Genomic DNA, 288,358 nt, shown 5'->3' with positions numbered 1-288,358 from the left:
ATGTTAAACCGACCTTGCTCGCCAGTTCCATAGCCGTCAGCTTTGTTGGCACTCTATGTGTTTTATATAAGCATAATTTGCACCCGCTTTCATATTTAAAACACGAGCAACACGTTTTATTTTTGATCATGGCACCCGCGTTCCTGTATTTGCTTTTTAAATGCCTGCACATAACTATTTTAATGCACGGGCGCCATGCTTTGTTGGAGCACGGCACCCGCTTTTTTATATTTATAAAAGTGTGGGTTACACATTAAGCAATTGCTCTTAGGTTTCGTTTTGCTTGTCAGCAGGTTGGGGAGTGGGTGAGTACCATGCAGACAGAGGGTTAATGCTCGCAGCTGTGGGTAGTCGGGGGCTCTCAGCCCACCGTAATCATACAATTAAACTTCCTTCCATCGCCGCGCAGCTACCTCTCTTCAGGGACACGAGTCCAAGGTTTAAAGCCGGCATTTCTTTCCCATAGATCACAATCGCACTAGCTGTGATTTATTGAGATTCTACAAATATATTTAATTCCTATGAAAATATATGAGTGCTACAAAAGGGCTGTGGTAATATAATGGTGCCGCTGATGTGATTCCTGAATGATTGGTGTGTGTGTTTGCCTGTCTGCCGTTTGGTATTCCAGTCATAAATTTCCACTAATCTTTCACTGCATGCAGCAAATGCGAGCATGGAAGTTGCATTTCTTCGTTTTATATAAAACTAAAAGAATGTCAGATAAAACTCATTTGTTAACAAGCATTTGCAATGCAATAGGTCTCGCATTTACGCGAGTTTAAGCTATTGGCATTGTAAATGACAATGCCTTTTATTTATGTTTTATAAACCAAAATATAAATAAAAGGCATTGTCATTTACAATGCCAAAGGCTCAAACTCGCGTAAATGCGAGACCTATTGCATTGCAAATGCTTGTTTTGGTAGGCACAGGGAGATTAAGTGATTTACAAAGAATCACAGGATGTGGAGTCGACCCCCAGGCTCGAACATTGGTTTTACCAGCTCCAATGTCGGCAGTCTAGCTGTGAGACCACATTAAACTTGCGTCTTCGTTAAGTGGTAGGCAATTGATTTTTAGGTCTGACTTCAAACAGATGTAGCCATCGTTAGAAGCTCATGTCTAGGGCTGAGGTATTTTTTTTTTTATTCGGTTGTATTACAGAAGTGAATAGCTTGAAAATTAAGTCAAATTTGTATTACAGAAGTGAATAGCTTGGATCAGCGAGGGTCAGGTGACGAGGAACATGGCAGCAGCAGGCTAGCTGCCGCGGTACTCTGCTCTGAGCTTTCGTCAGAGCGCCACGCTTACAGCAGTGATTTCGGAAATGCTGAACGTGTGAGCTTTTTCGGTGCTCCCTGGGGGCTGCGCTACGTCGCCTTTCCACGATCTCGATCTTTTTTGTATTTCAACATGTTTGGTGCATTGGTGATTTCGCTTGTTCGTTGGCCGCTTAATAGCGGATTGCTCTGACCTGCCCTGACCTGCGGCAGCCACGGTCTTCCTTTCCACGCTGCATGTGCCTCATGTGTTTAGAGGAGGGCGTTTCAGTCGCCCTTGAATCCTTCATCGCCTCACGGCCGGTCAGCACGGCTCCGCCACAGGTGCTGAGCCCGTGGCATTTGGCCGCCCTGGAGCTTCGCCATGGGAGGCGTGTGCGGTATCTGCAGAGGGATCTTTGCTCTGACAGCTCTACCCGACGGAGAGAACCATCAGACATCACAATAGTGAGTGCAACTACCGGGAAAGCCGGAAAAGCCCCATTAGCTGCGTTTACAGTATCTGCAGCATCCACGGATCAGGTAAGGGAGGAAGAGGGTGTAGGCGAGGGGGGAGCAGGAGGCGACAAATATTTATTGGCTCCCAATAGCGTGTTATCCTGCCTGGTTGCCAGTCAATTTAGTGAGTGGGGTGGCTGCAGTGGTGTGGTAACCACAGAAGTTCCCTCAGAAGCCGTCCTAGAGGGAAATATTTTCAGCAACTCTAGCCTTCACCCTCACCCCAGACAGCCCCCACTCCAATGACCTAAACTGCTTACACCCACAATTAGTAGGGGGCGGAGGGGGCGGAGGAGCTCCAGAGACTTTAGCAACATCAAGAGAGGTGGTCAGGCGCAAAGCAAGGGGGGAAGACAAGTTAAAGAAAAGGAGGACAGGAACGGACACTCAGCCTCCTCACTGCAAACACTGGAGGCTGTAGTACCCATCCAGGCTACCACTCAAGCTTTAACAAGAGCCAGGCACGAGCTGACAACCAAAGTATCTTTTCAAACGGTCGTAACATCGCCCATTAGAAATTCTTCCTACCTCTCCACCGAGGTAAAAGCTAAACGTACTAAGAAGCCCAAAAAAATAGCCAGACCAGTCCTTGACTTCAGTTCTAGGATTACGCCCTCTTTGCGCTCCTACTTTAAAGTCATACCCCAGGTGTTGGATTTGGCCCAGAACAACCTCTCTATAGTATCTACCCCCTCAGATACTTCTACGACTATGTCTGAGTCAACTCAGGTTAATTCCACAGCTATCAGTTTACCTGAGGTACCACACTCTCTCCTTCCAGCGCTTGCAGACTCTACCTTAAGTACTAGCTTTACAGCTAATCCGTTAACGTACAATACACCATCCCAGGATCAACGAGTAATCCTTCCTGCCCTCATTAACCCAGCTGTTGAGGATGCGGACGTGCCCAGCCTGGAAATATGCCATAATGATGTCGATCCTGAGTGTGAAGATTCGGGGGGCCAGATTTCAGAGGGGCACTTGATCTTAAAATCTAATGATGAGCAGCAAAATGCTTTTCAGGTTCCTCTTCCTTCGATCTCCGATGCCCTCCCCACTCCCTTTTCTTCTATCCCTACTGCGGGTACATCACCTGATCTCTCAGCCTCTTCACTATTGTTGATGTTCTCAAACCTATCTGCCGACATCAAAAGAGGGTTTGAAGAATCTACGATCATTCAGAAAGAGATTCGTTCATACTGTGAGTCCTTAGACAATAAGATAGATGGCCTCCTTACTAGGACTGATGCACTGGAAGAGACAGTCGCGGGGTTGTCTGTAGAAATGGACCACGCAACGGAGGAGATCGTCAAATTGAAAACTGTGGACTCAGCCTTAACAGACAGGATGGAGGTGTTGGAAAACAACGTGAGGCGAAACAATATCCGCATCCTGAACGTGCCGGAAGGTCACGAAGGGCAGGATATTAAGTCATATTTCATCCAACTTTTAAAGAAGTCTCTCAATTTCGACCACCCTGAAGAGCTCCTAGCCACGGACATCCAACGGATCCATAGAGATCCATTCAGGCGTAACCCGCAGAGGACCAAGCCCCGTAAAATCCTAGTGTATTTCCACACCTATGCCTTAAAGGAATCTATCCTGAATCTGGCTCTTAAACAAAAATCACTTACAGGTACTGGGTTTACCTTCCAAGTAAGATCTGACCTGTCTAGGGTTACTCTAGACAGGCAATGGGAGCTAGGCAGGAGAATGGAGGCCTTTAGGAAACTAGGGGCGACAGTGCAGATGAACTTTCCAGCAGCTCTGAAGATAATGTTAAATAACAAGATGCATAACATCCGTTCAGTGGAGGCAGCTGATGATTTACTTAGGACCAAGGGGGGGGCCGCATGGGGTTCAGACTGATAGCTGGAACGGCTTCTTGGGTGGCTTTTTTTTTTGTTTTGTTTTTATTTTTTTTCTTATAAGACCTATTTCATCTCTCTTGATTCCCTTCTCCCCGTCTAAAAGGTAGCCTGGATATGTTTAATAACAGATAGTCTACTTAAAGTGAGATTAAAAACAAAAGCATTATAAGGTAGTAAGGTAGCTTGAGTAGTTAGACTAAAAAAAAAACGATATTTAAAATAGGGGGAAGAAAGAAAAAGGAAGGAAAAGGGGAAAAAAGGAAATCAGGAGAGGTGGGAAGGGTATATCCATAACATTTGAAAAGTCAATAAAGCGAAGAAAAAGGAGAGAGGGAAAGGAGGAAGGAAGGGAAGGTGAAGGAAGGAGGGTGGGGAGAAGGAGAGAAGAAAAAAAACTATTCTCTTATAAATAAATAAAAGAGAGGACATAAAAAGGAAAAAATAATTAAGAGAGAGTAATAAAAGGAAGAGAAAAAGGGAAAAAGAGATAAAAATAAAGGGGGTGAAGAGAGAAAAAGGGAAAGGAAAGGGGAAATCAATAGATAAATGAAAGGGAAGGTAAAACAGGAGGAAAATAAAAAAATCCATGTTTGGTAACTCTTTCTTTTTTTAATTTTTTTTTAGAGTACCTACTTTACTCTCTTAGGGTGTCTGGGTCTTTGGCTAGCTTCTGCATTTTTTTTTTCTCTCACTGTTCCCACTTCTCCCACTGTGGGGGTTCCAGCTCTCAGCAGTCCGTGAACATTTCAAATTGGACTCCACCAACTAGCAGTGGCGCTCTGTGGAGGCTCGGACAGGGGCATGGGTACCGCTATCCGGACTTGTTCCGGCTAGACTACACAGGGGTTCCTCAGGGGTGGGGGGTGGGGCTCTTTGGGGTTAGGGGGGTGGGCAAAAATTCACTATAAAATTCTCCTCATCTTCTGCCAGGCTGCTAATCTTTTTCTTTTTACTCTTTAAAGTTAGGACAAGCCATATATGTGGTTATAGGGGTCACAGGTCATCTTACTTTCCTATCCATCAGTATCTATTGAGAAGGTATGGCTAACTTAAGGATTTTTTCCTGGAATGTTAATGGCCTGCGCACCAAACCTAGAGCAAATAGGATTCTCCAATACCTACGTGACATGGATGCGCAGATAATTATACTCCAGGAGACACACTTAGTTGCAACGGAGATGCTCGAGATCGTAAATAAAAACAGATGGATAGATCAGTCAGTTTGCACGGCCCAATCTTCTAACACTAGGGGAGTTTCTATTCTCTTTGAAAAGGCGAGCAATGCAGGATTAATCTTGCAGAAAACAGACCCCGCAGGTAGGTGGGCAATTGTCTCAGTGATTATAGGAGGTACATCTCTTACTATAGCCGGTTTTTATGGGCCCAATAGGGACGACCCCTCTGCTCTGGAAGCATTATTTTCTGAACTTCTGCACTTCCCTGAGCCTGTTATTCTAGCAGGGGACTTTAACATCGTGCTTGATCCCTTATTGGATAAAACCCCCTCCAGCCGTCAGCAAGTGTTGTCTAGGTCTAGAGTGTTCCTGCTTAAATGCATGGACCAATATGGATATATTGATATCTGGAGAGCAATAGCTGGTCTGAAACCTGGATATTCATTCCGAAATCTTAAATATCGTCATAGTTCCAGGATTGATTTCTTTCTGATTAATAGAGCCCTCCGTGATTCAGTAAAAAATGTCAGCTATCTTCCCTCACATCTGTCAGACCATTCTGCTGTCCTGCTAGAGCTTGTGGACCTGATTCAATCTACGACCAGGTCTTGGTCCTTTGATCGTTCCTTTCTTTCATCACCCGATGATATTACATCTTTGAGACTAGAAACACAGGAATTTCTGCAAGCTAACATTGGCTCAGCCTGTTCCTCTATGGTATGGGACGCTCTTAAGTGTTTCCTGAGAGGGGTTATAAAGAGCAAGACTGTATACCGTAGGAGGTAATATACTCAGGAAGTCTCAAGTATAGAGGCCAACTTGACATCATTACAGAATGAGTTAGATTCCTGCAGTAATGGTCCCAATTCCAATATACTGGCAAATCGTGAGAAGCTTGCTGTACTTAGGGGTGAATTGGCTTCGGTGCTCAATCAGCGCATTCTCCAGAGGTGGGAAGCAAGTAAACTTGCGCATTTTGAATTTGTAGAAGGGGCGGGTAAACTGTTGGCCTGGAAATCTAGAACGGACAGGTCACGTAATAACATCAACTCTATCATAACCAGTGCTGGGAAGGTATCCTCAGACCTAGAGATAAGATCTGCCTTCAAAAATTTCTTCCAAAACATCTATCAGGAGGATAAAAACATCTCCCCTGAGAAAATAAAAGATTGGCTAATTGGCATTGCGTTACCATCACTATCTTTAGAGCAGAGCTCCTTTCTAGAAAGCGCGATCACTGAAGATGAAGTAGTAGGGGCGATACAAAACTGCAAGGGGGTAAAGCGGCGGGGCCTGATGGCATGCCCGCCGAGATATATAAACATCTTGTGGTAGAGGTTGCGCCCTTCCTTGCGGTTTTATTCAATCAAATCCTGCAAGAGGGTGTTCTACCACCCTTCTCTTGGAATAATGCCTCCATCACTCTTATCCTTAATCAAGGTAAAGTCGTAACTGACTGTGGCTCATATCGCCCAATCTCAATACTTAATGCAGACTACAAAATCTTTGCGTCATTGCTTGCCAAGAGATTGGGTCAGGTGGCCCCCTCAGTTCTGCATCTTAACCAGAAAGGCTTTGTTAGGGGTCGCCAGCTCTATGAGCTGATGTATGACCTTATAGGAGCTATTGATATGGCCACAAGTTCATCTACACCTCTGGCTATCCTGACGCTGGATGCCACCAAGGCCTTCGACAGGGTCAACTGGTTGTACCTGTCGGGGGCCTTGGAGAGGTTTGGCGTTGGTGGTGCTTTCCGCAGAGCAGTAGAACTCCTATACCATAACCCCCTTGCATCTGTTTTGGTTAATGGAGGCCTGTCCGATCCTTTTTCTATTACAAGAGGAACGTGACAGGGTTGCCCACTCTCTCCGCTCCTTTTCGATATATTTATCGAGCCATTTGCGCAAAGAGGATAATAATATCAAATCTTTTAAATATAGGGATTGGGAAAAAAGGGTGTCTTTATATGCAGACGATATTTTGATCATGACATCGGAGATCTGTACGGCATTCCCTGCAATTATTAACTTAGCTCTCGAATTTGGAAGAATCTCAGGATATGAGGTCAATTCTGCCTAAACCGAAATCATGGCATGGAATAGTGACCTTTCAGGATTTAATGAGCAAATGAGCAACAACTTGAGGTATCTGGGTCTGAGAATTATTAAAGATATAAACAAGATCGCCTAAATGAACTTCTCTATTGTTGCTAAAGAATGCCGGAAGTTAATGGGATCTTGGGTCCAACTCCGCCTAACAGTTTTGGGCCGTGCAAACTTAGTAAAGATGTCCATTTTGCCTAAGCTGACCTATATCTTTAACACTATTCCACTATATTTTGAGGCATCGCTTATTAACAAGAGGCAGAGCGATATTTCCTCATTTATCTGGAAAAATAAAAGCGTGAGGATAGCATGGAAAAAAATCCGATGGCGCAGGGAGAAAGGTGGTCTGGCTGGTCCGGACCTCCAGATCTATGCTTGGGCCTTTCAGATGACACATGCTCGAATGTTGCTAAAAATTCCGTCATCCCATGGAATAGGGAATATGTTTTCGGCCTTATTACAGGGTGAAGGAGCTGGGCAGTCAGGTTTTCTATTTAAGTTTGGGGACCCCAAGTTTAAAAAAAAAATCAAACTGAAGGTGCTCCATGGCTTAGCTAAAACCTGGTCCAATCTTAGGGCTGCTATCAAACTAGGGTACTTTTCAAATAGATCTCCAATATGGGACCTTCCAACTCCCCCTGGCTGGGCTAATGACGCCTTGGTAACTCCACTAAAGGATGCCGGTATTCAATCATGGGGCGATCTGTTCCTGGAAGGGTCAATGTTTCCTTGGGAATATCTGGTAAACAAGGTCGACCCAAACCTTTCTAGATTAAAGTACATACAAATCTCAAGTTGGGCCCAGTCACATCCACCCAGTGCCCCTCGGAGTTACAACATGCCCCTAGGAGGAAATAGCCAACTGGTGTCAACACTGCTGGACAGAGCACCTCAACTCAAAGAAGTTTCCCTTTGGTACAATTTAATCCTGGATGAGATAGATGGGGAATTTCTTCTCCCTGATCATCTGTGGGGCACCTTATTGCCAAATGAAAATCTGAATGAACTTTGGCAAGTGTCATGTAACACCATGTGGGACTTGGTCAAGCCTGCCTGGCTCCGCAGAAACCATCTCTTCACTATCCATAGGGCCTATTATTCTCCTCAGAGGCTTTCTAAATTTACTCCGGGTGTTCTGGTGGCATGTCCCCGCTGTGGTTTAGTCGAGGCTTCTGATGCCCACATGTTTTTTGAGTGCCCCCATTTGTCATCTTTTTGGGATTCTGTCAGCACTAAACTTTCATCTGCTGTGGGTTTCACAGTTGTTTTGGGCTTTGCGGTTAGTAATATTTGGGATCGTGGACCAGAAGCGTAGTCCAGCAAAAAATCTTGTGTTCCATTCCATCCTGACGGCTCGAAGAGAAATATGTAAGCGCTGGAAAGAGGCATCTCCACCTTCTCTATATGACTGGCAGTCGTCGACGTTACAAATCTCGAAAATAGATCTCCTCAGGTCCGGCAATTTGAGCAAAAGAGCTTTCTGGCACTTACTTGATTGGTCTAGATAACAGACTGGGGTTTTTTTTTTTTCCCCAGGTCCTATGATTATGAAGCCATGGTTTATTCTCCCTGCTAAGCCGCATGGCATAGATGCCAACTCTCTCGCGGATTTCAGCTATGGTGGAAGTGGCTTGTGGTTGATGTGTGCTGAGTCCACTACAAGATGTTAAGATTGGCATAGCTGTGGGGTCATGGTCAGCTTCTATTTACGGTAAGACCTCTCCCAGCTATCCGCTGAGACAGCTTGTCAATGCCCTATATGCCTTTCTTTTCTGTTCTGGCTTACGCAAGTTTCAGCCATGGTGAAGATGAGGAACAAAAAAAAAAAAAAAAGAAGTGAATAGCTTGAACATTATGTCAAATTTGCTTCCATCTACCACAGAAGAACTTTTTTCGCTAGTGAGAACCACACAACAATTCAGAAAAACAGAGAGGGACCCCTTGTAACCAAAGTAATGGGATTCAAATAACCAGTGAAAAACAATGCTTCCTTTGGTATACTCAATAGTATGCACCACTCGTAAACAGTCACCAAACCACTTGATCCCACATCAACTGAACACAAGGGAGTTTATTTGCCAACCCAAAACCAGTACACAAGTGGTAGAAATTATATATGTCTTTTTATTAAATGCATTAAAAACATATAGCAAAATTAAAAACAAGATTAAAAAATCACATAAAAGTTTGAGCTATTGGCGTTGCAAATGATAATGCAACGCCAATAGCTCAAACTTTCTGTAATGCGAGACCTATTGCATTGCAAATGCTTGTTCAACTAGGAAGTGTAAACGGCTTGACAGGGGTAAGAAGCACCACTAATTATCGTCAATGTTTCGACCCTTTCAGGTTATGTGTTTAATTCAAAAACATCACCGCGGGTCTTCATCAGGACTGAGAGCAGAAAACAGCTTGTGTGGCAAAAAATATATATTTGGTGTCAATGACGAGAACTAATCAAAGTTAATAATGACCGTGTATTACTGTCAGAGCGCATCAGCGCTGAGTTCTGTAGTGTGTAGGAACACTGACTTTTGTTTTTTCATGTGGTAACACGCCCAGCAGTACTTGCGGCATGTATGCGTGTCCGCAAGAACGTGAGTGAAAAAACTACGCTTCCCCTCAACCCTTGTAGAGCTTACACCGGCGCGCCCAACAATGATGACGTCTTAAAACGAAATTCCTGACTGTGGCCGGTGCCGCTAATTCTGATCTGGAGCTCCGTGACGGCCGAAGGTTCGGTGAGAGTGCTTGTCGCACCAACAGAATGTTGTTTCAACAGCGGAACGCTGTTTTCTTCTAATGTGTAAAAATACCTTCCCTGCATTGACACGCGCTGGAAGCGCTTATTGTACATTGAACATTTGGCCTCTGCAAGAGATTATTGGGAAAGCAGGATTTGACCCATATTTCCCACTGCGTTTCACTCGAGTTAGAGAGATACATTTTGCGATAGCTCATGCTGAGTGAAGGGGTTCAGAAAAGACTGAGGATTGTGTCATTTGTTTGACTTCCTATGGCTCATGTAGACTTTAGAGATGTTTCTTGTTTACACTATCTGATAAAAGGGATTAAGTTGGTGATACAGCAGTCCGCTGTGAACATCCCCATTTCAATTTGACTGGTGATTGCATTTTGGACATGCACGAGTTTGGCCTCTCGCACTCTGGAGTACAAAATGGTGCAAGTTCCTTTTTCCTTTCATGTGTATAGATGAATACAACTGTGCTGCATATGCTGGAGCGGGTAGTAGAAAATTTTGTATACCCCCCCCATTCTACATGTTCATATTAATCCGAATAATCTATTAATTGTAATATTATTAATCTGTTTGAAGTGATAACTTACCAATTATATTAACGAAAGAATTACACGTGGGATTGGCATTTTGCAATGCTAAACTAACTGTATACTAATATATGTACGCATACTAATGGTAGAAAATTAGAATATTGCATGATATATGTTGCTTTTGTGACGTAATTGTGAGTTGCACCAGATGACATCACTGGGTGAATATAAATGCTTTAAATGTTGCTATCATGCTAGATAATTACTTACACATAGGGGAATTAGTGAGGGTTTAACAATTTATTAGCCATTTCAATGTTTTAATTGCGTTTTGTGTTTGTTTTACTTAAGTTGACCATTTGGGCCTAAGAAAAGATGGCTGACTGAGACACACGACGTGACTGCTACCGTTTCACGAGGTTTAGGGTGAAGTGCGCCTGCGCCACCGCCAGCAACAGTGGCCTCGTCCTGACCCCAGGCAAGATATACCCACCAAGGACACCCTGCGAGCTTCGCCAAATTCACGAAACAAAGGTTAAAACCGGAACCAGCAAGCGTGATGACTTAACCTAACGGACTATGTGAGAACTGTACCGAATGACCCCAAACCAGCCAATCAGGACGGTCTGAAACTGATTTTTGTTACATTTTGACATTAGTTTCATTATAAAAGTGGGTAGACAAAGCGAATTAGAAGGCATGCTTCTTTTTGAGCGAACTTTCATTTTCCTGACGTTATGCTGACGGAGAGGACGGTGACACTGCTGGACAGCTGTTATCCTGAATCTTTGAAAGACTGAATTGATGCCTGACTTTGATGAATTAAAGACTTTTCACGACTTGATTGACTTAGAGGACGACTAATAGCCAGATTAGGTAAATATGATGTTCAGTGATTTGTTTTATGAGTTATTGAAATTAAAATTGATTAGATAAACAAAATTATTATTCTAACAAACAAATGTGCCGGGTGATTTATTTGAAGAGACTAGAATCAGATTAAATGTAGATTAAAGAATTGAGTCACCAAATATCCAAAATCAACTGACTGATCAGTCGACTAAATGAGGGTAATATCTCGAGGTTCTGAGTTTAATAAAGGTACTTAATGTGTGTTCAGGTAAATTAGGTTCTTTAGTTGAAAAGATATTCCTTTCATGTCAGCGTTTGGAGAATTTATCTCTCCCGTGAGAACAGATCAATGAAGTGTGAGTGTTGGTGTTATGGGCCCCACCAATGAATGTATTGAGTGAATGTGCTAGTGTGATAGTTGATCTGTGACGAAGGGAGGATTTAAAATTCCACGCTGCATCACATACTAACAATCGAAAACATTATGGATGTTGCCAGTACCTTTTCTGTTGTTCTATTTCTGTTTCTTACAGCAGGGGTTGTTTGTTGAGAGTACAAAAGAGGCCCTATCTCTCCGCCCCGGTTAAGACTTCATCCTTCTATAGTGGGTAGGTGTGAAGCTTAGAATACTGTGTTCACGTACCCATATCTTCAATCATGGTCCTAATATGATTTGTTCTTGTGTTTGGGCAGAAGATTTTACTTGAAGTGGATGATACGTATCCTTGCTTCAGCTCTTGGAGCATAAAGCAGCACAACCTTTCTGTTTTTCTTTAGGTATTTCAAGTGGGTATACATACTAGAGGTCTTATGGAATCTAATATGCACTGTTAATGACAAATATTGATTGCACTGTTTTGTATTTTCACATCTCACTCCCCTCTGTTCCTTTCCTTACCTTACCCTTCTTGATGGCCTTTAGTGTCTGTATTTATAACACCAGATATTGGGGATATCAGGAGGTGGACCATGTTAGCATCAATACGATCCTGTGGATACAAGGTTCTGAAAATTACTCAGTCTCCAGGGCAGTCTCACCTGCAATTGTGGTGAAAGATAACCTCAAATGTAGATATCTAGATCTGGTAATGTATGTGGTATTAGAAAGCCCTTTTCGTTCTGGCTTGAGTACAACTGTTGGTAAGGGAAGTATACAACAATCCTGGTGATGTAAAATATATTATGAGTTAACCCAGGTCCTTCAGTGTTCTTACCTTAGGAACCTGAGAAAAGACTTTGATCCAGGGGCATTATTTTGCAGAGCTAAGGAAATGCTTCCCTTAGTCAATATCTCCACTATCTGAATTTGATTCTCTGTGGAGAAATGGTTACAAAATGATTGTTTGTTAATTATTACCTTTTTAAAACAACAATATTATTTTAAAAAAATGTTAGACAACGGAATAGAAGCACTTTGTTAAAGGATAAAGTAACTTTGTAACATCACACAAGGTGATTGAAACAGTCGAACGGCTCACCATATCGGGAGCAAATTTTATCACCTCTTTAAAGCCGTCAGAGCAAATGAAAGCCGCCGGGTGAAGGAGACGCGTAGTCATTTAAGGAATGTGTAGCATCAGCGTGCACACCTCCAACGTTAGTGACTCAGACAGAAGTTGCCATAGAGACCAGTGTATGCCGTTAACCTCGAATGAGGCTGACGTGCTCGGATGGCACGATGTTGGATCCTATCTACTTGTGCCTATGCCAGTTTATGGCGTAGTCAGTGACCTGTGTCTTTCTAAAACCTAACCACAGTGTTAATTTTGTGTCAGTCCAATGTAAGAATAGTGAAATCAGGAGTGCAAAATAGATGATTAAGAACTGCAAACACATTCTGACAATAAGGTTAAAAACATTCCGTACATACTCATTTTCATTTCCCAATTTTCAATGATTCATTCAGATACACATCGTGGATATTCATAGTTATGTTTAAATACACAGTTTGTCACATGGTTGATCAAATAACAATATTAGGATATTGTAGCAACTCGCAATCTGGACATATATAACTGTAAACATCCATTAGTTCCTCATGTGTATAGAAACTGGAACTGTGTTAATTTGAAACATATACACAAGCATGCTGACGTCCATCGTGTTGAGGAACTTGAAATAAAGCTTCCCCTTGGGGGAAAATAGACGTTTGACCAATGATCAAGTATAACTGAAATGTTTACATCAAACCTATCAGTCAAATAAGCCTATGCCACTGTCAGATCGAGGTAAAACGTGTTAAATCACATCAAGAGTTTCAATATCAAAAGTACATATGATGCAGCAGATGAAATAGACAGTAAGTAGTCATAGTTTAACCAGTGTTCAGAAGAAAGTGTTAACTGGTTAGAATCCTTCAATATAACAAATCCAACACTGCTTCCGAGTTTGCTGTAATACACAGGTAGCCCCTCTGGTTGATCACTTCTGCCGAGTGAATCACACAGCAGATAGTATACGGTGGTGGGCCCTTGAGAAGATACTACGTAACCCAAGAGGTGGTGACCTAGCTGCTACCCTCAGCTTAAGAGAGTATAAGTGGATACACTTACTTGATACAGTAAACCATGGGCTCAATGAGTCTGAGGAAATATCCAGACAAGCATCTCTCCTGAACACTGGTTGAATTGTGAACTCTTTATTCCTGTTTTGTCAGGTACACTGCATGGATTTGTTGTATTGATGGATTCTAACCAGTTAACACTTTCTTCTGAACACTGGTTAAACTATGACTACTTAGTGTCTATTTTATCTGCTGCATCATATGTCCTTTTGGTAGTGAAACTCTTGATGTGATATGAAATGTTTAACCTCGATCTGACAGTGGCATAGGCTTATTTGACTGATAGGTTTGATGTAAACATTTCAGTTATACTTGATCATTGGTCAAACATCTATTTTCCCCCAAGGGGAAGCCTTATTTCAAGTTCCTCAACACAATGGATGTCAGCACGCTTGTGTATATGTTTTAAATTAACACAGTACCAGTTTCTATACACATGTGGAACTAATGGATGTTTCCAGTTATATATGTCCAGCTTGCGAGTTACTACAATATCCTAATATTTGGTTTTTGTTCAACCATGTGACAAACTAGGTATTTAAAAATAACTATGGATATCCACGATGTGTATCTGAATGAATCATTGAAAATTGTAAAGTGAAAATGTGTATGTATAGAATGTTTTTAACCTTATTGTCAGAATGTTTTTGCAGTTCTTAATAATCTATTTCGCACTACTGATTTCACTATTCATACATTCAAGTGGACTAACACAAAATGGACACTGTGCTTAGGTTTTAGAAAGAAAGAGGTTACTGACTACGCCGTAAACCGGCATAGGCATAAGGGGATAGGATCCAACATCGCGCCATCTGAGCACGTCAGCCTCGTTCAAGGTTAACGGCATGCACTGGTCTCTATGGAAACGTCTGCCTGAGATTGCTGCCCCGTCACTGATGTTGGAAGCGTGCACGCTGGGGTGCATGCTGGCGCTACATGTTTCTTAAATGACTACATGTCTCCTCCAACCCATCTGCTTTCGTTTGCTCCATCGGCTTCAAAGAGGCGATGCATTCGCTCCCGATAGGGTGAGACGTTCGACTTTTTCAACCACCTTGTGTAATGTTACAAAGTTACTTTACCCTTTAACAACGTGCTTCTATAGCGTTGTCTAACGTTTTTAAAAACAAATAATATCGCTGTTTTCAAAAATCAGCACGTAACAATCATTTTGTAACCATTTCTCCACAAAGAATCCGATTCGGATCTCGGAGATATTGACTAAGGCAAGCATTTCCTGTTTGAGCAAAATCCTTAGCTCTGCAACATATCGCCCCAGGATGAAAAAGTTTTCTCAGGTTCCTAAGGTAAGAACACTGAGGACCTGGCTTAACCCATAATATATTTTACATCACCGGTATTGTTATTTACTTCCCTTAGCAATATTTTTCTCCACTTCTCTTTTTTCCCCTTCCCCTCGTTTCGCTGTACTCAGGCCAGAACGAAAAGGACTTTCTGATACCACATTAATTGCTGGATATAGAAACCTACATTTGAAGGTTACCTTTCACCACAATTACAGGCGACACTGCTCTGGAGACTGAGTAATACCTGCTCATTATTAACTTTGATTAGTTCTCGTCATTGACACCAAATATCTATTTTTTAACACAGGCTGTTTTCTGCTCTCAGTCCTGATGAAGACCCGCTGTGATGTTTTTGAATTAAACTCATAACCTGAATGGGTTGAAAAAGCGATGATAATTAGTGGTACTTCTTACCCTGTCAAGCTGTTTACACTTCCTCGTTAAAAAAGGACATCTGCTTGTTTAAGACATCTGTTTCCCTGGTACACCTTAATGAGTCATGTATGTCAATTTACGTAAAGTCGTATGTGTTTATTATGTTTTAGTCCTAATATTTGTTCATTTCTGCATTTTTCATTTCGTTATTGTATATGTTATGCAACAGCCCTATGTGGTCCTGTGATATCTTAATATTTGCATTACTTCACGATATATGATTGATAAAAAACCGTGTCTTTAAAAATCTCCTCCTTGGTGTCTTACTCTATCATTTTGTTCTTACTGATGCACAATTGTTTGTCATCTCCCGAATAATATATGGGACTAAATAATGTTTTGAAAAAGAAATATTACTTCCCCTACAGAACCAATTGCTGTTGCACACCACTAGATTTCCCAGGTTCTGCGGGATTCTAGGTCACCCCATTACTCTTAGTAGTACAGGTAGGGGACTGCACTGATGCCCATGGTAGTAGTAGGAAATCCAAGGCCTGAGTTACAGGTGACCCTCAAAAGACAAAGGCAAAGTAGTTGTTTGAGACAACCACATTTTGTGTTTGACAAGATCATTCTCATGCTGTATATATTACACATCCAAATTGTTTACAAAATGAGTTTTTTGATAACCACCACAGTGTACATACTATTTTCCTTTAAGGTGGAATAAAGTGAGAGAACTGCACTACATTGGAATCATCTAACCAACATTGTTGGAGTCATGTTTGGCCACTCTGCTGGTCCTTAGAGCACTGCCTAATTGAGTTAGGAGTCTGAGTGCAAACCGCTAGGCCCCCGAATGTAATCCTTATAAGGCAAACTTCCCTGGTTACTCACAAGGAGAGGAGCCAAAGCCAGCAAGTCAGCCCTGCCCTTAAACATCCATGCCATGGCAACCCAAAGTGGGATCCCTCCAGTACCCTTCGCGAGATGGGTCTGGGCAACTGGGCCTGGTCCTGGTTCCCACTCCCAATGATTCCAAGGCAGTGGTATACAGTTTCTGGAGAGCCAAGGACAATCTCTGGACTGCACATTCCTGGCCCTGCCCAACACATAGAGTTTTAAAGCCAGATGTATCCACAATTCGCCTGCCTTCTTGTTTAAGATACCAAGGTGTCTACTAGCTTTGTGGCCCAACCTGACTCCGCCCTCACAACAAATACGATACATTTAGAGAATATACTTAAAGGGAAAAAAAAGCTGAATAAACAATTGACCATGAACAATAAAAATGCACACTTGCCACTCCCCAATCATCGATCAAGGGCAGAGCAGGCAGGTGCAAGAAGTTTGTGTCCAGGGGCAGAAGGGCACATCAACAGTCTGCAAGGACATAGAAAACCAGGAAGTGATGTGGGTGCTTGGAAACTCTTAAGCTTAAGTGGCTCTTTTTGTGCCCCTGCCGGACGCACAGATGACCCTGCTGATCTGTGGCAGCCAATGGGCTCTTGTAATCTTTACGAGGCAAACTCCCCTAATTCCTTTTAAGGAGTGAAGCCAAGGCCAGCAAGTCAGCTGAGCCATTAGACATACATAACACAGCAACCCAAAGAGGTATGCCCGTGAAACCCTTCGGGAGATGAGCCCCGGCAATTGGGCTAGATTTTTGTCCCCTGGTCCAAGTTCCATCTTCCAACAAGCCCATGGCAATGCAATAGAGTACCCAGAGGGCCAAGGACAATCACTGTAACATATGTCCCTGGCCCTAGCTTACAGACAGTAGTACTTCTTCCCCAACTTGCTCAAAGATTTAAAGCCAAATGTATCCAAAATGTGCCTGCCATCTTGTTTGAGATGCCAGGGTGTCTACTAGCTTTGTGGTCAAACATGACTCTGTCCTGCCACAGAACTGGTTGGTTAACTGACCTGCCGCTCAGCACATCTGCTGTGCTGTGGATGGGAGGAATGTTTTTTTTTATGTTTGAAATGCTTTATTGAAGAAAAGTATAGTGAACAACAAAATACAGATCATATAAAGAACATTGTCCATACAGAATCAAAAGAGAAAAAAAAAATAGAGGATCATCATGTGTTAACATAAGAGACCTGAAGGAAGATTAAAAAGCATTTTGTAAACATTTTTAAAGGCAACCAGGAAGAAAAGGGGGAAAGAGGAGAAAAAAGGAGGAGAAGGGAAGGAAGGGAAAGGAGAAAGGTAAAGGTAAATATGAGGCGTTAGAAGAAGAATAGATAAAGAGATCAGAGAAAGAGTAGGTAGAGTAGAAACAGCAAATAAGCCAAGGATAGGGAATAGTTGAAAGGCAGGAAAGACAAATGCAAATGTAAAAGATACCAGAAGGGTAAAAGGAGAAGAAGAAGAAGAAGAAGGACAGAGGAAGAGTCATTTATGGGGGTTTAAAATTCTCAGAGGATAAAGGAGAGATAGATTTCAGAGCCATGCGGTCAAGATATGTTGTGAGAGGCAACCAGAATAAATCTCTATTGAGGGTAGGAGTGGAGGCAGCGGCAAAACGGACATCGAGCCTATGATAGTGACAGAGAGAATTCCACCAACATTGTATAGAGAGCTTAGAGAGATCCTTCCAGTTAGAAGAAATGTGTTGGAAAGCCAGAGCCAACATAAGATCTAATAGTCCAGAGGAGTGAGAAGAAATATCAAGAGTCTCAGAAATACTACCTAAAAAAAGAAGAGGGATAGAGTATGGAATAGAGATAGAAAATAGACGAGAGACATAAGACCACACCTGATCCCAAAGTGCGAGAACAGAAGGGCACAGAAAAAGTAAATGAAAAAGATCAGCGTTAGGGGCAGAACAGGTCCAACAGGTAGAGTCCTTATCAGGAGAAAAGCGAGAAATAGAAACAGGAGAGAGATAGAGTCTATGATATAGAAAGAACATCGATTGAGTTAGGGAAGCGGAACGGGAAATTTTTAAAGACCTGGCCCAAACTTTGTCCCAAAAGATGGGAGGAATGTTGAACTGCAAAAGCTAGCAAGGATTCCAAAAACATTTTGGTGTGTGGTGTACATCCTGAGCAGATGGATGTACACCACATTTGGGAAAAGGTATCGCCTCTAAGGTAACCAAGAGGGATCGTTTTGAGTATGGCTGTATTAAGCAGACACTTTAAAAGACCATTCAGGAATCTTACAGACACATTCTGTCCTTTGGAGGAAAGACCTGCACACCTTGTATGACGTGGAATAATATGAGTCCAGGAATCACCGAACAAGGGAACTTTTTCTCCACCCATGTGAGTTTCACAAAAATAACTTCTCAAAGTAGCCTCTTCTCCCTAAAAGTGCCAGATTGTTACCAGCTATGTAAAAAATGATAAGTGCAGATGACTGCAGTCTCCTGCCCTCGACATGCTCCACCAGGTATCACAATCCATTGGGCCGAATACGCCCTTTGCTGACCCAATGACAATGCAGTCCTGCATAAGCTGGTTGTCCATGAAATCAACTCTGCTCAAACACCGCTCCTGCTTGTTTCACAAAAGAATGACGAGAATCCACACAGGCCTGTAGCCATGTGATCTAATACACAGAACACATTGAGAAGGAAAGAAAACACCATTAATCCATCAACTTCAATCAACCAAGCGTTCTCTATACCATGTATTGTCATTCATGTCATTTGTTGCAATTAGACCTGTACCTCACTAGTCTCTTGACTGTCTCTGTGGCAAGACTTGCCCGTAATGTTGACGTTGCTGCCCCTATTCTAAATGAATGTGAGCTGTAGTTGGTGATATCTGTGCCTGCCTCATACAGTGCGGCACCCATCACCTGGTTAAACATATTTCTTGAGCAGTGTGCCTGAAAAGCGGACACCACTGTCATCCAGCACCCAAGGAACCCCTCGGTCTGCATCTAAACCACTTGCTCACCCCTTCTAAGCTGATCATTTGTTGAGCAAGGGAGGGTGACAGGTCCTCTTGAGCCAAAAGATGTGACCAAATACAAAGAAGCTTGTGTCCAGGGGCAGCAGGGCACATCAATGGTTGGCAGGGCACATGTGGGTGTTTGAAAAACCCTTGGGCTTAAATTCCCCTTCATGTGTCCCTGCTGGCCACCCAGGTGACCCCGCTGACCTGTGGCAACTCATGGGTGCATGTTCAGCCTCCCAGGTGTCCTGGGCAAGTGATTGAAATTTTAAAGTAAACCCCCACCTTTGACCGAGGCTATTCATTATGGTGTCGCCTCGCCAATCATTTGCAGTGGAGTATTAGACAGCTCCAACTATTTAGAAATAAATATTAAGCCTTTTGGAGGAGAACCAATGAGTAGGAAGGCTGCGGTGGGCCCTAATGCAAGTGTGGAAAATGGGTTCCCCAACTTAGGGTTGGGTAGAAAAACAGAATGATTAAATTGGAATTCAGTGTGACCTATAAAGTTCTGGGCAATGGCGCATCTGCATCTGTCAAACTAATTATGGCTATGCCCCTTCTCCCCTGTACTGTATCACTCCCCTTACATGTGCCTCATTCCTTTTATATCTACAGCCCCTTCCTCTCTTTCTTTTTTCTATATCACACTATATTGCACCTTTCACTCTCTTCAGCTTTCCTTGAATCTACTTTCCTTTCCCTGTCTACATCCTCCACTGACTATTACATTCCGCATGATCTTGTCTCCCCCCTGCACTTATGTTGTGCCCTTAACTATATCCCTCTATCTCTTCACTGTAACCTATCCTTCACTGTTCTTCCCTTATCTCAACATACTTCCTTGTTTGGTTAAACCATATCCTCCTCTCTCTCCCTTTGTTTCTCCTACTTTCATTCACTTTCCGCCATTCCCTCCTATATCTTTCCACTTTCTCTTCTCCATTAATGTTTAGATTCTGGTTGGCATCTATCATTTCACTTCCCTCTTTTCTCTTACATCACTCTACTCCGTTTTATTCTCCTTCCTACTTTCATTTATCTGCTTTCTCCATTCTCCCTTTTAAGTCTCTTTCTATCACGGGTTCATGATTGGGATCCAACCTACTTACCCCCTAGCTCAAAGGTATCATAGTATTGCTGGAGGGGAGGACTAAAGAGGACAAAGTCCTCAACAGTATACTGACCTCCACCTCTTTGAAAAAATAACCTTTGGGCCAATGTTTTCGAGTCGATTCTCTCAGGGTTCACAAATATGGGTCATGTGTATGATCAGAGACGTTTTAAGGCATGGACAAAGTAGGCAAAGTGGGCAATAGCCCAGGGCCCACCATCCAAGGGCCCCCCTAAAAAATGTATTTTCCCTTTATTTGAACACTGACTATTCTCTTCTCCTTTCTAAACGTCCCTCCTCTACCTATCTCTACTTCTGACTTCATCTCTCTTCCTAGTGTTCTTGGCAAAACACGTTTAAACTGTTTTTGTGTGACCCTGTTAAAGTAGAACATGTTATTTAGAATTGTTTGCCCTATATAATCTTGAATTAGCATGGAATTGTTAGACAAAATTCAAATTCGTTACATACCAGAGCCCCCAAAATACGTCTTTCCCGGGACCCCCAAAATCCTTACGATGGCACTGCATGTGATTTGGAATGGCTGCAATTTTTTTCCCATACGACAAGGCCTTCAGTATCCCCATGGGTCAGTTCATCCAAACCTGTACCATGTGCTACCTGTCTGGGTTAAGGGGCAGAGATGTGGGAGCCTGACAACCTTAGGTTCTGCACACCCTGTTAAAAAATGGAAAAGGAAGGAGAGCAGTCACACACTCACCTTGGTAATAACTGCAATGCGGGGTACCATAAGGAATGATGTGATTGATGGACAGAAGGTGTGAGAAGGAATTTGACTGGTGATGAACAGGAATGGTTACTAAGCTAACCCAAATAAGTTTCTCAGAATGTCCACTTAGTTTGTAACACTGGAGCCACCTGGTGCTGATGCCATTTGACCAAACAGCAAAGTAACAGTGCCCCACTTGTTGGTCCAAAGATGCAGGTTTCTTACATATGCTCTGGTTGTTTCCGGTGGTATTAGACAGTGATGACCATCAAACTGACAGAACAAATGAATAGATGTGGCTCACATAACATGATAACATGATACTGGGCTTAACATTACTCGTATCCAATGTATTTCCTGCTGGACGGATGTGTGGATAGCTGCATGTTTATCTGCAAGATGTCGATGCGACTGGTGGGTGGCTACATGGCCGTTACTTCTTCTGCTGTTGTGGTCCATTCCAGCTCATGCCTGTATTTGTGACACTGTACGATGATGCACACAATTACTTAACGTTCAAGTTTATTGTTAAGTGTTTATCAAAATGTATGAATCTGTCTCCAGTAGCACCTGGGATTTGCCACAGATGTTTACTCACTACTGTAACTGAATTGCACTATGGACATATTAAGTTTACCACAATATTTTGCCTAAGTTATATGTCCTTACATCAAATTTAAACAGAAAATGATAACATGCTACTGGGACTCATTTACACGATTGCACAAAATAAAATGGTTATCCAAATGTATAGATCATTGGTGGCTAAGCGTAAAGTTTCTGTGGTCAGGAACTCATAATTTGCGTTTAACATAGCAGGCTGGACGACAGATGTTTGTACATGGGCTACCCTGGAGTGAAGTGTACTGAATAATACAGTTGACAACCCAAAATCCAACTAAAATGGGGAAACTATATAATCTGAAATCACTAGGGACTCAAATGAAATCCCCATGGAGATATGCACATTAATTTGTTTTGGGAGGACCCTGCAGCAATGGCATTATCCTAGATGGATTAATACCACATCACGTAACCCAAAATAAACTACATAGAATATAAAGAGGAGGAGAGTGGGCGCATAATGCCTCACATCCAAGCACTCAGTTTACCCGATGCATCATAGTAAATGCAGTGCATGATAACACTTACTTCGGTGACAAACTTTAGTTTTTCACCCTGTTGGTGCAGCCAGTGCTGTGTATCTCTAGACACGTGTTTCAGGATAGTTGTCCTTCTTCAGTAGAGAGCAACACATTCTTTTTGGGGGTGCTGGAAATGCTTCCCAAAGTCTTCTCATGTCTCTGTACCACTTGCTGGGCGCAGATGCATCAACCAGTGCTCGTCAGCTCGTTAGCTCAAGGGAGCCTTTTCAAACAGTAGGAGGGTGAGCACACACTGCCTCACATCCCAGCACTCAGTTTGCCCTAAGGCATCATGGTAAATGCAGTGCATGATAACAGTTACTTCGGTGACAGGCTTTACTTTTTTACCCTTGTTGGTGCAGCCAGTGCTGTGTATCTCTATACAAGTGGTTCAGGATAGTTGTCCTTCTGCAGTAGGGTGAAAAACTAAAGCCTGTCACCGTAGTAAGTGTTATCATGCACCCACCATCCTCCTGTTTGAAAAGGCTCCCTTGAGCTAATGAGCTGACAAGCTCTGGTTGATGCCCCTGCGCCCAGTGAGTGGTACAGAGACATGAGAAGACTTTGGGCAGCATTTCCAGGAGGCAGGGTGAATTATATTAAAGGTGTGAACATATAAGTGTAAGCCTATATGTCGCTATAGTGGCGTTCCCCGTTGGAAACTATTATATGTGCTAGCGGTCAATAGGCTAACAAGGGCTGTCAACTGGGCACCCTCGAGATTGGTACCACTAAAATAAGTAATGTTTGGTATCAAACAACGTACCTCCTCACCCCTCACACGATTCTCATGCCCTAGGTGAAGTGGCCTGCACCCAGAGGGCACCTTAGAGGTTACCCCCTGGTTGCTCCCAGCTTTACTAAGCTCTGGCTGACCAGCCCACGATTTCCCGCACCTGCTGCCACCAAGACAGGATTATGACCTGCTGCCAGGCAGTGTGACAACTCCCAGGAGTCAGAGACAAAGGCTGGGCAGGAAGGAGGTCACACCTCTCTCCTCCCCAGGTGGTTAGTGAATTGGCACATCAGAGCGGTGAGCATCAAAGGCGGCACTGCCTCTGATATGCAACTAGGCTGAACCCCTGAGGAGGAATCCCTCCTCTTACCCCAGACACGCTTTCACCAGGGCACACCTCCAGGGTAGACAGCCTGGTCTCTATGCCTAAAATTGAATTCTGCCATCTTTAGAAGGACAGAAATAGTGGCTTCTGGGTAGAAAAGGTGTCCTACACCACTGGATGTGGTCACCTCAAGGGCAGACTAGCTGCAGGGACTAGCTGCCCCTTAGCTATGAGCTCCCACACTCCTAATTCCCTTACATCTAGGGTTTAAGGGACCCCCTGGCACCAGAACCTCAAATCTGAACAATTTACTTCAAAGAAGGACCAAGAGGAGACCTGTGTTTCTGACAACAGTACTTTGCCCACCAGCGCAAAGCAAAAGAGGGATACTTTGTCCCTGAGGCAACAAACTTGGAACTAAGTGAACAAACCATGTCCTTGGCAAATACTTAACACTCCCAAAGAATGGGACCCTTGTGGAAGACAGAAGCACCATCAGTCTCCCCTGGACTAGTGGCACTAGTCCTCTGTAAACTGCTGGTAAAAACACTCACCAGATATAAATAATCGCTGGATAACGGGCCCTAGAAGGGATCACCCAAATCCAGGTGATCCAGTGCATTGTGGGATTGGTAGTTTTGCCTGCCTGAAGTTTCAGGGTGCTACATTACTCCCCCAGACCCAGCAAATTCCAGTAGCAGTTTGTTGTGCTTACCACTTCCAAGGTTTATTGGTCAGCAGTTCGGTAACCGACCCCTCCCACACTTGATGCTGCAACTACAGAGAACACTGTGCAATCATGATCCAACATCAGCAGCTGTGTACCTGTTGTGTGTGTGCATTTTGTATCTTTGATCACCATGTAAGCAGTAAAAAACAGCTCCCGTTCAGCACCAAGGACAGCCAGAACAAATCTGCACCCAGACTCCACGGGCTAGGTAAATTTGATCTGACTGTTGTGTCCTGGTCCTGGTCCTGGCACCGGCATGACCTTATCGCTATAAGGGCTCCAAGTAACTCGACCTGCAAGTGACCGATTGTCACTAGTGGATTTTGCCATTGACCGCAATGTTATTTAGTATATGTATTTTAGTGCACTGATTTAATATTGCTTCAAAAATCTATGCCTCTTGTTATATGTATGCTATTCGGTTCATTTTGGTGTCAAAATTAAGATAAAAATACACTCTGATTTATAAATTGGTGTTGGATTTCTCTTGAGTCGTGTCAATTACTTATCATCCATGTTGGATCTCTGAAATGCTTAACACATGTTCCTCTAGTGAAACCGGACTGCTCTCTGATACTCTACTAGGACTGAGCTAAGGATTTATAAGTGTGAATCCAAGGTCAATCTTTGGGGTATTATGATAATATTACATGGTGAGGCTAGCCAGCCATATCATATAATATTCCACTTTCCTACATACTAGTTCGAACACAATTCCAGTACACAGAGGACCGCTGATGGCAAAGTAGCGTACCTCTTCGTCATGCCACTGTACAAGGACAAGTGCATTGCTAATATTGAGGCCTGTGCTGTGCTTATCTCTTCTTGCATGATTTACTGTGTACGTTCTTTCACTCTGGAATTTTGTACGAGAGACTTATATTTGCTGGATCACAGGTCTTGGTCCTTCAGGCACTTTCTTGTTTCAACAGGTTCCAGTTACTGGTGTAGGAAAAGTGTTTACAATAATAGACCACAGCTCGACCAGGCACAATGTAGCCAAACGGCATGGTTTGTTTTACCCTAAAAGAGTCCTATGAGGCACCCATTAATATGCCACTCTCAGAAGCCTAAGTGAAAGGTCAGTGCCCAGGCAACACATATTATCCTTCAATATTGAGTGTTCTATAAGCATTGGCTAAACTCTGAACTTGAGGTCTGCGGTCTGGAGGACATCAGCGGAAAGTTCAGCTTGGAGTTCACAGGCCAGGTAGAGAACCAAGGGTCCCAGTGTAAGGAATTCTCAACAAACTTTGTGGGACAATGCAATGTCGAAAAATATGTGATTGGTAGAGCGTCGTGGTTCAGCGCTCAGCTAGGAACAGGGAGCCTGTACATGTTCCCCATCAGGCCACTGGCGTAACGAAAGTTGAGGGGGCCCCCCTTCAAGGTACATTAAGGGGCCCCCAATCAGTATTTAAGATGGGGCTCTCAGGCCTGAATACGGTGCTGAGGGGGCCCCCTGCAGCTCGGTGGTCTCCCTGCACTGTGGGGGCTGCAGGGGCCTGTGTTACGCCCCTGCATCAGGCTGTGTATTATAGCCTGGTGGAGAACATGGAATTTGCGCATAAATGTTTGGCCAGCCAGCCCCATAGCAAAAAACAAAAAATGACAATAACGAGGTTATTATTGTGAGAAAGTGGCTCTGTATATACTGTTCCCTAATAGGTACAGGGTTTACAGAGTCCACAGTCCCCAAGGGTTAGACAGAGGCTAAAGTTAGATATAACCTTACTCTCTAAAGTGGTAGCTTGGTCGAGCAGTAAGGCAGTATCAGAGGACAGTGTAAAGCATTTGTTGTACACACTCAGTCAGCAAATGGTCTCACACACTCAATAACTGAACTCTAGGCCAATGGTTTATATATAAAAAAATATATGCTTGTTTTATTTTAGAACCAACACTTGGCATTAAAATATACTTTCTCAGAATGAGATGCTTTATATAAATACTTTTGCAATATGCAATTGACTTTTGTAAACAGTTACAAGTGGTTGCAATAGGCAACACTATTTTAAACACAACAATGCATTGAGCTCAATGGAAATTTCAAGTTATTTGCAACAGATTACTTTTTGGATTACTTTTGGAATTCCAGGACTGGATCCTAGATTCAGTCCTGGATCAGTACTTAGAATCAAGTGATGAAAGTCGACTTAATTACTGTGATGATTTTAAAACAATATTTAGCTATTTTAAAAGTTGACACAAATATTTCAGAGAAAACAGTCAATGATTCCCTATGGAAGAAAATTCAAGTTGCAGGTACAGTATGTTCTCGTTACTTTTGTAATCCAGTACTGGGTACCTAGACTCAGTACTGGGACCTTTATCCAAAACAGGTAAGTAATTACGTTTTCAGATATTATACGATTTTTAAAGAATATTAAAAGATTGCAGAAATTGACAGAAGAAATTTCACAGAAAAACAGTCAATGATTTCCTATGGAAGAAAATTGGGTTACTGGTAAGTACAGTTGTAAGTATTTTTCAGAGTCAGTGCTGGGCACCAAGATCCAGCACTGGGAGCTCACCTAAGAGCAGGTGAGTATTTTCGTTTTCGTTTCTCGGCTGATTTTTGGTGAAAATTTTAAGATTTGAAAAGTCCACACTTAGAAGAAATTTCAGGATAAAGCCAGTCAATGTTACCCTATGAAGAAAATAGAGTTATCGGTTTAAAGGTAAGTACTCGACTGGCAGAGTTGAGGTTCTGGGCATAGACTCAGGGGTCACCCAGGGTCAGGTAGGTACAGTTGGTTCACCCTCAGCGACTCTAGGGCGGCCGGGTGCAGAGAGAGTTAGGCCCAATGTTATCCTATGAGGGAGAGGGGGGCCTTGGTTGGTGGCTGCTGACTAGCAAGCCACGTGGCTGTGGGAGCTGGGCTCCTGGTCACTTACTCAGGGCAAGTGGGGAAGTAGGTAGGTGTAGAGGTTGCACTGCCAGGGCCACTCGGGCGGCTGGGTGCAGGGTGCTTTTGAGCCTTTGGGCGCTCAATTGATTTCAATGGGAAATCTCCGGTATAGAAAAAGACTGCAAGCTCGGGGACGAGGATTCTTCAGGTGCCACCACCACTTCGAGAGGTAAGTTGGGTAGTTGGAGGATAGGTAGGTACCCCGGGATTGGACACAGGGGGACGCGGGGCGCCGCGTGCAGGGGTGCCTTTTGGTGTCGGGAAATCTTACCCTCTGTTGATCGCGGTAGGGGGGGCACCTTGTTCTGAGGCTGCAGGCTTCTTCAGGAGTGTCGAGGGAGGTACTTGGGTGCTGGACTCGGGGTCACAGTCGCCGTGGGGTCGTCCTCGTGGTCTTCGTTCACTCCGGCACTCGCCGGGTTTGGCTGGTGCAGAGTGTGCTGGGTTCGCGGTTCCGAGCTGCTGCCAGGGATTAGAAGTAGGTTTTGAGTAGAGCCTCTACTCATGGGAGTCCCAGGGGCTTAGAGCCAAAAGATAGCCAGGTCCACCGGGGTTTGTGAGGTTGCTGGCCACAAGGGATGCCGGGTTGGAGCAGGAGCAGGTTCGAGGGTCGACAGGCCGGTAGGGCTGGGGCCAAAGCAGTTGGTGTCTTCCTCTTTTTAGCAGCTGTAGGGCAGGTCTTCTTTCTTCTTGCTCTTCTTTGTAGTTCGGAATCTGTAATCTGGGGAAGGAAGGTTCAGGGTGCCCTAAATACTAGATTTAGGGGCGTTATAGGTAGGTGAAGGGCAGGGACCAATGGGTCCCTGTCCTGGGGTGGGTACACCCCCTATCCTGCCTCTCCCCTGTGGGAGGGGGGCAGTAGCCAAGTCCTGATAGGGTAGGGCTTCCCATCTTCAAGATGGCGAGAGCCCGGAGATGTGCTTCACCTCGCCTCCCCCACCTGAGGGGTGGGGTTGGCAGGCTGGCACATCCCCTGTCCTTATTTGGGGTTTCCGGCCAAGCTTCCCACCAGAGTGGGGGGTTGCAGTGGCCTGGGGAAGCTCACAGAGGCGGCATGCCTTTGAAACTTCCCCCTGCCCAGGGTACCATTTACCAGGGGCTGACATGTGGCCAGGGTTTGCCAATTTGGGTTTTGTGTGTTTTAGGGAAGGAACATAGGCCCTGGGCACCTGATTGGCAGGAGTCCAGGGTACACTCAGTCAAAGTACATTCAGCAATTCAGCAAAAAGTGGGGGCATACCATGCAAGAAAGATGGCACTTTCTCACACAACCCCCCCCCCCCCCCCCCCCCCCAACGAAAGGTGATGAGACTAACCTTGCCCTATGGAGTCTTCATTGTCTAAGTGGAAGAACCTGGAAAGTCCAGCTGCATTGGCATGGGCAGTCCCTGGTCTGTGTTCTACTTCAAAGTCCATTCCCTGTAGGGAGATGGACCACCTTAGTAGTTTTGGATTTTCCCCTTTCATCTGCATTAGTCATCTGAGAGGTCTGTGGTCAGTTTGAACCAGGAAGTGAGTACCAAACAAGTATGGCCTCAACTTCTTCAGGGACCAAACCACAGCAAAGGCCTCCCTCTCAATGGCACTCCAACGCTGCTCTCTGGGGAGTAACCTCCTGCTTATAAAAGCAACAGGTTGGTCTTGGCCTTCATCATTGGTCTGGGATAGGACCGCTCCTATCCCTAGCTCAGAGGCATCAGTCTGCACTATGAACTGCTTGGCATAATCTGGAGCTTTTAGAATTGGTGCTGAGCACATTGCTTCTTTTAGGGTGTCAAAAGCCTTTTGGCAACTAACTGTCCAGTTAACCTTCTTGGGCATCTTCTTGGAGGTGAGTTCTGTGAGGGGGGTCACAATGGACCCATACCCCTTCACAAACCTCCTGTAGTACCCAGTCAAGCCAAGGAATGCCCTGACTTGGGTCTGGGTTGTTGGAGCTACCCAGTCCATGATGGCCTGGATCTTGGGTTGTAAGGGTTGTACCTGGCCTCCACATACAAGGTGGCCCAAGTACACCACAGTGCCCTGCCCTATCTGGCATTTGGATGCCTAGATAGTGAGACCTGCATTTTACAGAGCCTCTAAATCTTTTCCAAGGTGGATCAGGTGATCCTGCCAGGTGGAGCTAAAGACAGCAATATCATCAAGATAAGCTGCACTAAAGGACTCCAGCCCAGCCAGGACATGGTTCACCAGCCTCTGGAAAGTGGCAGGGGCATTCTTTAACCCAAAGGGCATCACAGTAAACTGATAATGCCCATCAGGGGTGGAGAATGCTGTATTTTCTTTTGCTCCTGGGGCCATGCCAATCTGCCAGTACCCTGCAGTTAAGTCAAAGGTACTGAGACATTGGGCAGCCCCTAATTTATCTATCAGCTCATCTGCTCTTGTGATAGGGTGAGCATCTGTCTTGGTGACAGAGTTGAGCCCTCTATAGTCCACACAGAACCTCATCTCTCTCTTTTCACCTTGTTGATGAGGTTTGGGGACCAGAACCACTGGGCTGGCCCAGGGGCTCTCAGCGGGTTCAATGACCCCTAACTCCAGCATCTTGCTGACCTCAGCTTTGATGCTTTCCTTAACTTGGTCTGACTGTCGATAGATTTTGTTTTTGACAGGTGCACTGTCACCAGTGTCCACATCATGGGTACGCCAGTTTGTCAGACCAGGGGTCAGGGAAAAGAGGCTGGCATACTGTTGCAAGACTTGCTTGCAGTCAGTCTGCTGTTGGGCAGAGAGGGTGTCTGAGAAGATCACACCATCTACTGACCCATCTTTTGGGCTGTAGGAGAGGAGGTCAGGGAGAGGTTCACTCTCTGCTTCCTGTTCCTCATCAGTCACCATCAGCATGGTGATGTCAGCCCTGTCATTGTAGAGCTTAAGGCGGTTCACATGGATGACCCTTTTGGGTGTCCTGCTAGTGCCCAGGTCAACTAAATAGGTGACCTCACTCTTTCTTTCTAGGATAGGGTAAGGGCCACTCCATTTATCTTGGAGAGCCCTTGGTGCCACTGGCTCCAAAACCCACACCTGTTGCCCAGGTTGAAATTCAACCAGTGCAGCTTTTTGGTCAGACCAGTGCTTCTGGAGCTCCTGGCTGGCCTCAAGGTTCTTGGATGCTTTTTCCATGTACTCAGCCATTCTGAACCTTAGGCCAAGCACATAGTCCACTATGTCTTGTTTGGGCTCTTGTAGAGGCCTCTCCCAGCCCTCTTTTACAAGACAAAGTGGTCCCCTTACAGGATGACCAAACAGAAGTTCAAAGGGTGAGAAACCTACTCCCTTCTGTGGTACTTCCCTGTAAGCGAAAAGCAGGCATGGTAACAGGACATCCCATCTCCTTTTGAGTTTTTCAGGGAGACCCATGATCATACCTTTCAATGTTTTGTTGAATCTCTCAACAAGGCCATTGGTTTGTGGGTGGTAGGGTGTAGTAAACTTGTACTGCACTCCACACTCCTTCCACATGTGTGTTAGGTAAGCAGACATGAAGTTGGAACCTCTGTCTGAAACCACCTCCTTAGGAAACCCTACCCTGGTGAAGACACCCAGGAGGGCCTTGGCTACTGCAAGAGCTGTAGTAGTCCTAAGTGGAATTGCTTCAGGGTACCTAGTAGCATGATCCACTACCACTAGAATAAATGTGTTCCCTGATGCTGTGGGAGGTTCAAGTGGGCCCACAATGTCCACTCCTACCCTTTCAAAGGGGACCCCCACCACTGGTAGTGGGATGAGGGGGGCCTTTGGGTGGCCACCTGTCTTGCCACTGGCTTGACAGGTAACACAGTAGCTGACAAACTCCTTCACCTTTTGGTGCATCTGGGCCAGTAAAAGTGACTCACTAGCCCTTCCCAAGTTTTGGATTGCCCCAGATGTCCAGCTAGGGGGATGTAATGAGCCAAAGTTAGGAGGAACTCCCTGTACTTCTGTGGCACTACCACCCTCCTGGTGGCTCCAGGAGTGGAGTTTCTTGCCTTAGCATGCAGTAATCCCTCTTCCCAATAAGCTCTGTGGGTACCACTGACATCTCCCCTTGCTTCTGAAACAGCTTGCTGCCTCAGGCTTTCAAGGGTGGGACAGTCTTGCTGACCCTGGCACAGCTCTTCCCTAGAGGGTCCCTCTGGGCCCAAGAGTTCAACCTGGTAAGGGTCAAGCTCCATGGACTCAGTTCCCTCAGGGGTTTCCAAATCCTCTCCCTGTGGAGAGGGGTCCTGAATGTTTTGCTGTGTAGAAGCTGGTTCCCCAGTCTTCTTAACTTTTCTCTTGGTTGGTTGGGCCATTATTTCAGGCTCCAGGCCTACTTTTTCACCCTTCCTCTTGCTCTGTGCTCTGGTTTGCACACACACCAATTCAGGGATGACCAGCATGGCTGCATGGGCCTTTAGCTCAACCTCAGCCCAGGCTGAGGTTTCCAGATCATTTCCAAGCAGACATGCAGCTGGCAACTTTGGAGAGACTACTACCTGTTTCAGGCCAGTAACACCCCCCCCCCCCAGCCTAATGTCACCATGGCCATGGGATGACTAGTGGTGACACTGTCAGCGTTGGTGACTGGGTAAGACTTCCCAATCAAGTATTGCTCAGGGGAAACCAGTGTGTCTTTCACCATAGTGACACTGGCACCTGTATCCCTCAGAGCTTCTACCCTAGTTCCATTTACCCAGGGGTACTGTAAGTATTTCTTTAAGTTGGGGGGCCACACAGCTACAGTGGCAAACTCCACTTCTCCCAAGGAGACTAGACTTGCTTCAGTGTGTTCCCATATTTGCTCAGGGTACACCTCTGATCACATTTGTATACTTGCTGCCCCAGGAGTAGCTGTACTGGGTGCCTTAGGGGCTTTGTTGTGGGGGCAATATTTGTCTACAGGTAGGTGTCCTGACCTCTTACAGTTATTACACCAGGCCTTTAAGGGATCATAGTTCTTCCCCCTATAGGGTTGAGGCACATAGGGAGTAGTTTGGGTCCCACCCACCTGAACAGGTTTTTGGGGCCCTTTGGAAGACTCAGACTTTTTATCTTGGGGATTCTCACCACCTTTTCCCTGGGGAGGTTTTGTGACCACTTTCTTTTGGTCACCCCCAGTGGCTGTCCTTGTCACCCAAGTCTTGACCCAGTGGTCTGCCTTCTTTCCCAATTATTGGGGAGAAATTAGACCTAGGTCTACCAAATGCTGATGCAACTTTTTATTTGTGCAGTTACTTAATATATGTTCCTTCATGAATAAATTGTACAATCCAATAAAATCCTACACACCATGTCCAGCTAACCAACCATCCAGTGTCTTCACTGAGAAGTCTACAAAATCAATCCAGGACTGGGTCTGGGTTTTGTGAGCCCCCCTGAATCTAATTCTATACTCCTCAGTGGTGAATCCAAATCCCTCAATCAGAGCTTTCTTCATGAGGTCATAGGATCCTGCTTCTGGCCCAGAGAGGGTCAGAAGCCTGTCTCTGCAGTTACCAGAGAACAGTTCCCACAGGAGTGCCCCCCAGAGAAGTTTCATTACTTTTCTGATATCACAAGCCCTCTCAAAGGCTGTGAACCATGTGATGATATCATCACCTTCCTCAAATTTAGGGACAATCCCTTTCGGGATTTTAAGGTCAGAAGTTTCCTCCCTATCCTTATTTTTATTATTGCTGCCACCATTGATGGGTGCTAAACCCATCTCTCTCCTTTCTTTTTCTAGAGCCAGGAGCCTGGACTCTAGCTCTAATCTTCTGGCCAGCCTCACAAGGCTGTCCTCTTCACTGGTGGGTCCCCCAGTGATCTCTCTGGTACCAGAGTCACCTGTGTGATGTCTAGGTGCCCAGATGCTAATTCTTGGATTGAAGGGTATGAGTGCCCTCTCCTCCCTAGGGGATAGTATGGGGGGTTATTGTCAACCTCCTCTGCTTCCCCTTCCTCATCTGACTGGCCATCACCATGTTCAGATGGGTGGTCCTTAGCATACTCAGCCAAGAGCTCCTGGAGCCCTAGTTTGGTTGGATGCAGGCCCATTGGTAAATTTTTAAGTTTGCATAGGGACCTCAATTCCTTGAAAGACAAGTGTAAGTAAGATGTGAGGTCGAGCTCCTCCACCAGGTCCATGTTATTATTGTCACTAACAGCTGGGTTTGTTTGAGTCAGTCAGTCAAAATATCTTTATTCGACTCAATTAAAGTCATACAAAGAGATTAAAAACATTTCATACAAAGAGTTAGGAACATTTCATGCGTGTTAAAATATGACAATAAAATAATTTACATTAAAACAAATCTAGGCATACAAAAGTTAAAAAGGAATAACGATGGATCTAATGGGTATGTTTTTTCATCCTAACTGCAGCTACCAAGAAATTGGCTATACAAAAGGTAATATGTATGTTGGGCAATGATTGCAAGAAGAGCAGAGCCGGTCTCACTTGTGTGAAGCCCGCCTCCTTCAAAGCTGATACCAGATATTTTTTCCTTGGCTCTCAATAAAACCCACAAAACATAACAAAATGCATGGTATCTTGGGGTGAGAAATGATCGCAACTGCAGGGTAAGGCTATTTCCGGTTTTTCCCATGTTTTAAAAGTGCCTAAATAAAAATGTAACAAATTAAACCTGAACTTGGTTAAAATAAACCTATGGAATGGATTTGTAACGAAACCAAGATACGGTGCTAAAGAAAATGAATTAACAAGTAAGTAATGGCCCATTACTGATGGTTTCACTAATTCCCTTTCTTCACGAAGTGCTCTTGCCCTCCCCATAAAATGCTTTTTGACAAGATCGATGTCTTGGACCTTGATATCTTGGGGGGAAGTAAAGAGCTCTGGTCATCCCTAATCTGAGAATACCTTCAACAGATAGGCCAGCCAGGGGATCTTTTTACAATGGTCTAGGGACAAGACGTCGGACATGATCTTATGGTTCAGTGGGAGGTCTTCATTAAGCCACGTCTTTAACCAAAAGATCAGGGGAGCCATATTCAACCCATCAGTAAGGAAATCTAGGCCCACCTCCAAGTGTATTGAGTAAGTTGGTGTTGACTGCGGCACAGAGAGGAGTGTCCGTATGAATCTGTTCTCCGCTCTCTGGATTGGTTCCACGTTTACATAGCCCCAAATTGGTGAACCATATAACGCAACGGCGACAGGTTTACTCTTGTAAATTTTTAACAACGCTTCCATGGGCCTGGCACCTAACCTGCCCGCAAAGCCCATGAGGGCAGACGATGATCTAATAACCGCCAACCTCTTCGCCCTCACTTGAGGACCCCAAGTTCCTCTCTGGTCAAAAAGTACCCCCAAGTAGGGAAAAGTGTAAACTCTAGAAACCATATCCCCTCTACACGTAAAGGTTATTGTTCTCCTCTTACTACTTTCTCGGCCCACCACCATGGTATGCGATTTACTAGCATTTATTTTTAAATCAAGCTGTTCCATGAATGTGCCAAAGGCATTTAAGAGGCGTTGAAGGCCGACACCCGTGCGCGCAATTAGCACGGCGGCATCCGCGTACAGGAGCGCTGGGATCTTAACTGCTCCCGCACGCGGAACGTCGACTTCCTTCTCCTCCAAATGTGCACCCAGACCGTTAATATAAATTGTGAAGAGCAGAGGGGCCAATATGCAGCCCTGCCTTACCCCCCTCAGGGATTTGAAAAGGGACGTGCACCTACCCTCATTTGTGACTCGTACGGCCGAAAAAAGCTCCTGGTGTAGGGAAGCCATAAATCTTACCAATGCCTCGTCGATCCCCATTTTCAGCAAGGTCATCCATAACTTAGCCCTGTTCACCAAATCGAAGGCCGAGGAGAGGTCCATGAATGCTAGAAACAAGGACCCCTCCTTGGCCACCGTATACTTTGATATGAGCAGGTGTAGGTTGGAGCATTGTTCGATTGTGCCTTTCCTCTCTCTAAACCCATACTGGATCTCTGACAACCCTCCACAACTCTCAACATTATCCCTCAGCCTGGACAAAAGGACTCTGCCTAAGATCTTCACCGACGAGTCCAAGAGGGATATGGGCCTATAACACCCGGGGTCGTCCCGCTGGCCCTTTTTAAAGATGGGGACGATGGTGGAAATGTCCCAGGAAGATGGTGTAGGGTTGCTATTAACGGCGGTAAAGACGTTGGCCAATACCTCTGCCCACAACTTTGGGGCATGTATGAAAAAATCGTCTGGCACCCCATCAGGGCCCGGGGCCTTATGCTTGGTTGTGGCCAAGATAGCTTTCTCCACTTCTGTACTATAGAAATGAATAGGAGTGGCGTCTAAAGTGGCCAGCGACACATCCTGGGTTGCCTGATCATTATCCCCATACACATTTTTAAAATGATTCAACCACTTGTCACCTGGGATGACACAGTCCATGGCCTCGTTATTTTGGTCGGAAAAGAATGGTTGTTTAATTATTTCCCAGAATTTCCGACTGTCCTTCAGGACAGCCACGGATAGGAGATTTTCCCAGGCTTCCCGTTTGATGCTTTCTTGTCTGATTTTTATAGCTGACTTATAGGTTTTCCTCAATCTAACAATCTCGCCCCTTACCCTAGGTATTTTTTTCAAAGCTACCATCAGAGACCTGTGTGCTTTTGAACATACGGTGTCGAACCAGCGCTTCTTATTCGGTTCTCCTTTCTTTGATTTAGCCAGGAGGCCATGCGACACCTGCCCACAGATCGACTCAAAGGCCCCTATAGTTTCACAACCCGGGGCACGAGGGTTCTGGCAAACCTCAACCTGTTCCTTAATTTTCGGGAAAACCTCAGCATAGAAGTTTTCTGGGACCACCTTAGCCCACTTAACTCTCCTACCCTGATCAGAGGTACGCAAAGTATGGTCCGACCTCACTTTCCCCGGATTTGGCCCCATGTAATCTCCCCAAGCCACTTCAAGTAAGACAGGGTTATGATCACTGTGGTGAGATAACACAGTGCCGTAGGAAAGCACCTGGTTTAGAATACCTTGTGTGGTGAAAATATAATCAATTATGGTTCCGGGATTGGTGCCAGTGAAGGTAGCTATTCTTGGGCCCCCCTCTGGTTCGTACAAGTTGAAATTTGCCAGGAAGTCCTCTAACCCCTCTCCCTCTGTGGTATGTTCAAAGTGAGGTCCCTCGGGACCATCACCCCATTCCTTGTTACTTAAACTGCATGCTAACGTGCAGGGATGAATGTTAAAATCGCCTAGTAGGATATACTCTGTGTCAAGCTGAGTAATCTGGCTGCCTGACCTTAATATAGCGTCTAAAGTGGCGATATTGCTACCGCTGTTGTCCCTATTCCCTGAGTTATAAAAATTGATGTATAAGGACCTCCTAGTGGGGTTAATCTCTCTCTCTATGATAAGTATGTTGTGCGAGTCAATCTAATCTGTTTTAGGGAGCCCTTCAGTTCTAGAGAGAATAATAATAACAGGCCTCCTTTAGCTCTGCCGCTGCGGCTAGGAATAGCTGCCTTGGCGAAGCTAGTGAACCCATCCCACCAAAAGTTAGCAGTTGTATCCCAGGTTTCCTGGAGGGCAATAATGTTATGTCTTACGACAAAGCTTGACCACTCCTTATCATTACGTTTGGAATTAAGTCCCGCTACATTCCAACATAGTATCTTGCATGTTTCTACAGTTCTCTTCGCCACAAAATCGGTCAAGGGGACCCCATCTTCTGCTCGTAGGTGGGGGCTTCCATTAGCCGATAAGTTGCCCACTCTCTCTACTGCATTTAACTGATCATGCAAAATATTATTATCATTAACAATAACATTCTCGTTCTCCTTAAGGGAGCCACCAACGATCACACCCATAATTTGGTCAGGAGCAGTTTCTCTTTCTGGAGCAACTTGCGCTTTGCGGCCTTCCAGATTAATTGTCTCAAACATGTTTATACCATCTATAAGACCTCTGCCCCTATCTTTGGTGTGGCTTATTATGCATGGGACCCTTGATCCATTTTTTAATGTATTTGGGCCCCCATACGTCAATCGCAATCATTTAAGTTTGCCAAAACCCCATACCTATTCACTGTACCAAACCCCCAATCATAGGGTGGGGCCTCCAATCCCCATCCATTTGTTGCTACATTCCACCTTGGTAATGGGGTATTGGGACGCATCCAAAACTGCTCATCAACCGGCCAAGCTCCAAACCCATTTCCACAGATCCCGGGGTCATTTCGGTCGTTTACCGGGACACCTGCCCCCCACCTATTCATTATATTCTAGTTTGATCTAGGGGTCTTAGAAAATAACGCATTCTGATGATCACCTGGCCCTACAGCGAATCTATTTGCTGGGCCAATACCATGGTCATTATGTATGGGTCCAAAACCCCCACCCCATCTGTTACTTCTTGTGACCCACCCTGGTCTTGGAATATTTGGATGGATCGCGTTTTGATGCACACTATAGAAAAATTTTAGGGTGAGAGGGATTATGGTTCCACTTCTTCGTTGGGGGGAAATATATTTGACTGGACATTTGGGAGCACGTCTGCGTTTGAGAAATTTAACACTACACAGTCCCCCTTGAACTTTTTTTCCCTGTTCCCAATCCATGTCATCCTCCTCGCCATTACAATTTCCCCTGCCAACTGCTCTTTCCCATAATGTGCCATCTGTATGTTGCTTGACAGCCAGTGTAACGCCTTGCTTGTCAGAGATAAAATAGATTCTGTCTGGAAAGGGGGTAAAATGGGTACATTCGCTAGTACCAGTACCAATGGTGAGGCTTCCACTATAAACTGTGTGGGGTTATCCCCTAGGGATGGCGGTGTTGGTGCAGTAGATGGGGGTATAGGGGCCTTTCTTGCTGCTTCCTGACTAGGTACAGCTGGTGGTGCCTGACCAGGCGGAATGGTCTCTGATAAGCCTTCATCTGCTACTATATCACCCCCATTATTTCCCAACACAGTGTCTACTGGTTTAGTGCCAATGGTTACTACATTCTCTGTTTCTTCTACTAGCTTACGTTGCAGCCCTCCCGACCTTTTCACCTCTGCGGTAAGCTTATCAATTTTTCCAATCAGTGGCTTGATGATAGTCTTTATCTTTAGGTCTATCATATCCGCTATCCTGTTAAATAGATCATCATCTATAATTTGTCTAAGGTTATCTCCCTCATGCTCTTGTTTTTTTCCCTTAGACTTTGGTGGGGAAGCGGCCCTTTTCCTCCCTGACCGTGGTCCCCCGCGTTTAGGCTGACTTTTTCTGCAGGTTCTCACCGCCCTAGTCACAGGCACAGAGGGTGAGGATTCCTCTGCTCTGAGTTCCGCCTGAGACTCGGGGTTAGACTCTGCATTTGTCTCTAGGTCAACCAACAGTTCTATGCTTTGATCATGGTTTCCGACGTCAAGGGGGTAGGTGTCAGGGATGTTCGTGCTGGGGTCTTGCGATAATGTATCAGTCATATGCGCACTAGTGGAGGGGCCTGCTAAGTGAAGGTCAGGGAATTGACTCAAACCTAGCGATTGCCTTCTGTCACTGTTTATTTTATTTACCACATGAACTAGATAGTTATCTATGGTGTTAAACGTATCTAAAGCGCCAGAGACGATTTTCTTAGGCATATTTTCTGTTGGTAGTAAACACTGCTATACAACACAAACAAATAACAACAGGATAATTGCGCGCTAACTACAATCACATGAAAACTACTTTGATAAAATAGGTGGTATAGTCCTACTTCAGCCGACTAGCTTTGATAATTGTGCGGGCAGAGTGGCGGGCCCAGTCCAGTCCCGGCCAGTCTAGGACTGTCTAAGACTGTCCCGCACTTGTCCCGGACTTCGCCCGCGCTGCAGTCCGCGCGCGTCCCCGCGTACGCGCAAGGGAGCTGGGCTAAATAGGAGGAGGAAGGGGGCGGGAAGTCCTGGCGCAAGCACCTCTGGGCCTCTCAGTCCCGCTCCCGCTAATCAGAACAGCACAGCAAAGCCAGGAATGGAGCACACGGGCTCGAAGACTCCACCAGAGTTCCTTCAATTAGGGAAATGTCAAAATAACACGGAATTCCTCCCCAGAGCACGCTTGGTGGAAGCTACTGCGAGCAGCTCCCGCGAAGCGGGGGCCGCGAGGCGTTAAAAGGCCTTCAGGGAGGAGGGGGCGGGAAGAGGCACCAGGTGCGCGCGATGTCCTGGCGCAAGCACCTCTGGGCCTCGCAGTCCCGCTCCCGCTAATCAGAACAGCACAGCAAAGCCAGGAATGGAGCACACGGACTCGAAGACTCCACCAGAGTTCCTTCAATTAGGGAAATGTCAAAATAACACGGAATTCCTCCCCAGAGCACGCTTGGTAGAAGCTACTGCGAGCGGCTCCCGCGAAGCGGGGGCCGCGAGGCGTTAAAAGGCCTTCAGGGAGGAGGGGGCGGGAAGAGGCACCAGGTGCGCGCGATGTCCTGGCGCAAGCACCTCTGGGCCTCGCAGTCCCGCTCCCGCTAATCAGAACAGCACAGCAAAGCCAGGAATGGAGCACACGGGCTCGAAGACTCCACCAGAGTTCCTTCAATTAGGGAAATGTCAAAATAACACGGAATTCCTCCCCAGAGCACGCTTGGTAGAAGCTACTGCGAGCGGCACCATGCGCTACTGCGAGCGGAGTCATTCTAACCTGACAGTTCTAATCCTCTACCCTGACTATAGTGACTTTTATTTTTCTAAAATTCTAATGGGACTTAAGCAAGGCCCTAGCAAGACTTTTAGTAATTTTGGAAAAGACCAATCAGAATTCTAAAGGCAATTTTAAGAGTTCTGTCGTGTGATCAGATGGTAACCAAGTAGTCCAACAAATGCAAGTTTGTATCCCACCGCTGATCCACCAATGTGAGAAAGTGGCTCTGTATATACTGTTCCCTAATAGGTACAGGATGTACAGAGTCCACAGTCCCCAAGGGTTTGACAGAGGCTAAAGTTAGATATAACCTTACTCTCTAAAGTGGTAGCTTGGTCGAGCAGTAAGGCAGTATCAGAGGACATTGCAAAGCATTTGTTGTACACACTCAGTCAGCAAATGGTCTCACACACTCAATAACTGAACTCTAGGCCAATGGTTTATATATAAAAAATATGCTTGTTTTATTTTAGAACCAACACTTGGCATATAAATATACTTTCTCAGAATGAGATGCTTTATATAAATACTTTTGCAATATGCAATTGACTTTTGTAAACAGTTACAAGTGGTTGCAATAGGCAACACTATTTTAAACACAACAATGCATTGAGCTCAATGGAAATTTCAAGTTATTTGCAACAGATTACTTTTTGGATTACTGTTGGAATTCAAGGACTGGATCCTAGATTCAGTCCTGGGTCAGTACTTAGAATCACGTGATGAAAGTCGACTTAATTACTGTGATGATTTTGAAACAATATTTAGCTATTTTAAAAGTTGACACTTAGAAAATATTTCAGAGAAAACAGTCAATGATTCCCTATGGAAGAAAATACAAGTTGCAGGTACAGTATTTTCTCGTTACTTTTGTAATCCAGTACTGGGTACCTAGACTCAGTACTGGGACCTTTATCCAAAACAGGTAAGTAATTACGTTTTCAGATATTATACGATTTTTAAAGAATATTAAAAGATTGCAGAAATTGACAGAAGAAATTTCACAGAAAAACAGTCAATGATTTCCTATGGAAGAAAATTGGGTTACTGGTAAGTACAGTTGTAAGTATTTTTCAGAGTCAGTACTGGGCACCAAGATCCAGCACTGGGAGCTCACCTAAGAGCAGGTGAGTATTTTCGTTTTCGTTTCTCGGCTGATTTTTGGTGAAAATTTTAAGATTTGAAAAGTCCACACTTAGAAGAAATTTCAGGATAAAGCCAGTCAATGTTACCCTATGAAGAAAATAGAGTTATCGGTTTAAAGGTAAGTACTCGACTGGCAGAGTTGAGGTTCTGGGCATAGACTCAGGGGTCCCCCAGGGTCAGGTAGGTACAGTAGGTTCACCCTCAGCGACTCTAGGGCGGCCGGGTGCAGAGAGAGTTAGGCCCAATGTTATCCTATGAGGGATGGGGGGCCTTGGTTGGTGGCTGCTGACTAGCAAGCCACGCGGCTGTGGGAGCTGGGCTCCCGATCACTTACTCAGGGCAAGTGGGGAAGTAGGTAGGTGTAGAGGTTGCACGGCCAGGGCCACTCGGGCGGCTGGGTGCAGGGTGCTTTTGAGCCTTCGGGCGCTCAACTGATTTCAATGGGAAATCTCCGGTATAGAAAAAGACTGCAAGCTCGGGGACGAGGATTCTTCAGGTGCCACCACCACTTCGCGAGGTAAGTTGGGTAGTTGGAGGATAGGTAGGTACCCCGGGATTGGGCACAGGGGGCCGCTGGGCGCCGCGTGCATGGGTGCCTTTTGGTGTCGGGAAATCTTACCCTCTGTTGATCGCGGTAGGGGGGGCACCTTGTTCTGAGGCTGCAGGCTTCTTCAGGAGTGTCGAGGGAGGTCCTTGGGTGCCGGACTCGGGGTCACAGTCGCCGTGGGGTCGTCCTCGTGGTCTTTGTTCACTCCGGCACTGGCCAGGTTTGGCTGGTGCAGAGTGTGCTGGGTTTGCGGTTCCGGGCTGCTGCCAGGGATTAGAAGTAGGTTTTGAGCAGAGCCTCTACTCATGGGAGTCCCAGGGGCTTAGAGCCAAAAGATAGCCAGGTCCTCCGGGGTTTGTGAGGTTGCTGGCCACAAGAGATGCCGGGTTGGAGCAGGAGCAGGTTTGAGGGTCGACAGGCTGGTAGGGCTGGGGCCAAAGCAGTTGGTGTCTTCCTCTTTTTAGCAGCTGCAGGGCAAGTCTTCTTTCTTCTTGCTCTTCTTTGTAGTTCGGAATCTGGAATCTGGAATCTGGGGAAGGAAGGTTCAGGGTGCCCCTAAATACTAGATTTAGGGGCGTTATAGGTAGGTGAAGGGCAGGGACCAATGGGTCCCTGTCCTGGGGTGGGTACACCCCCTATCCTGCCTCTCTCCTGTGGGAGGGGGGCAGTAGCCAAGTCCTGATAGGGTAGGGCTTCCCATCTTCAAGATGGCGAGAGCCCGGAGATGTGCTTCACCTCGCCTCCCCCACCTGAGGGATGGGGTTGGCAGGCTGGCACATCCCCTGTCCTTATTTGGGGTTTCCGGACAAGCTTCCCGCCAGAGTGGGGGGTTGCAGTGGCCTGGGGAAGCTCACAGAGGCGGCATGCCTTTGAAGCTTCCCCCTGCCCATCCTGGGGGAGGAGATTTAGCACCTCGCCCAGGATATGCATTGTTGCAGGCCCAGGAGATCAGGGGCTCTCCCACCCAGGGGTCCAGCAACATGCCTGCTGTGTGGCAGCCTAGGCAGCCTCAGAGCAGACGTGGATTGTAGGTTAGGTTTAAGGGGGCATCTCTAAGATGCCCTCTGGGGTGCTTGGTACATTAAATCCCACACTGGCATCAGTGTGGGTTTAATGTGCTGAGAAGTTTGATACCAAACTTCTCAGTCTTCAGTGTTGCCATTAAGTTGCTGTGGAGTTCGTGTTTGACGAGCTCTCAGCACCATGTACTCTTAAATGGCAGCACTGCACTTACAGTGCTCAGGAATGGAACTGGGTACTGTAGGGGCACAGGGCTCCTGCTCCTGTGCCCACACCATTGGCATAAGGCACCCAGCTAGAGGGGTGGCTGATATATGCCATGGCAGTGTAGGTGATGGGCATGGCACACAGGGATGTGTGCCATGTCGACTTTGTTTTGTCTTGCACCCAGACACCCAGCCTGCAAAGGCAGTGTGTGTGTGTGTAAGGGTACAGGGCCTCTAAGGGTGGCACAATGAGTGCTGCAGCCCTACGAGGCCTTCCCTGGTCACAAGGCCCTGGGTACCTAGGGTACCATTTACCAGGGGCTGACATGTGGCCAGGGTTTGCCAATTTGGGTTTTGTGTGTTTTAGGGAAGGAACATCGGCCCTGGACACCTGATTGGCAGGAGTCCAGGGCACACTCAGTCAAAGTACATTCAGCAATTCAGCAAAAAGTGGGGGCATACCATGCAAGAAAGATGGCACTTTCTCACAATTATAAAAAAAATAAATCCTTCTCTGAGAGCAGTGGGGTGACGCTCCTCCAACTTAGCAGAGGAGCCGCCCCTGAATTGCAGGCTATACACATAGGAGTTGGCTTCTTTGAAATTATATGGTGTGTTTGGTCCAGGAAGCAAGGTGTGTGAGTGAAAGCCATGTTGAAGATAAGTTTCTTCCTACAAAGAAATCATGGAGCAAATGGTCCAAATACTTGAGGAGTTAATATGAACTGGGGGGATGCAGAGGAGCAATTTTTATTTAAGGTCGCAAAAATCTCTCAGTTGTAAGAAAGAGAAAAGGCCGTTTGTGGTTCACTTCACTACTCATGACTAGCTAGTGGCTTATGCGGGTGGTGGTTAAAAAGGTGCTTGCTGGGAATAACTGTTGCAAGGAGGATGGGTCTTAAGATTGGTGGCTGGTGTGGTAATGTAAGATGTGGTGCCACCAGAGAGGTAGATTGAGCAAAAGCTGGTAATTGATGCTAGGGCTGAGATAGGCCCAGGCAACCTTGCCCAATTTGTAATCAGTAAAGCAGTTAACTACCGCTCCTGGGGTACAGGTGGGCTCCTTCTCAGTGCACCTTCTCCATTTAGTCAACATGCAGCTTGTAAGTGGAGGTTAATGTGCTTCTGAGTAAGTGCTAGTCTGCTTCAGAGCAGGTTAGTGTTCTTTGCAAGAAGTCATCTATTTCTAAGAGGTTTTCTGCTTGTAAGTGACGAGTAGTTGTTTGTTAAATTCAAAGTAGTGTGTTTCTTTATTTTGGATTGTCAGCTTCTAAATTCCAATACCATGTTCTTCATCAGAGTTCACCATGTAAGTGGGATTAGTTTGGCTGCCATTAAAGGTTGATTAGGCCATTGTAAAGTAGGAGTTAGTCTTTACGACAGGTCTGTTAGTTTCTGAACACTGCAGATATCTTCTAATTCGAAATGAGTCTGTTAATAACCCAGGATTGTTTTTCCTCTACAAGGTTTAATCCTCTTTTAAAGGAATATTCATGAACTTCTTACTGAGGGTTAGTCTGTATCTAAGCCAAGGTCGGCCTGCTTCTTGGCATAAGGTTGACTGCGTTTGGCTACGATTTTCAAGGTGGTGTAATTATCTGTGGATATTATTTTTGTACCTTTGTGGCAGCCTTTGAGTTTTTGTTTATGAATGTATGTTATATTTTTCCTGGGCCTCTTATTTGAAACGTTGCTTCTAACCTTGATAATCTCAGGCTCTGGTTTTCAATTTTATCTCGTTGTTTAAGTTTAGATATAATTCCTTTGTTTTCGGATGGTGTGTGTTTTTTTTGGGGTCTACCGGGGTGGCGGTGCTGGTTTATTGCGCCAAGACGCTTTTGTGTATTTTACGCTTTACAAATACAATTAGCATAATCCACAACATAATGATAGCTCTCACACGTCACCAGCTTTACCAACGCAGATGTCATTCATATTCACTTGAGATGCCATTTTTCTAGAAGGACAAGTTCATTGCGAGATGCGAATGTCGGCCCGGGGGCGGTGTTTCTTTGTGCATGACTCACCGACGTTCCTTTCACGTCGGAATTTTGTATGAACGATTTATCTGTGCTGGATCACGGGGCTTGGCCCTCCCGGGGTTTCTTGTTTCAGCATATTTCTTTTTCTGGTGTACAAAAAAAGTCTCTGGAAAGGCAGAACACAGTCCGACCACTGCCTGGCTACCTATGGTCAAAGTCAAGTTTATCTTTAAAGCGTTGTATGGCTGTTGTCATCGTGTCCTTAATAGTCACCCCATAAATGCTACCCTTAGACATTCCTCGCGGAACAGACTTTTTAACATTGAAGAAGCCGATTCTAGGACTTGTGGTGTGTTTCCCAGCTGCGTTGCACAAAACTCCACAATAAATAAATTCAGTATAGTGCTGAGCTCGGTGGCAGTGGCATATTTGCCTCGTTCTGCACGATGTACCATTTCTAAGTGCATTAATGGACATATAGACAGTGACGGTGAAATAGATGCTTCAAGGACTCGGGTTCTTTATTGGGCAAGAGTAAGTGCACCACAGGTTCTAGAGCAATAACCTCCAGGTATCGACTGCCACCAAAGGAACGCAGCAGCCGTATTACACAAATCACACTCCACTAGGTACATACACGCTCCCTTCACCCCTGGCACTAGTATAAATGATAACATGTATATAAAATGAGATATCTACATATTGATACCACAGTTTAGTGATATAATTCACCTAGATAGACAGGTCCCTTATCCTCTTATCATATGTGGATTTGTGTAGGGCAGGCTACCCCAAGGCTTCCCAGCGCTGAATGGGTCAAGTGCGCCTCAGTATTCCCCTCGAGCTGGGACCTGATAAAGCTAATGATGGTAAAGCCACATTTTGACCATTTTTCTAAACTTGATCTCATTGACGTCCATTCTTAATTCTGCAAGCAGAATCATCAAACATCATATTCCGCTTCTGCATTCTTCTGCATCTTCGCCTGCTTGCCACTTAGGATTGTTGCCCTTTCTTTGACCACTTCATACATCAGGGACAATGGTACCCTCAACCTCAGCCATTCTATGTTGTACAGCAAACTTCTCATACACAACATCTCTTATTTTACAGGCACGACTGACACTTTACTTTTATTCTACACCTCAATGTAATTGGTGTGGTTCATAGCCTGTGAAGCGACTAGTGGTGGTGCAGGAATTCACTTTCACAAATTCAGACACATTGCCATCTGCATAGAGCACAAAGCTTTTAATGACTTGCTTACCAGCACAGTGGCACAAGTCAGCATAGACTAAGGGTGGAGACAGAGTAGTCTCTGCTGTGGTTACATCAAAGGTCCACCCGAATGGGTGGGCAGACCATTATGTTGGTGATAAGGATACTCAGTCATCGTTGCGACAGCGTATCTTTACCACCAAAATATAAATCTGCCCCCTGGTCTTGCTTTGTGCAATCATTTTCCAATGATTTCTACAAATTTGAAAGCAATGATTGAGCTTAAATTTCTGGATTATTACTTGTTTTATTGTTGCCTAGTTCCTTGATAGGAAACTGAGGGAGCCTCTGACAACGCCCGATTGTTCTAATCTATCACACAGGCTAGCCAAATCAAGGTTGTTCTTGTTAGCGGAATTTACCAGAACTTCTACGGCTGCAGATTGTGTCAATTTTTCTTCCAAGAATTTGTTGCCACCTAGATTTAATGTAGGAGCGATATTTGTTATCTGAATCATTTTATCCAGAATTGTTGAAATTTGCTGTGTCAAGTTTTTATCTTGAGATGGGGGTATTGAAAGTGCCTGATGACATGGTTTCTAGCGTTGAGGACTGTGGAAATGTTTTTGAAGCAATAACTGAGAATGACATCCTGGCCACACCCGGATCCATGATCATTGGGCTTGCTGGAAAAATACAATTTAAAGTGTGACCTGGCACTGCATCTTATTTTGTTTGTAGACATTAGATCAGATTGTTGAGACTGGGTTTGAGAGGTCTTAATAAAAGTGAAGAAAAACATGGGGCATAGTTTACAGTTAGATTATTAGTTTTGCCCTTCTCATTGCATGATATTAGGGTAAGATGATCTATTTTGATTTTTGTTTTGTTTAGTTTAATCTCTTTTGATTTTTCTTTGAAATGAAGGGGACAAACTCGTCTTTACTATCACTTTGTGCCAGCCAAGGGTGCGTTTCAGATTTTCCGCTTTCATCTTTTGCGTTATCTGAGGAAACTCCTTAGATGGTATCCCTAGAATTTGGATCGACTTGGAATGGATTCTTTGCAATGGGCTATACTTGCGGGTTTGTTTATAGCCACACACAATGGTGTTTGGATCGTAGTTTGTGGAGTGGACTCAGTGGTGAATTGATGGGCTAGGGAGCCATGGCATATTAGGATGTGTGGTTTTTCCTCTCCCCCTGGAACTATGGGGTTCCAGTATTTACAACCTGTTAGAGGATTTGGAGGGGTAGAGACAAGTAAAGAATTATGGGTCCCTGCCGTTGACAGTAAATGGAATTGTCCACCCTTTCTGAGTTACACTCCAACACAGCACAATTTCCGTTGTCTGTGTTTATTTACTCGGTTGATTAGGCGGACCAGAAGAACAATCTCAATTACGAGAAATATTAGTCCAAGAATTGTGCTCTCTGAACTGGAGAACAGAGGAAACCGCAGTTATTTTAAATAGTGTTGCGCAGGAGCAAGGGGCTGGTAAAGTAGCTGTTTCTGCCCGAGTTATAGGAAAAATCAGATTTCGCAAGATGGTTTTAGTAAATCCTAAGGCCCCTTGTGTTTTTTTGGACTATAGGTAAATGTTTGCTAGGGTGGAATTTAGATAAAGAGGGCAGATTTCAGTACATTTAATGCAGCTGAAAACTACTGGTGAAATCATTTTTCCTATCATATTGGTTGTACGTGCCGACTTCTCCATCAATAGGTTCCCAAAATTCTGGCAGACTGTATTTTAAAAGTTCTTTATCAGTTATCGGATAAGAGCTTGGATTATCATCATGTGCGAAGTCCTGCAAGATAAAATTGGTCTCATTCTCCTTTCACCTTAACTGGTTCATGAATGGTAATGCCATCTCGTTCCTCCTGAAATGCTTTTAGTGACCATAACTTAGTTTGCTTGGAACTGGAGCTAGGAGTGTTTGACAAGTTCAAGTTTCTACTGTAAGCTTCCGCTATGGATGGGTTGAGGGTTTTGGGCGCTGTTTCAGGAACTTTACAGTTTTCATGTGATCAAGTCCATGACACCATAGCATTGTAAAGGGGAAAAACGTTGGTATGTACTGGCGATTATATCTGAATTATTTTATATGGTTGTTTTGCACTGTTGTGGTAAATAATTTAATTACCGGAACTTAATTTGATGCGGAAAATCTATAATAATAGCTCAGTAAAATAAGAGGCAGAATCCGTGGTATTAGAGGTTCGGAACGGGCTTTATTCCAAAATCAATTCGAATTGAGGACTCCATATTCCATCACCACGAAGGTTCAGGAAGTGAAGGACCACACTTTATTGACAAGTAATCATTTTTATACAATAGGCATTACAGTGAAACAGATGCAGGAGGCGTAACAATTGATAACTAAGATAAAACATCCATGCGTAACTAAAGTGGGTGTAACTGGGCGTAACTAAAGAACGTCACCAGATATGATGTCATAAATGGGTGGTTCCATGAAAGAATTTCGCAATGTCAGCAGAAATACTTGGCAGAGATGCGCGCGCAGCAGCATGACGTGTGATTGACGTGCAACTAGGGGGTGAAGGGGACTTGACATTTAGCTCTACATGTGGAGACAGAAGTCTGGGGTTATGTCAACCTAATCCCAAATCATATCTAATATCCTATGTTTAAAGAACTGTGTTATCCAAAAAGAAAGGTCTCTTAGGATAGAATCTTATTCTATACTGACTATACTGTCCGTTAGTGCGTGTACAAGCGTCTAAGTGTCTATACTAGATGCGAGGGCAGAAATCTTCCATAGTAATAGGGCTATGAATTACTTGCATGAAGACAGAGAAGCCGGGCCCTTTGCTCGGTAGCTGGGAGAATGTTTACTTAAACTACTAGACAGGAATGTATTGGATAGGGAGCGGAGCAAAGCAGATAATCTTGAAGGTGAAATACAGTTTTTGGCAGGCAACAGGCTGGAGTCAGGCACCGTTAGCCGCGCAGGGAGTAGGACAAAGTTCATGGGTACAGATGCGAGCTCAGACTGGAGCTTTCAGAGGCAGAAGGCAGAAAAGGCTTGATGGCAGAATCAGGGCCTACTCGCCTGAACTGTAAAATGGGATAAGTGAACCATATAAAGCCGGTGGCCTTTCATACTTAGGAATAGAATATCCGGCCCATTCATGGCGGATCTGAAAGAGGACATGTTGACGGTGGACGCACATGTGTTTGCGTCTTCATAACTGGAACTGGAGGAAACATACATGTACTTATGGTTTATACATGAAACCGTTGGGGTCCAAGATAGGGGACATAACTGACCATAAAAATCCATATTTCCACACTGTGCTGGTCATTTTTTTTTTTTAACATGAAAACAGTTCCTTGGGGCAATAGCTCTTAAATGTAGGCTATCTAGTCATACCTTGGTTTTTCACAGTTCGAATTCACAGTAGATAAATTGCCCATCAGATGGAAAGGGGCAGTGGCAATCGCTTGTAAGATAAGTGAAACCTGCGACACAGCTCTGCTTTCTAACGTCTCTACATTCCCTAGCTCTTCTGTGCGGTCTGAGCCTGTACGTTACTTATTGCGTTGGGGATATCTCAGCTACCAAAAGATAAGTCCTGGGGTGTGTGTGACCTTTCGTTGCATGTGGTGAGGTCTCCTGGCGGAGGTGTGGATTTACGTGGGATGCTAGGGTACGGTCAGTGGACATATACCGTACCTTGCAGAGGGCTCCCACGGGTTCTGTTACACCAGATAGAGCCACAAGTGAGCTGGCATTGTTGATTTAAAGAGCTCCGTCACTTCAAGCATACTGTTCATGTACGCAGGTTAGACCTATAGACTACCATGCCACTGGAGGCCTGCTTCATCCTTCTGGGCATAAGACAACACTGTTTCCAAGATAGGATCTCAACCTTCACATTCTTGAACCGCTGACCTTCAAGCTGGGAGTCTGACAGCTCAACCGTTGGGCAAAAAGTGACCCTCCTAAAGATGTTGCCTATCCAATGGTGCAAATATGAAAACAATTCACCTTTCACCGGAACTTTGGAGCAGGCATCCGGTCTGGAACCCTTATTCAAGCGTCATGTTCTAACCATAATTTCCAAGAGCAATCCAGCAGGCTTTGCCAGAGACAATGTCGCCTCCTCATTCAAATTTTTTTTTTTAAATGTTCTTAGTTAAACATATCAGTGCATGCGTAACCGTAGATACTCAATAATATAAGCTCCAGAAATACAAAGCGGAAGAAATTCTTTACGTGTGTCTCCACCTACCTCCTTAAGTTGTTTCAGGTGAAATAAAATCACCAGGTCTGGACATGAAATACATCTTTCTCATATTAAGCATGCAAGTGTTTCTCCAAATTGTAAAACTATATTCGACTGTTTTGAATGTTCCTGAAAACTGTGAGCCCAAAAGCGAGCTGTAAACCTGCAGTTGTATTCCACAGGCAGAAAGGCTTAGCCTTGGATTAAAATGTTCCTTCCCCTTGTAATTGCAGTCTTTTATCTGTCTCCTTTCTTTACTCTCAACAAATTACACTCTAGTGAGATCTAGATCATTATCATGTGTTACCATTTCTATTTTTAAAATAAAATGGTAGTTGAGGATGTCTGTATCATTCGTTGCATGTCTGTTAATTCAGTGGTATTGAGAAAAATGTAACTTCCTTAAATGCAGTCAGCAGTCCTAACTGGCAGTCTTACACTCATGTTTATATCATCAGGGCTTGGGTGTGGAGCCGGTAGTGTCCAGGCAGACGGGGGGGAGCCAGCACAGAGCGAGGGCACACTTTGACTTCTGTGAAGGGGGCATCCATTGCCTCCGCCTGCTGTAGTAACGCTGCCAGCAGAGGGTAGCTGCTAGGGATGACGTCATCCCAGTAAACCTTGAGGTGCTTTCCATGATAAGCAAAATGACAACCAATGACAAACAGACGATCGTGTTTACCTTTATGAGCACTGGAGCTGATCAAAGCTTATTTATATCTGTACATGCATTACGAGTGTTCATAGAACTTCAGAGTTTAACGTGTTAGTAGCTGAAATAGAAGTACCATATAATATGCCTATATGGGGTCGCAGAAACCAAATTGCAAAAGGTGTTTAAAATAAGACTACGTTGTTATATTTTTTGTTTTTAGAGCTGTAATGAATTATGCATTGAATTTTATTTTTCACGAAATACATGTATATTTAACAGTTTCCCCTTGTATTTGTCTTATAAGGAAGCTTCACTCGTGTGGTTTAATGGGAATATGAAAGCATGTTTGGTAAACTCTTTCTTTAAACGGCACAAAATGCCACATAGTAACCAGTCACAAGAGAACCCAACTGGCTATAAAAAATTAAACAATAGGACTTTGGAGTTCAAATAGATTCCAGTTTCCATCAGTTGGGATAAAGGTGTTACCTTTATGCAGCCCATATTTTCGATGTAATACTTATTTGGTGCCATTTAATACCACTTTAAGTATAGTTATAAATACGTGTACACTTTTTGGTTATAGAGATGCATAAGTATATTTATTTTCCTTTTGTTTTTTTGTTATCCTTCCATAGTGCTACTACTGACAGCAGGCCGCTGTGTTTTTGTATGCTCTAACGTAAACTTAGGGTTACTTGTATATGTTATGAAACATTTTTATGTATCCTCACATAGATACTCACAAAATGTTGATTGGCGGCCATGTTTGTATTAACCCTTAGTTGTCGGAAATGTTGATTACTCCTGAAAATTTCTATTTTCACACACATACCCTGGCTTAAGCAATAATTGATAGACAGCCTTGTGAGATCTCATTTAAAAAGATTGTGCTACCCTAAATCAGAACTAAGAATTATCCGAGCAATAGCAGTAGGTGCCTTAGAGTGCCATTATCACATTATTTCCCCTGTAGGTCCCTTGTTTATCTTTCTGTAGTAGGGACGGTGTGCGGTACTTTTGCTCCTTGCTAAATCTTTGTTTGCACCAGTTTCGATTGAATTTAAGAAATAAATAACAAACTACTCAAGCAGATAATGTGAAAGAGAAAAGAAGAAAGCATGACGCAACACACACAGAAGGAGGATCACAACTACAACCAAGAATTCCCTATTCCATGTTCCAAAAAATGACAATAGACTTTATAGGACTAATAATTTTCACCTGATATTCTAGTCTCTGATCCTCTCCAGAGTGGCATCTAATAACAGTTGTTTATAGTTATCACACCTTTAATTTGAGGAAATGTGATTTTGAAATGTATCCCGCACAGAAATTGGTCTCCGATTATAGTATGCCGAATGGACGATACAAACTGATTAGAATGTAGCATGCAGGTGAATGGGCAGCCAGTGGGGGTACGAAACTTTAATATCACGGATGAACATGTTCAGCTTAAACTTTCCAGGTCGGTCTTGTTGCTGCAGCGGCGGGATAAGTAGGCGGCAGACCAAATAGACCTCATCGCCAACAGCTGATGGATTGCACAAATACATCAATTACTATTACTTTGTAATGAAGGGAAAAGAAGGGTACGGTGTCTGAGACAGAAGAAGCAAGTTTCTGTAAGAGCGAGCTTTGAGGATTCGGGAACTAGTTCACATCCTAACGCATTCCCAAACTATTCATCATAGGACCATGGTACCCGAATGGGCTGCCATGTAGACGGGATCACTTTCATCAAAATGGGCTGGCAGTGCGGTGTTCAAGCAACAATAGGGCAGGCGGCCAGCTGCGAAGGGGCAGAGGGGACCTCTGACATCCCAACCGCCTGAGGAGACCACCTATTAGGATCTATATGGTCCCTCCAGCACCAGGCCCAGAGATTCAAAACATTGCAACTGATCAACCACCAGCATCTGCCTCCACAGAGGTACTGTTTGCCATTGACACACAGCTTTCTCCTAAAGGTTGATTAGAATGAGTGTCATAAAAACAAAAACTTCAATCCCTAAACAGGAAAAAGGAGGAGATAAAAGTTCAAAAGGAGTGGAGGTAAAGGTGATGCTTCTAGGACACGCCATCTCACAGGCGAGCAGGGTTCTCAAATATACGTGTGTGTGTGTGTGTGTGTTTAGATTAAAGGTGCAAGATTTTCTTTACAAGTATACTCTGACACAGGGAACTATATGCAGTGCACACATGCAAATGCTACAAGTAACATCAGAGCATTTAACAACACTGAAAGTGTGTAACAGCGCTGCTGCAGTGTCCCTGGCTTTGTACATGCTCAGTCAACCACAGGGTGAAAGGTGACCCGACCTGCTGGGATTCAAACCTGGGAGTAGCAAGTTACCTGTAGGTATTCTGCAGCACACGCATGAATCCACTGAGCAATCTCACAAGATTATGGATAAAGCAACAAAGCAAATTATAATATGTGTGTGGTGCATTCATGTACACTGCAGACAACATCAGTATGTGAAAGTCTTTGGAAACAAATAAAATATGTCCTTGTTACTTAACTACATTATTGAAGTGTGTATATCAGTAGGCGTGCCTGGCGGCTGTGGTATTTAGTGCAGTGCTTTCCCAGCTACTGCTTAAATAGCGCACGTACCTGTCACTTGGAAAGGTTTCTCGCCCACCTTTTCTTTCCTTTGTATCACAAAACCCTCCCCCCCCCCCCCCCAGGCCGGTGACTCACAGAAACCTTGATGAATAAACGTTCCAGTACCTTAGTCATCATACATCTATTTCAGATCTCCTCAGAGCTATAACTGATGTTCAGTATAGATATTTCAGTCAATTACGTTTTCATATCTTACTATATATGCTTCAAAACAATGGACGTTGGTTCACAAGCACACCAGGAGTAACGGAAGTGACATCACGAATCTTTTGACACTCGAAGACATCACAGGTTGATCCCTTGTCCCACTCGCATCTGCTCAAAAACCTTCTATTTTCTGCTTAAAGTCTAGGAAAATAGCACAGAGCAAAAAAATTCAGAAAATAAAGGAGGGCACTTGATGTTTTGTTTAGCTTGTGTTCCCCTCGCTACCTTCATGATTACTGTTGGAAATTGGGCTAGTAGTTGTGTGGCCACCACAAGTAATAGATTCATAATTGTCCTCAGTGGGAACCAAACACACTATTCTAGCGCTTGACTCTCACAGGGTTGCGAAACCAAGCAGTCCAAGGCCTACTCAAGTAAGGTGGTGCGGCCTAGTAATCGCCAATCACTGGCGCGCAAGAATAACACTCAAGAAATGATTGTCCAGTCAGTGCTTTTTCTTGAGAAAAAGGAAAAGTGCATTTATTACGCACACATTACTAAATACTACGCAATAATTTACACATATATGCAGATGGGACATACCATAGATGACATTGTGTAATTGACATTGTGTAATCACGGGTGATCCCCTAGACGGGTCACACAAACCATATCAAGTGAGTTAAGACAGTTGTTTTGTGATAAACATTACTTTTGCATGAGTCATTGTCATTAGTGCGATAATGATGAATCAATAAAACATGTGCAATCATTATGATAACCGAATAAAACACTTACCAGAATTAATTGTTGTGTTTGTGTATTTGTTTCATGTATAAGGCATCAACCTGTACTGGTAATAACAGTCCCTAGAGGGCATTACAGTGAAAAAGCATTATAATACAACCATACAGACAGCCCCTAAAGAGCGTAATCACATAAACATAGCATCTAATACGTTTTCAGGCCTTCGTGAACTTTACCATACACTATGCCCCTAGAGCAGTGGTCTTCAAACTTTTTGATGTCGAGACCCCCTTGCCAAACCTTTTTAGGCATAGGGGACCCCTTCTGACAAAAGTTTCTAGAAACTGGTTCTCCTCATCATCAACATCTATCGACAACCATAAATGCCCCTGTTAGATCTGGCATCTTTTGGCATGTTTCCCCTGTTTTATCCTTTCTGACCTCCTAGTTTTGACTCTGTTTTTGCTGGTTCAGTGTCTCTGCGCACCTTCTCACTGCTGTTCAGTGTTAAAGTGCTCCTATTGTAAATTGAATTGGTGTTTCCATGATTGGCATGTTTGACTTACTAGTAAGTCCCTAGTAAAGTGCACTGAGTGTGCCGGGGCCTGTAAATCAAATGCTGATGGTGGGCCTGCAGTACTGATTGTGCCACTCACCCATGCAGCCTAAAAAGGCTGTCTGCACTGTTTGTAACTGCCATGTCGACCTGGCAAGTGCACCCACTTGCCAGGCCCTAATCTTCACTTTTCTTACATGTAATTCACCCCTAAGGTAAGCCCAAGGTACCCCTGTGGGCAGGGTGCCGTGTATATTAAAGGTAGGACATGTCCTGGTAGTTAATTACAGTGTGTTTCATTTTTTACTATGGAAAGGCTATCTGTCCTATAGGATAGAATGGGAGTTTAATTATAAAATCTTAGAAGCATATCTTCCCATTGGGACAAGATAGGGAAATGGGGCTTAGTATGCCTGAACTCAGAATATAAAAATGCATCTTTTAGTAAAGATGATTTAAATGCTCTGTGTTTGAAAATACCACTTTTAGAAAGTAGGTATTTTCTTGCTTAGCCATCCTGTGTGCCTCTGCTGGGTTTGTGAATTGACTGTCTTGCTTTGGAGTGACAGGGACTGGCGATGTGCATTCTCATCAGACAGACACTGGGGGGGCAAGGAGTGTCCTGCCTTTCCTGGATGAGTCAAGACTGGGATCAATAGACCTGGGCTGTATTTATAGTAGTGGAAGATTTCCTTGCACCTGAATGGGCCTGGTCTGCCTTGGACAATGCTGTCTCCACCTCCTGCCAGGAAGCTGGGCAAGAGAGGATGGAACTGGTTTGGGCTGGGCACAGGCACTCTCTGCTCAAAAGCACAAAGAGAAACGGAGTATAAATATTGGGGTCCAGACCCCAGAACTTTAGAACTCGCTGGAATCAAGGAACCTGCCAAGAAGAAGAGCTGGAAGAACTGAAACTTTGCTGTGTTGTTGCTTTGTTGGTTTGGCCTGCTGTTGCTGCTTCTGCCTTGGGCAGTGAAAGGAATGGACTGAACTTTCTTTACTTGTTGCTGAGTATCTCCAAGGGCTTGAAGTAGAGCTTGCCTCCTGTTCTGAAGTCTCAGCGACCACCTCGACCCTCACTGACATCTGGGTACCGCCTCTGGAACCGTGGTTTCAGTTGCCACACAGGGGGGAAGCAACCGACTCCGTCACTCACTCTGCCACTGGCTCCGTGTCCTGAAGGCACCTCAGAGGGTACCGCTGCATCTCTCACCGCAAGCCTGGTCTCACAGACGACGGCCGCCGAGCTGCTGCTTGCACCGTGACCTGTGGGCACCGCACTCCGCACCGTCTCGCTTCACTTCGCCGCCCTGGTCTCACTTACGTCGTTGCTGACTTCGACAACCATGAGCGCCCCATGGCTTTGGGGCACTGCTCATAAGTCTTGCGTCAGACTGCCCCATCCCACACCGCAGTTCGGACCGACCGATGCCAGCTCCCCGCAAAGTGAATATTTTTAAGTACTGTATGTTGGATTTTTATCGTTTTGGTCTTGTTTTGAATATATAAAGTATTGGATATTTTTCTAAATTGGTGTGGTGTCCTTTTGTAGTATTTTCCCTGTATTACTGTTGGTTATGTGTAAATCCTTTACACACTGCCTCTGAAATAAGCCTGACTGCTTGTGCCAGGCTACCGAGGGGGTGAGCAGGGGTTATTTCAGTAGTGTATCCCTCTTACCCTGAATAGAAGGAAAGGCCCCTACTTGGACAAAGGTGCAAACCATTGCCAACTAGAGACCCCCATTTCTAACAGCCCCCAATTATCACAGAAAATAAAACCAAAGGTCATTGAGCGTGGGGGTGTAGCCAAAGGTGTAGCTAAAAACAAACGGCCTGATTTATGAGGAATTGGCTTAGGGCAGTGCCGCAAGTCTTCTTGCGGTGCTGCCCTATGCCAATGTTAAAGGGCAGGATTACACCGTATTTATGAAATACGGTGCATTCCAGTACTTTTCCCTTCACAAATTGCTCCCTAGCACCAACGTAGGCAGGATTGTTTTTGTACGGGAAGGGGCACCTTCCTTCACCAAAACAATCCTGAGGGACGTTTTCCTATTTCTATGTGAGCTGCAGAATGCAGCACACATGGAAAGAGGAAAAAACTAGGAGAAATGAAAACATTTCTCCTCGTTACGCCTCCACTGGAGAGGAGCCTGTTTTTGGAGCTGCCCCAGGTTAACGTGCTTTTGTAAATATGGGTCAGCATCAAAATCCATGGGCTTTGCGTGGGAACCCAAACGCAACGTCCATGGAACACCTCCTTGATGCAGAGTAAGGCAACGCAGTGACTTGCACTGCCATGTCTTTCTCCATATCTATGAAGCAATCCAAAGCCATGCAGGGTGACTTTGCTCTGCCTCATAGAAATGGTTGAGATGCTTGCGCCACTGGAGCATCAAAAAAAGTGATGCTCTGGCGATGCAAGCCTTCCATAAATAAGCCCAAAATATTCTATACGTTTTATTAGGTCTTTCACCTTCAGGTATCTACATATAAAATAATGGGCAGCGTAAATGAAAAATAAATAAAAGTTATTTCTCAGTGGGAAATGCCCTGTAGTACATTATGAAACCTATATTAGTTAATGCACTGCAGAGGTCTGTGTGTAATCAGAGAATCACTGCATTGGTGCAGTGGAGAATAGTGATGTGTATTTTTAGTGCTACGAAGTCACAGCCTGTGACGGAAAGCACTGTGAATATGTAAGTCAATTTTTTAAAATTGCATTTCACACAGGGTAAGGTGGAATGCTGCAAAACGTGCGAATAGTTTTACAATAAAATGGTGCTTTCAAAATGTAGGTTTTAGTAATACCAGAGCATAGTTTTACATAACTGTCCCTTCAACACCTCTTTAGGGGCACTAAGGGCTGTTTAAATGCAGTTAAAATTAAAAGCAAGAACTTCTCAGCCCAGTTGTTAACTCTTTGCCTTTCCACTCAAAAAATACACATCTTTGTCTTCACAATGAGCCAGTACTGCTCCTAAGCATCCTTTACACTTGCAGATTAACAGATAAGGCACATTTGCCTTTCATTCAGGCAAGCAGCTGATAACGATTTCAATTAGCTGTCCCCAGACGGCTGTCTTTTTGCATGGAAAAATGAAGCTGGGTAATCTGCGACCCCTTTCCTAGGACTCCACGACCCCCCTTGGGGGTCGCGCCCCACAGTTTGAAGGCCTCTGCCCTAGGGTGAGACTCGCCCACAGTAAAAAGTCCAAACCCCAGTGATCAGAAAAGCAAAACAATATGGGCATACTGCAGGGAAAGAACCCAGTGCAACTATGACCCTTGAAATTAGGAGTAGAAATCTCAGGGGTAGCACCTGATTCCCCCAGTGACCCAAACGGTCATTGATGCTCAATGCTAGTTTTTTTTATTTTTATAAGCTTTTCTAACCCACAATATATACAGCTGCGGCCGGCATGGCTCGCGGATGGGGGGGTGGGTTAGGGGGTCACGGGAGGAGGAGGGTCGCAGGGGGTCATAATAAATGTTTTTTTTAACTTACCTTTAGGCCGGGCCCCGCGTCTTCTCTGGTCCTGCTCTCCTGCTTCCGACAGGAACAGGAAGCAGGGAGCCAGGCTCCCTCCCCAAGCCAATCAAAATGCTGCAATGCTGTGTTGTGATAGGTCTGAGAGCCGTGACATGGCGCTCAGCCAGGTGCTGGAGGGGTGGGCATGGTCCCCATGCAGGCTGCAATGTAGCCTGCATGGAGGAGGGGAAATGCGCATGACTGGTTTGGGCGGCCCAAGAGGACCACCCAAACAGTCATTGCGCACTCAGGAGTGGGCAAACCACTCCTGCCCTGCTCCATAAGCAGAGCAGCCCCGCCCGCCTAAGAAACATAAAATGGTAATCATTTATCGTTTTATGTTTCTGTGCTGCTTTGGGGGCAGGCGGGACTGCTCTGCTCTCAGAGCAGGGCATCGGAGGAGTGGTTTGCTCACTCTTAAGTGCACATGAAAGTTTGGCCGGCCATCTGGGACCGGCCAAACAGTCATGCACACTTTCCCTTTTCTCCATGCAGGCTGCATTACAGCCTGCTTGGAGAACATGCCCAGGCCCCTATTCCCTGGCTGAGAGTAGCCCACGATGTTCAGACCAATCCCAACGCTGCATTGCAGCGTTATGATTGGTCAGGGGAGCCTGGATGCTTACCAGTCCGCGTTGTGATTGGTCAGGGGAGCCTGACTGTGCTTCCTGTTCCTAGAGTCCGACGGAGGAGAGCAGGAGCAGAGACATGGGACACGGCGGCAAGGTAAGTGTTTATTTAAAAAAAAAAATGTTTTACATTGTGCCACCCCAAGTTCCACCCCATGAGCTGTGGCGGCCACCACTGCTATCTGAAGACTGTTTTCTCCTCTGTGGTCCCGTGTAAAGTGTTGTCCTTCCTGGAACTATTTCCTTCTTTCCCTTCTATGTGGACTTTGGACTCTGAACAGCCAGGACAGGATTATAATGGTTTTCCTGGGGGTCCCCCCAGTAGGAATGCTCTCTGGTCACGTTTTACATAACAGCCAGTGAAAAGGACCCGGCTCCACCACTGTTGCAACATTCTCTAACCTGTGGGACAGACCCCACCTCCTTTTGATTTGAGTGGTGTGTGCCATTTCTCCTGCCCATCATTCAGCGCCCTGATGAAGGTGGTCCTTATTTGAACTTCATTAAAACGCATGTCGGCGCAAACAACAACCTGAATTTATAACCAGGAGCTATATGTAAAGAGAATAAGTACATGAATATCTCATAAATAAGTATGCCTATAGACAGTTATTATTTGATCTATCTGGACAGTTCAATGTTCATCTTCAACCATGAACTGGTGGGACACTATGTTATGTTTTTAATTGGTTTGGGTATGAGTGTGATAGAATGCATGTAGTATGGCAGACACTGACATGTATGTGTGTTTTTGAATTCGTTGTGGAGTGTTGGGGTTTCTGTCACCAATGTCTAGTATGCTCACAGTTTGAAGGTCTACATGGGTGGGTTTCTGTTTGTGTGTGGTGGTGTTTTGCGAGGTGCGGTTGTGTGCATGGCATGTGGAGCAGGTGGGGTCCAGGGGATGTGGTTTAGGGGTAGCACAAGAGGAAGTAAGAGGGAGATTGAAAGTTGAGTGAGAGAGTTGATTGTGGGCTGGTGGTTGGAATTGGGGTCTTAGGGGAGCTGTCACAAGTTTCCTGTTAAGTCTTCATGAAGGTGGTTCCAGGATAGAAATTTTCTATGTGAAATCTACCTGTAACCTTTCTATTTTAGGTTAAGGGAGGGATCCTAGGTCCATGAATTTTGACCCAAGTTCAGTCAAACGCCTCCTTAAATTAATGTGGGACGGTCAATGTGAGAAGTGAACCAGGTAATTCATATGATTACTGGAGAACCATCAGGATCCCACCTTGAGCTACATTAATGGAAGATATAATCCCTAAGACTAATAGAAGAGCCAGAAGGTGAAAATTAATGGTTATGGGACTGAATGTGTGACAGAAGAAAGCTAAGAGAAGCTGTCCCTCTCCATTTAGGTGGCAGGGATGGTTGACTCAGAGATGTGAACCTTCTAGAGTTTTATATTTTCAATACATGTTGAGTGCGTAGTCCTATAGTATAACTTGCTCGGGCATTTTTTGTCATGCTGCATTGCGGGACAATACATACTGTAAAGATACTACACTGGCTAGCACAGCCAAGATGATGAGTGACTCAAAAAAGAGTAACACAAGTCTTTAATAACAATAAAGAAGATCTACAAACACTATACATGAATTAAAGAAGTGCATTACAACTTTAGATGTAAATATCAGTCTGATCTGGGAATTGGGACTGTATTGAAAAACAAATAAATGACACAGACGTGTATAAAATTTAGCATTGCAGATGGGCAACTGAATAACAGATGGCATTTTTACCGAATATTTCTGGGCGACCTCACAGATAACGAGGGTGAAGCTCATGTTGGGGAATATCAGCAAGGGCTGGCGATAATTATCGTTCAGCGTACTTAGCGCGGGGATAATTATCGCCGGCTAGCGTTGAATTTTATCGCTGAGATAGCGTGCTCTCAGCAACGCTTATCTCAAAAGCGATAAAATTCCAGGCGCAAGCTGCCAAATGTGCGATTATTGCTGGAAATCCAGCGATAATCGCACAACGTTTGCCGATAGCTTGCTGATAGGGCTGGGCAGACTTAACCATGATATCCACCTTTCATTGGATATCATGGCTAAGTCAAACTAAAAGCAGGCGTAATTAAAGTTGCGATAACCGTGGTTAGCGCTACATTTCTTATCGATATGCTTGTTAGTGTGCCCATTGATAATTGGAGAACTGTCGGTTAGCGACATTTCTCCAGTTATTTTGGGACGGAACACCCACTTTGCATCTCATTAGAGATGCAAAGTGGGGCGTTGTTGTAACGGGCGCTAACTCAGCAAAACATGCGATAGCGTGTCTTTGCTGATAAGGCGATGAAATTATTGCTGCTTTTCGCCCGAAAACGGACGCAAAAGCGGCGATAATTTCTTAGCGCCGCCTTGCTGACATGCCCTGTTGTCTGTGATGTCACTCAGAAATCTGGAGTAAAAAGTCCCCTTTATTCACATTCACCCACATGCAGTCATATGTTGTATGCTGTTTCCTTATGCACCGCATAGAAATAAATTTGAGACATGGCTGCGACTAGACAGTGACCATTGTTGTATTTCAATAATGAAAAACAGAACTTGTGACTTAGAAAAGTATGTTCACTATAGAGGATGGATATGCGTCTCCTATACAACAAAGATACGTCATCCTTTTTTACAAAAGATGTATATGCATGTAATATGTATTGAACCTTATGTTGGATAAAACTTACTGTACATCATTCAGTTTAAAAAAAATAGTGTTGGACCCTCAGATGCTTAGTTTCCATGTTACTTATTTGGCAGACTTTGTGAACAACATTTAGCAACAAGTGCAGGTGCTAACTTTGCTTACCATCCATAAAACACTTAATATAGGGGCACGGGGCGGCACCTATAGCTGTTAAAGTTATAATATGTCTAATATGTCTATGTGTAGGCTACCAAAAATAGGATTCTCTCTTTGTAAATCCCTTTGCGTCACTGTAATATTGTACTCTGCTGGACTCAAGTGAATGAGTGAGGTCCGCCCTTCCATTGTTAGTAATGCAGCGCAGCGCCAGATGTAAAATGAAGGGGGGAAATCAAATGTAAATATGCTCTTAGTAATATCAGGTACTCTGGTGTATCGTTTCTGACTGTAACTAGAGTATGGCATCCAGTGCTTAATTTGTAAAAGAATAAGTGCCGGGGCCCAAGGTTCTGCTGTGAAGTCTGATGCTGAATGCCAAGGCTGCGTAGTCCTGATTTCACTTCATACCTCTGTATTCTTTATCCCACGCTTCCTGCATCTTCATCTCCCTCTTGCAGGTTCTTTTTCATCCTTGCTCTCTCCGTTTGTCATGGTTTTACTGTCTCTCTCTTCCTCCTGCTTTCTCTGTTTTGCTCTCCTTCTATGTTTATCTATCTTGCTTTGGTTTGAATTCTTTTGAGGAAAAGTAAGGGCTGGTCCCAAATCAATGAGTAGCAGTGGGCCCCACCAGCAACCATATGCTAAAATTAGGCACTGACAAAGATGGAGGCAGATCGTGAATAGAGCACCCTCCGAAAGGACAGGGTTGAAAGAGACTGCTGCATATGAACACCCCATGACTTCTTTTAGAAAGGGATTAGCCCCCTTCCACAGGCATTAGAGGCGCAGTGTCTGACTGCTCATGTGGGCTAGGCTCTGTAGAGCCCTTGGGCTTCTTCATGCCTGTTCCAGAAGCCTTTGTATCTAACAAAGACAGATTCATACATGTAATGATGTCCTTTTTAAATAAACATAGAAGAGAAGAGCGTTGTGGTAGCAATGACATGAAGATTTATTTTCCTTTAATGTAAAGTTAGCCTACAGCCAAGGAACTTTCACTGGTATGCTCTATATTTTCGCATAGTTTCACTTTTTTTCTAGCAATAATCAACAAGCCCTCTGGACATAAGGGCCAGTTTTCCCGAAACAGGACGTAGCTTAAACACATGCACGAACCCGCTGTGGTTTCTGAAAACTGTTTTCCCTCTGGTTAATAATTCCGTGCACTCCAGTATGGCTGCCTCTTCAGCCGGATGTGGGAAGCAGAGAAGGTGTACTCGGATACTCCTGCATTTTTTGAACTAATTACCCAGGGCCTTGCTCTTAACTCCGTGCACGTGATGTGTCTTTAAACACATCTGAAAGTACATTTCTGTAGACGTTTGACAAGGGAAGTTTGGAACAACCGAAAACACACCGACACCTGCCCTCTGGGAGGGGGCACGAGACTGGGCCAGCGCCAACGAGGCCTTGCCAGGACATGCTCAGCATGATACGGCAACAGACGAATAACACTTCTTCCTACCATCACCACATAAACCGGCCCAAAAAACGGAGGAATCCGCCCTAATAAAGGCACAGTCCCTGACATATGGGGACATGGTAATAGAGACACAAAGGACATGCAAGGCAGGCTATAATGAACCCATTATACCAAAGACGACGACTGCTGTGCTCATCCTGGGCACAGGGAAAGGCAGTGAAGCGGCTTTGTAGAAGACTATAGGATGCTGTACAACTAATATGGACACCACCGAGGGAGAGCCGAAACAGATATAGGCCGGCACATTACTGATATGGAGTGGAAACGAATGCTAAGGTATTCGCAAATTCAATTTAACTATCTACATAAAACCTACTGCACCCCTAAGATAATAGTGAGACTATACGTGTCTCCCAACTCTACTTTCCAGAGATGCAAAGAAACTGTTGTTCGCAGGCTTCTACCACATGACATGGGGCTGCCCAGTGATACCTCAATATTGGAGATTCATAACAGAAATAATAACTAACAGGACGGGACGAGAAATCCTCCTTCACCTGGATAAGTGGTTTCTGCATCTAATACTGACAAAAAGAAAGTGTTGGAACTAGGGGCCTGATATACAAATTTTCCATTTGCAAAAAGTGGTTGCAAATTCCGCTGCAAACTTTTGCGAATGGAAAGGAATTTTGTGAACTGCTGATGGAGCGGGTAGTACAAAATTTTGTATACCTCCCCCATTCTGCATGAAAATACTAATTGAATAATCTACTAATTATAATATTATTAAATGAATATGCATGAATACTAAACCAACACTACTAATATCCAAATTACACGTGGGATTGCATAATGCATGGCTAAATAACTTTTATGACTAAAAACCGTGCGCATACTAACAGTAGTATATGCAATAAATAGAATACTGCATGATATACGTTGCTTTGTGATGTTTTTGTAATGTTGCCCAAGAGGAGGACCAAAAGGGTGAATATAAAATTCTTTAAATGTTGCTATACGCTTGATAAATACAAGCACATAGAGGGATTAGTAAGGGGTTAACATTAGATTTATTATTTATATGCATTAATTACTCTTTTGTGTTTGTTTCGCTTAAGTTGGCGTTTGGGCCTAAATCCCGAAATGGCTGCCGACGCGACACGACGAAGTGGCCACTGTCCCACGAGGCGCAGAGCGAACAGCGCATGAGCGACAAAGACGCCTACGGCCTCTTCGTGACCCATATCCCACTGTACCAAGGCAAGGCCACGGTGGGACGACAGCCAAGTGACAAGACAATAAACATTCACAAAAAACCAGTACGGACTGAACTCGTGACATCACCCCTTGAACTGTACCAATATTCCAAAAGACTATCGTTCGATCCCAACCAGCCAATCACGACCGTATTAAACTTACAAAATGTATCTTCTTGCTTTGATTTTATTATAAAAATACGCGGTAGAATAGAGAGGGTCTCAATCGATCGCTCTTTCCGATGACAACGACGACGACAGTGACGCTACGCGAACTCTACTACTTAGGGTGACTGCTGCGTTCCTGAATCCCAAGTGGTCCGGATGCTACCCAATTACCTGATGGTTACGAACTTTTCCTAATCCTATGGGCACTGACAGATGCTTGCACGTCTCTGGTCTTTACTGATTCTTTGAGACTGTAGCGTGCTGAGCAAAGACTCTGAACTATTAGACGAATGAAGGCAGATCTGTGTATGCAGACCTAATGATTTAGAGGACTTCAGATAGCCAGATTAGGTCAATATGATGTTCTGCGATTTACTCGAAATTTGATAAAAACTTTTCAATGCAAGCCTAACTTTTGTGAAATTTTAGATAAACAGATATTGATTAACAAGAATTGAGTTTGTTGTTTATTCAGAAAGGTGAGATCTAAATCTTGAAATGTGTTTTAGCTGGTTCTAGATCACCATCAACCAATCCAACTATTTGGTCCATCAGCCACGTGGGAGGAGTGCCTTGATGTTCAGGATTAGGATCTGTAGATGGAAGGGGTATTGATGTATATTTTGTAAATTAACTTTTCTTTCCCTATAGGTTATAAGGTGTTCCCCCACATGTCGAGCGTTTGAACCGCTCATCCCTCCATCTGCGTTCAGACCGGTGAATGGTTAGTGTGAGTGTTGGTGTTATGGGCCCCACCAATGACTGCATGTGTGAATGAGTTAGTGTGACGTTGGGTCTGTGACGTAGAGAGGATACCGGTACGAGTTCTGCTTTCCCCGTTACCGAGGTTTTTGCGCTCCATCACTGCCTTATGTAGTAATAGCAAAAGACAAACAAATGATGGATGGAAGGCGGAACAATTCACCTCCAGTCAAGAGATCTGGGTTAAATCTATTGTTCTTTTGCTCACCATGCCACCCCAGTTTAGACCCAGCCATATGCAAATCAGTCTTGACCCCTCTCCTCATGGGAACAGTCCTGCCCGAACTGCCAAGCCAGGTCTTCCCTGGACCAGAAACAAGCATCCTGGAACAGGTTTCGGGTTTTCACCCCTCATCAGCCAGGCTGGCTTGAATCCAGTGGCACAGTGAGACTGGGACCCACGCCTGGGCATACACGGCGCACTTAGGGTGAAAAAGCAAAAGACACACAAATAATGGACAGAATGCGGAACAAATCAAAACATTCACCCCAGTCCAGAAATCTGGGTTAAATCCACTCTTCTTTTGCTCACCATGCCACCCCAGTTTAGATCAAGCCATATACAAATCAGTCTTGACCCTGCTCCTTTTGGGAATAGTCCAGCTCGAACTGCTAAGCCAGGTCCTCTCTGGACCAGAAACAAGCATCCTGGGACCGGTTTCTGGGTTTCACCCTTCATCAGTCAGGCTAGCTTGAATCCAGTGGCACAGTCAGCCCGGGACTCACATCTGGGCATACCCAGTGCACATAGTCCAGTCCCAGGATGCTTGTTCAGCATTCTGTCCACCATTTGCTGCTGCAGCACTTTTCACCCTAAATGGGATGGGTCTGCCCAGACATGGGTCCCTTGCTCCCTGTGCCACTAGATTCAAGCTAGCCTGACTGATGAGGGTTTTTTACCCCAAAACTGGCCCCAGGATGGTTGTTTTCAGTCCAGGAAGGAACCCAGTTGGCAGTTCTGGCTGGACTTTTCCCATGAGTAGCAGGGTCAAGTCTGATTTGTATATGGCTGGGTGCAAACTGGGACGGCTTAGTGAGCAAAAGAAGAATGGATTTAACTCATATTGCTTGACTGGGATGGATTTTTGATTCATTCAGCATTCTGTCCATCATTTTCTGAAGCAGCACTTTTCACACTAAGTGCGATTGTTATGCTCAGATGTGGGTCCCTTGCTCGCTGTGACACTGGATTCAAGCTAGCCTGGCTGATGAGGGGTGTTACCCCCAAAACCAGTCCTAGTATGCCAGTTTCTGGACCAGGGAGCACCCGGCTTGGCATTTCGGGCTGGACTGTTCCCATGAACAGCAAGTCAAGACTGATCTGCATATGACTGGGTCCAAACTGGGGTGGCGTAGTGAGCAAAAGTGCTATCGATTTAACCCAGATCTCTTGACTGGGGTTGAATGTTTGATTAATTCAGCATTCCATCCATTATTTGTTTCTGCAGCACTTTTCGCCCTAAGTGGGATGGGTATGCCCAGACGCGGGTCGCTTGCTCACTGTGCAACTGAAATCAAGCTAGCCAGGCTGATGAGGAGTGTTACCCCCAAACCAGTCCCAGGATGCTTGTTTACAGTCCAGGGAGGACCTGGCTTGGCAGTTCAGGCTGGACTGTTCCCATGAGTAGCAGGGTCAAGACTGATTTGCATATGGCTGGGTCCAAACTGGGGTGGCATGGTGAGCAAAAGAATGATGGATTTAACCCAGACCTCTTTACTGAGGGTGAATGTTTGATTCGTTCAGCATTCCATCCATCATTTGTTACTGCAGCACTATGTAGTAATAGGTCAGTTCACAAACATTTTGCCCTCTGACCTCCTGTTTTGCTGAGTTAATTTTCGCTGGCTTTTGGATTCTGGGCCCTTTACCACTGCTAACCAGTGCGAAAGTGCATATGCTCTGTACTCAATACATGGTAATATTGGCTTATCCACAAAGGGCATATTTAATGTACTTGTAAGTCCCTAGTACAGTGATATCTGTGCCCAGGGCCTTTAAATTAAATGCTCATAGTGGGCCTACAGCACTGATTGTGGAACCCACTACAGTATCCTTTAAACATGGTTCAGGCCTGCCACTGCATAGCCTGTGTATGCAATATTAAACTTTCGACATGGCAAGTTCACCTACTTGCCAGACTCAAACCTTCCCTTTTATTACATATCAGTCACCCCTAAGGTAGGCCCTAGGAAGCCCTGTGGGCAGAGTGCAGTGTATTTTAAAGATTGAACATGTACTTTTGAGTTTTACGTGTCCTGGTAGTGGAAAAACTGCTAAATTCGTTTTTCACTAGTGCAAGGCCTATCTCTCCCATAGGATAACATTGGGTGTGCCTTAAAACATCTTTTAAGTGCAATTTCCAAATGGGAAAAAATAGAGATTTGGAGCTTGGTGTCTTTGGACTCACAATTTAAAATCACAGTTTATGGTGAAGTCAGACTGTAAATTGTAAGTCTGAAAATGCCACTTTCAGAACTTTGGCATTTTCTTACTTTAATCATTCTGTGCCTCTGCCTGTCTCTGAATACACGCCTGGGTTGGGCGACAGCTGGGCTTTGTACATTCCATCTAGACATTGACACAAAGGGAGATGGGGTGTGACCTTTGCATCCTGATGGGCCATCACCAGGCTGATGGGCCTTCTTGCGGTAGATTGGGAGAAGGGATCTGACACTTGCACCTGAATAGGGCCATGCCTGTCCCCACACAAAGAGCTGCATACTCCCCTGTATTGATTCTGCATCCAGAGCAGGAAATGCATGGGCCTTGTGATCTTCAAAGGTCTCTTTGAAGTCTACCCCACTTCAAAATCACATATGGGTATAAAATATTGGACCCCTGACACCACCAAATCAGAAATGTGTTGGAACCAATGACATTCTGCTTGGGAGAAGAGCTCCTGTGCTTTAGGAGGGACTGCCACTTTTCTACCTGCATTGCTGTGTTGGCCTGCTGCCTGCTGATTGCTGTGCTGTGGGAGGGTCTGCTATTTTGCTACCTGCTCTGCTGTGTTGGGATTGCTGCCTGCTGCTTCTTGGCTGGGAGTGAGAAGGAATGGACATACTTGAACCCAAGTTTCTCCAAGGGCTTGTTGGCTTGCCTCTTGTTCGCTGAAGTCTTTGGGTCACAAAAGACTTCTTGCAACTCTGCTGGTGCTGCTAGACTCTGCTGTCTGTGAGTCCTACCCTTGCCTGAAGTGCCCCCTCCAGTCCTGGCCCTCAGAAGTGGGTTCTGCAGCTGTTCTCTGTGAAAATAGACGCAGTGACTCCTTTGCGCCAATCGGCATCAACGCAGTGTCCTCTGACACAGTGCAGATTAGACGATAACGCAGGTCTCGACTGGAAGGTTCAACAATTACACAGCACAGATCTAAAGATGCCACAGCGAGGCTCGACTCCAATGCTGAGCCGACCCCTCAACACCAACTGCAAGGCTGGACTACAATGCATCGACCCGACTGCATGAATCGGAACCGATGCAGGGAGTCCTCAATTTTTTTTTAAGTGGTGTGGAGTCTTTCTGTGATATTTTCACTATGTTACTTTAATTAAAGTGTTGCACAAATACTTTGCACATTGCCTCTTAAGTTAAGCCTGACTGCTCTGTGCCAAGCTACCAGAGAGTGAGCACAGGTTAATTTAGGTTGTGTATCTGACTTACCCTGACTAGGATTGTGGTCCCTCATTGGGCATACCTCTGCAAATTAGGGATCTAATTTCTAACAGATAGCCATTCAACATACCTCAATAATATGCAAGAGGCAGGTCCCAAATTGCGACCCACTAAGATTGACTAGAGTCACAGACGTGATGGCCTGTTGGACTCAGCAGTCCACTATCAATCAATCAGGGTCTTTAAAGTTCAACTGCTTACCCGTGAGGGTCCAAAGGTGTTGGGGGTGCAGGGGGGTAGCTCCGTTGTGTGCTGGGGTCATCAGAAGAGCCAGGTCTTTATGCCCTTCCTGAAAAAGATGATTGTAGGGGCTTGCCGGAGGAGGAGGGGGAGGTAATTTCAGGCCTTGGCTGCTAGGTAGGAGAAGGAACTTCCTCTGTCCTGGTCCTGTGGATGCGTGGGACGGAGCCCAGAGTGAGGTCAGCTGATCTGAGGTGTCTTTTGGGTGCGTAGAATGAGAGGTAGTTGTTCAGGTCTATTGGTCCGGTGTTGTGGAGGGCCTTGATACGTGGGTGAGAAGTTTGAAGGTTATTTTTCTTTCGACTGGGAGCCAGTGGATGTCACAGAGGTGTTGGGTGATGTGACTGTGGCAGGGGATGTGGGGATGTGGAGGATCAGTCTGGCTGCAGCGTTCTGGACGGTCTGGAGTTTGCGAAGGAATTTCTCGTGTTGACTCCAGCGTGGAGGGCATTGCCATAGACCAGTCTGCTACTGATGAGAGAATGTGTGACAGTTTTTCTGGATTCGGAGCGGGATCCATCTGAACGTCTGTCATAGCATGCTGAGGGTGTTGAAGCAGGTCGAGGAGACGGCGTTGATCTTGCTTATAAATAATCTATTTTATTTAAAATGCAACTCTTTTTTCTAAAGGTACCCCTTTATAACACCCTTATAACGTCCCTTCCATATAGCAACTCCTTAATGTATACTTAACCCATCTAACGATTTGGAAAACCTTGTCTGAATCATTAATTGAGTTTTTGTCAATCACAAGTGTTTTAGTGGTCGCAAACCCTGCGCTTTACCGAATCTGAGGGTGTGCACCTGTTAAAACATTTTGTAAATCAGGCCCAAAATGTATAAACTTAATGCTGATACTAGCAGAAAGGTACGTAGTAATGAATAGGCAATCCACTGAAGTACTAACTATAACTAAATTAAAACAGCAAGTCGCACCCTAGCCGGTCATAGATGGAACAGAAGTGCATCTCAAGATGCAAAGCTGCGATCCCTTAAGAATGGGATGAAATATTGCAGTCATTCCTTGACACTTCAAATGATAACCCCCTGCCTACAACACAACAAACACAAAGCGTAATCGTAATGTAGGCGGCCAAACATCATCATTGGTGAACCTACATATAAACATGGTGATAATATTCAACCCATACTAAGAAGGCCACAAGCAACAAATGAGCCCAACAAAGCCACAAGTAGAATTACCCCTCAAAAACGAGGGGGGAAATACCAAGACCACTGCTGACCCCCATAAGATAGTCAGCAGGTAACAGTTCTCAAAGTTACTGTGGACCTTTCGTATATTGACATTTTAGCAGACGCTATGAATGGACAAATAGCCAAGGATAATAATGATTAAATAGTTCAATGCACCAAATGATACATAAAATTACGCATTCAAAATCTATATGCTAAAAAGCTATACAGTACTTCCACAACAATAAAAGCATTTCCAAAAAGGTTCATTGTAATTTCAAGCCATCAATCATCACCACCAGCTCTTGACTACAGTTAAGTTGCTTTAAATTCCTCCATTTTCCGATGCAAAGCCAGTGGATGAATTAAAGCCTGGTGTATTCTGCTGCAGTGGTGCCTCAGGAGTTATTACAAACTATCGAATTCCTCACTTTAAAACAACTGGTCGAGCACCCGACCCACCAGGCTGGTCACATCTTAGATGGGATCTGTTCCAATTTTACTGCCCTTATGGTGAATCTTCCCATCCCATTAATTTGGACAGATCATTACATGATCCCTCTTAACCTTGAGTACTCGACGTTAAGCAGTCCGGTCTATACCCCCCCCCAATCCTAAACCCGGCCGCAAATGGTCCAATCTTATGAACAACTCCAAGCTTCTGCCTCTTGCCCAGGCTTACATGCCCACCCTCACAGGCAACCCAAACTTAGACTCAGGCCTCTTTTACACTTGGCTCTCCACCATTTGCAATGTATTAGCGCCCCTAGAGCTCCATGATAATAATGGCAAGAGGAAACCTAAAACTCAGAGACCACCGTGGTTCACTCTCGAGCTGTCCAAAGAACAATACCACTGCAGGCAAAAAGAGCGTAAATGGAGGAAGTCCTATGCGCTTGAGGATAGGCAAGCCTATAAAACTTGTAGAAGATCTTACCATGTCCTTATCAAATCCACAAAAAAATTATACTACTCAAAAGTTATTTCGGAGTCCAAACTCGACCAGAAATCTATTTTTAAAATAGTCAAATCCTTTATGAATCCTAAGGGTCTGCAGACGGACCTACCCCCCTCACAATCCTTATGCAATAATATTTCTAACTACTTTGAAGAAAAGATCTTCAATATACAAAAAAACTTCCAGCCCACCTCTTCTATCATTGAGACTGAAACCACCAATCGGGGTCCAGCCTCCGCGGGGTTCTCTACCTTCACACCTGTTCCTCTAGACTCCACCTCCAGGGCGATAATGACCTGTAAATCAGGTTCCCCATTGGATGCCTGTCCCCCCATGATTTTACACAAACTCATTGATATAATTAATCCAGTCATAAACCAAATTGTTAATTCCTCGGTAAATACAGGCATTGTCCCAGATGACTGGAAACTCGCCTTAGTTAAACCTCTCCAAAAAAAAGAAAATGTGGACGTTTCGGTCCTCTCTAACCTACGGCCCATTTCGCTGCTCCCGGTGCTAGGAAAAATCACAGAGAGATTCGTGCTTAAAGAACTTCCCAACTTCATTGAATCCAATAATATTCTCCACCCTCAACAATCTTGCTTCCGTCCGAGACATTCTACGGAGTCTGCCCTCTTAGAGATCACAGAGGTGCTAAAAACCCTTGCCGACTCAGGCAGGAAAGCGGTTCTGATCCTTCTGGACCTTTCCGCCGCGTTCGATACCATCTCTCATGACATCCTTTTGGCTAGGCTCGAACGCGGAGGTATCACGGGCACCGCCCTGGCATGGATCAGATCCATTCTCACCAACCGTAGACAAACCGTCTCGCTTGGCCCCTTTTGCTCTACAGAGAAGGCCATTGCTACAGGGGTCCCCCAGGGCTCCTCCTTGAGCCCCCTGTTATTTAACATTTACATGGCCCCCCTTATCTCCCTTATAAAATCGTTTGGAATTGAAGTCACCTCATATGCTGACGATACCCAAATGATCGTCTCCCTGGACAAAAATAATATAGAGGCCGAAACCAATTTCAAAATATGCCTTTCCCAAATTTTACAGTGGATGAAGTACAACCATCTGCAATGCAACACCGACAAAACCGAAATTCTACCTATCGGTACAAATGTAACCTTCATCCCTAATAGATGGTGGCCGGAAGGCACCTCCCCGCCACCAGAAACGGTTAAAGTAGCCAGAAACTTAGGAGTCAAGTTTGACTCCGCCTTATCTTTCCTCCCCCATGCCCTTGTCACGGCTGGCACCTGCTTCAGCCTATTAAGGTCTCTGAAGAAATTCTTTGATCTCATTCCACTGGCGGCCAAGAAATCAGTCACAGTTGCTCTAGTCCTATCTCGCTTGGACTACTGCAACAGCCTGCTGGCAGGGTCTAACAAGTCCACAATAAAAAGACTGCAAGTAGCTCAAAATGCGGCAGCCCGTCTGGTCTTAAGGCTTCCACGCAGATCCTCTGCATCTTCGGCACTTAATACCCTGCATTGGCTTCCCATCCATAAACGTATCCTTTTCAAGATTCTACTGATCACCCACAAAGCCACACGCAAGGCAGGGCCTAGGTACCTTTCAGCACTTTTCTCCCCCTATACCACTACCAGGACTCTTAGATCTTCCTCAGCCCATCTTTTAAAAACACCCCATTACAAACTCACTTCTAAAGGAGGAAAAACCGTGGCCTACCTCGGCTCTAAATCATGGAATGTTCTTCCTATCGGCCTACGAATGCAGGAATCAGAACCTCTTTTCAGGAAGGCACTAAAAACTTGGATTTATAACTTCCTGGACGACCGTTGCTTAGCACTTATTTAATTTTCTCCATCATCTTGTTTGCTTCTTTCCAGCTTCTCCTACCTTGCTCCCTCAGCGCCAGGAGGCTCCTTATGGAGTGACAGTTTGCGCTTTATAAATGCACACTTACATTACATTACAACTGGTTCTCTTGTCTCACCGTCCATTCTTCAGCCTATTAAGGTCTCTGAAGAAATTCTTTGATCTCATTCCACTGGCGGCCAAGAAATCAGTCACAGTTGCTCTAGTCCTATCGCGCTTGGACTACTGCAACAGCCTGCTGGCAGGGTCTAACAAGTCCACAATAAAAAGACTGCAAGTAGCTCAAAATGCGGCAGCCCGTCTGGTCTTAAGGCTTCCACGCAGATCCTCTGCATCTTCGGCACTTAATACCCTGCCTTGGCTTCCCATCCATAAACGTATCCTTTTCAAGATTCTACTGATCACCCACAAAGCCACACGCAAGGCAGGGCCTAGGTACCTTTCAGCACTTTTCTCCCCCTATACCACTACCAGGACTCTTAGATCTTCCTCAGCCCATCTTTTAAAAACACCCCATTACAAACTCACTTCTAAAGGAGGAAAAACCGTGGCCTACCTCGGCTCTAAAGCATGGAATGTTCTTCCTATCGGCCTACGAATGCAGGAATCAGAACCTCTTTTCAGGAAGGCACTAAAAACCTGGATTTATAACTTCCTGGACGACCGTTGCTTAGCACTTATTTAATTTTCTCCATCATCTTGTTTGCTTCTTTCCAGCTTCTCCTACCTTGCTCCCTCAGCGCCAGGAGGCTCCTTACGGAGTGACAGTTTGCGCTTTATAAATGCACACTTACATTACATTACAACTGGTTCTCTTGTCTCACCGTCCATTCTCAACCTCAGTAAAAATATTCAGACAATAGGTCACTTTTCCAGATCTTTAAGAAGAATCTAGTAGAATGTAAGGGCCTTACTCTGAGTGCCTGCCATAATTCCGATGGGGTCGGTAGCTTTACTTATAGAACTGTGGTGGTGCTGAGGGCTGCTCATGAGGAGACCAGCTTGAGGTAAGTAGTGCCAATGAATGCCTGCTCCAACTGACATGGAATGGTCATTACATTCTAACAGCACATGGCGAAGCACACACAGCAGGAAAGAGGAAAGTGGTAGGAAAGATGATAAGGAAAGTGTACATATGAATATGATAGCGTATATGTGATTATAGTTCAATGTTAGAGCATACTATATCTTCTCTTTTCTTACAAAAGGAAGTTCAATCCATTACAAAGTATTTGAGCTGGGAGCATTTCTCTTAGTGAGATGAGCATATCCCCAATCTTGTTTTCCTTCCCACATGGAGAACAACCAATCTTAAGTACACTCTTTGATTGACTACTGCTACCAGCTTCTGGCACCCCATCTATAGAAGTATGTGAAGAACTAGTTGGGCCAAATGAAGCAGAATCAACTTGGGGCAGACATAGGTTATTAGCATGAGTAGACTCAGAATAGGTCACACGTGATTCAATCCACTACTGCCCATTTTGGAAGAGGGGTGCTGCCTCTTTTCTTAATTACTCGTATGGGGTCACTAAACCTACTTCCACCACAACTCTTTCCAGCAAGCTTTACTTTAACCCCATCACCAGCATGAGTAGACATGTTCCTAACCGCATTTATGGAATTGTTGCATTGATTCTTTTCAAGCTGCTTTTCCGCAACTGTTCTGCGCTAACTGGTGTCATCCCTGTCAACACTACTTATTTATCTGTTCCATACCAATGACCAATAGTGTTGGAGTTTAGTGATTGCTGAGCGGCCACAGAGCAATTAATAAGGAATCTTTCCTTTAGTGTATTGTGGAGTGGAGCAAAAATCAAAAGTCTGGTTCTGAGTGCAACTTCCACATGGATGTGAGACTTGAGAGACATTTGAATGGTTTCCTTAATGAGCCAGTTGACAGTTTTAACCTGCACATTGCTTTGGGGGTGATACAAAAATGATCTTAGATGCGCTATACCAATCCTGCTGAGGAAATTCACAATCTTGTGAGAGGTGAACTGTCCCCCATTGTCAGTATCTCTCTGACTGAGAAACCTTTCACAACAAAAACATATTTGAGAAAATTGAATACTACCGCAATCTTGGGTTGTGAGGCACATTTGATTTCAATCCATTTATTAAAATCACACAACGTTTATCAAGTCACGGGATGTTTAATGACCCAGTGGAGTTGATCTCTAACTTTATACAATGTCCTTCTGGCTATTCAACAGATGTCATAGGGCACTTGGGTATTTTAGTTGTTTTGTCTTATCTGCTACACGTGACACAACCTGCTGACAAAAGCATCCGTTGCATGACCCATGGATGGCCACCAGTATGCCCTCCGTAATTTTATATTTCTGCCAGTCATACCCACATGGCTTTCTTGAGTCAGGATAGCCAATTGTCCTCTTTTGGACAGAAAGGAATTAGTACATCCCCACATAGGATACTCTTATCTTCAATTGTGCGTTCACCATTCACTTTTCAGAAAACTTGGGTACTCTCATCCAGCACTTTCTCGTGTGGCCATCCAATGATGATGTGCTTCTTTACTCTGCTAAACACCACATGAGTTTTGAAAACTTCCAACAACTCACTCCTGGTAACTGACCCCGAGTGCGACGGGTATGCCCAGACGTGGGTTCCGTGCTCTCCATGCCATGGGAATCAAGCTATCCTGGCTGAAGAGGGGTGAAACCCCGAAACCGTTCTTAGGATACTTGTTTCCAGTCCAAGGAGGACCTGGCTTGGCAGTTCGGGCTGGACTGTTCCCATGAGGCACAGGGTCAAGACTGATTTGCATATGGCTGGGTTCAAACTGGAATAGCATGGTGAGCAAAAAAACGATGGATTTAGGCCCAGATCTCTGTACTGGGGTGAATGTATGACATTGTTCTGCATTCTGTCCATCAACTGTTGTTTTTGCAACTGACCCAACTGTACCATTATCATCAGTCAACCAAACTACTGCTAGAGCTTCATTATACTCCACCTGTCCCTTTCCTCTTCTTCATCACATGGAGCATGAGACAGATAATCAGCAGACACATTTAACTTTCTTGATACGTGTTATAATATGAATTTGTATTGCTGTAGCTTACAATCCATTTTTGTAATTCTTGCAGAAATTCTGCCTGAGTCACCACCTTCTAGAATACTAACCAATGACCAGTACCAATATCAAATTATGTTCCCTACAGAAAGCTTTTAATTGTTGCTAACATCCCATACACAAGGTAGCAACTAACGCTCAATTACAGAATACTTTGCTTATGCCACTCTGAGCTTGCATGAGGCAAATGCAATAGTTCAGTCTCCATCATCTGACTGTCAACAAAACACTGCTTCAAAGCCCACCTGAGTGACATCAGTAGTAACAATGCATTTCAAATTTTCATTGAAAGAGTTCAAGGAAGGTGCCCTCTCCAATTCTTTTGTTGACACAATCAAACTCGGTTCACATTCAGCACTCAAAAAAAATCCTAATCACTTTACACATAAGTTCAACTTTTCTGCATGATTTTTAATGGACTTGGAATACAATTCACACATGCCAAGGAAGGATACTACCTGTTCCTTATATGTCAGTTCTGGAGATGACTGTGATAATTGATGGTGTGGGTTATTCACCATCTTCCCCAATAATGTACCCTAAATATCAAGGTTTAAAAAATGTACACTCTCTCTGATTCTGCATTAAACCTGTTTAAGTACCCTTGTATCCTTTTTATCTAATTGTTATTACCGGTACTAGGCTGTTATGGGTTAGGTCTATTAATATCGAACTGCTCTTGTGCCCACAACTGCACAGAAGCCAGGATATATAGTATACTGCTAGTCTTATCGTTGTTTTTCTTTTCTTTCTCCTCTTTCTTCTTTCCTTTCTCTTCTTTCGGTTTCTCTTCTTCTCTCTCTATTGATCACTTGGGTTAGCATCCTGATACCCTCATAGGAATAATAACCTTTTGTATGATTTTGGACACATTATATTTTTGCTTCATATATATATGTGCTAACCCTGAAACAGTATTACTCTATGTATCTTTCTGATGGAAAATCAATAAAGTACTTTGAAATTTAAAAAAAAAAGAATGGCCCTGAAAATCAATGCATAGTCTTGAAACACCCATAAAAAAAAAATTGAATAGTCGGTTCATCGCCCACTGGAACACTGCAGTAGTAGAACTGAGGCCAAAGATCATTCTGCAGAAATGAAATGCCCCTTCAGGCTTGATGAAGGGGATGTACTTTTTGGAATCCTCATGAAGAAGTGTTTGATTGTAAGCAGAACTGATATCCAGTCTAGTAACAATGGTAGAATTCCTCAATACCAGGAACATTTCATTACCTAGAGATGAAGGTTGGCAGTCTGCTATAACATTACAATTGAGTCGGCATAGGTCAATGCATATCTGATGCAGGCGTGTTCAGGGACTCCATTCTTGCACTACTCATTAAGAATTACCTTTGATTCTCGCTGACAGGGAAACATTGTGAACCTTGTTTTTAACCAGAATAGCATTGTCCTTCAAGATGATGAAATGGTTAAATCTCTTCAAACAAGCCAACTTTTCGCTAAAAACCTCCTTGAAATTATCAAGTGCTGAAACAGTATCAAAATCGTGCACACTGAAAACGAAGGTTGGTTTGCATGGAGTTAGCAGCATCTAAACTTTTTTCTGTTCAGTCCATTATAGGATGTGAACATTATAGTCCACAGCATATAGTTTGGATGTAATGTTTCAATCTTAGAAGGGGCATTCCAAGCACCAATTACCTTCAAAGTTGATTCTATGGTACAGTAGGCCCCAGGTACAATTAGACTTCAGGTAAAACGATTCTTGTTGTATAGTCGTTTGCACGTATCCTTAGACACTATGGTGATTTTTTAACCAGTATCAATGAGAACTTTCATGTTCTCACCATTAAATATGATGTTATACTTTGGCAGATTTTCGTTATCTTTGACAGTTATTACTACCAAGAAAGCTACATTTTCAAGCAGTTCATCTTCCTCTAGTGTGTCATCTCCCTCTTATATGGTAAACACCTATCTTCCTTACCTTGCTTTGCAAGCTTTTAAGAAATTCCCTATTTTTCCACACCCCTTTCACAATATGCCCGAGACTGGAACAGATTTGGTGGAATGCATATGGAACATAACCCACGAGTATAGCATGTTGTTTGGGATATAGTCATTTCTTTTTCTTTATTGCTTCTTCCTGGATCTTTCTTGCCATGGTCATAATTCTGGCGGATTATGTTGACATCAGCATGCAAAGCATTATATTTATGTAGGAGCTTCACTCCCTTGGCTGATCGTTCCATGCTTTGTATTAGAGATAGCATCTTCTTGGGTCTTGGATTGTTGTGGCATAATATTTTCTTGTGTTCTTTTATACATGTGGTATGCATTGCCACTTGATCATGTATCATTTCATCCATGTCCTTGAAGGAACACACACTTGCCAACGCTCTCAAGATTGCCCATACACTTCGATGAACTCACAGGGCACTTAGTAAATGTAATAAAAATAATATTTCTTTATGAACACTAACCCTGGGTGTAGTTCGCGTAGTAGCGCTACGCGTAGCTACGCAAAGTGCACTTCGCACTACGCGAGATACGCGTAGCACTACACGAACTGCGTTGTGCGCTGTTCGCGATGATTGTACAGTGCCGGATGTTTGTCCGCACAGTGCAATCATTGAAAACGGCATCTTGCACAGTGCGAGCTGTCGTTTTCTGCCGCTCGAGTAGATTTTTACTCGAGCTGCAGCTTTCGCAACACGGACTGGTAGTTTCTCATCGCGAGCGGTCGTGAGAATATGCAACCACTCGCAATGAGAAACCTGACCTCCCCGCGTTGAGAATCTCGCCAGTAGGTTTATTTTCCACGCTCGCGAGCGGCAACTTGATGTTGCTGATCGCGAACGAGGAAAAAGTCTTGCTGGGATGTCATTATGCTCGTTCGCGGCCGCCAACTTGACGTTGAGGACCGCGAGCGAGCAAAACACTACGCTGCGCTATGTGTTTTTGCACTCGAGCATAGCATAGTTGTCCGCCCAGGGTTAATGAACACACACATGGTTGTGTCAAAATGAGATCCTATATTTCTTTGCATAAACGACCCACTCAACCGAACCTTCTTTCTCTGGGGGTACAACACAAACACATAATCTTCTGCTCTCCACACCTAAATAATTGTACAGCAACGCCTGCTCCCTGACTGGGATGCAGTCTGTACCATCAATCGGTTGTAAATGTGTTTCAGAGCCTTTGATCCATTGAGACCAACTTTCCTTTGGCACTACTGCATATCCAAGTAGGTGCTGGGCATTGGTACAGCATTCATTATTTTTGCTATGAGATATTGAGGTAATGAATTGAAAAAGTGTAAAATGTTGCACAATGGATGTGACAAAATGTGGTGTGGAGGTGGGTGATAATTACGCAAACTGCATGAAGCAGATAACAAAGGGTAAAGAAGAAAAATATGTATGAAAAATGCAGCTGAGAAGCACATAGATTCTATAGCAGTTGGTCACAGGAAGCATTAGTGAATTATTCTTGCATCAAGGCATTGGAGATATCAACTGAGGCAGCACTGTGAAGAAAACAACATTAAAATGTCAACGTAGACCAAAATCAGAGCTAGACCCAAAGCTTCCTCAAGTAGCTTAAAGAATAGTGAAGTGTCGTCCTCTTAACAAAGTTTTCTCTACCTTGAGGGTATGGACTGACTCAAAGAGGCAGGACGCAGCGTAGTAAGTAGGTTGTCCTGCCCTCTCAATCTTCACCTTGAGGGAGTCACAGAAACAGGGTTGAACTGTAGTGAGGCACATACAGAAATTGTGAGCAAGTATGCAACCCACCTCAGACTTGGGCAGTGCAAAAAAATAGATCCAAAGGACCAGCAGCACGAAGCACCTCTCAGTGCCAATTGATCAGGGTGGCTTCCGCATCCTGTACTCATCACCAAATCAACGTGTGGTGGTGTGGAGGACCGCATCTGCGGAAGCCAATCAGAGCTAAGAAGAACATGTTCATTCTCAGAAAAGGAGCGCCAATGAATGCCCGCCCCAACTGACATTGAATATTCATAACATTCTGTTAGTTCTTGGGGAAGCCCTTGTACACACACAGCAGGGAAAAGGGAAGGGTAGGAGAGATGACAAGGGAGGCATGCACATGTATATAATACCTTATTTTTAATTATAGTTCAACGTTATAGCACACTACAGGAACCTACAGAGATTACAGATTTTACAGTTTCACCTGGGCAGCTGAAATCTACAGGTGAAACACCGGTGGAACCAGTGCAATTCTCACATTTTATTGCCTTGAATCCTGTAATCAGGTTTACCTATACAACGTGGAATCCTGACCTAAGTGTGTGTTCAATCTTTCATAGAAGACAAAAGAGGTACGGTGTTCCTGGGTGGCAAGTTGGCCACCTGGTGAGTACTCAGAGTGGTGGGGAGGTGGGAAATACCTCCTTTCGGAACTAGGACCCTCAAACACCTAGCAAGCTAGGTGTCATGCTTCATCATATGGGTCTGCTCCTTGTCGAGCCGGCGCTGCAATGCTCGACGGGCACCCATAAAGGGGCTCTTTATCGGAGATCTTTTGTTCCTTGCCGTATAGGTGCCGTGGGTGTGAGGGGCCTGGTAAGATGTAGATGTGGTGTGTGGGTACAAACAGGTAAGGGAATCCTCTATAATTATTTTTATTCTGGAGAGGTCACAACCTGATTAAAAAGTAAAAAGAAGAAGGAGGGCGGCTATTTTGTTTTAATCTGACAAAAATTACGCTCTACCCCTTCATGGTCAACATGTTTCTCGCCTATAATATGTCTCTAATAGATCAGTTGGTGATTCCTCAGGACCTAGTGACTAAATGAAAACTATCTACAGTGTGTGGTTCTACTTACCACTTCTTCTCTCGGTAGGATGTTCCCTCAGAGAAAAGCAGCCAACCACTTAAGGATTCAAGTGCTGCTTCATCAGACCGCAGCGGAGTATATGGACACTCAACGTAGTGTCGCTGCTCCCTCTCAGAGCAGTTCGGCTCACCTACCCGCTCCGCTGCAACTCCCACATTTTATTGCCTTAAATCCTGTAATCAGGTTTACCTATGCAACGTGGAATCCTGACCTAAGTGTGTGTCCAATCTTTCATAGACATGTTTTTGTTTCATTCTTTGAATAGTGTCCATTCATCTGTGAAGGCTGGGAAGTGCCCCAAGTCAAATAAATCACTTCTGACCCTAAACCTCTGGAAAATGTTCCACTCACGTGCTCCTCCTGGAGGAAATTGGTCATTTCTGTATAATCACCCCAGAGTTTTAGCCTTTATGTAGACCCTGTTTTCGTTCAACCAGTTTCTGACACTTACTATCCTTCTTTGTTATAAAACGCTGAAAAAATGAATATGCCAAGGTTTCAGTATCCCTTGGGGCGTCATTCCAAACGATTCAGGTCTCTGTACTGCAGAGGAACACAGAATTGGCACACGCCAAACAACAGCTAGTGCTCAGAGATGGATTGCCCTAAACAAAACTGTTTTATGCCTTTTATGTCATGGAGAGTACCATAACAGAACATCACCTGTGGGCAAAGTCCTCCTGAAGGGCCTCTAATCTGGCATCCTCTTCCATCATGGCACATAGCATATTGTTTACACGTTATTGATATGTGAATACTTTAAAAGTAGAAGAAAACATTAGTTGCAATTCACCCAAAAAGGGTGTAAATGTAAAGTTGAAGTTCTATGAGTCTGCATGAACGTACTTTTACATGTTTGTGCTACTCACAATGCAGATATATTACTCCCCCTGGAAAGCCTGGCCAGGCACAAGTATCCAAGTGTACTATTACATTTGCCATATGATTTTCCTAATACTATACAGTCCCCCGCGCAGTATTGTGCATAGCGATCATATTATCCGCACAGCAGAAGGGCAGTCAAACGTGCAAACGCACATTTTTTTCTCTGATTTTCTCCGCAGGGAAAAGATTTTTCATCCTAGAGAAAGCCCTTTCCGTACATCCCTAGCAAATTCTGGAAGTGATCCAATACCTTTGTCATCCAGCAGTGGGACTTACTTCAGTGCTTGCATGAAGCATCTTTCCCACCATTCCCAGTTGGAAGGGGTCAACTTTCAGTTTCTGAATTCCCACAAATGTACATGTTTTTGAGATGTTCAGAAACTTACAAGGCAATCCATGTCTTGTAATGCTCACTTCCCATCCCTTTAGTGCATTAGGAAATTAGAAGGGCCCTAGCACCCATATTATTCACAAATAAACAACCATATGGTACAGCGTTCATGCAATCAACAGATATATATATACAAACATCATTATTGTCTCTATTAGTTCCACCCAAAAACATACATGAAAAAAATGTACTTGCTGTCCTACAGTGCTTTGTTGGTTCATGTCTTCATGTTTTTATCATGGAAGAGCAGCATCACCCAACACGTGTTTCACTTCTGGGGGCATATGTTTGATGGAGTTTTCCCAAGACGTTCCTCTATATGGCCCCGGAACTCCTTTATGTCTTGCAATATCCTTATGATGTACTGCAGGGGGTACTTTATGCCATATATGTGATGAATTGGTTGTATGATAGAATTTGGAAACATTGTTGCTCACCTACTGCCCATGTAAATGGTTCTCACAGTTACAGTATGTGGCAGAATTAAGCTAGCAGTTGATTCATACAAGTCACAAGATATCATGAAAGTAATTATTTGAAGCAACCATGATTAATATATGATTAAATTATATTAACATCACATTCATCCACAAAGAGAATTGAACAATGTTTATAGAGTACACTGTTGGAAAATAGATTTAAACATATGACTAATGAAACAGGTCACTTTAGGACCCTTGCAAGAGTTCATATAGTCATGGCAGTCCCCTGTGTTTGTCAAATTATCATTGTTATTAACCCCAATGTCCCAGGTCTAAAGTAAAAGTTGAATGGAAAAATGTCAGGAATTTTTTAAGGAAATAGCAATGAAAATCTTGTAAAGGTGCACTGGGGAAAGGCATATTTGATAATCGAACTGAAAACGCAGGTCTTAGCCATTTAATGGGTTTTCCATCTGCGGAGAACCCAGTAAGATATGACTGAGGAACAGTTTGTTTTAGGTGCTTCATTTGTGACTTGGATACTAATGACAGAGTTCTGTGCTTTTGGTCCAGTCATTTGATAGGCTGGCAAGCCATAGTACAGAGAGTTGTAGTAGCCCCGGCTGGAGTTAACAAGAGAGCCTACTCCAGAAGTCTGACGTGTTTTAGGAATGTAAGGGAGAGTCTTTTGCGCAGTTTGTTACTGGGAAGCTCACATTTGGGAGTTAAGGCTGAGGTCTGCATCCCAGAGGGTGCCTAGGATTTTTTAACACATCTTTTAATTGGAACAGTATCAGTGAAGGAGATGGCTGCAGGGCAGGTGGATTCATTCTGTTTTAGAGGGTGGCGGGGTCCTCCAACTAGGGTTTTGTACTTGGAGCCATGGAGTTGTAGGCTGTTTTGCCACATACAAGTTTCAGTCTCTTTGAAGCCAGTGTAAGAGTTCTCAAGTTGGTTTGTGAGGCTTGCTGACTTTTAGGTAGAGTCATTGTTATAAGAGTGGATCTTGCGGGAGAAGGAATGTATGCGACGCAAAAGGGGTATTTATGTAGATGTTAAAGAGGTGAGACAGAGCAGAATCCTAGGGACCCCACAATTCACAAGGCTGGGAGGGGAGAAAATCTATTTGAATATGACTATTTGGGAATGGTCCCATAAAAGGATTTGAACCAGAGTAAGGAGTGGCCGGACACATGGGCTGCAGACTGAAGACAGTGCAAAAGAATATCATGCCGCAATGTGTCAAAGGCAGAAAACAGCTCGAGAAGGATTAGCATGCACAGCGCTTCCCCGTCAGGCATTTGTAGAATGTTATCCTAGACGTAAAATCCCTGAATGCTAGGGGTTGAGAGTGTTGTCGCATTTAAATTGGGTTTGGAGTTGCTAGATAACTTGGTCCATTATTTTGAATATCTAAAGAAAGCCCCGAAGGAGGGGGTGGGACAGCTGTTAGGGTTTGCTGGGTTGAGGGAGTTTTTTTTTTCATGAGTGGATGACCAAGGAATGATTTCCCGGGAGGGAACCTCTCTGCAATGCGGGCTTTTGCTTTGAAAGCATTGAGGGTGGGGACGATGAATGGGAAGTGATAAGTGGCAGTCTCAGCTACACTAGGGTCACAGGGGTTATTATGTGCTTTGTGTCTCATGAATAAAGATACAATGAGCAATTTATATTTTTTTAGAAAAGGAAAGGCTAGGGGGGATGATCTAAATGAACTAAGGGTTGGGAGTCTGAGGTGATGAGATAGTAGTTGTTGTAGATTTTTGGACCTTCTGAATGAAGAAGGAAGCTAAGGAGTTCCAGGGTTCCTGTGAGAGTGAGACATGGCTGAGGGTATATTTTCTCTGATGAAGTGCGTACTTGCGATCTAGCTCAGGGGGTCAGGTTCCAACAGATGCTGCTTGTTTGCCTCTCTTACAGGGGCAAAGGAACCATTTTAGAACCAATCCTTCCAACATCAGGCTTCAGGTGTTAATATCTCCGGGAACCGAGCTGTTGTAATGTCAGGCGTTACATTTTATTTTTTTTTTAAACACTTTTTATTGATAACAAAGACAGCGAGCATAACAAATGTATTGACAATGTGCCAATGTCTACCATTACCAATTCATCCATTTCCCCGCCCCCTTCACCACACCGCCTACCAGCATCGTTGCAGTGCCCAGTATAAGGAACGCCCCCCGAGGCTTCTGTGTTTTTACACCATCTATTTAGCCTGGTATCCTCCTGACAAGCGGACTCTCGGGACCCTTAATGAGAGGGGGCAGATGCTGATCCGGTGCTGCCCCTCCCAGCATCCGCCCCCTCTCATTCCTGAGTTCAATTGTCGGAGAGATACAGATGTTGCCTCTATCTTTGTTCCACTTTCCCCATTTGTGATCCCATTTGCGCGGGCACCCCCTCTCCGCAAACACCGTTTTCTCCACTAGCATGGCATAGTCCATATCCTTAGCCCAATCCGCTAATTTCGGTGGGGTACTTACTCCCCATCGCTGCGCGATGTTCCTCTTGGTTATCCCCATCCCCCCGAGGCCCATTCTTGCTCAATTTGCGTGAGGTCCGTCGGTACCCAGATGTTCAGCAGGCACAGCGCAGGTGTCGGGTATATAGTCTTGTCGCAGGCCCTGGCCATTTGTCTGGTGACATTGACCCAGTATTCCTGTATGCGGGGGCATTCCCATAGTATATGAAAAAATGTGCCAGTCAGTGCACACTGCCGGAGGCATTGCGAGCCTGGCCACCTGTTGAGTCTGTGCAATAATCTGGCATCGAAATACACCCTATGATGGACTTTAAGTTGCACCAACCGTAGACGCATAGGGATAGCCACCTCTCTGGGCGAGGCCAATGCCTCCCTCTAGGCGTTACATTTTTAAGTGTTGATCAAGATGAGCTTTAAATGGATCTGTTGTTAGGCACATGTGTGTTTAGATGAACTAGCGGTCTTATAAATATATGAAAAAGTGAAAAACAGAGCCCTTAGTTGGCCTTTTTGTGACAGTAACAACAGGTGCAATGGTTTATTCGCTGGATAATGTGATCAGACCATGTGGGTTCTGTTATGGTTCGCCAGAAACAACTCTAACATCTAAAACTACCTTATTAGTAAATTTGTAAATGCAGTTGCAGCACTGCAGTATTTTCATGACCTCTGCCAGCAGCATTTCTACCAAATCACCTCTTTAAAAAAAACAGAGTTGTAGCTTATTCCTAGATTATAAAATTCGGACTATGACTTGTAGGAATACCAGGTCCTGCAAGATCCCTAGAGCGTTCATTTCATTGGCTGGGTCAGCAATATGGCTCTTACTCCTCGAGCTACAACCAATAGAACGTGTAGTCATCGATGCGATAAAGCACTCAATGACCAGTCATTGAACTTAAAAAGTATTGAGACAATACAGCACTGCTTGTTGGGCGCTGTCGTATAACTAAAGCCTATTTAAGCCACTAGTCGCCTTCTCGAAGTGCCGGTAAAGAGACATCACTGGGACACTAATGGGGACCATAGTCCCAACGTTAATGGGATCCATAATCCTAACATTCACCATAATCATAACTCTACCTGTATAACCCAAACCTAAAACCTATCCTTTACTGTTAACACAAGCCCACCTCCACTCATGGTAAGTCAAGTTTATTTCACTGCAGAACTGGGGAAAGAAGGGGACTTCTCGCATTACGCAGTTGCAGATCTCTGTTCTATGTTGGTAATCCACCCCTCCAGGTGGAACACATCGCACTGATCATTAAATGTATTCCGCAGTGTGTTGCCCAAAATGCCCCGAACAAGCCTGGGAGAATAACAAAAAGCAGAATGCATTGCATTCTGCTTGAAGAGGTGAGAGGGAAAGAGTTGAAGCAAAATCACTAGAATTCTCCACATTACGCCCTCAGGTGGAACGCTCCACCTACGATTGCCAGAAGCCATATTGCAATATGTGATGTGACAGAAAAGAATGCGCATTGGCAGACACACTTTCAAAGCGAGTATTCAGTGTCCTTCTTCAGGGTATTTACTTTTGGAAGAATCTTTGACTTCATTGTGGTTATTGAGAGAATAGGCATCTCCTAGAGGGGAAGGATTTATATTTCTAAACACTCTTCCAGCCGCCATATTTTGGACTCTCTGCTTTTTATGTATTTGCTTTTCACGAAGGCGCATATCTAGTCGATTGGCATAGTCAAGTTTCCTGTTGTTGACTGCAGTGCCCAGCCCTCGAGCCATGAAGAAAGGAATCTCCCCAGCTGTTTCATCTACAAAAAATGCTTATTTACGATTTATTTGAGCAGGTCGCAACCAGCCAATGGGGTCCCTTGATAGAGCGTCTCCTTCTTCATAGGTGGGGAATGTTTTGCAATGGCCAGCCTTTCGGCACATTCCCTTCCCAAGAAAAAACGCACATAGCATAGGCATGACACAGCAATGATACGCCAACCCATTTCCGCTAACGTAAATCTTTATTTCCGTGGGTGCGCCCTTGGTTACACATCAAACAACATATAACCCTCTCTTCAGTCAAAGGCAGCATGTGTGTCACGGTTATAGCACTAGAGCACATGCAATGCATTGACATCATGATGGGGGTACAAAGGCACTTCAATGCTCATGTACCTCCATTGGGGAGAGGAGTAGGTCTAACGCCTAGGCCGGTCGTCCTCGAATCTGGGGAACCGGGTTCGAGTTTCAGCAACAACACTGAACATCCTGTGTTTCTGGGCAAATCACTTAATCTCCCCGTGCCTAACAAAAAATGAATGTGTCCTCATGTAACGCAACTGGCGCTATGTAAAGCGCTCTGATACCCGGGTGAAGTTTGTGCTATATAAAACGCTGTTAAAAACAAAAAATGCGGCAGTCAGTGACTCTGCCCATGATATGGGCTCCATACAGTTCCAGAAAGTGAAAAATGAAGTGAAGATATTCCACTTCCGGCAAGGGGTACATTGATTGGTGTAGTTGTTTCAACTGAGGAGTACAGTACTTCAGCATTGAAAGTATAGAAGTCCTCTTAAGAGGGTCGTACTGTGCCGTTAAGGCTATAGACGTTATGCCAAGAACCACTGTACTTTCCCTTTAAATGTAAAGCAGACCTTCCCTGCATTGCATAGCAGGCCTGTTCTTACTCTGCCATTAAATGTACAGAGGTTCGAGCGGAGTAATTTCGGCTCCACCCTTACACGTCACAAATATGCAATAAATGTGCACTTAGCACTACATACTTGTGCGTCCTAATGCTATTAATGGAAAGTGTTGCACTTGAGCACAGTACTGAAGTGCATTCACTGTAGAACTAGAAAATCACATACACTGTGAGGCTTATCTATGGAATAGTGACGCTGCACTGCGTCACTTTGAAAGGGCAGGAATGCACCGTATTTAAGGCATACAGCACGTTCCTGACTCTTCCCCCTGTTTTGGCGCCTTGTTGGCAGTGTAGTGCTAACGCAGGCACCTTTGCACCATGGTGCGATGGTGCATCCGTTGCAAGCAGGATTGTTTTGTGCAGGAACAAACCTGAGAGGAATTTTCCTCTTTTAATCTGTGCTGCAGAATAGAGCACATGTAGAACGAAGAAAAAACGACGAGAAATAAAAAACATTTAGACTCATTACGCCTCACCTGGGAGACGTAAGATTTGGGCGCATTCCCAGGTTTACAAGTCCTTGTAAATTTGGGAATGCATCAAAAGCCACGGGAGTTGCATGGGAACAACTATCGCAACATCCATGGAATGCCGCCCTTGTGCAGAGTAAGACAACGCCTTACTCCAGATTTTTGAAGCCATTCAAAGCCATGCACAGTGGCTTTGCATGGCTTCATAAATCTGACTTAGAGGTTTATGCCACGCATGTACCACATGGCGTGGTGCAAACATGATGCAAACCTCTCATAAATATGCCCCTGTGTGCCTTAACTTTAATATAACGATATATACTTCTTAGACACTTGATGAAACCATTCTCACACTATTAAAATGTATTTACTTTGGAAACAAGATTGATTTATGTAAACATGTGCACTGATGTTTTAGCATTGGTATTCATAATGTATTTCTTCATCCTACTTTTATTCGTGCATTCAAAGGTACTTTACATTTATTGAAAGAGCAACGTGAACCTAATGCTGAATTCATGTTTTTACATGTCATGCATTTGTAGATGTATGTGCACACTCATATTAAATGTGCACCATTGAGTTTCCACGTTAAGTTAACATAACTAGGCCTGTATTTCTTTCTATATAAAATACTGTTTTTCCACTTCTGCTTGTGTGGCTATTCCCTTGCAGGTACATTCACATGGTTTGTTAGCTTGAGAATAGATATAACACTGTATTAGTGATAGAAAGACTGAGAAGACCTTGAAAAGAACATGGAGAGCCAGAGCGTTAACTGGCAGGCTCTATTCCGTAATGTTGCGAGGCGATACAGGTGACCGAGGACGATGTCGTGCCCAGAACGGGCTTGAGAGAATCTGCTAATGTTGCAGCTCACACCGTGAGAATGGAGGACAGTGGAGGCCCTGATGGTGTGATCAATGGGTGTTACCCAGACGATTCTTGTGGTATTAATTAGTGTTCTCACAGGTTGAAGTTGGCCACTTTTCTTTGGACTTTGAGGGGTGCAGACCTCAATGCTTGCTCCTTGGGTTCTTTGCTGAGTCTGGCTGAGGCTAGCACTTGTTTCCCTGTCCCTAGAAGACTTTTGACTCAGCTTCTGAAATGCTGACACCTTCCCACAACCTTTTTACATATTTCCCAACCTTTTGAGATTCTTTTAGACTTAACCATCCTCACTAGTTCTAGACTCAAAATTAGATGATTACAGACTTCACTCATGTTAAAGAGAGAAGATGGAAGACTCTTCTCTGAGCATCAGATTTTGCCATTAATTTTTTGTATTTCTGTGACTGAACTTCTTGTTTGGCTTATACTGATGCGCCTAACTTCTTCAGGAGGTTTGGCTATCCAGTTGTTGTTCTGTACCTTTACAGCACGGTATTGAGATTGGTTTACATTAGCCTGACTGTTAACTTGTAATAAAACTTATTGACTTTATTTATTGATTGCTGGTGCTTATTGTGTAGCCAAACGGGTCACACTGTTAATTAAATGTATATGGCAAAGTGATGACTCCCATCAGCTCTCAGTCACGTAGAAAGACCCATCGGATAACCAATGGTAAGAGGGCTGGCCCGGCACTGGATCAAGGCCTTGTTGCCAAGTGCTAGTTCTGTTGGTGTACACCTGCAGCAGCTCTGCAGAGAAGTGGTGGTACTGTCATATTACCGGTAGGCAGCCCTGCAGCAAAGTGCAGGCACTGTCCCATCAGAACTAAGATATCCTCCTGCCAAGTATCAGTATTGCCACACTAGAAGAAAAAAACAGCCTCTGCCAAGTGTCAGCCCTGTCCTATTACAGGTGGCCAGTCCTGCGGCAAAGTGCAAGCCCTGTTTCATCAGAAGTAAAGCACACCTGCTGGTGAGTGCCAGTACTACATGCTAGAAGGAAAACACTTAATCTGCCAAGGTGTCAGCCTGTCCTGTTACAGGTGGGCAACCCTGCTGAAAAGTGCAGGCACTGTCCCATCAGAAGTAACGCACACCTGCTGTTAAGTGTCAGAACTGCATACTAGAAGGAAAGCACTCCATCTGCCAAGTGTCAGCCCTGTTCTGTCCTGTTGCAGGTGGGCAACCCTGCTGCAAAGTGCAAGCGCTGTCCCATCAGAAGTAAAGCACACCTGCTGGTGAGTGTCAGTACTACATGCTAGAAGGAAAGCACTCCATGTGCCAAAGTGCCAGTCCTGTCGTGTTGCAGGAGAGCAACCCTGCTGCAAAGTGCAGGCATTGTCCCGTCATAAGCAACGCACACCTACTGTTTATTGTCAGTACTGCATACTAAAATGAAAGCAACCCATCTGCTAAGTGCCAGGCCTGTCCTGTCCTGTTACATGTAGGCAGCCCTGCTGTAAAGTGCAAGAACTGTCCCCTCAGGAGTAAAGGCATCCCTCCTGCGGAGTGCCAGTACTCTGCGTTGAGACAGGGAAAGGGACGGCGGTACCCGCCTGCCCATTCAAACGTTGCTCCAATCAATAAACGGTTAATCTTTTCCGGGCAGGCAGGTGAAGACTTTTGCCTTCGCCAAAGTTTGAGTCCCGGAGGCAGATTTTTTTCCCTTGCCGAGTGTCAGTTAATTGGAGTGAGTGAAAGGGAGGGGCAGGGCGGCAGCTATGCCACACCTTTGTCAGGACTTGTCTGCAGCAAAGAAAGTGGAATAGGACGGGAGAAGCCAAGATTAAACGCATGAGCAAGTGAACATTCTTGAAGGATAACTCAGCTGCAACACACCTCTGGGGAAACGTGACCAAAAGTGTAGGAGGGCATTTTCTCTTATAAGAAGGACACACTTTGGGCGCAGAAGATTTTGGCCAGCTCCGCGTCCAGTCCGCTACTTCAACACCCAAGGTAAGTGGCCTCGGAGCGGCGGGCGTCCTCCCAGCCTCTCTGGGCATGGACTCTCGTGCGCCTTGGACGTGACCTGCGCAGGGCTGCAATTAACCCTCTTTACATGACTTTATGGGATTTGTGGCTTCGTTTAGCATCACAGCCGCTAGCTAAGGTGACCTCTGGCGAGGAGGGCGAGTGAAGGCGCGTGAACTGTGTAAAGCGTGGAAGGGGCGCTACTAAAAAAAGTTACGGGTGGATACTTATAACTGAGAGGGCGAATACATGTGTTGCATGGGGTCTCTGTTCAGCATGTATGCGTCTTCCCAATAGGACCAGCTTTTATTCGTCCTAAATCGATACAATGAGTTCCAATCAGTTGGATTGTAGGAACACCTGCTATTTACAGCACGAGAAAGCCTGGAGGATGTGGCATCGGGACCGGGTGTATATAAACAAAGACATTAACTCGCCACCACTCACTATCTTATGGTTTTAAAGCCCCCTAACGTGTATTTAAAATTCATTGCTCCCCAGTTTCGATGAAATATTCATTTCTGCAAAGTTTAATTATACCACCGCAGCAGCCCCGGGCGTTGCTCGGCGGAGTGAGCGCGCTTTAACAGATTCATTGCACGGAGTCCAGGAATCTCTGATGACAGACAGTCACAATGGCGGCAGAGAGCGGGGCGTCTCATTTTAGCAATGTGCACTTGTGTGAGCACGCACATTTAATGCCGCAGCAGAATCCTGCCACCACGGCAATGGATGGAGCCTGGTTGCCAATGTACTCATTCTGGAATTGTTGACTTGGAATGAAAGGACGTGTAGCGCCTTGAATCCTAGTTGGAGGGGCGCAGTGTCGGGGTTCCTTCAGTGCATTCAGCTTGGGTGCTCTCTCAGCCTCCTGTGTATTCCAGCTCTCTGAGCCATCCTGGCCTCTGAGTCCTTCTGTTCAAACTATGATAAAAACATGTACTTCGCTGTGCTGCACAGTGCACTGAAGTATCTTTCAGGGCGCACCGCGGCCACTGGCAGGTCAGCTGTTAGAAGGAAGAAACCTTGCGGTGTGGGAAGGTTTTGCTATAAACAGATCTCTTCTCTCTCTTGTTCAGAATTTATTTCGATTTTTGATCACACACCTGTGTCTCACAACTGCATGTATAAAGATTTGTGTGACCTTTTTTGTTTATTTGCATTGCAGTATATGCATTGTACATCTGGGGAAGCTGCATTCATACTCCCAAATATTTTATATAAAAGTAAAGTATCTCAGTGTGTTACTATAATGCTGCAAGGATCTAAGTATAGTCTGAAGGTCACGGGATCAAATACGGTAGCATTTCATCTTTCCAAACATGATAAAAACAAGCACTGGCATAGCCAATAGGTCTCGCCTTTGGGACCTTATAAGTGTTTAGCCATGCAACAGTTGCATAACTAAATACTTATAAGGTCCCAAAAGCGAGACCTATTGGCTATGCCAAGCGGCCGTGCGGCCGCGAAACTGATCGCGATCAAACATCAAAGCGGCAGTGCGGCCGCGAAAGTGAAAGTAACCTCGGTCAAGCGTGGCGCTCATGCCCGCGCACATGCACTGTAGCTCTAGGCTGGCCTGGTAGCACTTTTTGGAGCCCTCACAAAATGTCTCGCCAGACCAGCGCATGCGCTGGGTCAGGCGAGACCTAATGAGTACGCTGTTTAGTAAAAGTGGTTTCTGTTACACAAATCCCTTTGGGGTTCAGATGATAACGTCTTAGGGACCCGCCCATTGTCAATTTTATATCTATTCACTGCAATATAAGGTAGTCCTCCGCAGAGCCTGAATATGTTTTCCAAATGATTATAGATGTACAGAAAATGTTCGATTGGTAATCTAGAAGTGTTCCAACACCCGCCGGGGTGGGACCCTGCCTTGCCCACACACAGAATGTATGGCCACACTGCAACAGAAATTAAAACATGATATGAGAGATGAAATATAAATAAATGGGGCAATGGTCAGGGTCCCGGAATGGTGCTATTAATTATGTTATGGTGATGTTAGTTCCCTAACACTTGCATCCTGTGTCAGCTTCTGCTTGGCTGGATAGACGGGGCGCACTTGAGTGGCTAGAACACTGTTTCATGGTTGTGTGCCTGAATATCCGTGCAAATGTCGAGGACAAAACATTGAAAGGTTAGCATATATTTTCTACACCTAACTCCACATATATGTACCACGGTGATATATACATCTTCAAGGTACGTAGAGGTGGAGTTTGGCATGTTATATCCATAATTCTCTATAATCACTTATCTGTCTTTACTTTGTCCCTCGATAGTTTGTCTTCGATAGTCTTGTTTGTCTATGTTCTTGTGCTCACATTCAGTAGCACAGGCTTGTCATACTCCTGCTCTGTTCCATCTTGTACTCAGTGAAACCAAGCTTCTGTGGCAATTCTGTGTTTGCGGTTCTTTGGGATAGAGTGCTTGGGGTTGACTAGAGGAAATATTTCTAGTTTTAGGTTGACAGAAACAGTATTTCCAGAGTCAGGGTGTGGATTAAATGTTTCCAGACAACATGGCTACACCAGCTTCGGTTAAGTGTAAAAAGTAGAGCATGGTGGAAGTATTGCATACATAGAGTGTGATTTTGTGGTGATGTTGACAAAAGTTGCAGCCATCTTGAGTGATGCTGTCCATGACCATGTTTAGCTTCCTTTTCATCAGAATAGGCCACGTTACAACGCGTGCGTTTTCAACATATGCCATTACAACGACCGCATTGTTACCCAGTATACCATTACAACGCAAGTCACTACAACGACTTACTGTAGGGGGGGTGCTGGATTTTGTAATAGTATAATTTACTATTCCAACTCCAGTCTGTGCAACAGTAGGAAAGGTGTTGGATTAAAACAATTCAGAACAATGAGTCCATGAAGGTGGTGGGTCCTTTTATGAACACGGTAGGGAGAAAAGGGAGCCATGTGACATTGCAATTGGGCTCCAGAGGTCTGCTGTCACCCTTAAATCTTTCAGTGGTAAAGGGTTTTGGCAATTTGAACACATGTCGAGGTGAAATTAACGGTTATATCTGGATCACAAAACAAACAAGCGCACAGATATGAAAGGACCCTCTATATCGCATTGCATGACGGGATGGATGAAATAAAATGCTATACGAAGAATGTGATGGTTTAAAACATATAGTTTGAGTGAGGATATAGAAATCCCCCCCCTCCCCCCCAGCTGTAATACCTGTAGAATATGTTGTTGTTATGTTATGCCGATTTGTATAGCGCATTAGTCACCTGATAATAATAATACACATTTGTAAATCGCGAACAATCACCTGTAAGGGTCTCTAATCGCTGGGGGCCGTCGGGAAGATTAAGCAAGCTATTGCTCAGAGTCACATGGTGCTGGGCTAATTTGCCACCGGCACCGGGGACCGAACCGTGATCCAAAGAGTCCGGAGTCAGTCGCCCTGGCCGCGGCGCCACACCTCTGGTATCCAAGTGCTAACTCCTATCACTTGGACTTGGCATCTTAGATAACTCAGTCCACTTTGTTCATTGGATGTACTAAGTTTTGTAAACCTCTTTACAAGTAAATGCAAACATGAAAAAAGTTTCATTTAGGTGTTGTTGAGGTTGAAACGCAGCGCCTGGAAGAGAAAGCAAGATCTTCATGCGCTGGGAGCCCCGGTAAAGAGGGGTCTGTACCACTGTGCCAGGGCCGTCCGGGGAATCACACATGGCATCGAAAAGGATAGCCCAAAAGTTAGAGTGGGAGAAGTACGTTTCCTTTCTCCGAGTATTGAGTGTACACACTTCTTCGAGTTGTTGTCCGCCCTCTGTGCATCTGCAGTACGTACGTGACGCAGATGACGCAACGCAGTGACACATCTTCCCTCAGTGGGCCGCCCCATGTGAAATGTTTCTGCCACCTCCATGCAAAATACTGCAGCCTCAAGTCTGGATCTGCAGGCCCGGCTCTTGTTTACTGACGCCGAGGCTCCTTGGCAGCAGTGCCACGCGCAGGGAGAGGCTAATCTCACACCTAAGCCCAGGCCCTAGCCTCAGTGCTGGCATGATGGGAAGCTGGCCCTGAGCCTGGCTGGAGAAACCCTGCCCGGAGGGCGATGCTTCACAGAAGGGCGGGGCGTCGCTGCTCAGAGGCCGCCAGTCAAGGCCTCTTCAGCACAGAAGGAGGCTGTCTGGGGCACATGCATTTTTTAATGCCAGTTTGCCCAGAGGATGCCCTGCGTGCGGCTGCTGCCAACACTACAGGGGCAAAGGTGTGTACGGGATGACATTTCATTTGGCGGTGTTAATAACTGTGCCACTTTGTGAAGTTGCAAAGTATGTCATTTTCACACTGCAGCTTTGCTCACTGCAACATTTTCTGGAGAAATTCTTTTTGCAAGACAAAAATCCAGCAAAACAATTTTGTTGCCAGAACATTCCCCTGTAAAAATACATTTTGTGGATTTTTCACCCTCATAAGCACCTTTAATCTATATTTTTCACCCACTGCTTTAAAAAATATCAATGTTGCACATCTTGTGACTGGTGGCCTATAGAAACGATATGGCAGAGATGCAGAGAGGAAGAATGTTGTTCTTTGAAATGAAGTCGGTTGGCTGTGGCCAAATATGAGACGAGGCGGAAGAAGGCTGGAGCAAGGGTGGCATCTGATATTTCAGTGCAGCCAACCACCATACGAGCTCCTGCGTCATAGTCCAGTGTCTCGTGCTCTCGTGTTTTTTAGGTCGGTTTCCCCTTTGCAAGTTCTCCTACGCCGGGGGAATAAATATTACCAGTAAGTAACCAGGCATTATCCCTTCCACCCGTCTGTCCTCATCCCAGTCATTACTTGTGAGTATACCAAAGCCATAACCGGCCTTCGAAATGTAATAAACAAGACGAAATTGCTATATCTACACAACGTTTTACGGTGCAAGTCCGGACCGTAGGAAGACAAAACAGAATTTAAAACCCTTCACCAAAATCATGCCCCTCTGGTTTCAATTTACCAATTCTGTAATGTTTTACAAATGTATCCGAGGAGGCCCACATAGCTGCTCCACATATTTCAATCAGTGAAACTCTAGGATGTTCAGGTCTGAAGGTAACCACCTCTCAGTAGATCTTCCCTGTATTCTCAAGCAGGAACTATAGGTCTGTTTACTAGTCTAGGCAATGCTAAAGCTTTTTAGAAGTCTTACAACAAACTCATCGTCTTTACCAAAACCTCCCCATTGTTCTCTGAAGTCTTTAATGGTATCCCATTGAGATCTTACAGTGAATGCTGCCAAATTCTTATTGAATTTATCCGACAGGAATTAGAGTACAGAAGAGATGCTGCAGGACAAAGAAGAAAGAGACAGAAAGTTACACTGAGGGGCAGAATACATTGAACATTCTTTTTCGCAAAAAGGAGAATATGTACAAAGCAGGAGAATAAAAGAGTAAAAAACACTGAATGAACTAAAGGAAAGACGATTGTTTTGACGAATTAAAAATAAAACTTGAGACCATGTCCAATCTGTGGTTTCAAAAAGTCCTTGAAGACTCAGGATAGAAAAATTGATGGTCAGGTTTTGTGTTTCTATAAGTTTTAGTAAAATCTCTTAATTGCCCGGTAAATCATACATACATTGGAATTGTATGTAGGCAAACGTATATTATAAAGTGCCAGCATAAACTCATCCACTTTCCATGTTTGCCAAAACATTCATTGAACTTCCGTACAGGGCAGCCAAATGTAATTTGGAAAAATGAAAAATGGAGTTAAATGGTGACCAAAAGATGAATGGTCTGATAAAAAAGTTAGCCATGATGTTTTTTTAAAATTTTTTTTAAAGAAACCTTTATTACACAATAAAATACATACAAGGGCCTACAACCACCAAGGCCGGCCGCTACAGAGCCCGAAGGCCCGCAATGCAACGCCACACATTCAAATGAACCAGAGGCGAAGCTCCCGGCAGTCAGTGAGCACATGCAACAGGCCATGGCTATAGGCCGAGAGCAATCGAGAAAGACAGTTTCATTTTTGTTAAATACAAAACACACTCAAGGCAATGAGAGTCCGAAATAGCAACGTGCGCTACCCAGGACGGGGGACAACGGACAGTGTCTAAAGCAGTTCTTGACAGGAAGTGGCAGCGGGGGGCAACGGGGAGACAAAGCATGGAACACACCTCACACAATCCCGCAGAATGTGTGGCTAGGGGGACAAAGCAATATCGACCTCTAACGGCAGAGGCGGGGTGCAGATATGTCCACGATATAAATTCCATGGACCCCATACCTTAGTCCATTTCCCAGGCTTGCCTCTCGCCACATACACCGTCTTTTCCCTAAACATACACCAGTCCATATTCTCCTTCCATACCGCGACCGTGGGCGGCCTCGGGAAACCCCACAGCTGTGCAATGTTACGCTTAGCCACCATGTACCCCAAAGTCACCCACTGCGTCTGTGCCACATTATAGTCATTCGGTTCCCAGACATTCAACAAACACCTCCTAGCCTCTGGCAACAGAGCAACGTGCGTGACCTCCTCCATTACAGCGTGGATACCGTTCCAAAATCGCACAACCTCCAAACATTCCCATAGGATATGAAGAAAGGTACCCGACAGGCCACATCCACGCTTACACATTCCATCCATCGAGTAACCCATACGTAGCAAACCGGGCCCCGTGACATACACTCTGTGGAGGATCTTCAGCTGTACGAATCGTAAGCGGGCCGGGATCACCACCTCTTTCGGGGAGGCCACCGATGTTACCCAGTCCTCATCGTCCAGTTCCAAGCCGTCGCCCGTCCATGCCTCCCGCAGACGGATTAGCAAGTAAGCGCGAATATTAATACCTTTTTTGTAGATCAGAGAGATAGTGCTGTCGGGCACATAGCCATCTAACACTCTATCCTCCAGCGGGGAATATTCGGGGATAGCAGCAACGTCCGGAAAGACCGAACACAGCGCATGGTAGACTTGTGCATACCGGAAGTACTCTCTATCATTTAATTTGTATTCAGTTTTAAGCATTTCAAACGTTTTAAAAGACCCCTTCGCCCAAAGGTCACCCACCTTACATATACCAATCATATCCCATTTCTCAAAGCCTTTCGTTTTCCACAAACAACCCAGCCGCTCGGAGGCATACAACGGCGTCGCCCGAGTCAAGCGATCCCTCCACCCCATCGCAGCACTCGCCGCATGCCACACACGCACCGCAACCTGCGTGGGTCCTGTCAACCGTGCATCCGGGGTCACCGAATACAGCGCCCTATTATAATCCCCACCCGGGAGTAGTAATTTATCCATCTCGAAGGCCGGATTCAAGGCGGAACCGTATATCCCGTGGTTCACCGCCGCCAATTGAGACGCCCAATAGTATCTTTTAATATCGGGAAGGGCGACCCCCCCATCATACCAAGGGAGCGTCAACTTGGCGAGAGCGATCCGCGGCCGCCCGTCCCAAAACAGTTGGCGCTGAAGACCCTCCACCTCACGGAAATAACGGGCTGGCACGACGTCTAGAGTATTTTGCAAAGCGTACAAGAAGCGAGGTAGCGACATCATTTTAAACAATGCCGCCCGTCCGAGCGGCGAGAGCGGAAGTCGTCGCCACCTCGTGACGTCGGCCTTCAATCGCTGGAGGGGAGGGAGAAGGTTCCGCTCATAGCGGACCGCGGGATCCAGAGAGATAAAGATTCCCAAATATTTGAACCCCAGTGTAGCAATCTGGATAGGGCAATCCCGCGGCAAAAGGGGGGCCTCACCCGCGAGGACGTAAACACATGACTTGGCCCAATTAATGACCAGGCCAGAGTTGCGACCAAAGGAATTCAATACGTCCACCAATACAATTAGCGACTGTCAGGGAGAGGTAAGATACAGAAGGATATCATCCGCGTAGAGGGAGACACGGTCCTCAAACTCCGGCGTCCATCTAATGCCCCGCAGCGACGGCCCCCAACGCAACCAGGCGGTGAGAGGCTCCAAAGAAAGTGCAAAGAGAAGGGGTGATAACGGACAACCCTGCCGCGTACCTCTCCCCAGTGCGAGGGGAGCTGACACCCTACCATTCACAGGAAAAGACAGGTAAGAGCAGTTCCTCTGAATGGCCAATTTGGAAAAGATAGTATTGATTAATCTGATCTGAGAAGGGAAAATTCAATTTCAGATCTTGTTGCCCTCACACACCTGTTAGGGTGTCATGCTTCATCATTGGGCGTGCTCCTCGTCGGACCGGTGCTGCAATGTCCGACGGGCCTGGTGGCATCTTTATCGGAGATCTTTTGATCTGAGAACGCCGTTTTGTGTGAAGACCATGTGAATGATTGTGGAGGGTAATAACTCCTAAGAATGTGGGGATTCGAAAAGATTTAAAATAGGCCCTGGCCCCTCAGTAGTTTTAATTAGGTTAGGTAGGGCTGGGACTAGGTAAAACCAGGGAGGCTACTCGGGTGATTCTAGGTATCAGGGTAGCCTATAGTTGACAGAGGTCAACATGTTTCGTGTCATGGATGCTCAAGTTCGAGCGACACTTCTTCAGGACCGTGGGACCAATAATCAGTACATATACCACAGTTTCTTATAACGGGGTACTTGAGGTCAACCACATGTAAAACTGAACCTAAGTATGGTACAGAATAAATGGCTCCGCCTCAGAGTTGGGGGTTTCAGAGCTTCATAGGTAAAGGAGTAGCAACCGGACCACTGGAACGGTCCCACCAAACGCTGGCGGGGGGCAGGCCAAAACAGGACGTGTCTGCTCCTCACCAGGGCCTATTTTAAATCTTTTCGAATCCCCACATTCTTAGGAGTTATTACCCTCCACAATCATTCACATGGTCTTCACACAAAACGGCGTTCTCAGATCAAAAGATCTCCGATAAAGATGCCACCAGGCCCGTCGGACATTGCAGCGCCGGTCCGACGAGGAGCACGCTCAATGATGAAGCATGACACCCTAACAGGTGTGTGAGGGCAACAAGATCTGAAATTGAATTTTCCCTTCTCAGATCAGATTAATCATTACTATCTTTTCCAAATTGGCCATTCAGAGGAACTGCTCTTACCTGTCTTTTCCTATGTAGACCCCCGGGAGCATTAGAACAGGACCTCTTTAAACAACCAGCTCTCGTGTCCCCCCTTCCTGATTACATACCCTACCATTCACCACAACCTGAGCCAGTGGGTCAGCATATAGTAATTTTACCCAACCAATAAACTCAGGGCCGAACCCGAATTTCGCCAACACGGCCCAAATATACGGCCACTCCAAAGTGTCGAACGCCATAGTAGCGTCTAAAGATGCCAAGATGGCCGGCTCACGTATGAACTCTGCTCTAGCAAGCACGCCGTGCAATCGCCTCAAATTCAGGGCGGTATTCCGATGGGGTATAAAACCGGACTGATCCTGGTGTATCAAGTCGCCCACGACCCGGGCCAGCCGATTAGCCAATACCTTGGCCAGAATTTTGGGTTCTGCATTCAACAGCGAAATGGGCCTATAGGAAGCGCAGCGATCTCGCGGCTTCCCCTCTTTATGTATCACAACTATGGTGGCGAGACGTTGGTCAGGGGGGAGGAAGCCCGCAGCACGTGCCGCGAAAAACATGTCCCGAAGATACGGCGCCATCTTATCGGGACGCAACTTATATAGTTCAATGGGAAGACCATTAGGACCCACAGCCTTACCAGACGCGATCGAGCGAGTGGCCAAAGCGATCTCATCTGACGACAACTTCGCCTCCATCAATATTGCATCAGCCTCCGATAGGGTTGGCAATGCAATGTCTCTAAGCAACAGATGAGAATCCTCCTCCGAACGCACAGAAACCGGAGAGTATACCCCGCGGAAATAATCCGCGAAGCAATCAACAATCTCCACAGGGTCAGTCACACGCACTCCATCCATTCTCTCCACAACGGGCACCACCCTGCTCGCTCTCTCCTTCTTATCCAACCAAGCAATCAACTTTCCGGCCTTATCCCCCACATCATACAATCGTCCTTGCTGCTCTCTACACATCTCTTTGGCGGCATCCGTGACTAGCGCTCTATAATCTGATTGTTTGAGGCCGAGAACGTGCAATTTCTCATCAGTAACACCCCGCTCCAAGTCCTCCTCCATTTCAGCTATTTCAGTTTCCAGGCGAACCACCTCTGCTCTCCCGCACCTCTTAGCATGGGAGATAAGTGACAAGGCCTGCCCCCTGATCACCACTTTGTAACCCTCCCATAGGGAGACAGCCGACGACACCGACCCCACATTATCATTGAAGTAGTGATCGGTGGACTTGACCAGTTCCGCGCGGATCTTAGGTTACGTAAATACCAGGGGTTAATGGGCGCTACTCTCCCCTCTGCCCCGGGGGACAACCTTCAGTTGCAACCATATAGGGGAATGGTCAGAAATACCTCGGGCCAAATGACGCACCTCCCCAATCATCCCAGCCTGGACCGCCGGCATAAGCATATAATCAAGTCTCGAGAGACTCCCACTGGCCCCCGAGTGAAAGGTGTATTGCGCCTGTCCCGGGTGCATCAACCTCCAGCAATCTACAAGTCCCAAAGTGTCCAGAAAGCCACCCAACGAGGCCTGGGCCCTAGGGAGATCCCTGGGGGGGCGACGGTCTTCCAACCCGGATACAACAGCGTTAAAGTCACCCCCCAACACCAGAACCCCCCCAGGGAGTCCCAGGACCAGACGCCCCAAATCAGCAAATGTAGCTGTCTGTAACCCCGGAGGCACATAAACAGCAACGAGCGAAACAGTCCTACCCTCCCATCTCCCCACCAGTGCCACATAGCGCCCCCTATCATCGTGAAGCACCTCGTCCACCTCCAATGGGAGAGAGGTCCGAACCAAAATACCCACTCCCCTTGAGCCAGAAGTAAAATCAGAGTGAGCGGCAAGGCGATAGCCCCTCCTATTTAGGGCATGGAAGGAGTTCCCAATCAAATGTGTCTCCTGCAGGAAAACAATGTCGGGCGAAATCCGTTTCAAAAACTGCAACACCACCCCGCGCTTGATCCTGTCCCCCAATCCATTCACATTCCACGAAAGGATTCCCAATCCCCTACTTCCCATCGCACTCCCGTGCATGATACCCACATCCCGGAGAGCACAACACGGCCAAGTCAGCAGAGAACTTCACATTGCCTTGCGAAACAAACGAACAGTCCCCAACACCCCCCCCTCCCCCACAATCCCCCAACCACAACTCCCCCCTCCCTGCACCCCTGCATGAGCCCAAACAGCCCCCCCAACTCGCAGTGTGCTTGTCGCCCTAACATATACCACAAAAAGAACCCCAGAAGGAGGAAAAGGCCCCAATAAGCTCCCCACAACCTCCAGCATTTGACGGGCATAGTGTCCCAAACTAGAGTCCAGTTGAGCCAAGGTACAAGACGTCACCAGTCCAGTCCATCTCCAGGAACCAAGTTCTAGTCCTGCTGCACCAAACCCTCTCCGCTCGCCGCCATCTGACCGTCCCGATCCTGTCTCCGAGGCAGGGCATCCAACCAGTCTCCAACCGCCTCCGGCCGGTCGAAGAAGTGTGAGCGACCCCGGAACTCAACCCGCAGCCTGGCCGGGAATAACATCGCATATTTCAACTCCATGTCCCTCAAGCGCCGTTTGACGCCCAAAAAACCCATCCGTTGTTTTTGGACCGCTTGCGTGAAGTCCGGGTAAAAACTGACATTAGAGTTCTCAAACTTCAGCGGCCCGGCCACCCTCGACGCCTGAAGGATAGCATCCCTATCCCGAAAGTGAAAGAGTCGGGCGATTATAGGCCGCGGGGGAGCACCCACTTTGGGCGCGCCACCCGGAATCCTGTGGGCCCGCTCCACCGCGAAGAACTTGCTCAGTCCCTTGGGCGCGAGACGATTGATCACCAGATCCTCCACAAAAAGGTCGGTAGCAGAGTCCTCCGATCTTTCCGGCACTCCGATGATACGAACATTGTTCCGTCTAGCCCTGCTTTCGGAGTCCTCAAGTCGACGGTCCGTCTGGTCACTGGCAACCCGCAACCTACGGACCTCCGTCTGCAGGGCAGCCACGTCCACAGTTAGGCTCGACGCAGCTTGAGCCAAAGAGTCGACCCGCTCGTTAGTTTTGGACAGGTCTGCCCTGACCAAATTCACATCGATCAGGACCACGTCCAATTTATGAGCCAGGGTATCAAACTGCTGACCCACAGCAGCCTTCATCTCCTCAATGGCGCCCATAACATCCAGCAAGGTCAATTCTGACGAAGGGCCCGAGACCTCTTTGGACCTCTCAGGCGATTTATGCGAGCCACTAGGGGATCCCTTTGTCTGCGCATAACGATCCATGTTATTGACCTGAGTATAGGCTCCCCTCCGGGTTGACTTGGGTTTCGACTTGTCTCCGTCTAGTCTCGCCGCCATCGTCCGGAGGCCACCAAAGTTGGCACCCGCCAGCACCAGGAACAAGGACCAGGTAGCTACTTCAGTTGAACACAGCCGTCACAGACAGGAAGCCCGAGTATAGTCCGAGAGGCAGGCCAGACACTCCGCCATCCGCGCCCCTCTGAAGCACCAAAGTCCCTCAGCTGATATCAGAGTACAAGCTTGAAAACGAAAGCGAAAGTGCGGGGTACGTGGCAGGTCGAGCCCAGCATGCCGCTGTTGTTCACTTCGTACCCGGGCACCTCACCCACTCGAGATCGGGACCAAGGCAAGAGCAGGCCACAAATTTCGGTGCGCAACCATTCCGGTTCCCGGCGTCCGATCCGAATTTGGAAAACGGGTGGCACCTCAGCGCAAGTTCATCAGCAAAAGCCCGTCAAATAAATCAGGATTAAGTCAGGATAGACGTGGGAGGTTGCGGAGGCCCTCGAGAGCCGTAAGCCTTGGATGCGCGCTAGGCTCCTCCCCCTAGCCATGATGTTTTGATAATTTGCGTGCGCCAGCTACTGTGAGAACACATTGCTAGCACACTTTTTCATGCAACATTTGAAGTTGTACTATCTAGTTATAACACTAGCTCAAATAACAGAGATGGGTATGCATAAGTCACAACAGGCCACCATTTCAGGTACATCCTAATACTGTACAGTATTAGGATGTACCTGGAATGGTGGCTTTGTGCACCCTCAAAGAGCTTTTCCATCGTTGCACTTGTTTCTACTGGATGTTTAACTCACAGCATTAAATAAAGAATAGATTTTTTAGGTCTCGCGCCTAGCGATGCAGTGCGTAACACTGCTCGCGCACCGAGAGTCCTTTTGTCCGGGGTTTGAAAACGGAGCCTGGAATCGCACACGCTTGTGCGTGTGCTTTTCCTTTTGGCTTCCACGATTGGCCTTTGCGTGCGTGTTTTTCACAAAGACAGCACGCAATAGGCCAAAGGCGGGCGCATTGCTTCGCCCATGGCCTATTGGTGTCTATTACGCGCACCAAAGGCCTTGTGGTATCAATTATCGTGCCCAGACACGGGCGCGATAATTGAAAACACATGTTTCGCTGTGGCGCGCGTGCGCACCTCTTGCGTGCGTTTTTTTTTTTTTTTACAATAGCGATCACTTTCGCAATCACTTTCAGTGCCGCTTGTTCTATTTTCTTTCTTAATGTGCTTATTACGAGTTGACCGGGTCATCGGGCGCTAGTTGTGTCTGGAGGGATTCAAGAATCGTGCATAAAATGTGGAGATTAGCTACTAACGTCTTCATTCGGCAAGAGTTGCTGTGGTGGCTTTGATGTGTAAGTGAGAACGAGTCTGTGTCCCTTTCCGTGCCACTGTTTCCATCGACCCTCGCCCAGAATCATGTCAAAAATGGCAACAGACCCCACCCTCCCCCGCAGGTATGTGCAGATTGTTATTGACTTTTACTTCTGCAAAGGGTGTTTCCATCCCTCAGTGGATCCCAGAATATACATAGTTATAGGGAAACTTACTTCAGTCGATTATTTCTGGCCACTTGAGGACACAAGTCTGACACTTCCCCCATCTCTGCTGTGCTTCGAAAGTCAGGAGCCTATCTGACTCTGACCCAACCCTATCGACCTATCAGATACAAATGTTTGACACGTGACCTTTTCCTGCCCATGCCCAACTGCCCTTTTACAGGCACAAGACTAATGTGTGCTTGACTATACCTGCACCCCGGAAGCAGTGAAAAGGCACGAGTCTGGCACTTGACTGACTCTGCCCCGGCCCTAACGTCTTCTCAGTAGCATAGGTAAAGGGTCGCACCTGCACAGCCCTACCTGCCTTTTAAAGGCCCAGCCTGGAGTGTGACTAGCACTGCTTCATCCCTCATGTCCTATAAAAAGTACCAAGCTGTGCCTCTGTGGCTGTCTATGCCCCAGTCTGACAGTCTTACAGACGCATCCCTTGCGTGCGACTGACTCATCCCCAGCCTGACGGGCTCTTAGAGGCCGATATCAGGGAATCTCCCACGCAGCGTCACTATCGTGGCCTACATGGTTAGTTTGCTGCATGCTGTTGTTATGATGGCTTCTTGTGTTCTGCACAGGCCCCGGGAAGAGTGCTTCAGGACACTTCCATTCACTTGAAATAATGAGTGCTGAGGTGTCAGGCCTTTTATTAGTCTAGACTGGCAGTTTGAGCTATTGGTGTTGCATTATTTAGCAATGACAATAGGTCAAACTTCAATAATGCGAGATCTATTGCATTGCAAATGCTTGTTATGTATAGACTGCAGAGCTTTGAGCTTTGCTCAGGACAACAGCATCTGAACTTGTCTTTGTGTTCCTGTGAGTGTTTGCCAGCACCACTCCTACCCGGTGTACAGCCATCTTCCATATCTGCTCACCCATTCTACGTAGTCAGGTAAATGTCTTCAAGTTCGGCTTACACATTTTAAGGTTCTATGTACAAAAAAACGTAGATTGAAACAACACAGACAGTGAAAATGCAGATTCAGAAATACACACTACCTAGATATCGACAAACCCTCCCAAAAATGCGATCTGATTTTAAATTCCTAAACCTAAACAATCTCAGTTGCTATCTACAGTACATGAATAATACACTCCTATAAATCCATTCCAAGGTCATATGGGGCCAAGTGCTTGATATTAGAGCCACAGGCATGTCAACACGTTTCCGGGCACATATTCATGTATGGTAGCTATGTTTCTAGCTATGTTTTTGCAGTGTGTGTTTTCACGTCATCGTTCATACATCCAATAACGGGTGTACTCTTCGTTCCTAACTGGGGGGTGCTGCACTCTTAAGAGCTTAAAACAATTCCCTTTAAACTAAGGATATCCATAATACTGCCAGGGATGCGAAGTCCATTGCAGATTTTCTGGATAACCACATAAAATAAACCGGATTTAGATTCTGTGAATCTAAATGGACCTCGGTTACGTGTTCTGTGGTAATCGCCTGGATCCTGGCCTCTCAAACCTATGTTGGGCACACGAGCTTTAACCTCTTTACGATGAGTGGCCAATGACGCAAATTATCGGGGCTCTAGACTGCATGCGGGGCCTGTATTTTCATTGCCACCACATTCATCCATCTATTCATCCAGCCTTATTTTCTCATTAATGTGAAGGTTAGAAAACTCATTGACGGGGGCTTTTGGGATTTCTTTCTCTCTGGCTGTTGTAGCGGAAGCATCAACAGAGCTGATTATCGATTATCACCAAAACAGGACCTACACCAAAGAGGAAAGTTGTAGGATTCAACCCTGTCTCTGCTGACTCAAACATTCATTCTTAAGAGGCGTATCATTGTGGTTAGTAATAGTAACACCGGTTATTGACAGCAGTAGGGCTGGCAAAACTGTGCTACAAGCCACATATTCAAAGTCACTTCCGACCGTAGGGACCTAACTCTAGGTTGCTAGTGGAGGCGATCTTTTGTCCTCTCTCCGTTCAGGATCTGTACCAGTGTATGAAGAATGATGGAAAATATGTTGAGGGCCAATGAGATTTACCCCAAAGGGCCATTCACTTTCCCACAAATTAACTGCAGACCCGCCCCAAAAACTGCACCGTTGTCTTGACCAGGGGCACAGCTATTAATAGTGCAGCTGGTGCAGGAGCACTGGGGCCCAGGGTTCTGAGGGCCCCACAGCACCCAATTATAGCTCCCTTTTAATACAAACAATGGGGGACATTTTCCTTGCTTGCATTGGGGTTGTGGCACCCTTGTTACGCCTCTGTTCATGCATTGTAATTCTGGCCTGGTGTCTTCCATGTTCTGGAGAAGATGCCTGATGGATGCCAGCAGCCTGAAGGGACAGGTACAGTAAGTGCCACAGACCAAAAACATTTGGCTTGAGTCTTTCGACTCCAGCCTAGACTCTCATCGCCCTCCAGCTGAACAATCATCTCAGTCACACTTATGCGCGGCTGCAGAAGTGAATTGCACTAACAGAACATTGCGTGCTGACGGGCTAAGTACAAAGAATTTCCTGGGAAATATCCAACTAATGAGGAAAAATTGCTCTTTTAAGGCAATATTATCAATCCAAGCCGATCACAAATGCTAAGTTTTAGTAAGGTTGACCTGTGCGCCCTCTAGGGCAGATGTGCTTGTGTGAAATGTGATGAATGTAACGTTTAATAACAAGTTATACCTGGACGTGTCCGTGCCTCAGACATTAGTAAGTTGGAAGGAGGACTGATAGAGCGGCATTGACAAAACCAACAGGTCTTGCCTTTGAAAGGTGAGCCCCGACCTGTTGGCTTTACCAGTGCTAGTTTGCATTGCAGCTTCCAGAAAGGGGCTCCTTTACAAATTGCTTCTGGGGTATGAGAATGCCGCTATGGGCAAATACATGTGTTCTGATGTGTTCAGGTCTGGAATTAAAGGCTCTCAAACTCCAAACCTGATATTTCGATGTCCAGAGCCCCCGCATCCAGAGATATCCGCAGAGCCGCGGGGGCAGTGGCGTAACGAAAGTTGAGGGGCCCCCCTGCCACGCACACAGAGGGGCCCCCGCTCCAGATTTAATCCGAGCAATTGGGCCTGACTACGGTGCTGAGGGGGCCCTCTGCAGCTCGGGCCCCCCCGCACCGTGGGGGATGCGGGGGCTTGTGTTACGCCCCTGCGCGGGAGTTGCAGGCAGCTACTGCACCTGCCCCCCACCTGCCTGCACTTTGGTTGGGGGAAGAGAAGGAGCTCTCCCCGGCTGAAGAAGAAATAACCCTTCCCTCCCGCCACCTCTTGCCCCCTTTCACCTACGCTGAGGCAGAAGAAAAAGCCCTGTACCTTTCACCTCCTACTCTAAACAGGTGCTAAATATTTGTTGATTTGGGCATGGTATTTCCTCTGGAATGTGGACACGTGTGGAAATGAACTCAGTATCACCACATCTGCATGCCATTCCTCATTCCGAGGAAAACAACTTGGACTCTACATTATCTTGTGGGGAGATAACACCCGGTATTGTTGATTCCGGTTCGGGTCTGTCCCCGCAGAGATAACAGGGAACCCCAAATGTATCCCACTATCCTTCTCCCAACTCGGTGCGAAGACCTGGAATTCTCTACCTCTACATCTCAGGCGATCACCTTCACTGCCTCAGTTCAGGAAGGACCTCAAGACCTGGCTCTTCGACTGAACTGCAGAACCCCCCAGCACCTTGAGACCCTATCGGGTTATTAGCCACGCTCTATGAGAACCCTGATTGATTGATTGATCCCACTATCTAGTAATAAATGTGACCAATATACCGTGAAAATAAAAGCCCTAGTTTATGAACGAAAAATAGTTTCTGTTTAGTAAAGTTTCTTCACCAATGTTGAGAAATGTTATCTTAAACAACAACTTACAGACTTTAGTTGCAAGACATACTGTCACACGGAAGATATTTAGGTAGTGAAAAGGAACATATCCTAAGGTATTCCTCAAAGTGCTGCACTAAAGCAGGGAACTTACTTTGCACCAGGTTCATTTTTTCAGCTTTGAAGAGCACTTTCATTTCCACCCTGCCCGCCAGGTACAGTTCCCTTCAGCAGTGTTGAATACTGCTGTGCTTTAGAGGTAATAAATGCAGGCATCAAAGATTGATAGGTGGGGAGAGGGAGAAGAGCTGCTGAATGATGTATATTTCCCATTGGTAATGGAAATGTGGGTTAAATGGCCTTATTTTCTTAAATCATTGGAGAAATAACACTTGCTTGTAATCCGGCCCGAAGAAGTGCATCACTGTTCTTATTTGAAATCCTGCCTTTTAATCAGTGCCGGAATGGCTGAGAAAGCTGCCGGATCCGGGCTCCTGCAGGTATGACAGATCGGGAACCGGTTCCGGGTTGGTCCCGGCCAGTACAGTGATAGAGCTGGTCCTGGAGGAATCCTCCAATGCTCTCACACTGTGTGGCTCTTCTTGCTCCCACCTGCCTGCCAGGGGCTGATAGGACTCCTCCCCTTCCGCCATTGTTTGAATAACTCATTTCTGTTATTCCTGGGCTGGGTCACTCATTTCCCACCTGGGCTGCACGGTTCACAGACAGTTCCTTAGTATGTGTTCCCTGGGCTTGCCGTAGGTGACACGTCACATCTCTTCTCCAAGTGGAGGGGTCGAGAACAGGTACAATGAGGTATTTTCATCTAATATTAAACAGTTTTTTGTTGTTTTTTTTAAATTTTGGTTGTTTGCATCTTTATTGACTTGAATGTGTGTCCTTTGGGAAAGCATGTTGTGTGTGGGTAATCAAATTGGTAGCTACAATAGTAACCATTTAGGCAGCACACAATAACGTGCTTGTAACGTGGTAGTCAAGGTTAGAAATAAAGATTTCAGGTAAGTTATTGTAATGTAGTGTCGTTGCATGTATATAGCGCTTCTTATCCCAGACAAGGCGCTACACCAACCAACATATTACAAAATAGTATTTCGTATCAGGGTTTTTTACTGCTGTAGATCAGGCAATTGAACCCAAAGCACCTTAAATATAAATGTTTCTAATTGAGTTAGACTCAACCTAACACAATCTAACATTTATCAACACTTTGCACCTGGTTAGTGTCACAAAAGTGATGCAAACTCACACAAAGTCTGGATTTCGGGATTCACTGTTTTGCTATAGAAAGTAGCCCCAAGGTAACACAATGTACACTTTGCACTACCTAGTGCTACTTTGCGTCAAGAGGTGTTCCAGGGGTGGTGCATGGATGTTCCCATGCAACCATCCATGGGTTTTGATGGAAATCCCTATCTACTAATATTGGTAAAAATAAGTGATTTGCACCAAAAATTTACGCATCCTCAAGGCAGATGTAACATTAGAGAAACATTTGTCTTTTCTCAGATCATTTCTAACTTTGCATGTGCGCTGTACCGAGCAGCACATGAAGTTATTCAAGTGTTGAACTATGTCAAAGTAGAGTATTTTGCAATGGAAAGATCCCCTTCCAGAACTGGACCTATGTTTGACATCAAGCACACACCTTAGCATTATGGTGCAAGAGCGTGTCCATTGGTGCAAGGCAGCCTAAAGTGCCCCAGCACAGGCAGAGAGAGAAAAACAGCGGCATATAATAGTGGAAATGGATCTGCTCCCTTCCTTTCAGCTGTGGCTGCTGCGCTGCATTGCATGCTCCCCTTCTAATATTTGCCTGCCGGACTCCACCGGCATGCACGCCTCTTTTCGGACTTCCCCCTTTCATCCCACCTCAGCAGTTTCCCTATTTGAGGGTTCCTGGAGTTACTTCTCTCCAATCCTAGCACTGTTTTTCATACCTTCTATGAAGTCATAGCTACTAATGTTTCCCACAGTTAAAATGAAACACTGCAAGTGCGACAATGAAAATCCTACTGAATACATTACCTTCCTCGTCGAGCACTTTGAGGCAGAAAATGTTTTCCCAAAGGCCTTCCATCATTCAAGACTGCGGCAAGAAGAATTGGCCGGCAGGACACGTGAGGTCCGCAGGGAAGCTTGGTACGCCCAACGGGCGCTCTGAGCTGTGTTGAGCCTGTCGGGGGGTACAAAGGAGCTTCAGGGGACGTTTCATTGGTCTGTTCTGTGCTCCGGGTTGTGGCCCTGTAGGATGGAGGGGAGGCACTGGAGCAAACTTCACGAACCCACCGGGAGCTTTGACGTGTGAGGAGTCACCAGTGGGTGAAGGGAGCGGGGCATGAGGTGGAACTACACAGGACCTCCCGGAATCATTGCCCGGCCCCTCACCAGAGACTTGAGGAAGGTTACAGGTGACTGCAGGGGCTTGCAGAGAGAGTTAAGGGTTGGAACAGTCAACAGGCAGGTAGTTGTGGGACTTGACTTGAGCACAGGTCAGGAGCCAACCTCAGTGGAAGGCCTTGAAGATGTTAAGGATGCAGCAGTGGGCACTGTTTTGAAGGTTAATGCAAAAATGGAAGGACACAATGATAGATGGAGGGGTGTCCAACTAGGAGTCTTGGGAGCCCCTTTGAGTTATTGTAGAGCACTGTAGACAGTGATGTGTGACCTACCTGCTTGTAATGGGTTGGACCGGGGACACCCTTGCTGTCTCATTGCTACAGACGTCTCACGAGGTGAGCGGTGTCTCAATCTGTAATGGGGTCACTTCTGAAACTGCTCTTCTGAGAGAGGCAGTTCAAAGGAATGTGGTTGTTTAAGAAGGTGTACACAAGTTGTTTTCATCCAGACTCACTGACCAGGAAGAGGGCTTTGCTTGTCATTAAAAATGAGTTGAACTCTAGTGGGATCCAGGCAGTCATCCAGTTCTCTGTGAGGATAAAGATGGGTTACTGGAATTAAGGTTTTGCCTTCATCCAAGAACTGGCAGCTAGGTTACTCCCATACGGTGACTGACGTGAAAGCTGTAAGTCACAGTGACGACAGTGGTCCGTCATTCTGTATTCTATCTCATTTCCAAATGGTCCGAGAGTGGTTGTTTCCCGCTCTTCATGGGGCTTGAAGGGTGTTGACAAGTTAAAAGTTGAAAGATATTTTCCATAAATTAGAGCCAGATTGTGTGTCAGAATATCAACAATATTAATATGGCAATTCCACACCTAGACACCTTGAGGCCGCCATTGTATGTGTCTATTCAAGGTACATAGGCATGGAGTTAAGAATAGTAAATCAATACTTGCCAATGGAACTTTACCTCTACAATGTAATAGTGGCATACTTTGGCCGGATGATAATAAAGACCCATAGTCTTGTGGTACACACTTGCCTTCTGAGATGTTGTTAGTTTGAACTATCTGTTTCTGGAACAGCAGAGTGTGTCTTGTGCTGAATGTGTTTCTTTTTCTGTGATGTGCATGCAGGCAATTCACTATGTGTGTTTTGTTCGGGAAAAAAAGGATTTAATTTTGAAAACGTTACCTCAAAATTTCATCTGACAGGAGTGGGTGAAGGTCTCCCATGGCAATGGCGCTGAAAGCAACTACTGAGTCTAAGATGGTGAGCAGGCCAGCGTCACCATCATCGAGAGTAGAGCGTGCACTCTCAGCGCATAGAAGGTCCCTCTCTGGCTGCAGTCACTCACATGCCAGGAGTACAGCTTGAGATTGAGCCAGGAGATCAGGAGAGTCGGTGCCTGCACAGTGCTCAATGAAATCTCCAGGTCCAGGGGCTCTGCTGCATGTTGAGACTGTGAATACCAAGAAAGAAATGCTTAGAAGAGCACTTCTTCTAGTTTTTAGATCAGAGGAGAAGGGACCCTGTGAGAGAGGAAGGTTAGTAAAGATGGAGGCCAAAGATTGCTGAAGGACTCAGGTAGTTGTTAAAATGAATTAAGGAGGGATAGAAGTGTCAAATTGCTAGGTTGGTTTCATGTCACACAGAGTGTTGTTTAATTCAGAAAATGATATGGAGAAAAGAATGACCATTGGGGGAAAGGAAGGGGAAGAGAGAGTGCTGAGAAGGGAGCGGTGGAATGAGAGGTAATCTTATTCTGCATTGTGTTCATCTTACTAATGAAGCGATTTGACATTTGTGGCTATGGTGGAAGAGTGCAGTAAGAATGGTGGGATGACGGGGATTCATGGGCGTAACACAGGCCCCCGCATCCCCTGCGGTGCGGGGGCCCCCGAGCTGCATAGGGCCCCCTCGGCATAGTACTTATGCCTGAGCGCACTGGAATAAATCTGGAGCGGGGCCCCTCCGTGTATATTGCAGGGGGCCCACTTGAACTTTCGTTACGCCACTGCGGGGATTATGTATTAGCTCAAAGCTGGGAATAATTCCTTAAGGCAGCTTTAAAGTATGGTACTGTACCGTATGGGATGGCACCTACAGGATGGTGATACGTGAGACCATGAAGCAATTTATTGTCTGACACTAAATAAACAACGCATCCCGAGATCTGTATTTCACCACTGGTTGTGCGACCAATGTACTTAAAGCAGCATCAACCTGTCGGCCTTATGAAGAGATACAAACATGATGGTAACTATTGTGGTTTACTTGCATTAAGCCACCATTAGCTGGGATAATGTATGGGAGCGGAACAAGAATATGTGTGTTTGGGGGTGGTTATAGTGAGGGTGATAGGTGCTACCTGCATGATGCCTTTTTCTAAGAGTATTAACAGCTGTTAGGGGCATATGTATCAAAGAATGGTTTTGCGATTCTCAAAAAGCGATTTTTAGACAATTGCTATTTGAGAATCGCAAAACGAGATGTAATTCAAAATTTGCAAATATTTTGTGATTCCTTAGCATTCCTTAATTGTGACTCGCAAATTGCGAGTCGCGATTAAGGAATGGCTTCCTATTCATTTCTATGGGCCAAGATGCCCATAGAATGAATGGGAATCGCATGCGCAATTTGCGATTCCTTAAATGCATTCTCAAAATAGAGAATCGCAAATTTAGCGATTCCCTATTTTGCGAGTGCCTTTTGGGATGATACATCTCAAAAGGCTTTTTCCCGTTTGCAAACGGGCCGATTCTGAGGATCGTCCCGTTTGCGAACGGGAAAAGGGCTTGATACATATGCTCCTTAATACTGCCAATACTCCCCCTTTGTCTTTTGGCTTATGACATTAATTAATAGCAGTGAACTCCTGCTTTAGAGGGCAATAACACTGGTAACATGTCTGCTTCAATTGACATTGTTTGTGATGTCTCGCACCTCCCAAAACTTTGACCTGTAGAAGTTTTATGTGTTACCTGCGCTGTGGGAGAAAGGATGCCAGGACCTTTGTTTCATGAGCACTTTGGCCAAACTGCCACATGGCACCAACTTGGAAGCATCAGTTAAAAGAAATAAGGAAAAAGTGGTTCAATACTTTTTCAGTCCCTTCCTGAACCTAATGGACTGTACCCCATATAGAATAAAGTAGAAGGAAGTTCCAGAGATGGGGTCCCAGCATTTACATTGGTTGCCTGGAGGTGCACGGCCAATCCATAGGGGGCACTGAGTCCAAGAATCCATGAAACCAGTGAAGACATTAGGCAGCTCTGTGCAAGGGAACTTTAAGCTTGAAGCGTGGGCCATGGAGATGCTCTGGGCGCTGCGTGAAGCCAGGGGAAAGATTATAAATGTGGAGTCATGAAGTCAGTGAAGGCTCCACGATTGTTAGAGCGATGTCTGATTTACTGCAGTGGAATTGCAGCTGAAAACCCACCATGAGCAGAGTGATTGCTATACTTAACTTCCAGGGGTTGCTTTTTGACCTCCAGATAGACAGGAAGCATTCACATGGTCACGCTCATTTTCTTTCCTACAACCAATCACAGCCCTTCACTGCACTGCTTCCAGGTCACCAGAGTCAAGCAAGTACAAAGGAATATGAGGATAAGGCTAAAAGTGAACCATTTTCACCCTATCCCAGTGAGTGAGACGGGGTGGGGGGGGGGGAGTTATCTCAGAGATTCCGAGAACCATCTCAAAGATCCACTCGATGGTTAATTGAACATCATCCAAGGACCAGACGGTGGTGCGGAGGCCTCTAATGATCTATTCCTGATGGTAGTTTACTCACATCGCTAGGGATCTTGGACCTCTCGTTGCTCGTTTTGTCTCATTACCGATAATCAGTACTTTGGGCAGTACTGAAGTGTATCCGTATTGTAGCCCTTCCGTTCAAGTTCTTGTGCACGACACAGATCCATGGCTTCTGTTGATGCCCTGGCTATCCGGTGCAGTATATGACTCTCAATGTTGTGTCACACACCCCTGACCTGAAGACATTATATCCCCGGGCTTCCCATTACTGCCGATGAATCGCTTCGCTCGATGCAGCCTTCAGGGAGCAGCTTTGTTTATGCTCTCAGAGGCGGGGAAGAGATGGTGTTTGTCCTGAAGTGGCGCCTGAGGCACCCATGGACCAGCACATAGGTACAGAATTACACTCCTACGAACCTAGAGAGAATGCATATGATTTATTAATTACATTTAGACCGCAGTGGCACCATGCACACTCCATGCCCCTTCTTATGCTGCCACAGTAAATTATAGAAAAGCACCAAAATCTGCACGCTATGCCCCATTCAGCGGAAATAATAATGGGTGCTATTTAGAGCTCTTGATAAATTCTGATCTCTGTGGTGTCAGAATATATCTGGTGTGAAAATCATTTGCCCTTTTTGGGGGCTGGCCATAATTGGTGTGTGTCCACCTTTTTGGACAACACCATTTTTCTGCATGGAGCCTGGCCACGTGACTTGATCCGATGAGTTGTCTCCACGATCTCTGCTGCCCTTTTGTCCGTCTGAGTAGCAAACAAGATGCAACAAGCGCATTGTAGGCAGGTGTTGTGAAACTCTCTACCAGGCAAGTACTGGAAAACTTACCACATGACTTCAGGTGGAAACTTCTAGCATATACTCCAGCTGGTGCAGTTGATGGGGAGATCTCCTTGTCTGCCTGAGATACCTTGTTATGGAATAGAATGAAGTGCAGTGCATCAGAGTGCCTCTGCTGCAATGTCTGAGGGGGGGCAGTTTATGTGAGTGCAGTGTTACCCCGAGGATATCTGCTGAGATGTTATTGTTGTGCCAGGGGTATCTTCTGGAGTGTTCTTATCACTGGTGAACACACAAGCAGTACTCAAGTGTCCACAAACAAATCTAAAATGGTGTATGAAGAATTGATGTTTCAATATGTTGTCTACTGAAGCCTGATGCATTTAGGGATCTACACCCTGCCTTACCAGTGCCCCTAATGAGGAAAGAAGGCTGTCCTTAATATTCCACCCAGCCTTGCCAGTTCCCTGATTAGGCAAGAAGGCTGTCCTTAATCTTTCAATGCATTAAATGCTTCTACACTTGCCATGGATCATGCTGTTCACTTCCAATGTGGAAGGTGGAAGAGGCGATGAAAAACATCAGGTTGGAATATGCAAACATCCCAAGGTTGACAAATCAATGGAAATTGGTTTATCAACCAGATCCAACTTTCAATCTCTCACTGGAAGTTCACTTTTTTCATGTTACATACCATTGGTCAAAGGTGCTAGTATTCTATTACTGTCTTCTGTCTTGTAAGCGAACAAAAGCCCAGCGTAAAAAACAAAAGGAGCGACCACTGTGTAATCCTCTGCAGTACTTGACTGATCGTCTGGAGATCAGTATTCTGATACTGAAGTAGACTTTCAGACTTTGAGTGATTCCTAAAACTGCACTCACATCTTTCAGTTCATCATCACTGTTCTATTCTTCTGGTGCTAAGGTATATACATCGTCTCTCCACTTGACACAACATGCCCTGGCCGTCTCCACCTGGCGTCTTCTGCTTGGCAGCAGGCACAAGGACGTCAGACGTAGTAGTCACGCATGGCTGACGTAGCATCATCTGCACGCGCTCAAGACAGGAGCTCTCACCGCCATCTATTGATACATGATATTTTCGGGTAAACCCTCTGCCCGGTGACGTCTGGGGGCCTTCTAAGCACGAGTTAACTTTCTCAAAGACAGAGTCAAGAATCAGACATACTTTAGTAGATTGCATGCTTCCCTCTCAAGAACACCCCGTTGTGTCATCCTTATTGTATTTATTTAGTGCGACAGAGGCAATAATTCGTGGCCAGTAAAAACAAACATCAGTGCGCCCGTAGATGAATAATAAATTAAAAACTGAATGAAAATGACGCAAAGAGATCCTTCTGTGCAAAGAGGAGGGGCAGCTAAAATTGTGTTCTGAAAAATATTCCTACTTAAATGAAGTCAGAAAATAATTGAGAATGGCAGCTACCTCAATCATTAAGGGGAGCAAAGTTCAATCCTTTTCTGCTACAACAGAAAAAGTTCTTCTGTGGGCAGTGACAGTTTTTGCTTTTGGGACCTGAATTTGATGCTGCCGAGCTCAGACTGAAGTATGTACATATAGAATTTGGCTGTCTGATATAATGGATGTTGGCATGGGCTGCCGGGTGGGTGATTGTCTGGGCCGTGAACATGATCCTGGGTTTAAATGCAGCCAGGTCAAAGATTCAAGAACCGGGTTGACATGGTTTTAATAAACAGCCATGTCAAAGATCTAAGTTCTGGGTGATTTGGGTTTAATAGACAGCTGGGTCAAAGATCTAAGAACCGAGGTGATATGAGTTTAATAAACAGCCAGGTCAAAGATCTAAGTACCGGGGTGATATGGGTTTAATAATCAGCCGAGTCAAAGATCTAAGAACCGGGGTGATATGAGTTTATAAAACAGCCAGGTCAAAGATCTAATTACCGGGGTGATATGGGTTTAATAGTCATCCAGGTCAAAGATCTAAGAACCGGGGTGGATATGGGTTTTGAAGGAAGCTGGGTCAAAGCTCTAAGAACTAGGGTGATATGTGTTTAATAGACAGCTGGGTCGAAGATCTAAGAACAGGGTGATATGGGTTTAATAGACAGCCAGTGCAAAGATTTCAGTCCTTGGGGGGGGGGGGGGGGGGGGGTAAGTTCAGTATGTACAACCCACACATCAACTTCCTACCTTTATTTTTGACTAGTTGAAGACAGTGTAGCCATTTCTCTGGTACAGATAGATAAATGGCGTTGACATTTATTGCCACTGTATACATTTGAGGATCAATCAATTCAAGGAAAGGATTTCCACTGGCTTTCCAATTGGAGAAAGCAGGTATTGGGGACGTTGGAGACCACCAGGGACAGGTCAGTGTCAAGCTGAATATCCAGGTGAAGCACAGATGTAGCCGGTGTAGAGGGGCATCCATAATCTGCATCCAGGGAACCTTCTCCTACATTCCTGCCTTGAGAAATAGCTGTGATTGGCGGGAGTCAGGTTTAAAATGTTTTGCTCATCCACCACAGTACTAGGATCAGACAGTTGGCAAGAGTGGAAGCTTCCAAGGCTCTCTGTGACAGATTGGAAGTCCGCTGGGTTTCATCGGAGGGCTGCAGCCACCATTTTAGGAAGTGGAATATGCACATTGGTGTTCTGAAGTAGACCATATTAATGAACTTTAATACAAGTGAGCTGTGGCAAGAGACTCCAATGGAGTCATGGCTTACTTCCTCTGCCTTGAATATCAACTACAAATCATGATAAGGAGCATAAAAGCTTTCACTAAATGTGTTCGAAACTGAACATAGGCAGCAGATCAGCTGGGAATGTGCAGTAGAGCCGTGCAGCTTGAGAGAGACTATGCCAGCAGAATACAAAAGTGTGTGTGAGTGTCTGTGTCTGTCTGTCAACCCGTATAGGCGTGCACACATCTGTGAGGTGTGAATGGAGGATGAAAAACCTTTGGTGCAGTGAAGTAATCTGTAATGAGACCCCTGACATAAGGGTTGGTATCTGAGGCATTATTTGAAGCATCGTTGATGTAAATTTGACTCTACAGAGTGGTTGTCCCTCGGCATAACAATGGCTATCTGCAGTATAGTGTAGTGGTGACTGATAATTGTACAAGGAAGGGGGCAGGGAGCCACACACACACGCACACATCCAAACTCACTCACATCCATGCATTAACACGCACACACACACACCCATTCACAACACTCACTAACAAATACACATACATTCATACATACACGAACACATACCAAATATTCAAAAACAGCATAAAACTTACCTTCACTGTAGAGAGGGAAACCTCCGAGGTCCCAGGAGGGTTGAGACTGATGGCTTCCCTCATTGGCTGACCTAAGGTCAGCCAATGAGGGAAGGCAGCAGTCCTTCACTCATCACAGAGTGGAATGGGGTCAGTGAGACTGCTGACCCCACCCCACTCTGTGACGAGGTGCCACTGATTGACACTCAGCCCTGGACACTTCAGGGCTTAAAAGTGAAGCACCAAGGTCCAAAGCAACCAGTGAAGCTCTCCCTCGTCATGAGGGGGAGGGCCTCGAGGCACTTTTGCCAGGCTGAGGAGGTCAAGCCCACAGGGCTGTGAAATCCTCCGTCTGACAGATTTCAGCTCAGGCAGCCAGGAGAAAGCACATTTACAGGCACATGCATCAAAGGAAAAACCGGTCGCAAACGGGCAGATTCAAAGAATCTGCCCCTCTGCGACCGGTATTTGTGCATTTGGGATGCATCATCCCAAATGCAAATATCGCAATTTAAGGAATCTCTAAATTGCGATTACTTAAATTGCGATTGCATTTAAGGAATCCCAAATTGAGATCCCTTAAATGCAATGCATTAAAGTAAAAAAATTAGCGATTTCGCTAATAGGGGGAGCAAATTATAATTTGCAAAAACTTTGAAAAATGCACTTTTGTGCATTTTTCAAAGTTTCATGTTGCTGATATGTGCACAGATCAATTTCAGGGGTGCAATAGGGTGTCATTTTGACACCCTTGCACCCTTGAAATTGCATGAGCAATTTGCGAGTACCTACTGGTACTCGCAAATTGCTCATGCAATCTCCAAATCATTCCTATGGGCCTGGAGGCCCATTGGAATGAATGGGACGGCATTCCTTAATTGCGACTCGCAATTTGCGAGTCGCAATTAAGAAATGTGTAGGAATCGCTATTTTTATAGCGATTCCTACATGCATAGGCTTTTGCAACTCCTTAATTGCGATTCCTTAATAATCGCAATTAAGGAATCGCAAAAGCCTACGTTGATGCATGTGCCAGTTAGTGCATGTCTAGCTCCTGGCTTCCTGACCTGAACAAGAAGAATGTCTGTCAGGCTGACCATTTTTCTGCCTGAAAGACATTCTTCTTGCTAGGAAAAAGGAGGGGGCTAGGCCCTTCAGCCCAGATGGATGGGCCGCTGCTGGTTTAGTGGTAGCCTAGGCATAGTGGGACTACCCATAGCTTCCAAAGGGAATCCCTGTCATATTCTGGATATGGATGTATGACGTTACAACGCGTGCTGTTACAACTCATGCTGTTACAACGAAACTGTTACAACGCAAGTGGATTTACAACGCATGCCATTACAACGCAAGTCTTTACATCGACTTGCGCTAGATGGCGTGCTAACATTAGAAAAGTGTAATTTACTATTCCAACTCCAGTCCACTTAACAGTAGGGAAGGTGTTGGGATAGTAAACTACACTATTTGTAATGTTAGCACGCCATCTAGCGCAAGTCGATGTAAAGACTTGCGTTGTAATGGCATGCGTTGTAAATCCACTTGCGTTGTAACAGTTTCGTTGTAATGGTAGTGCGTTGTAAAAGTTGCATTGTAAAGGTTGTTCCCCTCTGGATATACCTGGTATCTAGCAACTACTATAGCATAAGGTGCACATACATGCCATGTGATGGTAGTACACACGTGTTTAGCAGATTCTCTGTGAAAATGCAGTAGTACACATATGTACTTGATGACAATGGCAACCTGATACTTTGGGACTAGGTTGTATATTTATTACAAATCAGAACTTGTGTCAAAAGTAGTCATTTTCCGAAAATAAAAAAGTTTTGTTTGTCTGTGACATGATTGTCTAGATGGACAGGAGGATGGCACATTCTGTTAGGATTGTTGCACACCAATTCCCAGGAAAACGGCCTACCCTTCTGGAATCTGCACCTCCAGGTTTTCTACATTTGACAATAGCTACAAACAACCTTTAAACACCAAAGCAATGCACAATTAAAAAAAAATACACACAACTTGATGACTCATTTGTCCGACTGTGGACTAAAAACAAACTGTAGTGACATGATGTCCCCACAAGGGCACTCCTCCATATGCTGAAATGACTCATATCGAGTTACTTTGTGAAATCTATTTTGAACCAAAAATCAAAATGCCTGCTTTTTCAGTTGGAAAGTAAAACATGCCAGTTACAATAAAGAGTTACAGCCACTAAAATCACCATGATGAATGCTTTACTGCTGCATTAATCGGAGAAACTGCAGCGAGGCAATGGATGCTGTAGAGACTTGTTCTGTAAGAAATTATTTTGCATATGCAGTCAAAATTATTAATAGTGCAAAACAAAAGTATCAAAAATATTTACTTTAAAGTGAAGATTAGCAGTAAACCCAGATTAAGGGCCTGCATTTTAGTATTTGTATTAGTGTGACGGCATAATACTTAGGATCACGAATACACATAATAAAGTAATAATGACTTATGAGTTTAGCGTGGGTTTTCATTTTTGTAAGGTTTTAATGCATTTTTGGTATGACATATTCGGGTTACTACCATGTATTCTAAATCAGTGCAAGAAATGTGAGCCATCTGATTGGTCAACCAGAGTCACGTGACTATCTGGAGAAAGGCAATGGGGCATTTTTCCTACCCTGTTATGTTCAGGAGCTCAGCCAGTGTATAATGTCATCAGCCATACTGGCGTGTCATCTAAAATGGATGAAGCAAAGTAGGATAGGTATTAAGTGAATTGGGTTTTTGGTGTTGACTGAAAGCTGGGAGCTGTTCTTCATGACATAATAATTATTATAATATGCTCTGCAGAGCGCAGCAAGGAATTATCAGCGGGCACTTGTTCCTTGTTGAGTTCCCACTGATGCACATCGACTTTCACTATGTCCAATCTCTTCCTCTTGACCTCAACCTGCCTCATCGTTCCACTGTATAGATGAGTACATTTTTCTAAATTGTGGCATACTGAAAGGTATAAGAAAAAAATTATCTCCAACCGAATAACTCATACCTACGGATTATATACTAAAATGTATGGACTTCATTTAGATTTTAGTGGATGGGACACCCGTCACAAAAGTGACGGGTATCCCATCCGCCCTATTATAAGTGCCATAGGCTATAACTCACTTCCATACGCGAATGCAACATCCCCCATATTTGTGATGGAGTATCCTATCCACCCAAATCTAAATAGGGCCCTGTGTAACATGAACAAAACATTCTGTAAACTTCCCCAATGCTCCTGGCAGGGCGAAGCTATCAATGGTGCATTCGGTGCAGTGGAATATAGTTTGTTTGGCACTCTACCGTCAAATCCTCAAGCGATTTCTCATTTTGACTTAGGAGAGAATCAAAACAAAGCAAACTAATCTAGATCGTTGTCGTCAGGAGCTGAAGCTTCAGGCCTTATTTAGAGTAGGGCTCAGTGAGATATCCCCTAAAAAGTTTGCCGGTGTCCTATTCTCAGTATTTGTTCTGTCCTGCATCTGCCCAACACTAGATAAGGGAAACATCCACTTCCACGCGGGCATTGCATCGCAATGCCTTTACATCGCAGGTATTACAACGCAAGTCGTTACAACAACTTGCGCTGGATGGCGCTCTAACCTAAGGAATAGTATGATTTACTATTCCAACCCCTTCCCTACTGTACGTAGACTGGTGTTGGAATAGTAAATCATACTTTTCCTAAGTCCAGCGCCCTCCAGCGCAAGTCGTTGTAACGACTTGCGTTGTAAAAACTGCGATGTAATGTACTGCGATCATTTTGATCGCGTTGTAACGTCACATATTCCTAGATAAGGCCCTAAATCTTTCACATCATGCACTCAAAGAAAGATGCAAAACTGATGTGGTTGCATCATCCCTCTGTTAAAGTCACTGAACGCTATTTTGATTTGACCTCCATTTCCTTAAACTGTGAGTTGAATGTCCCCCACATTACCACCTAGTCCAATATCACCAATGTCATACAAGCCTACCCTTCCATGGAAGTATATTGTACAGATCTGCGGACCCCCCCCCCCGAATCCCCCACCTAGTGCCTTAAGACCCACACGAGTGAGTAGTGCACTTACAATACCCTGATTGATTGATTCGGCTAAAGCAGATCTGCGGACCCCCCCAGCGCCTTGAGACCCTCACGGGTGAGTAGTGCACTTACAATCCCCTGATTGATTGATCAAGTTTTGCTTCCAGTTTTCAATATATCTAACATCCGTGTTATTTTACGTCCAATATTTAATACAGGATCATGCAAAATTATTTTGCCCTATAGTTTGTGCTACCAGCGTAACACCAAGTTCAGAGTTCTTCTACTTTTGTCAAATAAGATAACTAAAGCAGGGAGACAAAGGTAAATTGCCCAGCATCGCACAACCTGGTCAAGGGAAGAAGCTGTCATTTGGACTTAGATGTCTTTAGAACAAGTTGTCAAATAGGCGATTGTTGATTAGAATGAGAAATAAGAAATAAGGCTACATAAAATGATGGAAACATGGAAACAATTATGAGAATACAAACATTACTGGGAGTGGTGTTAACTTAAGACTTCTAAAAGGATAACACCCTCCCCCCCCCCGCTAGCTGATGAGGAAGTGAGCATTGCTTTGAAAAACCTACAATGTGGAACCTAACCTTCTTCTAACATAGGATGTCTGTGTGTCTGGTCCCCAAAGCAGGGTTTCCATTAATCACTTGAAGTAGTGTGGGAGGTTACATTTGTTGTGATGTGCAGCGTGCCAGCATCAGACAAGCGCCTTCTTCAGGTGTAAACTGCTGTGGTTGGCTCACCATGTTGACAGTCGCTGACTCCCTCTCGTATCTTTCCAGGTGACTATGAAATGGACAGTCTAACAAGAAAAAGCCATCGAGATGACATGGACTACAACGGACGAAGTAAGAGACAACCGAAAATATGTCTGGAGTGCAAATGATTACATTCCACCTGCAGGCATTTGGTGCCGGATCAAAACAGATGAACTGCTAGAGGCCATCATTTGGCAGATAAGGAAGGGTGTACACTAGTTGTAATTAGTGGCTACCATTATTTGAGACTGTGTTGCGTGTCCCTAGTGCAAGACAGCACTGTGGGTCACTTTAAATAATACCAATGAACTGTTGACATTCGTGGATGTAGGAATCTTAGAGGAAAGGCAACGTCTAAAAATAAAAAATAACAGCTTACTATTACCGAAGACGTTGTTGGTCAAGTTTAAGTACCATTTACTTTGAAAGAGATTTGAAATCTAACACCAAAAAATAATAGATCGTGTTTTTTTTATTTTTTATTTTAAGTTGGAAAAATATTAACAATTTTATACATCACTCGTTGCTTTTTTCTTTGAAAGTACTCTTGCCACCCATGTCTGTTACAGATGTCTTTCTGGAATATTTAAGCTAGTCAGTAAATCATTTCTACCGCTTATCCCCCAGAAAATATTCAAAAACAAACATATATCCACACGTTTAAAACTAATATTTACTCTAAGTAAATGCAAATAGAAAACAATACTTGTGCAGGAGGGACCTTCCAGTTCTTAAACTACCGTCCTGTACCCCCCTCCAGTCAATAACAAGAGAACATCATAAAACTGCCCTAACAGAACAGAGAAACGCTACATGTGTTAAACTAAGGATAAACTTTGGCAAATGAGCCTTCTATGAGGATGTTCAGCTGATTCACAGCTTCCTTGGTGCAACAAACAAATTAAATCATGGTCCATATTCCCTTATCTGATGTATTTTTTTTTTTTGGTATATGTTTATTGAGAAGTACATGTCAGTTTATAAACAATACATTAAAAAAGGGAGTATAAACAAATCAAATTATGGCCACACAATAAATTACTATGAAATGTTACCTTCTCAGATTTTTAAAGATCAAAAGGATAATACAGATATCAAAAGATACAATAGTTGAGGTACTCATGAAACCTGGAAAGGAAGAAATAGGAAAGGTGGACTAGGTAGGAGATGATAAAGATAGTATACAGTAACCTGATGTATTTCAGATGTCTAGTGAATATTCTCCAAGGTAACCTGTGACCTTCCCAGAAGCGGAGTAAGGACCTATGGATAGAAAATATTACTTAACAATATTTGGACACCTCTTATTCCTTAAAGAACTACGTCCATAGGTCTCAAAAAAACATTGGACAAATCTGCTAACCGGCTGTACCTGTATTGTCGTGATGTCACCGAGACCATTCTTCTCTGTGCTTTTACTAATATAAAGTCCTTGCTTTCTTGTGATTCCGTACTGCGTTTTAAAAAAAAGAATTAGCCAAACATACCCTCAGGAGCCATGTATGGGGCAAAAAATCATGAAATGTGTGTCATTCTCTATTGGGTCCTCTCATACATGCAGTACTTACTACGATCCCTGTGCCATGGTGTGGAGACCCCTGCTCCCACCATATGACCCCTGTAGTCCATGTTTAGTGTGAAAACCTGGCTCATCTCAAAGTAGCTGTTTTTCATAGTCACTTCTCCTAGCACCGATTGCATTATGCAGCGGTCTAGCAGGTGTACAGCACCAAAGTGCAGTCCCTTTACAATGCCCGGGGAGTTCGTGGTGAAATTGTTAGGTTAATATAACCAGAAATCAAATAGGGTTGATAGAAAGAAGGTATCCAAGTGCTACAGAATGTGGATAAGTCGGCAGACATCCATGCTTGGTGGAAATTTCTTAGCACCTTTACACCCACTATGTATGTAAGACTAACACTGTAAGACACTGCCGTCAGTCAAAGGGTGGGTGATTCTCACAGGTCGATGAATCAAGGTGGCACAACCTTAGAATGGTGCAGGGCAGACATGATGCATTCACTTGGTCAATTTCCCACCCATAGGCTTGGATCTCAAAAAGGCTGGTAGGTGAAGTTCTGCTCGTGAACACAATGAATATGGACGCTTGGCTTTAACATGGTTATTGCAGAAGAGAACCTAACCACAGCTCCTTTCTTTCAGCTTTCACTGAGACTGTCACTACAACAAGACTTGCATCTTTACCACCAAGTAAGTATTCTAGGACTGGTCCAGGGTCGGTCACTGCTCTTACTCCGTTCACTCTCTATGACTCCATAGCTTTAAGAACGGAGATAAGTTGAAACATACGTATGTCTAGCACCAGATTTTGTCGTAACAGTGTATGAATAAAAGACCCTCAACCGCCCGAGGTCACTAATGTCCATTATTTCTTCCTCAAGCCTGTGAGATGTCTTGTTGCAGGGTTATGACCAACTACTAGTTTAGCATGACGATGGCAGTCTTTTTACCTCCAGAATACTAGTTCAAATCCGGCTCCAGTCAGAAGCGATCAAACACCTTAAGTGTCAATGGGGCACTTCATAATGTAAGCAAGATTGTATTCTTGTTTCCGTTCCCTCAGTGGGTTGGTCTTGGTATATAAGTAAAAAGCCGTCAACAGTTGGAGTCTTAGTAATGGAACCCCAGCCCCCCATTTCCACCTTAAGGAACTTCATATCAGCGCTAAGGTGCCATGGACAATGACCAAAGGCCTCAGAATCCTGGTATGGGAGAATAAGTCCTCAGAACGTCTTCCCGTGGTTGGTTAACGTCTGCCAATCACCGACTCTGGCCAGACCATAGAAACAAAAGACATACTTCAAGCGAGGAATTGATTGACTATGATCCATTGTGCATCGCAAAGCTTCTTGATGCTTCACTTTCTCCTCTAACATATTTCTTCAATGTGCCCAACAGAAGGAGGAGCTGGGGGAAGCAGTAAACTAACATCTCTAACTCAAGGGAACTCAATGGACAGAAAGGGGCACAGCAGCAGTTACGTCATGTCATGTGAGTATCACAGAGCAGAGAATGGGGAGGAGATGCTTCAATAATTTCTTGTTTTTTTGGGCTTGGGGGAGTTTGGCAGAGGGAAACATGTATAAGCAAGCAGCACACAAAGGAAAAGAGTAACACAGAGCACGGGACAAGTATTTGGCTTGGAGCAGAAACATGCGAGGAGAGAGCCGGAAAACACATGCACTCTCATGGGGTGGTTAACCCAAAAAGAAAAATGTAGTCCCTATAAGTGAGCACTGGAAGGATTCAAGTCACACAATTACAAGAATGGTAAAGAGGCTATGCTCCAGAGGTGGGACACACACAATAAGAGAAAGTCAAGCCATTGAATAAGAAGCAAGCAAATGAGTGACAATAAAGCTGACCAATGGTCCAACAGACCAATGGTATGCAATTGGTGGGCTGTACACCTACTGTAGATCCTAGGTAAGCCCATAATTGGTAGGTGAGCCAAAAAAGCAGGTCTGTGGTTCACCTATATGTCCTCACTTTCAATAAGCCACAGATCTGAATTTCAAATGCATAAACCTTTCGATACAACTCTAAGGAAAGAAGGCCATAGGGGCCAAAGAAAGCGAGGACCGGTGAACAGACATGAGTAGCACCTTAATCCAGCAACTCAAAGCAAATCTCAAATGGAGATATGCCAGAGACTGCAGGGGGGCTAAAATCTTCATGATCAACAGGTTTCCTTCTTGTTTCAGAAAAAAATGCTAATTTAGCGACGAATAAATGTACTTTAACTGTTATCTTTTAAGAGCATTCACACTACATTACACCTCTTGATTGCTTGTAAGGGGGAAATCCTTCCCTAACTGGTTCCAGGGTGCACCTGGCAACACGCCACTCCCCAAACCCCGTACAGGTGTAAAATAGACATCAAATGTATGTTTGATAATCCGAAAGATCCAGCCCGTGCTGGGTGAAAATGACGTCACTGCCTAACATAGCAACGTCTCACCTTCATGTCACTCTGGGCCTGTTGCAGGGCTGTCAGTGCGCAGTCTGCCGCACATTGAATGTCTCTCCTTACCACGTGGTAAGCAGTTTCACAGGAGATAATGAATCCCTGGTGTTTGAGAACGAGCTCTGGCCCAGGGCGTGTCATGCATGGCTTCTGTAATATTGTGGGCCTTGAAGGGGGGGGCCTACATGCACATACAAAATACACACGGGACACTCGGTATAGTGCTAGGGTGATCCTGCAGTGAATCCCCGCCCAGAGCCCTGGGCACTTTATTCGATACATCACGTGGTCCCCGCAGGGGCGAGACCATTCGACCTGTCCCCTGTGACGGGGGTCTCGGTTATCAAACACTCCCCTGCTTACAGCGATAGGTGTGGGCTAGCCCACGTCCTATCGCGACATTACATTCCTCCCCAACCCAATAACAACAAAACGCATAACTGAATAACTTTTCCCAACAGTCACTTCTAGTCCTCTGTGACCAGCCCTCTCGGCAGTCTCTCATGGCCCGGATCACTAGCTCCAAACCCCATGTTCAATAAACTGAAACAGTCTTACTTGTTCTGCGGCTCCTGGCCACCCGTCCGGGCTGCGACTCGACCTCCAGTCGCCGACTAGCCACTGGTGATGTAGTCTCTGTACTTCTGGGATGGCTGGGGGCACGGGCGGAGATGGTACCTGCTCTGGCTGCCCCTTGGCTCTTGGGTCGGTGGCGGCGGCTCCTGCAGGCAGGGTGACAGGAGGCCGGGGCCTGGTGACTCTTGGCCTGTGGCGCTGGTTCCGGGGTCTGCTGGCAGGCTGTCGGGTGTAGCTCTCTGGACTGGCGTGCTGGAAGGCGTGGCCTGTTCCGTGGGGAGAATCTTCTTGAACAGCGACACATTCCTGGTGACGATCTCCGAACCCTTCCGGGCAGTGACCATGGTACCTTTGACCGCTGTGACAGTCCATGAGTCCTTTTCAAAAGGTGTCTGGAACTTGCTGGAGGGGTGTCGGTCCTGAACCAGGACTTGGTCGCCCACTGCGATGGTTGGTTCTCGGGCACCTCTCCTCTGAGATGCTGCAGCATTGGTCCGGGTTCGCCGCAGATCTGACGAGTTCGCTGGGTTTTCCTCCCGTTCCCACAGGGCGTGGTGGGGAATGGTGTCTGTCACAGTCCGGCCGAAACACAGGCGGCTTGGTGATACCCCTGTGGTGCAGTGAGGGGTGAGCCGGTACTCTCGCAGAAATTGATAGATCGACTGCTCTACGCTGCGTGACTCTGACACTGCAATTTGAATAGTCTTCTTGAGGGTCCGCATTATGCGTTCTACTTCGCCGTTGGCTTGCGGCCAGCGCGGGGTAATCTTGCGGTGCTTGGTCCCCTGGGACACGAGATAGGCTGCGAATTCTGAGCTGGTGAATGGGGGCCCATTGTCTGTCCGTAGCTCTCCGAATAGCCCGTGGGTGGCTATCATCTTCTCAAGCTTTGGGATGACTTCCACCGCTGATGTAGACTGGACAAACTCCACCTCTGGATACCTGGAGTAGTCGTCGACTACTACTAGCATGTAGCGTCCATCTGGGAGGCTGCCAAAATCCGCACTTGCTCTCTCCCATGGCCGCCGAGGCCCTTCTTCCGTAATCACCGGCGCCGGTCTGCTCGGAAGACTGGTGGCTAGGCACGCAGGGCACCGTTGTACTAGAGTTTCTATCAGGTTGTCTAGACCAGGGAACCACACTTTGCTTCGAAGGCGACTTTTGGATTTGACGATCCCTTGGTGGGCTCCGTGGGCGAGGATCGCGGCCTGTTGGGTGAGGGCGGCCGGCAGGACTAGGCGCGGGCCTCGCAGGAGACAGCCTTCTTCCGACACCGACAGTTCATGTCGCACCAGGTAGAGTGCTTTCAGTGTGGTCTGGGCAGTCGTCGTCCGCAGGGGTGAAGGGCACTGAAGAGGCTGCCAGTCTCCTGACCGGACAGCCTGTATCGCTAGCTGTAAACAGTCATCCTCTCGTGTGGCTGCGACCACCTCCTGTAGCGACATTGGGAGTGGGCGGGAACGCTCGACCACCATTCTGACATAGTCTTCCGTTGCTGCGGCTTCTGCCGCCTCCGGTGGCGTGACTGGTCTGGCATGCCGTGAGAGGAAGTCCGCGGGGTTCTTCGAGCCCGGTCGGTACTCCACGGTCAGTTGAAACTCTTGCAACTGCAAAATCCATTTTTCGATCCGTGGAGGGGGCTGAGACGAGGAGCCTTGGAAGAGTGGTACCAGCGGCTTGTGGTCCGTGATGACCGTGAATGGGTGCCCATACAGGTAGATATGGAAATGGCGGCACCCCCACAGAATAGCGATCGCTTCCCGCTCTATTTGTGAGTATCTCTGTTCGGTGGGCGTCAGGGTCCTGCTGGCATACGCTACTGGCGCCCACTCGCCGCAGCTCTGCCGTTGTGACAACACTGCTCCTAGGCCCGTGGGGCTGGCATCGACGACCAACTGGGACTCCTGGCGTGGGTCGAAGTACACCAACGTGGTGTCTGCTGACAGAGCGGCTTTGGTTTGCTGGAAAGACTGCTCCTGCACCGGGCCCCAGGTCCACATCGCCGTCGACTTGGTGAGGTCTCTTAGCGGTCCCGTCAGGTCTGCTAGGTTTTGGATGAATCGGCCACAGTAGGTGACCATCCCCAGAAAACTCCGCACACCGGTCACTGACGTTGGGGCAGGTGCTTCCTGGATGTCCTTGACCTTGGCGGGATCCGGCCCCATCCCCTTGTCGGAGAATCGGTATCCAAAGAAACTGATGTCCCTCCGCAGGAACTCGCACTTTTCACGGTGTAGCGTTAGCCCGCGGTCTTGCAGGCGGGCGAACACCGCGTGGAGGCGGGTGATGTGCTCTTCGAGAGAGGGGGCGTGGACCAGAATGTCGTCACTCACATTGAGCACCCCTTCCAGTCCTTGGAGTACCGTCTTGATGATGTTCTGGAACACCTCCGCCGCACTGGAGATCCCAAAGTTGAGGCGCTTATACCGCCACAGGCCAGCATGTGTAGAGAACGTTGTTATCGGGCGCGACTCAGGGTGGAGCGGGATTTGGTGGTATCCGGAGCGAAGGTCCATCTTGGAGAACCACCTGGAGCCGGCTAGTTCGCCTATGATGTCGTCCACTGTGGGCGTCAGGTGGCGCTCTCGTTTGATCGCCAAGTTCGGGATGCGCATATCAATGCATATGCGAACGGCGTCCGGCTGTTTTGGCTTCTTAGCGACCACGATGGGGGATACCCACGGCGTGGGCCCTGTCACCCGCTCGATGATCCCTGCCGCCTCCAACATGCGGAGCTCCGCCTCCACCTTCGGCCGAAGGTGAAACGCAATCCTTCTGTGCCTGAGGGCCACTGGGGCTATGGTCCTGTCAATGTGCAGTCGCACTGCTGGGCCCTGAAGGCATCCGATGCCATTGAAAAGGGGTGCGAAATCAGCTACCAGCTGGTCGAGGCCTGGTGATTGGAGGGCGCACGCGAACTGAATGAGGCGCAGGTCAACTGCTGTACGGCAGCCAAGCAGGAATCCGGACCCTTCCCTGGACACATACACTTTGGCTGTGAGGCAGGCTTCGCCATGGGACAGCTCTGGTTGAAATACTCCGCATATCCTGAGAGGGGTGCGGGTCCCAAAAGCGTACACCTGGACATTGGTGCGGTGGAGGGCCGGCTGATCGGGCAGCTGTCTGTACGCGCTGAGCGCCATGAGATTGATCGTGGCTCCGGTGTCGATTAGCGCTGCCACTGGGTGCCCTTTGACTTTTACTGTGCACATGGGTGCGGATTGTGGATCGTCCGACAGGGCATGCAACATGTGCACTACGTGTACCGTTGCGGCTTCATCGTCATCCATGTCGCTGCTCGACAACTCCTCGACGGGTCCTGCTTCTAGAGTGCGTACTGGTTTTGCTGGACCGTGCCCTCGCCGGGCTGGCTTCGAGCGGCACACCTTGGAGAAATGGTTGACTTTGCCGCAGGCACTGCACGTCTTTCCTTGCGCTGGACACGCTCCGTCATGTGGGAGTGAGCCACCGCACCACCCACAGAGGCGAGGTTTCGGACTCTGCCCGGACTCCTGAGCTGGTGTTTTCCTGAGCTTTGGCCGTTGGCTGCGGGCGTTGGACTGGACGGCGCACACTGGCTCTTCCTTGACCGTCGGCGGGCCTTTCAGTTCCATGTGAGCGGCTCTCGCCTTCGAAAGCTCCTTCGAGCGCCCCAAGGTCAAGATATCACGCATCGGCATGTTGTGTTCTTCTAGCACCCGCTCACGCAGCTTGGACGAAGCGCACCCTTGGATAAACTGCGCGCGCACTTCATCCTCTTCGTCGGGGAGGGTGCACGTGCTGGCTAACTCTCGCAGCCTGGCGTAGAACACATCAACAGATTCTTCTGGGAGTTGCTTTGCTTGCCGAAGGAGGAAGCGTTCGTAATCCGGGTTCGCATAAGGCTCAAAGTGCGCCGTGATGGCATCCCGCAGCGTAGCGTAGGTCTTCTGGGGCCCAGCTTCGTGGACCGTCTTTGCGATCTTGTGGATACCTTTACCGCCCAAATGAAGCAGCATGGCCCGTTGGCGCCGTTCTTTGATCTCCGCGGCTTCGAAGAAGGTTTCCAGGCGCTCAATCCACTCTTTCCACCTCACCGACTGAGACGGCGGCGGGCCAGACACTTCAAAAGGTTCCACGGGAGGGACAGTGGTCATCGCGGCCCTGGAGTGCAGCAACTACTTCGCAGGATGGCGAGTCCTTGCAGGAGGCTGGCGTGGTGGCGACTGGGGCCACCGCGGTGCACCGTGGCAAGGTAGGGGCACCCACAACGGGCACAGGGGCTCTCCACGACGAGCGTGCGTGAGGGCACGAAAAGGCCGCAGCGGGCTGGTGCTGGCCGTCCCCAGGCGAGGATGGACCTGTAACAGGCGTGCTGAGGCGCGAGGGCCGGTGCGCGAGGTGCGCAGACGCTGCACGTGGTGCAGGTGCCAGGTCCTAGGCAGGCGAGGCAGGCAGAGAGGGCGGGTGCGGTACCGCAGGCGGCCACCAGGGGGCAGCAGGGGGCACGCGCACACTCACCGCGACTCCCGGGTCCTCACGGGACAGCGAAGCACAGTCCCGGTCCAGGCGGCAGCAGAGAAGGCCAGGCAGGTGACGAGGGCGTAGCGGGGCCGCCACACGACGCTCCGGCAGCAGGGCGGAGCGGGGAAACACCCAGAGCAGCAGGCGAGGTCCCGGGCAGAGGCCGGCACTGCGATGGAGGCAGCGCACGGACAGAGGGTGCACGGCAGGTGAGAGTCACCACCGTCGTCGCCAGTGTAATATTGTGGGCCTTGAAGGGGGGGGCCTACATGCACATACAAAATACACACGGGACACTCGGTATAGTGCTAGGGTGATCCTGCAGTGAATCCCCGCCCAGAGCCCTGGGCACTTTATTCGATACATCACGTGGTCCCCGCAGGGGCGAGACCATTCGACCTGTCCCCTGTGACGGGGGTCTCGGTTATCAAACACTCCCCTGCTTACAGCGATAGGTGTGGGCTAGCCCACGTCCTATCGCGACATTACAGCTTCAATCTATGGCCTACATACGCCGGGATCAGGGACAGAGGACGCCTGCCCCCGAGGGATGCATGCATTGACTGGAAACCAGCAGAGAAGCCAGCATCCTCTTCATGGGGTGGGTGGAGGCTGAGAACAGAGGGGCGCTTTGTAGGAACAACTCGACATTCATCGCTTGTCTTGCAGCCTACGCCCCTTCCAACCCCCACGCCAGAGGTCCTTCCTCGTATTGTTGTCCGCTTTTCGCAATTTAAACATTTTTAAATCTTGCTCAAGATAAAAACGAAACCTGTAGGGTTCAAAACACCCTTTGAGGAGCCTGTTTCATTGGGTTGACATGCCTGCGCTAGAAGCGGCTTCGACCGCCGCCGGTTGCTCAGTGTGAAGTCGGTCACTGCCCCCAGTCAGTCAGTCAGTCAGTGCTCATCCGCTCAAGGGTGCAGCCTGCCCCAGACATGTGGGAGGTGCCGCCCTCCCGCACCGGAAGGGCTCGTAGAATGGAGATCTCGGCTTTTGGCCCCTCTGCCCTGAAGGTGGCAGCATTGGCCATGCATTGATGGAGGCTTCTACATTTAATTCGGAAATAAACAGAGCCCTCCTCTTCTAACAGCCATCAAAGCGCGTGCCTCGAGCGTGGAAGCTCACACGTGCAGGGGAGATCGTGCCTCCAAGGATACATTTGTCAAGAATGTATTTCTATCATATTTGTAATGACCGCGTCCATTTCTAAGGTGTTCCTGGCACAGATTGCACTGACCTTGAGGCTTGCAGCCCCACACCCAGTGAAGAGGAGGGTAACTCCAGAGATACGGAAGAGCTGGTCATCCATAGTACATATGTCCCAGAGTGCAAGTGCATGTAATGATAGAGCATCAGTTTCTGGGGCCCACCTGTGCATGGAGCAGGGTGCAAGCTGCTGTCCCCTGCGTGGTGGCGGGAGATGACCCTTCCCTGTAGCGCTCTTTTACGTGTGATGGGCGCCATCTGCAAGGCCTTCCAATGCTCCTTCCCATGCTCCTTCCCATGTGTGTTGACGTCCTCTCCATGCTCTTGGGTGTTGAAAGTGATTGCCTTCTAGCAGTCATGAGAACACATTAAAGTGCTGAATGAAGACGAGCCATGATTTTGAAGACATGAGCACGCAGTGGTCAGTCAGGTCATCTCGGCCCATATTACAGAAGTGCCCCAGGGTCGTGGCGGGGCACTTTGATATTGCAGAAGGGGCCGTAGACCCTTGTGTGGTCCCTTCTGTAAGAAAGAGAGCGCAGGCGCACATGTTGCGCAATCTCAAGAGATCACTCCCTCATTTGCATGGGGGCGTGGCCCCATGCAAACGAGGGAATCTCTTTCCATCTGCGCTCATTCTGTACAATGGATGTGGGCGCAGAGGTAAAGTCGATGTCACTGCGCTCCCTGATGGCAGCCCTCTGGAGCGGGTCAAGGGGAGCCTAAGGACCCCCATACAATCCTTTGCAGGCGGGTGCAGTCACTCTCTGCACCCACTTGCAAGAGGATCTCTCTCCCCACTTTAAAGTGCAGGTGGGTGCCACCTGCACTGCGTTCATGGAGCGGCTTTGAAGCCCCCGCTACATATTTCACTTGACTGAGCTGCCCCCAGGACAGCGTGAGTTCATGAGAGCAGCGCATTCAATTTAATAGGGCACACATTCCCTGTTTGCGCACGGCGCACCTGTTTGAAGGTGCACAATGGCGCAAACAGGGAATTGCGCTCTATATGTAATATGGCCCCTGGCGTTCAAACACTTTCCAAAGAGTGAGTGCCCAGTCATTGCGTGAAGTGGGTCGGGTGCTTGCTCCATTTTGCCACTATTTTTCCATAATAACACTGTGGTTCATCAATGTGATTATTCAAGGATCTCCATACCACGTTCATAGCACATCTCTGTTTATGATCTGTATTTCAGCGACCACAACAAGAGGCCAAGCGAGTACCTCAATGGCCGGGACAGGTGGGAGAAGGGCGCCATCTCCGAGCCTGCACAGTCCAACCTTTGAGAGAAGATCTCACCGCCAGGCAGGATATGAAGGTACGGGCCAGTGATGAAATTTGGCATCATGACGTGAGATGTGACCGATTCTAGGATGGCTTCAAACTCACCCCAGCATCCAGCTGCCAGTTCATGGGCAGTTGAGTGTTTACAAAGCAGAGAGAAAAATTACCAGTGGCTTTTTTTCTCTAGGTGGGGCATTAACCGCCAGATGAAAGATCTCGGAAGCTAATTTATTCAACAAATTCTGTTTCCCTTTCATTACAGGAAGTTCAAGTGGAAACTCCTCCCCTGAGTACAGCAGAAAAGAATATGGTATGTCCACCCGGGATCTAAATATTATTCTCTTTAAATATTCATGAACACATACACTTTTGATTTCATTATGTCCTCTGAATCTCAGTAGAAGTATATCCTGGTCCCAGTTATGTTGTCTTTTAATTAGGAGTTCATTAAACGAGGGCTGCGGACTAGATCAGCTAAAAAGCTCCACTGAAGAGGTACAGTGTTAAAAAAAGAACATGTTGATGTTTCATGTCAGAACCCATGTGCCTCTCAGGCAGGCGCGCAACACCCATCGCGCAATAATCAGTCCACGCAAGGTATTATAGCGTAAAAGGCCATTTTATTAGGACAGGGTTGGACAACCATAACCAGAAACACAACACAAATCCCCAACAATCCCCAACCACAACAATCCTCACTACCCATACTCTCCAAGACTCCAACTACTCCATCCCCACTTCACACCGCAACCTTCTCACTTCCATTCGCTTCCTCCCTTCTCTTCCAAAACTCCACCATCATCTCCATTCGTCGTCCACTGCTCTGACGCACCCCCACGTTTCCCCCAGTATCCCCCTCCCCGGAAGGGTGAGTATGCCCGTCATGGACTCCTCCCCCCTCCCCAATCCGCCCCACACACACACAACCCGTCCTAAACTGGCACGCTGAAAACATGACCTCCTCAACTAGTCATGTAATTGCCGGGTGGGCGGGTGGCCAACGATCCACTAACTATCCCACCCTGAGGCGCTGGGGAATGGAAGAGGAAGGACTTCCTCTTCCTGCCCCTTTTAATCCCTACCTGCGACCCCACCCCTTATCCCACCCCTTCCTCCCCTGTCCTTCCCTCGCGCGAACTCCCCGGGGGAAGACTAGACCGCTGGTCTTACTTCCCCCGGGGGCCTCCTTGGACTCACAGGGCTTCAGCCCCCCCTCGTGTGCGGCGGCCCGGATAAGACAGCTTCCCGGGCACATCACAGCCGCACCCGAGCACTTCACAGGTCTTTAAAAGACCATTTGCATGTTATTGAGGCCTCTCTGTTGTTTCACCCCTTCTAAGAGCCCCTGCAGCTCCATTCTGCCTTTTGAAATGTTTTCTTAGCCCCCCCCCCCCCCGAAATTTGGCTCTAGTTGCGCCTCTGCTCTAAGGCAACACGTGACTTACTACCAAGAACTTCAGGACTTTCTATGGCACTAAGGGAAGTCTTTCAATTTGCTAACAAGGCAGTCCACGTCTATGCCATCGTGGCCGCTGTTGTATCCCTGACCTTTGCCTCTGTCTGTGCCTAAGATATCATCTATCCTGATGCCTTCTCACTATTAAGGGCCCTTCGACTTTCCATGACGTTTTATCGGGAATGGTTCTGTTTTCTATAAATTCAGAAGTCTATACACAATAAACATCAGATAGGTGGATAGCTGCATTCTGCTCCACAATGGCGGGTGGAAGTTCCTAATGTTATTGCAGGAGGTCTTCGTAGATTCAAATATCCTTCATGGATGTAAACCTGCAAAGAGCTTGACCAGCACTCTGATGAACAGCATATATCCTTCTGCATGTTTAAAATATACATGTATGACTTGAAGAGCGCAGTGGGTCCTCTGAATCAATCTGCGATGACTCACGGATGATATATGTGAGTAAGAGCTGATTGTGAATGGCTTAGGACGTTATTGGTGAGATTGCATGTGATGTTGAGACAGCGGGACCTTATAGCTCACACTGTGAAGAAGACATAACTTTCTGGTCCACTGAAGGCACTTCCATGCAATGGGCTCCGAAAGTCGTAAGAGAGGCTCTATCCTGCTTTAGTGCTGCAAAATGTTCATTAACCCACTTTTGCCATCGAACAGTGGTTCTTAACCTGTGGTCCTGGGACCCCTGTGAGTCCTCGAAGCCTACTCAGGGGGCCGCGACTGCTCATAAAGAAGCAAAATTGAAAACTTTAAAACGTTCTGTAAATGTGAAGGAATTTGGAATAAGAGGCTAAAAAGTCTGTTAATCTCCTCCGATTGATTTGTGGGAGCAGTGCAAAAGCATCAGGCAAAATATAGCATGGATAATTAAATTAAAATTTAGATTCCTTATTAAACACTTGTTCAAGAATTAAATACAATATTTCCTCATTTTTGTATTTGTTTGATGAATGCTTGTTTCCGTTTTGTGTGAATTGTTTTGAGTTTTAAATCATAAAAAAAGTTTACGCCAAGGACCGCGGCTTCCTGTAATGATTCAGTGGAGGTCCCTGGGTTCCAGCAATCAATAGGTGAGGTCCACACAAGTCATAAGGGTAAGAACCATTGCTATAGAACATTTATGAAAACTAAAAATCAGTGCCATTCATTCATTCAAAATACTTTATTCGGTAGGTCATACCATCAAAGTATGCAATATACATCAAGAACAATTTTCATTTGAAAAAAAAAATCCTAAAAACAATAGATTAAAACATGATAAAACACGGAAATTAGCAAGAATCTCTCACATGTCAAAATACATCCCTAACACATTAAAATACAAAAAATATTTAGAATATATGCTTTAAAATGTCATTAACAATTACCCGTATAATTGATTGCTTCTACTGGTACAACTACACATACTTCATCCAAATGTTTATCTTACAACTTTCTGTCGCTTAAACCAGACATTAAGAAGAAAGCGACTTACTCAGAAAACAATGGGTTCTGATGTGTCTGTTCTCAGTGTGCCAAAGCAGCTGGTACTGTGTAGCCCCTAGATTCAAGCAAATTGGCTGAAGACGTTTTGTTTATGCCATATCTCTAGGTAACAAGCGGCCCGTGGAGGGAGTTCTGTGGGGCGGCGAGGCGGGGCAGGGTGGGGGGTAATAAACACCGGAATATGGATGAACGGAGGTAAGTAAACAAATAAATAAATAAAACAAATGTTGTTGCTTGCGCTGCATCGCATTTTGCGAACCTGGCCGTTCAAACAGTAGCAGACCCCCCCCCCCCCTTCAGCGCCTTGAGACCCTCACGGGTGAGTAGCGCGCTCTATAAATGTTGATTGATTGATTGATTAAGTATGCTGATTTTATTAGCTCACCTGTCTACCTTGCGAATTTGTTCTTGGGTATCCCAGAGTTTTGTTAACTTCAGCTTTTTGCACCAACTATAGATAAACCTCAACTAGGTAACCTTTAAGGCATGATCCATCCCTGTGAGGCTGCGTATACAATCTCTATAGTCAAGCAGTTCTGGTGTTGTAAGGCCCGTGGCAAATGTATGGAGAGAAGTGGATGTAAATATGCCAAAGAAGACTATATTTGTCTGAAAAAGTGCAATTACGTGTGATCAGCTTTCACAAAAGAACTGGCATGAAGGAGGGATCTATACAGTTGTCGCATGGTATTTAAATGTTGAAAATGTCCCATCTTCCTTTTTTGAAGACTCACAAATAAATGCGATAACGGTTGGGAAGATGAATGATGAATACATAAGCAGCGTGAGGTACACGCGGAAAAGGTTAAAAACGAATGAAACGTGGGAGCCAAGCTCACTTTGGCCATTTTGTTTAAAGATCCCTCAAGCTGGTCTTTTCAGATGCATGCGTTGTGCTGTTGGTTTTTCGAGGTCTGCTCCTTCTCCTAATGCTCAGTCTGTTTTATTTCTCTTCGCAGCATCTTCGAACACCAGGGGAAGAACTCAAAGCAGAGGTGAGACTTCTTGCCTGTCACTTACTCGACTGTTTCTCCCACCGTTGCAGGCCTGGGGCATGTGTCAGTTTATTCCTAAAGTAGATGCTGAGCAGTTCTTTTTGCACTCATGCCTTTGTCGTCAGTAGCTGACCACACGCCACCCCCTCCTCGCTGTACACTGACTCTCTGAGGACATCGGTCAGATTCAAAATGGAGCAGCTGGGAGCCTTTGATGGCCTTCAAGTTCCAAGTCACGTGTCCTTCGTCCCTGTTGCTTGCTCTGCTCTACGTAGAGATCCCCCTGTCAGCCCCAGTTCAGAGAAACCAGGTTTTGCCAGTGCTTAATTTGTAAAAAAATAAAATAAGTACCAGGGCTCTCCTCTTGAGGCCACTGTAGCTTGCACCACACATTGTCCCTGCCATGCTGCCAATGATAGTAAAAACACAACTATTAACCATCACACAACTACCAAATGTGACGATTCTCACTATGTCAGGCTCCTAAACTAGAAGAATGGCTTGGGCGGCAGATAATAGTAATTTTTTAATGTATATTGAGTTATAAATTAACTGTTGTGGTCATCTCTAAGTTAGCTAGACAGCGTCACCTTGTGGCAAACTGTCACAAGCGCCGGTGTTGTCAATCAAGTGCCAGTGCCCAGCACCGGAAACCACAGGCTCAAATTAAGCACTGGGTTTTGCAGAATGTAAATGGACTTCTAAGGTACTGCTGACACTTTAATCCACGTCGGTGAAATGTTTTTTTAAGTACATTACCATAGGGGTTGTGTTGGGGATCGGTGAAGATTTCTTAATACTACAGCAGTAATTGAACGTGCTGTTAAATCCACCGATTTCTGAAGAAAATGCTAAATCTGAACTGAAGTTCCTCCCCCATGTGAATGTAAGATGAGCAAACTCCTTCCGTGGACTGAGCGATGGGCACTTCCTCCAGAATAGAGGGATTTTCTATTACCAACTGAGGTTTACAATTGTTTTTCTTATTCTGGGCCGAGATTTAAGGCAGAGATACTGCTCTCTGTTAAGCTACAGCACTATTTATAAAGAACAAAGTACAAGTAATTTGATGCTGAGACATTCTTTATTGGAATATTGATCAAGTAGCATCTTGGTCCAGGGCGCATATAAACAACAGCGATGCTTGAAGCACCTGCTGGGGTTTGTGCAAAGTCTTTGTTTCTGAGCAGCATTGCAACCTAAGCAGAATAAGGACGTCACTCAAAGGAAGGTTGGTGTTAAAGGAGCAACCTCCAAAAAATGGTGGATTCCCTGTCAGCTATCCCCCTCTCTCTGCTGTGGGATTTAGAGCACGTGGGAAAACAGCTATTGTCAATATCAGCTCTGGGAGTGGGGAAACAAAATCCTGACATTAATGTAAATGCCAGCATCAAGTGGTGGACATGGCATTGAAAAGCTTGCACTATTTAGAGCGAGACTTCAGATGTAATATCCACTGTGTCCTGATAAGATGGCCATCAACAGCAGGTCCCAGACAGGAAGAAACAAGTGATGTCTACCTTGGCACTAGAAAAAAACTCTTTGTGTGCCAGGAACCCCAGGTTTGTTGGGCTGAATTTCGCACACCCCTCTTCCAGGAAAACTTCTCAATGCCGAGATAGAGATCAACATTGCTTAAAAAAATAAATTACATTACTGCCTGCAATATCTGCAATGTATACATGCCATGCAGCAATCCGAGAACAGAGTTACAAAAAAAAGGAACTCTTGTCGATTGAAAAGAAAACCTTTTTATTGAGACGACAGCATTTGGACACCATTTTCAATATAGGAAGTCCTGGTGGTGTTCAACACCTTCACGTGGGCGCCACCTCGTGGAATTAAGGAACCTTGCATGATACAGACTTCTCTGCATTTTCCTTGCTTGCATTTGGGTTTAGGACAGTTTTCCTAAAACACTGGGGGGCAGATTTACAAGGAACTGACCCATCTGCATAGATGCGTCAGTTTCCTTGAGTCAACGTTGAATGACCTTGCGCCACCATGGATGCGCTGTATTTACAATACATTGCTCCTTGGAGCAAGAATTAACAGACGCGTCAGAAATTCTGACGCATCTGTTGGCACAAAAGGGACGCATTGCTGGAGTTGCTCATGAAAGGGACGCAGCCCCAGCAATGCGCCACAATAGATGGGTGAGTCCCATTCAAAAAGGTCAGCGTCATTCCTTACGCCTGGTCTGAACAGGTGTAGGGATTTTGACGCAGTGTAGGCGTAGAGTGATGCAGTGAATTCTTGTAGATTTCACTGCGTCATTTCTACATGGCTTTTTGCGTGGGAACGCCCACCCTGCATACATTATACCTGACGCAGGTATAATGTGACGCAGGGCTTTACAACGTGACACATCTCCCTAGATGCATCACGTTGTAAATGGGCTGCAACATTTACGCCACGGCTGCGTCACAAAAGTGACGCAACGGCGGCGCAAAACTCACGCAAGGGGCTTGTAAATCTGTCCCTGGATGAGACTTTGCTGATCAGCATACAAAAAAAGTTTCGAAAGTTTAGCCCCCACTACTTGTTCATGTATTGGCCGTTCAGTGAGTGTAAACCGAACATACTTCATTCTGAGCTGTAGTGAACAGCAAGAGCTTTCTGTAACAACGCTTGTAAATCGAGAGAGAAGTGGCTTAGAGTTGGTGGTACCGAGTTCTTTTAAACATGACCCGGCTCCTTGCAGTAATCTTCATCCCTCCTAGTCCTCTTCTCCAGAGCCCTAACAATGTGACTCTCGCACTGGTGCACAGCAGAATTTGTGTTGCCCAAGGAAATCCAAAAGTGTGCACCAATACCAACTTCTACTCTAGAAATGCCCCCACTGTGGCCAGGAAGTTCTGTGTCCACGTGCTGACATTAGCAAGCCTTTGCCGCTCTCACCCATCCCTATGACAACGAAAGAGAGAAGGGGGTGGGAATTTAGGAGTGTGGCGTGGAAGACTCAGACTTGGGGTAACAAGCATGAAGACAATGTGTGATAGGAGATGTTGCTTGGTTGTTGATGGTTAATGCATTGTGATGTAGAGGTCTACAGAGAGCTGAGCCTTCAACTCTTTTCTAAATTGGTGCAGCCTTGGGGCGGTCCTGAGGGATATGAGGATGTTGTTCCAGTCCTGGGTGCATAGACTGAAAAGGCATGCTGCCTTGCTTTTTCCTTTTTGCATTACTTATACTGCAGTATGATTCTGGCTTGGCTGCAGGTGTGCCGGGAACCACCAGAGATGGTGAGAGTGTTTGCAAGATAAGCAGGGTGTTGGTTATGGTGGGGTCTGTAAACGGTGCAGCTGGTTTCGACGAATGGTGCAAGCCAGCTAGGGGAGCCAATGGAATACCATCAAGATGGGGTGATGTGACCATATTTCTTCTGAGACGTGCTGTAGCATGTAGGATACCATTAGGGGATACCAAGATGCAGTCTAGGAGGCATGGCGTTACCACCACCCAAATGCAAGAGTACCTGGGGTGGAACAGCAGCAGTTTTGAAGTCATTTTTTGAAAGAAACAGTTTCACTCTCTTTAGAGAAGAGAGTTGGTACCAGGCAGTCTTTGTTTTTTTTGACAATATTTTCTTTGAAGGTGAGGTTGGTGGCCAGGGTAAATTCAAGTGACTTGGCATTTGTTGAAAGTTGGGAGTTCAAAGTTACCAAGGTTCATGCCACTGAGTTAAGTTGTACTTTTTCTTATTTGTTTTTATTAGCAAATAACTTGAATTTTGTTTTGGTTGGGTTGAGCTTCAGTTAGACGCTGGATACTCAGGTCTGGATAATGTGCCGACGGTGTTTGAGGCATTAGTTGTCTGAAGTAGAGGAGACTTACAAGTATAGTTGTGTGTCACTGGCATATTAGTGATGCATGATGCTGTTACCTGTAAGAGGGGCACCAAGCTGCTCCATGTAGCGTCGAAAGTAAAAGGAGACAGGATGGAGCCCTTGAGTACTCCACAGGTGATAGGGATTTTTTGGGGAACTGGAGGTGTCACTGTGAACAAAAGAGTGTTTGTGGAGAGATAGGCGAAAACACAGTGCAGGATATTGTCATTTGGCATGGGTGAGCTGGGCCTAGGGTGCCAATTTTTATAGGTGCATTAGGAGCGGTCTGCATTAAGGTCATGCAGACTGCAGGGTCCCTGTCACCTGGCTCCAGTGCTGCTGGCACTGGTTTTAACATCGAGAACAATACGAAATCTTTGGGTATATATAAAAAACGTTAAAGTTGTGTGGCAAAGCACTACTGAGACTTGGTAAGCCTATCTACACCAAACCAATGGCTATACCTCACAGCAAAAGCTGTGGGCATTTCCCTTTACAGGACGAAATCCCTCACTCATCAAAGGTGACATGCTTCTTCATTTGGGATTCTCCTCCCAAAGGAAACACCTAGTTCCTTTGAGGGCTACAACCCCCTCTCTACGAGGGAGGAGCTCAGGGATGTTTTCAAATGTGGGTGGAATATTCTAAATCCACAAGTGATGAGTAAAGACAATGTGAGTGAGGGCGCAGCGCAAAATATGAAAAAGTAAATGTGAAAAATGTGCAACTAAAACTGGCTAGGGAGCGTAAATAATGTACTTTATTCTGATACACCCACTGCCAGGATTAAAAACCAGTACACCAGCGGTATGGATTTAAACCGCTCAGGTGGAGTGAGAATTGGTGGTCAACATGTTTCAGCCTATAGCCCAACCGTAGGCGTGGCTTTCATCAGGACCTCTAATGGTGCTGCTGCGTTAATATGTGAGTGATATAAACACATGGTTTTAACATCCCATAAGTCTGCTTTCTTGCACTCCAATCGCCTCTCGCCCCCTGCTGCCACACACTTTTTATCAACCCTTTCCAACAAACAACTTGGCACCAGCGTGAGATGCTAATCTGTGCATATTTCAGATGAGGTGGGTGATGCAGAGATGTGGTAAGAGGTCAGTCACTACTCTGAAGCAATCAGCCTGGGGCTAAGCTCTGAATCCTAAAATAACTCCTCACTGCCTCATTTTCGTGCTCTTCTTTTTGCATTCATTCTATTCCCCAGCAGTGAAGGTGCCAAATTTCATTCCACCATGGTCTCTACCCTGGCAAAGGCCAACTCTGGTCGGTGAATCCCTAACTAGACCCGAGGTGCGTATGAGTGTGGGATGGTCAACTGGGTCAAAGGCAGCTGAGACTGCTTTTTCAATGATCTTGCGAGGAATGGTAGGCGAGTGATGTGCTGGTAGATGGCAAGGTCATTAGGTCCTAGTGTACGTTTCTTTAGGAGTGTAAGTATCTGGCCTGTTGTATGAGCTTCTGAGATGATGCCTTGAGTGGGGAGGCATTGACAATGGTGAATAGGAGTGAGAGAGTGTCCCCAGAGAAAACTTTAATATATAGCGCAAGGTTAAGACATCATCTTAATAAGAAGTGTCTTTGAGGGAGTTGAGTTAGTCAGTGAGATCAGTGAGACATAGGGTTCTGGAGACTGACCCGTGCATGATTCTATGGGAAGGGCATGACGTAAGAGATTAAGCGGGCTTGGTGTTGTTGAGTTAGTGGCGGATCTGTATTTTACCCCAACAATCTCCGATGCTGAGTTTATGAATTAGATTAACGAAAACAATTGAAATCATGAGCTGCCAGCACTTACAAAATGAGTCACCAAATCCCCCAAATAATCTCCTTTTCTACCCGCCTAAAAGTGATAAGGGAATACGAATGTGTAAATGGAAGCCGATGTTGCAGCATGTATATGTCTCTCAGATGTGCGTGTTTAAATTACGCCCATGAAGTGGGTATGCCTCTCATAAAGCAGCTCTGGTTTGTACCTGGCAAGTGAACACACTTTGTTTGGTAGCTGAAGTTGTAGCAAAACCAAGCCATTTACTTAGTGTTGAGAAAGAGGGATGCTTTACTTGTTCTAAATATCTTGAATTCGACTAGAATTGTCTCTAGACCACTTTTCAAAGTTTCACCAGTGCCTAGAGTAAATATTCTTGCATCTCTGGTCTTCTAGACTGTTGAACACATAAAACCACACCAGTTGACCACCCCCTAACGTCTAATGCAAACCTTTCAAGAGCCAAGCCCCAGGCGATGATGGCTGATATTTGACTGACACAGAGACGGAAACAGTAGTAGGGATGGGAAGACTAGAATGATACAAGGAGGACAGCATGCTAGTTGATCTAGAACTGGGTACCACGGATATCTTGGCAAACAAGACACCACACCCAACATTCTGCCCCACTCACAGTGAAGTTCCCGAAAATCCCTGGGATTTAGAGGAAAGGGGAAAGACATACAGAAATTCTCAAGGCCATGAAACTGACAGGACATCCTTCCCCCATACACTTGGAGATTAAATAAGAGAGCGAGTTCTCTGACATAGAGCACTGGTCTCAGCCACAAACAGGTCTATCCATGGTTGGCTGTAAGGGAGACAATCTTTTGAAATTACCATGGACATAAACTCATTGTTACCAGAGAAAGGAAACTCCTGCTAGGGTGGTCGGCTGGCCCCTTTGCCATTCCAGGTGGATAGACTGTTAGATGGAGAAGAATATGCCCCACTCACAGACCTATCTTCCTTGCACAGGTTGCAAATACAATGTGAAGACTTTCCTGATGGTTGATGTAAAATCAGGTTATCTGATTGTCCATCCTTATACAAATTTCCTGCTCTTGGACCGGAGAGGCTAAATGAAGAAGAGCAGGAAAATGGCTGCCAATTACCTCCAATTAGATGACCTCAACCTCTCCTCCAGAGACCAGAGACACTGGAGCTCCCCCAAAATCACTCTCCAACCTTTACTGCTGGCATCTGTGGTCAAAATGATCAATGAAGGAATAAAAAAGGGAGCTCCCATACCCAAACTGTGGCAAAAGCCAACATTGAAGTGCTTGCCAAATCACTGAAGTAACAGGGACTCAGAAATCATAGTCCTAAGAGGCAGGACTCCACCAGTCCAAAACCAGAGGACTACTGCTACAGTTAAGGCCATTTCCTCTTGTATCTCATAAGAATCCCTGACAATTAGTTGAGCCTCTTGGAACTATGATGATAAGTTTTCAATCAATTTCTCTCTTCTTGCTTGAGGCAGAAAGGCTTGACCCAGGTCTGATTGGCCTTCCTCAGAAAAAAAAAGATGCAATAATTAGCAAATCATCCACATAAGGAAACAATTTGATTCCCATAGAATGGAGTAAACCCATCATTGAAGCAAAATTTTAGTTAATGCCCTTGAAGCTGACAAGAGGATGAAGTGGAGAAGTGTGAACTGGTAATGCTGATTGAGGACTCAGAATCAAGGAAAACTTTCCGGCTGTTTATGGATCAGCAGTGCTTAATTTGAGCCTGTGGTTTCCGGTGATTTGCACCAGCGCTTTTATTGTCAATGCCTGCTCTTATAACAGCCAGCCACATGGTGGCACTCTTTGAATAATTTTGTGAGGAAAACAACAAGAGTTAATTAATAATTAAATATACATTAAAACTACTAATATATGCCAACCAAAGCTATAAGAATAGCATGGGCAGCATGCATTAGTCATTTTTAATGTACATTTAAAAGTCTGAATTGTCACTCTTGTATGAGTGTGATAGTTAGTTGTGATGGTAATGTCATTAGCAGCTCTGGCAGGGACAATTTGTGATGCAAACTATAGTGGCCTCCTGACAAGGGCCCTGGCACTTATGTTTTTTACAAATCAATTATTGTGGCTTGGGATGTGAAGATAAGCGTTCTTCAGATCCAGTAATACTGTGTAGTTCCCAGGAAGGGTCAACAGGAGAACGGACGGGAGAGTCACCATTTTGAATGCCACCATGGGAAATGAAGCGGTTGATATCATTCAGATCTGGACAGGAGTCCCCTGATTCATCCACGAACAGGATGTAATTCCCTTACTTTTATTTGTAAAGCTCTGCATCGTTGTGTCAGATAGCCAAGCACCGTCCTCTTCTTGAACCATATGATGTTGCACGGGAGGTTGCACCCACATAACGGTCTCGTCTCTGAGAGGTCGAAGAGGCTTGGGCAAAAAAAAGGGCAAAAAATCACTTCAGGATGGTAAAGGCTTAAATGCCTTTTTGAGGAGGAAGGCAAAGAGGAAGACGATGAAGGCGTTTTTCTTTCCAGGTGCTGGAGGGGTGGAGGAAGAAAGTCTGCTCAATTCAGCCCTAGAGGTTCACTCTTACACAATGGGAGAGATTCTCACAGCCATGCATCCATAACTTCTTATTATGCAATAAGCACAGATACAATATGTATATGTGACACGCAGCAGCAGGCCCTGTTATTACATTTGTGAATTGTAGTTTGTGGGAGGACCAGCCAGGCAGCATATGGCTACTCAGCTCATTCCTCTATGCATATGTGTGAGACAGGTGTGTGCATGACGTTCACTCAGTCAGTTGGTCCTCCCACTTCGTAGGAGCAGGAATGGCGGCCTGCTGGAGACAGTAGAGATAAAATCCAGACGATAGAAATATAGAGCACAGCCTATACCATCTAATGCTTGCTGAACAATTTGTTTCTTCTGTAGTAGAACTGCAAGGCAGCCATTTTGTAGAGCTGTGCTCATGCACGACGAGAACACCACAATATAACAACGGTGCATTGCACAGAGGGGCCATAGTCATACATGGCCCTAGGTGCCTTGCCCATACCGTTTCAAGTACATGGCCTCTAGGTGCTCTGTGCTTTTATCTGCTCGTTCCCCTGTTATCATGCACCTGCTCTTTCACCTGCGCCAAGTTGGGCTGTCCATTATGGTGTACAAAGTAGTGCATTTTTACGTGCATTAGCGATGCACTTTTATTGATTTACTCTATCCCTGAAGGAATGGCTATTATTGCGGAAACGTGCATTGTGCTCTGCTGGGAACTTCATGTGATTGAGGCCCCGTGTATATACTTTATGTGACACTCATGCATTTTTTAGCAATTTTATTTCAGTTTGCCCATAGAGCGGAAACTGTTTCTTCTAATAGTGGTTTGATGTTTATGTCTTTGTGCCTGTTCTTCTGATCAACTCTGACCCCTGAAAGCACCCTGTCTCTGTTACATCTACATAAAACGATACGAATGCAGAGGGATCAAGCTACAGCCAGCCTATGTATCCCTCTGAAAGGCCGCCCGTCGTTCATTCTTCCGGGGGCGCGTGCCTTTCATTAACTTCTCTCCGACGTTTCAGCGCGTACCATTGTCCTGTCCCGGCGGGGGGCGGTACTACCGTTCATCTTCTGTGTTTGACCATTCACAAAGAACTTGAGACCAATATTACGTTACGCTTTCTATTCACTTGCCCGTGTTGATAGTTTCAATCATTTTGATCGGAAAAAACAGTTAATAAATGCACGGCACCAACAAGAGAAACCCCGCTGTCTCGCGAGTTTAAAGTGAACTCATGCCTTACTTCAGAGCATTGGAACAAGTCAGACCTTAGGGTACAACTATATGTTCTGAGCAAACAGATACACCCCCCCCCCCCCCCCAAGCTGAAAAACAGTTTCATTTAATGAGGGAGGCTGTTCTGTCTGCATCCCAGAGCACTACAGAAAATCCTTTCCCCGGTTCACAAATCCACCAATGGGAATGTCAAAATATCCGTAATATTGACAACTAAAATATCGACTGACATGAATACCGTGCCCTAAATGTCGTTTGCAAACTTTTCAATCTATTGCATCTAGATTTTCTATTATTAACGTCACTAGGGCCGGTATTTCTCGAAACAATATGGAAGATACAGTATTCTGCTCAAAGGATATTTAAGCCACAATTTTCTTGTACCACACTGGGCTGCGCCCTCCCCTTCATGCCTGGCTCATTCTGAACACGCCAGCACTCACTCTGCACTTTGTGGGTCAGTCCATCTCGCGAACCCAATCCCTCTGGGTGTTTCATCACTAGCAGCGCGCGAACTAAAAACCTTCTGAAAACATGTGAGAAGCGGTTTCCTATTCCAGCGCACCGCCCCAACCCCTTCTTCATTGTACTTGTGTCAGAAAGAAGACCTAGATTGAATCCATGCAGTGACAATGCAGCCATAGCAGGGTGGGGGTGGGGTACCTCTTGGTGACATCCTGTATCCATCCGTAAGGCAGCGGGTTCAGCCGGCGGCCCGCCTCCAGGCACAGTTCTGTTGTTTACAAGTGGAAGAGCTCAGTGGCGTAACGAAATTTGAGGAGGCCCCCCTGCAAAAGTACACGGAGGAGCCCCCTGGCCCCAAAACCAGTCCAGAGCTCTCAGCCCAGGGCCTGCCGACCATGCACAGTGTCCCTGGAGTTCAGGGCCCCCGCACTCTGGGGCTAATTTTAGGCCCCTGGTACAGAGCAGATCACAGAACTGCTTTTTTTGTAGATAGCTCGGTGGGTTAAAGTCCATGAGTTATAATCCTAATATAGAACAGTGATTTATGAACTGTCTTCAAAGAGCTGCAAGTAAACTGCATGGTATAGGTTAGGATGCTATATTTTTGTTATCCCCCGTCTTTCCTTAACTATTCCTAATGTTGCTAAAAAGGGTTTGTTTGGGTGGATCTACATTCTTATTACTAAAGCCAACCCCAACCAGCGCTTTAAAACAAAATGAAATGCATGTGGGAGAGGGGCTATGGAGAGATGAGGGGCACTATTGGGGGTGGGAGTGAGGAATCCATGGAGAAGGAGGTCATTGGGGGGCACCAGAAAAAGATTGGCCCACCGGGTGCCACCAGCGCTAAAGCCGCCCCTGGGCATCAGCTTGTGGGAGATCAGGTCCGCGTCCGTGCAGCTATATATGAAGAAAATACACATTTAAGGCTGTGAACTTTGATAGGCGTAAATAAAGCAGCAGGGTTAGCAACTGCCAGTCAGAGATGCTAAAGCCAAACCAGAGCTGTGTAGCTCTAAGCCACGTGAGTCCTGACGCCTGGACCTGGGGAAAGCCGGGGCAGACAGGACCGAAATGTGGGAGAATAGGGGGCTGCCAGGGAGAGAAAGAAAGAGCTGCACAAAGCAGGGAGGAATGTAAGAAAGGTGGGAAAAGACAAGAGACCGGGGACACAGGGATGAGGGAAAAATGCGGGAATTAGATGGAAATGTGCAAAAGAAGAAGGAATGGAAGAAAGGTCCGGATTGCAGGAGGGTGCATGGAATGGATGAGAGAAGGCTGGATATTGAAGGGAAGCGGAAATGGATTAATAAAAACAGGGGGAATCAGGCGAGAACTGCAGCAGAGAGTTGGAAGTAGTCAAGCGATCCAGTTGCAGAAAAGTCAGAGAAAAGCCTGGGAGAGGGAGATATAAAGGAAAGGGGGAAGGAATGCGACGGAGGGAAGTACATGAGATGAAATGAAGAAAATAGAAAAAACTACCCAATAGCGAATGGAATGTCGGAGAAAGGGAACGTTTAATGAGGTAGATTAAATACAGGAGCGCGTGCAAAGTTTATAACAAAGTTGAAGAAAAGCCTACCTGAAGAAAAGCTTTGAACTACCTGCCATGGAGGCATCAGCACCAATGGAGGCGGCGGCTTCCTGGCTGAAGGTGGGGGTAGGCAAGACCTGGCCTGCAGCTTTAGTGGCATGCTCGAGCGGGTGGCAGAAAACGGGGCAAGCTTAGCCAGGGGCTGGCAATAATTAAATGAAGGTCGCATGGTCACTCTCAACCGCCTCACGCGCACTTTTAATTGTGCAAAGTGGCATGCGCATTAGAATGACCAACCCCACCCTATGCTCTACCTTAAGGGGGAAGACCATGCAGACGCGGCTGCGCACCATTTAATTTATGATGAGGCAGCACGAGGTGCACCTACGGCGAGCATAACGTAAGTTACGTAACTCACATCCCAGGTAGATGTGTGTAGTGCTAAATGGTTGACGGCTGCACGGCCACAAAGGGGGCCCATGCAGCGTGTGGCCCCCCCGGGGCCTGTGCTACGCCCCTGGAAGAGCTTCCCAGGGAATGTCAGCGGCTCCTCTGCCTCTAGGAGCAGTGATCCAGGAACTCACCTTTCACTGCATTGTTGAGTCCATTGCTGCCCACCTGTAGGGACTGGACAGGGATGTTTCAAGGGCTTAGCAGATATCTAATAGAGGTTTACAGGACACACAACTATAGTCCGCAATAAAGCTTTTCCAGGTTTTGGCAGCATATATTACCCAACATGAGGCATGGTGTAGCGATTAATTAATCATTGGCCTTTTTGTCTTTTCCAGAGAGTGAGATTCGTGTCCGGCTTCAGAGTGCATCACCGTCAGGCAGATGTAAGTATCTGGGATTTTTTTCTCCACATCAACCACTAAATCAAAGCTAGTTACCCTCATGAGACATATGCTGTCACTTTGTTCGCTTCTGAAGGAGTCAAGGCCTCAACCTGCCACACCACATGGAGCATCACCTGGCATATGAGATATGGCAAGGTGGAGAGTCTGCTGCTTGCATCCTGCTCTAGCTGTAAAGATATGCAGCCATGGGCATTGTGGACATAATTTCCTCCTGAAGAGTCTGATGTGTGGCATTTTTTTGCACTAAGTCACTAGGTTACCCCGTTCAATGTGTGGAGGATCATCTAGATGCCCCAATCACAGGGTTTACCAAATCTAGGTCAATACAATTCTTTCTGTGCTACAAATAAATATCACAGTTACAATAGTGACCACATCAGACCCGATTACAATAGCAACCACCTTTTTTAGGCTTACCATGTATAGGGCCAGATGTACAAAAAGTAGGAATTGCGAGTTCCAAATTGGGATTTTACTGAATGGCAATAAGTAAATTGCAATTCCTTATGTAAGAAAACATACAACGTCTAACTAGCGATTCATAGTGGGTCGCAAATCGACCTACCAGATGGATATTAGTGAGATAGGTTGCAATCTGCAACCCAATAGGAATTGCAGCCATCACAGGGATGGAGGCCTGCTGAGGTCAGCAGACCACCATGTCTGTGATTGCTTTTAAGCCAAGCTATTTTTTTTATTTGAATGCAGCCCATTTTCTTTAAAAGCAAATGAGATATGTTTAAACTTTGCAGTTTAAACTTTGATGTTTAATTTTTGAAGAGCAGGCAGTGGTCCGTGGTACCACTGCCTGCTCGTAAAAAATATTTTATCAACATTCTCAAAGGGAAAGGGGTCCCCACCGAGGACCCCTACCCATTTGCGAATGGGTTACCACCACTTTAAAAATGGTAGTACAATATTACTGTTTGAGACAGTAATACATACCATACGGATGTAGTATTTAGAAGGGACGTCCAAAAATGCCCCTCGCAAATACCAAAATGCAAATTGCAATTTGGTAACAAGTTTCCTAATCGGATTTTGCATTTTATACATCAGAAAAAGCAAATCTGGCCGTTTGCGACTGTAAAAATGCTTTGTAATTCTGGTCCTTAGTCACCAAAGAACAACTGGATTACCAACAGTGAGAGCATCGAGCAGGGCAGCAGTAAGAAACTACTTGGAAAAGGCAAGGCTGTAAATATAAATGTCAGATACAGATATCAGGTCATAGATAGCTGAGTTACTCCTCAGGCATATCAGACTCAGCAGAACTACATGTATGTATGTATATATGTATGCATATGGTATATCTATAGGGCAAACACAAATAAAAGTCAGTGAATGATAGCTGGTTTGTGGACAGTTTATCCGTTGTGATTTAGTATTATTTAAGGAGGAGTGTCTTCAACTTTTTCCAAAAATGGAGCATCGTTAAGGCGGTCCTGATGGATATGGGGATGTTGTTCCAAATCCTGGGTGCATGTGTAGCTAGATTAAGAGACCTGTACAGCATGAGGCATTGGCAGCTGTTACCCCAATCATACATACTCGGAGAGCGGAGACTGCAGATCGTATCACAAAAGGCTTAATTTATCAATATCACATTCTTCCTCATGAGCAAAACTATAACAGCCTTTGGAGGAAGAGCCCTCTGTCGTAAGCGAAAAACAACAGGAATAAGCCTCCTCGATTTAGTATTAATTCTTACTCAATTATCAGCTATAAATATGTGAAGCCAATACAATACTTTGTCTAAAAACATCAGCTTCACAAAATACACACACTGCTATCAAATTAAAGGTTTAAATTTGGAGCTTATACTTAAATCCTCCCAAAAAACCTTTGTCATGTGCTTAAAAAATAATTTTGCCTCGAAGTACTAATTTCTAGTTTTAGTAAAAGCGAATCTCTGGTTCACAAGCCTCAAAGTATCAATTCATTTTTCCTAGGTACTCGCATGTGTAGTTGACTCACATCTCTAGAATCTGTCTCACGTGCCATTTAATCACCATCACTTGCCAGGGCGGGTCACTTTAAAGCTAATGGTATCCGCAACATCTCAATGGTAATCACCATTGTACTAAGTGTGGGCGCCATAACGCTCAGGAAGCCTACAATAAATGGCATATGGATTCCATTATTATAAAGGTGACGACCATTATGCCAGGAGCGACCATGAATGACCACGATTAGACCAAAGGTGCTCACAATATATCCAGGATGGCCAGCATTACAAATACTAAACTGAAATAAATGAAGCATTGAGCCCCCTAATACCCCCTCCCTAGACGTACCTTTAACGCCTTGATGTATGTAGACAGCAATCACTTTAATATTGTCCACTATCAAAATGTATGACACCCCTGCCTGAATGCGAGATTGTACCACAGATATTAGTAATGGTTTCTTGTATCCCATGACCAATTTCTTTGCATTATTTAATAAAAAGATTTAATTTTAAAAAATGAAGCATTTAAAAGGAGGGTCCTTTGATGAGAGTTGGATGGAAATTCTGAAGGTGTCCTACTTTAAAATAAATAAATGAGGAAACAAATAAAATATGAAAAAACCCCCATCAACTAATATTTTTAATAAAATTGAAATGAGGGAATATTGATATGACACGTTGGCGTTGTTTCAAGCACTTTAGCTCCTTAGAGAGCAGTGTGGGAATAAGATCCCCGGAGACCAGAGAGGGCCATGACTTTGATCTTCCTCGTTCTGCTTCCTGTATGAGCCCTTAACTTTGAGTTACATCCGGTTGCCTAGTGGCTGCTCCTCAAACTTATATTGTTTTTATTTCTTTCTTAGCCTTGTATCTGATGTAAATTTGCTTTGATATAGATCATTTAGCACATTATAAAGTGAAATTTGCTTTATCTGCCAGGGACCGAACTAGATGATGTGAAACGCTTGGTGAAGGGCAACAGATCTACCAGCATCAGCCCCACTCGTTCCCCATCAAACACGCTCCCTATCCCCAAGAAGGCGTCAGTGGAAACAAAGACGGTGACCGAGAGCGCCCATTCAGGTACCAACTGCACATGTTCTATGTCCATTCAATACTAGTCTGGAAGTGATTGTGTGTTTTGATGTTAGCACTATGTAAAGACACAGACTCTGGCTCACAGTTGTTTAAGAAACTTGCAATTGTACTCATCAGCTCACTAGTCTGTGAAAGAGAAGAAGACACAACAGACATCTTGAGCACTTCTAGGAGTAGGGTCCTACCCTTCAATATAGTAGAGGTATTTTCTTTTCAAGCCACAAAGGCGGTGCTTTATTTAAAAAAAATTAAGTGCCGGGGCCCTTCTCGGAAGCCCATTGCAGCCTCCCCCACCCATACCCTGCCAACGGTGCCAATGGCAGTACCAACATAACACCTAACCATCGCACTCCTACAAGTGTGACAATTCAGACTATTTCATGCGACACACATAGAAGTATAATAGCATGAGAGACAGCTCCACCATGTGGTGGACTGTCACTAGAGCTGGTGCTGACAATTAAGTGCTGGTGCCGAGCACCAGAAAGCACCGGCACAAATTAAGCACTGCACAAAGGGGTCATTTTGTTATTTGAGGTGGTCATATCTTTTCCAAAGAGAGCTACTTTGGTTGGTTGCAGGAGGGAATCTTTTATTTAACCGGTGCATTTCCACGATACTCAACATTTTTATAACACTGCTTAAAACACCATCTCTGTCATTCCAGTTAACGTTTAAGCCTCCTTTAGGGGCTCATAAATACACCCACTGAAACTGAATGCCTGGACTGCAACATGAAACCCAGGGAGCCTTCTAAATCTCAAGACATGTCCCATTGCTGTAAAAGTAACACGTTTATTTTACACAGAGGTAGTTTGCCAGCCATTCATTGTAGAGTACATACCATACGAGGTGCTGAATTCATACTTGCAATGCTGAGATGTCTTGTGGAAAAAGTGCTATTCTTGGTGAGAAGCAAATTACACTGGGCCAAAGCTCTGTGCTCCCTTGCATCTGCTCAAGAGAGCACTGGCTGTCAGATACTCAGTGAGATGTGTCGAATTTCAATTTAAACAAGCCAATTCGGGGTCATTTTCTGTCGCATTCACATTGTGAGTCTATGTACAGATTGATACAATGTAGTTTTTCAGTTTTTGCTTCCTCAAACATTACTATTTCTTATAAATATTTGATGAGAATAATTCGGTTCACTTAAGGGTTGTAGGGCAGAGTTGGACTAGGACAGAAAATAGGTCCTGGCACCAAATAAAGGTGTCCCTAATAGCGGATCAGATAGCTAGAAAAGTGGCCCACTGTTGCAAACTGGGGAAGTTTTGCACCTGTACAGGCACACTGTGTAGGTGTTTGCAAGGAGTCGGATACTGCATGGATTTGTGTTTGCTGCAGGCAATGTTTGAGGTAATGTCAGGGAAATCCACAGTAAAAGCCTGCCCATTAGACCACAAAGCAGGCCCATAAACAGTCATAGAACCGACCCACACCTTGACCTGTCAGACCAGCCTTTTTGGCACTGCCTGATTGCCTTGTAGACCTGGACAACCATGTTGGAGGGTAGACCTGGACAACCATGTTGGAGGGTAATCATCGCATGAATAATCATAAGGAAAGGTAATCTTAGCACAGTATTTGTTTAAGAGTCTTATACCCTTCATACTACAAGCTACTGTGAATGATCCGAGAGGCAGTGGCAATGTAGGCACAGGACTCCATGAAAGTGCGTTGCACAGCTGCAGTTGCAACACATTGCCAACTTTCTGATGGTCCGTGGCATGGGAACACACAGTCTACATCCATGACTGCTTACAGATGGACACACAACCTATAAATCATTAGAGATGCAGAACTGGTGCAACACATTGTTATATATATACAGAGGTCACTTTATCTGATGAGGAATCCAGATAGGGTGTCAACTGCATGAACACTATATATTACATACACTTCAAAAGACTCATTTCAGTGCTAGTTCACTTAAATTCCTAAGTTGGATCACATGCAGAAGGTCCCTCTCACTTACAATAAAATGCCGCAGCGGTGCTGCTTCGTAGGTTGTGCTAATACGTCTAACCGTGCTCTATTCGATACAGTATCAGGAACGTACGATACGACCATCCTCGACGCTGCCCTTCCATCCTACATGTGGACGTCAACCCTGCCGGCTGGAGCCTCCATGAGCAGCTACCACAACAACATGATGCATGGGTCGTCGATGATGAATGCCAACGCTCAGTCAACGGGATCAGGTACACCTGTATTATTTGCAGATTAAAATCCTGGCATCTATTGATCTTGGATGGCCTGAGTGTGCATTACAGTAGCTCTACACTTTGTCATCAATCGTAAATGTTAAGAGCGTAGTGCTGAGATGATAAGATACATAAGTTCTAAGCACTGTCTTGACTAATGATAAATGGACCTTCTCTTGACCCTACTGTTCAAAAAGAACCTCAACCTCGAACCATTAGAGATCAGTGTTATATGCATAGATTCATTGTTTATCCATTTAAATGAAATAAAAATGACAAAACATTGAGATATTCTAGAATGACGAAAAACATGTACATAATGATATATAGGAGCTGGTGACAGCAACAGAACCCAGCACCAGAAATGGAAAGGGCTCAACTGGCAGCTTGCGTTCACAGACTAAGGGTAGGTGTTTCTCCGTCTGCCATTTCGCTGAACTTTGTAAACCTTCTGTTTACATTGGTAAAAGCTAAGACTTATGGAAAAGATCGAAAACGAGGCAGGAACAAGCAGCAATTGTCAGCCATCAGCTGCAGACCAGCTACTGCATGCAAACAGAAAGAGATGAAGGTCACACGAGGAGATAAGAGAATGGAAGATGAGGGCATGGGGGTCTCACATAGAAGAAACATCCATGCGAAAGAGAATCTAACATAATAGTATTTATTTATTTAAAGTTTTATATAGTGCGAACATGACCCGAGAGGGTAGCAGAGCGCCTTACAAATGATCAGGGTAAGAGAAACAGGCAAGGTCTACAGTAATAAACAATAATAACAATCACATGAACAGTACAGTAAGTAGCAGTATCCAGCTGGGGGTGAAGAACTCCCAGTAGACCAACATAGCGCATATAAATGATCAGGGTGACAGAAACAGGCAAGGCAGGTACTAATAAACAATAATAACCATCACAATAACAGTATCATGGGAGCCAGACGATAGGAACGTCGGCAAGATGATTTTTGCCACAAATCCTTTCCTGAATGTCTCATTATTCTTCGCTTCTTTGTTGCTATATAGATCAATGGAGTTCCAAACTATTTGTATCATTTCTCCGTCGCACCGATGCACTCCACAGGCATTTACTGTATCATATAGTGACACATATGGCCAGGGTGTCCATTGGATGAATTTGTGTTGCTTGGCTTTCATATGGCTGCTACTGATTCCCCATAATTGTATTTATGCAATCAATGTTTGTTTCTTTTGCAGTGTTTGGACTCCCCAATAACCTGGCTCCCAGTAGCCCCACCTTAAGTTCTGGGCTTAACACCTCTTCTACAGGTCAGTGCTGTTGCCTGGTATTCATGAAATGTTACTTCTTTAGAGATTCCTTATAGATCCTGGCAGCAGAGACAGGTCAGATCCGTGAAACCCTCCACCTTTGTGAGGCTCTGTCTAGCTCTTGGGGTGGCTGCATAACCAATGTACACAGGGCATTTCTCATGACCTCTCACAGTATCTTAGCTGCAGGGTTTTATGTGTCTCTTCGTGACCTCAGTAGAAGCTTGAATAGAGCTCCTAGTCAACAAGTCAACCTTCAAAATGTTAAGGGATGGAGTCGCTCAATTGTGTCATAAGCATGGACACTGACCGTGATGTCATGTTTCTCATTTTCAATTTTCATCAAGAAATTTGAAGACTGCGAGATAGATCCAAAAAAGATGAATAACAAATTAGTGAACCCCAAACTTGAACTGGGGTAGAGGGACTTTAGCAACTCATCACTTTGTGGGCCACTCACCTACTTTGATATTTTTACAACAACATCAGCCTTTGGAAACAGTTAAAGAGCTGATCCTTTAGACAATATAGTGTAAACGTCTACTGCTCAGCATGGATATGGTATTACAATGTTGGAAGTAGAAGGATACGAAATGTTTAAGATTGGACCAGCATTTATTTGGTCCACGTTTGGCAATGTACACAGAGAGCGCAAGCAGCTCCATCCAACACCCCTTGGAGTGTTTTTTTGTGTTGAGGCACCAAATACACAAAGGTGATGGGAGGAATGCTTGCTGTAAGTCTAGCTACTGACAATTGCTCAGGGTAGCATCCCCACACATCGTTCTTTTGCCCACCAAGCCACCTCAGTCTGGACACAGCCACATACAAATCAGTCTTGACCCGCCTTCATTTGGAACAGCCACCCCAAACTGCAAGGCTAGGTCCTCCTGAATCAGAAAACCAGAACCCAATACCCGTTTCACCCTGATCAGGGCTCTTCAGTCGGGTGTAGCTTGTTTTCTGTGGACACAAGTGATTGTCAGTGGTTAGACTAACTGCAGTATTCCTCCTATCACATTTTGTGTGTTTGTGCAGAGGCACAACACTCAGTGTAGGTATTTCCATCAAAAGCTTCCATGGGATGCTGGGCAGCGGCGGATCCTCCGCAATGGTGGAGGAGCGTCGCCTCACTAGCTCAGAGCCAGGAACTGAAAAATGAAACAATATTTATTATCATTCTATTTTTCAGCGGCTGGCTGAGCCAGGGTGTGTAGGGAGAGGCCGGGCCACTGGAAGGAGGAGGAATGATGTGGCATGTGCACTTCTAAGTGCGCATGTCTGTTTGGCTCGCCATTTCAGGCCAGCAAAACAGACATGCACAGTTAGGTTTCTCCAACCTAGCTGTATTGCACAGCCGGGTTGGAGAAACAGCACAGACTCCCTGTGCCTGGGCAAGCGTTAAACCAACCTGCTAAGGCTAATCCCTGCCATGCTGTCATGCTATTGGTAATAGCATGAGAGCAGAGCAGGGATTGCACAGGGAGTCTCTGATGCTGTACCCGAGGCAGCCGGCAGCTTCAGGTAAGTCTTATATTTTGTATAATATTACCCCTCCTGTGTACCCCCTCCCATGCCCCTCCACCTGCCCTACCACTTTTTGTTTGTGTCGGCCGCCGCTGATTCTGAGTGAATATTGTCAGGCGGCAGGAGACTGGCCCCCACCGGGTTTTTTTTCTGCTTGGCCAGGCAATGACAGCGTACTTTGTGCAATCCCTCTGCGTTTGAGCCTTGTGTAGATTAATGTGAATTAAAAATACCTTCCTCTCACCCAGATGACATTCTTCAATAATAATGACAGAAGAGTCTGCCTGGTCAAGAGGAGTAAAATATGGGCGATGCTACTTTTGAAATTATCACACTTTATTAATAAATGTACTAACGTGTTTGCTTCCAAAATCTGTATTGTTGTTTTGCCCCTAGTAGGCTGCCCACTAAATTAAACTACAAAGAATCTGTAAGCTTGATTCATGAATTTGGTATCACAAGAGATTCACAAACTTAACATGGCCTCTGATAATCTCCTTCTTACAGTGTTTGGTGTTCAAAACAACCTTGCGTCTGGATATGCCCCAATTAGCAGCAGTTCAGCAGCCACAACGTCCACGGGTGAGTACGTCATCTTCACATGCACTTTAGCATGAGCAGCTCGGCTGCATTGCTCTAATGTGTGTTGTAACTGCTTGGTCCACATATACCCTCTGTGCATTGACACCCTGAAGCAGATCCTTGTAGAGGGCCCCAATAATCATCTGGCCAACATAGTCAGTGAATGAAAGGATCCCGAGCGGTGGGTCTAATTTGTGAATTCCTCTGTCCAAAGCCTTCTATGTGTGTAGAGTAGAGCAATGTGGCCTCAACACCTGAGTTCAAATCATTTCTCATTGGTACTCAGATGGACACAACAATCTAATAGGAAGTGAAATGTTAAGTTTATTGCACCTTTGTCCGTTTTAAGAAAGAATAGCAAATAACAAAATGGAAACAAAACAGAAATAAAGTGGTGGTGGTTCGAAGGGGAAGGGGCTTCACTCTCACGCCCTCAACAACAAGCCAGGTAATGTAGAGGTCAGTCTAAAGGTTTAGAGGGTTTTTTACTCTCATCACCTCTAACATCTGGGAAATCTAACTCCAATAAGAGGAGCAGAGATTTTTGTTCCACCATAATTTCCAATTACCTCACTATCTTTGCCTATATCAATTTCCAGAGTTTGAACAGGTTTCTGCAAATCCTTACTGGATCCTCTGTAAACGTAGACAGCCCCTATGATCTCACCTACTCCTTAAACATGTTGTAGAGGGTCAACTAAATGTCTGGTCCATGGCGGATGTTTCTACTGACACTGCGATGCACACCAGAAAGCATATCCCCATGTATTTGCCCCACTTATATGCTCATCCGCATGGTTTCTGTTGCAGTGTATGGAGTACAGAAAAACGTTCCCCAGAGCACCGGTACCATCAGCAGCAGCATGTCTACCTCAGCAGGTAGGTTCACATAACAGATGCAAAACAATTGGTTATGCTATGCAAATGTCTTGGGGGGCGTGGCTGCAATATCAATCACTATACTTATATAGCCATTATATTATCAAGAAAATCTTTGAATTCAGGTTATCTTCAGCATTCATTAACCCCTAACAGAATCTATATCCATTGTCAATTGTTATAACAATAACAAAGTTCTACCTGCATTCATACAACAAAATATTTCTAATACATCACTTTTAGTTAGCTAATGATCTAAGACTATTAACCCCAACTAGATATCATGCATGTGTGTGTGTGAGAGAGAGAGAGAGAGAGAGAGAGAGAGAGAGAGAGAGAGAGGGGGGGGGGATGGGGAGAGGGAGAGGGATGGAGAGAGAGAAAGAGAACCCCATTAACTAGGCAAAAGCGCAAAGTTGACTCTAGGATGGGTAATGCAATTCCATGTTGAGACCAGCTGAACTTCCATGTATTAATGTGAGTGTTAATTTCACCAGTGCACGAACATGCTAAGGTGAAAGCAGTGACCACTGAATATTTGGTAGAAAAACACATTTCCAAAATAATTTTTCAGTGAATCTATTTCCATGATTTTTATGGATTTAATGTATGGGAGGGAAGTGATAAAGAGGATATTTTTGCTAGAAGCCAAAAAATAAGGCAACAAAGTGGTACCATGTAGAATAGAAATGGAGTAGTACATGGATATAATAGGTGTATGAGGAGAGAGAGTAGAAACGGAATTTCCATCTGGATAGGAAAAAAAATCTTTCATCAAAATAAATACATGGAAACAATAAACATGTTCCTATCATCAAAAGAATACAGCCTTTTTAAGTTACACTTTAAAGCAGTAAGCATGGTGTTTTGCCTCATCAATTCCTAGATATGGTCAACACGAGGATTTAAGTATTCAATAAGTGATACAAAAGGGAGTTTCCATGGAGCTGTTCATTGCCTGTTTGAAAGCTCCGATGGTCAAGTATATGTAGGATTATGTTATGTTACGTTACGTAATGTTATGTGGCTAAAGACCTGTAGAGCACGCTACCACCCAATGGGTCTCTTGCCGCTGAGGTCAGATTATGAGTGAAGTTTGCACCTTAGAAGAGGATCACTAGGGAAGATGTTTATAGAATGAAAGCCTTTTCCACCCTTTCCTGAACTGAAGCTGAGCAGTGATGGAACTAAGACTGTACAAGAAAGAGTTCCGCAGTGAGGGGGCAAGCACTGAAAAGATGCGGCCCACAGAGTGCCCATACTATGATATGTTACTTATAAACCTTGTCAGCGTTAACACGCCAACACAGCCATTTTCACATTCATACGAGGCATTAAGCCAAGATGGTCCAATAGCCTTCCATTAAAGACAATAGTATGGTAACAGAAGAGTCCTCGCATTGCAGAAGCATATGCTTGTCTAAAACGCTTGGTTGACTAAGTTGGAAAGCTAGAAAGAAGCAAGATGGTGGAACTGAATATGTTTGAATCACATTTGATTGGTTGAATTTTCACGAGAAAGTGGTTTTACGGGTATGATTGACATTGCGTGCTTGACGGTACGGGAACGTGCCTGTATGCCTCTGTCATGCTTCAGTTATCTCAATTTTAGGGCCTATGGGCAAAAAAATAAGAGAACAAAGAAAAAGGACATTTGTTATTTTGATGGGCATCTCTCGCATGTCGCCAACAGCACTTCTTTATGGTTCCCTGGGCTTGTTGCCAAACTGTTAAACTGTTGTAACTGACTAAGTAGATGCCGTTGAAAAACAGCGCTGAAGGGGAAATTGTAGTCATAGCAATTTGAAAAAATGAAACTGTTGAGGGGAGCATCGCATATAGAACCTCATTCAGTTGTGGCTCCTTATATCAACTGTGTGGCTTTCAGTTTAAGGCTGAGCTACCTAACAAATCCTTAGCAAGTGACAAGTCAAGATGATCCTATTAAAGGGATGTCTCTATTGTTTTGGAAGCCGCCATTGGGAGCACTAGTTTTCCACCTCAGTCTCCTTGCATTGTGGCCTCCCTTGATGCTTGAGGTGCACACTGGTTCCCAGTCATTGCCACTGGGCTGCTCTAGACTCTTGTTGCTTTGTCCCAGACTCTTTGCTTGTGAGCACGTTGGTGGGTGGCAGTTACACGAAGACTTGGAAGTGTTCGTTAGAACTTTATTCACTGGCTGTTTGAACAATGCAGACAAAAGACATTTCTTCTGAACATTTCTTAGAGTAAAATGGGGTTGGTTATTTCAGCATCAGGGTCAAAACACAAAACTTTAAACATCCTATGATATCTCCTGAAAGCTACCTACCCCAAGAGACCAAGGAACGTCTCTGCAATGTTTGCTCACCAACTTCAGTGGTCAGAATGTGAAGCAAATGTAACATTTCCTACACTTACTAATGACAGCGTTCTTCTGAAAAACTCAAGAAAGCCTTGAATTCAACAACCTCACTTTCTGTTGATCCCAACACGAGCCACTCAACCCATATCAGTCAGACTACCAACGCCTTCAATCCAGGGAAACCATCCTTCCTCGTTTTAAATTACTCATCTCAGCTCACCCCTACAATGTATGCTGTGTTGTTATTTTATTGGTTCTGTTGGTGGCATTTGACACTATCGGCCCCTCTCAGTAGACTTGTCCCTCTCAGTACACATTTGCATCGACCTGAAAGTTATCAACTTATCAGAGATGCTGCGAATGACACCAAGCAACACTGTGACAGAGTAGCATGTAATCTGACCGGACTAGTAGGATGCTATATCTCCAATAGCCACAAGAGCAAGACACAGCCCAGTGATGGTGAGATAAATATCATTCAAGAAAGAAAGCAATGGGTGTCCTGTAAGCAAAAAACTAAAGAAGAAACATTGGGACTCATAGGATGACCCCTAATAAGCATGCCAAAGAAATTAAGCATTGGCAAAGCCATATTGGTCTGACACTTGAATAGAGCATCACAACTAAAACACTCCGGTATAAACGCGCACAAGTTGTACACCCATGCTGACATGCAGATGAACAACATAACACCTATAAGTGCAGCATTCATAGACAAATGTACACAGGCAACACAGTTCTATGCAGCGCAACACACTTCTATGCAGCTATAGGCCAAGTTGCTGACCCTCTTGTGCTTGGTCCAGCAATGTTGTTATTTTTCAAGGGTGATCAATTAACACATCCACCAGAGGGCTCTCACTAGCAGAGGTACTGCGGAAACTGGCCCATAACCCTTGGGATTCTGTGTTTGTGAACTTCCTTTTTAAAGCATGTCTATGATAATTTTTTGAAACTTAAATCCTGGGAGCAGAAATGTTTAAGTCTTAACTCAACTAAAGAGTTGTAATAGGCCCAGCTTAAGCAATAAGAGGCAGAAGTAAATACCAACAATAGGTACCTCTTTACTAACCAGGGTTTACCACTGTTAATTCCACTACAAGTTCTAGAGCTAACTAATGAATTGTGAATCATTTTTGTGAATCTCTCCTTGCATGGCCCTTTCTTTTCGGAAACACATTGAGTCCTGCTAACACATTAGTTTATGCATGACCTATCAACCAAGTAAACGTTTGAAGATATTTTCTCCTAATCTCAGTATATCCTTAAGTGACCATCGTAACCAAAATGATATATGGAATAAAGTACCCCTTGCTGTACATTATAAGGAAATCCACGAGGAGTTCTGTGACCATATAGAGGAACGAGGCAGAAGAATATAATATAATATAAAAGTCTATCTTGCTCGCATAAGCTCTTGGGCACCTCATAAGAATTATGGTGGATGATATAAATTCAACTATAATACAACACAAAATATAATACCTCACCAATTAATGGTTCACCATCTCCTCAGCCAGTACACTGTTTCTTAAAACCTGAAAGCTCCTGAAGCCACGTCCCCTTTTGCTACATCAAGATTTGAGTCCTTCATCCTTCGGGGCTCTGCCACTGAAACACATTCCAATGACCTATGAGCAGCGCCAATCTTGTTGCTGTTTAAGGCAATCCTGAGACTCCTCTGTTCCATTCATTGCTTCAAAGCTGCTGATCAGAAGAGCGCTCTACTCCTAATCCTCTACCCCTTCACCTTATTGTAGCCTGTGGCCACCCACTGTGGCATGAGGCACAACATGTTTAAAATGCGTATAATATATATTATCTATGGATTCTGTATAAATACCTTGTCTTGTCTCCGGTCACCACTTATGCAGAATCATCTAAAACTCTTTAAAGTTACCCTTGCAATCCGCTGATGTCCTTAGTTACCATTAGTTAATATACATAGCATTTCTGGATGAAATTCCTATTGCAATAAATGCATATAAAACGACAAATCATCATATGTAGAGTGAGCTGAACACATCCCTAACCAGACATGCCCCATGGCTCAGTAATAGTCTCTGTTACATTGAGTTTGCATCCCTCAATTAGATTTTAGAAAATCTTAAAATTGGGCACGAGCTCTGCTACCTTAAGCCTGCTCTGCGGGCAGTGATGTACGGAATCATAGTAATCCCACCACTGTTTTTGTGTATAAGTTTGTATAGATTTGTATTGTGGTACATAAATTGTGCCATAGGTGCATCAGGTATTTGCATTCATTTCGAGGATATTTCTTGTACCACACTCAGGATTATACTTTTGGGGGCCTATGTATGAAAAAGTCACACAGTGCAGCTCAGCAAGTTACCTTGCTGCACTGCAGTGGGTGACAGGGAAAGGGGAGGAATGTGCCATATTTAAGGCAATAGCTGCATTCCTGTCTTTTCCTCTGCTCTGGCCCCCTTTTGGCAGCCTAGCGCCAGTGCAGGCACCCATGCACAAAGGTACACGGTGCCTGCGTTGAATGCAGGATTGTTTTTGTGCGAAATGGGACACCTTCCTGTACAGAAACAATCCTGAAAGGCATTTTCCTCTTACTATGTGCACTGCAGGATACATCACACATACAAAGAGGAAGTAACAAGGAGAAATAAAGAAATTTCTCCTTGTTACATCTCTCCTGGGAAAGCGTATCTTTTAGGCACATTCCCTGGTCTACCAGTTCGGATAAATCTGGGAATCCATCAGAAAACATGGAAGTTGCGTGTGAAAACCCATTCAATGCCCATGGAACGCCATCCCAGGGCAGAGTAATGCAACACACCAATTTGCGCTGCATTGCATTACTCCAGGCTTATGGAGCCAATCAGGGCCACGCAAAGTGGCTTCGCGCGGCTTCATCAAACTGACCTAAGGTTTACGTTGCTCTTGAAGCGCATGGTGTGGTGCAAGGGTGAGGCAAACCAACTCGTAAATAGGCCCCTTTGTTCCGATGTACTTTGAGCACTTAAACTGATAGCATAAACAAGATACGCATTCAGTGACACTATATTAATTCCCTCCTTTCCCTCACATTTTTTGCCTTCAGCTGGGACCTCTGGGCTGCAGAGGTTTGTGTTGACACTGGAAGGTTCTAACTCCAGCCCTAGGATGTTTGGAGAAAGTGATAATTTGTTTATACCCACTGCGCACCCTCATGTTCCTGGTTTTATGTCATATAGCACAAGCTCTTGTTCAATCCAGATAATTTATTTTCTAGTTACAACAGGGCATGCACAGAGTGAGGACATTCTCCGCAAGGACTACAAGTTCCTACTCCTCGAAAAAGAGAACGTCCCCACCAAGAAGGAAGGAGAGCTGCTGATCATGTCCAAGGACAGTGGGAAGGTCTTCACCGCAGCCAGCACTGGATTTAGTGGTAGGCTTTCCATGTGACCATTGTCAAATGCTACGATGCATAGTACAGCAGACGATAATATATTCTAGTTAAGCTTTTGGTATTATCTGTGATATCTGCCTGACATGACACCCAATGGGACGACAGGGAAATGTTCGCACTTAATCCTATTAGCAAGCCGATATTTAAATGGAAGGAAATACGTTAAAAAAAAATGTCTGCTTCAAGAACTTTTACAAAAACAATCCCTTATGTATATTCACTGAATTAAGCAACATATAGTATGTAGGTAACCATCTCTCTAGTGAACCGTTCCTTTCCATGGGGGTAGGGTCTTAGTGTGAGTTCCCGTACCCGTAGCCAATAGTAGCTGATATGAATGTATACTGAAACAAAGAGCTGTAGTAAAGCTGTGATGGGAACGCCCTTGCCAAGGCAGTATTCTAAGCCAGGTAGCAGTGTGGGTACCTGGCAGCAACAGTGGCATGGTTCATTCCTATTACCCAGGTCTATTCTCCCATATCAATGAAGAAGTTGCTGCAGCAGATGTTCTGGGTACAAGGATCTGTGGTTTTTAGAATCGCTAAACATTGTAATAGTGCATCTAAAAGAAAAATTGATCTATTACTTCCTTGTATATGGTCAAGTCCACTTAGAGTGGATAACGGTTTAGTACACCTTGGAAATGGCGTCTGATGAATATCAACCACCTTCCTTGGGGCGGTCCACCGGTGGATTCTTCCTATTAAGCATGTAACTATGACAACAGAGAGTGTTGTACAGCGGCTCACATGTACCATCAGACGCAATTTCAATGGACACGAACATACCTACTAGAATAACAGCTAGTATTTAAAATGTTCAAAGCACTAGAAGGAGAGAACACATCACTGTGGCCCATACTCTAGATAGACTATGTTTTTTCAATTGACAGATGAGTAATGCAAGTAAAGAGCGTAGTAAGATTCATAAGATCACAGTGACTGTCTATAGCACATAGTCTCTTTGGCATTGATGACGGAGCTGAACACAATCGTACCTGAAGGATCCAATACAAATATTGGAGTCGCACAAGCAAGTGTTCGTTCTTTCATAAAAATATTGGAAAAAGTCAATTGTTCTAAGGCATCCAATTCCAAACTATTTACAAGTTTTAGGTTCCTAAAGGAATGTTTCTGTTGCCAATTTTGCTTATGCCACACACTGCAATAAATATCGCAATGCATGAGCGTCAGCACTTAAAAGTACAAACCCGGACAGCGATATCTCTCGATTTGTGTCAGCAAGCAATTTCCTACTGTCTGCTTTAGCGTGGGAATATTGATTCCAGAAAATTATCGGAACAGAATATTGTTGCAACAATTTCGTCTGACAAAATATTGCAAGGTACGTTTCTATACGTTTTATATACCCAACGCCACATATATGTACCTTGATCTAAATATCTTCAAGGTGTTTATATGTGGAGGTAAGAATAATAAATCCTTGCCTCCCTCTGTGCACTTACCTTTCCATATTTTATCCCTCAATATAGTTGTAGCGGTAATCTGTCCCGTTTCGGAACGCAATATTCCCTACTAGAATCTATAATCCCTAGTTCACATTTTGCATCTCATAAATGCAGTCTATACAGTGTTAGATCTGCAGAAACAGTGTCTATTCGATCACTCATTGTGTTCCCTGTGTGACTGTACAGGGTCTGCGGGTGAAGATACGATAAAGAAAGACAAACACTACACGACGAGCACGTCAGAGACTTCCCACAAAACAGAAGCAAATGGTGAGTATTCCTCTTAGCCGATGATACCATTTTTTTGTGGATTGTAGCAATAATAGGAGAATGCTTGCCTATTTTATATGTTCACCCTAATACTCTTAAAATCATCTTAGGTCAGAAAGACCGGGCCCTGTATACTCTACTGTGTTCAGGGCAAAGGGCTGTACTTTCTGTAGCGCTCTTGCTTTTTTAACTGAATATTGACTGAGTTTGGGCTACCACTGTGCGGGCCTTTTTTATTGCATGCCTACAGCACAGCCATTCGCTTCCATTAGGAAACGATTGATGCAGGTAAGAGAACCCGGATTTGCACATTGATTTTTACCTCCAATTATGTGTCTTCTGTGAGGAACTTTAAAGTTAAGTAGGGGGCCTGAGTCTTTAATCTCTTACCAGCAGTTGTGTTCTCTTGCTCTCGGTGTACTATGGGGTTCTCTGACGGCTTGTGTGGAACATCAACTGGCCATATCTCCCCACTCCCCCATACCGCCCCCATTTGCACATTCTCTCTCAACCACTTGTTTTACTCTATGTGGGACGCTCTGTGGGCACTAACGGGGCGGAAAAGGGGAGAATGCACATTTTGACTTGTCCCCATCATTCTATGGACCTGACATGAAACACTCACCGGCCACACTCGGCTCTTGTGTCTTGGTTTCCTCTCATGAAAGACTTACACCAATTCTGTTACGATGGGAATAGTCTGCTTCAAACGGGGGAATTGAGAACCCAAACAGCCCTGAAAGCATCCGTATTGGAGCGAAGAATAGTCAGGAAGTTGTCTTCATGCACGGTGTTTGGGAGGCGGTCTGCCGTCAATATAAAATTGTTGTAAATAATGTATTTTATAGCACAATTTTCCAAAGATATTGACTAAAATGCAGTACGTTTTAGAGCCAGTTCTGAACGGAAACGATTTAAATATTGTGTACACCACTATATAGAGCCCCATTTCCATTCCAGTTTCCACATTGCTGCAGTACTGAAGCCCCGAAGACAGGCCAATGTAAATATGGTCACAGTATGGAAAGCAACATGGCTTATTCAGCTTTACTAATGTCCTAGTAGTTAGACCACCATAATCCGACCAGTGCCCACCACATAAAACAGCACTGCCAGTTCAGTATTGACCCACTGTGTAGCGGTTAATAAGCAGGCCATTCCATCCTGCCCCATTACACAAAGCACAACAGCGCTTCCTGTTTTCACAATGGTGCAGCATGGAAAGCACCATAGCCAGTTAACGTTCCACGTTGTCACCCCCAACAAGCAATGCCGCAATCACAACAGAGAAGATACCACACTCTTCCATGAAAGCACAACTGCCCAAGCGCCCAACCACCCTCTACGCACTGTTATCATGTCCTGTCCTGTTCCATGTAGGGGAGATGGCATTAGTTTATAAGTGGCTGGTCAGCCATCTTACCATAGCCGCATCATTATCTTGTCCCCAAAGCAGGAGAGATCTGCAATTGCTATCAATTCTTCTACAGCACGCGTGCATGTATTTTGCAAACGTCCCGAGTTGGGCCTAGACAGCGGAGCCCAGGCTACAAAGCTTTCACTCAGACACAGTGCACCAGGGTCTGAGGTGGACAGACTATTCAATCCTCAAACCCTCCTGTCAAGCCTGCAGCGTACGAGGTAGTTCCACCGTTTTCCACCTGACAAGTCAAGAATCACCATGGTGTACGAATTGTCCTCTCCAAGGGCCAGATGTACAAAGATGCTGGTCACAGAAATTGATTGCAAATAGCGACACGATTCTCTGCAACCAGTATCTAATTTTATGAAACGACCTATGTACTAATGGGTTAGTTTGCAAAATAAGGAGTCGGAGGGGGGCCCAGAGCAACCTGCCTAATGAATATTAATTAGGCAGGGCCACAATGTGCTACCCCCTATAAGTGGCTAGAATCACAGGGACGGTGGCCTGCAAGGGCCAGCAGATCATCATCCCTGCGATTGTATTTCAAAATTGAAAACTTTTTCCCCACTTCCAAGTTTGTAATAATAAAGGGTTGCGACCAGCATTGCGGTTGCAAACCAGCGACACATACGGTTCTGATTCGGAATTTGGAAGGGACGCCCGAAGCAACAATTTCTAATCCCAGCTGTTTGGAAATGGTTTTTTGAATCGTAAAATGTGTTCCTACTTTAGGAACAGGCTTTCTTCCTGTCACAAACCCTCTGATTTACTGAAGGTTTGCAACCAAAGTACAGCTTGCACATCAGGGCCCAGTGCCCACTGCTGTCACATGCAGAATCTCCTGAGATTCCCCTTTATTTTAACTTTATGAACTTACTGTCTTCTAAAGACAATTTTCTGGTTCGCCCGCTTATTTTAAGTCAGTTGAGCATACCTTAAAGAAATCTCTTCTTTTTGTCTAACCCCAGGGTATACAGCAGTGTCTACGAAAGATAAAGCAACTTATGCAGGTGAGTGGCACTGAAGCCTGTGTTATGTTACATTGTGTTATGTTACAGTGTGGTATGGTATGATATGGTACGGTACAGTTCGGTATGGCATGTTAGAGTCATTTGTCTTGCGCCATTGGTGTGGCTCGCAGCACTAAATTAGTCCTGGTATCTTCCTAACTTAGGTGCTCAATTACAAGCCGGTGCGTAACTTTTTATATGGGAAAAAGTGATGCAGCGGTGGCACAAAGGGCTTGTAAATAAGCCCCTTACTTTTGAGGGTTCCACGAGTGACCAGGGTCTGATTTACTTTCGGATGGGATTGTGCTTATTTTGCTTTTTCCAGTAAGCGGGAGTTAAGCACTTATATGTCAGAGAGCATAAGGGCCAGATGTAAGGCCTGATTTTGCATGCGCAGACAGGTTTGCAAACCCGTTTGCCCATGCAAAATCACTGTTGGCCAAGTCACAATTAGGAAGGGGCGTTCCCTTCCTAATTGCATCCGCAATGCAATGTGTGAATGTTGTAAGACCGCAATTGCGGTCGCAAAACACTCCCAAATTACCACCAATTTGCGAGAGGCTCATTAATATTAATGAGCCTTGCAATTTGCGACCCCATTGGGAATCTCAAAACAGTGTAATATCACTGTTGTACATTTCATTTATCACCTCGCAATTTGTGACTCGCAATGAGTCACACATTGCAAGGCGCTAAATATAAGGGTTGTACATCTGGCCCATAGTGTTTGGTCCTTATCAGCGGAGCCTTTACCAGATCGAGCGAGTGTCACCTGGGTTCAATGGCATGTGCACTGCGCGGCCAGTACCAAGTCACTGTGTTCAGAGTGGCCTTTATGCACTTAGAAACACCCTGTAACGTGAAATAGGACTCACTTGTCAAGACTCTGCATATTTTGCAACAGATGTTAAAATAAGGAATATTAAGGAAAGTACATCCTAGAAGGGTGGAGTTGAATGACTGATAACATTAGTTGTACTGTAGCGAACCCAATCATGGAGACTGTTTGCATCATCTTTGACAGCCCTGTGAATCTTTAGCACCCATGGGTGCTGACATACAGGTGCTTGGGCATGGCTAGCCACATGGAATCAGTAAGGATCTGGTAGCCACTGATTCGGTGCCACAGTAGCTGATATTATATTTGTGCGTCACCAGGAGTCTCTCCCCTGTGACTTCTCTCTCGTTTAACTGCTATTGTTAGATGTATGTATATGTGCTGCATTTATATTTCAAGGTATTATTTTGCCACTTATAATAGTTTTTTATACACTTCCTGTGATTTATTGGGTCAAAGATTGTGCAAATCCACGTCTTGTGAAGTTATAGGGGTCAAAAGACATGTAATGGCACTCAGTGAAATGTCAAGAAGTTGATACAATGTCATTTAAAATTGCCTTTGCGGGGAGGAGCCAAGATGGCGACCGGGACGGCAGCGTAGATTCCCGGCTCCGTGAACCTCCGCATCCCGCACGGATATCCTGCACGAGATCCTCAGTCTGCGCTATGAGATCGTGTTTGTGAATGAGAGTGGCAACCGATCGTGTGACTCCGAGGTTCCTGGCTGCCGTACCGCCGGAGAAATCTGCAGTTGAACTCTGCGGCCCGTGCAGCCCCGGAGCCGGGACCTCGAGTGGACGCCTTGGCCGGGCGGCAGTTTAACAACAGCGGCCTGTGGTGACTGGGTGGAGTCGGTCCACCGGAGCGGTGCTGCCCTCGGCCTGCATTTCGCCGCAGTCGCTCCCACTGCTGAGCGTAGTGGACCGAGGACGTGCCCGGGGGTGCAATTCTCCGATTCTTCGGTGCTTGCCCCTGCCTTTGACGGTGAGCTGCCCGGACGCCGCCCCACGCTCGCCCTGATCCTTGCGGGCTGCTCCCGGACTTTCGCGGGAGCTGGTCCGTGGCGGGGACGACTGTTTCCCGTGACCACGCAACGGCTGAATTTGTGCCTGCCCCCGGACCCCTGTCTTCAGCGACGTGGACCTCGAGGCGCTTGTCCCTGGGTCCCGGCCCCAATACGAGTCGGGCCTTCCCGGCGGCCATCTTGTTGCGATGCAGCCTACCATCCTGTCCACTGGGTTGCAGCGGGATTGGGAGTGTGTGACTTTTGGGAGTGTGGCGGAGCGATCGCAGAGAGCTGTGCTGGGGTACGGCGACCTCCTAGAGGCCCTTGGTGCCCTTCATTTCTCCTTGGCTCGTGGCGCCGGGGTCTTGGGGAGTAAGCTCGATGGTGTGGCATCAGCGTTGGGACAGTGGCGGCATGCTGGTCCACAGGTACACAGGGGCTTCCCACACTGCGCACAGGAGGATAATGTCGCGGCCACCCCTGCGATTAGTGCACAGCCGGACACTCCGGACAGTATGCTACAGTGTGATCGGCTAACTGAGGGTTTGATCTGTTCCGGAGGTATTGGACCTGAGTGGAAGGTGGTGGCCTTGTCCCGTGCACGGCCTCCGGCGACCCAGGGACAATTCCAGCAATGTTTGTCTACTTTGGCTGATTCAGCCTTCCTGGACCTTGTGTGCAGTGCAGATCCTGGGGCAGCACTGGGAAAGATGTCCCTCCATGATGCGGACTGTGTTGGTACTCAGAGACTTCCACCCCACCTGTGTGCGTCGCTTCCCGGTTGTTTTTGGACACTCCTTTACCTTGTAACATCGGACATGGTGCTGGGTCGAGGGGTAGGCATGGGCAGAATTGCAAAGAGTGGTCAAGGATGAGGCTGATCCTTCGGGGGTGGTCATCTAGTAGACGGGCGGACTCATGGTTGCGTACTCTCATGGTTATTAGCATAGTTGGTGCATAATGCTCCCCATCCCCCTTTTCTGATATGGTCGATTTGGTGCTGCTTATTGTTTGCTGTGGGGAGACTTCACCGTGCGGGAGGGAGAAGCCGGGGGTATGTTTTGAAGGCCCTCCTCCAGTTTATTATACTTTCTCCACCCCCCCCGTCTGGTGGGGTTCTTTCTTACTCCTTTTTCCCTGTTTCTTCTATATTTCGGGTCTAGTACCAGGGCGACAGGCACACTGCTGGGGGGAGGGGCCATACTCATTTGCAGAGGTGCAGGGTGGGGGGTTGGGGGAGGGGACTCTTTAGTCTTTATCTCTTTTTCCATGGCCTCCTTTTTCTTCTCCGCTTCTTCTTGTTTTTTCTTTTCTGGGATCAGCGCGGTACACCTCCTTTGTCGTGAATCGTCGCCTCTTCATGTGTGCCACAGTTTCCGGGGTGTTCTCTGGGCGTTAGGTACGGGGGCCTGCAGGCGCAACTGTTTCTGATATTCTTCCCCATCCGGAATTTCCCGTGTCTGCGCCATAGATCCAATAGATTGCTGCTTATTGCTTACGTCTATTATTCTTGCCCCTTATCGCTGTTGGGAAATTGTTTGGCACCTGATCCTACTGTCTTGTTTCATTATAAAATGAAAAACCCTTTTTCTCCTGGTGTCCTACCTGCGCGGCTTACTGGCCGGACTATATTGGAATGAAGATTCTGCTCTCCGAGGTGCCGCCTGTGTTTACATTTGCTCTTATTGCTCTGATTGCTTAGCGGCCGGCCCCGGGGGGTTGTAGGCCCATACTTGTTAATGATTGAAATGTCAATAAAGGTTTTTCAACAAAAAAAATAAATAAATAAATAAATAAAATTGCCTTTGCCACTTCCTACTGATTCAGCTGCACTATGGATAACGCGCCAGAACGGCCATACTCTTTCGCGCCTCAGTTAGATAGCTCAGACGGTTGAGCACATGCTGCAGCGGTATGCAGGAACTGCAGGTCTGAGTTATGCCATCACTTCCTGTGCCTTTATTCTATCACTCGTTGATAAAATGAGTACCCTTGAGTTTGATTTGTCAATGATAACTCTGGCTATCTTTGAAATGATCTCTGAAGGCCGCAATCAGTTGTAGAAAGTAGTAACGAGAACTCAAAGTGTCAGACTTCGGCTGTAGGTGCCTTATAAAGCATGGCCAAAACCCCTCTCCAAGTCAGAGAAGAAACTTTGCTACCAAATGAAACGTCTCCAGATAGGTTGAATTACCGAGCGCCACGAATATTACCATGATCAGTCCAATTTATAGGACCAGAAAAGTTTCAACGAAACACGTCCACCACCATTCATCCTCATTGAGATGAATCTCAGAGAGACAGATGAATTTGTGTAACTCTGTCTGCACAAGTTACGTTTTTATTTTATTTGTATTTTTTATTTTATAATGCGCTAAATTCCCCCACACAGTGCTTGAGGATGGGTGTCAAAAGAATGAAGAGAGTAACTTAACAATCAAGAACCTACAGGGAACAATCAATGGTCTCGCCTCAGGACGGGCTCGGCCTGGGGGGCCGCTCCCCCACAGACATAGATGAATGTTCACAGAAGCATTACAGAGTTAGAAATTGACTGTAGAGACTTTGTTGATTGGAAGCTATGTGTCTGCAGTAGACATCACTCACATATCTCACATTTTTACGTTTATACACTTCATTACTTATTCACTGGTGAATCCTACGCAGTTTACACATGCATAACTTACTACTGTCGGCTCACGTCCACAGCAAGGAAAAAAAGATTACCTACTTCTTTGGTTTATTTCACATGGCACAATAACTCAATGACATCAATAGGTAGACGTTTGAACCGGGATTGAATAGGACCAGGAATGTATGGGCCATTGCCCCCAGAAAACTCGCCATACAGCAGTGTATGTTTAAAGTGAAAAGAAAAAGAACAGGAAGGAAACCTTTGAAAGGCGACCAGTCTTCGGACCAGAAGTGTGCAGTGCTTTGATGATGAAAACCTGACACGACATCCAGCCATGGTACGAAAAGAACAGTAAATCTGGTTTAATTGACCAAATTCAAGTGAATATGTGTAGGTCGACATTCTTACATTCTTGGCCTCGAGATTTTGGTGTATAGCCAGCCAGTCAGGGAATGTAGAACAATAATCCGTGTAACATGTGTCTTTTGTAAAGCACCCATTTACCCTACGAGGTTTCGAGGTGCTATATAACAAATATTTATTATTACCCAACTTAATGGTACTCATTGTTTTTTGACTTGGAGAAGAAGAAAGGCTTCAGGAATTCGAATCTATAACTAAGGGCTGAAACACAGTAAAAGTATTAGCCCACTGTGCTATCACACCTGTCACTTATTATTATACGTTATGTGCCGCGGGGGCTCCTCCATTATGGCGGAGCAGCGTCGCCCTGCCTGCTGCGAGCAGCAGGCACACACATTAATAAAATGGTAATAAATACCATTTTTTCATGTGTCGCAGACTTGTGCTGCTGGGCTGATTAGTGCAATTGCACTATTACTTCAAACCCTGTTCATGTCAGATTGGCCGGCTGTCTAGAGCCGGCCAATCTGACATGCGCACTTCAGAGCCTGCAATCCAAGGGCTAGGAAACAGCTGAGGCATTGCAGCCATAGGCCCCCAGCCTCAAAATGACCGCTGGGTTAGCCTGCTCCAGCCAATCCATTAGTTGTTTTCCCCTTGCACAAGGGAGGCAGTCCTCCCCTTTCCAGCCCTAGTCACCACCAAGGCGAGAGCCAGGAGAAGAGCAAGACCGCAACCAGACCCTGCGTGCCAGCAAACGCAACACATATATGGTGATTTTTTTGGGCATCGTGCATCACCATATTTTAATGTTGCCTGCCGCTACTGGTTATGTGGTTCTATTGTAGTGCAACAGCTGCCATTTACACAGCCTTTCAGCTTCCTAAAAGTTGCACAACAGGGTAAGACGGACACTAATTGTCATTAGTGTATGCTTCATCATCGTGTCTTCCCCATGACCCGATGACGAGGCATGCCACGAGAGTGAGTGAGGTTCCTCCTCAAAAAAGTCATGTTTTGTTCCCTTCCTAAAAAGGTACACTAATTACAATTTAATGTTCCACCTTACCCTGTTATGTTGTGATACTACTTGGTAGGACATATTAGTGGTATTTTCATCTCGACTTGTGTGTAGCTTACTAAATTAATATTGTATATGTATGTATTATTTTTATTATGTGCTGTGCAATATACAACAGATTACTTGAAACAGGCCAGGTTCCTTGGTATCCAGATCAATATGCTCAAGCAGTGAGAGCTTTTAGGTGGTTCCCTGATACGCCAATATATGAATCCAACTTTTTATGATTAAGGTCAAAAACATAATGATCAGCCACTCCCAGGCATGTTAGTATGCATCAGTGTGTATTGCGAACAACAATAACTAACAACATTGACATGTTTCGGTATTATTGGGTCTTGCCCGTGTCTGGAAGAGGATCACCATTCCATTTGTAATCTTAAGCAAAAAGCTATTGGATTACATTTATATACATATATTTAATTATATCTCTGTGAATTAATAATTATCAGTAATAAGGTAATGTAATATATCTGTGCAATAATGTAATTCAGTATGTACATAAATCTCGAACAGTGACAGTATTCATTTTGTAGTCATCCCTACATTTCAGCAGGATGGATTCAGACCCATTGCTACACGCCAGTGACAGCGATTCCTTTCCATTGAGACTGTATTAGTGGCCTCAGCACTACTCAAGAAGTGGTGCTCATAACAAACCTTCTTCACTGTTGTTCTTCTTTCCATTTCAGAGATAAGGGCAGATAGCTCGAAAACAGAAGCAGCGTCAGGAGGATGGGCCGGAGGAGGGGGCGGCGGAGGAGGCGGAGGCAAAGGAAGTAACAGCGGCGGTGGCTGTGGTGCTGGGTGCGGCGGTGGCACCTGCTGCCCGTGGTGGCTGTGGCTCTTGGGTTTGCTGTTGGGGTTAATGCTGCTTGGATTGCTTCTGGGACTCCTGTCCTTAGGTGAGTAACATACACTGGATACAATTCACAGTCCCAACCAGGTATACTTTTGTTAAACCACTGGCCAAATGCTGTGTGGTGGTATGTTTCACATAGTAGGGACTATATAGGCAGGGTGGGCTCTTCACCGGATTTTACCGGTTCAATAACAGATTTAGTGACAGGGGGTTGAGTAAACCCTTGGGACGTTTGGGACTGGTGCAAAGATATACACAGAGATGAGCTATGACTTATTGGAAACATCAAAATAAGCAGGCCCCTTCCTAGGCCCTAATGGATTGTTGCAAATTATCTAGAACTGAATCCATGAACAACTGAGCAAGTAACCACGCTGGTTAAGCTAAACTAACAGCTGGATGCCTGCTTATAACGATTTAAACTTAATAGGCTGCTTCTGAAATATGAGGGGAATCTTTGCACAAGCACAAAATGTGTTGCATGTGCACAAATTGCCCCGCACACAGCGTTCTGCCCCACTGCAAAATCTGTGCGTGTGTGTGCCAGGTAGTGTGAAAGGTGCAAATTTGTCAGGTCTAGACAACCTGTGCCAGATGTATCAAAGGGTTTGACCCATGTAGTGTCTATGGGAAAAAGCTTTAGTACATGTGGGCCCCTATTTCTAAAAATAATGGGTGATATTGACTAATGTGTGTGCTAGGGCATCATAGCTGATGCTCAAAGAATCTCTGAGGTAAATTGACTTCTTTTGCTTTATTTATTAAGAAATGCGCTGCAGTAACCCTGCAAAGTCGGAAGATATCTCAGACATGCTGACTCACAAATCTCCGAAGTTTAGGACTCGTGTTAAAATTTGGGAAAACTCCTGAAATTCGTGACCATGTATTGCAGGGAGGATGAGAGTAAATCAGGTGAAGGGAATGCCGACATTAGTTGACATTTCAGAAGCACTTGAACCAACATATTATTCTTTTGTATATTCATATGTAAATACATATACTTATGCAAATGAAACATTCAGCCTCATGCATCAAGCCAAAATCCAGTCGGTAAAATACCGATTCACTAATAGCTCCCGGTATTGAGTTAAAAATACCCAATCCCAATGCATCAACCCAAAAGTAAAAATCGCTATTTAAGGAATCCTTAAATAGCGATTCCTTAAATAGCGATAGCATTTAAGGAATCCCAAATTGAGATTCCTTAATTTAAGGAATCTCAATTTGGGATTCCTTAAATGCAATGCATGAAAGTTCAAAAATTAGCGAATTCGCTAATAGGGGGAGCAAATTACCATGAAGATGAACTGCATGGTAATTTGCTAAAAGTTTGAAAAATGCACTTCTGTGCATTTTTCAAAGTTTCATGTTGCGCACACACATGCCCTTAGAGCATGTGTGTGTGCAACATATGTGCACATATCAATTTCAGGGGTGCAATAGGGTGTCATTTTGACACCCTTGCACCCTTGAAATTGCATGAGCAATTTGCGAGAACCTACTGGTACTCGCTATTTGCTCATGCAATCTCCAATTCATTCCTATGGGCCTGGAGGCCCATAGGAATGATTGGGATGGCATTCCTTAATTGCTACTCGCAATTTGCTAGTACCAATTAAGGAAAGTTAAGGAATCGCTATTTGAATAGCGATTCCTACATGCATAGCCTTTTGCTATTCCTTATTAGCGATTCCTTATTTTTCGCTAATAAGGAATCGCAAATGGCATTGTTGATGCATGTGCCCCATAGTTATTAAACTTAAAGAAGGTACATTGTTGAGTAGATTTCAACGTTCTACAAAGTTCCTCTAAGTGCAGTGAAAGGCAGCACAATCACTCCATCCACAGGAAATTGACGCCTCTCGAGCTGCATGAGTTAGGACCTCTCTGAATGCTAAACTATCTTTCCCCCAAAGGATACTATGTTAGGACAATGTGCTCGTGCATGCTCCACATAAGAACATTCTCACTGTGTCTGTTGCAGCGGAAGACGTGAAGGACCTGAAGTCGCGCGTGGCTACCTTGGAAGGCGCGTCACGAAGCAGCGCCAGCAGGCAAACAGCGCTTGGCAGCGTGTTCACGGGTAGGGGAAGCTCGGAAACCATCCTGTCCTCTGAGACAATATCGAACACTCTGCAGAACTCGGCCTTGGGTGGAGAACTCGACGAGCAGATGCAGGACAGGATGTGGCAGTACATGAAGAGCAAGATGATGTCCGACAGAGAGCGAGGTAAGGACCAGATCCGCCGTAGCCCGATGCGTGCCCGTGGCCTCATAGCTCAGGTTTAGGCACCTACAGATTCATGATTTGATGGCTACAAACCTCAAACCAAGGGCCATTCTTTGATAAATGGCGTATTTAAGATGGGCTGAAGTCGCAGCCCAGAGCATGTTAACTCCTAGCCAATGACTAGTGACACGCAGAACACCTAAGCTTGAAGCAGGTACTTTCATGACATTGTATGTCAACCATTAATGTTAGACTGAGGATGTTTCAGTCCATCTGTCTTCTGTGAGTCAAGAGTCTAGGTTATATTTTAGGTCCTCATCATATAAACACGCATACTTACTATCATAGAATGTCAATCAAATCACATGAGATTCAGATTATTAAATGTTGGATAGCCTATAGGCGGTACATTGTTTTCATGCTGCTGTTACATAGCTCCATGTGATAAAGTAATCAGCAGGATATGACCTTGAGACGTAGTCATACTGTACTGCCTCCCATCTTGGGAGGCCTGAGAAGCCTACTCAAAGTGGGCACTGATGTCTCCTTTACTTTACCTTCCAGCCAGTTTCATTGGTGAGAGAGGGCTACCTGGGCCGAAAGGTAAGCAAATTCCATTTCCAAACTATTAATGTATATTTCATGGTTCGTTCTAATAATAGCCTAAATAACAGCATACTCATATGGATTGAAAGATTGCTAAGAACACAACAGAGTTCATGGAGAGGTATTAAATAGTACATGGACAGACAACACAATGCTCGTGAATGAATGATTGAATGAAATAATTTAGCGCTACAACTACCCAAAATAGGGCATCTTGTCATCTTTTTCATGAATAGTAAATAATTGGGCTTGGATCTAATATACAATGCAAGCTAATTCCAAAGCTTGGGGCATTGTTAAAAAAAAGCATCACGCACCCATATGGGCCCTTTTCTTTCGAGGGCTCGCAATCAAGTGTCCTGTAGCATACCGGAGAGTACTAGACGGGCGATAAGGAATTTTGGGCTATCTAATGTCTTAGGGTCCTTTACCTGAGAGGACTTTGTGAAAAATACATAAAGCCTTACACATTGAATGCTTAAGCCAGTATAGTGACTGGCGATGGATGACCTGCATTAGTGCAACGCGGAGGATTAACCCAATCAGAACTCTGCCCGTACTATTTTATGTCAACTATAGCCTGCTCAGGGCTGTTGCAGAAAGGCCAAGATATAATAAATTGCGGTAGTCCAAGCATGACAGAAGCAAAGACCACATGAACCTAGAAGCAATATCTCACTAGTTTTTTCTCTTTTTCTGTATAGGTGATATGGGTACGGAAGGTTCTAAAGGTGAGTTTCCAATTTCAAGTGCCCGCCACATTATGAATGTGTCTTCCTGGCAAGGGATTGTACATTGTGTACTATTGTTGTCCTATTTCTTGGGGCCTAGCCAGTTTGTGTGTGTAGCAGAGTCTCTAATGTTTGACTAAGCACTAGAAAAAGTCATTACACCAAATGCTAACTTTGCACTGTCCAAAGACTCACACCTAACCAATCACCCTGGACTCCGGATGCAGATTCTGCACTGGCAGGACCCGTGGCAAAAAAATTATTCATCCCATCCTCGTCGCCAATTTTGAAGTGTATCCTCCTTGGGAAAGTTGTGCAGGAATTCAAGTAGACAAGGAATCTTCACTCTTTGATAGGAGTTTATTCCAGCCAACAGGATATACAAGTATACAGGTGTAGAGGGCTCAAGGTGACTGCTCCAACTGCTAGAGAAGCAATTCCATCCTCTAACCCAAACATTCCAAACATGTAATACATGGAATACTTAGACAAGTACAAAGTAACGTTCTAACATTTATATGTAAAAGAAGTGCACTAAGAATGAATGCATAGACACCACACGTCTGTGTATGTCTTGCTTGTGGGAGGCAGGCTTAGCATCACTACAAAGTAACAGTATAAGAGCCCTTAGCCTCAGTTAGAAAACATGTTTATGTAGAATCACCTTGGGCCCTTTTGCTTCCGGGTACATACCGGGAAACCCCCAGAAGCTTCTGATCTCACTTGGGTTTATTAAGACGCCACTGCTGTATCAGATCTGGGTGTCGACCCCTTCTAAGTGATACCCTCATCTCTGCCAGGTGTGCAATCTTAAACTTAGACCTGGGAGTTTTCGACACATATGTGGCATACCTGGGACACGTATTGCGCAGAGAAAATGCACATCCACCAAAATCGGAGGGCGGGACTTGGAAATATTGTAATGCACTAATGGCCATATCACCGCCAATAGGAACAGAGTGGGGCTCCAGAGACAGCTTCAGACTTTTTGTACAACCAATAATCCGGAAGTAAATACAGAAGAAAACGACTATTATGGGCATTGGTCAAGAGAAGGCCAGCAGTCATTTGAGGGACAGACACTTGATCATATTTTGATTTATAAAGTCTAGGTGATGCCATCATCATCCCGCTGCATTGAACGCACGCTATTCATCTCCTACCAACGTCAATATTAAATTAGCTAAAAAATTACCTGGTCCTTCACTTTGAGATATTATAAAAGTTATTAAGTCCAGGTTAATGCCAACTATATTGTATGGCGCTGAAGCTTTTCTTGGAAGGCTATGACAGTGGCTCTACAGAGCACCGTGCAGCGTGTATAGGCGTTTGGATTACTCAACTCCAGAATGCAAGGACGAGCACGGTTGGCGTTTCAACTCACCCAATAGTCTTACGCCCTGGCGGCCATTGGCTGGAAGGGTTGGCAATGCATAAGGGCAGCAGCAAAAGGAACATTAATGTCATTGTTGACCTGAACTCCACAGCAAATTCTTCCATTCAGGCTTGATTAGCGTTCCTGGGGAAAGCTACTTCTGCGCTAATGGTGAGAGTAGCATGGAGCCATGGCCAAGAGGCCTTCAAAGAAGCAGTGAGGGCACACTTGAAAACTATTTCGTGTAATCATTATTTTTAAGAATTTTGAACAATGAAGGCATGCCTAGCTAGTGTTCAATTCGTGGCCGCCTTGCCAGCTATAAATGTAGTGGATGTATATAGATAGACCTCTATTTAGCTCTAAAAATTCGATAGATTAGGAACTGTTTTGGTCTAGTCACGCTGCGAGACTTCTAACATGAGAGAATAGCTAATGTCACAATAGCAGAGCCCAGGAAATGTAAAACTGATAAGGATGCTTGTGCCCATGAACTATGCTGCTGTCCAGCTCTGATTCCAGACAGAGGGCATTATTCAGGCCACTGTTTATTAAATATGGAGTTAAGTTGCACTGCACCACCATTGTGCTTTGTTTCTCTATAGCGCGGGTCCATTTGTTTGGTAGTTTCATGAGAGGCACGGAGAAGGTTCTCAAGTATTTTAGTTAAGAAAGGTTAGGGTATATGTAGATGTGACTTTCACTAAAAAAGTTTCTTGGCGCTAGCCTCTACTGTGTATGAAAAGAATGGAGATTATACTGGATAGTTATTGGTTAAATAAGTACGTTTACAGAGGTTTTCTGAAAAGATGCAAGGAGGGTTGACTGTAGAGAGAGAGAGGTAGATGGTTACAAGATGCTTCCACAGCAATAGAAAAGGCTCAATGACCAAAATTCAAAGTACACGACTTGGGAACTAGTTAACCCAATTATTCACGAAGCCAAGGTGTCTGGAGGGCTTGTACTACTTCGTAAATGTATCAGCAATGACCTCCAAAGTGTGAGAATAGATTGCCTTGTGAACTACAGTCAGATCTTTCAAAGGGATGCCTGCACTTGTGAACAGGGACTCAAATAAGCGTTTTGGGAGCTGGTATGAAGGAATCAAATTGTTTGAGCCCACTAAAACTGACTACTGCACTCTTAATTAATTGTAGCTTGAGAGATTAGATATTTTGGGGCAGCAAGAAGAATAGCATTTTCGTAGTCAACTCCAGGCTGGATCAGGGCACTTTCAGGCCTTGCTCAAAGTATTGGAAGATGGTCCAAAGAGTCTTTAACTGAAAAAAAAAAAACTCAAGTGAAAACAGTGAGATGCGTTGCCAATCCTAGGATGGTGTTAATGCGAATGCCCAGGTTGTGTACACTGCATGATGGGATGGAGGAGGACTCTTGACAGTAGGCCAATGGTGACCCTCAATCGAGATCTGTGGGGAGGTCAGCAGTAGTTCTGTTTTCATCTTTAGGTAGTTAGTTGACGTCTACAGTTTCATTGCAGATAGTCTATGCTCTCAAGTGAAGGTAGAATTATTGCGGGAACGTAAATAGGGGAGATTCCAAAGGATGTTTCCTTGTCTTTGTCATACATAACCAAATGTGCCCATGGGGATGTAGAAGATGGTTGAAAGGAAGACTAGATGTGTTGAACAGTAGAGGAGATAGAACGGAACATTGGGGACCTCTGTATTGAATGTTCCTTGCCTGAGATAAATGTGGAAGAAGAGAGATAACTTGCTGGAACTTCAACCTGAAGTTTTTGATCTAGGTTGAGGCAGTTCCTTTGATTCCAGCTTCTGGCAGCCTGTCGATAAGGATACTCGATCGATGGTGTCAAAGGCTGCCGCAAGGTCCAAGAGTCTCAGGACCGCATGGTAATGCAGTGTACCTATAGTTATTCTCAATTCCGAGGGCCCTAACTTTTGAAGGTGGGATTTCATGCGGCGATACCAGCCAATAACGCAATTCCAGTTTCCGGGAATCCATCTATCTCATAATCAGGGCCTAGATAGTGTAACTAACTGCCATTGTGTGAGGTGCTTTCTGGAATATTCCTGGAGTCACTCTGCCTCAGTAGCACCTTAAAACCAAGTGTCATCCTATTTCGGGTAAATGCTATGAAATGTGTGTGGTTGACAAATGTTACTTATGTTTTTTGTGCAGGTGACCGAGGAGTTGCTGGTGCTCCAGGTACGTAGTTCTGAGGAGATCTCTAAATCATCCAACCCTTAGATCAGATAATAAAGACATGGGATATTTACCGCGCGCAGAGAAGTGACGTGTTTTATGAAAGACGTGTTATTATTTAATTTGAAATTCCAGTGCAAGGGCCCGTAAACTAGTTGTGTTGTGATCTCTGCTTCGTGCGTAAATTCTAAATATAATGTTGGTTATTGTGCGAATTTCACATTAGTCGCAGGTGTTCTTAAATGTTTTCCAAAATTCGATGACTTTAGATAAAAAAGAACATTTTAGTCGCATGCCCCTATCAGGCAAGTTGCACGCAGCCATGTTAAAGTGCTTTTCCCCTACTCTTACAAAAGCGCATTTTTCCAACTGGGTAAGAGTGTGTATTTTGGGCTTTATTTTTAAATCCACAAATTCCTCACAGTTGCTTTCATAAAGTTTCTGCCTTTTCTCAAAGTTGAAAGAGTAGTTTTTTTATTACCAGAGAAGAGGTGAAAACGTTGTGCTTGCTTGTGAATCATGAAAAATGCTGCGGTATTTGCTCTTCTGTGGGCATAAAATATCATGTACATCGACCTCCCTTGCAACTCCTTGGATGCTGCCCCGGGTACGCCCACTTTTTGATTTGAGTGTGAGTGAGTTATGCACACATTGCCCCCCCCCCCCCATAAAATGCACTTTCAATCTCTTTTGTGAATCTGACACATTTTACTGATGCACATGTGCGGCTCATTTTTGATCTCACACAACTCTTACGGCTGCTGGATATCCCAGGCAGATTATCTCTGGCATGAGAGACAACTAGGCCGCCAAGCCTAAGAAAGGTGACGTCACCAGAGGGATTAGCCATACCGCAGAGGGGAGTTTTTCCGTAGAGTGGTATAACCTCTCCATTCTGAGCTTCTCAGATCAGAATCAAGGCTAACATGATAAGACTGCATGTTTCGTCCTTTTCTAAGCTGCAAATATTGGAATCCTGTGAAATTTGAGCATGCTTATAATGCCGATTTGGGTAGAAAATTCTGTTTGTTCATCAGTTCCCTCAGAAAAACCTACCTCTTGTAACAGTTCATTAAACACTTAGCCAAGTATGCACACAAAAATGACCTCATTACTTTTTTTGTCGTCGCAGGGCCACCGGGTCTAATTGGCCACACCGGACCAGAAGGACCAAAGGGACAGAAAGGCAGCGCTGGTAAGGAGGAGTCTCCCAACTGGGATAGCAAGACATGTTTTTTTGCAGTGTTTTATATAGCGCAAACTTGACCCGGATGCAATCAGGTATCAGAGCGCTTTACATAGCACCAGTTATGTTACATGAGGACACACATTCATTTTTTTCTGTTAGGCACGGGGAGATTAAGTGATTTGCCCAGAATCACAGGATGTTCAGCGTCATTACCGAGACTCGTACCCGGTTCCCCAGGTCCGCGGTCGAGCGCCCTAGCCGTTAGGCCAACTCCTCTCCACTTAACTGTTAAATGTTAACTTTTCTTATTGCATTTTGATTGTCGTTGGCATGAAGCAAGGTAGGGCATATGTTTGAGGACTGTTAAAAGTGAAAGCTTTGTGTGTTAACACTACTCTGTGGACAATGCTCTTGCACTAGTAGGTGTGAATGACTGCAAGGGTATTAGGGCACTGAGCACGCCCCCTTAGAGTGGTCTATCCAAGCAGTGCATGAGACTGGAACTCATATTCAACTGTTAAAGTACATGGGTAAATGCATGAGCTGTTCCAACACGTATAAACTTTTAATTAAACAGGTAGAAGTGATCAACAGATATGTCATTGGTAGGTACTCAGCTTGCAAGATGTGCGGCTGGCTTTATGCGGCCTACTTGGAGCTTAGACTCTTCCGTGTTTTTGTGCAGCTCATCTATATATGTTGACATTTGGTGGCACGTGAAAGGTTGGTCCACAGATGCTTCAAATGGCTAAATCATGCGTCCAGCCAAGTTTAAAATGTTGCGAAATTTTATGGATGCGTCGGCAAATGGCATATGTGAACAGCTGGTCGATTAGTGGGAAGCCCGTTATTGACCTGCGCAAGTGTACATCTGTGAGTGTACTGCGCGGCCATCGCTATCAACCGGATTGCTCATGGTGTGAAAAAGCATTGAAGATCTGTTCCACCCACCTGTACTCTATCTAATATAAAATGACTGGTTGTGACTTTCCAGTCAGAAGGTGTACAATCTGACACTCTTCTGCGGAGCAGCTGTAGACTGATCTAAGCACATAGAGTTTTCGCCACCCTCTCTATGTGGTGGTGGTCCAAATGTCATTAACAACTGTTGGTTCCAGTGAGAGAGTAATCAGCCGTTATGTTAGTTTTCAAAATTTTGGGCTACCCTTCTATGAAACTGTCTACCCTTTTTGGTGGTTTCAAGTAAATTTACATTGTGTTTGTTGTGTCATCATGGCCTCATTAAACGCTATAGTAATACACAAACTGAAGATCCCCTGAATTTAATCCTGAGTCTCCGAGGGGAAGAGAGGTAAGAAGTATAGAATGCGTCCTCCCTGCTACATAAATCTCCACAAAAAGGTATCTTATACATTTAAATAATCCTCCTGCAGATCATGGAGGATCACCAATGAATTTAGAGTGAAACTATACCCATATTCTGGACATCACTTTGTGTTGTTAGATAAACCCTCACACATCCTATTGGTGTCACGCTTCATCGTCTGGTCTCATCATGGTCCCTAAAAGCTAGTATGTGCTCGACCATATACCAGGGAGCACTTGGATAATTTTTCCTGCTGGGGTCTTAGGTTACAAATACCTTGGAACACCAAGGTATCCCTTTTCTTCAGCGTGTTCCCAGTATAATTAAAAAAATAGGAATTGAGGGTACCTCGGAAGGTAATACTAAGTTCAACATTTAAAGCTCTTGGTATCTCAGACCGAATGGGTAATGTAAAGTTTGTATATTTTTACTTAACACAGTGTCTATATCCACGTTGATGTTTAATAGATATCCTCGAAATGAAAGTTATTATTTATATGCCCTGTGGTTCTTACATTTTATTTCATATTGGGCCCTTCTCTTCTACGGGCACAGCATTAAAAACATTCTGCGTATGGAAGACCAGGCTTCTGATTTAAAATTAGTCTGAATGTATACGACCAGGCTTTAAATATCTCAAGAAACAGTGGTATTCAACTTGTTTAGTGTCTGAAATCACACAAAAATCAGTACTTCTGCCTTCATGATGACTGCCTCTTACTTCCCATGCAGCCGGTATCGGATGTAAGTGGCCCCATTACAGTTATACTGGGGTGTTTATTTTCACCCAGAGATTTCAGCTGCTTAAATCAGGGTGACACTTTGGGGAGAAATGAGCAAATATTGGGGCAATTGGACCTGGTATTTATTGATTTCCTCAGTAATTCCCCATATTTTATGGGACCCTATGTGTCCACTTGTAATCCCCAAGATCCATGCAATTGGTAACTCCGCGGCAGGGAGGGTACCGGGGGCATTAACGAGGAACTCAGAATGAAGGCATTGGTTGCTTCGCTGAGTAAAGTACTTGAAAACATTTAGTTGCTGCCAATTTGAGAAGCAATATTAGGTTCAGGTTTCAAATGCTTATTATCTCAATGGCTTTTGAAGGTTGCTGAGAAAGGGACTGCTACAGGAAAATATTTTCCTTTTTTTGAGTCAAACAGAAAATAAGCGACATGGAGGCGGCCATGCTTCTGGCCTGCCTATATAACCCCACTCAAGCAGCACTGCTAAAGGATACTTGTTTACCATTAGGCATCACCGGAGTCTGACCCGTTTCATCTGGCATTTTCAAGTATCGTTCCTTTCACCTCAGATGGGGCTTGAGGGAGCGACTAACTTTGGCATAAAGAAATATTTAAATGTCTTCTGAGTGTCTCCAAGTGCATTAGTATATTAATTTCCCCTTGTAATGGGATGTTTTTGCTGTGAACAAGTGGCAATTGATGTGTGTTGAGGATAAATATAAAAACTCTGTAGAGTAAAGAATGATAGGTGTAACTGGTGAGGATTAGTGAAACACATCTTAGCTTGAATGTTGTACCTTCTCAGTGCCTACTAGATGGCAAGTGTGTGCTGCTTACACATGATAGTTACGTTTTTGCTTTGTTTGCCACTGTGATGTTTTCGTCTTTAAAGACTGGTATTTCTCACTCTTGATGCCCCTTCCTGGGTTTTAAAAACAAGCTAAACTGTGCAGCAAGTATTATTTCAATGATAGAATGAGAAACCACTCTCTTGTCTTAATACCCCTTCCTTACTTGGACATGCAGTCATTGGTTAGGAGTAGCTTTCCCAGGCTAATGACAGTTTGCTTTAGGAAACCTATTGAGGTGCAATCTTTCATCTCAAGGATATTTTGAAAACAAGCATAGCATAATGAAATCCAGGTCATTGACATCCCATTGTTTGATTGACAGCATTAAAACATTGATGGGTGAACCATGAGGTCTATGATATTGATATGATATATTTACAATCCTGTCTGTTCGCTTTTAGGTGACCCTGGTGTTGAGGGACAAATGGGACAGAGGGGGCGTGAAGGTCCCTCTGGACCTCGTGGAGAGCCAGGACCTCCAGGATTTGGAGAGAAAGGTGACAAAGGTAAGATATCATGCTTGCTGTTCGGCGTTAGGTGACAATAGTAGGAATTAACAAACCAAAACATTAGATTGAGTCATTCATGGTAATCAACGCATGCGGGTCTTCTTCGTTTCTAGAAATTGTGCAAAACTAACACTTTCTTTCCATTTTTATCTTAATTGTATTTGTGTTATACCCAATCCTTGCTTCCCATGCTATAAATGCAGGTATAGATGTGTGTGTGTTCATAATAAAGCACATTTATGCCTCCTTCATCGGAATGTACCAGTTCACCATAAGAATTTATAGTGGTCAAGATGCATAGGGGCAATAAGTATAGTACTTGCTGACCCTGTTATTGCCAATGGTCAAAAAGAAAGTAATCCAAGGCATGAAGAATATAATTAGTAGCAACTACAAGGTATCTGACATTCTTACTTATGTCATGATAGCTACTTCTGGGTGAATCATCATATATTAATCAGTCAATCAGTGAAAGATTTGTTTCACCTGCTTATATCCTCTTATAACATGAAGAGTGGAGAAGAGTTTTGTCTGTTTTGTGCAAGAGTTTTGTGAACTTGTACAATGAGATTTTATTTCCTGCATAAAAGAAATCTTATGAGTGAGAATGTGGATACTTGTGCCATAAGGCCCTGGCCCTTTCATACAACTTCATTCAGGTGCCTCACTCAAGTGCCCGGACTGTATAATTGTTAACAAAATACTAAGCTCAACAACAAAAAAGAGTTTTTGGTTAAAAAAGTATTAACTTTCTATTTGTATGCTTGCTAGGTGTTAGCGGAGATCCTGGCCTGCCAGGAGCTGTGGGAATTCCAGGTCCAATTGGTCCTAAAGGTGAGTAGAACTTTTACAACTCGATCCTCATGGTTGGATTTCTGACCTCGTAGTCTGGAATCCTTTCTCATAGTCCTGACTCCAAAACCTGATCGAATCAATAATAGGGCATTCTTGTCTCAGCGGGGAAGCCCTTCATTGCCTCAGTGTAAGCCCACTTCTTACGTATATGGTGGAGGATAGCATATACAGAGCATGCTGTGAGCTAAATGATCTGACCGTGATCAATGTGAACTTGTAGCTAGCACAGTGTCGCCATCTTGCTGTAAATCACTTATAAGGTCGCCTAATGGTCTCCACACATTCTCTTTGCAGGCTCTGTGGGAGTCCCAGGCCCACAAGGTCCTCCAGGTATGTAATGATTTTCCATTCTTATGTCCGACTAGCTCACATTTTGATGTATGCTTCTCCCACACGGGCCAAAAGTGGAGGACAGAAGGTGAAATTAAATTAAATTCATTCAAAAGTTTCATATATCGGTCACTTTTTAATTTCTTTAACAAAGGTGGACTAATTTGGAAGTGCATCAATTCAATTAAATTTCCATTATTCAGTTAAAAGAATCATAACCATAGAAGGTACAAAACGTTTAAAACAGCAATGTAAGGTTAAAATTCAATACTCAAATTCATGTCAGCTATAAAAGATTAAGAAAGTACATAAATACATGTTCCGCTCGGAAATGTCCTTAATTTAACAGAGGCATCTAAAAAACTAGAGATGGAGATACAGGCATAAACATCAGACAGAAACTGCAAATACATCAAAGGTGGTCGTACCCGCTTAAAATACAGAACATCTTCACAAAGGTGCAATGAATTCATGCTTAGGTGTTTTTTATAAAAACTACAAAACATTATAAAGTGCATGGTGTCTTCAGGGGAGATGCAATCACATCCGCATGAGCAATGTTGGCTATTATACTGGGATGGGTTAACAATCCACAATAAACTATGAACCATGTTAAATCTAAAACGTGTCAATAAAAACGACGATAAGCATTTACAGTTCCATAAAAGAAAACTGGTCTATAAAATGGCATGGGCCTCTACTGTGGGTTTAGCAAGCTCCTTCTCTTCCCATATGGACTGTCGCCACCAAAAGTAATTAGTATGAACCCACAGTAAATTGTCCTTGACAATCTTATCCGGATTATCAAAAAGCTCCCTTCTTCTTAATTTGGAAAAACCATCTACTCACATACCTTAACCATGGTACAGAGTTCCATCTATCCAGGGAAACGCAATCTTTCAGTACCAACCTATTTAAACTGCATTCTCGTCTGATCCAGGTAGTGAGCCACCTGGTAATGGGACGCAATCCAATGGTGTCCTTCAAGTAGGGGAAGCCCAATTCATAGTGGACTATATAGGAAGGTATGCACTGAGGGGAGGCAGTTCCCACATAGCTCCACACATCTCTTCCACACTGGACTACAGACTTGCATTTAGCCTGGTGTAATTTAAGTATTGCCCCGAAGGTTTGTTGCCTAATCTTGAAGCAAAACCAAAGATGGCTCCAATTACCCTCATTAGGAAGTTCCTCTTATTCATCAGATGGGGAGACCAGGTATAGGCACTGTCAAAAATGACCCCTAAAAAAGGGAAAGATGGAACCTTCTCCAGAACAGGGCCATTAGCTAAAAACTGCCTAGTTTTTGTGGATTTAGGACCCATTGTCTTCACAAAGAACTTACTATAGTTAGTAGTTAAGTCTAAATCTTCCATGAAAGCAACACACAAGTCCAATCATGTTTCATATGCCAAAGTGTCTGTGTGGACAGTATGACCTATTGGTTAATTCCTGGGGTGTAGTGATTTAACTTAGGTAATTCTATGTTTTTATTGTTAACGGTGATCTTCATCTCTTTGATGTCTAATATTCTTGCACAGAAGTGATATACAGTAGTTCATATCAATATTTTACGTTCTTGGAAAGGGTTGACTTGATTTGGATTGCTAGTTGTATAGTTTTTTGATCCAGGGCCTGTCCAGTTGAATTCTGAGTTTGGCTTCCATAATTGTGGTGTCTCTGCAACGGGACTGGCAGAATCCAAAATAGATCTGAAGTGTTCTGAAAAAGTCTGGCTTTTGTATTTAGAATATCATGTTTTTGTTGTTCAGCTTGTATAACAAGAATCATACTGGAGATTGCATTATGCTAAGGTCTGCATATTGAAGTATTGCAATGTAGTGTGCAAGCATCGCATGTTCAATGCGTCTGGGCGCAGACGTCCAAGAACAATCCTGGACAAAGTGTTGGGTAGCACTGAAGTTAATACACAGACCTAGACTCAGCTTTTAGGATATACAGACTAGGCAATATCTCAGGCCTGCCATATCCAGGCACGACTCTCCATCCAACTTCTACAGCACTTGGAAATGGTAAGTGATGGAGAACAAGAAGTGTTGTAAATCTTCCCGGCTTGAGAAGAACATGAACAGATGTAGTAATATTTGTTTTCCAAAACACAAATGAATAGGGCGCATACTAAAAGTCTGAAGGGCTAGCTCAGTAGCTTTAATACATGTTTGATGATTACATAGATTGGAAATTGCCTTGACTGAAAACCTTCAATTTCTAAAACATAATTGTCTTACCTTAATAGGTTCTCCTGGCCCTCAGGGATTCAGAGGTGAAGCGGGTCATCCAGGTGCTAAAGGTAAGGGAGAGGGTGGCATCTGTTTCAAGAACCTTTAAAAGGAGTATGAGTCGTCCATCAGCCAGTACATGGGAACCACAATGAGATTTAATCACATGATGACATCAGTTTTTTCAGAATCTGACTGGGAAGACTTTGGTGAGGAAAGGGCCTTACCAGGAGGAGTCGAGACTGACAGAAGAAAATAACTTGAAACTCCACAAAGATAGTTTGTTGGATTAATGTGGCTGCTGCATAGAGTTCCGGCCAACCACCAAGAAAAGGTGTTAGAATTCAAGCAGATTAATTCAGTTTTTCATTTGTGTGAAGTTGATACATCAAGTACCATTGAGTGGGGAAAAACAACAGATAATTTGTGATAAGCCGCTAGAGAACGTCAGCAAGTGGTATGAAAGCAATAAACTGCTTTTGCCATTAATTCAAAGCCAGTGGAAAAAATGTATGCATGCATCAATAAAAAGACACAGGTACTAGAGAATCAAGACCTAACACTGTAATATCAAGAACGCTCCAAGGCTCTCGAAGCATTAGAAGGAATATAGCTTGGCAGAGAAGCAGAAGTTCTTAAAGACGTGTATTTCGGTCCTGGGAAGGATCTCAGCCAGACACTCACTGCCCTTCAGCTTTAGAACCCACCTGATTTTACCACTGCCACCGATTAATAACAGAACAGAAAGCAACAGTGGGGCCCTACTTGCAAGGGTAACGAGGGATACCCTTTAAAGTCAAATAGAAAGATCTAGATTCTTTCCCACTACATTGCACTGTCTCTGATTTCAAAACTATGGATGCCCCAAGGCGCCACCTTGGCTTGTTGCGTTCTCTCGTGATAACCATCAATGCCTCCTCATTGTTTCAGCAAAATCCCAAATTAAAGAGTATCTTTACGAATCCATGTCATACGCCTGGGATCTTTGTAAGGTTAATCTTGTTCTTGGGATTCACAGAATTACCGTTGCCTGTCCGCTGACGTCACTGTGCATATCCCTACCACCAAACTGACGGATAACGTCCCTATAAGACTTATTTTCCAGATGCACCATAACCTTCCTTTCTTTTTCCCCACATGCAAAACATTGTTGCAGACGTTTGTTCTGTAAACCTTCCCACCCTGGAAACACGTTTATTCCTGCTTTTTTAAGAGTAGGCATACCTGTGCTTCCAGGATGAGTGGACATGCAAACTGAATACTCAAGAACAGCTAGTTTATCAGCGTTGCAAACATTTTCCGTGTTTTACCCCATACTCCACTAAAGCCCCCTCTTTCATAAATTAAAATGTTTTGAAAAACCAACATACTTGCAGAATTTTCCCTTATTAAGAATTCAACTGTTGTCGGAAAACCCCACAAATCTCTTTCTGTGAAACAGGATTTGACATTTCTCACAACAAATTCGTCTTTTTTTGTGTGCATTAAAGTGTACACAACGTTTTGTCAATTGGTTGCGCAATGCAAAGTTGTTGTGTTCCCTCAATTCTCCGTGCATTATGATGCTTAGCATCGCGCTAAACTTCCTTGAGTCAAGACATTCACACCACCTTGGCCTCATCTTCATAGTGACCTTCAGCCTGACCCTGCCATTGTGTCGTAGGCCATGAGACACAATTCGGAAATGCGTTTGATTGAGCCTTCCAGTGACGTAACACTAAGCCCCTGTCACTGTGTTGTGCTCCAGGAGTGAGTATCGAATTCCTTGGGGACAGCTTTGTTCAAGACCCTTGGGAAGACTGAATTATTATTGCTAAACACATGTACACTTCAAGTGATGCCTTCTTGGCTGTTAGTGCACACAACAAACACGTTTCGTGCACGGCTGCTGCCTTTGTGAAGGGAGACCGTACACGGCGAGAGTTTCCAATAATCTTTGCCTCACAATTGTTCTGTTTCAGGTGAAAAGGGATCCATGGGAGTCGCTGGGCCGAAAGGTGAGAATATTTCTTCTTTTATGTGGTATAGGCTGGCGCGCGTGCACATACTTTGACGTAGACATAGCCTTGAGCAAAGGGCACGACCTCTCCATGAAACACACAAGGCCCTGTCAGAGGCTCTGCCTGTAGCCAGCAGGGCCAACGGTGCAACGTTCATTTTTTGAAAATAAACAGTGATCTTGTGTTCTTTTGCTTCTGTGTTTGCTGCAGGCGACCAGGGAGAGAAAGGATCTCGTGGCCTCACAGGTTAGTTCTATGCTGTGTGCCTCTGCTTCTCTGATGTGACCGCACGCGCAGTGGGAAGAGGGCGGAACAGGGTGGGTAGACATTGGAGTGCAGCCGCTCCCATGTTTCGGCTCATCCACCATATGGGCGCTATACACTACATACACATACATGCACAGCATGCACTGAGGCATTCGCCAGCACACAGCTTATGCACACAAACAATTAACACAACCTTGAGCAAGGCCAGAGCAAGGGTTTTTGCCACTTCCGGCAAAGAGACCTTTTGCTGTCTGCTTTCCTTGCTTCTGGTGAGTGCTATGGGTGAGCTGGTGGACCTCAGCTGGTGGTCTGCTCTCTCCTTATGCTATGGGCGAGCTGGTGGACCTCAGCTGGTGGTCTGCTCTCTCCTTATGCTATGGGCGAGCTGGTGGATCTCAGCTGGTGGTCTGCTCTCGCCTTATGCTGTGGGTGAGCTGGTGGACCTCAGCTGGTGGTCTGCTCTGACCTTATGCTGTGGGCGAGCTGGTGGACCTCAGCTGGTGGTCTGCTCTCGCCTTGTGCTGTCGGTGAGCTGGTGGACCTCAGCTGGTGGTCTGCTCTCGCCTTGTGCTGTGGATGAGCTGGTGGACCTCAGCTTGTGGTCTGCTCTCGCCTTGTGCTGTGGGCGAGCTGGTGGAGCTCAGCTGGTGGTCTGCTCTCGCCTTATGCTGTGGGCGAGCTGGTGGAGCTCAGCTGGTGGTCGGCTCTCGCCTTATGCTGTGGGCGAGCTGGTGGAGCTCAGCTGATGGTCTGCTCTCGCCTTATGCTGTGGGTGAGCTAGTGGAGCTCAGCTGGTGGTCTGCTCTCTCCTTATGCTGTGGGTGAGCTGGTGGACCTCAGCTGGTGGTCTGCTCTCGCCTTGTGATGTGGCGAGCTGGTGGACCTCAGCTGGTGGTCTCCTTTCGCCTTGTGCTTGTTGGCAAGCTGGTGGACCTCAGCAGGTGGTCTGCTCTCGCCTTGTGTTTGTTGGCCAGCTGGTGGACCGCTCTCGCCTTGTGCTTGTTGGCAAGCTAGTGGACCTCAGCTGGTGGTCTGCTCTCGCCTTGTGCTTGTTGGCAAGCTGGTAGACCTCAGCAGGTGGTCTGCTCTCGCCTTGTGTTTGTTGGCCAGCTGGTGGACCGCTCTCGCCTTGTGCTTGTTGGCAAGCTGGTGGACCTCAGCTGGTGATCTGCTCTTGCCTTGTGCTGTGGGCCAGATGGTGGACCTCAGCTGGTGGTCTTCTCTCTCCTTATGCTGTGGGTGAGCTGGTGAACCTCAGCTGGTGGTCTCCTCTCTCCTTATGCTGTGGGCAAGCTGGTGAACCTCAGCTGGTGGTCTGCTCTCGCCTTATGCTGTGGGCGAGCAGGTGGACCTCAGCTGGTGGTCTGCTCTCGCCTTGTGCTGTGGCGAGCTGGTGGACCTCAGCTGGTGGTCTCCTTTCGCCTTGTGCTTGTTGGCAAGCTGGTGGACCTCAGCTGGTGGTCTGCTCTCGCCTTGTGATGTGGGCAAGCTGGTGGACCTCAGCTGGTGGTCTACTCTCTCCTTATGCTGTGGGCGAGCTGGTGAACCTCAGCTGGTGGTCTGCTCTCGCCTTATGCTGTGGGCGAGCAGGTGGACCTCAGCTGGTGGTTTGCTCTCGCCTTATGCTGTGGCGAGCTGGTGGACTGGTCTCATCTTATGCTATGGGCAAACTGGTGGACCTCAGCTGGTGGTCTGCTTTTGCCTTGTGCTATGGGAAAGCTGGTGAACCTCAGCTGGTGGTCTGCTATAGGCTTATGCTGTGGGAAAACTGGTGGACCTCAGCTAGTGGTCTGCTTTCGCCTTATGCTGTGGGCAAGCTGGTGAACCTCAGCTGGTGGTCTGCTCTCACCTTGCCACCGAACTCGTTATGCACATGGTAATTACAGTACAGCGTAGATCTTCTCCACTTGAGTCTATTGTCATTTTCAAATACACAGTGCTCCTGAAAAGGCCAGTATAACATTATGAAAGCTAGCATCATCTGACATTACATACATCTTTGGATTCATGTTCATACATGGCGGCACTGCTCTCACTGTGGACAGGAGTTCCGTTTTCTTGTACCAAAATGGTGGCACTCTCTGATATGCTGGTTTTGTATGTGTGCACGTGTGTACATGTGAAGCCCTTTGCAATATAATATAGTTCTTTCCCGCAGAAATGATGTTTGCTCACTGTGCATCCTTGTGTTGCAGGAGAAGCAGGACCGAGGGGATTGCCTGGGCCGCAAGGAGAGACAGGAGCCAAGGGATCTGCAGGTACCTTCCAAAACAACCTAAACACACAGAAGCGTTTGGACAATCCAGAGCTCCATCAATGAAAGAATGAATTAATTTGTTATTTTTGTCACTTATTAACATGGGCAGTTTAGAGTTTCGTGGTGTTCAACAGATAAGCCATTTAAAGGTGACAGTGAGCAGCACAAAACAATAGTGAGCTAGGAGAAAAGCAGCATTTTGAGACTAAAATAGGAATAGGCAGGTGATAAAGAGAAGATGGTAGATACTATTGGAATTGAAGGGACAGAGAATAAAAGGTAAAAGAAGGACTCACTAGAGTATTACAAATTGAGAACAAGCTATAAGTAGGATCCAGTAAGGTGAGAAAATCAACAGAAATCATTCAAGAAAGGCAATTCTGGGATTCATTCTAAAGTCTCAGACTCCAATCACTCTCCAATCTACTGACTGGAAGTGTCATGGCAACTGAAGGGTGGGCATTGTCAACATATAATATCCCCCCTCTCCACAATTCCACCTATCTAGAGAACATTCTTGATTTCTGTTCATTTTCTAAAAACCCCGCACTATTAGTAGGAGTGGGGGGATTTTGCTGGTAATCCTTAGTGAAGCTTTATATTTTGATCTGAAATGTCCATGTTTTCTATAGAAAAGCTTCACCTCGGTGTCAATATCCTTGCAAAAATGGCAAATAATGATCCCTGTCTGCCACCAGTCTGAAAAAGAGAGGTTGTTTGTGTGCATGAGAAAACCAGATGGTCCCACACATTATATAGAGGCCTTGATGCAGATTTCCACACTACGTTCAACCCAACTGCGTAGGTTCTACAGCTGACTCTTGTAGATCCAATTTACCTCAACCCAAGAAACTAAGGGGCATATTAACAAGGGCCGGCGATAAATATCCCAAAGCGCGCTTAGCGCTTGCATATTTATCGGCAGCTATCTCTGGAATTTATCGCCCGGTTAGCGCGTTATCAACAAAGCGCATCGCCGAGGCGATAAAAATTCCAGAGATAGTGTGGATATCGCCATTTTCCATGGTGGAAAACGGAGATATCCTAGATGATAGGTCCTGTGGTCTTAGCCACAGAATCCACCCCCCAGGTTAAGTATGCCTTCCCCAGGAATTTAACAGATGTTAAATTCCTGCGTTAAGGCATACTTAACGCGATTTAAATAATAGCTACCCTTCCTTGTTAATATCGCAAAGCTGCCTTCGCGATATTTTCCCTGGTTGGTTTCACAGCCACGCCTACTTTGCATCTCATTAGCGATGCAAAGTTAGGCGTGCTGGAAACGGGCGCTAAGTCAGCAAAACATGCTATTGCGTGTCTTTGCTGATAAGGCAATAAAATTATCGCCGCTTTTCGGCCGAAAAAGGCCGGAACAGCGGCGATAATTTTATAGCGCCGCCTTGTTAATATGCCCCTAAGAGAGTTTCCAGTCACATAAAATATTTTTTTAATTTTGCCGGACATTGCCAACTTTCAACCTTGGTATTTCCCCCAGTACAAATTTATAAATAACATTTTGGCCTGTACAAAAGCCAGGGATGCTGCCTCTGTGGTGGCAACACACCTGTTATCTCTGCCACAGATATCAGATGATCAGTTTACTAGATGAATTTGAACAATTATGCTTTGGACAGTCCATTGTGTGAGATATTATACTCAATCACTGTGGCCATATGGCAGTTTTTACTATTTCTCCAAGCTTTTTGGTGGATTACTGTGCCCATGCTGATGCATAATTTGCAACACAAATTCAGTTACGAGCACACCTTTACGTGAGACTCACGTAAAGTGAGCAATCACAAACTACTCTTAACATACTGATCTACTACTCAGAGGGACGGGTCAAGCCCCCTCTTTGGAGGAGTGACTAGGTTTACAGAAAGCCATGTCATATAAAATGCAGAGTCCATCATATAGAAATGATGATGTTGAGGCAAGAACAGTATGGCTCAATGTGCACTCAGTGATCAGATATCACTGTGGCATGCAGATCATATGATGCCAACTCAGGCAAGGAAATGATGGGTCTCATAAAGGAACTGACTTGGAAGGTGGCGAGGGATTACGCTTGCAAATTCCACATTACAGCGGAGGACGGGTGGCACCGAACTTGCCTATTGCCAGTTACAGAGCTGTGTTTTCCAGAAATTGCTTTAATCAATCTACTGCTTGTCCTGACTCCCCTCATTCTTTGGACAGTCTTTCAAGAAAACAGTTGTGAGTGAGAATTTCAAGGGCCAGCAATAGGTTAAGCAGGAACAGTAAGAAACATATCCATTCCTGTTTATGGTTCATGCACAATTTTTCAAAAGCCAGGTAGGTTCTGCCATGATCTGTGGTCACTGCTAGAACAGCACATCAACGCATGCCAACAGTATCCTGAGGGAGCGGCACTGAAATCCTCTTGACATCCGAAAATTCTTTGATGCTTCACTCACTAAGCCTCATGCCATGGCTTTGTGATGTTTTTGTGAGCCAAATGTAAAGAAACAAAACAAAACCCAATCTGTATCTCACTGCCCATTCTGCATACGCTTCGCTTCATGCATCTCACCATAGTTCCGTTTAGTGCGCAACAATATCGAAAAGACTCACACATAATAATAAAAATTGGACTGAAAAAGTTTGCTGACTCCTAAAATGGGATTAGTACATTAAGCAACTCATCTTTGTGCTCACAAACTCCCATTGCAAACTTTGTACAGCTGGCCCTGTGGCGGTACTAGTACCACTCTATAATAAGAAACAGACATGCTTCCGCTGCTTCCTTCTATGCCATCTGGGAAAGGAAATTATTACTATAAACTCAACTGTACACTCAAATAACCCTAGTGCATATTCTTTTTCCAAGATATATTAGTACCTGACACTTTCTAATTCAGTGAATCCGTGTGCCAATACATTCCTAAGATTGATTGCCAATGAGTCAGTTTCATTCTCCTCTGTGGATGTCATTTGATCCTACTGCACAAGACAGAGCTATGGTAAATACATGTGTGCTCGCACGTGATATATGCTTATGGAGATCCGACGCCTTCACCATCATCGATGTGTGCTTCCTGTCTGATCCATCCCCTAAGTCAAACAAGGATACCTCTGTAACTTTGGCATTGGTAACTCCAGAGGTGGGGAAATACCGTCCCATTTCCCACCCCGCTGTAATAATGACCTTGGTACCTTCGAATTTATGTTTAGATAGCCCTGCCTTTCTGTCATGTCTCCAAAGCCTTCCCCTAAAGCCCAGGTGCCTGTTCCACCTGTAAATCAGAAATGACCTGTCGAACGGATCTCAGAGTTTGACGGAGAGGGTCGTGTGTGAATGTAAACAACCATCAGAAATGTCATTACAACTAAGCTCTGTTGCAACTTTAGACACAAAGTTTGACAAGGCTTAAAAAGCTAGGATTAAGCAGGCAGAAAAGATGCCCTGATGTGATGGCACCTAGAAGCAGCAAGAACTCACTGAAGGACTCCGGCATATTTAGAATTATTAACATCTTTATTAGATTGCACTGGCTTTTTCCAAATGTTAGCCGTTATGCAAGGAAGCTTAGCATAGTACAAATATCACGAAGAATAAAACTGAATAATGAAAAAGCCCAGTAAGTTTAAAGACAAGATGGTCAGTGTAGCATAAGTCTCACTCACGGCAGTAATAAAATATAAATGAGCAAATATTCCGTTTAATGAATAAATCAATTTCATTCCAGTGTTCGAGAATATCCCATAGTACCCACTCACTTAGAAATGCATTGTCCAGAGTACTGATCAGTGCAAAACGACTCCATTTCTCTTGCACAAGATTGTCAGTTTCACCGATCCACATCTGCTTTGGGCTATACCTAATTTCAATAGGATTTATTTCAATGTCCGATCCTATTCAATTCTTGGTCCCACTCTCTACAACAGACTTCCTTTGATTTGTGATGCACTTCAGATAATTAACATTTTTAGGGGAAAAAATCTAGCTTTATAAGAAATAAACACTTTTTGATGTTGACTACTACTGTGAATTAGTGACAGGGAACCAATTTTGACCTCAGAGTTATCTATCTATCTAGTGTACCTTACTCCAGCTCCTCATTTCTCTTCGAACAGACCGCCGTGCTTCTGACAGACATTATTGTCCAGGGATACCCTCCTGACTGCTTACCCCGGCAGCAGGCATCTTTGCTAACAGTCACCGTTCTTTCTTCCATGTTCTCCACATAAATGATGCATTTGTAATCTTTGCTGAATGTATCTCAGTAAAGTGGAACAAGACAAAGGTGCTTGCATGTCTTTATTCCAACAATTTAAGGGAACAAATTTAAGAGGTTTTACTCAATGCAGACAAACAACTGGGAAAATGGGGAGGATTCTTGCAACAAATTCTGATAAGATATGTTTTCCAACAGGTCCTCCAGGCCCAGACGGACATCCCGGACCAAGAGGTGAGAAGGAACCATTCAGAATTCCAAAATATAATGTGCAAGGTAGTAGAATTAAGAGGCCAAAGGGTCAAGTGAACACATTTAAGAGGGAACGTAGACCAGAGACTGGGTTACGGTCACAGTTGTAGGAACTAGGAGAACATGTTTTCACGGTTTAAATTAGAGGATTTTCTTTTTAAAAGAGAAAATGAGTTGCCTACATGACATTTCTACGTTCGTCAAATTTCGCCGTCTTAGGTTAGGTGAATGATATTCTTAAAAACTGTAGACTGGGAACAAGGGTTAATACAATTTTTGTTGGGGAAAGACCTCTTTAGAGTCACAGAGAAATAATGCTACTGTTCTTCAGGGAGTGTACTTTTTTATGAACTGGAAATGTTGAACAATTAAGAACCATGCAGTAAACAATGAATGTACAGGCAGCAAATGGGAGAGAAGGTGGACAGTTTGAAAATGTACCAATGGGGGTGGTCCATGCTAAACCTTGATTAGTGAACCAAAAGGGAGCCCCATGAAAACCATCTCAAACCACTAAAATCACTTTTTAGGGTGATAAAGAGGAAAATATTAATGGGAAGTTAAATCCTGCAAAGCAAAACTCACAGTCAAAGTCTAGTCCTATGAGAAGGACTGGAACTACTGATTTTATGTCCAAGAGCAACCGCAAATACTCAGAACTGGGTATTCCCTGGACTTGTGCATGGCTTTGAACTCCACTAGGTTTGCGGAGAACATAAACCACCAGAAGCTCTTGGTGAGTATCACTGGAAGAGCTTTGTGCTGAATTTGGTCTTTCTTATTTGGGACAACAGGCACATTTGAACAACTTTGCTTTAAAGAATCAGTATTAATGCTGGTCTTGTCGAGCCACCAAACCACGAAATTCAATTAGGTTTTCAGAATGACCAATAAATATACAAATATTCTTCACAGAAAGTCATTAGTGAGTTCATTTTCTCAACATATTCAACCTTGCTGTTTTGAAAGCCTGGCCTTGATTTGCTCTTTTAGCGGCTCTTAAATTACACAGTCGTTGGGTGTGCTAGTGTGAACGCAGGGCTAAAAAGGGGTATAACACGCCCAGAGGTCAAATGCTTTGGCAGTTTGCAATGTAGGCGATGTACTGAGACATCTTAGCCATAGGACATCTTTTAGCCAGAGGGCTTGTAAGTATAGACCTAGGCATGGGCCACTGGGCCAAACTGTGTCAACTATAACATAAGGATTCTTGAGTGATTACTGAACAACCATTGCCATTATTTCTAGGTGAGCCTGGACTTCTCGGATTACCTGGACCACGGGGCCCACCCGGACCAGCAGGGGATACAGGGGCCACAGGTAAGGAGCTCACAACGCCTGCTACATGTTAATGTTAATGTTAATGTTACTGGGTATTTGTTAAGCGCACGGCTACTCCTCAGAGTGTCCCATGCCTGAAAAACCTTCTAATGTTGTTTAAGATCGTTCAATGAGCTAATGGCATTGCTTTTGTCATATGGATTGACCCTCATGTTCCATATACTTGTATAAGTTTGCATTGTCCATCGTTACTCATGCTTTTCATTGTTAATGAAATTTTAATAATTTGAAAAAAGATTATGAATAAAGTTTGTTCTCATTGTGAGTAAATAAACATTATTCATTTTTGGAGGGAGGCCGTACAGTCAGCCAAAAATTAGAGTTATTTGGATGACAGATTTTTCATTCCCGCAATACACAAAACTGCTGATTTGTAGCTAGATGCAAGCTCATTATAGAGTTAGCCTTTTATATTTTGTGTCTTCCCTATGGCAGACATAATGAAGCAGACCAAAAAATAAATCATAGCATCTGTGTTAACCTTAGGTAAAAGAGTATGTGAGGATTTTGCAGCAGCAAATCTGAAGAATTGTATTTGCTCATCTATTTTTATTGAAGTAAGGAACTTTTTAAATAGGAGAAAATAAAGAAAAGGAATTCCTCACTTTGCCCAAAAAACAAGGGTGTCTCCTTTCTAAAAAGGCAGATGTGATACTTATACCATAGTTCTAAGCTCTTGACATAAACAGCCTCATAAATGTTCTTGAACGGCGGTACTCTTGAATATCGAGTACAAGAATATCGTGACACACTATTATTGTGGAGAAAATATCAAGGGCCAAAAAATCGAAAATTATATGCACAGAGGGAGGTACAGACTTACTATTCTTAACCCCACATCTATGTACCTTGGGAATATATATCTATATTGTCAAGGTACGTAGACGTGGAGTTGGGATTGAAAATCTATTTATACTTAGCTTTTGATATTTTGTCCCCCAAAATGTTGTACACTATGTTAGTGTCTCGCAATATGCTGGATTCAATATTCAGGAACCGCACCCTCTTGGACACATTGACTACAAAAGTGAAAAGGAAGGTAGGTGCTCCTCATCACTGCAAGCCAAGGAAAGGACCCCAACTGCATCCCCTTATCTCCTTCACTTGCTGAACGTTCCTCCCAAAAATATGGGTGTTTACGTATATTTCTATGTTATTTGTTGTGTCAGCATTGAAAAGCACATCCCTGTCTCGGGGGTAAATTCTGATTATTTGATGGGTGAAGGGCACTAAAATTCAGAGGAGATTTACAACAAATTCCTCACTAAGACTGCAGACAGCATTACCTGTGTGGACACTGGCATCAACCAGATAATAATCAGATAATGCCAAAAAAGCAAATGGCTGCCAGTGAGCACGTACAGCACGTAAAAGGATAGAACTGTTTTTGGCACTCCTCATCATGGATTGCAGTGCCTAATTTGCTTTGTTAATCAGTTCATTTATTCTTGCGTATGTCGTTTTTTTGTATAATGCTGGTGCAGCTGTGAGCTCTCTCAAGGAAAGGGTTGCTGGAAGCGGGTAAAATGATAATCAGAGGACAGATGTACCAGAAACATGTCTTCTCTGGAGACTCCAGACTTGACTTTTTAATGCCAGCTGAGGTGTAGCTTGAATGCTTGTCAGAAAGGTGTCTCTAGGGAGGTTCAGAATTGTACATGTAGGTCCTCTGAATCCAGAGGTGCATAAGCCATGTCCAGAGGGAGGGGCCTTCAGCATGGTATATTCTACCATCTAAATCTTTGTATCTCGCTGGATGTGTGGAGTTTTGGGCAACTGTCTTCACAGGCAGAGTTGACACCGTAAAATAAACACTGCATTGAACAGGAGAGACATCATAGCGAGGCTCCAAAGAAAGGCAGAAAAGGGAGAAAGAAAAAGGAGATGAAGATAAGATAAGAAAACAATGACAAAGGAAGAAAGCAGGAATGAAAAGAAACCTGCAAGAGTGAAATAAAAGAGTCAGGAAGCGTAGGGTAGTGGAGGAAAGACTCATGAAGTGGAATGAAGAGTTGTGAATCCTTGGTGTTTGTCAATGCTGGAGTTGGCTACTTGGAATATCTCTGCATTTTTTGTGCAGATTTAAGCAGAGAAGTTGCTACAACGGCACTGACGTTTAAATATTTAAGACATTTCAGTGCACCCCAGTCCGGAACCCCAATTCCCCAGGCAAGCTGTGGTGACTTGGTAGAAGGCATGGAGGTAGCAATAATTCCCCAACATTCTTCAGCTGCATTACCTTAAGCACCAGAGGCCTCAGTATGTGTGCTCCGGTGGTCCTTTTTATATGTCCAACCCCCAGAGTTACCGATACTGGGGGCACAGGTACATCTGTGCTTGTTTATGACTCGAACCCTGTGGCTCCACTAAGAAATGGGGAAATAACAAGGACATTTGTAAAACACACACCTATATTTCTCCTAATGCTTTATTTTTCCAGAGTCTGACATAGAGACTTCTGCTGCTTTCTTCTCTGGGTGGAACAAAACGGGTCTCAAAATTGCAACAGAAAGGACATTGCTGCAATTGCCCCATCAAAATTAAAAGGGAGCTCGTATTGAGGCTCTGTGTGAGTCACTTGTTTTGCTATATTGTAAATTTGTACTGAATGCAGTCCGGAGATTTGCAAAATTTCCAATCTCTAGTTGAAGAGCATTTCAGTGACCCCAAACTGGAGTTTTGCAGTAGACCTTTCTGCCCAATCTGCAAATTTGAAGCCTAGGGGTCAAAGGTTCACCTGCGTTTGTACTCACAATACAGACAGCTAGATATGGATGAGAGAGATCTGAGTAATATCAAATGCTGCGAAGCCACAAACCACCAGTTTGAAGTCTCACCCAATCAAAGGTACCTTGTGGTGTAGGTTAATGCTTTTTCATTTGGGGTTGTCACTTGGACAGGTTGGGTGGTGTGTGCAGTTTAGTCCCAGAGCGTGATCCTGCAATTGGCATGCTGCTTGTTTTGTGTGCTACAGATTGTAGGCAGCAACATCTGTCACATCTGGTGCCACCAGATACTGGCAGGTACTGAGATAGGATTTTAGTGCCACTTTTACTAAAACAGTTACTTCCTAACTGTAATCCCTTTTCAGTGTCATGTGTTCTAAGTCTTTCCTATTTCCATTCACCACACAGGCATGCCAGGACCCCAGGGACCCCCAGGTAAGCCATGCTACAGTTCTCTGTGAAACGTGCTTTGATCAGATGAAACAATCTCAGGTGTCTCTCGCTGATGTGTGATAAGATCTCTCTAAAATGTGTTGTAATTAATAAGAACCGGCATTCCAATGTACGTAAGAGTCCGCTCTGACACAGACGCTGAAATACCCAGACACAGTTCTACATACAGACACCGGGCAAAGGCATACGTAGATACAGAGACAAACCACCAGAAGTGCACATGGAATTAAAAAGAAAATACGAGGCACACAGACTATACGATCAGGAAAACGTGGGCTGGGTCCAGGTGCGGAGTGTAAATCTCCACCTCCAACTCTCGCATCTTTTTTTATGGTGAGATCCTTACACATGTATGTTTACTACTTAGGGCCCGATTACGATGCGGGCTGAAACGGCTTCGACCGTCGGTCGGATCCCTTCAGACCGCATCGTAATCAGCTGGTCAGATTCCATTCCTACCGAGCCATTTTGATAGGGTCGGTCGGAAGGGAATCCAAATCGGATTTCTGAATGGCCTCCGACAGGCTCGGAGAGCCCGTCCGCCATTCAGGAGCCAGCCAGCAGAGGGATAAGATGGCAGATACCCACAGCCTTTCTGTGCCGGCCTTTCTGATACAGAAAGGCTTTGGGAACCTGTCTTTGGGGGGCCCCAGCGGGGCCGCCATGGGTGCAAGGCCGCCGAATGGTGGCCTAGGGGGCCCCTATGGTGCCCCCCTGTTGATCCCTGCACCCGGTGGCAGTCACATTGAGATGCCTGACACGAGGTGCAGGGATGAACTGCACCTCTGCACTTTACAATGAGAGCATGCATTCCGTTCGGAATGCATGCTCCCATTGTAAAGCATAAGATTGCGATCGAACAGGGTTTGTCGCTTCCTACTTGCTGGGCTGGAACCGACGACAGGAGGTTGTTCGATTCCAGTTTCCAAATGATGTCAGACGGACTCCGGTTCATCCGACATCGAAATCAGGCCCTTAGTAGTAGATGTGGAAGAGATTAGGGGGAGTGGCTGGAAAAAGGAGACTACTCATAGCAAGTGTGTGATAATTATCACACAACTCATAATTCCAATCCCTATGTAAACACGTATTTAACAGGGATCAGAATGATCTCTGAACATTTAATGAGGGCCAGTGTAGTAAATTTGCATTTCGAAATGGTGAAAAGACAGAAGCAGTACATTTCCACAAGAGAGAGTAAATGTGTAGATTTACTCACTCGTAAATTTACCTAGTTGACTAGGCATCAAGGCATGCAAAATTATTTAGTTATTTAAAGGTCAAATGGAAAACAACGTTAGAACTTCCCTAGAAAGTGTTTCTGCCAAAGTGTTAAGAGAACAATCAGTAGTCCTCATTCATATCACTGGGTTAAGTTTTTGTCAGGGCAATTGGCACACTTGAAAGCTTTCTGAAGGAGGCAAATAAGTATTGAAAAGGCGAGAGAGCTTCATAGATAAATAAAGGCGAACAGAGTTTAATTTGATGTTAGCGTTCCGCTCAGAAGGCTGAGAGGGACATGGCAGCACTGTATACATATTTAATATGGGTTGATCAAGAAAGGAATTATGTTCATTAAGCCATATATATAGAGGAGGTAATGGTTTAAAAGTAGACAGTGAAATAATTCAGTGTAATTACTAAGAAAACATTCTAATCTTCTAAGCAGTTACTGCTGTTAAAGCCTCAGAGCAGGGCAATTCAAAGGCCTCAGGTATCCCTTGATATGGTAAAGTAAGTATGAAGCACATTAGTAAAATACCTGCCCCTGCACCAGGGCATTGGATTTGGCATGGCAATCCTGTCTCTATGCAATATTACAAATGTTTAAACAATCTAACCAATGAAAATGTTAAACATGTAAAAAAAATATGTTTGTTTCTAATTGAAACAGGACCCGCAGGCAATCCTGGACGCCCTGGAAGTAAAGGTGAGCTGCCATGCCTCACATTAAACATGCATTGGACAGTTTTTATTTGACAGTTTAAATATTTTGATGTATTTGTTACACATACAGATGCACCTATATTAATAATATGGTGAGAAAAATGCAGAAGAGGACACATGTCCACCGCGTACAGTTGAAACGCTTCATTTCAGTGCAACAAATTGCAAACAATACCGCATACTGAGTGGCATCCAAAATAGGCCATCACTCTGTAAGCGAAGGTGCTGACCACTTTGAATGGTGTGGTTAATGCTCGTAACGTAGCTCAAGCTGCTCTATTAAATTCAGAACCCCATTCCATCCAAAGAATGACCTCCTTGGAAGAAGTCAGAAGAGCATCTGTATGTGGCTGACCAGAGGGACCCCCTCCACCACACTGGGAATAGCTTAGATAGCAATGGGCAGGTCGCAAAAATCTGCAGACTGCTGCACATAATGATTATCTCAAATTAGCTCATTATCATCAGCTTCATGTTGAGTTACTGACAAATATCTGTTTACTTTCTGCCCCCACCCCCGATAACTAGCCGAAGCATCAACAACTACACTAGCACAAATGTGTGGGACATGGTCATCTTCTGGTAGCCTGCTGACGCTGAGGTTGTGTCAATATAAGATAAGTCGATGCATCAACAACTACACTAGCACAAATGTGTGGGACATGGTCATCTTCTGGTAGTATGCTGACGCTGAGGTTGTGTCAATATAAGATAAGTCGATGCATCAACAACTACACTAGCACAAATGTGTGGAATACATAAGTTGATGCATCAACAACAACGCTTGCACAAATGTGTGGAACACGGTCATCTTCTGGTTGCCTGCTGACGCTGAGGTTGTGTCAATATTAGATATGTCGATGCATCAACAACAGCACTAGCACAAATGTGTGGAACACGGTCATATTCTGGTAGCCTGCTGACGCTGAGGTTGTGTCAATATTAGATATGTCGATGCATCAACAACTACACCAGCACAAATGTGTGGAACACATAAGTCGATGCATCAACAACAACGCTAGCACAAATGTGTGGAACATGGTCATCTTCTGGTAGCCGGCTGACGCTGAGGTTGTGTCAATATAAGATATGTCGATGCATCAACAACTACACTAGCACAAATGTTTGGAACGCGGTCATCTTCTAGTAGCCTGCTGATGCTGAGGTTGAGTCAATATAAGGTAAGATGATCTGAGGGCATGTTAGGTACTGACTCGCTGCCGGACGTGTGTTGGTGTGCCCCTTATTGGGTAAGCCCCACACTACCCAGGATTGTGCAGCCTAGAACATGTAAAAACGCTCTCGCTAGGATATGCGGGATATGTCTAAGCTAGGGAGAGAAGAGTATTGAAACAAATTGTTGGTTCAAAACTCTGCTCTGTGTTTAACTGCAAGCTCACTCAAGTGGCCTGGCATTGTCGGAAGGCGAACCCAATGAAGATGGGTCCTCGGTGCTACCTCCCAAAGGGGGCACTGAAGGAGCGTACTCGGAGTGTGCCGTATCCTAGGTGGTGCACAGTTAGCCTACCGCCAAGAACGCTTTTACTTGGGCACCTGTGTCAAGAATATGACACAGGCACACATCCGTGACGTTTTCCCTCAGTTGCATGGGCTCAAACCCTGTGCAAATAAAGGACCATCGCCTTCACACTGAATGGGCACTGCACACTACAGAAGGGGCTTGCAAGTGCTGGGTCTTCATTCTGTGATACGAAGTGACCTGGTAAAGTAAAAGTGCATGCAAATGCCCTGAGTGCCTTGGGAGAACCTCTGTAACATGGCCCTTTTCTCTGAATAATTCCCAAAAGTTGTGCTAGCAGTGCCACACTTAAAATGTATTTTTATAAATATGGTACAATAAGAGTGTTGTGTGCTAGGGCTCTAGACATGAGGAAAGAGTCTCCTGTCTCGATCAACAGGGCTGGCACATGCTCCTGAGGTGGTGCACTGGAGGAATATAGCACGTTACAACGCGTACTATTACCACGCAGTGGGTAACAACGTGGTCGTTACAACGACGGCATTGTTATCACGCGTGGCATTACATCGCAAGTTGTTTAAACGACTTGCGCTAGGTGGCACGCTGAACTTAGAATAGTATAAATTACTATTCCTACTCCAGTTAGCGCAACAGCAGGGAAGGTGTTGGATTTAAAATCCAACACATTTCCTGGTGTTGCACGCCACCTAGCGCAAGTCGTTGAAACGTCTTGAGATGTAATGCCACGCGTGGTAACAACACGGTCAGTGTAACAACCGCGCTGTTACCTACCTGCGTGGTATTGACAGCATTGAAAATGCTGTTTCCCGCACTGGGAGTTGCTGATGTAAGATGGAAGATCATCCCCATCCCAAAATAAAGAAATCTGTTCAGAATAATCCTGCTCTTCATCCCTCCCTTGTGCTGAGAAGCCATCAGTACTATCTGTGAAGCATACAGGAGGATAGGAAGGTAGTAAAGACAGAAATAAAATACACCTGATGAAGGACACACATCCGTTTCTATGGCCAACCCGCTCGGAGTCCATTATCCATCGTGGAGTCTTAACATGGCTGTAGGGAAGTGTTATCTTGAAGAGGAATGGATAGAGTCGACATCAAGTGAAAGAGCTGTGATGGCAGGGGGGATAGTACTCTACCACTGTTTTATCCTAAAGCCATTTCTCTCTTTTCTTGTAGGTGATACCGGAGACCCGGGCAGGGTCATCGCTGCCGGTAGGTACAAATAGCTTATCCTTTATCTCATCTTTTATTTACTAGAAGTATTTGTTTTTTAATGTATTGATCTGAAGTGCATGCAGATTCTCTTTTAATGCTGAGTCTCATTAAAGACCAATTGATATTGTCACTGAGCCCTGGGATATTCAGCACACACTTGACACCTGAGCTCAGTTTTCTCTTTTCAAGTTAAGTTTTCATTGTCTGGTTCATTGGCGCCCTCGCTTGCAAATGTAAAGAATCAGAAAACAGTATGACAAAATCAATTTGTGAACTTGAAATTCACAAAATATTTTATAAATATCCATATATATTTCAGGGACACAATCCTTATGCGTATCTCCTGTGGTAAGAGAAGGGTTGTCTTAATGCACTTGTTAACAAGAAGACTATGAAAGCGCTTTACACCTGTTTGCTTTCAGTTGCACAAGTGCCTGTTTCTTTCACTCCATCTTTGACTACCCCTAAAGTGAGCAATGATTCTAGAACCAGTGTGGCGCCTGCTGTACTGAATACTCTGCCTGTATCATGGCCTGTGTACCCAATAATATGAAGAGCAGATTTGATGAGCAATCTTTTGTTAATTGTGTGTTGTGTTACAGAGGGATCCTCTGCTGTCACTATTCCTGGTCCACCAGGACCTCCAGGACAACCAGGGGCCCAAGGCCTTCCAGGCGTTTCAGGTAAGCAGTCAATTCGTGTAGATGTTTATTTGTAAATTAAATGATTCAGATTTTGATAATGAAAGGTGCAGTATACAGAAAATCATTTTAGACCATATGGAAAATGTGTTAATTTGCATGGGAAATAATTAGTAGAATACCAATATCTGGACAGCCGTACTTGGAGTACAAGACTAGCGACGGAAGGAAATACTTGGATTATTCTTACCCGATGATAGTATTCTGATACATCAGTTTTTGTTTACCTGTGTCATTACAGACACTGGTAACCAGATGCACACCAGTCTAGTCCCCACTCCTAAAGGACACCCCAGACCATACTGCTAAGCCATGTCTTCTCTGAATGGTAACACAAGTCGCCACAAACATGTTTACGATTTAATGAGCCTCGTGATGGAGTTGCGGCTTAAGTCCCTGGGGACCAGCATGCTTCTGATCTATGCTGGAGCATACTATGCCACTTCAGGGGTCCCTTGCTAAAGGGTGATACCGTGCAAGACAGCCTAAATCGGTTTATATTGCAGTATTTGTGCACTCCACTGAGAGCAGGAGGATGTGGTTAACCACTGGGACCAGAAAGCTTGAAAATTGAAAGAAGCGAATACAGGGCAAGTATCTGAAGTAGTGTTTAGATACTAGAGTGGCCTTGGATACACTTCAGTGCCAGGCAAAAGGAATATATCCGCCCTTCAGGGAATCTAAGATACATTCCTCGAGATGGGAAGAATCTATGTGGAAATTCAATTTCCATTAAGCATATTTTGAAAGCGGTTGCTGATGCAGCACAAAACGGAAGTAGTGGCATTAAAGACACAAAATGCAGTGGATCAATGTCCTGAATCTGAGTTACCCTCCCATTTACATTTTCATTGAATACAAAGTCTTACAACAATGTCAAATTGCAGTTTGCACATATTAGTACACATACATGATTCAGATAATCTTATAGCCAGAATAATTTATAAACATGATTCAGAAATCCATAGACTACAATCCAGACAAATTGTATCCATCATAAATAGTGAGTCATGAGCTGAAAATAAATGAAAATAGAATAGCAATGTGAAGAACGTGTAAGCACAAGGAATGTCAATGTCATTCTCTGCCTTTTGTAAGAGACATGAGTCAAAAGAGGGAAACACTTCAGACAATAGTACTAATCCATGAGGGACAAACTGTTTACAGTGGAACAAAGGCGTTTCAGCAAAGGGCATGGTTTTACCCTCACCGTATCCACATAGTCTGAGGCTCTAGAACAACCTCAGCAGAGGCAACTGGGACACACGTATGGTGCTAAAGGTGCGCCTTCATCTTGGAAATATTTATTGACCTCAACTTTACTGGCTTCAGTCACCCCAACTAGAATACGCCGTCGTTGACCGAGCTGATCCATTATTTGTTAAGGTCTTCTTGTGTGGCTGAATTCAAGCTATCTTTATTGCAAGATGGTATCTGTACAGTTGTGATCACGTGGCTAATGTCATCTTTATATTCGCATATTCATTCTTGGATTTACTCAAAATACATAAGCCCACTTTGGTAACTTGGACATTCTAAAAGATGTGTTTTAATGTGCATGTATGTCTTTTGCACATATTTCATGGAATATTTGATGATTTAACTGTGAACATGTATAATTCTGTCATTGCCCTTTCTCTTTAATGCAAACATTAAAATCTGACACAATTTGTTTTTAAACCAGGTCCCGTCGGGCCAGCTGGACTCCCAGGACCACCAGGTACAGTGTTCAGATCACTAGCCCACAAGCATTGTCAACCAGTCTTTTGAGTTTCTCTCCATCCCTTTAAATAAAACTTAGCTCACCTTACCTCTAAGTAACCCCTTATAGTCTGTTGAATTATGAAAGACGCTGGTAAGTGTATCCACCTCATACGCTTCTGTGTAGATCTGGGTTGCTGCAAGGTGTCTCAGAGCATTAAACAAATACTTATTGAGAGAAAGTTGTCTCCCAAGTTGTAGTTTTTGTTCTCTATAAGCAAACCCAATTTGAGCTGCATTTGTTGTGTTTGGCCTGTTGATCCGAACCACGGTCATTGCCTCTGTCTGTCTCACTGTGGCCAGGAGCTTCGCTGTTCATTTGTCGGACAGACTGTCACCTTTTGTCCAGCCCGCAAAGTCAGTGCTGCAACAGCCAGCCAATGGCCCAGGGGCGGCCAGCACAGATCTGGGGTGGCAGGGCAGGGGCGAGTGGATAAGGGGGTGTAAAAAGAAAATAGACTTACCTCCTCGCCTCTCATCTCCTGCGTCATCTCTCCTCATTCTGCTGACCAGGAAGCAGTCAGGATCACCTGAGCCAATCACAATGCTGCAAAAGTTAGGTCGCTTTAACCTCGGCGGGTGAGCTTGTCACACTCAAATGTTCACCCAACCTGTATCATAAGTAACACTAAAGGCAGGCTGTACCCTAAGTAATTATCAATGCTCCGTCCGCAGACATTTATTCCGTCTGCCATCTTAGAGCGAATGCTGCACCTTACAGTAAGCAGTCGTAAGATTGGTGGTAGTGCCATTTTAGTGCCCAAAGCGAGGGGTATATTTAAGTGACCACCCAGTGGGCAGGCTGTTCTTGAAAAGTGGTTTACAGTTCCAAAGTGCTCCTTTTTTGCTCAGTTAGAGTGTAGGGTTCGGACTTGTCAACCTTTCAAGCAATGCAGCAAGGCAACTTGCTGCGCTGTGTTGTGTGAAAGGGAGAAGTCAGAAGTGCACTACATCTACTAAGATATGGCGCACTTCGGTCCTCTCATTGTGCTGGTGCACTTCAGACCAGACGGCCGAGCCCGCAGACAGCGTTCTTCACCATTTAATGGCGACCACCGTTAAGCAGTCTGCCACTGGGTCCAAAGTCCATTTTCCCACAAGCCTCCTTGGCAGCGCATTCCGATAGGCAATACCACCTACAGCACTTACCATTCTTTAGGGCTTCTCCAGTAGGCAGCTTGCCACTGGACCATTACCACTTGCAAGGCTCAACTCAAGTGTAACAGCAGTCACACTCCTTTGTTCCATGCGGGACACCGCCGACCGAATAAATGTATTCCCCAGAAGTCGGATGCACAACCCTTCCATCCATGCCTAAATTGCCTTTACGTAGGGCTAATTGATTGCCCTTGTTATTGCATTCTCCCAAACGCGATGAACCCAGGTGAAGGAGTAATACCCTAAATCTCCCACCAGATACTAGGTGCTCCCACACCTTGTCCTGATGATGTTGATGTCACATCTCTAGAGGTCAAAACGCTGTTGACTGTAGACATACCGACTCCTCTTTTACTATATAAAAATACCTAAAGGAGTCAAACGCCTTGTTGGTTTTAGTTGATCGATCTTTTCACCACTCACTTATCACTGTTCTTTCACTCAATTGCAAGCACTGGATCTGATCTTACACTGTCAAAAGAGTTTATATGCTTCAATAATATGCAATGAATACATTAATTGCATTACAACATTGGTTATTTGCCTACTTCTATACTTTTCCTAGTGAACTAATAATTGTCTGGTCGTAAGATCTACTTACACCCTTTGCCTTTTCTCGCTCACGTGTCTAAAGGCTTAAATTGAACCATTGTCTTTTACAATATGGCGCACTTCAGACAGCCTAGCACTAATGCAGGCATCCTTTCACTTTGTGCAAGAGTGCCTGCATTACTGGCAGGATTGTTTTTGTGCAGGAAGTTTGACCTTCCTGCACAAAAGAATCCTCAGAGGCAGAAAAAAGCACACCTGGAAAGAGGAAGTAAAGGGGAGAAATGAAGATACTTTCCTCGTTATGTCTCTCTTAGGTAGGTGCACAATTTTGGTGCAATTCCAGGTTTACTGCCTTTAGTAAATCTTGGTTTGCGTTAAAATACATGGGTGGATGCATGAGAACACCCATGCTCCACCCATGCAACTCCTGCCCGACGCAACGTAATGCAACGCAGTGCAAGGTGCTGCATTGAATGAACGAGATTTGTAGAGCGCGACAGCTGCTCTAAGCGCGAGCGCACGGAGCTGCTCTAAGCGCGAGCGCCACGGCGCTAGTTGTAGTAAGAGAAGCAAGAGAATAAGCACGATACTGGACCACTGTGCTAGTGCATTGCGTTACTTTTTTTGCTTTACAAAGTCACGTGAGGGGACGCAAATTGGCCCTTGCCTGGCGTTGTAGATCTTGATTAGCATTTTGCATCGCGGCTGCACCAAAAATGTGGCGCAATCACCACGCAAGATGGTAGTAAATCAGAGACTTTAGTGATTATCATTCCTAATATGATCCAGTGCTGTGATCTACTAGTGCTCTGTCACCACCGCACGGCATCCTGGGAAGTATAGACCTTCCACGCTGCAGACATGGATGGGCGCATGATCATTATACATGATTTTCTCCTAAAGGCTGCATATTTGCAGCATTTTTCTGCTGCTGAATGAGTTAACAATTCACCTAGGAACAAAAAGGGGAGAGGGTGTCAGCTGCATCGCCATTTAAAATGAGCCTATTGAAATATTAGTTCACAGATAATTGTGTCATTAAGCAGAGGAGAAGGGTCTGCACATCGTTTAAGTGTTTCTTTGATTATATGTTTTTTGTTTTACATTTTAGAATTTTTTATTTAATTTTCTATCCAGATAAAACTATGCTAACCTGTCATTTACATTTTTGCATACGTAGGTGTCAAAGGAGCCCGTGGTGATCCTGGTGAAACATCACTCGTATACAGCTCTTCTCAAACCGCAGATCGTAAGGAAGTAAAATAAACTTTTATATTTATGGAATAGATAGCGCACAAAAGCGGCAGTTCAAAGTACCACACAGCAACGGAGACGTAACCACACAATTTGCATACTGGTTAAATACATTTAAGAACAAGAAATGTTTCTTAAGGATGACATATTAATTTCAGTATCAAAAAGAAATGAGAAGAAATCTGCAGTGCAAAAATAATCATTCTCTTGTAATTCACTCTTGTGTCCCCCTGTCATTCTGATTGGGTAAGGATTGCCATTGCAACCACATTGCGAATGGAGTTGCTCCTCCCCTCCCCAATTCTGGCAAGCTCAGTGCCATAGAGAAGCTCAGTTGCAAAGCTTTTCCTGGGTCCTCTGCTGCAAATCACGAAGGTGTTAACAAGGAGTAATGTGGGAGTCGAATATTTTGGATTACTTCCACTCTGATTTTCAGATTTTTAGGCCGAGCCTGGGCTGCGCATGCGCTGCTTTACGAGGCATGCTGTATTCAGGTAGGAACTTGAAGCTCCGCCCACTCTCCGCCCATATTTTTCATTGGCTTGTGTCATTGTCCACTGTAAACTGTGGCTTTTCATTGGTGAAAACGCTTAGTAGTCCCTTCTTTGTACCGCCTTGTCTCATTTTGTAACCTCTCAAGGTGACACACCCTGTTACGTGTGTTGCTACTTGATAAGCTTTAATTACAGCCTCTGAGCACTATTTTCTCAAATAGCTTTGTCCTGCCTGTAGTTGCAGGCAGGACATGCTCTCTTGTAATGCTTTTTAAAAGCAAATTATAGCACAGGCGCTGAACGCATTTGCAATGTAATAGGTCTTGCATGTGCGAGAGTTTAAGCTATTGGCATTGTAAATGACAATGCCTTTTTATCTATCTGTTTTAAAAACAACAAGTATAAAAAAGGCATTGTCATTTACAATGCCAATAGCTCAAATTACTATTGCATTGCAAATGCTTGTTTTGCATAGTTTTGAGGTCAGCAGGACTAGTCAGTGTTCTGGTCAATTTGATTGTGTTTATGATGTTTTAGAGACTGCATGCAGATGTTATTGTTGCAGATGTATTTTGGTCGCTAGAGGCCTCCATATGAATTGAATGTAAAGATCACTCTGCCACGATGTAGCACTGCATTTATAATGAACTTTAATGTGCGGAGCTGCTCACTCTGCAAAGTGCAGGTTAACTCTGTTTTGTCGCTGTGCACAGCCAGTTGTTTTTTTTAATCTACACGTCTTTTTGTTATATATCTGTGCCATGGTCGTCTGTTTTCATCTCCATCATCTGTTGTTTCATCTTGGTCGTCAGTTTTTTAAATCTTGGTCATCTGTTGTTTCATCTTGGTCATCAGTTTTTTCATCCCCTTGATCTGTTGTTTCATCTTGGTCGTCAGTTTTTTCATCTCCGTGATCTGTTGTTTCATCTTGGTCGTCAATTTTCTCATCTTGGTCGTCAGTCTTTTTCATCTTGGTTGCCTGTTCTGTGGTGTTCAATACTTTGCCACAGTCCTTGGAGATGATTTTTCTCTCTGTGTTTCTTGATTCGAGAAATGTTGTCTCGTTTGTGCTCCTGAGGTCTGAGTGTCTTCATGTTTTTCTTGGTTTTTAGTCCTGACAAACTCCTCGGATCCTTGAGGTTTAACCATCGCTAAATGCTATGTTAGCTTCCTATCAGTTTGAAGAAACCTAGAGTAGCCCAACGTTGAACACTTATAAATCAGTAAAAGTATGAGCAAAACTGAGAAATCAAACACAAAAAAAAAGATTCATAGCGATACATAGTAAGGCTCAAATCCTCACAAATCTCATTTTTCCCCTAATAAAGCTGTGATTGGGCACTGGTCTTTATTTAGATGACTCTATCTCATGAAGTTGAATCAAACACTTTGTGTGTGATCAGCCCATCCAGAATGAGTTTGTACCTATAGAAATGTAGATGTAAGACCTCTCTGCCAGATCCATTCCCTGCAGTGAACATATCACATTTAACACTGACCCACGGAGTATCTCAGGGTTTCAAATGCATTTGTAAATTGGAGATTGCATCACAGGCCCAGCTTCCTAGACTCTGCTTCCGAAAGGACTTTATAGTGCTAGCGGTACATGCTTGCAAACAACGTCCGCCTCTGGGAAGATAATGCAGTCAATGGCAAGACTCAATAACTGGAGACAGGCAACAATCCCTCAGGTTGCAGCAGGGGCCACTCCAGTCACGGCACTTACAGCAAGTAATGACGTGTCCATTTGCTCTGTTTACCAGGTTGCGTGATGTAACCACTACATTAATGAACGCTAGTTGAGCATTTGTTGAGGCCGGTAGTACCACCATGAAGGTAGACCCTGGCAATTCACAATTAAAAGGACCGCAATAGGCAACCGTTTTTTCTTTCAGTGGCTCTAGTGAGCTAACCACTGCTGTCAGGGCAGCACCCCCAGCATCTGGATTCATATTCCACAGCATTAGCCTGTAGCCTGATGGGGTGTATTGTCAGAAGGGTCAGAACAGACAAAAGCTCTGGCCTTTTTATCCCGCTGCAGACATAACTACCTGCTGTTAGCAGTATGAGTGGCAACACTGCAATATGGCTGTTGTGGGCATTAAGACCACTTAATGCTACCGTCCACTGCCCCCTGTTCTGTGACCTATTTGCATACAGTTGCCCTTGCCATGGTGCTAGTACGTCCCTGTTTTACCGGACACTTTTAAATCAAGCAGTAGGTGAATATGCAAATCTACTCTCTGTCAGTTTCTACAGCCTTTACAGAGTACAGCTACAATGGTCTCTGCTTCAACCTTTCCCAGCAAAATTTAGTGCACTGTAGTTTCAAGCTGAAGGGCAACGTCAGTCTTCTCAAAGCAGTCCTGGAATATATTACTCCACATAAAACATAAAATGCAAAAAGTAGCCATTTGCAAATATCACTGCAGTCCTCTAAACTCTACCATGTCCGCCTACTCATACAAGGTGAATTTACAAACATGCCTGCTTGTTGGATCATAAATCCTCAACAGAGACTCGCTAACTGTCTTGTACAGAAACACAGCATCTTAGAGGTTTTCAAGCAATGTAAAGCTTTCAGAATGCAAAGCTTTGAGAAACTGGGGACTGAGTTTTAAGAAAAACCTCACCATGATGCAAACTTTTTCAGGTTGAGCCCAAAGAATCTGGAACTCACTTCACCTGGAGTACCAGGTACCTGCATCCCACTCCATGAGGCAATGAAAAAAGACATGAAATGCCTCCTGTTTTGGAGACAGCTATGATCTGGTTACCCTTAACTTCATACTTGTGGAAAATAGAATTTCCTCTAGCCTATTGTGGGTTCCAAGGTTGCAATGTGTCCTGTTCTCTGTATATTCTTTTTCTGTTCTGAATATTAGATGTACTCACCTCCGTACTCACTAGTTGTCATTTTTTTTAGATGAACTCACCTCCGTACTAATCAGTTGTCATTTTTGTACGTACGGTCTCTTTCTAACACTGGGTGATCTTTTGACTACTGTAAGGGACTCTGGCGATCCCTGTTTCACATTAAATTCACAGCTGTGACATGCATGTCTTAATTTCCTTAGGTGCACAACCAATTCCAGGCCCTCCTGGACCACCAGGACCCCCAGGACCACCTGGCATTGCAGGAGTATCAGGGGCAGCAGGTAGGGAAGGGCCTCTGTGGTAGTAGTTGTGTTGCCTAATGTTGCTTTTCCACAAGAGTAAAAGATCCATTGATGTTATAAACTCCAGTGCAGGGATTTCCCAAGTCCCAGACAAAATTAAGTTTTGCAGTTTGATTGCTCCCTTTCCTCTAGTAAGCAGAGCATTTTTAGACCATTTGTTATAAAAATTCATGCCGTCTCATGGTTTTTTGTGGTGGCACCATAATGCTACAATCGCCTTAAAGCATCATTGCCTTGGATGGTAACTACTTATTGCGACTGGAGAGCTTTTAAGAGGTCATCGTCCATTGCCTGGTTCTGTGCAACACAGGCAATTTTCTTCATCTTCTGCCAGGTAAGTAACTGCCTACTTCTTACCCTTTGTATTGATTATTCCACCATGCAGATTATTTTTTACACAGACTACACCTAGAGATAATCACAGTACTGTGAGTAACCCTGCTGTAGCTCAGACCCACTCAAACATTTATCTCCAGATCGATGATCGTTATAGCTGCATGAGAGATAAAGGGAGAAAATTATCACTTGTTAGCATCTCATTACAGTGTAAACCAATGTGGTTACACAATAACTCACTCACAACTTAATCTGAGTTCAGTAGGGTTTAATGATAAATTTAGAAGAAATCAATATGGACCAATCTCAACATGATCATATAGAAATAAAGAAAGACCAAGATAAGTCCAAATCTCCTGAAGAAATGTACCCTCTATAATACAAAGCAGATGACTAACTCTATGACGACGATACAGATGATTAGGAAAAGAGAATTGAGTATTACATTGGAGTATATGATTTTCCAAAGTAAGCATGAGCAAGCTATCTCTTCCTACACTACCTTAAAAGGACAACCCTAAACCATGAAGCATTTAGTAAAGGTGAAATCAGAAACATGTCAGCTGTTAGAGTCTTCAGTAGAAGATACTCCAACCATAGGTCAGTTAGCATAAAGCCGCAGAAGTATAGATCTGCTCTCTGTGAAACCCTAAAATGACTCTCTCTGTCCCTCACTACGTTTCAGCATAAAATATCAATTGCATTCAGGGTAGATAATCCCACGTGATCCTTGCTAGTGAATTTCCATGGCTCCGGCACAACTGGATACTTGCACCACCTTTCCCAAATTGCTAAGTTTCAACTTCGTCCTTGGACATTCCTCTCCTCCTCCATGAGAACTCTCCTCCTTGCTCCTCACCGCACTTCTCCTTGCCAACTTCATCTTCTTATACCTTGCTATCTAATAAAAAGAAAACCCTTCTATGCTAACTAATGAGGCCTTGTCCATACATGCAGTGCAAACAAAATACAAGCAATGTATTCTACGTTGAAGGTTAAATACAAATTACATATTAGACTTTAAACATGAGCTTGAACTGGACTAGTTTCTCAAGGCCCACTCTAGTCAACTTTAGCAGTTCACAGAGTTACAGAATACATTTACATTTCTATACGCACAATTAATGCATCTTCTTAAGACACATATAAGTTGTAATGGATTCTGAAGATGTCATTCTAAATGCAGCTGCATGGAAATAATTATTGTCACATGTATAAATGTTTAAATGTCATTCAAACATACACTTTCTAATTTATTAACCTCCGAATGGGACACATTTTGTTAACTTCTCCTGGCACATTAATATATAAAGTTACATAGACCTTCATTAATCACGTTCTATACAGAAATTCTTAAGGTGGAGTACATTTAATATGCAATAGTCAACTCTCCTTAGTAACATTAATCGTACAGAATATATTAGAGTGCTGACTTCTCATGATTATGATGCACTCCTAAGGTATCTCAGATGGGATCAAGATTGCACTTCTCCACACTAAACCAAGAGTTCACCTGCTGCGGTTCGGATGCAGTCACCTTCAGGGGGAAAACTCCATACTTGGTGGAAAATTCCAGACAGCTGCTAACCATTGGTTTCTACAGAATCCAGTAGCCGCCACATCTGTATTGAGACATCTATTGATCTGACATGAAAAAATCCATTTGCCTTTTGATATATAACACTGTATTACTTTTACGTTGTTTTCATCATTTAACAAGTAAGATGTCCCTTGCTTTCTCCACTAGAAATACTTAGCCCCAGATGCTGCAATTGAAACGAGTACAAACTGTTTGGCCACCTTGATTCTTCACAATCTCTCTGCATCCTTTGAATCTAGTGATCCATGATCTGTTGGTGACTTGTTTACATCTGGTCAGTTTTCGGACGTAGTCCCTTGCCTGGCTGGCTTCCTATTTGCAGAATCACCCCAGATCATCCACTCCCCCTCAATCAGAATACAAACATTTTTTACAAGACGTGTCGTAGGATTTCTCTCTTAACCCTACGCTGTCCATCATCTGTGTTTTGCTCTTGGCCCGGCTCATGCACTCTTGTACTCTTGTACAGCGTGGATGATACCCAAATGAGCATACAGCTCAGGACAACTCCTCTATAGCCTATAAGAACTAACTTGTGGTAGTTCTCTCTTGAATAAGTGAGAATTCCCTTGGACACAGTGCTGACAAAATCGACGTTTTGTACTCCACAAGCACACTTCCGAGTGAACGTTGGATTGGTGGCACTCCTCACTCGGATTATTCCCAACTTCAGCCCCGCCATAAGGAACTTGGTATCTACTTTGATCACATTATCTACCTATCCATGAAGGTCAGTAAGATTTTAGCGTCCTGCTTTCCTCATCCTTGCTTCTTTCCTAAAATCATGACTTTTCATAAGCTCATCCCATGTCAAAGCAGTGTCCAGGGCAATTACTCTATCATGACCGGAGTACTGCAACTCTCTGTAGTTATGCCTTCCTGAATGCTTTGTCACTCACCTTCAAAGAAGATAGAATTTGGTGGTGAGGCTCATTTTGTGCTCACCTCACCAGACTCTGGTATCCTAATTTAGAACTTAATTGTATTGGATTCTGTTTAAACCTCTGTATCTGGTCCATTAGGCCTATCACAAGCGTGGCCCATTATTCATCAACTTCTAGGCTTCTGGCGATTCCTTGCAATTTCTTGAATTGGCCAGAAGGTTGTACCTTCTCATTGTTTGCTACCGAACACTGGAATGCACTACCCTCTAGTCTGGTCTGTGATCCATAGTGGCATGGTTCCCTTTCAGGTGATTGTTGCTGTCTACAACTCTCAGGACTAGGCTAGATTTCACCCAATCATGCCCGTCTTTCTGTGGACGTTTAGGATGACAGAATGTTTGTGTAGCAGAACTTCACATTAAAAACATGCCCAGAAAGGTCAAGGATCAAAATGCAAGTAGCCATAGGGGACATATTTTGAATTAGCAGTTCACCTTGAGCACACTTAAATTGTCTTAATGCTGGCAACATCTGTTGCTTGTAGAATCAGCGTAGTCCCAAAATTTGCTTTCAGTTAACTTTTTTGTGTGATTAAAACTGCTATCTGATACTGGCTGTGATTCTTTTCCGCACTTGGTCATAAACCTTTGTTTGCCTTTTGTATTTTAATAATCCAATGACTCTGTTTCATGTGTTGTATTTTTTATAATCTAGCGAGACATTTGTGAGAAAAGTGTTCCCCAATGGTATTATTATGGCTAAAGACAATTATTAAAATTACCTAGGTGAGAAGTGACTAGAGCGTACAATCCTCTGAAGGGCATGGCTTTACCAAACCTTTGAAATTCTGTAAAGTATACAAAGGTATTATAGTGTCATAAACACCACTGGATATACATTAAAGCATCTTTGTAATGGCTAATTTCACAATGCCATAGAGGCCTCTTGGGTGTGAAAGTAGGCCGGACTTACTGTAATTCCCGTGAGAACATGCCCCTGCAGTTTGTTCCCCTAGTCTCACAGTGGTTCCTGTTTTTTAAATTGAAAGCTACAGTGCAGCGGGGTTGTATTGTGGTTTGAGTTGTAACACGTGCCTATTGGCTAATATATACTTCAGTTGTCAGGAAACGTCGCAGACTACAGACAATGCTGAATCATTGCTATCCCTAGTGACCACTTGAGCATAGAGTCTAACACAAAACACCTGAATCGGAAGCATTCCTGCTGAATGACCATCACCAGTGTCTGACATAGTGAACTTTGGAACACACTGACCATAATTGTGGTCACATGTATTGTGTGTGAGGGGTGTAGAACTGCTACTGTGATGTCATATACTGAACACTAGAGCAAGGTAGCGATCACCATCAAAAGGCATAGTGGCCTTTGAGTAGAGTGGCCATCTTTATTGTCAGTCCAGGTTTTTGCAGTAAAGCCTCTGTTCCAAACACATACAGACACATACAACCCTTTCGCATAGAGTCAAAGAAATGGCGAATAACCTCGGCGCTGTGCTGTCTTTTTGATCTTGGTTCAATGGAGTGTTTTTTTTGGTGATTACAGTAATGTTTCACGATTCCTGATGTCAGCAGACAGTGCCTTCCTTTCATCTCTGTTGGGCCATAGGAATACCCTAGAACTTGTTCTTCTTGAAGAGTAATCAACAGAATCATTTTGGTAAACTTAAAGTCCCCATCACAAGAGTCTGGTGATTACAGTACCATGTGGCCATATTGTAGTTCAAGTGTCTACCAGTTTAATGGAGGGCAAATGCCCATCAACTTTGAAAGGGCTGACATGTTTTGCAGCTGGTATGTTTGTCACTTGTAATATGTATCCTGGCCCTTATTTATTGAACACAAGCCTTGGAATATCCTCTTCTATACACCCAAATGACAGTTGTACATTTGAAGTGCAGGAGGTTAAAATGAGTGGCCTCAGATTACCCTGTGCTTTTGTGGTAGCTTTGCTTGAACTGTGGTCTCCACATCGCTTACATCGTCTCTATCGCCTTCTTAAATCACCGTTTATCTAAATCTTCAGCACCGGAGAACAATTCTTACTGGATGGTGATGTGATGCAAACACTGGTCACCGATATCGGACAAAAATACTAATTTCACCTTTTCGTGCTCCTTTTCAGGTGCTGCTATTCAAGGACCACCTGGACCGCCCGGTGTTGCTGGTCAACCAGGTGAGACAACAGTGAGGTTCACAAGGGATGCTAAAAGCAGAAATACATATATTCATTCATACACACATTAAGATCAAGAAATACAGTAAAAGCTAATTCAATGTTGACTTTATATATTATTTAGAACTGATCTATTGTACTGAAAATGTGCATATTTTATTTAGACTTGTTGGTTGATCTTGTTTCTCAGGTGAAGGTAGAACTGGATCACCAGGACCGCCAGGACCTGTTGGGCCTGCTGGACCACCTGGACCTGCTGGTCCCACCGGACCTGCTGGACCGCCCGGTGCCTTTGTCCCATCTTCAGGTAAGGACACTAGTTCTACCTCTGCAAAAACAAAGCAGTCAACCCTCTAAACGACAAAAGGTAGTTTTTGCTTTCGCTATTAAACCTTTGAAGGCTGTTACAAGTTCCTGCAAATGAACAGCAACCGCACATCTTAGGCTGGCCATAGATGGTATGTTATGCCTTGTTACATCCCTTTTTATTACCAATATGGTAGTGTTCTATTAGATAAAACAAAACTAATCCTGGAAATTTCTGTCCCAGTAGCATCATGCTATGAGATGTCTGCTTTAGAAGCACTACTGTGTGTGAATTATAGCTGGGTGGTAACTGAAAAGCTTTCATTTTCATATGGATAGTATGATGAAGTAAATTGCACCAATGGATTCTCCTCAGGATCTATCACTCTTCCAGAAACAAGATAATTTTTATGCTATGCTTGAAGCTTTTGAGCCGAAAGTCATGTACTGATCAATTTGAAGTAGGGATTTGGCTTATAAATGTTGTTGTTACTTGCTGCCCACCTTTAGTCACCATGCCGTGTTTTCTTTGGTCAGACCATTGGCCATACCCATACTCTTACTCTGCTGTTCAATGGCCTAGAAAACATTACCTGCTGGGTGCCTTTTATAGAGCTTCAAGAGAATGTAGTAAGCAAAAACCTTCTTTAAATATGGCCTTAAAAACAAGAAACTCTAAGATTAGATTCACCTTTTACCAATTCAGTGTGAGTCACTAATAGCCACAATAATGTCTACCTACATAGCCATGGTCCCTTTGCCCTCAGGAAATACATCTGCTCATACTCACTGCAACCACAAATTTCCATACATACAGGGGAGTAACAAAGGCCCCCGCAGACCCCGAGGTGCGGGGGGCCCGAGCTCCAGTGGGCCCCCTCAGAAAAGTATGCTGGCCTGAGAGCTCCTGAGTGAGCCGGAAGAGGGGCTCACAATGTACTTTGCAGGGGGCCCCCCTAGAGTTTCGTTACGCCACTGCATACATATCTACGATCAGACTAGTGATCTGAAGAGAAGGAATGACGGTGCAAGAGCTAACAATCCAACTACCACCATCTACAACTGCAGAGAGAACAACAGGCCCTGCGTCGGTGCTCTTCCTAAGGACTAATGCAATTTGTGCATTTAACTCTTAGGATCCCACTGTGGACCCCACTTCGATTATCAGTGCATACCTAAGATGGAGGTTATGGCTCCTCACCTCTATCGCTTCATCTTCATTGAATATGAGGATAGCAGGGGCAAATACCAATGTCTCACAGGCTGCCTATGGTTCTAAAGTCTAATATCTATATTTTTATAAGTGACAAATCCTTGTCATTAGGGTGAACCATGAGCCTCCTAAATTCCCTGGAATATTTACATCTTGTGAGTTCAGGTGCTACATGTTTTCAAATTCCTCTTGGCCTCTGTAACTCCTCATAGCAGGTAGAGTAATTTTCACCTTACGCTATTACTCTGCTCCGATTAGCTCCTGGCTTCCACTTCTCAAACCTCCCATTCAATCGTAATGTGAATCTCCTCCTTCATCTAGTTTAGCCTCTCTCAACACAAATGCAGATTTCCAAAACTCATTATCAATTCAAAAGTCACAATTCAAGCAATTCACTAACTGGGGTTGTCAGTCCTAACTACAGGGAAACCCTTAATATAATGGCTGAACTGCCAGCTCATCTTCAAGGACCACAGTCAATTAAAGAAACTCACTAGCAGGCGACCAGTCGGGAGCGCCTACTGCCTCCTCTATCACCTCGGCTGCCCTTTTGCAGACCCACAACCCAAAAACAGGACTGGAAGCCAGGCAGGCAGTCACAAGGCAAACACCTCACATCAGTAAGTGGCATGAAACACTTACTTGCGTTACACGCATGTATCTCTCACAGCTCCTACTCTCTCCTGCCCCCTGGCATCACCAGGGGTAACAGTGTGATTGAAGGGAGTCACTCTACAGGAAGGCTTCTGACTTTGCAGCGGAGTCTTTAAATGCAAGAGGCAGAGTTACATCTGTGCTGTAGGATGTCCATCTCTATCTACATTTCAAAATGGTGTCTCTCATTATATATGATGCTCCTGTGATGTACATGTTGCCACTGTCTTATCCTCACCATCTAGGTCAATGATGGGATTATAGGCAAGACACCTGCCAAATAAGCCTATGGGACCTCCCAGATCCCAACAGGGAATTCACCTTAAATAAACCCTGATGTCAACTCCCGCCCTATGCACACATGCAAAGGAGAGGGTTGTTAGTATTTTAGTAACAGTAATGACATTCATTGATTTTAGGTATAAAACATTATTTTGATGATCTTTAAATGCAAGAGTTTCTTTTCATGTTGCTGAGAAAAGTTGTATTCAAAAAGTGAACTAGTGAATGAGTGAGTGGGAGTTGATTAGTTCCTGTTTGGCGACAAAGTAACATTTTGGAGATTTGACTGTTTACTGTTAAGGGGGCAAAGAAAGAAACATTTGCAATACAAGCTCAGTGTATAGGGTCCAAAGTTGTATTGTTCTGCAGAATGCCAGGTGGACAACCCTGGCAAGTGGAGCCATCAGAATCCAGTTCCAAATGTTAAGGCAAAGTTGATTTCCTTTACATGTAGCCACACAGCTCCAATTAACCAGGTTCTAGTGATGGTTTATGATGGAATGCTACTTTAAACTTATGTAAATGGCAGAATCCTTAATATATAAATCATTCTATTCTCTGGCAGAAACCTTCTTTGCAGGACCACCAGGTCCACCAGGTCAAGACGGAGGCAAAGGAGACCCAGGTAGGTGTGCTGTCTGAAAGTTACCAGCTACAGGTTATTGTTTGGTATTTGGAGCAGTGATGTGCCTCACTATTTGATTCTTTGAAAGACATTATCATCTAGCACATTTCCAATTTTCAAAGACCCTCCAGTATCAGATGTCACATCGAGATACGTATTTCTTCCAAAATATTAAATACAACGTCTTATATAAGGAATGCACAACTTTATCCGTGTGGTCCTCAAATAGTGTGATGAGTCCCATGGATTTCTTGAATATTTTTAAATGCGTAAATAATTATTCTACAGTGACAATTGTGATGTGAAAATGAATCTCTATTGTAATGCTAATCTACCCATGCAATGCTAATAATCTTGTTTATTCCTTCGAATTCAACTGATGTAATTAATACCTATGTCATATGCATGTTATTAGCTCTGGTTAATTTGTGTTCATATAATTGATATATACTCCCCTGTGAATGGCCATTAGAGACTCTTTGAAATCAAGGCATTGTCAATGTCAAACATATTCATATTGTAATTATTGAAAGTGTCACAAAACCCAAAATCAAGAGAGGAATTTCAGGCCGTAGAGGTTTAGTCGAACTAGAGAACCTCGAAGGATACGAACAATTTCTGCAGGAAAAGATGCCTCTACACACACGCCTTCAATACCTCCACAGTCACATTGATTTCTATTCAGGAAATAAAAGGTAACCAGTGTCAGTCAAGGAGCAGCTGACATGATGTCACATACTAGTGGCATTGTTCAGTAGCAGTTGACCAGGCACTCTGCTTATCAGCTCTTTTTCATTCTACAATTTCACATCTTCTAGCAGGCCTGCAGAAGCTTATTAGTGAGGAAAGTTCAGTTTTCCATTTTACAGCATTTTTAGAGCCACTAATCATGGAGGAGAACTTGTATTTCAGAAGCGGACTATGAGCCAGAAGATGAGACCTTACCCATAGTCTCTGTGTGTTGATTGACGCAATAACGTTTTCGGAGACCAAAGCCAGATTATTTCCAAAATGTAGAAAGTCAAGGGATTTGTCGAATCAGAGCATCAGACAATGTTGTAACACCTTTAGCTGGTCTCTTTCTCAAATACTCAGCTTAGATATTAGAGCAAGAGCTCTCAGAAATTTGGATCATTCCAGACTCATCCCTCAAGCTAGAAGGTTGATGCCATCAAGGCACAATCGGCGAAGGCTGTCCAAACCCAAATGGTGATATGAGGAGACAAACTGCAGACTTTTTTATACCTCCATATGCAGGCTCAGGACTTAGCAAGTATTCAGACGAGATTTCATAAATGCAACAGGACACACAATTCAAGTGAATGTAGGGATTTAGATGTAGATTTTGCAAACGTTTAGTGTAGCATCGTTCATAAAGTGAATATTTCAGCTGCTGGTGACAATAAATGTATTTAGAGTTTCATGAGCTTTATTCAGACTATGGCATGCTATCTCCTCATCTGGGAGTTCCTTGACATATGGTGCTGCACTGTACTACTTCCCAGAGCATTGTCCACTAGTTAACTGCCAAAACCCCACGACGTTCACAATTTTGGATCATTCACTCAAGCAAGATCTGGAAGCTTTGACTAAAATGGTCAACTCCGGTAATAGAAGGCAGAGAATACCATTAGCAGGCCACAGTAATGATGCTGAAATATTATATAGTTATCTTGTAATTCTATGTCACCTGGGACACCTTAATTGAGTACAGGTTTTCCTCCTTTAAACAAAGGTATTCTAGTGCATTAGTCCAATTAGTTCCATTTATGTAAACCAAAACTACAACTCCCAAAATTCACTTAGTTGTTAAATGTAAGCCAAAGCCTGAAATATGATGTATCTGATGACATGGAGTTATATGGCAACTTGAAGCTCTTTTCTAACACGGCTGCAAGGCAGTCATGATAGTTACTCCATGGTAACATTCCTGCTCCATTCTCTACAAAGGATGATCTCTGGAACTACGGGTCAAGATTGTGCCTTAAAAGTGCAGGGCCATCTTTGACTCAACACTATATTTTACAAGGCGTGGTCAAGGCTTCAATTTCTCTCACATCTCAGCATATCAGAAAGAGGGCAGTTGTGAGTGAGAAAGACTAATGCATCATGCTTTGTTTTGGGTGTGTTGTGCACAGCACACAACCTTACTACACTCAAGGTGATGAGTACCTTCATCACTTCAAGTATATTAAGACTGTATGCAATATAGAAACATCTACAAGGTTTCCTATTTCATGTCCATGAGGTGCTCCTAATATTATAGATACACACCTTGACAACCTATGACCCCGCTCTCCAATCTCCTTCCTGAGCGGGAGATAGTACTTTTATATGCAGCACCACAGCATACTGGATCACTTCTAATGTTTGTGAAATTATCACTCATTCAAAGTGCTGAAATGAGACCTATAGATATCCAAGTCATCATTAGCAATGCAAGTCTCCAAAAAGCTTACTGTTGTCCACCGAATCTGCTTGGAAGGGGGAGAGAGTTGTTCACACTCTGTAATCATCCAATCCACAGTGTTACTGCCTTGACTGCCAAAGAAGGTGCCATATTGTCCTAACTGTGTTCATTATTATTGTGCGGTGGAGACACTTACCCACTGAGGAGGCCGGAGGGCCAGTTTCAAAACTTCATAGCCACCGTGGTGTCATCAGTTGTAGACTTCCTTGTGTGAGACATGTGATAACAGCGACCCCTTTCAAGGACTTTCATCTCAGAAGTGTATACAGAAAGCTAAGCTGTCTTCTAAGAGTACACTGATCTCTTGTTAGATCACTCTGCTTACATTAAGACTTACCATCTCCATGAGTGACTTACCATCTCCATTGCATATATATATATATATAGCTTACCCACCACATTCATGATCCAGTGCATGGCGGGATTCTCCCGTGAAATTTCACTGCAATGAGTTCCTTGTGACAATCGAGATACGTGAACATTGCTGCATTGAAATTCTCTTGTCAATGATTGCTGTGATAGGCCATTTAATATTAAAACGTAGACCCCCAGTTTCAATTACTTTGCATTGGATTGCATTGAAAAAATATATTTAGACTAGCAAATGTAGGACCTCTCCGAAGGCCACGGAGACTCTTTGAGTACTTTAGATTTGATGAATTGCACCTTCACCATGATAGGCTGCACATGTTCCTATAGGCCCATTGGTGAGCTCCTAAAATACCTTGCATGTCCTGTGCTATTTCAGGCCCCCATTACACCTTGTCCAGCCGTTGTTCTCAACTGTCTCTGGAGTCTGACCCTCATTATCTTGTCGCTGCCAAGGCTAACATGTTTCCCCCCATGTTTCCCCTTCTCCTCCAAGTCTGATCCTCTTTCCTGCCCTTCCCAGAAATCTCACGCTGTGCAGATCCCCGCCAGGCAATCTCACCAATCGTGTCAGTCAGGAGCAACAGCAGTGCTCCGCTTCAAACGTGTCTGTAGTAACTTCCAAACATCGACTTCTCCATCAGTTAGTTGAACATGCTAAGTTCACCTTTTACAGTGAAGCAAATAGTGCTGCCTTTGATAAAACATAAATATTTGAAAAAAAGGATCTAGAAAGCCAAAATTAGGCTTACTCAGAAGACACTTCCATTCACACTTGTGCTACAGCCCATAGAGTAAAAGCTGTGAACAAAGCTTGTTGGGTAGTATTAATTGAAAAATTTTATCATGTCAATTACTTAATCTAATTATTACAATATTTAAATGTGTAAGGAAACCTCTGATGAATGTTAATCAATGTAAATAATATAATGCACCCATCCATTACCACATAAGCCTTACTAGAAAACTGTATGTTATGTGCAATAACAAGCCTCCTAAAATGATGTTTCCTTTTTTAAGGTTCACCCGGAGTACCAGGCGGTCCAGGATTGCCAGGTAAATGTGCTTTACACTGCATTTGTCATGCCATTTTTCGATATGTGCCTTCCTAAGGCATTGTTGAGGATGTTGTGAGTAATGTATTCATGTTGTGTTCAACAGGTGACCCTGGACAGCCCGGCCTCCCAGGATCTCCTGGGCGTGAAGGTAAGTGTGGCAAAAATTACCATCTGATGAGATCGATTGTAAAGCATTTTATTATAAGTAAATAAATATCAAAAAAGCAAATGCAATGGGTAAATCCATTAACAAAGGATGCACAGGTCCAAAAATATCTGATGAGAAAATCCTAATTTTTTGGCAGAGGCAGATAAGGGAAATGGGAGGGTGCAGCGGTTACTGAGCATGTTGCAGGGCCTAGTAAGACTGAAGTCTGGGTTTATGGAAACTTTGATAGGTTTGAGAGGCACAGTTGTCCAAATCTGGTGAGCAGATAACTTCAAAGGTCTCCTCCTTGGTTCTTCATCCATATGTTACGATCTTGATGTGGAAAGTGTTTAGCGAGTCAATAATCCAGTCATTAACCAAAAATGGACGAGCTTCCTGACTTGTTTTGTGGCCAGAAGAGTAGTGCTGGATTTAGGAAGAGCCTGTAACTCTCTGCAGTCACATATGTTGAGACATTAAGAAATAAGTGGGATGTCACATTTCAGATCAGGTTCACCCTTGTTTTGATATATTGTCAAAAGCCGTTTATAAAGAGGGACAACACCCTCAAAGATATGATGGACAGCAGTGAAGCATGTGTCTGTGGTAAAATGTGAAAACAATGACTAAAAAATGCAATATTACAAATATAGTAGTACACCAAAAACTACAGAAGTCTGATCACACTGCAGACGGATCCATTTTTTCTACATTTTATGTTCTAAACAGTCTTAATATTTTGTTTTTCACATTCCAAACGTTACAGCCACAACCACAGCCGATGCGTTTCATTCACCACTGTGAACTTCTTCAGGGCTGTAATACAATGCAACATATATATAACTAACATTAACACATACGTTAAAATAACCCTCATATATTACACCTTTAGATCTCACCCATTCCTAAATACAAAGTTGCACCAGTCAAAGCCAAATTAAAATACAGCAATCCTAAAATACAAACTGTTGTGCCATGAAATTTCAACATATTTTTCTTATATGTCTCAATATTACAAAATTTAAAAAAATTCTTAAAAGATGACATAAGAGAAGACAAATTCCATGGCTCAATTCATATTAATACAATAATTCAAAAGAGATGGGAAAAAAGCATTGATCACTCAAAGAGACCATGCAAAGAACAAATGCAATCATTTAAAATATGTAATTAATATCCTATATCCCATTCAATTATATTCAAAATCACATATCATGATACATACCATTCAAATTGTTTAGTTTTCCTAGACATTTTCTGATACGATCACAATGCATTCTACCCTTCTTTATTCTCCAATAGATATCATATCATTCCATAGTTTCAAATGATATTGCATAAACCAAAAACTCTTGTCCAATTTTGGGCTGACCTCATAGGGGACACCTGGCAAATAAAATAGCACTTGTGTAAATAGGGATGTCAACCTAATCCTTTCATTTAGTTATTTTAAGCCATCTAGTTCTACCCTACTCTCGATCACCCAAATCAGTCCAATTTCCTCAAATCATTCACTCAAGATCAATTTTATATAAAAAAAATCATCCATGGTTCCACAAAACTCAACGCCTCCACATATCCATATTTGGATTCTAAAAAGAAAACCCCGAGTACTACCACAAATTCCTATATCAGTGATAAGAAGGCCATTTGTCCAATGCATTAAATATATGGATGTGGCTAACAACAAAGTAACTATGCACCCCAAAGTATCATGCCGTAAGCATTTTAAATCAATCTTCCTAATATAGTCCAATGGATAAAATCCTATACTTGTAAGTACCAATCCAAGTGTCCTAAAAATTATCCTACCCCAAGTACACATGCCAAAATCACGCATAAGCGATAGGTTTGTATATCAATAGTGTAACAATTGCAACCACCCCCAAACATTAAGCCGATCTGTTTTTTCACCAACCCAAATCCATGTACAAACAAACGCTCAATGAGCAACTGACACAACGCCAAAGAAAGAAACCCAAGTGATCTACTGTTTCTTTCCTCAATAGCTTGACATGGGTGTTCGTTATGGCTTGCACCTGTGTTCGTCAAAATCCTTACCTCTGTGTCTTTTGACTAACATCCGCCATCTTATAGTATATAAAATCCAACAGCGTGTTCAATATATCTCATAGATTCATACTTGTTAGCACCTCATAGTATAGAAGGCATCCAAAAGAAAGATAAATATTACATACATGCCTATTTCCAAATAATTAACTTGAACAAATATGGTGTTTTATACTCAGACCCATTTCACCTACTTCTTGTATAACAACTACTTTGTGGTTCGAAACGGCCGCCATGTTGGATTGGGTGCATTGTGTTAAACAATAAATACCAAATAGCTGTTAGTCAATTACATTCAAACTAACCAAAGAGTCAATAAAAAAATATCTAATTAATGGACACAATACTTCTGGGCATTTCTGAGATCACTCACATAATAACCCCTGCCCTTCTTTCTCAGACCATTTTTTTAACATAATTCTCATGAAAATTATTGCCTCTGCATTTATTGATGGACATCTGCCATCTTGTAGTGCATAAAGTCCGAAAGCATGTTCATCATATACCTTGTAGATTCAAACTGAATGATACCTTATAGAGTAAAACACATTTAAAGAAAGGCAAAAATTCAATACATACCTATTTCCAAACAATCAACATTAACAAACATGATCCTACCTCGATCCCAAAAGATGTTTCACACTCAGACAGAAAAGAGAGAAATTGTGAATTACCTTTGCCTGCTGCTCATTACATGTGTTTGAGATAACTATTGACTAAAGAAAACAGAATGACAAAAAAATAGAGTGTAAAATCATAGACACAAAAGCATGCATTGACAAAAACTCAAGCATGCGTAACCATCTCCCTATGAGATATTCCACATGCAGCTAGATTGAGTATCAAGAACCTATTCCCAAATATGGTAGAAGTGGAGTCAGAGCAGCAGATCACCCCAGTACTACAATTGGTGTGAAATGGGTTTGTTTATATGTAGGCAATTTGTTGCCAGGATATATTTTTATATGGTCATGTTTTAAAAAATACATTTTGGTGACATGCATTAGGGTCTGTGGACCTCTATTTAAGCTATTCTAGTAAGAAAGCTCAATAATGAGAGTTTGCGATTGGTATAGAGCTTTGACACACCTTTTTCTTGGTTGTTTGCCACCTTTATCTCCAGTTTCCACCATGCATCTTGGATACCTTCCTGGCCTCAATGTGTCCCAGAGGAGTTTGTGGGTATTAGCTGTCACATCCCCTTCTGAACTAGGGAACTGCAATGCTTATTGACATCACTGTCTCCATCCTGTGAGATGCCGGACTCTCTACCGCTCAAGAGGCTGCCACTCACATTGAGTGTTTTCATGACACGTGTTCTGCTCTTACAAATTCAATGTAATTTATTGTCTTGTAGGTCAAGCAATCATCGGACCTGTTGGGCCTCCAGGCCAGCCTGGGCCGCAGGGACCGCCAGGAGAACGAGGTCAGTAGAAATGTCTAAAACACAGGAGGTTCAATGGGGTATGAGATGAGTTTGCATCATTGAACGTATGAGACACATACTCTGAAGCTCGGCATCAATTTGCTTCAAAGAGTGTTCTTTCTTTTTGTGGCCACTGGTAGCAATAACTGATTTATCGAAGTACTCTATGCACAGAGGCAAAGTTTCAGGGAGATGCGAATTCTCCCTAATATTAGGATATTAGAGGACAAGAGAGGTTTTGGATGGGGGCGGATCCAATTGAAATCACATTGAAATGCTCTGAGAATAATTGCATTTTCCAGAGGTACATAGAATAAAATCTCCAAGAAAATAGTTTATTCTAGAGTTTAAGATTAAGACCTAAAAAGGGAGACAACAAAGGTCTCAAAAGTGGGCCCGTGGTTTAAGGAAGTGCAAACCTAGGCTCCTAGTTAAATGAGTTGACCAGCTGAAGTTCTTAGCCTGAAGGCCTTTGATAAGGCTGAGTGTTTGGATATCAAAGGTGCAGAGGTGTTTCCGACTCTGCGAGGAGGGGCGTGGGGTGGACTGATCACTCAGAGACTCAGGCTGAAGTATCGCTCGGCACACTGATAGTCTTCTTTCTCCACAGCCTTCTGTGGTGGACCAGGCTCCGTGAATAGGATGAAGACTGTGCTCAGCAGCGCACACAGCCATTGCCTTAGCCAAGCCGGGCATGTGGTGTCTGGGGAAAGACCTGCTTACTTTTTCTGTAAAAACCCAGTGTGAGGATAAGCAGGGTAAACGGGAAGCCACGGGGTAGACTTTCTTGGACTCTGGAGCTTAGCGAATTGACTGAGCAGCAGCTGTGGCCTCAGAATACATTTTTGGGCCTTTTCTGAGATATTCAGAAAGGACTTCTGTTTGTTGTTACGTTCACAAAAGGCTTTGCGCACATATTGATTGAACTTTAGCTTTCTGTGGTCAAAGTCCCATAGTTCAGTTGTAAAGGGTCAAATGGTGTCCCCGTGTATGATTGTGTAAATCAAGAGTCCTCAGACTGTAGCCACACAACATGAAAGACAAAGGTGGATTATCAATAAATCAGTTTTGTACATTAAACACCAATTTCTAGACTGTAATCAACAATGAAGGAAATGTTACATCTTTTATATGTGGCTTGGATTAATTGAAAATCAATCCTCTTTTAGGAGAAGCCGGTGTCCCGGGGGCTCCAGGAATCCCAGGAGGATCTCGAGGTAAGGGGGATACTTTTCATTTTTAGAATTTAAATGTTGCACAAACATGATCACTCCTCTGGTTACCGGAGAACATTGAAAGGCTTGTATTGTCCAAACGTGGAGTCCAATTCACTAAATAAAGTGTCTGTAAGTGGGCGTGCACAGGACTTTACCTCTTCGACAAATACTCCACCCAGTTGTGTTTTTTACGTCTCGGCTCCAGATAGCTTTAGATGTCAGTAGGCAGGCAATTGTTTCCAATGCATAACACATATTTGCAATTGGCATTAGATCTGCCCCTTGGTCATGATTGGATAGCTTTACTGCGGCTCTCAGATTTCTGTTCTCGATTCTACTGTTTTCCTTCCTATTCGTCTGTTCATCCTGCCCAGAATTATTTGTTTCATAGTGTACTGACTGGATGAGTTGTATCTTTCCACTGTATAACTCACGAAACTCTTTTGTCATTTAGTATTCAGCACTCCATGGAAATGGATGTATTTACTTAGTCTCTCACCCTGTCTATCCCTCCACCCCATCACTTTCTCAAATATCATTGACAAAGTTAATTGCTTGGCATTTTAAAGCCAAGACATACTGTCTTTACCAATGCTTGCTTTATGATTGCGCCATTCAACTCTAGCACCACACTTCCAATCTTCGGTACCCGGATTCTGACAGAAGAGAGGCAAGCACTACATTTAAAGAGGCCCCTGCCTCAGTATTCCACGTTGGCATTCCTCCTTTGATTTTATATTAGCAGGACCTTTCCTGCTTGCCTCGAATTGAGTGTTATCAAAGCAAGAGTCAACGAATCCACAAAAATACCTGCTTGTACTAATTTATTTATGAATTATGTAAGATGTTGTACAGTCTGCGCAGTGAGTGGTGAGATGAGTGAGTTAGTAAGGCAGTCAGTCATAAAGTTAAAGAGTGCATGAGTGAGTCTGTCTGTAAGCCATTGAGAAATAGAGCAAGTGAGTGAGCCCATCAATGAATGAGATTGGATGAGTAGGCGACACTGACGGAGTGAGGAAAAGAGTGCTAGCGAGTGAGTGTCAGTATTTAGTGAGTAACAAGGTACATAAGTGGATTTGTGAGTGAGTGATCAAGGGAATAAGTCTATTAGTGGGAGAGTGAGTGAGGGTAAGTCAGTCACTTAGTGAATGAGTTATGAACGGGTGGGTAAATGAGAAAAATAAGACTGTGTATGTAGTTGGTTCATCATGTGTGATTACAGATTAGAAATATGTTCTTCTACCTGGTTCTTTCACATTTTAATGCACTGGTTACTGTTTGTGTTTTTTAGGTCCAGCCTCAAGCGCAAGAGGAAGCCCAGGAGCACCAGGGCCCCCTGGTCCTCCTGGTCCTCCAGGCCCCGCAGGACGCGGCACACAAGAAGTCCAACAATACATTGCAGAGTATCTTCAGAGTAAGGAAAAAGGTGTTTCTTTTCCTCTTAATCAAAATTAAGCAATTTACTTGCGCTGTGTAACATGTTCATTGTAATTGTGAAAGCTGCCTTGTCACACTCGTGGGGCGTAAAGAGTAAGCTGCCAGCTACCGTGAAATGTCTGGATATACTTCACTCAAAGGGTTCTCAAGTGCGAACACCACAAGGCCCCCCTAACAGTCCGCAGCACCCTCTCATGGAAAGAGGCCATGTTGGATGGCCGCCTATGCTGCTGCCACCAGGAGGATGCCAGACTGCCCAGCTGGCAAGGGTTGAGATGTAGAAGGGTGAAGAGGTGGGTGTCGGCTAAAAGTCATTGTCTTGGGGTGCATATCCTTCACCTGCTCTCTTTATGAAACCCTTAACAGTGAAATATTTTCAGATATGTCATTTGTCAGCTAGAGCTTTCTCTTTTTTTTATTGTTTGGAGCGTGAATTAATTGTTTTGAAGTAAAAGTAGTGTCAAACTGAAGCCAAAAATGTAACTGTTTTAGGTCGAGGCTACCAGATAGCTCAAACTGTCTGGTTGTTAGCTTGCCAAGATCTTAGAGTGGACTTAAATATCACATATTAGTGCCATTGGCTGGCTTTCTTGTTACTCTCATTTGCTTGCTTCTTATTTGCTGGCTTGCCCTGTCTATCTTGAGTTTGTCCCTCCCCTAGAGTATAGCCTCTTCACTTGTGCCCTTCCTCTGCTCACTTTTAGGAAACTACCTCTTTCTTTCTGCGTAAGCAGTCCACAAGAGTTCATGTGCTTTCCAGCTGCCTCACACGTGTGCTTTTCTCCCCTGTCCACTCCTTGTTGCTCTTTCTTATCCATATGCTTCTCTCTCTCAGTGCTGCTCTCTCATCCATGTGATTTTCTCTACCCACCCTTCGCTCCCTCGTGCTCTCCCTCACTTTCGTGCTCCTATGGTGTTTCACCTTCTTGTGCTTCTTCCCCCGCCGATCGCGTCTTGCTTATCGCTTAACTCCCCCAACTCACTCCTCTGTTTTCTCTTGCACATGCAGCCCTTTTTGTTTAATTGGCGAATTTGGGCTAAAAAATATTACCGGTGACCACCATCTTAGATCAGTAAATAGAAAATGTAAGAAAATGGCGCCCACGTTCTTCCAGTGGCACCCGCTTGTGTTATGACACATCCGTTTCAGAGGACTGGCACAATGGCCATCGCCTTTGTTTATTTTGGCAATGCTGCAAAGCATCCTGACTGTGCACAACTCCGCTACAAACAATTGGCAAAGCCACCAAGTCCCAAATGCCAGACCTATTGCTTGTATCAGTTCTTCTTTTAAGGGTGTAAGCAACTAGCTTTATTTTTCTTTTGGTAATGTCTGTTCTGCAGTTCGAATGTGTCCTGTTTCTTTTCCTATTGTTAGAAGACATTATAAAGTAAGCCTTTTTTATGTGAAAATGGGCACGAATTTTCAGGATCAAAACACCATTGTGGAGGCAGATAATCATTTTCCGGTAAAATTATTGAAACCCGTGTGTGGCAACCCCTTCCTGTTCATCTCGACCCTCTCTGCCCTGTGTCCAGGCCAGATGACATGAATTGTAATTAACGCCAGGCGCCAGTTCACAACTCTCTAGCTAGGGTGCAACTGACCTAATCTGACCCATGACTTGCTTACATTTTGTCCTGATTTGTCAGATTGCACCTGACATAATCCAACAAAAAAATATTCATAATTTATCTGGTAGGCTAATTAACACCTATTCCGATTTTATCTTCAAAGATACTGTATAGCATATGGATTTTGATTGATTGTTTTGGCAATTTATAAACTGCAAACAAATGCCCGAAGCCGTCAAGGCACTTTTGCAATTAGTCATAAAATACAAAAAATCCATATGTCCTAGCATTTTTCCTCTGATAAATCTCAGTAGGTTTTGCCTGTCACAATTTAACTGGGTAAAATAGTGGGGAGGCAACCCATGATAAGGTTCTTAGTGTAGTAACAGAATCCTGAGAATTTAAACAGCGAGAGGATTGGGGAGCCGAGAAGTTGGAAATAAACATGTATTGGAGTTCCATGCATCTATGAGCAAGGGTGAGGTGTATTTCTTTGACTTTTAAAAGTGCCTTTTAACAATGTTGTGTAGAAGGTGGAATGATATGCTGAAGAGCCAATAGTATGAGGTGAGAGAGAAACTGCTCCAGAGGAGGCCAGAGCAAACTTTTCCCATATTTGAAAGAATTGTTAACAAGAGGTGTTACAAGCAGGTGTGCTATCAAGCCAGACCTAAAAACATAACGATATCTGATGAGGTTGTGCTTGGGGACAGGAGCCCTGTCAAGGTGATAACGATAGCAGACCGGTGAGTAGAACGAAACATTGCAGGTGAAGAAACAGATTTCTATAGGATCTGCAGAGGAGAAATTGAGTGCGAGAGGAGTCTAAAATGTTGGGAGCTAGATTATTGAAGACCCAAGAGACAGCACAAGCTAGGGATTTGTGATTTTATGGCATAGAGCAGTGCCCGCTTTACTCACAGCACCCCTGTGAATGAGAATGGTTGGGAACTGTTTTCAGTATTGTGTGTGAATATCAAATGGGGATCCAATCCTTTGTCTCAGTGGGTCCTGTGCCTGGCCTCTACCACTGCCATTTTAGAAGGTACACAGTCCGGATGCCCTGTTGAACAGCAACCTCTTCTTCATCACTCATGTGAATACACCCACACAAAATTAATACCTAGCATTTTTGATGCTTTGTGTATTGTGGCCTTAAAACAAGTCTCCTAAATGATCCCACCCTCGTGATAGCCGTGGTGTAATCTGTCTAGATCACTGCAGCAACATCCTCAAGGGGCTTGACAATAGCGTGCTTAGGAAAAGACAAAGCAAAAGACACACAAATGCACAGTGGGTCCTGGGCTCACTGTGCCACTGGATTCAAGCTATCCTGGCTGATGAGGGGAATATACCAGAAACCGGTCCTAGGATGCTTGTTTCTGGTAAAGGGAGGACCTGGCCTGGCACTTCGGGCTGGACTGTTCCCATGAGGAGCAGGGTCAAGACTGATTTGCATATGGCTGGGTCTAAACTGGGGTGACATGGTAAGCAAAAGAACGATGGATTTCACCCAGATCTCTTGACTAGGAATGAATGTTTGATTTCTTCCATATTCCATCCATCATTTATGTGTCTTTTGCTTTTTCGCCATAAGTGCACCGGGTATGCCCAGACGTGGGCCCCATGCTCACTGTGCAACTGGATTCAAGATAGTGTGGCTGATGAGCAGTGATACCCTGAAACCAGTCCCAGGATGCTTGTTTCTGGCCCAGGGAGGACCTGGCTTGGCAGTTCAGGCTGGACTGTTGCCATGAGTAGCAGGGTCAAGACTGATATGCATTTGGCTAGGTCTAAACTGGGGTGGCATGGTGAGCAAAAGAACGATGGATTTAACCCAGATCTCTTGATTGGGGGGTGAATGTTTGATTTGTTCCGCATTCCGTCTATCATTTGTGTGTCTTTTGCTAGAAAGAGACAAAAACCCAGGTTTGCAAAACTCTCATGTAACGCAGCGCAGCACCCAACGTTGCTGCACTGCGTTGCATTACAGGGAGCCAGAAGGACAGCGCCATATCTACAAATATATGGCACTCTCCTCCTCTCTCCCCAGTGCCGGTGCAGAAATATACTGCCAAGCTCCACGCACACAGCTTGTGCCAAAGTGCAAAGGTGTCTGCATGAGTATAGCATGGGTTTTGTACAGGAAGGGTGCCCTTCCAAGTACAAAATACTATGCTTAGACTGCCTTTACAACTATTCTTACTTTGTATGTGTGCTGTACAGTGCAGCACACATGTGGAGCCAGAAAAGAAAGAAGATATGAACGTATTTCAACGCCTGCTTTCAAGTGGATTCGTTTGTGGCGCAAAACCCATACTATTATTAGTGTCAAAAACCATAGGTGGGAGCACGGGAACGCCCAGGCACCACCCATGGAGCGACCCCTTGATGCAGAGTAATGAAAAGCAGCACTTCGCGTGGGGTTGTGTTACTTTTCATTTTTACAAACCAATGCAAATAAAAAGGTATTTGTGTTTGTTTATAAATCGCAAATAAGATTTTGTGTTGGATCTGCATTAGAATAATAACGCAAACCTGATGCAAAACCTTTTTAAATCTAGGCCAAAAAGTTAAAAATCACACTGTTCTGTTCATATTTATCTTTAGATTCAGTTACCATATCTCACCAGCCATCATGTCACTCATTAGTTCCCACCCAGTGACACAACACAATTGCTGATTATTTAGTTCTCATATCACTTTATGGCTGACCCAAAGTCTGTAAAAATAGGCCTTCCATCCTTACCAGCCAACATGGCTCTTGAAAATGCTATCTCTGAGCCTACTCACCATGCCCCTCCCCCACTGTGCTGAAACGTATTGGTGGAGATTTCTCCGCGTGCAGGTATCCACCCCCTGGAATGTCCTTCTTCTCTGAAAACATACCTTTCCCATTCAGCGCCTAGACTGATTTCCTCAGGCTAGCCTCTTAAACTTGGATCCCGAGGTCATCAAACCCAGTATGACTGGCATTTTAGCCTGTCAGCAGCCTAATAGCACCCCTTGGACCCCTTCCTATATGAGGAAACAATGAAGAAATCCAGTGTGACTGACACCAAGGATGGCACAGCTACCTCTGGAAGGGGAAACTACCTAGTCCTCAGCTTCTCCAAGTGCTACAAGGGGGTAGTCATAAGCATGCAGCACCTCTAAAAATCAGAAGATAAATAAACAGGGAAGGACTCAATCTTCACTAGTAAGATACATTATCTCAGTTGATAGGTCAATGCTGGGGAAATTCCTGTTGAATAGTTATAAAGGGTTTCTACTTGATCCAGTTGTTGGCACATGTGTATTTTAGCATCTGTTGATCTTCTATGTATTAGATTCCAAATTATTTCAGTTCTGTTTTTCTAACTGGTTATAGGTGTCATTTGGTTGCATTTTAATTTTCTCCATTTGAATTATTCTTGCGTTGCATTGGGCATATGCAGCTCAATGTCCAAAACACGTACACTGCAACTGCAAGTAAAATTCATGCATAACTGTTCAATTAGCCTTTACACCAGATGAGGGTGTTGCGTGTACAGATAACTCAAATTAAAATGATCTGTGTACTTACTTTGCACTGCATGGAGGGATGTGAATTAACTTTTGTTTATGTATATGTCTCTCAGGCGACAATATCAGAAGCTACCTTGTTGGCCCACAAGGACCTCCAGGACCCCCAGGAGACAGCGGGCAGTCTCTGGATTACGCTGAGCTGGCTAGCCGTGTTATGACCTACATAAGAAGTATGTTTAAATTTCCTGAATCATTTGCACAGCACAAGCCTGTCACCATTTGCATCACCACCTCCATTCCCATCCTCACCACTGCAAACATCACCGTCGTACCACAGCCATCCGCACAACAACCATCACCATCACTGCCACTACCACCGCCATCATCATTAGCATAATTAATCTTTGATGCAATCTAAGGATATCACTTAGGCTTCAAGATGTATCAAGGCATTATGACATTTTAAAACACATGCTGCAAACATTGCCTTAATCACAAGCATCATAAGCCCATCATGTAGCCATAAAAGTAAAAAGAGTTCGTTAGACAAAAACCTGTCAGGCAGCTAATCAAACTTTTTACTTTATGTTTGAGAAGTTTTACAAACGTTTTGTTTGAGAAAGGTCCTTATCCACACCGAGTTACAAACAACACAAGACTAGCTAAAATACAGGGCGGTGACTGTGGTGTTTGTCATTGGGAACGCATGGTAACAAAATAAAGAGTACGAATGAGGGATGCAGAGAGCTAACAAAAAAGTATGAATGTTTAAATCCTGGGGGATGGAGGGATGGAGAACAGGCCGGATTATTTGCTCTTAGTGGGATTAGCATTACTGTATGTTTGGTATGCTGCTTTGGCATGGTCTAGACTCTAGTCCTTGTTGTATAACATTCTGTGCTCTGATGTGGCACAGAATGTATGAGGCAGGCAGCATCCCATGAGTATGCAGAATTGGATGTGTCTTTGAGTATTTTGGTCCTGAATTGTCTTCCCTGGCTTCTGTTTGTTGTGTGTATCCTTGCTCTTGTGTGGAATATTTAATATATTACGCCTCCAAGGTGTGTAGGATTCCCTGCCGCTGTATATATCTGGGTAAGGGGGATATCATTGCTGCTCATGGTGTGTGTGTATCATACCTGTACATGGTGCCCATGTAAAATATCTTTGAGTTTACCTGGTCAAGTCCATTCATCTTAGTGTGCATCCTTGGACATTATGCAAACTATGTATACTGGTATAGGATAATAATATTTATGATGATCAGAAAGTTCATTTAAGGCATCAATCAGTAAGAACGTTCCTAGAGATAAGGGGCCTGTTGCAGAGATGAGTGTGTAACCTGTAAGTCACACCTTCAAGAAAATTATACCCTTAATGCATAGTTAATTAAAAGAGAACAGTTAAAGTGAGCAAAGTGTTATGTCAAACAATTAGAGATTGTTGGTCCCTATTTAGACCTGGATGGTAGAATGCACTGGTTTTCAACAGTTTATGTATTGTCATAGACCAAGCAAGGCTACCATTTGCCTCGCTCTGCCCGGCGAAATTTATGAATGAAAGAAAATATTTGTCGGCATATATTTACCAAAAGAGTATCTTGGTGCTCAGACTGTGTTGCCTGATTACTAAAGAAAAAATAACAAAACAAATGAGCCATTAGACTTCCCAAAACAGTATGCCTAATTATAAGCAAAGTCCAATTGGGAATTTCTATAGGTGACCACTGAAATCTGAAATGTAATTTGTTGTCCAGATCCAGTTCTCTGCAAAGCAATCATAGGTCACTGGTTTGAATGTGCTGATCTTATCTGGAAGTACAAAGGGACAAACACTGTCATCAACATGTTTCTAACTATATTGTAAGAAATTCTCATGATCATCAATATTAAGTTCCTCAGTTTTTTTTGATTTGTGATTTTTAAAGACTCACACTGTTTGCACACTATAATAAACTACTCACTTGCTTTAGGTTCTGGGTTAGCCGATGGTTTGCCAGGGCCCCCAGGCCCTCCAGGACCCCCTGGCTCCTATGAAGAAATCCTTTCAATATTACAAAGTAAGTTTAAACCTATATTTTAAGTGTAATTCTGTATGATTTATAATCCTACTAATGAGCATAACATGACCAGTGGTTTGTTATGGTTAACAATGCCCTGTTGTTATCATCTTGACGTGGAACAGTGAACATTAGTTTGATTATGATAATATAGCTTTCTGGTAGTATATTCACGCTTGCGTGTTACTATAAAGCTGTTTAAAGGTCTTCGCTAACAGTTGAGAATTTGCTGTTAGAATTAAATTGTATCTGATAATTTGCACATTTGCTGATACATGTACAGTTTTATGATCATGCGGATGTTTGTCAGCACACTTGGAAAAGTAAAAAGAACAATAGAAAGGAAAATGTTAATGCTTAAAAGGCATCTTCTTCCTTAAAAACTTAACATATTTATCTGCAACTCTGCATTACAAACCAGAAATATGTGTGTTGGTTGTACTGCTGCTCTAAATGACTGAGCTTTGTTTGTGTCTACCACTTTTTCATGCAGGTTATTACATCAACCATGTCTGTTAAAAAGTGTTGTACGTCAACTATGTCCAGTTAAAATGTGTTATTTTGAAATATGATCTCTAAATTCATCAAACTTAAAAAAAATTGAAATAGGACCACTGTTATCTTTAAATGTCCCTTATGTAAGAACTCCAGAAACGTTTTGGAAATCTGTGTTCAGGACTAGATAGCCATGGGTCTTAAAGTTATTCTCAATCCTAATGAACATTACTGCTACCTTTGTGTAGCTGTTTAAGCATTAGAGTGAATACTCTTGGCCTGATTGCAGTTATGTATGTAAGACTTTTTTCCATTTTTCTACTGAAGATCATATTATACAACAGCAGAGAAGAACCAAGGCCAACACCAAACAGTTTTGAGCACCCATTACATGATCTTAGATGGAGTGGAGCAAATTAGTATTGTCGGCCAACAGGCACATCGTTGAGCATCATTTGGTATGGTAGACTGCATAAGTAGCTGAGCAGTAGCATTTATCACTACCAATGGGTAGTAAATGTTCTGCATATAGGAACTTGTTATTAAAAAGCAACAATTTCCTTAGATGAGGGAGGTACAAATGTGAATAAGGAGGATTGGGTCCGTGGCAGATTTCCAAGAGAATAACTAACAATGTAATTGAATTCCTTATAGGTGCATTGTATATAAATATATGTCATGTGGATATGCTGAAAATCTCTCCAGGATTTATCCGTTCTGGACCTACGTTTGACATCCTTGACTTAGACTGCAAATAGTTTGAAAATTACTATAATCAGAGCACCTTTAAGCCACAACACATGTGAATGCAAATTATTGAGGCACCTTAAATACTTCAGGATACCTCTGCTGAATTTCTAGTTCTCCACATATTTGGCAAAACGGTGCACACTTGTGTCCCATATACTGCTAGGACAAGAACCTGAATGTTGCGTTTTCATATTTCAGGAGAAGAAGTGCGTCAGTATCTAATGGGACCTCCAGGCCCACCTGGACCTCCGGGATCTCTTGCTGTCGGAACCGCATCTCTGGACTATGCTGACCTAGCTAATCGAGTTGTAACCTTCATGAGCAGTAAGGACGTATTTCAATCAAAATCTTGTATGTGTGGATTTCACCTTACATTGGATATGCAGATAAAAATCACACAAGTCATACAATTTCCAGGCTCATATCAAACCAACCCAACAACTGAGTTTGTCATTGGGGACAACTTAAATTATTTCAATGCCACCATATATTCCTTATAAGCTAGTACACAGATTTGAAAAGTTTGCAATAGTGAACAGGTGTGGTTAGCAAAGTGTACCTTTCACAATGCACACCTACAATAATATAAAGTCTACGTTTTGTAAAGAACTTTATAAGTGCCTCTAGAAAATTAAATATATTCAATAGGCAGGTGTTGGCATCTGCTTAAAGAGAACATTTGTGAATGGAACTACTTTACAACTAGTTATAAACACATTTGTTTCTTTAGGTTGTGTCCATAACCAATTAAAATGTAGGGAAACTGTTATGTGTCAGTTGCCGATAGGTGCTTTCAAGAAAAAAATAAGTCTGCCATGTAATGCAAACTGGGAAAGAGACGGTCTCTTGCTTGTTTCCTTGCGCTAGAGTAACAAACAGGATTTATGGGTGAGAACTTATCAAGAGGTAATGTTAAAATCTACATGAGCCCATTAAAAGAATACCAGGATGAGCATTTGTACTTATGTAGAGTCCTGCTGGTGTATGACACTTCTTTGAACAACATTAGGTACATAGTATTGGAATGTGCCAATGTTTGGATGTGCCTGCAAAGATGAAGACAAGAGTGTGACAGACAAAAGCAAAAAAGCATCAATTCAAGATTGTATCTACCTTGTGTTCTGTAGGTCCTGTCTTTCAAAATGAATTGACTTATCTGCTGATCTCGTTTTCCTGATGAGATGCTTGCAGTCCGGGATATATTTTTTTTTATCAGAGTGTGCATCCATAAAGCTAAAACCGAATTCTATTTCTAAAACATTTTCTTACTGCTGCATCACTAATGTTGTTATGAATAGCTGACAGGGTAATTTGTGAGGCAATCCAGAGTATTGTCTATTTTAGATGTTAATGGTCCTATCTGAACTTATTTCCTCTTATAAGTCCAGATTGCTATACCAAAAGCCTTATATTCAGAAATTCGTCTTTTAAATCCAAAACACAACTTCTATTTTTGAAGTCTGTGGGTTTAAGACTGCCTTATAAGCACATCACAACACTTTTTTCAGAATTTCTTGAAAGATATCAATGGCCATGTGTATCAATTTTGTGTACACTTGATCCCAGTCAAATAGGAAGGTTACACCTAATCTCAATGTTTCTACTGATTTGTCATGGAACCACAGACATTGACTTCACCCTAAAATGCGGCACGATCAAATGATGTGTTGCGTAATGCTAAACGTTTTTTGGAGCAGCAGTACTACCACAAAATATTTTTAAATATGTAATTGATCACGTGATTCAACCAGATTATTGAAATTTGTGAGGCAATCCAGAGTATTGTCTATTTTAGATGTTAATGGTCCTATCTGAACTTGTTTCCTCTTATAAGTCCAGATTGCTATACCAAAAGCCTTATATTCAGAAATTCGTATTTTAACCCCTTCGGTGCTCATGACGGAACGGTTCCGTCATGAGCCACGGTTGAGCTGTGCTCATGACGGAACCGTTCCGTCATGACCACGCCCGCGCAAGAAACCGTCAGCACAGCGGCGGAATTTGCGCAGCATGGAAGGGGTTAAATCCAAAACACAACTTCTATTTTTGAAGTCTGTGGGTTTAAGACTGCCTTATAAGCACATCACAACACTTTTTTCAGAATTTCTTGAAAGATATCAATGGCCATGTGTATCAATTTGTGTACACTTGATCCCAGTCAAATAGGAAGGTTACACCTAATCTCAATGTTTCTACTGATTTGTCATGGAACCACAGACATGGACTTCCCCCTAAAATGCGGCACGATCAAATGATGTGTTGCGTAATGCTAAACGTTTTTTGGAGCAGCAGTACTACCACAAAATATTTTTAAATATGTAATTGATCACGTGATTCAACCAGATTATTGACATATGTCTTATTTTTTAGGATTCTATTATGCTCCTGATGTAATATGGGTATTTAACATTCATAAAAGCTGCTTTAATGGCACTTGCTGACAAAGTAAGGATGGGATGCTGATGGGCAGTTCCCTGTGGGAATACACTTTGCATCATCTAAAGCATGAAAGCAGATTGTGCCATAGACATCTGAAGCAATACTTCCAAGAAAGAGACATCTGAGTAACAAAGAGGTGTGAAGAATAAAAGGTGCCTTCCTTTTATTCTAAAAAATACTTTATATTAAGAAAGTACATTTCAATATGTTAAAAAAAACGGAGAGCATACCTCAGGGCAAAAAAAGATGTTGAAATGACCCATTAAAGAGGAAATACTATTGGAAGATAAATGGAGGCGTTACTGCTGCTCTCCACAATTTTTACATGGCCATTTGTCAGACATACAATGAAGTGCTAGTCATGGAAAAAAGTGAAACAACAATCAACATAGGCAATGAACGTGTTCGTCAGAAACACGTTGTAGTACTCATAGTCAGCAGTCATAGCTTGTCAATAGAACACAGGGGCAGACTAAGATTAAATAGGTATTTATATGAATACACATATTCAGAACCTGATAAGGAGGGAAATATTTAAAAACAAGAACCCCCAAAATGTAAAGGTATACACAGGAGATTAAATAGGGGATCAAATATCAATGTGTTGTCTTATGCATGACCAGTTGCTTTCCCACCACACGTTGTCAAATGTTAATGGTGCCTTGTCAGAGGCACGAAACATTCCTTTACTGAACAAGATGAGATGGTTTGTGATACAGAAGTGACTGTGAAATCAAGCTACTCTTGGTTGACTACTTTTGTCTTGAGCGTTAGAGATGTTAACCAAACATGGTGTCATAATGGGATGGGGAAACTGAATCTTATAAAAGAACAACTAACTGATTTTTCTGAAGCTGGCTACACTTCTAGGCAGCTCTCTCTACCTCTTGTTTAAGTCTCTGGCCCTTATGTCAAGATATCAGGATCAGTGGCAGGATGTTGCTCTCTCACTATTTTAGATCAAAGCCATCTTTAGGCAGTTGGCTGAGAGATAATGACTATTCCTGGCAGAAAATTGCAGTCCCTCTGAAAGGCTAGTGAGGCTGGTGTGGTAATGGAAGAGTAAGTCAGATTTCGGCTGCTTCTAACAGTTGTCTAAGCACCCCAACCTTAGCAGTCAGAAGCACCATCCCACTGTGCATCTTTTTCATAGTCCTTCCACCATGTGCTGCTCTGATCATCACTGGACCACCGCCGTTCTATGCCAGCACCTGTGTGTTAGAGTGCATGGAATGAAAAAGATAGCTTCAGAGTAATGTAGACGAATTGGGTAATCTGCTCCTTACTTCAGTGTGACTTCATTTTCTTCGCTGGATACTAGGCCATCTTGTCATGTTGCTGGATTTAACATGTGGCATTTATCCCCCAAGGTTCTGGAGTGGTTGGTGTCGCTGGTCCTCCTGGTCCTCCTGGACCTCCCGGTTTACCTGGATCTGCCTACGGAGACATCACAGCTTTATTGCAAAGTAAGGAAGGGGGCTATTTGTTTGGAAGCAATGTGGGAAATACAGAATGGCAGCAATGACAAACATAAGCATGAAAGAACTGAAAAACAACATTTCTTAAATAACTAGAACTGATATTATACAAGCAAGGGCGACACGTGTTTTGTGTACGTCATCTTTTGTTAGCATTGGAAAATTGTTTGCAATTGTGATTCTCCTCTGAGTTTGTGTGAGATAGTTTGAGATGCCTGTTTTCAGGGAAGAATGTGCCCACTCGGCGCAGTCAACCATGATCTACTGGCCCATGACAACTTATGATTGCCAATGTTGTGTCAATGGCTACATCTTTAAGTTGACAATAATCATTGTAAAACAAGAATTTGGAGCTGAAAGTAATGCAGTACTAATAGAGAAATATACTAAACCAAACCACCAATAGAGAAATATGAACACATCGTTTTTAAATTGTTTATTGCAGATGATTTGTTAGAGCAATTAGAATATGTGGTGCAACACTGCTGACAGTGCAAAGACATATTGCTTTTATGTGTGTGGTCATTTCCTTATTCCATATGATGGGTAGTACAGTTACAGCACTAGCGAGAAGCAGTTGTGCAAGGAGGGTGAAAAAGTAAATGTGTTCATTGAGGCTGGAGTGCATGGTTGGCCCAATGAGCTCCTACAAGTGGGGAGATGATAAGTGTAGTTGACCAACATAGATGCGCATCTATCATCCCAAGTGATCATCATGGCCCCAAGACGCGTACTTAAGTTGTCGATCTGGTAGCAATGACCACAAGAAGCTTGGGAGTTACTGGAACCATCACTGTAGTTTGCTGCTCAAGGAGTGAAGGTGGATTGAACTCCAAGCGAAGCTCTGAATTTAAAGGGGTATATTGTTCATTGATACACATCATAAGTGGGGCACTGCAGTGAAAAATACACTGGTCATAGGGCCACCTAGGGGGGAATAGAGGACTATTCATTTATAGCAGATGGTGGTCCCTTAAGCACAGTCGACAGACCTGAGGTCCCCTTATTAATGTGGAGGTCCTTAGATTACTTTTTGTGGAGGAATTGGGAACTCATGCTTCTGTGTCGCAGGCTACAAGTTTGGTACTGCCAGATGCCAATACGTTTCGCACACTATGGAGTTATAGACAGTGTATTAAAGGATTCTTTAATGATAATCGAAAATAGAGGAAAACATATGAGTGCCTAAAAACTAATAAAAGCTTGTGTGCAACAATACCCAATATAGCAGATGTAGTAGACTCAAAGGTACTAGGCCAGTTTCAAGAGTCCTGTTGTATCCATCTGCGGGTTGTATCCATCTGCTTATACCCAATTGTATCAGGAGCTGGAGTTAATATTTGTACACAGATTGCTGCTAAGCTAAGGTGAACTGCACAACCAGGCACACTTTAAAAGGTCCTTGGTAATCCAGATGAATTATACAGCACCTGAAAATTGTACCTTGATGGTAATTCCAATGTACAATAGTGCTGCAACATTATGGGGTTTGCCCTGACAAATATACATTTCCACAGAATTTGAGTTTCCACACTGATTTCCATTGGTTTTTCCCACATTCTTTTGTGCAGACATATTCCATCATGTTTTCACCGGCAAAATATGTCAATGCAAAACCACAAAGAGTGCAGTATTACTGCTTTCCTCTTTGTATCGATTCAGGTGGAAACTCATGTTTCTGCAAAAATCTGGATTACTGAGGACCTCGTTATGAGGTCAATAGTTGGATTATCAGTGATCAGAGCGGCAGACTGCAAGACGTTGAACTAAGGTAATGAAACATGGAAACATTCCATTCAACTGTTGCTGGAGAGGTGACTCATTTGTTACTTGTTTCATTTTTCTCCTCTGACAGCATCTGAATTCAGAGGCATTGTTGGACCACCAGGGCCACCAGGACCTCCTGGACGTCAAGGATCCCCCGGATTGCCCGGCCCTCCAGGAGTTCCTGGCTTCTCCCAAGCAAGCTACGACAAGCAGGACATGGTGGCCTACCTCGAAAGTAAGGTTTGGATAAACCGGGCCCAAGAATCCATAGCTCCTTGTTTTAAGTAGCACACTTTATTATTTTCTAAGTTACACACATTTCGATGTCTATGTTTCTTATTCTTGTCTATCTTCCCATCAAGGTGTGGGGTACATGGCAGGAAGGCCAGGGCCACCTGGACCCCCTGGACCTCAGGGACCTCCAGGCAACACAGGCGGCCTTGTTTCATATGTCGAAAACAACCAGGGAGATCGATTCAGGACTGAGCTGATTGAATATCTAACAAGTAAGCAAGTCTTTACTTCCCATTTGTTGTAATATACCTTCAGTCAGACTCAGCATTGAATGGTGCAGGTGTGAATGAACTAAAGCCACTGGATTTACACACAGCTCCTCCGCCGGCAACAAAAACTATGACTGAAAATTAAATAAACACATAGCCAGCATTAAGCAATAGATGCTTCACAACTAGAGTCTCAGAGAACTATGCACTGACGCTTGTCACACTTGTCTTGATCAGAACACTTCTCTAAGTGTTGTCATTTTCAAAAAATGACCCTAGATTGTAGTTGATTGCTTTACTGTCCAAACGTCCCCCAAAATGGGGTTTCATATGAATACTACATTGTGGGACTTCACGAGCAAATACCATGACACTCAAGTTTAGAGCTTTTCACACAGAACAACTGAGATGAGCCTGAAGAAGGAGATATCCTTTACTATCATCTGTCCATCTGCCAATAGTATGTTAAATGAGTCAGTCGGTTTAAGTTCTTATTGCTCTAACACTAAGTTCTACTGAAGACAGGCACGTCTAGCCAAGGTATGTCTGACACAGAAGATGACTGGCACTAACTTGAAAGTCATATGCTTTATGACTGTGCGATTGTCTCAGTAACTGAAAATCGCTTCTGATTTGCCAGGCATAGATTCAGTTACTTTTGATTAGGAAAGCTGTTCTTCCTCACTGGAGTATTGTCGACCATACACTGGCTCCCCGGTTCTTGAAGGGCCCAGTTATTCCTAGTATAGTCTTGTGCTCAGGGTCAAGTTAACTTGCAGTGGTACCTTGCCTAGGTTGCAGCACAAGATTATTATGTGGTTGAGTGGGCCTGCACACCTATTCTATGTGCTGGTGTGTTATAATAAAAATTGAAAAAATCTTTAGTGTGTTTTAAGCGTGCTTTCACGCGGAGGGATGTGAGTCTACGTCCCTATGTGTAACAATAGTTGAGGGAGGTTCTGGAAGGACCAGAGCCTGCGTGAATCACAGCTAGGACCCTGAGGTCTCAACAAAAGTAAACCGAAAATTTACAAAATGTGCAATAGATATACAGTGAAACAAGATACAAATGGTATAAAGAACAGTGAACAAGTAACTGGTTTTACCACTGTTTGTTTGTATTTTTTTGTGTTTTATAACTGGTTCAATTGGTATTGTTATCGTCACAATACATCAGTTATGAAGTTTGTATTCCAATTCAAATTAAATTACATTGTTCAACAATTGTAAAAAACAAGGTCCCAATGCATTTCGGGTTAATCTCTAACCCTTCGTCAGGGGATATATACATTCACAAACAATCAAAGTAAATGAAGTTGCTCTCTTTTAAGTTCTTTTCAGCCTCCAGCCGGAGCTACAACAAAAGCCACATGAATTCAATTAGAGAAATGACATGTATGTTGGATTTATAGGATTTGCACTCATAGGAAGATCATAGGATGGAAACCCACATCAAAAGGTTAACGTGCGAGAAAAATGAAGTCTCACCAAGGTATGTGTTTGATAGACCGTTAAGGGGAAAAGAGCGAAATGCTCGAAATCAGGAGGTGTGTGCTTACCGGAATAAATAAGTCGTGCGTAACTCAAAGTATCTGTAAGAAAACGTGATGAGTGAGCTCTACGTAAGGAGCGTGTTTAAACTAAAAACTCAGAGAGACCAACACTCAAAAGAAAATCAATTGCGCCCCGACTCACCCTGCTGTAACACCTGAAGTCATGCAAAGGGTCTGAATATCTGCCGGTCAATAAGTGGAATGTGTCTGTAACAAGCGAAGCCGTAGGTTAGAAACAACCGAGTGGTTGTAATACAATGTATCAGCTTAATGACCGCTTACGCGTCTCACCTTACTAGAGAAGGGTTCGTGTTTCTCAGCAAAACTTCCGGGAACTGCAAGCCTTCTGCATGCGTATGGGTGACAAGTGTGACGGTTATAACGAAAAACGGTGATGCGTCAATGACATGAACAAAGGACTAACGTACTGTTCATGTAATGGAAATGAAAAGAGGAGTCAATGTTCGTAAATGAGTGAGTTTGACAATGATTATGCTGTAAAGCACTGCGAGTGAAATCTAATCTACCGCTTGTATATAAAACAAGAGGAAAACGGAGAAAAGTTTAAAATAAATATGAAGACGAGAAACGTAGTGCGAGTGCAAATCCTTTACAAAGAAACGAAATACATAATATCACAAAACTTTCAGATGAAGCATAACATTTCGTAGTGGTCATTCAGACCACCCGGGATCACCGTACCCAGGAATTTTATCCAATGTGTTTCTCTGCATGAAAGAACTGTGTTCATATCTCTGTCTGACAGTATGGGAAGACGTTCCAAAATAGTGAATCGTAATTGAGGGATGGTGTGAGGTGTGTTGATCCAGTGTGTAACCAAGGAGGAGGTCATGTTCCTATTGCGAATTCTACTCTTGTGTTCGATAATTCTGGTCTTAATCTTGCGACTCGTCCTCCCAACATATACCAAGCCGCAGGGGCATTTAATGGCGTAGATGACCCACTCGGTGTTGCAATCTGATGTGTGTTGTAATGTGATAGTTTTGCCTGTGTGTGGATGTGTAAAAGCTTTGCCTGCTATGACGTTGCCACATTGCCCACAGTTGTGGCATTTTTTCATCCCTGTGTTTTTTGCAGTTTGAGGTTTAACTTTGTTTTTAAGGAGATCCCTCAAGTTCTTCGGTCTAGTATGCGCAAACATAGGGGGATCCTTAAACAACTCGTGAAAATCAGCTTCTTGTGCAATGATGTCCCATCGTTTGTGAATGATTGATTTGATGTTTTTGGATTGCATAGAGTGTCTTAATACAAAAACTTCCCGTTTAGAAGAGGCCTTAGAGGTAGTAAGAAGAAGATCTTCTCGTCTTTTTTGTGCCGAACAAAAAGTGGCGAGAAGATCTTCTTCTTACTACCTCTAAGGCCTCTTCTAAACGGGAAGTTTTTGTATTAAGACACTCTATGCAATCCAAAAACATCAAATCAATCATTCACAAACGATGGGACATCATTGCACAAGAAGCTGATTTTCACGAGTTGTTTAAGGATCCCCCTATGTTTGCGCATACTAGACCGAAGAACTTGAGGGATCTCCTTAAAAACAAAGTTAAACCTCAAACTGCAAAAAACACAGGGATGAAAAAATGCCACAACTGTGGGCAATGTGGCAACGTCATAGCAGGCAAAGCTTTTACACATCCACACACAGGCAAAACTATCACATTACAACACACATCAGATTGCAACACCGAGTGGGTCATCTATGCCATTAAATGCCCCTGCGGCTTGGTATATGTTGGGAGGACGAGTCGCAAGATTAAGACCAGAATTATCGAACACAAGAGTAGAATTCGCAATAGGAACATGACCTCCTCCTTGGTTACACACTGGATCAACACACCTCACACCATCCCTCAATTACGATTCACTATTTTGGAACGTCTTCCCATACTGTCAGACAGAGATATGAACACAGTTCTTTCATGCAGAGAAACACATTGGATAAAATTCCTGGGTACGGTGATCCCGGGTGGTCTGAATGACCACTACGAAATGTTATGCTTCATCTGAAAGTTTTGTGATATTATGTATTTCGTTTCTTTGTAAAGGATTTGCACTCGCACTACGTTTCTCGTCTTCATATTTATTTTAAACTTTTCTCCGTTTTCCTCTTGTTTTATATACAAGCGGTAGATTAGATTTCACTCGCAGTGCTTTACAGCATAATCATTGTCAAACTCACTCATTTACGAACATTGACTCCTCTTTTCATTTCCATTACATGAACAGTACGTTAGTCCTTTGTTCATGTCATTGACGCATCACCGTTTTTCGTTATAACCGTCACACTTGTCACCCATACGCATGCGCTAGCAGAAGGCTTGCAGTTCCCGGAAGTTTTGCTGAGAAACACGAACACTTCTCTAGTAAGGTGAGACGCGTAAGCGGTCATTAAGCTGATACATTGTATTACAACCACTCGGTTGTTTCTAACCTACGGCTTCGCTTGTTACAGACACATTCCACTTATTGACCGGCAGATATTCAGACCCTTTGCATGACTTCAGGCGTTACAGCAGGGTGAGTCGGGGCGCAATTGATTTTCTTTTGAGTGTCGGTCTCTCTGAGTTTTTAGTTTAAACACGCTCCTTACGTAGAGCTCACTCATCACGTTTTCTTACAGATACTTTGAGTTACGCACGACTTATTTATTCCGGTAAGCACACACCTCCTGATTTCGAGCATTTCGCTCTTTTCCCCTTAACGGTCTATCAAACACATACCTTGGTGAGACTTCATTTTTCTCGCACGTTAACCTTTTGATGTGGGTTTCCATCCTATGATCTTCCTATGAGTGCAAATCCTATAAATCCAACATACATGTCATTTCTCTAATTGAATTCATGTGGCTTTTGTTGTAGCTCCGGCTGGAGGCTGAAAAGAACTTAAAAGAGAGCAACTTCATTTACTTTGATTGTTTGTGAATGTATATATCCCCTGACGAAGGGTTAGAGATTAACCCGAAATGCATTGGGACCTTGTTTTTTACAATTGTTGAACAATGTAATTTAATTTGAATTGGAATACAAACTTCATAACTGATGTATTGTGACGATAACAATACCAATTGAACCAGTTATAAAACACAAAAAAATACAAACAAACAGTGGTAAAACCAGTTACTTGTTCACTGTTCTTTATACCATTTGTATCTTGTTTCACTGTATATCTATTGCACATTTTGTAAATTTTCGGTTTACTTTTGTTGAGACCTCAGGGTCCTAGCTGTGATTCACGCAGGCTCTGGTCCTTCCAGAACCTCCCTCAACTAGGCTGCAGCACAGGCACAGCTGATTTTATTCCTGCATATAAAACAAGTACCCCATATCACTAGGTAGTATCTGAAAACTCAAAATGCTCCTCTGCCTAGCCCGCAACTTCCTGTTCAGTGTCAAGAACCCATATGGTGTTTGAAACCATATGGCCTACTCCAGGCATTTTAGAAAAAATACCGTAATACACTATAGTATCATATATTGAATATCAAACCGCATCAATGCTATGTCAAGAAAAAATAAATCAGAATAAACTATGCATTATTTATTTATTTGTATTTATTTAAAGAGTTTTATATAGCGCTGGCTAGACCCGAAGGTATCAGAGCGCTTTACATAAGGTTCAACAATGTAACAGAAAAAGATCAACAATTACACATTACCTCAAAAAATAAGCAATACATTAAGAGAGGAGAGAAAGGAGAGAGAAAAATAGTGGAGGGGGAAGGGGAGGTGAGAAAGGGAGGATGAGGGAAGAGATAACAGTAGAGACGAAAGGAAGTCTGTCTAAAGACCGACTGGGTAGGTGACGTCCAAGGAGAGAATCCACGGCCCGTCTCCCCTTTAGCTAAACCAGGTAGCTCCATCGGGCATCAGACAAAATAGTTCGGTCTCAAGTGGCGAGGGAAGAAGTTCACAGAAAAACAGGGTGGGGACAAAGGGCAAGGGCAGGTGAGGGCAAAGGGCAGAAGCTGGAAAGAGTAAGAGCGGAGAGGGGTGAGGGGTGGGGCAAGGGAGAGGGGGGAGAAAAGGTCAGGAGAGACACAGGAGAGTTTGCCCAAAGTCCGGTTGGGTAGGTGATGGTCAAGGAGGGAGTCCAAAGTCCATCTCCCCTTTAGCTCGCGAGATAGCTCCACCGGGCATCGGACAAAAATAGCTAGTATTGAAACTTGGGTTTTATTGCCCACTAAAAGGAAAACATGGTTCCTAATAGCGTTAAGAAAATGTGCAACTCATGCACTCAGGAGGTGGTTTTAAGCACAGTAAAGGTAGTGAAGGTTTGCGAGGTAGGAGGTACAGTATACTAGTAAATAGAATCGTAGGTAAGAAAACACTGAGGTTTGATGAAAAACGGCAGGCATGCATACTTACAGAGGGTAAAAATTTTGAATCACAATGACATGTAGGATAGCCTCAATAAATATCTGTGGTTTAAATGAGGTAAATAAAAGGCTTAAGACGGCTGCCCTGTTAAAATGGCTAAATCTCGATTTAGTGTGCCTGCAAGAAACATATATTGAAGGCACTAAGGCTTATTTACTGGAACAGCTTGGCTATAACACGCTGGCAAAAACGAACCAAAATACAAAGACGAGAGGGGTGGCAATTTTAGGTAGGAGTCAGGATACGCTGGTTAAGAGAAAGAAAGAGGATCAGTGGGGAAGATGGGCTATAGCGGAGATAAGTTTTAGGGGGGAGACAATCACGATTGTCTCGGTCTATGGCTCTACAGGAGATGATCCGGATATTTTTCAATTTTTGGATACAGAATTAGCACAATGGCCGGAGCCCATTATACTCTGTGGTGACCTGAATTTACACGATCCAGACAGTAGTTTTTTTAGACCCCGGTAGAAAATACTTGGGGAGGAAAAGGAGGACTTATAGAGCCTTAGCAGATATGGCAATACATAACTTGTTGGAAGACCCTTGGATAAAATGTCATCCAAATCTAGATGGGAGTACTTTCTTTTCAGCCCCTCATCAGATAATGGTTAGGTTGGATTATTTTTTAATTACAAGAGGACTGCTGGATTATGCAAGAATAGATAGGGAACCAAGGATCATCTCAGACCATAGCCCATTAGTCCTAACTGTAGCAATTGGGCAAAGGAGAAACAAAGAGCTAAGACAATGGACATTTGATAGAAAGTTGCTACAGGATTCGCGGTATAGGGAAAGATTGAGTAACTGGATCAAAGAATATTGGGAGATAAATAGGGGTACTTCAACACCAGGGATAGTGTGGGATGCTTTTAAAGCTGGAATAAGAGGCGAAACCTTGAGTTATGTAATTAAGGAACAAAGAATTTTGAAGGTAAAAGCTGAGCAAATTAATAAATCAATCACTAAAGCAGAGGAAGCACTTATTACAGCTTTACATACACATTCCCCAATTGACCAGATCTTATTGAAAATAGTTGCGCTTAAAGCCGAAGCTATGGAGGAGATGGGGAAGGAAACAGTAGAGAAGTATCTGGTAAATAAGGAAAAGGTATACGAACTAAGTGAAAGAGTTGGCCACATACTGGCTGTGCGTGCTAGGCAAAGAGTCGGGATGGCCGATATAAAGGAGATTAAAAACTCTCAGGGAATTAGGGTGAAGGAAGTTGAACAGATCCGAGAGGTCTTCAAGCAATTTTATACAGAACTCTATACAAAGGATGGTCGAGAGAAAGTGGAGGATATAAGGACTTATTTAAGCGAGATAGAGCCCTCGGGGCTAGCAGAGGAGGACAAGAAAGGGCTGGAGGAGATACTGCAGCTGAAGGAACTGGTTGAGGCTATGAGGGATCTACCATCAGGGAAGGCAGCTGGCCCGGATCAGATTCCGATAGAATTCTACAAGACCTTTCAACCCTCTCTCATAAAAGAAATGTTTAATGTTATGCTGCTGGCACAAAAGGGTGAGTCTGTACCAGAGTCCTGGGGTGGGGCAGACATCATCGTAATACCAAAGAAGGGTAAACCCCCAGACATCCCGGGGTCGTATCGTCCTATTACTTTAATGAACGCAGACATTAAGGTGTTTTCTAAAATCTTGGCGAAAAGGTTGTCTAGGGCAGTTGAATCACTGGTAACTCCTTCTCAGCATGGATTTATCCCGGGTAAAGGGACAACTCAACATACTAGACAAGTAATTACGGCATTTGATGCAGCAAGCATTTTAGAAGACCCCATGGCAGCCCTGTTCCTAGATGCTGAGAAGGCATTCGACAGGGTTTCGTGGAGGTATATGTGGGAAGCTCTGAGATGGAATGGTATAGGGGTAGGATTTATTAAAGCTCTACAGACCCTATATATAAACCCGACGGCCAAGATAAGAGTTAATAGAGGACAAACATCCGCAGTCTATATCCAGAGAGGAACAAGGCAGGGTTGCCCCTCTTCGCCCTTACTTTTTGCTCTTTACCTAGATCCCTATATACGAAAGCTGGAAAGAAATGTTCTGATTCCACCGCTAATATTAAACGGTTGTAGACTTAAAACGCTAGCATACGCTGACGACGTGGCCGTCCTGACGACAAAGCCCTCGGACGCTATCAGGGTAATCGAAGAAGAAGCTGTGCGATTTGGGCAGTTCTCAGGATATAGCCTGAATAAAGAGAAAACTCAGATAGTTAAAAATCAGTGGGTAATGTGTAATGATGATAGAGTGGTGGGAGTGGCAAACTATCTGGGGGTCCAGATTACAGCGGAAGTAGATAAGATTGTTAAAATCAATATCGCACCCTTAACAGCTCAAGTTAAAAAGGAGCTGGAAAAAATGAATAACCTACACTTGTCATTGGTAGGCTGTACAAACATCATTAAGATGTTGGTTTTACCTAAATTTTTATATTTTTTTAGGGCTATACCCTTGTTGTTTGAAGCCAACTGGTTTAAGGGCCTAGAGGCCATATGTAGCAGGTTTATCTGGGCACATGGTAAGACCCGGAGGGCCTATAGGTTTATGACACTGCCTAGGGAAAAAGGGGGATGGGGAGCACCAGATTTTCGTTTATATTATATGGCAACTGTTTTGCAATATATACAAGGATTAATTGGGGGGAATATTGATGATGTAAGAATGCATAAGATGTCTGCTGAGATTTATGCAGTTGTGTTAGGGGCAAATACCTACAACTGTTTTTTAAAATGTATAGATTCTAGCTATTTTAAGAGAACCAGGTTTAAAACTGTTAAGGCGGCTGTTGTGGTATGGAATGCTTTCTTAAAAAAAGTCAAGATGGGGAGGTATAACAGATATGTGTCCATATGCAATAACAGATCACTCCCAGCGGAAATATTTGCTGATCAGACAATGGCGGAGTGGGCAACAAGGGGGATTACGCAAATAGGAGACTTGATCTCTCAGGATGGTCTTATGCAATTCTCAGATCTGCGAGCTCTATATAACTTAGATAATAGGGGTTTTTTCAAGTATTTACAGATTAGAAGTTTCTTCAGAAACAAAGTGGGAGGTCCTGCAGGCTTTACCAAGATAGAAATAATGGAGAAAATCAAGCTGATGGGGGACTGTACGATAAGATCGTTTTATGCAATATTGTTGAAAGAAAATCAGGATGATTTAGAGAAATTTAGTACAAAATGGGTAGATAAAATAGGAGTTAAAAGTAATTTGTTTTTGGAATCTCTGAATTATGGACGCACAATATTAAGTTCAGCCCCTTTGCAGTCTCAGCACTATAAAACATTATATTTTCTCTATTTTACGCCAGCAAGGATAGCAAGATGGGGTGGGACTGTAGGAATTAACTGCCCTCGATGTGATGCGTTAGAGGTAGATAGCATACATATCTTTGCAACATGTCCCCAACTTCAATTTTTGATTAAAGAGATAGAGGGGTTCCTTGCAAGGTCCTTGGGTATAGGGATCTCTCTTTCACCATCTTGGATTATGTTAGGAGTGGCAGAAGGAGAGCAGGAGCACGCAGAATTCCTGTTTGCTATAATGGCCGTTTACAGATTGACAATAGCTAGGGCTTGGTTGGATAAAAATCCCCCAGAATTTCAAACTTGGTTGTCAAATACGTTGTATGTACATAATATGGAGGAAAATATTTCTGCTCGGAAAGGAAGGAGAGGAAGATGTTTGGGGAGAAGGACTTGGGAGCCATTAAGTAAATGGAAGGAGAGACAAAAGTCCCGCACTGCTTAAACAAAGTATTGAAATATCTTGGTGGAATTGCTGGAATTTAAATAATAGAAATTATTGAAAGTATTGTAACTATTAATGGGTACTCAACGTAAGTTAAAACTGTGCTTATATTTGTTGTTATTTTTCTTTGTTTCTGAGAGAAAATAAAAAATATTTAAAAAAAAAAAAAAAAAAAGAAAATGTGCTATTTCGTCTATCCTGTATATAATCCTGTTTGTATGCATGGCATCGTGTAGATGACTTGTCAGGGAGGCGATCGATGCCACCCGAGGTCGAATCGCCCACCGGGAACCGGAGTTATGCATGGCGGAAGATTGAGGCCTATCTCCGAGGGATGCCAGGGGCTCGAGTTGGCAGGATGCCCGACCTCTAATTGAACAACAGCGGCCAGGCGAGGTGTGAACTGCCGGATGGAGGTCCCTATCCTTTCACTTTCACTTTCTCGCCCTTTGTCTGCCCAGCCCAGGGAGTGCTTACGGCTGCTTTATTATCATTTGGACGCTCTGCATGCCACACTGGCGACCCATCGTAAGACGGAGTACTCCTGATCTCTCTCGCTGAGAGAGGGCAGTCCTGTTTGAACCAACTTGCTTGAGCCCACCATGTTGGGCAAAGCAGAGGTGGACCGGCCGAAGCCTAAGGCCACCAGGCGGGGAGCCTATACTCAAGCCAATAACATGGACCGCTATGCCCAGCAGAAGGGGTCACCGGGTGCACCGAGCCAGACCCCGGACACACAGAAGACTGCCTCACCCTTGGCCCCGGAGCTCTCACTGAAGGATGTCATGGGCGCACTTGACGGGCTGCAGACTTCGATTGGGAGACAGTTTGATGCCCTGGCGCGCAAAGTGGATACCATCTTGGTGGATGTTAATCTGATCCGCGCGGATTTGGGCAAAACAAATGAACGGGTCAAATCCCTGGACATCAAGACCACGGGCCTCGCCGATGATGTCTCGGACCAGCAGACCGAGGTCCGTAAGTTGCGGACCGAGAGTGATCTCGCCGACCGTCGGCTGGAGGACTTCAAGAGCCGGGCCAGGCGCAACAACGTGCGCGTTATCGGGGTCCCGGAGTCCTCGGACGAGACTTCAGTGGACCTGCTCGTGGAGGACTTGGTGCTCAACCATCTGCAGCCTAAGGGTCTAGGGAAGTTCTTCGCAGTTGAAAGGGCCCATAGAGTGCCGGGTGGGCGGCCCAAGGTGGGAGCCCCACCGAGGCCGATTGTCGCCCGGCTCTTTCATTTTCGAGACTGGGACGCTATCCTGCAGGCCTCGAGGGTAACGGGCCCGGTCCCCTTCCAGAACGCGTCGGTGAATTTCTATCCTGACTTCACCCAGCAGGTGCAGAGGCAGCGGCAGGGCTTCCTGGGGGTGAAGAGGAGGCTTCGGGAGAGGGAACTGAAATACGCCATGCTCTTCCCTGCCAGACTACGTGTGGTGTTTGAAGACCGAACATTCTTCTTTGAGTCGCCTGCCATGACGGATGAATGGCTGGACGCTCTGCCTCGACGACGCACGGAAGAGGACACTGCCGTAGACGGGGACAGTGGCCGGGATGAACAAGGTTGATGTCTTCGGAACCGGACTGACTCGGACTGACTTTAGATAATGACTTGCAGTAAATACGGAGGTTGTGGGAGGACGAGGGGAGCTCTTTCCTCCCTTAGGGTACTTTTTGTAGATTTTGGGTTTGGTAGGGCGACAGGCACACTGCAAGTTGGGGGGGCTTTGTAAGCTGCAGCAGGGGTGCAGGGTGGGGGGGGTTTCCGGGATTTTGGGTTTGTTGTTGGGGGGTTTGTTTCCGCAAGGCATAGTGATTATTTCCAGGACTGTTCCATGGTGGCTCTTCGGGTGTGGGGTGGGCCTCTTTACGTTTGGGGATGGGGGTAGGGGTTTAAGTGTTATAAGCTGGAATGTTAATGGTTTGGGGGATCGCATTAAGCGTGGGATTGTTTTGCAATTCTTGAAACGGTCATTGCCGGATGTTGCCCTGCTGCAGGAGACGCATCTTATAGGTAATACGTGCTATGCCCTGAATAGGAAGGGTTATAAATTCATAGCTCATTCGGGATTCTCCTCTGGGTCCAGGGGTGTGGGCATCCTAGTCAGAGCCTCGCTACCATTTGAGGTGGACTCCACCATTGTTGATGATAGGGTGAGGTTTGTGGCGGTGGCGGGGCGGTGGGAAGGAAGAACTTTGGTTTTAGTTTCGGTTTATGTCCCGCCGGCCCTGCAGGCCTCCACGTTCACAGATCTGGGTAGGGCCTTGCTGGATCTCCCGGGGGGTATGCTTGTGGTGGGAGGTGATTTCAACACTGTTGGCTCCGGTCTGCTGGATAGATACCCGCCCAGAGACACAGGGGGGGCTCAGAAGTGGCTTCCAGACTTTCTAGACACGCTTGGCCTGATAGACTGCTGGAGGCTCCGGCACCCCACACAGAGCCAATACACTTTCCACTCCAGGGCGCATGGTAGCCTTTCCAGGATTGATTACCTACTCACTCTGGCTGAGCATGCCTCATTGGTGTCCGAGGCCAGGCACATGGCGCGTGGTATATCTGACCATTCGCCAGTGTGGGTCAGGCTGGATCTAGGTCGGGAGGGAGGGGGAAGGGTGGCCCCTATCAACCCTTGGTATTTCCGAGACCCCAAGATGCGCAGCGCGCTGGTAAAGACAGTAGATAATTTTTTCAAGGACAATCGGGGATCCGTGGACTCGGCAGTGTCGCTGTGGGAAGCATTTAAGACCGTGCTGCGAGGGGAAGCCCTCTCCCTTGTAGTGGCTGCCAAGCGGCGGAGAGATGGCGAGGTTTTGCAGGTTGAGGAGGAGATCGCGGCTTTGGAGGGAGCGCTGGAGGAGGAGGTTACAGAGGCCTCACTGCATGAGCTGTGCTTGAAGCAATCCGAGTATAAGGACCTGGTGACGAATGCCGCTAAGACCCTCAGTAGGGAACAGCAGGGCCGTCTGTATGATGTTGGTGACAAGGCCGGGAAACTCCTGGCTTGGCTGGACAAAAAAGAACGGGTCAATAGAGTAGTGCCGGAGTTGACGGGAGAGGGGGGAGAGGTGATTGTGGAACCTGAGAGGATTGTACAGTGTTTCTCGGACTATTTCCGTATGGTTTATGCCTCAGTGTCGGACAGGCCGCCCGAGGACTCGCGTGACCTCCTGCGTGATATCGCATTGCCCTGTCTCTCCGATATAGATAGGGACGATCTAGATGGTGACATAACGGTTGATGAGGTGGCGGGGGCTATCCGCGCGTTGAACTCGGGCAAGGCCTTGGGTCCGAACGGCTTGCCGGTCGACCTGTACAAGCTGTTTCCGGATAGGGTCGCCCCTCACCTGCGCGCCATGTTCGTGGAGGCGCGGGGGAGTGGGGCCCTCCCGTTGGATCAGCGACTGGCGACGATTGTGGTTATACACAAAGAGGGCAAACCCCGAGATAAGTGCGCCTCATATAGGCCTATCTCACTCCTTAACGCAGAGCCGAAAATTCTGGCTAAAATCCTGGCGGCCCGATTGATTAGGGTGCTCGGTGACTTGGTCCACCCGGATCAATCCGGATTCATCCCGCACCGTAACACAGCGTTAAATCTTCGGCGCCTTCATGGTGTAATTGCCAGGGCGGGCACGCTGCGTGAACCAGCTATTGTGGCGTCTCTCGATGCCACGATGGCCTTTGACACGGTGGAATGGGCATATTTGTGGGCCGTGTTGACCAAGTTCGGCTTTGGCCACGGTTTCGTGAGCTGGGTGAGGTTGCTGTATGAGGGCCCTCTTGCGAGTGTGGTGGTAAATGGCCGGGCGTCGACTCCGTTTCAGCTTGGGAGGGGTACTCGGCAAGGTTGTCCCCTGTCGCCATTGTTGTTCGCCCTCGCCCTTGAGCCGCTGGCTGCGTGGATACGCTGGCACCCGGATATACGGGGACTTAGATGGTCGCCTGAACACGAGGACCGTATATCGCTCTATGCTGATGACATCCTGTTGTATCTTGCCTCACCCAAGAAATCACTTATAGTGGTCTGTGACGTACTCACATCTTTCGGTAGGAACTCGGGTCTCGTTATCAACTGGAGTAAATCGTATTTATATGTTCTTAGTGGCGAGGTTCCACCGATCCCTCGAACTTGTTCGATCCAGGTCGCTCAGCAGGGCTTCGTGTATCTGGGGATCTTTATCTCCATGGACTCTGCTGTGCGATATGAGAGGAACCTGCTCCCCCCCCTAGCGCGCCTGAGGCGGGATGTGGAGGGCTGGCGGAGGCTGCCGCTCTCCCTCGTTGGGCGCGCGGCCCTGTTCAAAATGATGTCTCTTCCCCGGTTCCTCTACGCGCTGCAGAATACTTTGGATTGGGTACCGGCCAACTACTTTCGGGAGGTCGAAGGCCTCCAACGAACGTTGCTGTGGGATGGGCGGCCGCGAATAGCTATTGCAAAGTTGACGCTTCCATGGTACGACAGGGGTATTGCGCTTCCAGACATCCGACGGTACTATTGGGCCACCCAGCTGAGTGCGATTAATCATGGGTTTTATGGCCCTGCCCTCAGCCCTGGGTATGCCATGGACAGGTGGTTGCTGCGTGGTGGTAACTATTACAGGGCGTTGTACTCGCGGTCCCTGGACTCGTCCCTCACGGGGCCCACTGGTGTGGCGGTGCGTGTGTGGAAGATGGCAACTGACTCGCTGGGCTGGAAGGATAGGCTCACCCTCGCTACCCCGCTGTTTGAATCTGAGAGACTGGGTAGGCTTTGGCACACAAAAGGCTTTGACAAATGGGACTTGATCGGCATCTCCAGGGTCGGAGATGTGCTGATTAAGGGGAGGGTGAAGTCCTTTGAAGAGTTGCAGAAGGAGTATGAGCTGGGGCCATCCGAGTTTTTCCGCTATACTCAGGTGCGTCACGCCCTCCGATCAGTCCTCATAGAGGGTGAGAAGGTGCCTGAGTCCTCTCCTTTGGAGGACCGGGTCCTTGATGGCCATATGCCCGAGAGCACGATCTCGCTCATCTATAAGAAACTGATCAACGTCCGGGCGGATATGCTTCTGGGGCTGAGGGACCAGTGGACTAGGGATGGCCTCGAGTTGGATGACGAGGATTGGCAGTCTGCTGTTTCCTCTCCTAAGGAGGTTGCGATCCCGTCGCGTCTGAGGCTGGTGCAGCTTAAAATACTGCATCGAGTGTATGTGACGGGGCCAAGGCTGGTTCACATGGGATTCTCGGAGGACGGCCTATGCAGGAGGGGATGTGGTATCGTGGGTACTTTCCTGCATATCATTTGGGAATGTGGTGTCATTACGGAATTCTGGAGGAGAGTCCATGCAGTGATGGGGGAGGTGACGGGCATTGCTATGCAGCCGGAAGCGCGGTGTTGCCTCCTGAATGTTTGGGGGCCCACTGACCACGATGAGGCACAGGCCCAATGGGTGACTCTGGGTAACATGGTCGCTAAGAGAGATATCGCGCGATTGTGGGGCTCCGCGGGGCACCCCACATTGACCGCGTGGAAAGAAAATATGGACTGGAGTATGCTAAGGGAGAAGACGGTATATTGCGCTAGAGGCCGCCCTCGGAAGTGGCACGCCATCTGGGGGCGGTGGAATCAATACAGGGGGGGAATTTGTCTTGCCCCTGATTTGGTTCCCCCCGAGGAACAGCTTTCCTCCTAACCTTCTTTCCAGCTCAGTATGGTTAATGGACTTCTTTGGCCTCTGCTGTCCCCCTTCTTCCTCTTTTCACAGTACTGTAACTGGTAGATGATTGGGGTCCTGCCTCCCCTGGGGGGCTATCACCATGGGCATTCAGTGTTCTTGCCTTGCTGGGGGTTGTTGTGTGTTTTGTGTTTATTTAAAAATGGAATCTTTGCACTCCTCCTTCACTGTACTGTGGACGCGTCTCTGTTCCTCTTTATCGAAGCTGCCGAACCTCCGGGTTGTCGGCTGAATAGCTGTGTCCAGACTTTTGAAAATAAAGGTTTTTATAAAAAAATAAAAATAAAAAAAAATAAAATGTGCTATTGTTTTTAAATGGCTGAAGGCCTCTGAATCCATGCCCACAATTAGACAATGGAAGACGAGAATGGGACATTGACAATGCAAAACATACTGTACTCTTTATTACCTATATGCCAAGCGTCTGTCTGCTTTTTATCGGTGGGTTTAGGCCAAATTGAAGAAGTGGTTGAAAAATGGTTCACTGATGGGACTTACAGTCTACTTCCAGTTACCACAATCCAAAACTAAGAATCATGGCACAGTCTTACGACATTTCTCAACATTGTTCAACTATCGCTGATAACGTCGCTGCTGCATGTGAAAGCGTGAGACAGTATGGAGAACTTGGAAGTTCCAACTTAACACTGCAACCACTGCCTGATTCACCGTTCAGTGTATGCTTACTTTAAATGTGGGAACCAGGGGTGCAGAGTGGATCCCCATTATAAACTACTCTTCTGCGAGTAAGATCTTTGCAAGCAATCACCTTCTGCATGTATTCTGTTAAATATTGAACAATTACCTGATCGGATTACATCACTCCAGAACAGTGAAGGGTGCCAGCTGGGTACACATCCTGTGCAGCGTGCTCATGTTGAGTGATTATGGTTCCGGGTCTTTTTGACTTTAAATGCCTGACCACAATGTTTCCAGCCTGGTCAATGCAATGCTCACAGGAAGAGGCTGCAGTTCGAACAAGAGAGACCCTTAGGGAACCACGATATCTCAGCTGCCTGCAGACCACGGTTACCCACCCAACCCACAATTCCTACTCACTGCCCGTGCTCCTACTTGCACCCTTTCACTCCTCCTGCCTTGTCTCCTCAATTTACATCTCTGCCCTACCACACTGCACCTCCATGAAACTGTTGCTGGTCCTCCCGACACCCATCCCTCCACACCGCTCCCCATCACTATCCTTGACTTTCTGCATACCATTGTCATCGTCCAAACTTTGCGTATTTTTCCCTAATCTCAGCAACTCCTTGCTAAGACTCAGTGTCCTTGCTCATACTCCTGACTCAATGGAATCCTCCACAAAGGTCTCTTGGTTGCTAACCGCATTTGTTGCATCCGATTGACTCACACCCGGGCGTCTGCTTCAGGTTGACTAAGAGATTCATTTATGTACAGGTTATATGTTGAAAATGTATGGCACAATGTAGATATGAGGACTCATCTACACAGTACGCACACGAGGACCCAGCGTTATCCATACAAACCCCAAGTATATTAAAAGCATAGGCCCGGATGGTGTGATCCACTTGAATGGGCAACATTATTATCAATAGTGCACCTCAGTCTGATATTTCACCTTTTGCAATGCCTTTCCAAACTTTTGGTTTTTGAAACAGTTGCATTCAAACCCACTTCTCCTGAATGAATGAATGAATGAAACATTATTTATATTGCGCAGCTATGCCCAATGGGCGTCAAGGCGCCTAATCCAAATAAAGACTGTGAGCGAAAAGAAACAGAGCCTACTGGTAAGCATTGATAAAGAGCCAAGTTTTCAATGACTTCCTAAAGAGGTCAAGGGAGGGCAGTGTTTTGATTTCCAGGGGGAGTGAATTCCACATCAGAGGAGCCAGTATGGAAAAAGCTTTGCTCCCCCATCTAGCCTTCTTGGCTCTGGGAATTACCAGTTGATTAAGCTCACTGGATCGGAGACATCTACTCGGAACGTATCTAGAGAGAAGTGATCCAAGGGCATCAGCCGGGCCTGCAGTTAAAGCCTTATATGTAAGGCAGAGGAGTTTAAAAGTGATCCTTGAGGGGATGGGGAGCCAGTGGAGGTTCTTCCTCGCTAAGATCATCGAGGCCAGCCAGGGCAAAGCGAGAGCAAACCGTGCTGCCGCGTTTTGTATGACCTGCAAACGCTGAAGCAGGCCCTTGTTGGCCCCGGCGTACACTGAGTTGCAGTAATCAAGCCTTGAGCCAACAAGGGCGATCACCACCTGTTTCCGTGCCTGAGGGGACAAGTAGTGTACGATTCTTTTCAAGGTCTTGATGACTCCCCAACAGGTAGCCACCGTTCTGTTGACCTGAAGCTCCATGGAGAGCTGGGTGTCGAAGATGACGCCTAGGTTCCTGGCAGATTGTGTTGGTGTTGGGCAGCTACCTAAAGAAGGAGGCCACCAATCATCTGACCATATGCCCTGGTCCTTGCCAAAGACCAGGACCTCTGTCTTGTCCCCGTTCAACTTTAGGGAGTTGGCAATCATCCACTCTGCAACAAGTTGCATGCAGGCCCTAAAGTTAGAAGCGGTTTCACCCACAGAGTGAGTCAGAGATACCATAATCTGCGTGTCGTCGGCATACGACACTACCTCCATCCCCTGAGATCTTACTAGTCTTGCAAGTGGGGCCACGTAGATGTTAAACAGGGTCGGACTCAATGCCGACCCCTGTGGCACCCCACATTGCAAAGACTTAGCGGGGGAGAGGTATTCACCTAGCATGACACGCTGCTCTCGTTGTTGAAGAAAGGAGCTCAGGAGACTGAGTGCCGGTCCTTCTACCCCTGCCTCCCTTAACCTAGTTGTTAAAGTAAGGGGAGACAGGGTGTCAAATGCTGCTGAAAGATCCAGCAGCACCAGTACGGTGGTTAGACCCAAATCCACTTTTCTGCGGATGTTGTCCATGACTTTCGTCAAAGCAGACTCCGTGCTATGCAGCTTTCTAAAGCCATGTTGGGACCCGTCCAAGAAACCAGAGGTATCGAGGAAGTTTGAAAGATGGAAATTCAAATGGGTCTCCAACATCTTAGCAGGGGCCGGCAGCAGAGAGATGGGTCTAAAGTTCTTCAGTACTCCAGGGTCCAAGGTGGTCTTTTTCAGCAGCGGCTTCACGATGGCTTTCTTCCAAAGTGACGGGAAGATGCCCTGTTCCAATGCTCCATTCATGACTTCCAGCATCGAAGGAAGAATGATCTCTCTGCAGTTCTTCAGTACTTTCAGAGGAACTGGATCGAGTGGAGATGACGATTTAGTTTTGTCCAACAGGCTATTAAGATCCTCTAGCGAAAGGGCAGGGAAATGATCAAGGGAGTGAGAGGATTCTTCAGTCCAAGCTTCCAGATGTTTAATTTGGGAGAAATCCTCGGCATTAAGCGAGTTCCCCTGCGACTTTAGAGCTATGTAGATATCATCTATCTTTTTGTAAAAAAAGTCTGATATATCATTGCATAGCTCCTGGGAAGCTACTACAGGATCGGGGGCCTGGAGAGAGCACAAAGAGTCCACTATTTTGAAAAGCTCTTTGGAGGATGTTAAAGAACAGGTTAAATTGGAAAAATAATCCTGTTTTTCCTTAATGACTCTCTTTTTGTACTCACGTAGTAGGCTCTTATAGCCTTCTCTATCCTTGAGATCCCAGGATTTACGCCACCTACGTTCCTTCTGTCTGCAAGTTTGTCTGAGAAGCCTCAGATCGACGGAAAACCAGGGGGCAGTTGGCTTCTGTCTAGCTGCAGCTTTCAGGGAAGGAGGAGCTAGTTCGTCAGCGGCTCTGGTGATGGCATCAGCAAGTTCTTGGGCCGACTCATCCACCTTCCGCTGAGTTGAAATATGGGCATTGAGAATAAAAGGGGCTACAGCCTCCTTAGTAAAATTTTTGAAGCTCCTATTGAATTGTTTTTTACCAGAGCCCACAATGGCAACGGGGCAGGGAATGTCTAGAAACAGCGGGACTGCTAAATGGTCAGACCAGGTAATCGGGACCGGTGTCCCAACCCCTAATCTAGGGTCGTTGGAAAAGATCCCGTCAAGGATATGCCCCGCCTTATGAGTCGGGTGGAGAACTCGTTGTACAAAGTCACATGCCTCCAGAGAATTAAGCAGAGAGCAGGTCTCTTTCGAAGTAACATCCTCTAGGTGAAAATTAATGTCGCCCAGAACAGTGAGATGGGGTCTACCAAAATAAGGTTCCAAAATTCTAAAAAGTTCTGAGCAAAAATTAGCTCTAGACCCAGGGGGCCTATAAAGTAGTATGCCAGAAAAAGAGCTCACCGGGGTATGCACAATACAAAAGTATAGCGCCTCAAAAGGATCCGTAGAGATCGATAAGGGTTTTATGGTACATGTGAGAGTAGATTTAAAAAGAATGGCTATTCCACCCCCTCTACAGCGTTCTCTGTCTAACCTTAGCAAGGTGTATCCTTCAGGAATGGCCAGAAGCAGATCATGGCCAGAAGACTCAGTAGCCCACGTTTCTGTAACAAAGATCCAGTCAGGGTTCCTTGAACTAACAAAATCGTGAAATTCAATCCCATGTTTGATCAATGAGCGCGCATTGATCAAAAATCCCTGTTTGGATTGGGAGGTATGACTGGCCGGCAAAGAAGAGATTGAATACATGCGGGCCTGAGTAGGACCGGCAAAAGGAACGTTGCACGAGGGACAGACCGGTTTCTGGCATTTCAGCCGTCTTCAGCCAGGCTTGCTTGAATTGGTTGCAAGCTAGGTGCTTTGCTACTGAATCATACTTTCATCCTTTACTTTTAGATTTGTTGTTGCTTCTTGAGTTTTCATGGAAACGCTTCCACTTAGAGATGAAAATATAGCTGTCTGCGTATCCATGTCTCTGTGACTTCCCCACACTCCCTGGGACGATGCTATACTTTACACCGTATGTCCCAGAAACTAGATTGAATAAAACATGTTTGCCTTTAGTACAATTAATTTCTAATTTGAGTTTATTTTAATTTTCCTTGACACCCAAGATGTATACCAAGAACAAATAAAAAAAATGTTTTTTTTAAACGGCCTGTCATTTTGATTGTTATATTGAAGTTGACCTAGTTACAATAATAGCAGTTATAATATGGGTTTGGCTTGTGGGGAAAAGAGCTGAGAAAAAGAAGGAAGAAATATTGATGAAATATAATAGTACATTTACAATGAGGATAATGTTTTAAGGAACGGAAGCTTGAGATTTATGCTGAATGTTGTTTGAAAGCGACCTGGGTTAACGTCATACTGTGGAATGAGTATTTGTGCGACTTTTTTTGTATAAAATGCTAAAGTGTCTCACTTTTCACAGGCGACAACATTCGAGGGTACATCTCAGGACCACCTGGTCCCCCTGGCCCACCTGGACCTCGAGGGCACAAAGGCGATAGCGGTCTTTTGTCTTCTTCGCAAGCTTCAATGTCATCCTCCATGTCGAGGTCATCTTCCTCATCCTCACTGTCATCCTCGTCATCTTCCTCGTCTCTATCAGAAGAATATGAAAGGCTGTTGTCTCAGGTTGTGGATAAGATTCAAAGTAAGTAGAGCGCTTGCAGATCACGACTAAGGTAACAAAAAGACCTTAGAGGCCGAAAATTGGACAGGTGGCTATGAACAACTACCATAGGCATGTCTTTAAGAGTTGGTGTCCAGGGACCGTATTCCTAGGTAGCTACTGATGTCAACTGCTAGCTCCAATCCTCTGTTTCCCTATGTGCACTGCTTTGAAATTCTTTTAATTCACTTAATATGCCTTTAACCATGCCACGTTATGTAGCTGGTTGTTTGTGCCTTACATCAATCATTGCTAATTCATATTTTGAACCCATGAGATTCTAATAAAATTCATTTTTGAAAAGTACAATGGCCCATCATCGGTGTCAAAGGATGTGTTTGATGCCCCTGAGCACTTCTTTTAAAAGGATGCCTTGTACCATGAGATGAGATACTGTTTATGCCCCTATCAGAACCAACCTGGTTCAGCATTGAATCCACAAAAACACGTCTACCAGCTCCGGGTTAATGGTTTACGGAAAGATGTTGTGAAGAACTTTGCCCTTCTGCTGCCATATGTGGATGCAGACAAAAGACACGTATGGCTGTGTCTCCCTTCATTGGTCATGGTCTTTGTAGAAAGGCCATTTTGTCATTGTTAATCATTCCAGAGGATTTATGTAACATGAGAGCTTGCAGAAGGTGGTTTTTGCTGCCACAGAACTCTGAAAATGATACGTGTAAAATTGGTGTTCAGACATTTTAATGCATTGTTTTATTGTCTAGGTGGTGGGCTGATACAAGACATTACCTACACTGTTGAGCGATCTGTAGGCAGACCAGGTCCCAGAGGACAACCTGGCCTACCTGGCCCTCCTGGGATAAGCAAAGTATTTGCAACATATGGAAACGTGACAGAAGATCTAATGGAATTTTTCCGAGGTAAGTTGAGGTCTGGTTGGGTTATCCCCTAAAGTGGCATTACCTGACAGGAGGTGAATTTGTGGTGCTGCACCCGCATCTTTTCAATTACCTGAAACTACAGTGCCTTGGAAACCACCTCAGGTATTTAGTAATAACCAAAAAAACAGGGATGTCAAGTAAGGGAAGAACTCACGATTTTATGTTGATTAGGGCTTTAAGTGGGCCGGGTACTGTCTGTGCTGAGCATCAGCAGTTCTAAAAAGCAGGTGCTGAGACTGGTCTCTATCAGGCTTTCCATTTTTGTCCTCAGGGTGGCAAAAAAATCTTAACTCTGCAGCAGTACCACCCTGCACTGTCTTTGAGGTAATTTCAAAGTGACTCGTTATAGTTCTTTCAGTCTCATCATTTCAGAATTGAAGCATTTTCAATATTCTATGCAACGAAGCCATAGTTGTGGCTTATTTATCTTACACAACTAACAACCATTTATAAAGCCAATAGCTCTGACTTGTTGTAGGTGTAATGTTACTTGTTGTATCTGTATTCAATCACAGAAACAGCAAAATACCAGTGGGCAGCACACTATGCTAATCACAGATTATTACTTTGTGTATTTTTAGGCCACGGCCTTAATTGCATTGGCCACGTCTCTTTGAGAGACCCCCTAGTTTTTTCAGTCCACTGATGTTGATCAATTGCACTCGAAGTGATCTTTTTTGCTTCCCCTGTGACTTAAAAATTGTGACTGCTGATGTTCTAAGTAGGACTGCAGCTTTTCTAGTTTTAGTAACTTGGGGCCTGATTACGACTTTGGCGCAGCAGTGACAACGCAATGCCACCGCCACTGCGCCAAAGCTGCGCAAACACAGCCGACCGTATTACGAGTTTCAAATGTGCAACTCGTAACTTTGGCCTTTCCCATGGCAGTGCCTTGAAAACAGGCACCCCAATGGGAACGGCCAAAAAGTTCCAACACGGCATGGACAGTGACGTCCATGCCGTGCTGGAACTGGGGGAAATACAGACAGGGAGGCACATGTTGTGCCCACTTGAATCAATCCGCATGGCTTGTAGGACGTTTGATGTCACTTCTGCTCCCCCATACGATTATTGTAACATAATACCACTGATCAAACCTGATCTCAATCTGAGGGCACTTTGTGCTACAGTGCTGTGCAAATAAAGTTTCTTACAAGAGTTCGTCTTTACTCAAGATTTTAAAATATTTTCCACACATGCCAAATCTGCATGAAAAACATGAGTCAAAACCAAGTTCGATATATAGCTAGTTGCAAAGGCATCGACGCTTGGTGCAAACATTTCCCCATTGTTTTGTGTGGAGTTAAACTAGGAAATGCCATTTGCACAATATATACTGCTAGAGGTTTGCTTTTTGGCCACTTTGGATTTGTAATCTTTGTTAAAGTCTGAGGACTGCTGGCTAGGCCTTGGACACTATGGGGCTTATTTACAAGCCCCTTGCGCCACTTTTGAGTCATTTTTAACATGGAAACGTGACGTACGGGTGGCCTAAGGGGCTTGTAAATAAGCCCCTTTATTCGGTCTGTAATATGTAGGTCTCAGTTCCAGTTCAAAACTTGTTAATATGATACTAGAGTGACACTTTGGCAGACCACTATGGTGACACTGGGAGTCGTCATATTATCAACAAATACACCAGAATCGGATTGTGTGTGTGAGGGGCAATTCCCACCAGGTAATATGGACATATATGTCATGTTGTTGGAGTGTATGACCATTTCTCCTTAAAGTCAAAACTCCCTCTGTCCTTTTGAGTCACATGTAGAGATGCAAGAGGATTGCCTTTGATACAGCATTGTAGAAAATTGATTTTGCCCATCACTTATGAATTCTGGACAGGTGGCAACCACTAAATTGAACGTCAGAAGGTTTGAATTATCTTAATCAGATTTCCTAACTAATTCGTCCGAGATCAATTGAATGCCTTAATTGTACATGAGACAGGGAAATATTCTTATTTTGAAATGCTGACCATACCATGTTATGCGTCTGTCTTCTCAGTTTGAAAGGAGCCCCACAAAGTAGAAACATTAGTAGGAAGAGATTTTCTTAATTTCTCCTTTAACCTATCTTGTAGGTGATAACAGAAGCTCACTCACTGCCTTTTGTCTCTCATTGATTTACTCAATTTCGTTCCTCCGTAAACTGCAGGATGATTATTGCTTTCCAGTAAAGGGAGTGGGTTTACTTTCCAATAAAGATCTTAATTCTGGAGAAAGGCCTCTTTCATCTTACTTGGGGGGGTGGGGGGGGGGGGTCGATCCGTGAGCCCTCCCTGACTAAAAGTGAAGTCTACCAGGGTGTAGCTTCTGTCATTGTGCTGGAAGACTGAGCACGAAGGTGCCTAAAGCTGAACTAAGCCAATGTTTAGGTATGACCTGACAGTGCAGCTGTAATATGTATTGTTACCAGTTCTTTAAAATATGCCTGGAGTAGACTTTGGCTCCACCAATGGGGGTATTACTCTGTTACCTCATGCTGTAGGTGTCCCATGAGGCTTGAGCCGGGTGGACCAACAGATTGCTCCCAATACTGTGGTTAGTAACACTACTGAAGCGCTGTTTTTTTAATTGTTTTTAGCCGCGATTTTGTACATCTGCATTCTTGCACGCACCCTCATTCTAGGGGTCGGCGTCATTGTAACGAGATCGCCATTTTGACAGGGGAGCAGGTTAACGGGCTAGTTGTTCGCCCGACCTGCCTATTTAACAGGAAGCTGGCGCGCCAAAGGCTAGCCAGTCTGCGCCCGTCCGCACACTATCAGCACACAGCGCCGCCCCCCTGCCCGTTTGGACACAAGGGTTCTCAAGCCTCTTACCTACTCTAAGAGCACATTACACAGTTTAAATGTTATCAAGCATAATCCACTGTGCATTTGTATCATACCTGGTCGGAAATTTCCAAATGATAATACAATATGCCCTGGATGTAAGGTGAACTTACCGACCTTTACCGCTCAACAGGAAAAACCTACACACTATACACCTAAAGGTAGGGTAAAACCTGTGGGGGGGGGGGGGGGGAATATTTAAGTGTGTACTATTGAGTGCAAGATCCCTAGTTAAACATAGCATTGAAGTTGCATCTTTGATTGAGGGAGAAGCAACCGATATCGCATTCATTACCGAGTCCTGGACGGATGAAGCATCCGGTCCAGACCTGGTGAAAGCCACGCCTCCAGGCTACCTTTGCCATGCACTAAATAGGCTGGCTAAGAAAGGTGGCGGCTTAGCAGTAATATAGCAAAACTTCTTAAATGTAACTTTCAATTGCTCACCCAATATGGAATGCGAAGCACTAGATTTCTGTTTCTACCTTTCTGATCATCACACTTTTAAAGGCACTCTCATCTATAGACCTGGTCCCAGAAACCGCTTTATAACACAAGCGGTTAGCTGGTTGGAAAACAAGTTAAGTGCATGTTCCTATTCTATACTAGGGGATTTTAATTTTCATTTAGAAGCAGAAAATGATCCAGATACGCTTAAATTACAAGATCTAATGAGTACCATTGACTTAAAACAACTGGTCACTGGAGCCACTCATAATGCAGGGCACACACTCAATGGTATATTTTCTAACAATGGGCAGCTAGCTGTCACTTCCATTCTCCCAGTGGTCTGGTCGGATCACAGGGCAGTGCTTTTTGAGATGACGATTCCTGATCGAGGTACCAAGAAACTGGTAAAAAAAAACAGATGATCAGTAGAGCATGGAATAGGATGGAAGCCAATGAATTACACGACCAGTTTACCGCTACCTTTCCCTCTTTTCCGGTAGATTTAGATGAGGCTACGTCTGTCTATACAAACTGGCTGAAAGAGCTCCAATGAAAATCCTCCATCGTAACAGGGAACGTCCAACTTCACCCTGGTATACCCAGGACCTTAGAGAAACAAAACTGGCCTGTAAGCGCCTGGAAAGATTGTGGAGGAGGCAGTACAATGATAATGAAAAAAATAAATACAAGCAAAGCCTAGCACAGTATAAGCAGCTACTTCATAAAACAAAACAAGATTTCTTTGCAAATAAAATAAACTCTGCAAAAAATTCAACCAAAGAGCTATTTAAAACAGTTACGGTGCTAGCATACCCAACCTCCATCTCCATTACACCAAGTCAAGAATTGTGTGATAAGATAGCCAATTCTTTCTTCAACAAAGTTGATGGTATTTTCTCCACATTTGTAGATTCCACAAATAAGACATCCTTGGTAGATACAGCAGACCCAATGGTTGGAGACAGTACTGTACCTCAGTTCCATAACTTTACACCAGTCACACCCTCTGAAATCCACACACTTCTGATGAAAGCAAAATCAGGTTCACCAACAGATCCATGTCCTCCATCTATACTAAAACTAGCACCTGAACCAGTTACAATAACTTTGACGGCTGTCATTAATGCTATGTTTTTAGAAGGCTATTTTCCTAAAGCCTGGAAATTAGCATCTATACTTCCACTGCTTAAAAAAGCCAATCTGGACCCAAGTGACCCCAATAATTTTAGACCCATCTCTAGGTTCCCACTCCTGGCTTAAATCTCGGAAAAAATAATGAACACCCAACTCAGTCGGTTTTTGGAGGAGGGACAGGTGCTTGACCCTTCCCAGTATGGATTCCGGGGGAGGACACAGTACGGAGTTCACTCTCCTCAAATCCACTGAAGAAATCAGGACGACTCTGGATCAGGGAGGAAATGCTGCCATGACTATGTTGGATCTCTCTGCGGCATTTGATACGGTCCATCATGTTTTACTGATGGAGCGGCTGCAGGAGATTGGAGTAAATGGAGTGGCTTGGAAATTGATTAAATCATTCCTAGCCAACAGAGTTCAGACAGTCACACTTGGAGATTTTTCTGCAAAATCTTTTTCCCTCCCTTGCGGAGTCCCTCAGGGGTCATCCATCAGTCCTACACTTTTTAATATATATGTCTTGCAGCTTGCCCCCCTCATTGAATCCTTTGGGTTTAATCTGACCTCATATGCAGATGATACTCAGATTGTAGTATCACTGCTTCCTGATGGAACTCAGGAGATAGCACCCCGCTTTCATAACTGAATGACAGCGGTGGGCAGCTGGATGGCCCAAAACTGCCTCAAGCTAAATTCTAATAAAACGGAGGGGATACTTTTTGGCAATGATCCTAATTTCTGGACCACGGCTTGGTGGCCGGACTCACTTGGTCCTCTTCCAACTCCTAACAGAAAGGTAAAAAACCTAGGAGTTTTAATAGATAACAAACTTTCCTTTAAGGATCAAGTTAATGCAGTGGTCTCGGCCACTTCACACACACTGAAATCATGCAAAAAAATGTTTGCCTTTCCTTCCTAAAGACAGCCAAAAAACAGTTATTACTGCCTTAGCCATGTCAAGACTTGATTATTGCAACAGCTTATATCTAAATATTCAGGATGGTCTTATGAAAAAGCTCCAACTCCTGCAGAATGCAGCTGCTAGACTGCTTTCTGGCATTTCAAAATATGCTTCAATCTCGGAGGAGATTAAAAGGCTCCACTGGCTACCTGTCAGAAAGTGAGTTCTGTTCAAGGCTCTGTGTGTGGTCCATAAGTCACTTCATGGAAACGGGTCTTATCTCCTGATTCAGCGCTCCCGCTGGTATGTACCCAGAAGGTCTTTGCGTTCATCGGAAGCAAAATTAGTTTCTGTACCGTTCGTAAAAAAAGGCGAATTGGGGTGGCAGAAGCTTTTTGGTTGGTGCAGCCGAAGCTTGGAATGACCTTCCTCTGTCTCTCAGATCCATGACAAAGCTACTGGACTTTAGGAAGGTCTTGAAAACATGGTTGTTCAATGCCTAATTACTAATTGGATCCTCTCCGTGCTCTGGCCTGCAGTATGACCTCAATCATAGCGCCAGGACACCTTCGAGTAACAGTGCGCTCTATAAATGTCATTACCATTAACATTAGGTTATTTGCTTAGTCATTCCGCCCTCCACAAAGTGCTTCCATTGAAATGCATGAGGGAATACTTTACAACGGAAATGGTTACTAAGTCATCCCGCTATTTATCACATTCAATTATTTGTCTCTCACATACATTCAGTGCAGGAATATATCTGATCTGATTTTCCTCCTTTTCCTCCCAAAGCCAATAGGACAGGCTATAAAGCGATAAACAGCTTTTGTGCATTCAACTCATGTAAACACCTACCAAAGGTATATCCAGGGTACCCTAAAGAAAAGTGTCTTTCCCTTATGGGCCCCACTGGTCAGGTAGTGTGGGACATCTCACCATCACTTATTTTCAAATCCCAGAGGCCATATTTACTATCCCTTGCTGTTGTTTTTCGAGATTTGTGGCATCATGGGGACTCCGATCCCGACAATCTACTAAAGAGGAGACCTTAAGTCGGTTTGCATCTTTAGGCAGTTAGAAGCTGGTCAATGCAACAAAGCTACTGTAGAGTAATGACAACAATGCTAAAACAATATATTGACGGAATCCAGTGGTATATAGTCATATAATCAAGAAGAATAGAATAAGCACTTGCTTTTCAGTGAGGGTGTAATAAACTAAACCTTCAACCTTCCATGTAGGTTGCAAAGGATTACATAAAATCTGTTGTTACTCTGTCTTTTTAGTTATGTTTGAGTTTTCTCAAATGGATGGTTTTACTTTTCAAGTTGTCCTCTTTTGGCCACCAGATCTACCAAATTCTGTTTAACGTTTAAATTATCCTATTCACAAAGATGTTTCTTACTTTTATTCTCAAATGTCATTACCTAAGCCAAAAGCACTCATTAAATGAAGCATGTCCATTCTGTTTGTATGCGGAGGTAAAGACCTGGCAATGACGAGGAGTGCGAGGAAGGAGGAATGGGACTGTTCTGATTTTTGGGCATTCTCTTTCATAAAGTTTGATATAGGTAGGGAGCAGATGTAGTTCTTGAGAGGAATTAGAGGGTTACTCTTCCTCTTTGCCTATGTCGGGCCTTCACTAAGTAATGAAAGGGGAAACAGAGGGTTTCTTCTGGAAAAACCATATTATAATCTCCTGCGAGAACATAATTTGAAGACGAGACTGAAAAATTAGAGAGTATGCAGAAAATGAAGAAAGTACCTTTATTTTATCAGTAGACTACACTGGATTTTGAAGAGCACCACAAAGCTCAATGTTTACTATTTTTTCTTTGTTTCTTTTCTTTTCTTCTGCAGTTCATGGTACAGTTCAAGGACGTCCTGGAATCCCAGGTCAAAAAGGGGATAGGGGATACCCTGGCCCTAAAGGTGAGGACACTTTTTCTTAATTTATGCGAAAAATGCACATGTACAAACTATTATTGTTAAGGTGGGGTGTAGCTATTACTGACATTGAAAAGCACTGTTGCCCAGGTGGGATACTTACATCTGCTAAGAGTGAATAAAGGATTTGCTAAATTACAAACACCAGTTATTATGGTTGAAGACAATAATGCTCATTGTTTAAGAGAATAATTGTGGTCCAATAGCACATTGACAACATTCTAATATGGTAAGTTCGGTTTAATCCACAAGATTTGCCATAGATGCCTATACGCCGCATGTAAATCACGCCTGCAGTAGCTGTGAACACAGATGTTTCGGCCAATGGGAGATAGGAATGGCTATAATTCATGCAGAGGGTGGCTCTATATCTGGGCCTAGGGAACTGACAGTAATACTCTAGTCATGCTCTGTGTCTCCTAGGGTATAAAGTTGGGTATAGTCTCTCTTCCATTCCATGCCCAGCTCACAGCTTTTGCTTTCTGCATCCACTCAGGAAATTAAGTTGGTAAAATGAAGGGAGGGTGGAGGCATGTGGGCAGGTTTCAGAAAAGTACTTTATTGAACATTTACAGCTGATCTGAACAATAAAATATGAATATTATATTAATTATATTTAAATGTTTTCTTCCTTGCTACAGGTGACATGGGACCACGGGGACTGCAAGGGGTAGAGGGACTACAGGGACCGAAAGGAGAGAAGGGTAAGATCATGATAAATCCATGATTTTTTATAAATGGACATAAACATTGTGAATGATTGATACTCGGTCCAGACAACCTGCCTGTCGTCTCTTCTTCTTGCCTGTGGGATGTTTTGCTGTCCTCTGCCTCCTCTAATTTTGGACACTCCTTCACCTGTATTTTGCCTTTCATTTAGGATATCACAGGAACGAATTGTTCCATGTTTACAACAACTTCAGATGTGTTCTTACCGCGTGTGGTTTGTAGTGTTTCACATGAGTGTTACATGGTCCGTGAGAGTTCATGAGGTGGGATGCTAACAGAATTTCCAAGTTTACTGAATTATGGAAACTAACATGAGAGTGTGTTCCTCTGCTTGTATCCCTAGGTATTTATTATAACGGGGCAACCTTGAACTGCGAGTATATCCTACTTTTTCTTTATAAACGCATGTGACATATTTTTTCTTACACCTACGTGCATAATACACTAATCAGATTAGGGATGGAGATAGGGATCCCTGGTCCTGATGAAGGCCACTGACCCACTAGTGAGCTAATGTTGAGACTTGACATTTGCTCTTTATTTATTGAGAAATCCTGAAGAGAAGAGCCTGTGGGCCATCAAGCAACTTCTCAATGGGATTAAGTAACACCAGTACAGTTTTGATTTTGAAGCAGTATTATGCCTACAGGCTCATGGGATGTCTGTGAGCCCCACGTATGACCTGTATGTACATGTATTTGACAGTGAACATACATTTTGAGATGGGAATACATTCAAGTATCAGCTACGCTTGTGGTGTAGATTTACTGATGATGTCTCTCTTATTTGGAAGGGTGGTCACAGATTTACAATTAGTGAATTGGCTCAATACTTGAATCCAGTTTCTCCGGTTGACCCACAACATTAGTAACAATGAATTGGCTTTTTTTGTTGTTGATATTATTAGACCAAGAGATGGTCTATTGCACACTGACCCCTACCACCCCCCAACTAAGAGGAACAGCCTATTACTTTTTGACGGTTTTCATCCAAGGACACAGAGATATAAACTATTGTTGGACCATGTTTGAGATAAAGACAGAGCTGTTTCTGTAAGGTGGACATTTGTAAACAAGTAGAAGACCTGAGAAAATGAATACACACCAATAACCACAGAAAACAGTTAACAGAGCAAAAGGGTGTGTCCACAATGAAATTGTACGTGAACACGTTTGTGTCTCTGCAAGGCCTTATTTCAAAGGTTGAATGTATGACTACTTCTACTGCTATATATAATCACTTGAAAAAAAATATCTAGGCATTGGTGAATTTTTAACATTAGAAAATAATCCTTGAATAAGCCTCTGCGATGTACGCGGTGTATGACATACATGCTGTTAGTGTGATAACATCACATGCAATATACCATTACCAACCAGAAGTGGGGCATTTCATACTCTTTTCGTGTCCGGGTGGATTTAAAAACCAGAGATCAACAATGTGCAACCATGTAGTAAAGAGACTGCAGCACATAGGTTTAGTAATGGGTGCCATCCATTGGAGTAACAAGTTAAGGGCAACTTAATTTTCTGTACAATTTCTCTTTTGCCAAAACAATTTTGTTCAGCTGTTCTTTCCAACACAACGGGCCTGATATACGACCATTTCATTCTGCGAGTCGCAAATTGTGACTTTTGCGACTCACAAAATGGAATGTACAACAGTTTGCGATTCCCAAAGTGGTCGCAAGGGCCCGCAATCACAGGGATGGTGGCCTGCTGGGGTCAGCATACCACCATGTCTGTGACTCCTTTTTCAATAAAGCAGTTAAAAAAAAAAATGCAGCCCGTTTTCTTCAAAGGAAAACGGGATGTGTTTCAAAAAGTGAAATAAAACATTTCAGTTTTGTTTCTTAAGAGCAGGTAGTGGTTAGTGGGACCACTGCCTGCTCTTAAAAAATATTTGAGCCCACATTCGGAAAGGGTAAGGGGTCACTTAGGGCCCCCTTTGCAACTGGTCTACCACCAACTTTCCATTGGTGGTAAAATGGAAATGTTTTCTGACAGCATTTCAGTCGCAAAACATTCGTACATGGCACTGCTAGTCACTATTAGGAAGGGACGCCCTTAACACGCCCCTTGCTAATAGCGAGTCGCAAACCCTATTTTGCGAGTCAGTAATAGTATACCGACTCGCAAAATAGGGTTTGTATGTGCAACAGACCAATTTAGCGGTCGCAAAAGTCCCAATTAGCCATTTGAGACCGCTAAAAACGGTCGTACATGTGGCCGAATGTTTATTATTCTTGTTTTTTAAACAGTGTGTTACAACAGTAAGGTACTTCCCCTTTTCCCTTTATATGGTATTTTCCCCTTAACTTTAGGGAAAGACAAGAAAAAACTGCTACATGTTTACACTAACCTTACATGTGTTATCACCACGTGTGGTTTGCAGTGTTTCACATTGGTGCGGTATGGTCCGTGTGAATTCATGAGTGGTATGCTAGTAGCATTACCATTAATGAATTTTGATAACTAACATGAGAGTTTGTTCCTCTGTTTGTATCACCTATGTATTTCGTATAATGGGTCAACCTTGAACTGCCAGTATATCTCTACCTCTTTCTTTATTAATGCACTTCACAGCCACATTTTCTTTACACCTAAATGCAGGATACACTTTTCACGGTTGGGATAGAGGTAAGGATTCCCTGGTCCTGATAAAGACCACTGACCCACTAGGACTTAATTTATGGCTGAAACATGATGAATTAGAGTTATAAGGATAAAAGTAACTGTAGATATCCCTCAGCATTTTCATCCTCATAAGTGGTACCTGCAATAATTTGTTCTGATATCCACTAAGTAATGTTATATCTATAATTAGGATCCCATCCTAATCATCTGTCACAAGAGCCCCCCATTAGGTAAGCACATTCAGGCAGCTTACATTTCCTAAATGAGGAGCGGGCCCAAGGATGAAGCATACCACCACCGGTAAGTGAGGATCCTACGTCATAATAGGGAATACCCTAGCAACTTACATTAAGCTTTGTCACAGATCTTCATGTGGTTCTCTATACCTTTTTCTTTGTATGTGTGAGAAAGGAGAGATGTATTAGCGAACATTGGTTTTCTCTGACTCTCCACCCCCCTGTTATTTAGATCTAGTAAACACAACACTCTGGAAAGACCTTTACAGATTGGCACACAAATACCAGGCTCACATTGTACTTTACCTATTCCCCTCTGTACCTTATATGCCCATAATGGATCCTTCACTTTGTCAGTGTCCAATGGCCAAGCTAACTCCTTCCAGTATGTCTGGGTCAAGGAGACAGAAGCTGCTGTAGCCAACCACACTCAACTATAAACCAGCTTCTTTCCATCATAGACTTATGGGGGCTTTCAAGACCCAGCTGGCCCACCATAGTGTTAAGTTATCTTTAGTGTCTTTACAGTGGTGTTCCAAGCCTACTCATGATATCTTTGCTGTGTGGTCATTTTAAGTCAATGATGTACTAAGGTGTACAGTGTTATAAGAGTTTACTTTGTGACTGAGGTACCTCTAACTGTGACCTCCAGCATTAATTTAGTCTTCCCGTTTGCCGTTGAGACTACTTTGAGGTCATCAGTTGAGTAACACTTCATGTGCTCTCTTATAACTGTAATGTTGTGCTCTAAGTCAGCTTTCCATTAAGTCATACAGATTGCCTTTCTTCTCAAAATGAATACCTACCAATTACCCCTCCTAACATCAGACAAACTCTTGAGATGGGAGATGCCCAGTGTCAATCACAAGCTTTGAAGCAGGTTCCTATGATTTCTAAAGTCCTTGCATACTCTTTTCTTTTGATAGGTGAACAATTTTTCGTGGGAAGACGGAAAAGAAGGACATCAGGAGTTTGACCCCCATGGGTATTAGGCAGATGTATCTTCTGCTGCAATTATGACTGATTTCCACATTGATCAATCCAGCGCACTGCCTGTTTGTGCCGTTCAGCAGCACCAATGAGGAACCTCTGCAGCGCCCTGGCCCTTTCTCCGTTGTGTGGCTTTGGTATCTGTGCATTGTACAAAGATCTGGGCGTTCGTCAAGTCACCGATTGTAACACTGTAAAGTGCTTTGTTGTATTTTCCCTAATAGTTTTGTGTGCATTTCCTATTATTTAACAGCAGTTTGTTACTTTGCAATTAGACTGCTAACAATTGAGCACAATGAGGACTAATGTAGATTGATAAGAATAGAGAACACATGTTTAATCTGTGATTCAAAGACTTTTAATATCAAAATACGTGATAAAAGGGGGAGTTTTGTTTAATATCACACCTACTTGAATCAGCATATCCTATGGGAAGAATAAAAGAAACGGACATCTTGGCAGCAAACCTGTCAAATCTACAAACAAATCCTGAACCAAAAATGTGCAATAAATATTTTTTGTATAAATGTACTCCTTTTCGGCCAGATATTCTAGTTTATTTTCCTGAAATATAATCAAAGGCTACCAAGAAAAAAATAAGGATTTTAGGATTTGGTAGAATGTTTACTGTGATCTGCTTTCCAATGTGCATATATTTTGTGAGATAGATGATTTGAAGTGTCACCTTTTTCACAATCCAAACTATTTCACAAATGACTATTTTGTCATAACTGACGCAAACAAATTTCACCACAACATTTACATGTTTAAACTGGAGTCCAATATATTTCAACGCCCTCTTTAAAAGGAAAACAAAACCGCTCGTGGTATCAGTTTCCAATTTTTGCTTTATGTAAAAAATATGTATTGACTGCAGCCTTTGATTGTTTATCAGGACGTTGGATCACATAATATTGAGGTGTTTTTTGTTTAAGATGTATACACTTCCGTTTCGTGCCTGCGTGCACTGAACCGATCTGGTGTGGTGACTGCTTGAACATAGGCCCTTTTATACAAATAAAGTTTCCACTTTTGTTTTTATATTTGTACACGCTTCTTTTGCGGTAAAAAAGGCACTGTAAATCCAAGCAGATTGCTTACAGCTGAAGTTGTATCCTTTAATTCGATCTGGGATAGTATTTGGATCGTGTACTTCATCGTGGCCCATGAGCCTGATACTGCACCGATGGACATGTCACTGTAGCACTAAGCAAGCAGTTAGCTTAGAACACTAGATGTTACTCCTACATCTTGTGTCCAAACTCTATTTATTATATCTTTGATACTTCAGTTAACTCCATTGG

General features: G+C 44.4%; 1 protein-coding gene across 7 annotated transcripts; it reads left to right on the top strand.

Moving 5' to 3' along the window:
* The first annotated feature begins 91,016 nt into the window (after positions 1 to 91,016).
* Positions 91,017 to 288,095, top strand: COL17A1 (collagen type XVII alpha 1 chain). Of its 7 annotated transcripts, none has more exons than XM_085606957.1 (57): positions 91,017 to 91,203; positions 123,965 to 124,030; positions 126,104 to 126,151; positions 126,860 to 126,952; positions 135,416 to 135,538; positions 135,767 to 135,814; positions 139,426 to 139,461; positions 151,654 to 151,701; positions 154,613 to 154,756; positions 156,820 to 156,975; positions 158,195 to 158,266; positions 160,301 to 160,375; positions 161,186 to 161,254; positions 166,843 to 167,001; positions 168,677 to 168,760; positions 171,155 to 171,196; positions 177,814 to 178,026; positions 179,968 to 180,213; positions 180,778 to 180,816; positions 181,524 to 181,550; positions 185,086 to 185,112; positions 186,242 to 186,304; positions 189,627 to 189,731; positions 190,506 to 190,568; positions 190,884 to 190,919; positions 193,177 to 193,230; positions 195,121 to 195,156; positions 195,370 to 195,405; positions 197,622 to 197,684; positions 202,081 to 202,116; positions 203,383 to 203,454; positions 206,610 to 206,636; positions 208,549 to 208,584; positions 211,281 to 211,316; positions 211,922 to 212,002; positions 213,705 to 213,740; positions 216,672 to 216,740; positions 220,317 to 220,397; positions 225,381 to 225,431; positions 225,622 to 225,738; positions 228,452 to 228,511; positions 232,371 to 232,406; positions 232,512 to 232,556; positions 235,984 to 236,052; positions 237,222 to 237,269; positions 238,561 to 238,683; positions 243,902 to 244,018; positions 245,761 to 245,847; positions 247,291 to 247,416; positions 250,902 to 250,997; positions 252,865 to 253,011; positions 253,139 to 253,282; positions 274,048 to 274,272; positions 275,016 to 275,171; positions 282,377 to 282,448; positions 283,105 to 283,167; positions 286,991 to 288,095. In XM_085606957.1, the coding sequence occupies exons 2-57, from the start codon at positions 123,976 to 123,978 to the stop codon at positions 287,038 to 287,040; spliced, it is 4,566 nt and encodes a 1,521-aa protein (XP_085463083.1). In that variant the 5' UTR covers positions 91,017 to 91,203; positions 123,965 to 123,975; the 3' UTR covers positions 287,041 to 288,095. The 7 variants fall into 7 exon arrangements, with proteins under 7 accessions (XP_085463083.1, XP_085463065.1, XP_085463119.1 ...); XM_085606939.1 differs by having other exon boundaries at positions 238,561 to 238,695; XM_085606967.1 differs by having other exon boundaries at positions 91,040 to 91,203; positions 166,852 to 167,001.
* Positions 288,096 to 288,358: the final 263 nt, after the last annotated feature.

This window comes from Triturus cristatus, chromosome 1_2 (genome assembly GCF_964204655.1).
Source record: "Triturus cristatus chromosome 1_2, aTriCri1.1, whole genome shotgun sequence".
Taxonomy (NCBI): domain Eukaryota; kingdom Metazoa; phylum Chordata; class Amphibia; order Caudata; family Salamandridae; genus Triturus; species Triturus cristatus.
Note: the sequence above shows the minus strand (reverse complement) of the source record. Positions and strands in the feature narration are given on the sequence as shown.

Excerpts from the sequence above, each read along its gene's own strand:
- COL17A1 (XM_085606939.1), top strand. The coding sequence starts at position 123,976 with ATGGACAGTCTAACAAGAAAAAGCCATCGAGATGACATGGACTACAAC. Across the intron at positions 180,214-180,777 it reads GATGTCCGACAGAGAGCGAG|CCAGTTTCATTGGTGAGAGA; the intron begins GTAAGGACCAGA and ends TTTACCTTCCAG. Across the intron at positions 232,557-235,983 it reads AGGATCTCCTGGGCGTGAAG|GTCAAGCAATCATCGGACCT; the intron begins GTAAGTGTGGCA and ends ATTGTCTTGTAG.